This window comes from Chiloscyllium plagiosum, unplaced genomic scaffold, assembly GCF_037043375.1.
Source record: "Chiloscyllium plagiosum isolate Xiang-an unplaced genomic scaffold, Cpla_swu_hap1 HiC_scaffold_42, whole genome shotgun sequence".
Taxonomy (NCBI): Eukaryota; Metazoa; Chordata; class Chondrichthyes; order Orectolobiformes; family Hemiscylliidae; genus Chiloscyllium; species Chiloscyllium plagiosum.
This window is the reverse complement of record NW_028270180.1, coordinates 71440859-71729216: the sequence shown is the minus strand read 5'-3', so window position 1 is coordinate 71729216 and position 288358 is coordinate 71440859.

Sequence of the window (288358 nt, the reverse complement as noted above, 5' to 3'; positions counted from 1 at the left end):
CTCCACGACACCCGCAACTTTGGGTGCAGTACAATTGTGGCGAGTGCAGCTCTGTGGCGCAATGAAAAGCATGTTAGATTTCTACAAGTTTTGTAACTTTGCTATTCAATGTTTGTGTGTTTGAACCGCACCAGAATTGGAGTTGAATCATTGAGTGTTGTGTTGATTCATCGCCAATTCCTGTCGTCTGGAGTTCTCGTCCCTGCTACTGACCAGAGGAAAATCCTAATCTTCTTGGTTGTGAGTTTTTACGGAATCATGATCAGACCAGAATCAGATGCTCACTCGCAAAACCTGCAAATTTCGTGCAGAAACCCACTGTCTCTAAAAACATTTCCCTCCCAAAGTTGCACATAAATTTTCGATTGCTTAAATGTCTTTATCCCGTTGTGGGACAGGTTATTGTGGATGAGCTGGGCAAAGACATTGACGTGTTTGGTCAGCCATGATGATATCAAACGGCGGGTAGGACAGGTGTTTGGAATAGCCTCCTCCTGTTCCTCTTTTTCTGTGCTGTTTCTTACAGAGGGTTTTCAAAATTAACATGATAAGGGCAAGGTGAATCTACACTAGGGAATATCAAAGCCCTCCCCTTTACACCACCGCTCTCACAGCCAGAATAGGCAGCTCCTATTGCGGCTTTAGATCAGACAGTGAAGGATTCTATCAGGCGCTCTGTCAGACTGCATGCTCCTTCACACAGGTTTCCAACTGGGTACATGAAGCAAGCAAACGTGTGGATATTGGGATTCAGGGACAGATTTCCACTCTGCTGGTTTACAGTTCTGGTCACGTGAATTTCTGACATGCTGAGACATTCTATGCATTCGACCTACTTTACGATTTAAACTGTAATTGAATTTTTATAATTGCATAACATTCTTACATCTTCAATATTCATGCAAACTGTGCAACGTGTTCTTGGATGTAGGAATGGTGAAGATTATTAATGAATGCAATATGTTTCATGTTACCCATATGAACTTTCAGAAGGAAGTTGCTGAAGTTTCACTGATTCGAATTCTGTGCCGATTGAAGCTGATTGAAGGAAAAACCCTGCGACAGCGGCAAGGTAACATTGTCTGTAAACAACGCAGGAACCATCGGAAACCCATTTTTCAATGTTGTCTATGTTTTCACATTTTTGTGTCCCTTTTGTATCCTTTTCGTCAACCTGATGCTTCAATAATCACATGCTCATGTCAGTTTCACCTTGTCTACATTAGCTTTAATTTCAGAACCAGACAGTTCAGGGAAATGAAGCGGGGTGAGTGACTGAGGTACCAGTGGGGCAGCACATCACCACCAAAGATCCCACAGTGTTGTGGTTCAGTGGTTAGTACTGCTGCCTCAACAGGGTCAAAGTTCGATTCCAGCCTCTGTGGACTGTCTGTGTAGAGTTTGCACATTCTCCCCGTGTCTGCGTGGGTTTTCTCCAGGTGTTCCAGTTTCCTCCCACAGTCCAAAGATTGTGCAGGTCAGGTGAGTTGGTCATTCTAAATTGCCCATAGTGCATTTGTCAGAGGGGAAATGGTTCTGGTTGGGTTACTCTTCGGAGCGTTGGTATGGAATTTTGGGTTTGAAGGGTCTGTTTCCATATTGTAGGGAATCTAATAATCACAGCCAAAGTAGAGCAGTTGAGTTAAAGTTCCCAAGGTACGTGTAGGTCACGTGACAGGTTCGCTGTCTGCGGCTCCAGAGTGCAATTGGTCAGCGCCGAATACTTAAAGGTGCATTACATGCCAAGGTTATAAGTTCAATGCTTATCTAAAGATGTTGTTACTGACATTGACCAGGGATTATTGAAGCATCAGACTGAAGCGCAGTTGTAAACAATGTTGAGTAAAGTAGCACTTATTTGAAAACACCAGTTTCTGACGTGGGGAAATGTTTTGCCTTTGTTAAAGATGCCAATTATTAACAGAAAATCTGCAAATATTCCCCACGTGAATATCCATCTGTGGATAGAGAAACAGAGGTGAAGTTTTAGCTTGATGACCTTCCTCAAATCGCTGACCCAGCGCTGGATTACATCCTGGGAAAGTCTGTATAAATCGTTTCATATCATTCAATTTCCTGAGAGCTGCACAGCTCATTCAACCAATCGAAAGTATTAGATTTATCTCTTTGTGGAGTTTGACTGTTGTCATTAAACCTGGTAAAGGATCTGGGCAAGTAGTTTTGCTGTTGGAAGGAACAAAGGGTCGAACTGGAATAAGGTTGAGTCTTGACGCAGGATTTTTGAAGCGGAGATAAAAGAGTATTAAATGGACTCACTCCCCTTTCAGTTGATTATGACCAAATGTTCAAGACAACAGATGGCAATGACAATGATGTTTTATACCGACAGGCCAAATCTTGCTCACTGGAGGCACCACAGTGAGATGATGATCCTTGTGGAAACCTGAGACAGTGGGAAAATTAATCCCACGCTGTTGATCTCACTTTTCTCATAAACCAGTTAGTCAGCGGACGAAGCTAACCGAACATCCATTTAAAGTAGAGCTAAACCAAACAGCTCAGTGCATTTACGGTATATAATATTTCAAGTTGAATGAGTGCTGCACCTTCCAACTCCACCAGCTCTTCTTATCCTTAACATTTTCAGTTGCAGGTGTTATGCAATTTCTTTCCTATGAATGTTAACCAATTCGATAATGTTTCTATTTTTCATCCCCATCCAGGCAGCCCAGAATTACTGTCATTGTTTAATTCTCCCCATGTCTGCGTGGGTTTCCTCCGGGTGCTCCGGTTTCCTCCAGCAGTCCAAAAATGCGCCAATTAGGTGAATTCGCTGTGTTAAATTGCCCGTAGTGTGAGGAGCAAGGGTACATGTAGCGGAATGAGTCTGGGTGGATTGCGCTTCGGTGGGTCAGTGTGGACTTGTTGGGCCAAAGGGCCTGTTTCCAAACTGTAAGTAATCTAATATAATCTAATCTAATTCACTCCTTGTCTGCCTGCACGCGCTTTTCAAATATTCTTGAATCAGCTCCTAAAATGATTCTATTTCTGAAAATTCATCTCCGAATTCAATAACTCTCAGAATAAAATATGCCTACACTAAATTTCTTGATTGTGCCCCGATGGGTTTGAAGTTCTAGCCTCTAGTTTCCACTCACCTAAACGAGGAAATTTCCCTCGTGTTTACTCTTAACAACTTCACATCAGCTGGATAACCTCTTTTCACACACAACTAAGTCTTTCCTGTTTTCTCGCGAATTATTCATTATCTATGCCACCATCACTTTAAACCCCCTCTTTTCGTTTCTAGTGGCTTTATCTCCAAGTAAACCTCATTTCCATCGTTTCTAACGACATGGTACCATGGCCGTTTCATTCCTAACGTCTTTATAGTCCAGAAAACACTGCCCGTGTCTTTCATCATGTCTTTATATCGCTGTATATTTCAACGTGAGAAGGGATGCTGGGTCCAATTCAATGCATGAAAACTCACCACTAAGTTATGCAATCTTATTACCGACACAGGAAAGGTGGAAGCAATTTCAATTACTGCTGAATAGATTGGTTGCAACAGATTCGGGTCAAATCCCAGTCATATACATGACTGTCCTTATAGATATTTGTTCTCTACGTGTGCTGAAGTAACATAGTGAGAGATCAATTACAATTGCCAGACATACATAAGGGGGCGTATGAAATGCTGAAGTTATGAGATCAGAATAGTTTTCATTGACATAGACCATTCACTGTTCGATTCACAGTCTTAGGAATTAGACAGAGAGCGATTTTGAGCAAAATTTGAGCAGGGACGTTTCCCTCATGACGTTACACCAATTTGTGTGGTTACTTTGTTGTTTACCTCATTTGTGTGTTTTGCCTCATTGAAGATTTTGAAGTTATCCCCTCTATACAAAAGTTCCGTGCTTTTGCAACATTATACAAAAAATGCAGTACAATACCACCCAACGCTGTTTCAGTCTACTTGTACAGATACTGACTCCTGGAAACAGCACTGTGCACTCTCCCCGAGACTGGAAAATAATTTGCTACATTCCCACTTTTATGGCTCTTTTCATTACATTGGCTTCTGTTCTTCACAGAATCCGATTCAGCAGATCTTGTCACTGAGTCATTACCTTCTTTGTGTTCAGATCATGTGAGTGGAATATCACAGTCCATAACACAGAAGTCAGACCATACTCAGGGAACCGTACTCTGCTCATGAACACCATGAACAAATATCTATGATCTTCAAACTTTGCTAACCTGTTTTTCAGAAGAAAGTTAAACAGTTCCAGGATTCTGCTTTTGTTTTCACACGGACCAAGATTGTAAATGCTGGAACCAGTTGAGACTATCCGCTCTCCCACATCCATTTTCTCCCCAGGAAGTGTTGAGATGATGGTCTGAATCCGATTCTTCTAAAAAGAAGAATCTTTTCATCCATTGATTTCTGGTTTATGGGCCCACTCGGCTCCCGCTGGGCCTCTGTGTTAGCGGTGATCACAGCAGTTTCCCGCAGTCTTCAGCTTTTTTGTAGCAAGTACCTTTGAGGATGACATCAAAAGATATTCGCTGTTACTGTATGATACTCTACCAATGGAGACAGCTCTATCAATGGAGGCAGCTCAGTCCGCTGGGATGGGATAATTTCTGCAGTGTGTCCTGCGGATCAGATACAGTGCACTTTATCATTCAGATCATACAGAGTGAGAGCGCTCGAAAAGGTCAAGCGAGTTTTCCCCACAAGAGTTTATTGTATGTGGAACAATACCAGCGGCACCACCCTAACCTGTCTCAGAAGTCCATTTGGTAAGTTTAATTTTCAGACTCTGGTCACCATGCTCCACGAGCCCTGCAGCCTGTGGGCAATAAGCACAATGAAGTTGGTGGTGGATCCCAAAATGAGAGCCTAAGTCCTCATTAAGATCTCCAATAAAATGGGGGTGGGGGGCATTGTCAGAAGGTAGACAAAATCAAATACCAAAGCAGGTAATAATCTGCTTGAGTAAAATATTTACAACAGTTTTGGCAGTAACGTTGGAAGTGCGGTAAACTTCAACCCATCAAGGAAAAGAAAATCAACAATGACCAAAACATAATTATAATGCTGACACCTTTGCAACTCAATGAAGTCTTTAAAAATCTTTTGCAGTTGGCATTAGGTGGTCAGAGGTCGACTCACCCTTGTCAGAGAACATAGAACATAGAAAGTAAAGCACAGAACAGGCCCTTTCACCCACGATGTTTAATCCTAATGTAAAATATAGTAACAACCTACACACCCCTCAATTCACTGCTATCCATGTGCAAGTCTAGAAGTCGCTTAAATGTCCCCAATAACTCTGCTTCCACCACTACCACTGGTAACGCATTCCATGCATTCACAGCTCTCTGTGTAACAAAAAAACTACTTCTGACATCTGCTTTATACCTTCCTCCTAATATCTTCAAACTATGAGTTCTCATATCAGTCAATCTTGCCCTGTGGAAAATTCTCTAGATATCGACTCTATCTATTCCTCCCATTATTTTGTAGACATCTATCAGGTCTCCTCTCTTCCTCCTTCTCTCCAGAGAGATGTCCGAGCCTATTCAACCTTTTTTTCATAAGGCAAGCCCTCCAGTCCAAGCAGCATCCTTCCTTGCACCCTCTCCCAAGCCTCTGTATCTTTCTTATAGTAGGGCGACCAGAACTGGACACAATATTTCAAGTATTACCTCACCAGGGACTTGTAGAGCTGCAGCAAAACCTCACGGCTCTTAAACTCTATCCCCCTGTTAATGAAAGCCAAAACACCATATGCATTCTTAACAACCTTATCCACTTGATCAACTTTGAGGGATCTATGTACTTGCAAATCCAAATCCCTCTGTTCCTCCACACTGCCAAGAATCCTGTCTTTAATCCTATATTCAGCATTCGAGTTCCACCTTCCAACATGCATCACTTCGCATTTATCCAGGTTGACATCAATTGGCCATTTCTCAGCCCAGCTGTGCATTCTGTCTATGTCGCGCTGCAGCCTGCAGTAGCCCTTTATACTATTGCCGACACCTCCAAACTTTGTGTCACCTGCAAATGTACTAACCCTCCCCTCAACCTTCTTCTCCAAGTCATTTATAAAAACTACAATGAGCAGAGGCCCAAGTACAGAGCCCTGGGAGACCCCACTCAACACTGTCGTTTAGTCAGAATACTTTTCATCTACAGCCACTCTCTGCCTTCTGTCATCCAGCCAATTCTCTGTATATCTGTTTAATGCCTGGAAACAGAGTGTTGATGGAGGATTGTCTGTTTATGTCTGATTAATGGTCGGTGATAGGGGGTGGTGCAGGGTTGTATGTGTTTTTCTGTATTTATCTGCTTAATGACAGGAGACAGACTGGTGGTGGTCAATGGTTGTGTGTGTATATTTCTGTGTATATCTGCTCAATGGAAGGATAAAAGGGCTGTGGTGGAGGGTTGTGTGTGTGTGCTTCTGTGTATATCTGTTTAATGGCAGGAGATAGGGTTGTCTTGGAGGGGTGTGCGTGTGATTCTACGTATGCCTATTTAAGGGCTGGAGACAGGGTAGTGGTGTGTGTATTTATGTGTCTATCTGTTCAGTGACAGGAGACAAGGTGGTCATGGAGGATTGTGTGTGTGTTCCTGCATATATGTGCTCAATAGCAGGAGGCATGTTGTTCATGGAATGTTGTCCTTGTGTGTGTGTTTCTGCGTATATCTATTTAATTGCAGGAGATAGGGTGGTGGTGGAGGATTGTGTATGCATGTGCGTTTTTGTGTATATCTGTTTAAGGGCAGTAGGCAGGGTGTTCGTGGAAGTTTGTGCGTGTATATTTCCGTGTATAACTGTTTGATGACAGGAGACAGGGTGGTCAAGGAGGTTTGAGTGAGTGTGCGTGTGTGTTTCTGTGCATACGTGCTTAATGGCACGAGACAGTTTGGTGTGTGCATGTTATTGTGTATATCTGTCCAATGGCTGGAGGCAAGTGTTCATGGAGTGTTGTGCAAGTGGCTGTTTCTGCGTATATCCTTTTAATGGCAGGAGACAGGGTGGTGGTGGAGGATATATGTCTGTGTTTCTGTGTCTCAGTGCTTATTGGTCGGAGACACGTTGGTGGTGGAGGTTTGTGTGTGGGTGTTTCTGTGCATATCTGTTAAATGGCAGGAGACAGGGTGGTGGTGGTGGAGGGGTGTGTGTGTGTTTATGTGTATATCTGTTTAATGCCAGGCGACAGAGTGTTGGTGGAGGGTTGTCTGAGTGTGTGTTTTTTTTTCTGCGTCTGTCTGTTTAATGCTGGTGTTAGGGTGGTGGTGCAGGGATGTGTATGTTTTTCTGTAAGTATCTGCCTAATGATAGGAGACAGACTGGTGGTGGTGGAGGGTTGTGTGTGTCTGTTTCTGTGTATATCTGATTAATTGCAGGAAACAGTGTGGCGGTGGAGCGTTCTGTATATATGTGTGTTTCTCTGTATATCTGTTAAAGGACAGGAGACAGGGTGATGGTACAAAGATGTGTGCGTGTTTCTGTGTATATCTGTTTTAAGGGCTGGAGAGAGTGTGTTGGTGGAGCGTTGTGCGTGTGTGTTTCTGTGTATATCTGATAAACGGCAGGAAACGAGGTGGTGGTGGAGGGATGTGTATGTCTGTGCGTTTGTGTGTTTGTGTATATACCTGCTTAAAGGCAGGAGACAGGTGGTGGTGGAGAGTATAGTGTCATTATTCCTGTATCTATGTGCTTACTGGCAGGAGACAGGGTGATATGGAGGGTTGTGTATGCATGTGCGTTTTTCCGTATATCCGTTTAAGGTCAGTAGGCAGGGTGTTCATAGAACATAGAACGTAGATCAATACAGCGCAGTATAGGCCCTTCGGCCCTCAATGTTGTGTCGACCTGTCATTCCAATCTGAAGCCTATCTAACCTACACTATTCCATGTACGTCCATATGCTTGTCCAATGACGACTTAAATTTACTTAAAGTTGGAGAATCTACTACCATTGCAGGCAAAGCATTCCATACCCTTACTACTCTCTGATTAAAGAAACGACCTCTGACGTCTGTCCTATATCTGTCACATCTTAATTTAAAGCTATGCCCCCTCGTGCTCGCCATCACCATACTTGGAAAAAGGCTCTCCCTGTCCACCCTATCTAACCCTCTGATTATCTTATATGTCTCCATTGAGTCACATCTCAAACTTCTTCTCTCCAACGAAAACAGCCTCAAGTCCCTCAGACTTTCCTCGGAAGACCTTCTCTCCATACCAGGCAAGATCCTAGTAAATTTCTTCTGCACCCTTTCCAAAGCTTTCACATACTTCTTATAATGTGGTGACCAGAACTGTACACAATACTCAAAATGCGGCCGCACCAGAGTTTTGTACAGATGTAGCATAACCTCATGGTTCCAGAACTCGATCCCTCTATTAATGCCTTCTTAACAACACAGTCAACCTGGGTGGCAACTTTCAAGGATCTCTGTACCTGGACACCGAGATCTCTCTGCTCATCTACACTATTAAGAATCTTATCATAAGCCCAGTACTTTGAATTCCTGTTCCTCCAACCAAAGTGCATCACCTCACACTTGTCCACATTAAACTACATTTGCCACCTGTCAGCCCAGCTCTGCAGCTGATCTATGTTTCTCTGTAACCTATAAAACATCTTTCGTCACTATGCACAACTCCACCGACCTTGGTGTTGTCTGCAAACTTACTAACCCAACCTTCTACTCCCTCATCCAGGTCGTTTATAAAAATGATGAACAGCAGTGGACCTAACACCGACCCTTGCGGCACGTCACTAGTAACTGCACTCCAGGATGAACATTTCCCATCAACCACCACCCTCTGTCTTCTTTCAGCAAGCCAAATACTGATCCAAACTGCTATATCTCCCACAATCCCATTCCTCCGCATTTTGAACAATAGCCTACTGTGGGGAACCTTATAAAATGCATTGCTGATATCCATATACACCACATCAACAGGTTTGCTCTCATCTACCTGTTTGGTCACCTTCTCAAAGAACTCAATACGGTTTGTGAGGCACGACATAACATTCACAAAACCGTGCTGACTATGCATTATCAAATTATTATTTTCTAGATGATTGTAAATCCTATCTGTTATAACCTTTTCCAACACTTTACCAACAACTGAAGTAAGGCTCATTGGTCCATAATTACTAGGGTTGTCTCTACTCCCCTGCTTGAATAGGGGAACCACATTTGCTATCCTCCAATCTTCTGGCACTATTCTTGTAGACAATGACGATTTAAAGATCAATGCTAAAGGCTCGGCAACCTCCTCCCTGGCTTTCCAGAGAATCCCAGGCTAAATCCCATCCGGCCCAGTGGACTTATTTAATTTCACACTCTGCAGGATTTCTAATACCTCTTCCTTGTGAACCTCAATCCCACCTAGTCTAGCAGCCTGTATCTCAGTATTCTCCTCGACAACATTGTCGTTTTCTAGAGTGAATACTGTCGAAAAATATTCATTTAGTGCTTCCTCTATCTCCCCCGAGTCCTCACACAACTTCCCATTAATATCCTTGATTGGCCCTAATCTTACTCTTGTCGTTCTTTTATTCATTAAAAACCTATAGAAAGCCTTATGGGTTACCCTGATCCTATCGGCCAACAACTTCTCATGTCTCCTCTTGGCTCTTCTGAGCTCTCTCTTTAGGTCTTTCCTGGCTACCTTGTAACCCTCAAGTGTCCTAACTGAGCCTTCACATCTCATCCTAACATAAGCCTCCCTCTTCTTCTTGACCAGAGATTCCACTTGCTTTGTAAACCACGGCTCCCGCGCTCTACAGCTTTCTCCCTGCCTGACAGGTGCATATAAATCTAGGATACTCAGGAGCTTTTCCATGAATAAGCTCCACATTTTTAATGTGCCCATTCCCTGTAGGTTCCTTCCCCATCCTATACTTCCTAGATTTTGCCTGGTCGCATCGTAACTGCCGTTCCCTCAGATGTAAATTTCGTGGAAGTTTGTGTGTGTGTGTATTTCCGTGTATAACTGTTTGATGACAGGAGACAGGGTGGTCAAGGAGATTTGAGTGAGTGTGTGTGTGTGTGTGTGTGTGTGTGTGTGTTCGTGTGTGTGTGTGTGTGTGTGTGTGTGTGTGTGTGTGTGTGTGTGTGTGTGTGTGTGTGTGTCCGTCCGTCCGTATATATGTGCTTACTGGCACGAGACAGTTTGGTGTGTATATGTTTTTGTGTATATCTGTCCAATGGCAGGAAGCAGGGTGTTCATGGAATGTGTGCTTGTGTGTGTGTGTGTGTGTGTGTGTGTGTGTGTATGTGAGTTTCTGCATATATCTTTATCATGGCAGGAGACAGGGTGGTGGTAGAGAGTAGGTTGTCTGTGTTTCTGTGTCTATTTGCTAAGGAGATAGGGTAGGAGATAGGGTGGTGGTGGATGGGTATGTGTGAGTGTGTTTCTGTGTATATCTGTTTAATGTCAGGAGACAGAGTGTTGGTGGGGGGGATGTTTATGTGTGTTTTATTTTCTGTGTATAAATGTTTAATGGTATGTGGTAGGTGGTGGTACAGGGTTGTGTGTGTTTTCTGTCTTTATCTCCTTAATTACAGGAGACAGACTGGTTTTGGTGGAGGGTTGTGCGTGTGTTTCCGTGTATATCTATTTAATGGCAGGAGGCAGGGTGGTCGTGGAGGTTTGTGTGTGTGCATGTTTCTGTGTATATCTGATTAACGGCAGGAAACAGGGTAGTGGTTGAGGGATGTGTGTGTGTTTGTGTGTAAATATGCTTAAAGGCAGGAGACAGGGTGGTGGTGGAGGGTTGTGCGTTGGTTTCGGTGTCTACCTGTTTAATGTCAGGAGGCAGGGTAGTCACATTGTGTTGTGTGCGTGTGTGTTAATGTGTATATAGAACATAGAACATAGAACAATACAGCACAGAACAGGCCCTTCGGCCCACGATGTTGTGCCGAACTTCTAACCTAGATTAAGTACCCATCCATGTACCTATCCAAATGCCGCTTAAAGGTCGCCAATGATTCCGACTCCACCACTCCCACGGGCAGCGCATTCCATGCCCCCACCACTCTCTGGGTAAAGAACCCACCCCTGACATCTCCCCTATACCTTCCACCCTTCACCTTAAATTTATGTCCCCTTGTAACACTCTGTTGTACCTGGGGAAAAAGTTTCTGACTGTCTACTCTATCTATTCCTCTGATCATCTTATAAACCTCTATCAAGTCACCCCTCATCCTTCGCCGTTCCAACGAGAAAAGACCGAGAACTCTCAACCTATCCTCGTACGACTTCCTCTCCATTCCAGGCAACATCCTGGTAAATCTTCTCTGCACCCTCTCCAAAGCTTCCACATCTTTCCTATAGTGAGGCGACCAGAACTGCACACAGTACTCCAGCTGTGGCCTAACCAAAGTCCTGTACAGCTGCAACATCACTTCACGACTCTTGAATTCAATCCCTCTGCTAATGAACGATAATACTCCATAGGCCTTCTTACAAACTCTATCCACCTGAGTGGCAACCTTCAAAGATCTATGTACATAGACCCCAAGATCCCTCTGTTCCTCCACCTGACTAAGAACCCTACCATTAACCCTGTATTCTGCATTCTTATTTGTTCTTCCAAAATGGACAACCTCACACTTGGCAGGGTTGAACTCCATCTGCCACTCCTCAGCCCAGCTCTGCATCATATCTAAGTCCCTCTGCAGCCGACAACAGCCCTCCTCACTGTCCACAACTCCACCTATCTTCGTATCATCTGCAAATTTACTGACCCACCCTTCGACTCCCTCATCTAAGTCATTAATAAAAATTACAAACAACAGAGGACCCAGAACTGATCCCTGCGGAACTCCACTTGTAACTGGGCTCCAGGCTGAGTATTTACCATCTACCACCACTCTCTGCCTTCGACCGGTTAGCCAGTTTTCTATCCAATATCTATTTAAGGGTTAGAGACAGGGTGGTGGTGGAGGGTGCTCTGTGCGTGTTTCTGTGTATAACTGTTTAATGGCAGGTGGCTTGTTGGTGGTGGAGGGTTGTGTGTGTTTCTGCGTATATGTGCTTAATGGCAGGAGTCATGATGGTGTGTGTGTGTTTATCTGTATACCTGTTCAATGGCAGGAGGAAGGATGGTCATTGAGGGTTGTGTGTGTTTCTGTGTATCTCTATTCTATGGCAGGAGACATGGTGGTGTTGGAGGATAGAGTGTCTGTGTTTCTGTGTCTGTGTGCTTCGTGGCAGGTGACAAGGTGGTGGTGGAGGGTTGTGTATGTTTCTGTTTATATCTTTTTAAGTTCAGTAGACAGAGTGTTCGTAGAAGGTTGTATGTGTGTTTTTGTGTATATCTGTTTAATGGCAGGTGACAGGGTGGTGGTCGAGGTTGGTGTGTGTGTGTTTCTGTGTATATACGTTTAATTGCAGGAGACAGGCTGATGGTGAAGGGTGGTATGTGTTAGTTTCTGAGTATATCTGTTTTATGGCAGGAGACGTGGTGGTGCTTGAGGGTTGTGAGCGTGTTTCTGTGTATATCTGCTTAATGGCAGGCAACAAGATGTTGATCGGGGGTTTTGTGTGTGTTTGTGTGTGTGTGCGTTTCTGTGTATATCTGGTTAATGGCAGAAAACAATGTGGTGGTTAACGGTTGTGTGTTTGTGCATTTCTACGTATATCTGTTTAATCGCAGGGGATAGGGTTGTGGTGGAGGGTTGTGTGTGTGTGTTTCTGTGCATGTCTGTTTAATGGCAGGAGACAGGGTGATGGTGTCGAGATGAGTTTGCGTTTCTGTTTATATCTGTATAATCGCCAGAGAGAGTGTGATGGTGGAGGGTTGTGTGTGTGTGTGTTTATGTGTATATCTGATTAATGGCAGCAAACAGGGTGGTGGTGGGGGTTCTGTACATGTGTGTGTTTCTGTATATATCTGTTTCAGGGCAGGAGACGTGATGGTGGTCGAGGGTTGTGTGTGTGTACTTCTGTGTATATCAGCTAAATGGCAAAATAACAGGGTGGTGGTGGACGGACGCGTGTGTGTTTGTGTGTATATATGTATATTTGTGTCTATATCAGCAGACAGGGTGGTGGTAGAGGATTGTGTGTGCGTTTTTCTGAGTATATCTGTTTAGTGGCAGGAGAAATGGTGGTGGTGAAGTGTAGAGTGCGTGTTTGTGTGTATACCTATCTCATGGCAGGGAATAAGGTAGTGGTGAAGGATTGTGTGTGTGTATTTCTGCATATATCTGTTTAATGGCTGCTGACAGGGAGGTAGTGGGGGTGTGTGTGAGTGTTTCTGTATATATCTGTTGAATTGCAGGAGACAGGGTAGTAGTGGAGGGTTGTATATGTGCGTTTCTGTACATATCTATTGAATTGGAGGAGACAGGTTGGTCGTGGAGGGTTGAGTGTTTCTGTATATATCTATTGAATTGCAGGAGACAGGGTGGTAGTGGAGGGTTGTGTGTGCTTCTGTGTACATCTGATCATTGGCAGAAAACAACTTGCTTGCGTAGTGGTGTGTGTGTAGTTCTGTATATCCTTGTTTAATGGCAGGAGACAGGATGGTAGTGGAGGTTTGTGTGTGTGTGTGTTTCTGTGTATAATTGATTTATGGCAGCAAACAGGGTGGTGGGGAGGGTTCTCTGTGTGTGTGTTTCTGTGTATACCTGTTTAATTGCAGGAGACAGGATGGTGGTGGAGGTTTATGTGTGTGTGTTTCTGTGTATACCTGTTCAATTGCAGGAGACAGGTTAGTGGTGGAGGATGGTATATGTTTGTTTCTGATTATATCTGTTTCATGGCAGGAGACATGGCGGCGGTTGATGGTTGTGCGTGTGTATCTGTGTATATGTGCTTCATGGCAGAAAACAATGTGGTGGTGCACGATTGTGTATTTCTACGTATATCTGTTTAATGGCAGGAGACAGGGTTATGGTGGACGGTGGTGTGTGTGTGTGTTTCTGTGTATATCTGTTTAATGATAGGTGAGGCGTGGTCGTGGTGGTCGTGGTGGTGTGTGTATGTTTGTGTATATCTGTTTCATGACAGGAGACAGGGTGGTGGTGGTGGCTTGTCTGGATGTTTCTGTAAATATCTGTTTAATTGCAGGAGACAGGGTGGTTTTGGAGGTTGGTGAGTGTATGTTTGTGCATATAACTGTTTAATGAATGTAGACAGGGTGGTCGTGGAGGTTTGTGTGTATGTTTCTGTGTATATCTGATTAATGACAGGAAATAAATTGGTTCTCAATGCTTGTGTGTGCGTGTGCGTGTGTGTTTCTGTGTACATCTGTTTAATGGCAGAAAACAATGTGATAGTGGAGGGTGTTTCTCTCTATGTCTGTTTAATGGCAGGAGACAGGGTGGTGCTGAAGATATGTCTTTATGTTTCTGTATTTATCTGTTTAATTGCCGGAGACAGAGTGGTGGAGGAGGGTGGTGTGTGTGTGTGTGTGTTTGTGTGTCAATATGTTTAATTGCAGGAGACAGTGTGGTGTTGGAGGAATGAATGTGCGTGTTTCTGTGCATATATTTATAATGATGGGAGACTGGGTGGTGGTGTTGGAGGGTTGTTTGTATGTTTCTGTAAATATCTGTTTAATTGCTTAATGACAGGAAACAAATTTCTGTTCAAAGGTTGTGTGTGCGTGTGTGTTTCTGTGTGTTTCTGTGTATGTCTGTTCAATGGCAGGAGACAGGGTGTTGGTGTCGAGATGTGTGTCTTTCTGTTTATATATGTTTAATCACCGGAGAGTGTGTGATTGGGGAGGATTGTGTGTGTGTATGTGTATGTTTATGTGCATATCTGATTAATGGCAGCAAACAGGGTGGTGGTGGAGGGTTCAGTATGTGTGTGTGCTACTGTGTAGATCTGTTTTAGGGCAGGAGACAGGGTGATGGTCGAGGGTTGTGTGTGTGTATTTCTATGTATATCTGCTCAGTGGCACGAGAACAGTGTGGTGGTGGAGGGTTGTGTGTGTGTGTGTGTGTGTGTGTGTGTGTTTCTGTGTATATCTGTTTAATGCCAGGAGACAGAGTGTTGGTGTCGGGTTGTCTATGCGTTTTGTTTTTCTGTGCCAGTCTGTTTAATGGTAGTTGATAAGGTGGTGTGTGCGTTTTTCTGTGTATATCTGCTTAATGACAGGAGACAGACTGGTGTTCGTGGAGGGTTGTGTGTTTGTGTGTTTCTGTGTATATCTGTTTAATGGCAGGAGACAGGGTGGTGCTGAAGATATGCGTGTATGTTTCTGTGTATATCTGTTTAATGGCAGGAGGCAGGGTGGTGCTGAAGATATGCGTGTATGTTTCTGTGTATATCTGTTTAATGGCAGGAGATAGGGTGGTGCTGAAGATATGCGTGTATATTTCTGTGTATATCTGTTTATTTGCAGGAGACAGGGTATTGGAGGAGGACTGTATGTATGTGTTTCTGTGTATATATGTTTAATTTCAGGATACAGGGTGGTGGTGGAGGATTGTGTGTGTGTGTGTTTCTGTGTATGTTTATTTAAGGGCAGGAGACAGGGTGATGATGGAGGATTGTGTGCATGTTTCTGTGTATATCTGTATAATGGCAGGAGACAGGGTTATCGTGGAGGGTTGTGTGTGTGTTTCTGTGCATATCTGATTAATGGCAGGAAACAGGGTGGTGGTCGAGAGATGTGTGTGCGTTTCAGTGCATTTCTGTTTAATGGCAAGAGACAGGGTGGTGATGAAGGATTGTGTGTATTTCTGTGTGCACCTGTTTAATAGCAGGACACAGGGTGTTCGTGGAGTGTTGTGTGCGTGTGTTTCTGTATACATCTATTTAAGGGCTGGAGACAGGGTGGTGGTGGAGGGTAGTGTGCGTGCGTGTTTCCATGTATAACTGTTTAATAACAGGAGACAGTGGTGGAGGAGGGATGTGTGTGTGTTTCTTTGTTTAACTGCTTAATGACAGGAGACAGGGTGGTGCTGGAAATATGTGTGTATGTTTCTGTATGCATCAGTTTAATTGCAGGACACGGTGGTGGAGGAGGCTGGTGTGTTTCTGCGTAAATCTATTTAATGGCAGGACACAGTGTGGTAGTGGAGGGTAGAATATCTGTGTCTATGTGCTTACTTGCAGGAGACAGGATGGTGGTGGAGGGTTGTGTAAGTATGAGTCTTTCTTTGTATATCTGTTTAATGACAGGAGAGAGGGTGGTGGCCGAGAGTTGTGAGTGTTTGTTTCTGTGTATATCTGTTTAATGGCAGGAGACATGGTGGTCGTGGAGGGTTGTGTGTGTGTGCATTTCTGTGTATATCTATTTAATTGCTGAGGACAGGGTGGTGGTGGAGAGATGTGTGTGTGTGTCAGTGCATATATGTTTGATGACAGGGGACAGGGTGGTGGAAGGTGGTGTGTGCGTGTTTCGTGTATATCTGTATAATCGTAGGAGACAGGGTGGTGATGGAGGGTTGTGTGTGTTTGTGTTCCTGTGTATACCTGTTTAATGAAAGGAGACAGGGTGGTCGTGGAGGGTTGCTGTATGTTTCTGTAAATTTCTGTTTAATAGCAGCAGACAGCGTGGTGGTGGAGCTTGGTGAGTGTGTGTTTCTGTGTATAACTGTTTAATAGCCGGAGACAGGGTGGTGCTGGAGTTTTGTGTGTGTAATTCTGTATATATCTCTTTAATTACAGGAGACAGGTGGAGGGTTGCGTGTGTGTTTCTGTGGAAATCTGCTTAATGACAGGAGACAAATTGGATGTCAAGGATTGTGTGTGCGTGTTCCTGTGTATATCTGTTAATGGCAGAAAACAATGTGGTGGTGGAGGGATGTGTGTGTGTTTCTGTGTATTTCTCTTTATTGACAGGATACAGGGTGTTAGTGGAGGGTTGTGTGTGTGTGTTTCTGTGTATATCTTCTTAATCGCGGGAGACAGCGTGGTGGTGGAGAGTTGTGTTGTATGTTTCAATGTATATCTGATGAATGGCAGGAAACAGGGTTTGGTGGAGGCTTGTGTGTGTGTGTTTCTGTGTATATCTGTTTAATGGAAGGAGACAGCGGGATGGTGGAGGGTAGTGTATGTGTGTTTCTGCATAGATTTGTTTATGGGAGGAGACAGGGTGGTGGTGGAAGGTTGTATGCTTGTGTTTCTGTCTGTACCTGTTTAATAACAGGAGACAGGTATTGATGCAGGTTGGTGTGTATGTGTTTCTGCATATCCCTGCTTAATGGCGGGAGACAGGGTGGTGGTGGAGGGTTGTGTGTGTGTTTCTGTGTATATCTGCTTAATGACAGGAAACAAATTGGGTGTCAAGGGTTGTGTGTGCGTGTGTGTTTGTGTGCGTGTGTGAGTGTGTGTTTGTGTGTTTCTGTGTATATCTGTTTAATGGCAGAAAACCATGTGATGATGAAGGATTGTGTGAAGGATTGTGTGTGTTTCTGTGTATGTCTATTTAATGGCAGGAGACAGGGGGATGGTGTCGAGATATGTGTGTGTTTTTGTTTATAGCTGTTTAATTGCCGGAGAGTGTGTGATGGTGCACCATTGTGTGTGTGAGTGTGTGCGCGTGTGTTTCTGTGTAGATCTGTGTAATGGCAGGAGATAGTGTGCTTGCGGATGATTGTGTGTGTTTCTGTGTATATTTGTTTAATGGCAGAAAACAATGTGGTGGTGAAGGGTTGTTTGTGTGTGTGTGTTTCTGTTATATTTGTTTAATGGCAGGAGACAGGGAGGTGCTTTAGAGATTTGTGTGTGTTTCTGCGTATATCTGTTTATTGACTGGAGGCAAGGTGTTGGAGCAAGGTTGTGTGTGTGTGTGTGTGTGCTTCTGCGTATATCTGCTTAATAGCGTGAGACAACATGGTGGTGGAGGCTTGTGTTGTGTCTTTTAGTGCATATCGGATTACTGGCAAGAAACAGGATTTTGGTGAAGAGTTGTGTGTGTGTGTTTTTGTGTATATCTATTAAATGGAAGGAGACAGCGTGATGATAGAGGATTGTGTGTGTTTCTGCATATATCTGCTTAATGGCAGGAGACAGGGTAGTGGTGGAAGGTTGTGTGCTTGTGTTGCTGTCTGTACCTGTTTAATAACTGAAGACAGGTATTGGTGCAGGTTGGTGTGTATGTGTTTCTGCATTTTACGTTAACTGTGCAATTTTCTGCAGAGATGTTCACACCTAGACATGAGCCACATGGATACCAACTGAGTTGGAATTGTGTGTTGGAACTGACTTGGAAACGTGTCTTTTTTTTTACGGTTTCAAGATGCCAATTACGCTGGACAACAACGAGCTAATGGAAACAGAAAGATGAAACGTAGAATGGCTTCAACTTTCAAGGCTGGATGCCGCTGAGACATAGTACGGGCGGCTGAGGCTTGTTTCTGTCGTTTAGTGGTCATCACGTTCACGTAACACGCGAAAGATCCCCAGTTTGAAACTGGGTCGAAACTGCTTGGTTCTTCAACTGCCCCCTTTTACATGGACAAGAACGGAGCTTTCTTGCTTGCTTTCTCATCTGCAAACCAGCCTTCGAATTTGCTTAAACAAATTTGCTCTCGTAGTGAAATGTAATGCAACTCCATTTAATGACTGCGCAAAGCATTGTAAAGTTTTTCTCCAACCTAATTCAGATCATATGCCATTCTGTTTGAGAGTGTAGTTACCGCCTTCTGGTCCTTCCATGAAAAGCAGTACCGCATTTGCATTCCTTGCGCAGGCGGCCCGGTTCAAAGACAGGGAAGAAGCTGATGCGCTTGTGGCACAGCGCACCACGGATTCCTTAACTTGTCTATCTGTCAAATGTACCCCAAAGTCGTCTCTGAAAGACCTCATTTGGAATCTGTCTGTCATTATTCAACGTGCGAGAGTTGGCACTAGAGGTCCTGAATCATGTTTTGGAGCAGTTCGCACGTTAGTGGCTCATTCAACCAGCAACAGCAATGAAATGAAATTACACTCTCAGAGGAACCTCTGCACCTGTGCTTTCATAGCGTCGCTAGTATTAAGTTGCGCCCCGAGATCAAGGCCACTTTGAAACTGAAATGGAGGAATCGATAGAGAGGGTCCAGAATGACATCGCATCCATTGGTTTTCGTTAAATGACTGACGAGCAGGAAAATGGAAACGGGGAGGGCGAGTGGGGAAGTGAGGCAGTTGCAGCTCTGGTGAAACTCCTTCTTTGTGATTCACCCAGCAACCAGAGACGTAAAGGTCACTCAAGCGTGAGAGCTCTTCACATCGAGAACAAAAAGCACTCAAGGGCAGTTAGCACCTCTTCTGGAGTGGGGGTGGGGTGAGGTAATTACCTTTTGACTTCTGTCACTTTGTTCAGAAACTGCCTTTTAGATTGAGGTGAACAGAAACTGCATTTCTAATAAGCACCATGGAAATTAGCAACATTTATTGAGTCGCTTCTCGACGATTCCCACACAGCTTTCCAACTCAGTGGGTATCCATGTGGCTCATGTCCAGGTGTGAACATCTCTGCAGCAAATTGCACGGTTAAGGTAAAAGGCACAGAAAGTGTCATCTTGAACTGGCTCCGAGGTCAGAGCATCCTCACAATGTGATCTGTCGTTCTCGGATTGTAATGCTACCTCCGGTTTCAAGGTGGAGAACATTCTTTGGGACTCTTATTCTGCAAAACAGACACAGTAACTGAAACACGGCCTGCTCAGCTTTGTGCATTTTCCCTGTCGTCCAGTGTGTTTCGTGTTCCGTGTAAACGTGAAAGTTGTCCTGTTTCGAGCAATGGGTGAAATCATTTCGCAAAGCAAGAATCGAAATTGCAGTAATATCAAGTAGCTCATGGTTATTTGACCAAATCATAACCGATCATATATTCTCACGCACGCACAGATACATTTGTAGCTGAAAAGAGTCTGAGAAGATAGACTCAGCTTACCATTGATTTTTGTCTGGATTGATGGGCTATCATTATCTGCTGCGAAATTGATATCGTAGACGGGCACATCCCAGCAGCTGTGCGAGTCGGAGAGGGACCATGGAACCCTTTTCACGTGACTTTGCATCTGTTGTTATGCAGAAGCACAATTGGAAATGCAATAAAATGGGCGGTGCGGCCAGCTGGTCGTGTGGCCGAGCGGTCTAAGGCGCTGGTTTAAGACTCCAGTCTCGACAGGGGCGTGGGTTCGAATCCCACCGCTGCCATTTCTGTTGATCAACTCCAACGACGCAGCTTGTTAAAATGCTGTTTCGATCCCCGCTGTATTGATGTTCAAAACAGAAGAAAAATGCGTTTGCTTCGCAGGGAATGAACTGTGGTGTGGGAAAGTGCGGAATTTTCCAAAGTGTCTGTGCTGTCATGATCGCGTTCGCCTCCCACGCGGAAAAGCGCAAGCAGCTCTACTGTTGCTATATGTTCCAGGCAAGTTGAGTTTTTACAGGAACCAAATGGAGACTGTTATTTCATCGCAGTTGTGAAACAAAGTCCGACGGTGACTCGACTCGTCGTTATTTGGTTTTCTGGCCAATGAGAAAAACGTTCCAATGAATTTCGATGTCATATGTTATTGAATTTTTCCCATTTCCTTCATTTCCGTCCTGGAGACATCGGAAGGGAAAGGTAATCTAATCGAGACAGCGATTGGTGAAATTCACTTTTTATGGCCCATTCTTACTATGTTCTTTCTTTCTCTCTTTTCAGCATTGTCTGGGAAGTGGTGGTGCACTCAGGGTCCAGCATGTTTGAAAGAGTAGTTTGGAATTGCCCTGTTGCTAGTTGTGTGATTACTTTATAGCTCATGCCCTCGGACTGTCTCACATTTAGCATTCATGCTCGCTGTGTCTGAAAATGCATTTGGTTTGCCAGTTTTGTTTGTGTTCCGTGTTTAATGCTTTCTGTTTTGCGATTCTCTCAATACATTACGAATAACAGGGTTTCTGAGGTAACTTCTAGAAGCAAAAATCCTCAACTGAGAATCTGGGAGAATTTCACATTGTATGGTCAGTCGGAGCAAAAGTAAGGAAGTTGTTAGTTTCTGCAGTGTTTTACAATACTAATTTCCCGTTAGCAGTCGAACAGACTAAGTGATTGTGCCACAGACTGCGACGGTAAGCTCCGCTAAAAAGAAATCCTTTACAGCCGGTGTAAGTAACACAACGTTATTGGGGCACACCGCGTGGAAACAGATACTTCGGTGTATCTCGTCCATGCTCACCACATAGCCAAAATTAAACAAGTCCCATTAAACAACGAGCTATTGGAAACACAAAGGTGAAAGGTAGAATGGCTTCAACTTTCAGTGCTGGATGCCACTGAGCCGCAGCAGGGACGGCTGAGGCTTGTTTCTGTAGTGTAGTGATCATCCCGCTCACCTTACACGCGAAAGGTCCCCAGTTCGAAGCTTGGTCGAAACTGCTTTTTCCTTCAACTGCCCCCTTTTACATGGACAAGAAAGGAGCGTTCTTGCTTGCTTTCACATCTGCAAAGCTGCCTTCGAATTTGTTTTGAACAAATCTGCTCTCGTAGTGAAATGTAATTCAATTTCATTTAATGACTGTGCAAAGCATTGTAAAGTTTTTCTCCAACCTGGTTCTGATCATATGCCATTCTGTTTGAGAGTGTAGTTACCGCCTTCTGATCCTTCCATGAAAAGCAGTACCGCATTTGCATTCCTTGAGCAGGCGGCCCGGTTCAAAGACAGGGAAGAAGCTGATGCGCTGGTGTCACAGCGCACCACGGATTCCTGAAGTAGTCTGTCTGTCAAATGTACCCCCAAAGTCGTCTCTGAAAGACCTCATTTGGAAGCTGTCTGTCGTTATTCAACGTGCGAGAGTTGGCACCAGAGGTCCTGAATCATGTTTTGGAGCAGTTCGCACGTTAGTGGCTCATTCAATCAGCAACAGCAATGAAAAAAATTACACTCTCAGAAGAAGCTCTGAACTTGTGCTTTCATAGCGTCGGTAGTATTAAGATGCGCCCCGAAATCTAAGCCACGTTGGAACTGAGGAATCGACAGAGAGGCTACAGAATGACATCGCATCCATTTGGTTTTCTTCAAATCACTGACGAGCAGGAAAATGTAAACAGGGAGGGCGAGTGGGGAAGCGAGGCAGTTGCAGCTCTGGTGAAACTCTTTTTTGTGATTCACTCAGCAGCAAGAGACGTGAAGGTGACTCAAGCGTGAGAGCTCTTCATATCGAGAACAGAAAACACTCAAATGCAGTTAGCACCTCTTTGACATCTTCTGGAGTGGGGGTGGGGTAAGGTAATTACCTTTTGACTTCTGTCACTATGTTGAAAAACTGCCTTTTAGATTGATGTGAACAGAAACTGCATGTCTAATAAGCACCATGGAAGTTAGCAAAATTTATTGAGTCGCTTCTCATCGATTCCCACACAGATTGGTATCCATGTGGCTCATGTCCAGGTGTGAACATCTCTGCAGCAAATTGCACGGTTAAGGTAAAAGAGAAGGAAAGTGGCATCTCGAAGTGGCCCCGAGGTCAGTGCATCCTCACCATGTGATCTGTCGTTCTCGGATTGTAATGCTACCTCCGGTTTTAGATGGAGAACATTTTTTGGGACTATTATTCTGCAAAACAGACACAGTGACTGAAACTATGCTGCATGGTATGATGTGGAACACGGCCTGCTCAGCTTTGTGCATTTTCCCTGTAGTCCGGTGTGTTTCGTATTCCGTTTAAACGTGAAAGTCGTCCTGTTTCGAGCAATGGGTGAAATCATTTAGCAAAGCAAGAATCGAAATTGCAGGAATGTCAAGCAGTTCATGGTTATTCCACCAAATCATCACCGAACATATATTCTCACGCACTCACAGATACATTTGTACCTGAAAAGCGTCTGAGAAGTTAGACTCAGCTTACCATTGATTTTTGTCTCGATTGATGGATTATCATTATCTGCTGCAAAATTGATATTGTAGCAGGGCACATCACAGCAGCTGTGCGAGTCGGAGAGGGATCATGGAACCGTTTTCATGTGATTTTGCATCTGTTGCTATACAGAAGCACAGTTGGAAATGCAATAAAATGGGAGGTGCGGCCGGCTGGTAGTGTGGCCGCGCGGTCAATGGCGCTGGATCCAGGGTCCAGTGTCATCCACTGTTGAGGTTGAGTTCTTGGTTTTTTTCAATAGGTGCCAGTTGGTTAATCAGAAAAATGATGAAAATTTGGCGAAATCAATGAGCTGAATAAAGTTGAAGATTATCAAATTAACCATGAGTTCGTTGAATGGTGGGGCAGACTCCACGGGAAGAATGGCCTATGTCAGTAAAAGCTGCTACATGGGGGGCTGATTTCACAACCGCGGTATCAAAATGGATCGACTTGTTTGGAGGTTCCCGATGGAAGGATTGGGGCACGTTCACCCAACAACAGCAGCACAGACAGAAGAGTATCAATGTAAAATGGAGTGATAAATTGTGCATTGCCTCAGAGAAATGGGAGAAGGGAAGGAAGGGAGGTTTAATGAGCGTGGGAAGGAGAGGAATCTCCGACAACGGGTGTGTTTGAATTCTGATATATGAAACGCAGAGATGTGAGAGAGCGGAATTTGAAGGCAAAACAATTCATTTCCACCATGTGCCACAAAAGGGACAACGGAGAGAAAACTTAGTGCTGTGATTTGGATTCGAACTGAGGTTTCTGTGGTCACAATGCAAAATACAGACAACCGCGATCACAGCAACTACATAACAGATTGTCTGCAAGCAGCAGTAAATATACTAGCAGAGGAAATGCTTGGAAGAATAGCAAACGTACAATATCAGTATTCAATTAATAGTGACAGACGTGGGAACTAAGAATGAGCTAAATCTTTAAGTTTGATGTCCTCAGGGGCTGTGGAGATCACTTGAATGAGAATGTTGAAAACTAAGATTGAAAGATTTCGTCAAAACATCAAAGATTCCGGGGACAGTACAGAACAGTGTTGAAATGTATGCTTCAATAGCATTGGAGCTGAACATCAGCGACTTCACCAGTTTACTCAAGGCAGTAACCAGTGTTGTAGATAATCACACATAATCTCAGTTCCCAGCCTCGGATCCAGAGAAACTGTGGCACAGCCGCCGAGATCCAACTGGAGATGGGGATGGGAATGAGTGCGCGGAGTTAATCTCTGACTCCAGTGATGCAATAGGTGAGTGTCCGGTCCTTCTATGATGGTATAGAGGCGCAACAAATTCCATTGGTTGAGAATGCTCCTGATCAAGGGAGTAGTTGTCCCCGTTTGTACTATCATAGCAATCTATAGTGCATCTTGCAGAGCCACCTGAGTGGCACAACTGGAGCGTGTTGAGCACTTAACTTTGCAGTGGTGGGTTTAAAAGATGATTTTGGTGTTTGGATCTGTGTTTCTGACACTGGCGGGGGCAGCAAATTTTGCTTGCATATGCTCAGAATCAGTTTCTTCCTCACAGTAAAGACTTCAACTTGGAGAAGGTGGTGTTGGGGTGATATTTTAAATTGTTGTCCTTGGGGACTGGGACACGTAAACGGTGATGTGCAATTTCGATGAATAAAACCTAGAATACAAGACTGACCTCAGAAACAGAGATCATGACTTTAATTTCCTGCAATCCCATTCATTCATGTCCCTTATGCAGGGGATTCTACCATCTTTACCCAGTCATGCCTACGAGAGACTCCAGGACCAGAGAAACATTAGCTGACCCTTAATTCAAGAATCCCCACCGTCTGGGGAAGCAGGGTAGTCGGCCCATCCAATCCACTTGCTCCCTCCGAAGCGCATCCCACCAGACCCAACGCTATTCCCTATCCCATAAGTCGCCATTTCCCATTGCTGATCACTGTAACTGGCACATCTTTGGTCAGAGAGAGGAAAAAACAAAACGCAAATACACAGAGAATGTGCAGACTGCTCACATACAAACACCCGAGTCTGGGATCTCACCCGGGGTTGTGATGCAGCCAGGCAGCAATGAACAAGAAATGAAGAATAAACGGTGTCCTGACCAGTGATACTCAGATCCTGTGGGTGAATGACTTTAATTTCTTGAAATCCCATTCATTCATGAAAACACATTCACAACATGGAAAACAGGATTTGTATCTGTGTGGACACAATTTAAAAAGATCGTTTACCCTGGGCAGAAAAATAGGCACTGAAATCACAGAGAAAGCAGGGCAATGTGGGAACTGCTGGAAGGGATTTAATTAACCACAGAAATGGAAACTCATTTAATCAGTAACACTGGGGAGAGGCAGTTCACTAATCCCGTGAGTGGGAAGGCATCACTGAGCAAAACAACCTCCGGAGACTCCAGCAGGATTACATATCCCATCAGAAGTTCGATTATGCTGTCAATGCTGCTGTTAATCCCAACCAGCTATCTGTTCCATAGCGTAAGTCATAGAGTCATACAGCATGAAAACAGGCACGTCAGTCCAACCAATCCATGCTGAACATACTGCCAAACTAATCTAGTCACATCTGCTTGATCCTCCTGTACACGCTGAGGGGTGATAATTCCCTTGTAACTTTATTACTGTATTGTTAATCCAAAAACCCAGGTAATATTTTGGGGACAAAGGGTTCAGCTCCTGCCATGACAGATGGTGGAGTTTGAATTCAATAAATACCTGGAATTGAAAATTCTCGTGATGACCAGAATCAGTTGTGTGGAAACTCCCATCAGATTAACTCATGCCAGTTCGGGAAGCAAACTTCCATAGTCATCTGCTCTACCCCACATGAGACTCCATAATATCGTGGTTGCATCTTAACTGTCCTCTGGGAAATAACTGATGTACTAGGCATGAATGAATAGATTTTATTTTAAAAATCCCACTTTCTCATTCATGTATGGATCCAATTGTCCTTTAAAAGTTGGAAATGTACCCTCATCCATCACTTCTTCAGCAAGTTAATTGCACACGTAAATCACCCTCTGAAGAAAAATGCCTCACCTATCTTTTTTAAAAATCTCTCTCTCTTCCTCTTAAACATATGCCCTCTCGCCTGGAAATTCTCCTCTTGGAAAAGGTAGCCATTGTTAACTCTAACTTACCTCTCAATAAGTCATAAACTTCTATCAGGTCGCCGCTCAAACCCCTTTCTATAGTGAAAACAGTCTCCACTAGGAGAAAGTAAGCACTGCAGAGTCAAGGGTGATGTGCTGGGAAAGCACAGCAGGTCAGGCAGCATCTGAGGAGCACGAGAATTGACGATTCGGGCAAGAACCTGATGAACGACACTTGCGCAAAAAGTTGAATCTCCTGCTCCTCGCAAGCTGTCTTTCCTGTTGTGGTTTTCCAGCACCCCAATCTCGAATCTGAAAAAAGTCTCAGCCTATCCAGCACTTCATTATAACTCAAACCTTCCACCGTGGCAACGTGTGTGTATACCTTTTCTGAACCTGCTCCAGCTGAATATTATCATTCCTGCAATTGTGCGACCAGAACTGAACATAATATTCCAGAAGAGGCCTCATCAATGTTCTGCAAAATTTCAACTTAACGTCCTAACTACTATATACAAAGGACTGAGCAATGAAGCGAAGTGTGTCAAATGCCTTTGAACCATCTTGTCTGTATGTGATGCAAATTACAAGGAATTATGTACCTGCACCCCTAGCTTTCGTGATCTCCAACACTACGCATAGCCCTATCACTAACTGTATAATCCCTCCTCTTTTCGTTTTACCAAAATGCAATGCCTTCCATTTATCCAGATTGAACTCCATGTTACATTTTTCAGTCCAACGGCTTATTAGATTAAGATCCTTTTGAATCTTAGATAATCTTCCTCACTGTCTACAATTCTGATGTAGCCTGCAAACCTATGAAACATGCCTGCTGTGAGTTTCACTGTTTTTTCATATAGATCAATGATTCCTATTTACTTGTAGTGGCCGTGATTTAGCAGTGTGCAGATCGTACAACAGTTAATCATGCAATTAACCATGAGGAAGAAAACCGCAGACTGCAGGGAGCTATCAAACAATTGGAAATAAAATTGGAGAATGCAATTCATTCCAGGCAGGTGGGGGATAGAGAAGCAAAATCAAACTTCAAACCAGCCGTTCACCCTCCAGTTGTGGCATTCAGTTGTCTCAGCAAGATGCACTGTATATTGCTATGTTATTATAAACTGGAACAAATTTTCCATTCTGCCCCACCTTTGACCAGAAGCACTCCTAACCTCGGATTTGTTTGCTTCTCTAAACCATCATAAAGTACCGTGCATTCACCGGTTGTGTCACTGGAGCCATCGAGGAGCTCTGCCACTTCATTCCCATCCCGATATCCATTTGGACCTTCACGGCTGCGCCACTCAGTTCCTCTGATTCTGGGGCTGGGAACTGGGACTATGTGGCAGCAGTGGTTACTGCCTTGTGTGGGAAAACTGGTGAAGTAACTGATGTTAAACATCATTGCTATAATTCAACATTTCAACATTTCAAACATACATTTCAACAAAACCTACACTGTCCCAGAAGTCTTTGATGTTTTGGAGAAATCTATTTATCTCAGCCTTCAACATATTAATGATGGAATCACCACAGCCACTGGGGACACCGACGTTAAAGAGTCAGCCCATTTTGAGTTCCCATATGTCTGTCATTGTTCACTAAACACTGGTATTGTGCATTTGGTTCTCTGCCTAACATTTCTCTGCTACTGTACTTATTGCTCGCTGTTTGTCTGTGGGGTGCCATGATCGTGTAGTGGTTTGTACTCTGGGTTTTAGCCGCAGCAATCTCGGTTCAAATCTGAGTTACGGCAATTGTTGCTCTCTCTGCCTCCGTTTTCGTGAAACACTGTAAGAAATCAATTGTTTTATCATTGTAATCTTCTCAAAGGCAATGATCTTTTTCATTCACATTCTGATCCCTCACATCTCTGTTTCATATGTCAGAACTCAAATCCGCCTATTCTCAAAGGTTTCTCTCCCTTCGAAGATCACGAACTGAACTTTCCATCCCCCCCCCCCCCTCCATTTCATAAATTTGGAGATGCCGGTGCTGGACTACGGTATAAAAAGTTTAAAATCACACAACACAAGGTTGTAGTCTTAAAGGTTTAATTGAAACACTAGCTTTCGGAGCGCTGTTCTTTCGTCATGTGGTTGTGGAGTCATTTCCTATTTCATTTAGGCACTGCAGAATCTAACACTGGCTCTCACATTGATATCGGTCAGTCTATGCTGCTGCAGCCACTGTTGCTGGGTAAACGTGCCGCAACCCCACGATGGGGACCTACAGGCCAGTTGATCCATTTGTTTACCACTGTTGAGAGATCAATACTCATGTAGCAGCATTTACTGACATGGACCAGAGATTACTGGGGGTGGGGTGGGGTGGGGGGGGGGGTGGTCAAGCTCAGGAAAATGACACAGGACAGCATCGGGGAAAAACTACTTCATTGGAAAAGATCAGTTTCACTGGTTTTCTGCAATGACTGTTAATTCAGACTGGACTGTTAATTCAGACACCAGGGACTCGGGTTTGACTCGAACCATGCTAGATGGTAGAATTGGAGTTCAATAAATATCTGGAAATACGAACCTAATAACTGCCATAAATCCATGGTCAATTGTTGAAAAGAAACAAAACCATCGGGTTCACTAACGTCCGTTAAGGAAGGAAACTGCCATTCTTACCTGGTCGGGCCTCCATGTGACTCCAGACACGCTGCAATATAGTTGAGACTCAGCTGCTGGATGTATAATTAGAGATAGCAATAAATGCTGCCGAGCCAGCGAAGCCCTCATACTGTAATAGAATAAAATAAAAGTTTATTTGGCTCTAGCTAGAGTACAGAGTGCAGTTCTACAATTCACATTATAGCATGGACGTGATCGCACTGGGAACAGTGCAGCAGAGATTCACTGGGGTATTTTCTGGGCTAAAGGGTTTCAGTAATGAGTAAAGATTGGATAGACTGGTGTTGTTTGTCGCTGAGCAGCGGAGATTGAAGAAGACGTGACTGAGATGTACAAAACAATGAGGGATATGGATAGGATCGACTGAAAGGAGCATTTCCTGTTGATGGATGGATTGAAAAATGGGGCCAAGAGATTTAGGGAAAAGGCAGAAATGTTTGAGTAGATGTGCGTAAAGGGTCAGAGAGGCGGAAACACTTTTAACCTGAAAAAAAAATCAGATGTGAATTTGTGATGCCAAGACATATAAGGCTATGGGCTAAATGATGGAAAACTTGATTCAGGGAATTAAGCAGTTGTGTTGGACAAGTGCAACAACAACTGGCTGAAGGGCCTACTTCGACGTTGTTGCTCTCGGCAGTATTGTGGTTACTGTCCCCGCCTGTCACCGGGCTCAATTCTCTGCTGGGGGCATCGCAAATGCTTTAAAACTGTCGCTCTGTTCCCTAATGAAGGTTATTAATGATAGGCCTTCCATTCTCGATTGAATATGTCACAGGAAGGACAATGCTGTCTGAATCAGCGTGGAGAAGGACTGTAACTCCTGGGGAGAGAGAGTGTCAGTGAAAGTACAAACACATGACTTCTGCAAACTGTGCATTGTATCTCTGTTTGAACGAAAACCATTTTATCGATTTGTTCCTGACTGACTTTTTTGCTTAAATCAGTAAGCTGAGAAAGAAAACAGGGTCAACCCATTCAGACCTGAGTGCAGAAACATTTCCTGTAGCACCAATGAGGTTGTACAGCGTAGAACCGCATTTGGAAGCAGTGAATTCGGGTTGATGGGCGCAGCTTACTTTCACTCGGCTGAGTTACCAGTGTATAAAGCCATTAAACATGATACGGGTGGTGCTCAATGTGATGGTAGATTTGCTCAGTGGTTCGCACTGTTTTTAGGTCTGCAGGTTAGGTGGATTGGCCATGTTCAATTGCCCTGTCGTGTCCAGGGAGTGAAATCACTAAGTTAAGTGAATTAACCATGGGTAATAAGGGGATAAGGTCTGCAGTCACACGATGCCAGGTTTTATTCCAGTAGGTTTCTTTGAAATCACAAGCCAAGAGGGCTGTCCCTTCTTCACGTGAAATATATGAGATAGAGAGGGGGGCTGGTTGTGATGCTGTTCAGAGTGACCATACAGACTGGATTGGCAGATTTGTACTTTCTGCATTTTAGGAAATCTGTGATTCTATCAGAGAGGATACTGCCAGCGTTGACTGGGCTGATAAGACATGAGAGACGATGCGACGGCGTTTAGTGGGGATGGGATTTTATTTATTTGTATAATAGAAAATTTGCAACTGAAGCAAGGAAAACCGAATGTAAGTTTTCCAGAGTATGTGAGGTTTGGAGAGAGTAAATAGGTGGTAAATTCTCTCTTTCAAGTTAGTAAAACTCTGAATGTCAGGTTTTCAAGACCATTGATGTAGGAAAAAGACATGATGGGAGCAGAATTTCTGTCACTCAGAGAATTGGTTTCCAAAATATTTGGAAAGGCACACTTCGAGACACACAAGCAGTGAGTTTCACCAGGAGAGAGGCAGCCTGTGGCCAGGAAAAAGTGTAAAAGTCGGGTGTGGGGGATGGAAGGTGCGAGGAAACAACGTCTAATTTGGATGACTTTAAAAGTAAAGAAATATCAGAAACGTATGCAGCCGAATAAAATTCAGCAAAAAAAACCTCAGAGATTTGAAAGATTAAATACGCAATATCTAATTGTGAGTTGCTGTCCTCTTGGTGCTCTCTTCATACCAGAGGGCAAAACCACCTGCCCGTAGCTTCCCTGTCAAGATCCCATGGATATTGAACGTTTACAAATGTTATTTTGTGATTATAGAGCTCCCCTCCACCTCCTTTGTTTCAAGGAGAATAATCCCAGCCTAGCAGATCATTCCATGAAGCTCCATTTTCTACAGTGTTGGCAACATGTTCGTAAATCTCTGCTGTCCCCTGCAGCGTCCTTTCATATTATTAAGGCAGGTAGAGAAATTTATGCGAGGAAACGGTTGAAATTCAAGCATAGACAGGAATTGGAACTTGAAATCAGATAGTGATTTGAATCAGATTGGTCCACACAAGGACGAAACAGAGTAATGATAACTCTGACAAATGAGAATCTAATCATATCCCATTGACATTCAATGGCTTTACTGTTAGCAAATTACCCCGTGTAATCGTCCACAGAGCTAGTATTTCGGATAAAAACGGATAGAAACTGGCTATATAAACAGTTTGACATCAAAAACATGTCCTTTGGAAGACATTTTTTGATTATAAACTCAACGTGTGTCTCCATGAATCATACATCACTTGCAAGGCACAAATGAGACGTGGAACACAACTCTATCCATTTGCTTAGATGGGCGTAACTTCAATAACACTAAAGGAACTGGATACCATTTACGACAATGCAGTCACTTGATTGTACCTATTGATTACCTGCAATATTCATTCCCCTCACCGCTGAGGCGCAATTGCAGCAGAATGCACCAACTACAAGATGCACTGGAGTAAGTCATCCGGACATTTTTGACAGAACCTTCAAAGCTCAACAGCTGTACTGACTATAAGGGCAAGGTTGGAAGATGCAACGAAAGGCCACATTTGCAAGTTACTCTCCAAGGCCCATGTCACCCATATAACCCTGAATTGGAAGGGAATCAGAGATAAACTCATTGAGTGGTGAAGCGGGCTTGATGGGCAAAGTTGCAAACTTCAGCCTTCCATCTTTTAAGTTACAATTTTTAAAAAATGTTGATTTATGCGGTGACCAGACTTGTGCTCTGCCCTTTAGCTGTTCCCTAAACTGGTGGTTGCAAAAGTTCTAATATCATCTGTGGTCAACAATAGAAAATATCTGAAAACCCACTCAATCAACTGATTCCCCTCAAGATTAAAGTGATGTTGGAGAAGCAGAGCAGGTCCGGCAGGATCTGAGGAGCAGGAAAAATTAACGGAAAAGCCCTTCATCAGGAATGAGACTAGGAGCATATGGGATGGAGAGATAAATGGAAGGGGGTGGGGTTGGGGAGACGATAGCTGAGAGTGCAGTAAGTGGATGGAGGTTGGGGGGGGGTGGGGTGAACATGATATGTCAGAGAAGAAGATTGAGTGGATAGGTGGGAATGAAGCTACACAGGTGGGACAGGTCAGGAGGACGGTGTTGAGCTGGAAGGTGGGAGCTGGGGTAAGGTAGTGGAGGGGAAACCAGGAAACTGGTGAAGTCCAAATTGATCTAATGGGGTTGAAGGGTCCCAATGTAGAAGATGCGGATTTCTTCTTCCAGGCACCGAGGAGTGAGGCAGTGGTGTGGAGGCGGCACAGGACCTGCATGTCCTCGGGAGAATGGGAGGGGGAGATGAAATGTTTGGCCATGAGGCACTGGGATTGATTCTGGCAAGTGTCCTGGAGATATTCTCTGAAGTGCTCTGTGAGAAGATATTCGATCTCCCCAATTTAGAGGAGACTGCACCGGGAGCAACAGAAACAATAAATGACATGTGTGGAAGTGCAGGTGAACCTTTGATGGATGTGTAAGCCTCCATTGTAGCCTTGAACGGAGGTGGGGGTGTAGATGCGGGCGCAGGTTTTGCAATTCCTGCAGTGACAGGGGAAGGTGCCAGGAGGGAAGGGTGTGTCATTGGAGGGCGTGGACTTGACTAGGTAGTCATTGAGCGAATGGTCTTGGCGTAAAGTGGATAAGGGTGGGGAGGGGAACACATCCCTGGTGGTGGGGTCCGTTTAGAGGTGGCGAAACTGTCAGCGGATGATGTGATTTATGTGGAGGTTGGTGGGATAGATGATGAGGACCAGTGGGTTTCCACCTTGTTGTTGTTGGAGGTGTGGTGTTTGTGGGCGGAGGTACTGGACATGGATGAGATGCGTTAGAGGGCATCTTCAACCACATAGGAGGGGAAGTTCCAGTCTTTAAAGAAGGAGGCCATCCAGTGTGTTCTGTGGTGGAACTGCTCGTTTGGGAGCAGATGCGAAGGAGGTGGAGGAATTGGGAATACAGGATAACATTTGCACAAGAGGTGGGTTTGTAAAAAGTGTCAGTAACACTGACCTCGAGGGATATGTTTCCCTTCCCAACCCTAATAACTTTTCACATAGACTGTTTCCTCCACGATTACCTAGTCAAGTCCACGCCCTCCAATGACCCGTACTCCCCTCCCAGCATCTTCCCCTGCTACCAGAGGAATTACAAATCCTGCAGCCACATCTTTCCTCTGACATCCTTCCAAAGCTCCAATGGAGGCTTCCACATCCATCAAATGTGCATCTGCGCATCCAATATGTCATTTATTGCATCCGTTGCTCTTGATGCGGTTTCCTCTACATTGGGGCCACTGGGCACCTTCTCGCAGAGCGCTTCAGACAACATTTCCAGGACACTCACAATATTCAACTCCATCGCCCCGTGACCAAACACATCAAACCCCCCTCCCCCCACCACCATCACCACCCACTGTCCCGAGGACATGCAGGTCCTGGGCCTCCTCAACCGCCATTCCCACACCACCCGACGCCTCATCTTCCACCTTGAGACCCTTCAACCCCAGGGCATCCATGTGGTGTTCACCAGTTTCCTCATCTCCCCAAGCCCACCTTATCAGAGTTCCAGCCTTCTAGCTTGGCACCATCCTTCTGACCTGTCCCACCTGTCAATCTTCCTTCGCGCCTATGCGCTCCACCCTCTTCTCCGACCTATCACCTTCAACCCCAATCCACCTATTGCACTTTCAGCTAAATTCTACCCAGACCCGGTCTCCCGTTTATCTCTCCACCGTCGAGACTCACAGCTTTATTCATGATGAAGGGCTTTTGCCTGAAACGTCTTTTTGTTTTTGCAACTCGGATACTGCCTGACCTGCGGCGCTTCTTCAGCACCACTCTAATCTTGATTCTGATTTCCAGCATCGACAGTAGGCACCTCCGTCCAACTGATTCCCCTGTCCATTGATCTTCAGCGATCGTGAATGTAGACCCCAAGATCTCTTTTTTTTCCGTCTACACCACACAGAATACTCACTGTTATTGTTTCTTCTCCCCAATTTTTTTAACTCTCATTGGTTTGGATTCAATTCCATTCGCCATTTTACCTTTCTACTTGACTGATATATCCCTGCAGGTAAAAACAATGACTGCAGATGATGGAAACCGGATTCTGGATTAGTGGTGCTCGAAGCGCACAGCAGTTCAGGCAGCATCCGAAGAGCAGTAAAATCGATGTTTCGGACAAAAGCCCTTCATCAAGAATGCAGGCAGAGAGCCTGAAGGGTGGAGAGATAAGTGAGAGGAGGGTGGGGGTGGGGAGAAAGTAGAATAGAGTGAAATAGGCGAGTGGGGGAGGGGATGAAGGTGATCGGTCAGGGGGGAGGGGCAAGTGGATAGTTGGAAAAGAAGATCGGCAGGTAGGATAATTCATGCGGACAGTGCTGAGCTGGAAGTTTAGAACTGGGGTGAGGTGGGGGAAGGGGAAATGAGGAAACTGCTGAAGTCCACATTGATGCCCTATGGTTGAAGTGTTCCGAGCGGAAGATGAGGCATTCTTCCTCCAGACGTCTGGTGGTGAGGGAGCGGCGGTGAAGGAGGCCCAGGAACTCCATGTCCTCGGCAGAGTGGGGGGGAGAGTTGAAATGTTGGGCCACAGGGCGGTGTGGGTGATTGGTGTGGGTGTCCCGGAGATGATCCCTAAAGCGCTCTGCTAGGAGGCGTCCAGTCTCCCCAGTGTAGAGGAGACCGCACCTGGAGTAACGGATAATAATAAATGATATTGGTGGATGTTCAGGTAAAACTTTGATGGATGTGGAAGGCTCTTTCTGGGCCTTGGAAGGAGGTGAGGGAAGTGGTGTGGGCGCAGGTTTTGCAATTTCTGCGGTGGATGGGGAAGGTGCGTGGATGGGAGGATGGGTTGTCGGGGGGCGTGGACCTGACCAGATAGTCACGGAGGGAACGGTCTTTGCGGAAGGTGGAATGGGGTGGGGAGGGAAATATGTCGCTGGTGGTGGGGTCTGTTTGGAGGTGGCGGAAATATCGGCGGATGATTTGGTTTATGCGAAGGTTGGTAGGGTGGAAGGTGAGCACAAGGGGCGCTCTGTCCTTGTTACGGTCGGAGGGGTGGGATTTGAGGGCGGAGGTGCGGGATGTGGACGAGATGCTTTGGAGGGCATCTTTAACCACGTGGGAAGGGAAATTGCGGTCTCTAAAGAAGGAGGCCATCTGGTGTGTTCTGTGGTGGAACTGTTCCTGCTGGGCGCAAATACGAAGGAGGAGGAGGAATGGGGAATATGGGATATATCCCTGCAGTCTCTGATATTCTTCGTCATAGTCAACGACACGAACAATTGTTGTATCATCAGAAAACTTCTAAATCACGGCTCCGACAACTAAGTCTAAAGCATTAGTCTACATTAGAAAACAGTGGAACATCACTGGAAACACACATCCAAACATGGTTCATTGCTGGTTGGAATTAACGGCTGCAATAACAGCAGAATCGAATTCCTGCTGTAATTTGTAAACTTGGTGGCGACTCTATCAGTTGGTCTCCTGAGTGATCACTTCTCACATATGGGAGAGGTGAATGACCTGTGCGCACTCAGCCTTTTTTACACCTCAGCGAATAATTGAATCCCTTCCTGCAGTCACCCCATGGCCCTGATTTCTTGGCACTGCGTGTATCCTTTTGTCTATTTAGTTTGGAAAATCAGTTGAATTCGAGTCGACATAGTCACGATTCCCATTTTCCCCGTTGTCCATGTATTTTTATTCTTCCATATACTCCCACGGAATGTGGTTATCATTGGTTTGACGAGCATTTGTTTTTCATTCTTAATTCACCTTGAACTGAGTCAGAGGGCATTCATGGGTGTACCACATTTTTGTGGGTCTGGAGTGACAAGTTGACAGGACTCATTACGGTCCAGCAGATTTCCCTTTCGAAGGGACATGAATGAATTAGTTTTCAGCAATATAAAGTTATTGCCTCTGTTCCTGAGATTCGATTTATTTTCTAGATTTCATTCATCGAATTTAAATAACAGCAGCTGCCACGTTCCAGTTACCAAAGATTACTAGCCCAATAGATCACCACCGCACTAACAACTCCCTGCTGCATTTCTTCATTCAAAGAATGACATTGTCAGTTAAGATTATCGCAGATGGAGAGAGAATAGGACAGTTTCTGTGTTGGAATGGAAACAATGTACGCTGGATTGGAGTGTTTACTGGAGCAAGAGACTGATGTGGAGACGATGTGAGCAAAAGCAGTTCTTACTGTCAGAAAACAAAATACTGCTTTGTTAATGAAAATCTCTTAGAATGCTTTCAATATATCGACCTCTCACTTAAGGCTCCAGCACGCTTCCTCTGAACCAATCCTCAGTGCTGCTTAATGCTGCCGATGAATCTTAATAATATAATAACTTGAGGCGAATATGCCCTTCCACCTCGCCTTTGACCAGAAGCACTCCCAGCCTCAGCATTTCACGGGCTTGAATAAATAGACAAAGTCTTTTCCCTGGGGTCGGGGAGTTCAGAACTAGAGGGCATAGATTTAGCTTGAGAAGGGGAAGATATAAAAGAGACATAAGGGGTAACTTTTTCAAACATGAGGGTGGTACGTGTATGGAATGAGCTGCCAGAGGAAGTGGTGGAGGCTGGTACAATTACAACATTTCAAAGGCATTTGAATGGGTATATGAATAGGAAGGGTTTGGAGGGATATGGGTTGGATGCTGGCAGGTGGGACTAGATTGGGTCATGATATCTGGTCGGCATGGACGGGTTGGAATGAAGAGTCTGTTTCCATGCTGTACATCTCAATAACTCTATGACTCTATGACCGGGCCTTTACCAATCAGTTCACTGGTACCACAGAATAGCTTCAGGTGCTCATTTCCACCCCCACTTCGGTTTGGTATTTGCGGCTGCGCCACAAAGTTTGTCTGATTCCGGTTCTAGGAACTGGGGTTATATGACTGACTGCAGCAATGGGTACTTCCTTGTATGGGGAATTTGGTGAAGAAACTGTTATTAACACATTGTTATTGAAACATACACTGCACCAATATCCCACACTATCCCCTAAACGTTTTTTTCTCGAAATCGAACAAACTCAGTCTTCAACATGCAGTACCCGATGGAACCACCACACCGTCTGGGTAGATCGAATTTAAATATTCAGCTAATTCTGAATTCGCACATGTCCGCTATTGCTCGCCTAATATTCGTGTTGTGTAGCTACGACTCTTCCTAACATATCCTCTGCCATTGTAATTATTGCTGTTTTTAGGCACGTTTCTCTGCATGACTCAGTGGTGGTTTGAAATTTAAAATATTCTGCATTGTGGTCGCAGTAAGCTCGTTTGAATCCGAGTCACTGTATTTTACTCCTTGTGACTCATGCTGAAGAAACACAGAAAGGCATTAGTTGATTTTACATGAAAGCATTCTCTGAGATTATGATTTTTCCTCCATCAAACCCCTCTCTCACACACATCTCTGCGAGTTATGTGTCAGGATTGAGACTCACGAATTCTCGGAGAATTCCCTCCCTCCCGCATTCACTTACCTCCTTTAAATATCCCCTGCCATTTCCCTTACAATCACTTTCACATTGACCTCGTTCAATCTGTGCTGTTGTGCTCACTGATGCTGGGTGATCGTGCCCAAGTCTCACCATCGGGACCTTCAAACCAGTTGATCCATTTCGGTACCGCAGTTGTGAGATCAATCCTCATGTCACAGCTTTTCCTGACATGGACCAACGATTGTTGAAACATCAGGCTCAGGAAAAAAGCACAGGGCAGTATTGAGGAAAATAAACTTTATTCAAAAAACACCAGTTTCTTTGGACTTCCGCATCATTTATTTCACTTGTTCATTCGGCTCTAGCAAGATTATTGTTTGTAGTTATGCTATTCACCTCTTGGCAGGGATGTGATAGCACTGGAAACGATACAGGGGAGATTTGCCAGGATATTGTCTGGGTTGAAGAAGAGAGATTGGCCAAACTGGAGTTGTTTTTCTTAGAGCAGAGGAGATTGAAGGGAGCATGATTTGGATGTACAAAGTACTGAGGGATATGGATAGCATAGACTGAAATAGATGATTCACTCTGATGGAGATGTCGATCACGGGAGTCCATCGATTTAAGATCAGAGGTGGAAAGATTAGAGTGAATGCGTGGAAAAACTTTTTCAAACAGTGTGTGGTTGAAATCTGGAATACAGTGCATGCAAGGATTTGAGTGGCAGAAATCCACATAACTTTCCGAAGTATTCAGATGTGAATTTGTGATGCCAAGACATACAAGGATATCGGTCAAGTGATTTGAAAAGGAGTTAGAATAGTTAAGCGATTGTTATTGAGCAATACAGATACTCCATTCCAAGTACGGGTTATTAATACCTGTCCTCCCATTCTCGAAGGGACATGTCACAGGAAGAACTGTGCTGTCTGAATCAACGTGGGGGAGTACTGCCGCTCCCGGGGCGACAGAGTGACAGTGACATTGCAAACACGTGACTTCTGCAAGCTGTACCTAGTGTCAGTGTTGGAATGAAAATCATTAAATACGTTTGCTCTGTCGTGGGCGGTTTATTTATAGCTGGTATCTCAGGAAGATATACATTCTGCCCTGTCCCCACTAGCCCGTACCACTGAATAACGGCACTATGAAGGACAATTTCTCTCTGTATGCCATCATCCAATCATGCTTGACCTCGTGCACTTTCCCATATGACACCATTCCACGAAATCCAGAAGGTGTAATGCTGCTCGTTTACGATGTCTCTCCTCAATGTGTAAGGTTTCAGTGATTTATCTGCCCATCACTCAATTGAGCAAACTGCATTTCCTGCTCACAATGTGATCTCGTCCAGACTGTGGATAGAAAAACAGAGCGGGTGACCAACGTGTGTACACCTACGTTCTGTCGGCAAACAAAAAAGAAAGACCCTGAGCTTCCACGTCCGTGTCACTGCAACATCCCTCTGTGTTCTCAAGCCTCCATTACAGTTTTGTCTACTGCAGAGCTCCCGCAGAGCACAGCACGAGTTGGAAGTGCGGCACGTAATTTCCTACTGACAGACCGTGCAATCTTCAGTACCCAACATCGAGTTCAATCATTTTCGACCCTGTCCACCTTCTTTCACGTTCCTGCCCCACCTACACATACCATTAGTTCCAAAGGCGGATCATTTGGCTCGAAAATCTCTCGCCAGATGCAGTGGACCTGCTGATTTTGTTCAGATATTTCTGTTTTGTTTGGATAATTTTGTTCTGTTCTGATCGCCAGACTTCAGGAAACGTGTGTTTGCACGGGAGGGTGGTCAGAGGTGATTTACCAAGGTGGTGTCTGAGCTGGACCATTCCCCCTGCGAAGATAAGCGAAAGTGAGGGCTGCAGGTGCTGGAGCTCAGAGTCGACAGTGTAATGCAGGAAAAGCACAGCACGTAAGACAGCATCTGAGGAGAAGGAGAATCGCTGTTTATGGCACAAGCCACCGACATTCCATTACCGGAAAATGCCTGGAGGAAGAATGTCTCATATTCCACCTTAGGACCCTGCAACCACAAGGGATAAATATGTATTTCAACAGCTTCCTCATTTCACCTCCCCCCACATTTTCCCAGCCCAAATCGTCCAACTAGGCACTGCTCTCTGGACCTGGCCATCAATTCCCCCCTCTGAACTGCCACCTTCTCCCTCAGCTTCGTCCAATTATCACTTTCCCAGCTACCTCACCAACAATCCCATTCCACTCCCTCAACCCCGAGTCAAAAGTCTCATTCCTGATGAACGTTTTATGCCAGATACATCGATTCTCCTGCTCCTTGGATGCTGCCTGACCTGCTGTGTTTTCAAAGCACTACACTCACGCCACTGAAAAGATAGATGAGCTCGACTGGGGCTCTTTATTCGACTGCGCAGAAAGCTTAGATAATAATTGATTAACGTGCACAGAAAGGCGATAGATATGTGTGATAGGAATAAACTTCTTATGGGAAGGGTAAATAACCAGGGATATAGATGAAACGCCAGAGAGAAGAGGTTCAAAGAAGATTTAGGAAGAATGTTTACATCCTGAGAGTGTTGCTTGTCTGGAACACAATGTTTGAACGTGTGATAAACCTAAAAGTCAATCAAAACACTTCAGGAGCATTTAACCGAACACTTGAGGAGCTAGAGCATGCACAGATTAGGACCAGGAACTGGAAAGTGGGGCGAGGATAAACAGATAGAGTCATAGAATCATAGAGATGCACAACATGGAAACAGACCCTTCGGTCCAACTCATCCATGCCGACCAGATATCCTAACCCAATATCTTCCCACCTGCTAGTAATCGGCCTATATCCCTCCAAACCTTTCCTATTAATGTTGCAATGCCTCTTAAATGTTGCAATTGTACCAGCCTCCACCACTTCCTCTGGCCACGAGTTCCATAGATGTACCACCCTCTGCGTGAAAAAGTTGGCCCTGAGGTCTCTTTTATATCTTTCCCCTCTCACCCTAATGCTACGTCCTCTAGTTCTGGACTCCCGGTTCCCAGGGAAAAGACTTTGCCTTTTTATCCTATCCATGCCCCTCATAATGTTGTAAACCTCTATAAGGTTACCCCTCAGCCTCTGACGCTCCATGGAAAACAGCCCCAGCGTCTCCCTATAACACAAATCCTCCAACCCTGGCAACATCCTTATTAAACTTTTCTGAACCCTTTCAAATCTGTGGCACAATGAAAGACGTGTTGGACAGTTGCTGCATTGTTAAGATTGCGATTCAAAGTTTGTGGGTTGAGTCCCACCAGAATCGGAGTTCAGTTCAGATTTCAGCTGAATCAATGATTGTTCTGCTGATTCATCATCAGTTCCCAACATCTGGCGTTCTCGTCCCTGCTAATGTCCAGAGAAGATTCCTCACCTTCTCGATGGTGAGTTTTGAAGGAATTGTATCATTTGAAACATGATCAGCCCAGAATCAGCTGCTCATTCATAAAATCCACTGCAGAAGCCCACTGTCTCTAAACACATTTCCCTCCCACTGTTGCACAGAGATTTTCGGTTTATTCAGTGTCATTTTCCCTTTGGGCGACAGGTTGATGTGAATGGGCCCGGAAAAGATATTGACGTGTTCGGTCAGCCACGATGATATCAAATAGCGGGGTAGCGCTGGCGGGTGAAATGCCCCACCCCCCCCCCCCGCCCCCCTATTCCTCTCTGTCTGTGCTGTTTCTGACAGACGGTTTTAAACAATAGCATGATGAGGACCCTGTGAATCTACACCACGGAATACCAAGGACGTCCCCCTTTTCTCACCACTTTCACAGCTGGAATACACAGCTCCTGTTGCAGCTTGAGATCAGAGAGTGGAGGATTCTCCCAGTCGCACTCTCAGACTGCCTGTTCCTTCACATAGGTTTCCAACTGTACAAATGGAGCAAATTGCCGTGTGGAAACTGGGGATTCAGGGACAGATTTTCCCTTTGCCTGGCTAGAGTTCTGGCCATGGTAATAAACATGAATTTCGGACATTCTGTATCTTACTCTGGATCTTATCACTTTACAATTTAAAATGAAAATCAATTTACTCTTACATAACATTCTTATATCTTCAGTATTGTGTGCAATATGTCCTTGGATGTAGCCATGGTGAAGACTGATGATGAGTGCAGTATGTTTCATTTTGTCTGTAGGAACTTGCAGAAGGAAGTTAGTGAAGTGTCTTTCAATCGAATTTTGTGCCAAATTGAAGCCATCGAATAAGAAGCCCTGTGACAGCGATAATATAACATTGGAAACAACGCAGAGACCCACGGAAACCCAGTTTTCAATTAAGTCTATTTTGCACAACATTTTTCTGTGTTCCATTTCCTCAACATGATGCTCGAATAGTCACATGTACATATCGGTTCGTCCTCCTCTGCCTTAGCTTTAATTTCAGAACCACAGCAAAAATAGAGCAGGTGGGTCGAAAGTCCCAGAGGTACGAGTAGGGCACCTTGTAGTCTTGCTGCCGGCGGCTCCAGTGGAGCAACTGATCAGCGCTTGGTACTTAACAACGTGTAAAAATGGCGCAGTAGTAATTTCAATCCTTATCTAAAGTTGCTTTTACTGACGTTGATCAGGAATTATAGGAGCACCAGACTGAAGCGTAGTTGAAGAATAATATCAAATAAAGCAGCATCTATTCTAAAACTCCAGTTTCTGATTTGTGGGATTGTTCTGTCTTTGGGAAGGGTGTCAATTATTAAACGTAAAACTGCACATATTCCCCAGGTAATTATCCATTTGTAGATCGAGAAACAGGTGATATTTTAACTTGATGACCTTTTTCAAATCTCTGACACTGTACTGGATCACATTCTTGAAAAGGCTGTCAAACTCGTTTCATATTATCCTATTTGCCGCAAATTCACACAACTCATTCAACCGTTTGAAAGGAATTAGATTTATTTCTTTGGGTAGATTGAATGTTGTCAGCGAATCTGGTAAATTCATGACAAATAGTTTTGCTGCTGTGTGGAACAGAGCGTTCAAACAGAAATAAGGACGAGTCTTATCGTTTGATTTTTTAGACAGAGATCAATGAGTATTAAATAGACTCAGTCCCGTTCCTGGTCATTGTGACCAAATATTCAAGGCAACAGATGGCAATGACAATGATGCTTGACATCGACAGGTCCATTCCTACTCACTGGAGTCACATTGTATTACAGATCACGTGAGCGGAGGAGATGATGCTCCTTATGGCAACCTGAGACAGTGCAACAATTAATCCCACGTTGTTAGTCTCACTCTATAGCATAAACCAGTTAGCCAGCGGTCTGAGCTAACCGGCTTTCAGTTAATGCAAAGCTAAAACAAGCAGCTCAGTACATTAACAATCTGTAGCAGTTCACGTGGAACCAGCTGCTACACCTTTCAACACCACCAGGTCGACTTACACTTAACATGTTCAGTTGCAGGTGCGATGCAACCTCTTTCCGATGAACGCTGAACAATTCGTGAGTGCGTCACTATTGCCTCCCCATCCAAGCAGACCAGAATCCCTGTCCCTGTTAAATTCGTGCCTTGTGTGTCTGCAACTGGCTTTTCATCTATTCTGGAATCATCTTCTAAAATGATTTTTGTTTCTGAAAAATAAATTCCGAATCATGGATACAAAAAACAAATTCGAATTCGGCCAATCAGTTTAACTTATGCCCCAATCAAGTTTGAATTTGGTATTTTTACAATGTTAAAACCAATGAAACGATCCGACATTGTGTGGGACAAATATCGGACATTTTGAACAGTTACCCAGAGCGGCAAAGAACAGCAAAGAGAGCAGCTAAAAGACCAACAGATGCAGGATGTTAGTAAAATCTCCAAGAGGTGCCTATCTGGAGAAATAGATTGCATAGAAAAAAAGCATCAACACCGACCTGGAGAAGAGATCTACAGAGGAAGATACAAAGAGAAGATTCGACGACTAGCTGTTTTTTAAAATTGAATTTATTTGCAAATGTTAATGGGGTCGGGGTTGGGAAAGATATTGTAGAGCAGAAGGTTAAAGACCGGTTTAGAGAAAGGAGTTCTAAGGAGTTGCAAGTTGAATATTGTCTGTCAAATGTTAAAAGAAGTTGTTATTTTTAACTTTAAATAGTGATTTGTGGGATAGTTCTTTGCCTCTTGAATCTTAACAGAATACAGCATCGGATGAATCCTTTCTGTTTTGCTGGTTTGCAATACGAAAAGGGTTTACCCCGTCACGTAACAGCAGTTTCTGGGCTGGTTTTGTTGTTTCGCTCATTTGTGCATCTTGCCTCATTAACGATTTTGAAGTTGTCCCTCTACAACAAAGGTCCGTGCTTTTGCACCATTATCCAAAGGTGCAGTGTGTCTAAGCGACAGGGCTCCCTACAGTAACATCCGACGCTGATTCAGTCTATGTATCCTGATATTGACCCTTGGAAACATCACTGCGCACTCTCCTCGAGTCTGGAAAACAATCCCTTCACAGATAATGTTACATCCTGCTCTCAAGGGACTTTTCATTCCATCACTTTCAATTCCACACAGAGTCATTTCTTTGTTTGTATTCAAATCCTCTGAGCAGAGGGTCACAGTTGGAGCGTGCTGAGCCCATAACGCAGATGTCAGACCATACTCTGTTAACAGTCGTCTGCTGTTCATCATTACACTAACAGCAGGTAAACGTATCTATGCTCTGCAAATTTTCACGCCTGTTTTAAGAAGCAAGATAAACAGGTCCTGGTCCTGCTTTTGTTGTCACACAGACCAAGATTGTAAACATTGGAAACTTGCACTGGTCGAGACTGTTTGCCCTCCCACATTCGTTTTCTCCCCAGGTGGTGTTCAGATGATAGTCTGAAGCGCTTTCTTCTGTTCCCTGTCACTCTGGGATGATGTGAGCTGTGAAATCTACTCTCTGAGGTGGGGGTCACATGACCAATCTTCGACACATCAGGTGCAATGTGCCTGAGAGACAGGACTCGCTGCAGTAACATCCCATACTGATTCAGACAGCAGAGCCCTCGCTGTCACTTCGAGAAGGACACAGACACAGATGACTGGGAGAGGTTCTCTCTTTCTTTGCAGTCCTGCACATTTCTATCTGTCTCAGATGGCGTTATTTGCACAAGGTTCCCAAAAGAATATCAGGTCCTGTGCATGCGCGATCTCCCTTTTGCACAGCTATCCAGAATTTTCATAACTCCCACTCCCTCAAACCCTCTCCCACACTCCACAACCCCGTGTTAGACAGTGAGCTGAAGAGCGCATTCATGTTTCTCTCCCACAACACTGACTGCCAATAGAACATGAGTTCGTCCAGGTGTCAATGTTGGGAGACCACTCGTGGGGGAAGTGGCGAGCACAGCCTCCGGGAAACCGGAAGTCAGAATGGCAAGGAGCTGTTATTAAAATGCAGTGCTGCCTTCACTCCTAATCAACAGAAAAATCTTGTTTTTTTTAAAAAAAAACAAGGAAACTCACCTGACTTTTGGATCAGGCTTCTGCTGCTGTCTGACTTGTCTTGGATGTGATATCGCCTCGGGTGGGCGATATAAATGCAGAAGTAACACTTGAACCCTGGAGTTTTGCATCCAGTTCCAGTTTGGACTCAGAAGGTATTATTTTGATGAGATCGAGTTCAGATCAAGGTACCGAAGCTTCAAGATACACACCAGGATCTTCTTGTAGGCCGCTACTAGACGGAGAAATGCATTCCCTAACTTCAAATGATGTTGATCCTGTTAATATGGATTTTGCCGAGTGCACGTCCTATTGCGGAGTAACCTGAAAGCCTTAATCTGTTCAAAATTTTGTTTTTCTCATTTTGTAATCTGCATGCCCTTGATTACTATGATCTGCCTTTACCAATCGCGAACAAAAGTTTTTACTGTACTCAGGTTCATGTGACAACCAATCAATTAAATAAAATCAATCAATCGAAACACACAAACATTTCTTTCTTGCTTGATGCCAGCACAGTGAAGGTTGGCCTCACTTTGCACTGTGACATATTTTGTGATTCTGAGTGAAATCACAATTAAACCAACAGAATGTGGGAAGTTACTCACAGGTTATATTGACACAGCCAAAATACATCTGCGCCACAGAGTATCACACAATAATAGTGAAGATCATTTGAAATCATCCTCTGAGGTACATGCCACACGCCAGATGAAAAGCTGAAGACTGTGTAAAACTGCTATGATCAGCGCTAACAGACCAGCACAGCGGGAGCGTAATGGGCTCATAACCATGAAATTAATGGATTGAAAACATCCTCTGCTCGTTGACAATTCCACGTTTCAGTGTGTGTATACTGCCCCCGCCAGTGTTTCTTTATACCAGAACTCTATTCTACGCATTGCATGTTGTTTCATTTTCCGCTTCCTTTCACTCAATGTATCTGAAATGAATATTTAGTACTGATACATGTGGGAAATTTACAGTGAGGAAACACACTGGTGAAGTACTGGATGCTTCTTCGCTGTTCTCTGTCGGTCTGCTCTGTTATGATTCGCAAAGTCACTTGCCACAGCTGGGAATATACTGGTGAACGTGAGTCATATCAGTTGCAGAGTGCTGTATGCGCATGATGACCTGCAGGTATTCCTCACGCAAACCACACAGCAGTGTTCTCCCTGTGAAATGAAAAGCTGTGAATTACAATTTGATTAACTTGTTGGATACAGCATTACGATATAAACACAGCTCCGCATTATTAGGACATACATCACCAACTATGAATAACCACAGAGATATACAAGCGACAGGGAGTCGCCATGGACTCGATAGGCTGAACAGCTTCTGTCGGCGCGTGAGTGACGCCACACGTTGATGCTGCGCCTCTTCCCGTCTCTGGGACAGAGTGGCTGATAATGAAACAATGTCTCATTGTCAACTCTATCTTCTGTGATAGACTGCTTGCAGCCCCATAGCTAAGGGACATGGGGATAGCTCTCAGTGAGTGAAGATTTCACTCGGATTGTCTTCATCTGGGACGGTTGGGGCTCAGATGATAACTACTACCCGATTGCAGCAAAGAAGCCGATGTTACTGTTACAAACGCCTTTCTGCAGGATGGTTGTGTGAAAACGGATTCTGAACAGCAAATAGGCTGCACAAAAATGCACTCGCATGAATTTACCTGAGGGTAGAGAGTCTGGAGTACATTTCTATCTTTTCAACAAGCTCAACATCTTTATCGCTGTCTCAGATAAATGATATTTGCTGGAGATCCCAATCAAACTTGCTGATTTCCAGCACTTGATGGAACTGGCTGTGCTGATGAGAGCGAGATTTAGAGCATATCCGCGCTTGCCTCTCTTCACACTGCTTGCAAGTGGAGGGAAATAGATGAATACTTTGCCGATGAAGACAACTTAGTATAAACGGAAGGGTCAAACAGCACTGTCCCGTGAACAAGGAGACGGAATGACAAGGCGATATTCTTGAATCACTTTGGTGCTTAGAAACCCGAGAGCAAAGTGGGATGTAGTTGGACCTGAGCGACTCCCTGCTGGTTTGGTGTTGGAAATGTAAGAGTGTCTAGGGCATGATCTTCGCTTAGTAGCTTGTGTTAATACTGGCATGTGAGAATGTCTTACTTCAAGTGGCCATCGAGCCTTGGTTGTTTGATTTCACTTTTGCCCGGTCGTCCAATCAACTATTTGATAAAAATATGTAAATCATTAAGTTGCATCCCTTGAAATACCTTTGAGTTTTGGGGTCAGAAGTGTCATTGTAGTGGGCATGGCACAGTACTACATGTGCTGAAAGTGAAACAAGTGTTAGAGGATATCACCCACAGAATCCCACTCTCAATAAATCCACCATCTGGATATTTGCACACTTCTGGGTGTGAAACTTTAAGAAGTGGGGACGTAAAATGATTGGAAACAGCGCGGAACAGGTTGATGGGAATGGTGTGGTGTACGAGGAATGTCAACAATAAATGTCATTTGAAAAGTTGGGACAGTTCTCCTTGGAGAGCAGAAGGCCGAAAGCTTTCCAAGATATGACTGGGATAGACAGAGGAAATAAGGAAGAGAGAGTGTTCCCCACGCCTGAAAGGATCGAGAACGATTCGGCAGAGTTTAAAGTCATTAGTAAAAGAAGAAAAATATACATGAGGAGAAACGTTTAAACATAGGGAGTGGTTAGGGTCTATAAACCACTGCCTGACATTGACAAAGATGTAGTTTCAATCGAGTTGTTTAAAAACTAATTCGATGTTTATATTGAAAGTAAAAGTGTGCTAAGTTACAGGGAGAAGGCAAGAGAATGATACCAAAAGAGAAGCACATTTATCTCTGTGGACAGCCAGCACAGCTTAGGTAGTTTGTGACACATTTGTGATTCAGAGTGGAATCACAGTTCGAACAACAGAATGCAGGGAGTTAGACCACGGTGATATTGGCAACAGAATATTATACAGCACGTACTTGTCACAGGGAGCATGGTGCAGTCTGAAAATCCTGCAGGGTGTCCTGCGGATCTTACTTAGCACATTTCACTATTCAGACAAGACCAGAGCTCTGTAGCATGGCCAAGCAGCCTAAACCGCTGGATTCAGGTTCATGATTGGCAGACGGTGTAGCTTTGTATCCCACTGCTGCAATTTCTGCGCATCAGCTGCCTTGGTCAAAGCCAAGCAGAACTGTGGGCCTGCTTCTTGGACAGTTAACTGCAGTATGGGAAAATGCAGACTCTCTCAAAGGGGTCAGTATCCGTGCTGTCATGACGTGTTCGCCTCCCACACTGTCAATCGCAGGCTCAAGCAGCTCCACTGCTGCTGTTTCGTTCCAGGCAAATTGAGTTTTCACTGGAACTGAAAAGAGACTTTGCTGTTGTGAAACAACGTCCTACGGTGGCTCAACTCGTCGTTATTTGGCGAATAGAAAAATTATTCCAATGAATATTATTCCGATGTCATATATTCTTAAATTTCCTTCATTTCTGTCCTGGAGATATCGGAAGAGAAAGATAATCTAATCAAGACTGTAATTGATAAAATTCACTTCTTATGGCCCAATCTTATTGTGTTCTTTCTGTCTCTCTTTTCAACACTTTCTGTGAAGTGCTGGTGCACTAAGGCTCCAGGATGTGTGAAAGTGTAGATTAGAATTGCCCTGCTGTTAGTTGTGAGATTAGTTTATGGCTCATGCCCTCGGACTGTCTCAGATTCAGCATTCATGCTTCGCTGTGTTCCGTGTTGAATGCTTTCTGTTTTGCGAATCGCTCAATACGTTAAGAGATAACACGGTTGGTGAGGTAACTTGCAGCAGCAAAAATCCTCAACTCAGGATCTGGTAATATTTCACGGAGTATGGTCAGATGGGGCAAAAGCAAGGAAATCTTTCGGTTCTGCAGCGTTTCACATTACTACCTTTCCGGTGAACAGTCGAACAGACTAAACTATTGCACCACAGTGAGTGATGGCAAGCCCCGCTAAAAGTAATCCTTTATAGCAGGCGGAAGCAACCCAACGTTATTTGGGTCCACAGCGTGGAAACAGAGTCGTTGGTGGATCTCATCCATGCTGACCACATAGCCAAAGTTAAACAAGTCCCATTTCCCACTATTTGGCCCCTATCCCTCTGAACTCTTTCATCCAGAAACTCATCTTCTGAGCGTACTAGCTTCCTCCACTTCCTCTGGTATCCTATCCCATACATGCACACCTTTCTGTGTGGGAAGTTTGGCTCAGGTCCCTTTTAACTTTTTGCCCTCTCACCTTTAATCTATGCTCTCCAGTTTTCAACTAGCCCCACCCTGGGGTAAAATACTTAAATACTCAGTTTACAAGCTTTCCATAAAGATCACGCTCCAGCCACTGCGCTCAGGTAAAATTGATCCAGACTATTCAGCCTCACCCGCCAGTCCAAACATTGACAACATCCTTATCGATATTCTGCAAGTAATTTCACATGATTTCCTTCCTTTTCCGATTATGTCAATTTCGCTGAACAACAGCGAGCTATTGGAAACGGAAAGGTGAAGCACAGAACTGCTGCAAATATCAATTCTGGACACGGCTGAATAGCAGCAGATTTCGGTGAGACTCACTTCTGTAGTGTAGTCGTCTTCACATTCGCCTCATATGAGAAAGGTCCCCATTTTGAATCTGGGCAGAAACAGCGCTGTTCCCAAAACAGCTTTTTCGAATGACGAGATCGGCGTTTTCTTGCCTGCTTTCCATTGAGAAAACCTGGCGTTGAGTTTGCTCGCGCATATCTGCTCTCGGGGTGAAAGGTCATGCAATTCCATTTAATTACTGGGTGAAACATTGTTCAGTGAATCTCCAATCTGTTTCTGAGCATACGCCATCCTGTTTAAGAGTGTAGTATGAAAAGCAGTAACGCATTTGCATTCCTTGCACAGGCGGCCCGGTTCAAAGCCAATGAGGAAGCTGAAGTGCTGGTGTAGCCTCTCTGTCAAATGTATCCGAACGTAGTCTCTGAAAGGGCTCATTTGGAAGCTGTCTGCCGTTATTCAACGTGCGAGAATTAGCACCAGAAGTCGTGAATCATGTTTTCGCACAATAGCGACTCATTCCATCTGTAACAGCAATAAATGAATTTACAATCTCAGATCAACCTCTGGACTTGTGCTGTCATAGCGTCACTAATTGTTTCCAGCATCTGCAGTCATTGTTTTTACCTAGCATCACTAATATTAAGGTGTGCACCGAGATCTAAGCCATTCTGGAAATGGGACTGCGGAAATAATAGACAGGCTACCGAATGGATTTGCATCCAGTTGGTTTTCTTTAAATCACAGGTGATCAGGAAAATGTAAACGGGGAGAAGGAGGGAAGGGGAGGGGGAAGCGGGATAACAAAGTGAGGCAGTTGCCGCTCTGGTGAAGCTCCTTCTTTGTGACTCACTCAACAACGAGAGATGTGAAGGTGCCTCAGGCGGGAGAGCTTTTCACATCGAGAACAAAGAGCACTCACGTACAGTTAGCACCACTTTAACATCTTGTGGGATGGGGTGTGGGGTAATCACCTTTTCACTTCTGTCAGTATGTTCAGAAACTGTCTTTTATATTGACGTGAACAGAAACTGCATCTCTAATAACCACCATGGAATTTAGTAAACTTTACTGAGTCGCTTCTCATCGATTCCCACAGAGGGTTCCAACTCAGCTGGCAGCCATGTCGTTCATGTCCGGGTGGAGACATCTCTGCAGCAAGTTGCACGGTTAAGGTAAAAGACAGGGAAAGTGCCAACTCATACTGGCACCGAGGTTTGAGCATACTCACAATGTGATCTGTCCTTCTCGGAATGTCCTGCTACCTCCGCTTTTTATATGGAGAACATTCTTTGGGACGCTTATTCTGCAAAACAGTCCCAGTGGCTGAAACTATGCTGCACGTTATGATGTGGAAAATGGCCTGCTCAGCTCTGTGCACTTTCCCTGTCTTCTGGTATATTTCATGTTCCGAGGAAACGTGAAAGTTGTTCTGTTTCAAGCGATGGGCGAATTCATTTACTAAAGTAAGAATCGAAATTCCAGGAATGTCATGCAGCTCATGGCTATTTTATGAAATCATGACGGAACATGGATTCTCACACTCACATATACATTTGTAGGTGAGAAGTGTCTCAGAAGATAGATTCAGCTTTCCATTGGTTTTTGTGTTGATTAATAGGCTACCATTATCTACTGCGAAATTGATATTGTAGTCGGGCATAACGCTGCTGCTATACGAGCAGGACAGGGATCGCAGAATGCTTTCCCAGTGATTTTTCTTCTGTTGTTTTGCAGAAGCACAATTGAAAATGTACGAAAATAAACCGCGCACACGCGCGGGTGTTACCGGGGCCGAGCGGTCGAAGGCACTGGATCCAGGTTTCAATCTCTAAAGAGTCGTCGCATCCAATCCCACCACAGCCATTACTGCGGGAGAATAGTAGAACTGCAGCGTGATTAAGTGCCATGTTCAAAGCAAAAAAGAACAGAACTGGTGGGTTTGCTTCTTCGAGAATTAACTAAGGTGTGGGAGAGTGCAGACTCTCGCAAGGGGGTCAGTGTCTGTGCTGTCATGGTCGTGTTCGCCTCACAGACGGGAAATGGCGGGCTCAAGCAGCTCGACAGCGGCTGTCTTCTTTCAGGCAAGTTGAGTTTTCACAGGAACCGAAGAGAGGCTGTTATTTCATCGCTGTTGTGAAACAAATTCCTATGGTGACTCCACTTGTCGTTATTTGGTGTTCTGGCGAATGGGAAAATAATTCCAATGCATTGCGATGTCATATATTCTTAGATTTCTCCCATTTCAGACATTTCTGTATTGGAGACGGCGGAAGGGAAAGGTAATCTAATCGAGAATCTAATTGGTGAAATTCACTTTTTATGGCCCATTCTTATTGTGTTCTTTCTTTCTCTCTTTTCAGCACTTTCTGGGAAGGGGCGGTGCACTAAGGCTCCAGGATGTTTGCAAGAGCAGTCTGGAATTGCCCTGCTGTTAGTTCTTAGATTCGTATATGATTCATGCGCCTGGTTGTGCACGCCAGTACCTACCCTCGCCCTTTCTGACCCTCTCCGTTCCCGGATATTAACTACCCCTTCATCCTCCACCCATTCTCTGGTGGGTGCTGTTGACAGGCCGTTTTGTCTGTCAATTTCACTGTCCAGCTTCCGCCCCCGGGAACCAGCCTCCACTCATGGACTCACATCTCGAGCTCACCTCCCCACTAACCATAACTGGCAGATACTTTGCCAGACCACAAAGTGTTGCAGCGGAAGTGCAACTCTGCGCAGAGCAGGCTGCACTGGCCTGCAAAGTCCCAACGGCAGTCCCGCATAATTCCTTTATAATTATTAACACGTGTCTCCCTAAATATCTCACAACCATGATAGGGCGTGTTGTACATCCAACAATATATTTCACACTCGTTGGACAAGACACAGATCCCATAGTAGAGATTTCCCTGCTCCCGCATTACTACAAGCTACTTTTACAAAACAAGGCCCAGGCGCTGCCTCCTCCTACGAGAGCCCACTCTGATTAGCTGATTTTCCATAATCACTGTTGGGCACAGCAATAGAACCATGCAGGGCAGCTATTGTCGGCCAAATCATATGCAGTTGCACTCAGACAGGGAGCAATCCTGCCATCAATACGAGTATCACCCGCAGCAGTATTGGGAGTCAAACCAGTTATTGAATCACCTCTGCAACAGGGAATCCTTGTGCCCACAACCAGCCCATGCAACACTCTCTTCTTACCTATCCCGAAGCTTGGAAGACCATGAAAATGGGGCTTTGTGCAAGACCTAAGGGCTGTCAATGCCATTGTTGTTCCCTGCTTCCCGGTAGTCCCAGACACAAATACTATTCTGACCAGTATCCCCGCCTCCTCCACCTGATATTCTTGTAATCGACCTTTGCTCAGCCTCATTCTCCATTAACTTGGTCCCAGAAACTTTATGTTTTTACATATGGCGGCTGCCGAAATACAAGAACCAGCTTTCGCTGAGGGTATTTGGAGAGCCCCACAGTTTATGCTGCTGCAGTATTCCTCACCCTCTCCACCCTTCTCCTACCATGCCACAGCACTTTCCTCCAGTATTCGGACGGCCTGCTGTTGGCTTCCACCTCCGCTACTGCATGCAAGCATTTTACGGTGGCCTTGCTCTGTAGTCTGGCACGGGATGGGCACAGTGTGTCTATCAAGAAAATGCAGCTCGGTCAGCAAAATGTCTAATATCTGGGGTGCGACCTTTCCTATGGCCTCAGAGCACTGTCCACGGAGCAATTAGCTGTCATCACCCAGCTTCCCCTGGCTGCACAACAGGCAGCTACAAGTGTATCTGGGACTGGTAAACTACTGCAGGCCCTGGATTCCTGTCCATTGTGCTATTGCTGCACTTCTGTGGGAGGCAGCTTCCCGTAAACAGCCAACCAGTGTGAAGTGAACATCTGAAATGCAACGCGCATTCACTGAACTGAAGCAACAATTAATCCCCACTCCTGCTCTGGGAGTCCCAGATTACTCACAGCCCTTCTACCTTTATGTAACCAAGTCAGAAGGGTTCGCGTCTGTAATCTCAACACAGCTTCATGGCGATCTCCGTCGCCCTGTTGCATTTTATAATGTTTAGTTACCACCTGTTATATGTGGAATGCCAGCATGTTTGTGGGCGGTGGCAGCAGCCACAGTAACAGTGGATATGGCCACCCCCAATGTACTTGAGCACCTATGTACTGTTTTGGTCCCACTGTCGGACGCCCTGCTGCTTAATCCAGCTGCAATCCGACATTTTATTGCAACTCAGAGAACTGGTCATGAGGTCTTTTTGTGATCTCAGCAAACGTTTCCCTACACTGTGCCCTAGCTTTGAACCCCGCCACCCAAATTCCGCTCACCTAACATGATTCTGCAGACAACGACAACTGCCTTAACCTGGTTCAGCATTCCTGACAAAGGGCTCGTGGCAGAAACGTTCATTTTCCTGCTTTTCGGAAGCTGTGCTTTTCCTGCACCACTCTCATCTTGACTCTAATCTCCAGCATTGCAGTCCTCACTTTCACCTGGTTCAGCTGGTGTCCTGACTGGTCTGAGAAAACCCTGACCAGATTCTTTTCACCAGCGGCTCTTCCTTCCTGCAATCAGACCAATACACATTAGCAGGACATGCCATCTGTACGCCCTTCATCACTCTCGAATCAGCTGCATTACCAGACAGGGTGTCCACACAGGCTGAAAAGCTCTTTGCTCTCTCCCGTGCCTGCAAACTGGCACAGGGTAGCACAGCCAATATCTATACAGACTACAAATGTGCCTTTGGAGTTGTTCATAACTTTGGTGCAATATGGAAACAAAGGGGGATCATCCTCTCAGCAGGGAGACCACTCCGACATGCTGCAATCATTGACAACATCCTAGAAGTAGTCCTGCTACCGGCCGCTGTCGTAATTATAAAATGCGACGCCCACAACACTGCCAGCAATCCCATCACCCAAGCAAGTGCCTCAGCTGATGCAGCCACCCGGGAATCTGCACTACCCCTGGCCACTTATGCCCTGCAGACCCCCAGGGTGGTGAAATCTCCTGAGTCCACTGGCCCTCTCGATGCAGTCGGAGCAGTTCAGCAAGCCGCCTACTTGCGGAACGTTTCAGAGAACACCTCTGGAACACCGGCACCAACAGACCCAACCGCCCCGTTCCTGAAAACTTTAACTCCCCCTCCCACTCCATCAAGGACATGCAGGTCCTTAGCCTCCTCCATCGCCAGACCATGGCAACACGACGCCTGGAGGAAGAGCGCCTCATCTTCCGCCTAGGAACCCTCCAACCACAAGGGATGAATGCAGATTTCTCCAGCTTTCTCATTTCCCCTCCCCGCACTTTTTCTCAGTCCCAACCCTCAGACGCAGCACCACCTATTTGACCTGCAATCTTCTTCCCGCCCTCTCCGTCCCCTACCCTTCTCCGACCTATCAATCTCACCTTAACCTCCTTCCACCTATCGTATTCCCAACGCCCCTCCCCCAAGTCCCTCCTCCCTATCTTTTGTCTTAGCTTGCTTGGCACACCGTCCTCATTCCTGAAGAAGGGCTTATGCCCGAAACGTCGATTCTCCTGCTCCTTTGATGCTGCCTGACCTGCTGCGCTTTTCCAGCAACACATTTTTAAGCTCTGATCTCCAGCATCTGCAGTCCTCACTTTCTCCTCAGAAAGAAGAATACAAATATGTCCTAGTTATTGTCGACATGTTTTCATAATGGGTAGAGTCACTCCCCTTCAAAAAAAAATGACACAAGAACAGTGGTAAAGTGTATCCTGCTGGACGTTATTACAAGTGTTTTATATCCCAGAGCGCATAGAAACAAACAGGGAATGGGGCCCATTTCACCACGAAGCTCATTACTGCTGACTGTGACGCCCTCGGGATACCCTGGAGATATCACACTCTGAACCAGCCTCCAGTCATCAGGAATAATGGAGGTAATGAACAGCACCCTCAAAACCACCCTCCCCAATATCACTCAGGACACAGGACTGACTTGGCCAGACAGCCGGACACTGGTGCTTTACACAGTAAAAGGACAGGGAAACTGAACGACGGAAATTGCACCCTTTGAAGTGCTAATGGAACGACCCATGTGCACAGCCGCCGGACCCCCAAAACTAGCCAATGACACAGCACTGCTCTTAACACAGGAAACATTCTTGATTTACGTCCAAGCCCTTAGTAGAAGGATCACTTTAAACCATGATTTGCTAAAAGCTGCGGTGTACTGGCCACTTGGGTTTTTCTTTTCTTCCTGCTGATGGAAACTGTATCGAGATTCGTGCACCTTGTGTCTTTCACTGTGTCTCAAACCTGCATACACACAACATGAGTGCTGGGGAAAAAATAAGCACTACAGAAGTTAAGTGATAGTGAGGGGGTAAAACAAAAAAAAACAAAAGAAAGCTGTGGTATCCACACCATGGCAGGAACCACTTCACCGGTTTAAACTCGGCACTATTTAATGGGACAGTTCCTGCCGAAAGGCTCTCTCTCCCCTAGATGGAAAGGACCACTCTTTGTCAGTCTCACGACCACGACAGCTGCCACGCTCCAAGTGAGACCAGAATGCGACCCTGCGAAAGAGGGTTTCGCCTCCACAGAAGGACAACCAAGCAGAACTGGATACAGCTCCAGGCACCACGGAGGGATCCAACTGCTCACTGCAACCATCGGGACCATCACTCTAGGTCTGACCTGCACATCACCACTGATCGGTAACAGGGCACACAAAGCAGGGCAATTTATCCACCGTGAGTGGTGGGTGAACGTTTTTCTTTACGTGACCCACAGGTATGCCCAGAGGGTAAACCAGACCAGCTGCTGAGTCTGTGCCCGGGTCCCTGAACATTCCCACGGGGGAATTCCCCACAGCGCAGTCCCTTTTAACACCGCATAGATGGCAGAATTATGGCTGAAGCTGGACAGGTCTCCGGGTCACAACGCTCAGTCTGCTAACCAGACCGGCCATTCATGTGGCTCATAGCTCAGACTACTGGAAAACCGCAGGATACCACCTCGACAAATTAATAGGATGGTTCTACGCAGCCCAGAACCTCTCACACGAACACCCAACCTTGACCATCACTGACACCATCGCACGGGGGGTCACGCAGAAAAAAACATCCGCCTAACAAGAAACCAGCCATCCGCATGGGTGGCTGGCTGGAACTGGTGCAGTAACTCACTGCTCTTGTCCCCGACAGCACTCTGGTCTGTAACAAAGTGCAACCTCCTAGATTTACTTGGCCCCAACATGTCCGCCCACAATTCCATTTTCAACAATATTTGGACAGGAACCCAAATCCACCACCTTAGAACATACAATGTCACTTATTTTGTCTGCGGCCACAAGATATACCCCGGCTGCCGTTGCCATGGGCTGGAGTAGAGTGGTGCTGGAAAAGCACAACAGTTTAGGTAGCATCTTAGGAGCATGAAAATTCGAGATTTCGGGCAAAAACCATAATCAGGAATGCATGAAGAGTACCTGAAGAGTGAAGAGATAAATGAAAAGAGTAATTATTGTTTTTACCTAGTTGTCATGGGCTGGCACGTGGGTATGGGGTACCACTCCAGCCATCTCCCTTCCAGAAGCTTAGTCCCCACAGAAAACGCGCCCTCACTGCTCTAGACGAGATACCCCCACCCCCCACCCCCGTTTTTATGTCCACTTACGAAAACCTGTGCCTCGACATACAGGCATATCAGCTGGACACCACGCTAGAGGAGATAACATGCCATGGCTGAAGTGCTTGCCCAGCTGAATGCATACGCTGTCGCCATTCGCACTGTCGCCCTACAAAGCAGAATGGCCCTGGAGTACTGGCTGGCCAGAAAAGGTGCATTAGCGCCTTCAGTGGCACAGACTGCTGTCTCCACATCCCTGACCCCAGCGAAAATATAACGGACCTGACACACTACTTTCCACAGGCTGCTGCTGTCCCAAATGAACCGGAGTCCCACTGGGAGCTGTGGACCTGGGCAACCTCCTGGATTGGCTCACGGGGCACTATACTGCGAGAGGAACTGATAGCCCGTATTGTGGTTGTGGGTAGCATTATCCTGGTATGTGCTGCTGGCGCTTTTTTTACAGCACTTATACCCCTGCCCTCCGCACAACACAGCTTGTACAAGTTCGCTGGAGTGAGATCCCCTCCCCTGACACAAACAACACTAGGACAGATTCAGACACTGGCTACTACCTGTCTGACACCGAACCCCCATCACCTGACAGTCTCCCCGGTCCGGGCTACATTGCACTTTTTCAACATTCCCTTAACAAAATAAGGGCGAACTGTGGGAGAAAATCTGCTACACTGCCCACCCACAGCAAAACCACATAAGCAACACAGAAATATGTCTACGAAACACAGAAATCATGCCTGCCAACGCACACAGAGCAGACCCACAACGTCTCAGTCTTGGCCAAACAGGCGAATATAGAATCCAGACATTCTAAGCTACTCCCAAACCAGATAATACACTTCTCAAACAGCCTTCACAGTTAGCTCCTAGCCTCAATCATCACTTCAGTCCTAATACCCTAAGCGCCGTCTCGTTTCCCAGATGGTGCATAAACAAAGAGGCAGACTGAGAGACCCCGGAAGACTTTGCTCCCAGAAGGAACACAATGGCAGGAGAAGGAAGATTTACACATACTCATGCAGACAGGAAATACCGTTAAGGCTCCTCGGAAAGACATTCTCACCTATTCAAGTTGATGTGTGAAATCTCCAGTATCACGTACAAATGAATTGTTACTGCCAAACGCTTGTTTAAATTCCATTCAGTTTATTCTTGTTTTAATCGCTTTACGATTTTCACCACTGTACTGTTACTGCTTTACAATTATCACCTTTGTGTTGTGACCCTATGAAACCTGCCTGTACCCTCTGCGTGGGGGAGAATATTCTGGCCAAGTGTACGGAGAATCTGTGTCAGCCGGGTCAATGTATTTTCGGCGATGTCAATTTTGTTGAATCGTATCTGGTCTCTGATCCATTGAGCTGAGACCACGTGACCGTGAATTGCTTATGTTTTTACCCTGTTATCAGTCTCCCGGGTGGGATCTCATTGAAACTCACATACACTCCATCATTTTCCCTCCCCTCTGATCACTTACACAAAACATTTAATCAGATCTGTTAGGCATCACCTCCTTTGACAAAACCATGCTGACTCCTTGATCAAACCTTGCTTGGACAAGTCGCAATTAATTCTCTCCTTCAGAGATTTCTCCAAACGTTTCACGACCACTCCTGTGAGACTCACTTGACTGCATTTCCCTGGTTTGTTTCTATCTGTCTTGCTAAAACGTGGAACCCCATTAGTTGTTCTGCAGTCGTCGACCAACTCCCCTGTGGAAAAAGAGGAATGTGAAACATTGATTAGAACCCCTAAAATTGCTCCTTTGTCTCACAGAGCAACGGGAGATACAACTTCACTCTGAACTGGGGATTTGTCCACGTTTAAGACTCTCAAAACCTCCAGTATTGTCTCAGCCCCTATATGAAACAGATCAAGAACCTCTCAGTGCATCTTCCTGCATTCTATACAGATGTCTTCCCTCAAAAAGACTGTTCGCCAGCTGAATGTGTAAAGTGATTCGACCAGTTATCCTATTTACAACTATACACATCTTTACTGTCACGCTGGAGGGAAAACATCCACGTATTTAACTGGAAATCGCTGTTTTCGGCCTTTGCACCTATAAAGCCTATAGCTTTGATACCCAATGGCACATTGTTACAGCGAGAAAGCGTTTGCGTGTTCACTATTTTAAAAAAAAGTCACTGATTGCACCTCCTGCGTGGACTCCAATCCGTTCACATCTGACTTGAGGGAAGTTTTTCCCACTGCTGTTCATCACATCCAGCACAGAACTGCGGCAGAAATGATTGCTGTCTTCATTGACCTAAGAAGTTGATGCCGATGGCTCACCTTGTAATGGGAACTATCCACAAGAGAACTTTCCAATAGGAACGCAGTTCTTTCTTCTACGCAGGGATGATTGCACAAGCATAATATCAGGCTTCTACTAGGGCATACGCAGTCATTCTTTCTGAAACATTCACAGTATCCGACTCTAACCAGAGCTAAACTAGATGGTGCTGGAAAAACTCAGTAGGTATAGCAGCATCTGAAAAAAGAAATCAGCATTAACATTTCGGGTCCAGTGACCATTCCTCAGAACTGACGATAGCTTGGAAAATGTTGGTCTATCTGCAGAAAATATAGTTGGGCTTGGGGGAGGGTAAGGAGTAAACAAAATATCGGGATAGAGTAAATATAAAGAAGAACAGTCGGACAAAAGAGTGTACGATGTTCTGGCGGGCAGGTGTGTGTTATGGCAGGCTATGTGACAACAAGGCTTGGCGTGTTTGATAGGGGAATATGACATGGGAGAGTTCAGGCCCTGAAAAAATTGAAATTGGTATGAGGTCTGGAGGGCTGGAGACTCCCCAAATAAAAACTGAGGTGGTGTTCTTCCAGCATGCTCTGAGGTACGTTGGAAATCTTCTTGAAGACAGAGCTTGGATTCTCTGCAGTGTGGTCACCGAGTCCAAACTTCGTTTCCCAAGAAAGTGGAAATCACTTTGCGAGCAGTGATTGCAGTAGAGTGGATTGCATGAAGTGCAGTTCATGTGTTGCTTGAACTGGAAGGTCCGTTTGGGTCATTGGGAAGACGTCAATGGACAGGTGAGGGGAGACAAGAAGTAAAATGAGATATTATTAGAGAAATCATGAGGACAAGAAACCAACAAAAAAGCACTTCACCTCAATGCTCGTCGCATTTAGAACATGTTTGAAGTGTTAATGGCACTAACCAACACGAATGAAAATGATCTAATTGCCATTAGAGACACGGTTGACGGATGGTCACGACTGTGAGTTAAATATCGAGGAGTACGAGACTATTTGGAAGATCAGACAGCAGTGTAAAGAAAACAGACATCAGGGCAGTGTGGAGAGACAATATATGTTTGTTGGAGAATGAGTTTGAATTAATTTGCTTGGAAAGTAGAAATTCTATGAAGAAAAGTCACTGATAGTTGCAGTCAGTCTATAGGCCAGCAAATATTAACATCACACTGGTGAATGCAATAAACAAAGTAATAAGCAATGCCTGTAGAAATGGGTTGGCTATTATCATTTGGGATTTTAATTTACATATAGCTTGGTCGAACCAGCTCTGTCGCAATACCTTTGAGGAGTTAGTTGAGTGTACCCGTGATAGTTTCCTTGAACAATATGCAATGGAACCGACGAGAGAGAAAGCAATCCTCCATCTGGTCCTGTGTAATGGAACAGTAATAATTAATGATCTCATAGTTAGGGATCCTCTTGTAACGAGTAATCGCAATATGGAAGAACTTAGAATTCAGATGGGGAGTGTGAAGATGAAATCCAATACCAGGGTCCTGTACATATACAGGGGGCACAACAATAGAAGGAGAGAGCATCCGGCTAAAGTAGACTGGAAGTAAAGGTTATATGGTGGGACAGATATCGAGCAGTGGAGGACTTCCAAAAACGATTTTTTTTGTAGAAGTGCTCAGCAAAAGTATATTCCAGTGAAAAGGAAGGACTGTAAGAAAAGGGGTAATCTGCCCTGCGTGTGATAGGAAATAAGGAAGACTATCAAAGTGAAAGAGAAGGCATACCATGTGACCACGAACAGCATGAAACTGGAAGATTGGGAAAACTTTAACGATAAACATGAGGAAAAAAAAACTAGCACAGAATACAAAGACGGATAGCAAAAGTTTCTATAAAAATATAATACGAAAAAAGAGTGGCGAAAGTAAAGGTTGGTCCTTTCGAGGATGCGAAGGGACATTTAAATATGCAATGTGATGAAATGACCGAGGCATTGAACAGATATTTTGTGTCAGTCTTCAGAGTGGAGGATGCTAATAACATGCCAGTAAGTGACAAAGAGACAAATGTAGGTGAGGACCTGGAAACAAACATTATTACAGAAGAGGTAGTGTTAGGCAAGCTAATGGAGCTGAGGTTGGACAAGTCTCCTGGCCGTGAGGGAATGCATCTCAGGGTATTAAAGAAGATGGCGGGAGAAACAGCAAGTGCACTCGTGGCAATTTTGAAATTCACTAGACTGCGTGGCAGTCCCAGCAGACTGGAAAACAATTAGTGTGACACCACTGTTTAAAAAGGGAGGTCGATAAAAGATTGGGAATTATTGATCAGTTAGTTTAATTTCTGCAGTGGGAAAGATGCTTGAGTCTATTCTCAAGGAAGAGATAGCAGGGCTTCTCGATAGAAATTGGACAGATGCAATGTAGGTTCATGAAGGTTCAAGCAGAGATGTTATATTGCAGCTGTACAAGGTGCAGATGAGGCTATCCTTGGTGTACTGTGTGCACTTTCGGTTCCCTTACTTGAGAACGGAAGGACTGGCACTTGGGGGTGGGGGTGCAGTGGAAGTTCACTGGGTTGATTCCGGAGTTGAGGGGGTTGGCCTATAAAGAGATACTGCGTAGATAAGGATTATTTTCTTTGGAATTTAGAAGAATGAGGGGGGAATCTTACTGAAACACAAAACGTTGACTGGAATAGGTTAGATATATTTGGAAAGGATGTTTCCACTTGCGGGCGGAACTCGGACAAGAGGGCATAGCCTCAGCATTAGAGGGAGCAGATTTAGGACTGAGTTCAGAAGGACCTTCTTCACTCAGACGGATGATAATATATGGAATACCATGGCCAGCGAAGAAGTTGACACTAGTTCAAAAAGGTTTTTAAAGCTAAGAGCGATACTTCTTTTCAACATTAAAGGAAATAAGGGATAAAGTGAGAGGATGAGTAAGCGGATTTGAGTCTTTAGAAAGGTCAGCAATGATGTCATTGAACGTCGGAGCAGGCTTAAAGGACCGGACAGCTTACTCATGTCCGTGTTTTTAGGTTCTATGCATTTGTGTCACAAAAGCAGAGATGCAGTGGGAAGACTCCATGGTGCGAGTTGGGGGAGGTGTTGGGAGTGAAGGCAGAGTGCAACAGGGTTTCCTGTCGGGAATGATCCCTGTAGATAGTGCACAGAGGCGGGAGAGGGATATATGTCTGATGATGGCATCTCGCTAGAGGTGGTGGAATTTTTTTAAAAATCGTTGATGACTTGAAGCACCACTGCGAATACATTTGCCAACTTTTATAGGTGCGCATTCTGTCTGGATGTATCACTACCGAGTATGGCATCTGTCCATTCAAGATTGTAGACGGTTACAGCGAGTGGTGAACTCGGCCCGGATAATCAAAAACGTCAACCTATTATATGTTCACATATTATTTATACTTCTATGCGACTTAACTCTGCGATCTGCTTGTTTTGTTTTGGTCGCAAGACAAAGCTTTTCACTGTGCCTCAGTACAGGTGACAATAAATTCAATTCAATTCAATTGTGGAATGTCGACGAGATGGATTTATGGAGCAGCTTGTGGTGGAACCAAGTAGGGAACAGGCAATACTGGATTTAGAGTTGTGCAATGAGGCAGACGTCAGAAGGGAGCTGAAGATGAAGGAACGCTTAGGAGGTGGTGATGGTAATATGATTGAATTTACCCTGCATTTTGAGAGGGAGAATATACAATCTGAGATAACGGTATTAAAGTTGAATAAAGGCAATTGCAGAGGCATGAGGGAGGAGGTTGATGAAATTGGTAAGGAGAGGAGCCGAGCAAGAAAGCAGGAAAGTGAAATGTAATGGGCAGGACTGTCTGAGCATAATTCAGCAGACACATCAGAGACACATCCTGTGGAAAATAAGGCACGGTGCCGGGAAGATGAGGCAACCATGGCTGACTGAGGACCTCATCGATAGCATAAAAGCAAAAGAGAAAATATATAATGTGGCAAAGGGCATTTGATAATAAGAGGCTTGGGAGCTCACAAAGACCCACAAACGGCAACAACAATACAAATGAGGAGGCAGAAGATTAAATATAAGATAACTACTAATAGAAAGGAAGATTGCAGTTGTTTCTTTATTCAGATAAATGCAATAAAGAGGTAGAAGTGGGCAATGGGCCACTGGAAAATGAAACTTGACAGACAGTAGTGGGGAACAAGCAAATAGTTGAGGAACTGAAAATTTATTTTGTGCCGGTCTTCACTGTGCAAGACATGAGTTATCCCTAAACATACAAGAGAATGGGGGAACAGATGTGAATCTAGTGGCCATCACTGAGAATGTGCAAGAAGCACTGAATGGCCTGAAGTTGGATAAATGATCTGGATCAGATGGAGTACACTGCAGAGTTCTAAGGTAGACAATGAAGAAATAGTGGATATGTTAGTGGAGAACTTTCAGGAATCACTAGAATCACGAATGGTGCTAAAGGAAAAAAAATCACAATCGTAACACCCCATTTTAAAAAGAAACAACACAAAAGCTGGCAAATTACAGACTAATCAACCGAAACTTGGTTGTAGATAAGGAGAGGAATCCATTCCGTTTTAAGAAATTTCTGAATACTTGGAAGTGTATGTTAAAATAAGGCAAAGTCATCACGGTTTCATCAAGGGGATGCCATGCTTGACAAATCTGCAAGAATTCCTCTTTGAGGAAGTAACGAGGGAGGTCGATCGAGGAGAGTAAATGGATGTTATGTGTCTGGACTTCATGAAGGCCTTTGATATTTGACACACCGGAGGCTACTGAATAAGGAAAGGGCCCATGGTATCAGAGGCAAGGTACGCTCGCAGGACAGAAAGCAGTGATTGGGAACAAAAGGATCCTTCTCAGGACGGCAGCTGGTGACAAGTGGCGTTCCTCAAGGCTGTGTTGGGACACAACTTTTCATTTTCTCCATTAGCGATCTAGATAAAGTACCTGAGGGCAATGCGTGTCAATTTTCAGACAATGCGAAGGTAGAAGGAGAGGTAGCATTGAGGAGGCGGGGATGCTGCAGAAAAATGTCAACATGCAGTGAGCATCGGAAAATAAATGCCAGATGGAGCATAAGGTGGGAAAGTGTGAGGTGATGCACTTTGGTAGGAAGAATAAACGTACGGACTATTGTCTAAATGGGACAAACATCACATGTCCGGAGTGCAAAGAAACTTGAGAGTTTTAGCCAAGGATTCTCTCAAGATAAACATTCAGGTTGAATCTGTAGTTCGGAAGACAATTGCAATGATGACATTTTTTTTTGGAAAACTTGAATATAAAAGCAGTGATGCACTTCCGAGGCTCTACAAGAGTCTAGTCAGACCACATCTGGATTACTGTGTGCACGTTTGGTCCTCAACTTCCATGAAGGATGCACTGGTCCTGGTGTGTGTTCAGAGGTGATTTACGATTATGATCCCAGGAATTAAAAGCTTGACACATGAGGAACGTTTGAGGACTCTGGGTCTATATTCAACGAAGTTTAGAATGATAAGAGGAAATCTAATTGGTACTTATAGAGTCGTGAATTGCCGGGAAAAGTGGATGCTGGGAAGTTGTTTCCATTTTTAGTAGGGACCAAAGGCACAGTCTTGGAGGAAAGGGAAGACACTTGAGAGCAGTAATAAGAGACACCTACTCAGCTCGAGAGTGGTGAATGTATGGAATTGATTGCCAGGTAAGGCAATGGAAGCCATGTCTTTTAGCATATGTAAGACTTAGACATGTAGCAGCGTGGTTGTCAAGAGGAACAAGGTTTACGGGGCGAAAGCAGGAAAATTGGGTTTATAAAGATATCTGCCATGATTTAATGGCAGAGCAGACTCACTGCGCTGAATGGTTTAATTTCTGCTCCATTGTCTAATGGACTTATGCATCGAATGATCTCCATCTGTATGTTCCCCTCCAAGGAACGTGCCAGCCTTACTTGGAGTACTGTCAGCGAAGATCTGATTGAGTACTGATCCAGAATGGATGAGCCACATAATCTATTTCGGCTCTCCATTTTCTATTTTATCATTCTTCCGAAAAGAAAATGATTAATGCAATGGCCAGACTTGTGGCCGGTCCTCTGACTCTTCTCTGAACAGGCAGTTGCTAATGTTCCAGCATCATTTCCCTGATCTTGTTTTCCCACCTGCGGTAAAGAACAGAAATTATCTCCAACCACTCGAAACACTTGTTCCCTTGTCCAATCACCTTCAAAAATTCGTGAATGCCGACTCCAATTTCTCTTTTATTACTGTAAACTACTTAGTATTCACACTTTTATCATTGTCCCTCCCCAAATTCATTATCACCCACTTCACTGGATTGAATTCCATTCAGCACTTTTTCTTGCCAATTGTTTCCAATCCCCCTGCAGTCTATGGCTTTCTTCCTCCTGGTTAATTACATGACTAATTGTTACCTGATTTGCAAACTGCGAAATCATGTCCACGAGAAATAAGTATTAATCATTGACCTATATGAGAAAAGAATGGAACTCATCGAAGCTATGATTCAAAAGCTTGTAGAGGACACCAAAATTGGAGACTGTAAAGAAGATGATGTAAGACTCCAGAAGGATCTTTAACCAATACGTCATTGGGCTGAAAAATTTAACATGGAGTTCACTCTGGATAAATGGAAGATATTGCATTTTAATACATCAAATAAGGGTAGGGCTTATACAATTAGTGATAGGGCTTTGCATAGTGTTGTGGAAAACGGAGACCAGGGATGCAGTCACATAATTCTTTTTAGTTAGCTTCACATATAGAAAGAAGGGTTAAAAACTTGTTATCTTGCCTTCGTTGGTCAGTCCTTTGAGCGTAGCAGTTGGTACATTATGTTGAAGTAGAATGGGACATTGGGTGAGGACTCTTCTCGAATACTGCATCCAGTTCTTGTCGCCCAGTAATAGCAAGGGAATTATTCAGCTGGAGTAGGTTTAGAACAGGTATACCAGCGTATGGCTAGTGGGGAAGCTTTGTGTTATAACGCAAGGCTGGATAGGCTGAGAATATTTTCACTCAAACACTGGAGTTTGAAAGGCGACTTGATAGAAATTTATAAATTATTTAGAGGTCGGATAGAGTTAACTGTAACTGTCGTTTTTCCAAGGAGGGGGACTTCAAGACGAGAGGGCAAATGTTTAAGGAGAAAAGAGAGAGATTTAAAATAAGACATGAGAGGCTTTTTTTCTAACAGAGGATGGTTTATGTGTGCAATTCACTTCCTGAGGCAGTGATGAATGAAAGTACATTTACAATATTTGCAGGATATTCCGATCGATAAATGAATTGGAAAGTTTCAGTGGGATTCAAAAAAAAGCTATTCATTCATGTCTAGTCCATTATTTATTGTCAGCTGAGCAGTTCAGAATCAACCACGATATAATGGATTCGGGGGGACACATGCCAGCCAGAATAGATAAGCATGGTAGTTTCCGTCCCTATCAGGCAGTAGTGAATCAGATCTACAAGAACTGATGCAACATTATCATTAGACTCTTCAACCCTCGGTATTTATTGAAATAAAATTCCAGCATCTGCCATGCCGGGATTTGAACCCGTGTCCACAGAATTATATCTGGACATTCATATTAACAATGCAGTAATAATATCACAAGGGCATTATTAATCCTCAGCAGTTACAGGAGCCGTCAGATGCGACTCGTTTAGTTTGGCATTATGTTAAGTTGAGATGGGAGGAGTGAAAGGCTTATTTTCATGCTGCATGAGTCTCTGACTTTGACGCTATGAAACTGGCAGCTGGTTGGGAGTAACCTAAGCGTTGACAGTTTAATTGATTTCCTTCTGGGATATATAATCTTGTTGGTTACTCTGGAGGTTCTTTTGCTCATTGAGCCCTTCCCACACACGGGACTGTTGAACAGTCTGTCCTCAGTTTGACTGAGTAAATGAGTTTCCACTTCAGCAGGTAATTGAATCCCGCATTGCCCTGGTTTCTCTGTGATATCGGTGTCCTTGTATCTACCCATGGTGAACGATTGGTTCAAATCCTGTCCACGCAGACGCAAGTCCCGTTGTCCAAGTTGTGAATGTGTTTTTATTCTTCCTTATATACCCACAGGGTGTGGATGTCGCTGGTCAGGACAGCATGTGTTGTCCATTCTGATTCGTGGCTGTCTCGATGCACGAGAGACATGGATTCGATCCCAGTATCGTGTGACTGTGTGCAGTTTGCACATTCTCTCTTTGCTTGTGTGAGTTTCCTCCCACAGTCTGAAGGTGTGCAGGTTACTGGGATCAGCCATGTGAAATGAAGGGGAATGGAGTAGGTATGGATTGTGGGTCTGATAGGATGTGCTTCGGAGGGATGGTGTTGACTGAAAGGGCCGAATGGCCTGCTTCCCGACACTGTCGGCATTCTCAGATTAAGTGTCAGCTATGTTGTTCTGGCCCTGGAGTCATAATAGGCAGGATTAGGTAAAGATGGTAGCACCCGCTGCATAAGGGACATGCATGAATGGGATTGCAGGAAAGTAAAGTCATGTTCTCTGTTCCTGAGGTCAGGTTTTCATTCCAGGTTTTATTCGTCGAACTTTAACATTACCAGTTCCATGTCTGAGTCCCCAAGGATGACTAGTTTATTAAATAACCAAAACACCTCCTTCTCCATGTTGCAGTATTTACTGGGAAGAAGAAGCTGAATCTCAGCTGATGCGAGCAAAAGCCGCCGCTACTGCCAATTTCAAAAACGTGGATCCAAACAGGAAAATGAAATTTCGAACCTTGCCACTCCAAAGTTAAACTCTCTCACGCTTTAGATGCGCCAATCGGCTGTCTCAGCAACATGTACTGCTTATGGCGATGATATTATAAATTTGGGCAAGTATTCCCTTCCGCCCGATTTTGACCAGGAACAGTCCGAACCTCGCGCCTCTCTCCCGTCATTTCATTCCAATTTCCAATTGGATCTTCGTGGCTGCTTCACACAGTTTCTCTGATTCCGGGTCTGGAACTGGGATTATGTGTGATTGCCTGCAGCAGTTGGTACTGCCTTGTGTGGGCAAAGTGATGAAATAGCCGATGTTAAGCTTTAGTGCCATTGAATCATACGTTTCAACAATATTCTGCACTCTCCCAAGAGTTTAGAGTGTTTCATTAATCACATTCTCCAGTACTCTCATTCATGGAATCTCCACAGTCTCTGGGGATGATAAAGTTAAAGATTCGGTTCATTCTGCATTCCCACATGCCTGTCGCTAAGTCCTGATATTGTATATTCTTCCTTACATTTCCTCTGCTACCATACTGGTTGCAGTTTGTAAGTGTGCTCTGTGGAGTGCTGTAATCTTTTAATAGTTCTTATTCTGCGTTGTGACTGCAGCGACCTCGGCTCGAATCCACATCATGGCGGTGAGTTCTCTCAAAGTTTTACTTCTGGTGAAACACGGTCAGAAATTAATCGTTTTTACAAGATAATATTCTCCGAGGTGATGATTTGTTTTCCATCGAATTTTGTTCTCTGATATTTCTGCGTTTCTTATATCAGCATTTAAACCTCAAAGTTCTCGAAGATGTTTTCCCTCCCACTCTCCCTCACTCTCTTTTCCGTCCATCGTCCCACTTGACTGAGGCACAGCACAATCTAACATGCACTTTCACGTTGACACCGTCCAGTCTGTGCCATTGCACTCACTTTTGCTGGGCGACCATGCCCCAATCTCTTCATTAGCATCTTCAAATCATTCGATACGTTTGGATAGCGTGGCTGTGAGATCAATCCTCTTTTATCAGCTTTTACTGACATGGACAAGAGATTATTGGAGCTTGAGGCTCAATAAAAGGGCATAGGGAATAACTGGAGAAAAAAGCCTCTATTGGAAAACGTTAGTTACGACGGCTTTCTGCGATAGCCTAGCGGTATTATCGTTGGATTGTTAACACACAAAGCCAAGTTCTGAGAAGAGGGGTTCGATTCCCATCACACCACCACGATGGTAGAATGTGAATGCAATAAATACCGAAAATTAAGCATATGCTAAATCCGTTGTCTGATAAACCCATCTGTTTCACTGATCTCCTTGAGGGAGGGAAACTGCCTCCATGTGACTCCAGACCACAAAGCAATAACTGCTGCAGAGCCACGCCCGCCCCACCCCCATGTTGTTAGAGAATATAAAGATATATATTCTCGGCTCTACCTAGACTGCAATTCACATGACTCCAGGGATATGATTCGCAGTGGGAAAGGTTCAGGAGAGATTCACTCGGATAGTGTCTGGACTGAAGGGTTTCAGTCATGAAAAGAGACAGAACAGACTGGGGTTGTTTGTCACCGTGCAGAGGAGTTTGTGAAAAGGCATGGTGCAGATGTACAAAATAATGGGTAAGGTAGACTGAAAGAAGCGTTTTCCATCGAGGGAGAGATCGCTCACATGGGTCCAGAAATTTAATGAGAAAGTCAGAATGGTTTAAGTAGATGTGTCGAAAAGCGTTGTAGGCCAGCGGGTGTTGGGATTTGGAACGCACTGTCTGTAAGGGTCAGAGAGGCAGCAAGCCTTATAACCTGAAGGAATATTCAGATGTGAATATGTTCTGCTAGTACATATAATGTTCTGGGCTAAACGATTTCGGTCATTAAGCAATTGGTTTTTACAATTGGAGCCACAACAGGCTGAAGGGTCTCCTTTGAAACTGTTGTCCTCTGTAGTATAGTGGTTAGTGCCGCCGTATGTTATGCAGGAGATAGGAGCTCCATTCCTCGCTGGGGTAGTGTAAATGTTTTAAAACTGTCGCTCTGTTCCCAAGTGCAGGTTATTAATTCCTGTCCTTTCATTCTCCATGGGACATGTCACAGGAAGGACAGTGCTGTCTGAATCAGCGCGGGGAAGGACTGCAGCTTCCGGTGAGACAGTGTCAGTGCAAGTACAAACACAACACTTCTGCAAACTGCACCTTGTGACTGTATTGGAATCTAAACCATTTAAAGAAAGAAGGAAACTGAAGAAGAAACAGAGTAAGCCAATTCAGATGTGAGCACAGAAACATTTTCCGCAGCATCATGAGGAAAACTGACAAACGGCTCTGAGATAGTGTTTGTCTTTCAGAACTCTTAGTTCACAGATGAGTTTTTGTTCCACTTAAGCCCTTATGAAATTGAATAACAATTTAACTGAAGACTTGAAATGTTAGAACACACTAGGCTATGAGTCATGTGCTGGAAACTGTGTTTACAAGCCAGATGTTTGATGATTGATGCTGATGCAATAGGCTGAAGGGCCTCTCGCCATGCTTTTAAAAACTCAATGACTGTCATCCTTCAACTGAACCAAAAACGCAAAAAATAAAGTCACCATGTAAATTTGCAAGCATTGCATATGTCTTCCTTGTTGAAAATGTTGAAATTTAGCTCTCTCACTGCTATTTCCCAATGTTGTTTTCCGGTCAGGGGAAAAAAAAAAAGATTTGTTGTTCCTTATGAAAATCTTAAATTGAACAGGAATTCCTGACATTACAAAACAACAAAGATGGCAGTTCTGTCAGACTCAGTGAGAATTTCATATCGGAGGTGAAATCAAATGGGAAGAAACGCTGAAAGCCTTTGCCTTTGCCTGCTCAGACTCAGTAACACAAAAATGATTCTTTTTGAAACATACAGGATTTTTCATGGATTTAATAATTTGTGTGCAGAAAGTTTGGTTCTGTGACCAGAGCGCCTCGTATCGAATGACTTGGAGATGCCAATTTTGGACGGTGGTGTGCAAATTTGAAAATCAGACAATACCAGGTTATAGTCCAAATGTTTAATTGGAAGTGCTACCTTTTGGACCGTGCTCATTCATCATGTAGTTGTGGAGTACACTGTTGTAACACACAGAATGTATAGCACAAGTTTACAGTGTAACTGAAATTATACATTGAAAATACCTTGATTGTTTGCTGAGTCTCCCATCTGTTAGAATGACCTTGTTGGCAGCACTTCTTTCATATGTAAAGCTCAAAACGTTTAATTTTAATGTTACATTCTCAAATGAACTTTAACAAACGTGTGCTGCTGTCTGTTCCATAGTGTTTAGACTGATTCTAATTTTAAAAATTGAGTTAACAGAGACTTACATGGATACGTGCAGTTTTTGAGCAAAATCCACTGTAACTCTGCAAGTACAAATTCACCCCACCAATGTATATAGGTGTGTGTGTGTGTGTGTTTGTGTATGTGTGTGAGTGTGTGTGTAGGAGAGTCTCTGTGTGTAGATAGGGCAATGGGAACCCCTGTACTGTGGCACGAACCCAAGGTCCCTTTTGAGGCCATCCCAATGGGTACTGAACTTAGCTATCAGCCTCTGCTCGGGCACTTTTAGCTGCGGCCTGTTCCGAAGTCCACCTTGGAGGATTGTCACCGGAAGGTCCGTGGTCGAATGTCCTGGAGTGCTCTCCAACTGGGAAGAAGCACACTTGTCTGTTGATTGGTGTGCAGTGCCCATTCATTCGTTGCAGGAGCATCTGCTCGGTTTCACCAATGTACCATGCTTCAAAGCATCCTTGCCTACAGCTTGTTTTTTTTTAGATTAGCGTCAATCTAAACATTATGACACGGACAGAGCACACAGGGACTAACACCTTCAACATATTACCTGGGCTGATACTAATCGTGAAAGTTCACCTGAGAATGTAACTGTTAAAAGAATGTATTGCGATTTGCATAAGAAAGAAATGAAACTAACATAGTCATTCTAACGGATGGAAGACTTAAAAAACAATCAAGGTATTTTTCAATGTATAATTTCAGTTACATCACACTGTAAACCTTTGCTTTCAATTCTATATCTTACAACTGCGTACTCCACAACCACCTGATGAAGGAGCAGCTCTCCAACAGCAGATGCTTCCAATTAAGCCTGTTGGACTATGACCAGGTGTTGTTTGATATTTAACTTCGTATTATAATGCGGATCTCACCATTAAAACAGAGATGAGGAAGCATTTATTCTCTCAGACAGTTCTGGATCAGTGGACTTTCTTGTACGAGAAGGCTGTTGAGGAAGGGTCATTAGGTGTAATCAGGCTGAGATCGGCAGATCTTCAAAAAAAAAGACATAAAGCGTTTTGGAGAAAGGCAAGAATGTGCAGTTCAAGGTTTTCAGATCAGACATGAAACCATTCAATAGCGGAGCAGACGTGATGGTCTGAATGGTGTCTTTCTGTTCCTAAACTTGTTGGCCTTAATATGAAGCTGCAAAACCGACCTAAGTAAAATGTGCCAAATTAAAAATGCGTGGACCCCCGGAACACTGAAACGAGGTGAAATGTACAAAGAACATCACAGAAAGGGCAGACAATGTGGGTAATTGATTCGGAGGGGTCAGTATACCAAGGTAAACAGGAAAACCAATATTCAGTAAGTACATTAAACCTGGCTCCACCAGGCATGTAGTTAACTCTTACAAACCACCATTACCCTTCCATTGTAGTGACGCCCTTTCTGTTCTTGATTTAAACTGATTCAACGTCAGGCAATTGCAGCTGACATTGCTGATGTGGAACCGTATCATGTAGGGAAGAGATTCTGACTGCTGCACAACATCATTCTGCTTCGACTGATCAGGCAGTATTTCATTTTGATTATTGTAAACGTTAACCTTTAACAAGCCATGACAGTGAAAGTATTGAATCCTCATCACTATACTACTAGGGAAGATTTCTGTTGACACAACCCTGGACACCATGAGATTCGTCATTCTATTCTCCCATCCTTCTATGCATGTTCCCCACGTCTCTATTCCGGTCTTGTTGGTTGGTTTACAATACTGAGGCTATCCAATCAGCTGTTGCATTTCGGTTTCTAATTTTTGAGACTTTCTCTCTGAGCTGGCAATGTGCTGGCTCAGTGGTGATAACACTGGTCTTGTAAACTAGAAAAGTGCTGAAATAGCTCATTTCTGTTTTTGTTTCCAATAACTTGAGGAAAACCGTTCGGCAGGATAGGAAATAGCGGGCGTGATCAATGATCCAGTTTGGCAGCAAGAAACAGGTGAGGCAGTATAAACGACAGAGTGATGGGGAAAGAATGGGCACAGAACACTGGGACGGGAGGGGCTGAATGCCTCCTTTCTTTGCTGTAACCAGGCACTGGTGTTGAAGTCTGAAATGGGACAGTGTCAGCCAAGTCCGTGTAAACTTATTTTATGCTTGTTTTCTCCCGAGGCCTGTGTCACTCTTGGGGAAATGTGTCTGCGTGCTTCAGTCTGTGGGTAAAATGGGGTTCAGTTTCCCGACTGAATGTGAACACATTTTCCCCATCTCAAACCTCAATCCCATGTATTGTGTTTTACGAGATTAAACCGTTCCAGAGAAAATAGCATTGAGATGAACACCTGAAACGTCAGGGTTTACAAGGTTACAGACCAAGTGCTGAAAATGTGTTGCTGGAAAAGCGCAGCAGGTCAGGCAGCATCCAAGGAACAGAAGAATCGACGTTTCTGGCATAAGCCCTTCTTCAGGAAGGTTTACAGACCAAGTGCTGGGAAGTGAGATGATGTGACACATTTCTGTGCTGTAAACACTCGATAATTCAATCACTTTTGAGGGGAAACATATTTGCAATGACATAATTCTAAAAACGGTGTTATGAAGAAACGGTGCAACTTCTTCTGCCTTCATCCCTGGTGGTCTAGTAGTTAGTATCCGGCACTTTAATTGAGTGGCCTGGATTTCATTACTGTTCAGGAAATCAGGACTTCTTGTTCCTGAGGCAGAGAGAACATCTCTACCAGGAATCTGTTTAATGCCTTAGATCAATCAATACCCCAGCCCTTGAAAGAAGGGAAAAGTGCCTTCCCTCTCTCTGCACAGTCGGACATTTCATCCTTCATTCTCATCTGATTCCACTTCCAAAGAGTTTCAAAAAGCTGTCAAAACTGAGTCTCAGCTATGGAGTGGGTTGGTTTCTGAAAACGAAACGTACCTATGAGCAATATGTGGGGCTTTTCCAGGATTGCCATCTCTGACAGCGCTGGGACATGACTGATGTTCTCTATGATATGGAAGTGCCAGTGTTTGAGTTGGGTAGCCAAAGTAAAAAAATTACCCAACATCAGGCATAATCCAGCAGGTTTATTTGGAAGCACTAGCTTTCAGAGAGCCGCTCCTTCATCAGGTGGGTGTCTTTCTGTAGAAACTTGATGTGTGTGTCAACATGAGCGACCTTTTGGAAGATCATCTGGACTTTAACCGACCGTTCGTGTTGTGTCGATGTTACGCATGACTTGGAAGGTGTTGGTGTTGGACTTGGATGGATAAATTTAACAGGCACACAAAGCCAGATAGAGTCCCACAGTTGACAACTACCTGATGAAGAAGCAGCGCATGGAACACTGGTGCTTCCAAATATGCCTGTTCGGTACAAACTGGTGCGGTGTAATTTTTAACTCGGATTGTTCTTGGTAATGTTTAACTGATCGAAGACATTGAAAGAATTTTCGTTCCTGGAGATGAAAATTTCAAATATAATCCACCTCTGTGTAAAGAAAGATTAGTTTCGATATGTGATGAATCTCCACAATGCGACTGCGCCAAGTAAATTCGAACCTACAACCACCTGATCAGTAGCCAGCTATATGACTGGTTGTCCCACTGGCAAGATTCCCAGCTGAGATTTTACACGCTGCAGAGCTGTGGTGCAAACAAGGGCATGAGCAATAACAGGAACAGGCACAAGGTGAACAAAGAACAGAGATAATCATTGATTCACTTCAAATTGTCCTTTAAAAAAACTACCATTCACAATCTGATCAGCCAATGAGTGAGGTCACTGCTGATCGAGGAAATTACAACTTACTTTGATGCGTTTCCACCATAATTAGAGGTAAACTCCAGCCTCATCACAACATTGCATATTCCATTAATTTTCAGCTTTAGATTACGTTAATAACCTGTCCGTATTTGCAGGAAACTGAATCACATGAAATAAGTGAAAACGTCCTTCCGGTGATGTAATCCAGTGCAGACTCGACCAGAAAAGAAAAGTCAAAGACTTGAAACATCACTCCCATTTCTCTCTGTAGCAATGCATTTTCCTGAATTGAATAATTGCAGGACTTGTCTTTAATATCTATAGAATTAATTATTTTCCCGGGACAGATTCTTCATAAATCAATTAACACCTGAGGTGTTGAAACCTATTTTACTTCAGATTAAAATCGTTGAATATCCTTTCCCCCAGCCTAATGTCCCAATACTCCCTCCTCTTCCATGTAAATGCAAGCTGTTCCAGGTGGGGTTGCAGCTCCCAACCTGACGTTCCATTGCTCCTTGCTGCTCTATGTCAATAGAAGCTGCTCTTGTTGAAGTTGTAGCTCCCAGCCTGATGTCCCAATGCTCCCTGTTCCATGTCAATAGAAGCGGTCCAATTGAGGTTGGATCTACCAGTCTGATGTCCCAATGCTCCCTGCTGCTTCATGTCAATAAAAGCTGCTCCAGATGGGGCTGCATGTCCCAGCCTGTTGCCCCAATGCTCCCTGCTGCTTCATGTCAATAAAAGCTGCTCCAGATGAGGCTGCATGTCCCAGTCTGTTGCCCCAATGCTCCTTGCTGCTCCATGTCAATAAAAGCTCCTACAGGTGTGCTTGGAACTCCCAGACTGATGTCACAATGCTCCCTGGTCAATTTCAGCAGACGCCGCTCCAGATGAGGTGGGAGCTCCAATCCCTGGCAGCTCACACACCTCTATACCATCATAGAAATACTGCCCACTGACCATTTCCGCCACTGGAAACATTGGTGGAATATCTGCATCATGAGAGCCTAATCTTGTTTTTAATCACCACCGAATTGTTATTTCCAATCGACTTTCTTTCTTAAACGTTATTTAGCATGTGCATACTGCAGTCAATCCAAAGTAAGATAATGGTGCTACTTGACGAATGTTCAATAAAAATTACATCTTATTTTTCATGTTCAGCAACTGCTCCTTAGCAAGGACAATGTTGTAATGAAATCACACTTGTATTCCAAGTGAGGGAATGTGGTTTGTATTATTTAAATTCAACTTGTTCACTGTGTAATATTTTTAAATACATGTCAATTTCAAGAAAAAAATTGGTAATGTCGTCATCCACCTTGATATGTGATGTCTTCTTTTTTCAGCCACACGGGGATTAGAACGAAACATTTGTTAATGACATGAGCATTAAGACACTTGGAATCATTTTTGATGTTTATGATGCATTAATCTGCGGTTATTGATCCACAGTTTAGGTTCCGTCCCTACAGTTAACATGCTGACTTCTCCAGTTGTTCATAGTTCAATGTGATGCATCAAGTGTGCGCATAACGAGAGGCAGCTTGCTTCCCACTTCTTGCGTTTATCTGTGTCTTATGTCCAGTCTTCACCAATGGCGAGAGCAAAGGGGAAAGGGCGAGACCAATGTGTAAGTCTGTCCTTGCCCATGCACGGCACCCACATCGGCAATTCTCCACTGTGCATTTACAGCCAGTTCTCAGTGCCCCTACAAACATCCCCTGCCCTTTTTGAAATATCTCCATTATTTTGTTCTGTCTCTCTGTGCTCTTCTCACCAAGATATATCACTTCGACCCAACCTGCTCCAGATTTCATCTGACAAAACACTCATTAAGAATACCATTGCATAAACATGCACTTCGCATCTCTCGTTATTTCATTTTCCTGGATCTCTTTCATATTATAAAAATTCACAGCAAATTGACTTGGAAAAGAGAAACGCGTTCCTTTTCGTTATCCCAATTCAATCCGCAATTCAATGCAGTTTAGGCAACAGGCTCAAATTATTCTTTGAGATTTTATAGTAGCGTAATGCATAGAAACTGACCATTGGAGTTCAAATTTCAATAAGTGAGCTGTGGTCATCCAACAATAGCCACAATGAAAATCGTCGATAAAAGCAACGAGAGAGGGATTCGAACCACGCGTACAGAGCGTACAGTACTCCATCGCCTTAACCTCTCAGCCACCTCGTCATACATGCCTAGATATATCTGACCTTGTCAATAAGTGAATTGCATAAATTATGCGGAGCAGCAGATATTTCTCCCTGGTGTTGGTGAAATGATAATTAGCGCAGTACAGTTCCAAGAGTATGGTGTGACCTCTGGATTGTGGGGCAAGCGCACTCCCACTGTGACACTCTGCTCACAGTGATCTGAACAAAAATGAAGAAATGACTATGTAACAAGGTCTGTTGAATTCTGTGACGATTTGAAATCAACTGAATGAAGAGCCCGTGACAGCAGGAGGTGTAACGTTGTCTGTGAGGAATTGTTTTCCAGACTGGAGGACAGTACATAGTGCTCAATGTCATTATTTGGAACACCTTTCTTCCACTCAGATATTTTTGACACGCACTTGTGTACAGGACAGACAATGTCTAAATACTAAATAAGGCTAAACTGACAATTGAATTCAACAATGCAAAAACCTTGAACTGTACCATTTTCATGGGCCATGCGACACCAAGTCACTGTATCATCACAGCAACCCAGTGAGCAAGTGTCAGAAGGAAAATGAGTACAGTTCCAGAGCGCAAGCTGGGAGCAGCAGTTGACACACGGGAAAGTGCATTTCCCACAACAGGAACACTTCCCAAACAGCGAACTGAGGTGGAAGAATTCAGAGGGGGTTTACACTTTGGAATTTGATGCCAGAGACACAATAGAGATCTGTCATTGAGTCTGTTCAAGATGAAGATTTTAAGATTTCTGCAGATGAATAACAAAATAAAAGGCTCATGGGTTTGTGAAGGCAAAAGTTGATGTTGTATATTTTAATAATCTATCCATCTTTGCAATGAATAGCTCACCACTTGTCTCAGACGGGGTCAGAAGCACAGGTGAAAATGATCGTATTATCGCAGTTACCAAATCTTTAAATTAGGTGTTGCGTCTCGAAGTGACAATTCAATTGCTACTCATTAGGATGCAACTTCTGTCTGCAGTTGTTTTAGGACATCACCCCCATTTAAAATGCTTCACCTTGAATCATAGCTACACGTGTCAAATCCATGAACTTTTTATACTCAATCTAATTCAGCTGTACGTGTTCTTGAAATGCCTTTGTGTCTGAAAACAACCAAATTCGAAATTAATCTACACCCACACTTTTCCTTTCTTTCAGTGGTAAATTCCCTCCTTGTATGTTTGTTCGTGCTTCTTTTGAAACACTACGAAATCAGAAATCTGCGGTTTATTTCCAGAAATTTATTCAGGATTTCAGTAACTTCATTGAGTGGAAGAAACTCTCATCTAATCTATTCTTAATCATTCACTAATGGTTTTGTATCTCTAAATAAAGTTGTTGATTCACACGAAAGAGTGAATTTCCCCGATTTCGTCACTTCAAAACTCACATTATGTGAAAATTTCTTTTGTTTACTTTTATACTTGAGTGTTTCTGGTCCAGCATTTCGACATCTCGTGAATAAACTGCTTCATTCTGTCTATCATGCCGATGAAACCATTTCCATGCTTTCTGATGCTTCTATGTCTCAGTAAAACCCGTCCCTGGGCTTCCTAATATCTTGATGTTCAGTAAGCAGTGTCTGTGCCTTTTCTAACCTCTTCACATGTCTTTGGTGGAGAATGAGGACAAGGATTATACACAGTGCTTCCATTGAGGGTGATCTAAATATTTCACAGTTATGCAATGAACTCTTTGATTTTTAAAGTTTGTATCGTCCAGACATGGATACAGTTCCCATTCAGGGAATGAAGGTTTAATTCTCTTCATGTGAACTGTCTGAATGACAACGCATTCCTCGTTCCACACAGAAGACAAATGGGATCCCTCCAGAATAACCCCAGTGATTGCTTGAACCATGTAGAAGGACAATGACCGCGGAGGGATACGATAGTGGCCCCTTCAAATCTGCCTCCAATCATCTCACCTTCCTGAGTTGGAAATATGTTGGTGTTCCTTCAGTGTCTCTGGGTGTAAATCCAGGAAATCCCACGCTTGCAGCATAATGGCTGTACCTCAGTGTGAAGGAGTTCCATGGTTCACAAAAGCAACTCACCTCCTCCATCTCTGGGGGATTTAGGGATGGACAGCAAGTCCTATTCCATTGAGTGATATCTTTATCCTAGGAATGCATTCCTAACAGTGGTAGGTTCCAATCGGACACCTGCATGAGATCGGTAGTAAGTTGAGAAGTGGAGCAGGGAAGTGAAATTGTCGTCAATGACAATGGTGATTGGGAGGCATGAGGCCGGAAGTGAGTCTAGATCTGGTGGTGCAAGGCTCAGTGTCGCTGCTAATGGGTCAGCCTTCACTGCAAACTGTTTTCATTGGCTCTCACACCATTCCTGGTCAATTCATGGCAATGACACTGTTCCTCTTTGTGTGAGATTACCTCTGTGTGTATTAAAGCCGTCAATACGCCCCAAGAGGATGAAAAATGTCGCCTTGATCCTGTCAGCTTAAACAGATACAAATATCTCTTTGAAGCCAATGCAAGAGAAGATTGACATTTTATGTGCCTTTGCATTGAAGAATGTTCAATCGTGAAATGTCTGGTTTTGCAAAAGCAGTGTTTGATTGCAAATCACACTGACTAATGTTGATACAGAAATGTATTTCCGAGTTACTGTGGTCATGTGGTTAAGGAACTGCTCATATGGACGTCGCTTAGTTATTTAAAACACCTCCTTGGTGAGCAGCTGACCATAGGGTCCACTCGCAGTTGAGCCCGCTTGTTGTATTGAAGGCTCGTAGTTTCACCTTTTATTAAGTGTCGTGTTACTGATGGAGCGACTCAGCATCCTATTTGAGTTCGAGCCTGTTATGGTTTGGCAAACCCGCTCTTTTTCCTGGTTTTGTTCCAGCAGTGCATGTTGTCCTTCCTAACAAATACGCCAACCTGGAGTTTCTGACCGATGTTCCAAAAGCACTCCTTCTTCTCCTGCACTTTTATTCACCCTCCTTCATTCCAAGTTTGGTGAGAATAACGAGGTGAGGCAGGAGACACTGCAGAAAGGACGTGGGATGTTGTGGTCATGGCACAGAAACAACGGGTGTATCAATCTCATTCTTTGCTGTCGCCATTTAATCAGTTTACAGCATCATTAATGCTTCCATATTCTCCTTTGTTGTAGGTTATTTTCAATTGGAAAAGGAATGCAACTTTAACTTCGAAAGGGTGACAATATTTTGAGGAAGAAATGGCTCCATATATCACATCCAAGTGGCAGACGTATTATCCGTAGAATGAGAGCAAAGATTTACAGACTCCTGCCAGGTTCAAGAAATCCTCTCAGCAGCCCCATTCTCAAACTATCTCTGAACGTCAGGCTTATCAGAGATTAGGAATGGGAAATGAGCTTCTTTATTTTCGAGAATACAGGGGGAAGCACAGACGCTGGTCCACCTCCGTTATTTTCGATAATACAGAAGGAACAAATGAATCTGCTTCAGCTCCTTTATTTTCTATAATACAGGAGGAAGCACTGACACTGTTCCAGCTCCTTAATTTTCTATAATACAGGAGGTAGCAGAAACCCTGCTCCAGCTCCTTTATATTCTATAATACAGGAGGAAGCAGTGACGCTGCTCCAGCTCCTATATTTTCTATAATACAGGTGGAAGCAGAGACACTGCGACAACACCAACAATTTCTATAATACAGGAGGAAGCAGTGACGCTGCTCCAGCTCCTTTATTTTCTATAATACAGGAGGAAGCAGAGAGGCTGCTGCAGCTCCAATAATTTCTAGAATACAGGAGAAAGCAGACACGCCGCTCCAGCTCCTTTATTTTCTATAATACAGGAGGAAGCAGTGACGTTGCTCCAGCTCCTTTATTTTCTATAATACAGGAGGAAGCAGAGACACTGCTTCAGCTCCTTCATTTTCTATAATACAGGTGGAAGCAGAGACAATGCTCCAGCTCCATTATTTTCGATAATACAGAAGGAGGCAGAGACACTGATCGAGCTCCTTTTAGTTCTGTATTACAGGAGGAAGCACTGACGCTGCTACAGCTCCTTTATTTTCGATAATACAGGAGGAAGCAGAGACGCTGCTCCAGCTCCTTTGTTTTCGAAAATACAGGAGGAAGCAGTGGCGCTGTTCCAGCTCCTTTATTTTCTATAATACAGGAGGATGCAGTATCACTGCTAATGCTCCTTTATTTTCTATAATACAGTAGGAAGCAGTGACGTGCTCCCGCTCCTTTATTTACAATAATACAGGAGGAAGCAGTGACGTTGCCCCAGCTCCTTTATTTTCTATAATACAATAGCAGGCAGAGACGCTGCACCAACTCCTTTATTGAGAATAATACAGTAGGAAGCAGTGACGCTGCTCCAGCTCCTTTATTTTCTATAATGCAGGAGGAAGCAGAGACGCTGCTCCAACTCCTTGATCTACAATAATACAGGAGGAAGCAGTGACGTTGCTCCAGCTCTTTTATTTTCTATAATACAGGTGGAAGCAGAGATGCTGCTACAACACCAATAATTTCTATAATACAGGAGGAAGCAGAGACGCTGCCCCAGCTCCAATAATTTCTAGAATACAGGACGAAGCAGAGACACTTCCCCCGCTCCTTTATTTTCTACAATACAGAATGAAGCAGAGACACTGATCCAGCTCCTCTTTGTTCTGTAATACAGGAGGATCAGTGACGCTGCTCCAGATCCAATAATTTCTAGAATACAGGAGGAAGCAGACACGCTGCTCCAGCTCCTTCATTTTCTATAATGCAGAAGGGAGCAACGACACAGCTCCCGCTCCTTTATTTTCTATAATACAGGAGGAAGCAGAGATACTGCTTTAGCTCCTTTATTTTCTATAATTGAGGTGGAAGCAGAGACGCTGCTACAACACCAATAATTTCTATAATACAGGAAGAAGCAGTGACGCTGCTAATGCTCCTTTATTTTCAATTATACTGAAGGAAGCAGAGACGCTGCTACAGCTCCACTAATTTCTAGAATACAGGAGGAAGCACAGAAGCTTCTCCCGCTCCTTTATTCTGTATCATACAGGAGGAAGCAGAGACACTGCATCAGCTCCTTTATTTTCTATAATACAGGTGGAAGCAGGGACACTGCTCCAGCTCCTTTATTTTCTGTAATACAGGTGGAAGCAGAGACACTGCTCCAGCTCCTTTATTTTCTATAATACAGAAGGAAGCAGAGACACTGATCCAGCTCCTTTATGTTCTGTAATACAGGAGGAAGCAGTGACGCTGCTCAAGCTCAAATAATTTCTAGAATACAGGAGAAAGAAGTCGCTCTGCTCCAGTTCCTTTATTTTCTACAATACAGGAGGAAGCAGTGACGCTGCTCCCGCTCCTTTATTTTGTATAATACAGGAGCAAGCAGAGACACTGCTTCAGCTCCTTTATTTTCAATAATATAGGTGGAAGCAGAGACACTGCCCCAAGCTCCTTTATTTTCTATAATACAGAAGGAAGCAGAGACACTTATCCAGCTCCTTTTTGTTCTGTAATACAGGAGGAAGCAGAGAAGCTGCTCCAGCTCCTTTGTTTTCTTTAATGAAGGAGGAAGCAGTGACGCTGCTCCAGCTCCTTTATTTTCTATAGTACAGGAGGAAGCAGAGACGCTGGACCAGCTCCTTTAATTGTTATGATACAAGAGGAAGCAGTGGCGCTGCTCCAGCTCCTTTATTTTCTATAATACAGGAGGAAGCAGTGACGCTGCTGCAACACCATTATTTACAATACTACAGGGGGAAGCAGTGACGCTGCTCCAGCTCCTTTATTTTCTAGAATACAGGTGGAAGCAGAGACGCTGCTACAACACCAATAATTTCTACAATACAGGAAGAAGCAGTGACGCTTCTCGCTCTCCATTATTTACGAAAATACAGGAGGAAGCAAAGACACTGCTCCAGCTCCTTTAATTTCTACAATACAGAAGGAAGCCGAGACACTGAGCCAGATCCTTTTTGTTATGTAGTACAGCAGGAAGCAGTGACGCTTCTCCAGCTCCTTTATTTTCTATAATACAGGAGGAAGCAGAGACGCTGGACCAGCTCCTTTAATTTCTATGATACAAGAGGAAGCAGTGACGCTGCTCCAGCTCCTTTATTTTCAATAATACAGGTAGAAGCAGAGACACTGCTCCAGCTCCTTTATTTTCTATAATACAGGAGGAAGCAGAGACACTGATCCAGCTACTTTTTGTTCTGTAATACAGGAGGTTTCAGAGACGCTGGACCAGCTCCTTTAATTTCTATGATGCAAGCGGAAGCAGTGACGCTGCTCCAGCTGCTTTATTTTCTATGATACAGGAGGAAGCAGAGACGCGGCTCCAACTCCTTTATATACAAAACAAACAGGAGGAAGCAGTGACGCTGCTCCAGCACCTATATTTTCTATAATTGAGGTGGAAGCAGAGACGCTGCTACAACACCAATAATTTCTCTAATACAGGAAGATGCAGTGACGCTTATCCCGCTCCTTTATTGACTATAATACAGGAGGAAGCAGAGACGCTGCTTCAGCTCCTTTATTTTCTATAATACAGGTGGAAACAGAGACACTGCTCCAGCTCCTTTATTTTCTACAATATAGAAGGAAGCAGAGACACTGATCCAGCTCCTTTTTGTTCTGTAATACAGGAGGAAGCAGTTACGCTGCTCCAGCTCCTTTATCTTCGATAATACAGGAGGAAGCAGAGACGCTGCTCCAGCTCCATTGTTGTCTGTAATACAGGAGGAAGCAGAGACGCTGCTCCAGCTCCTTTATCTTCTATAATACAGGAGGAAGCAGAGACGCTGCTCCAGCTCCATTGTTGTCTGTAATACAGGAGGAAGCAGAGACGCTGCTCCAGCTCCTTCGTTTTCTATAATACAGGAGGAAGCGGTGACGCTGCTCCAGCTCCGTTGTTGTCTATGATACATGTGGAAGCAGAGACACTGATCCATCTCCTTTCTTTTCTATAATAAAGGAGGAAGCAGAGACGCTGCTCCAACTCCTTTATTTACAATAATACAGGAGGAAGCAGAGACGCTGCTCCAACTCCTTTATTTACAATAATACAGGAGGAAGCAGTGACTCTGCTCCAGCTCCTAAATTTTCTATAATGCAGGTGGAAGCAGAGACGCTGCTACAACACCAATAATTTCTATAATACAGGAAGAAGCAGTGACGCTGCTAATGCTCCTTTATTTTCTATTAAACTGAAGGAAGCAGAGAGGCTGCTCCAGCTCCAATAATTTCTAGAATACAGCAGGAAGAAGTGACGTTGCTCCAGTTCTTTTATTTTCTATAATACAGGAGGAAGCAGAGACGCTGCCCCAACTCCTTTATTTACAATAATACAGGAGGAAGCAGAGACACTGCATCAACTCCTTCATTTTCTACAATACAGGTGGAAGCAGAGACGCTGGACCAGATCCTTTAATTTCTATGATACAAGAGGAAGCAGTGACGCTGCTCCAGCTCCTTTATTTTCTATAATAAAGGAGGAAGCCGTGTCACTCCTAATGGTCCTTTATTTTCTATAATACAGCAGGAAGCAGTGACGCTGCTCCAACTCCTTTATTTACAATAATACAGGAGGAAGCAGAGACACTGCTCCAGCTCCTTTATTTTCTATATACAGAAGGAAGCAGAGACAGAGATCCAGCCCCTTTTTGTTCTGTAATAAAGGAGGAAGCAGTGACGCTGCTCAACCTCCTTTATTTTCTATAATACAGGAGGAAGCAGAGACGCTGCTCCAGCTCAAATAATCTCTAGAATACAGGAGAAAGCAGACGCGCTGCTCCAGCTCCTTTATTTTCTAAAATACAGAAGGAAGCAGTGACGCTGCTCCAGCTCCTTTATTTTCTAAAATTCAGGAGGAAGCAGAGACACTCCTTCAGCTCCTTTATTTTCAATAATACAGAAGGAAGCAGAGACACTGATCCAGCTCCTTTTTGTTCTGTAATACAGAAGGAAGCAGTGACGCTGATCCAGCTCCTTTATTTTCTATAATACGGGAGGAAGCAGAGACGCTGCTCCAGCTCCTTTATTTTCTATAATACAGGAAGAAGCAGTGACGCTGGAGCAGCTCCTTCAATTCCTACGATACAAGAGGAAGCAGTGACGCTGCTCCAGATCCTTTATTTTCTATAATACAGGAGGAAGCAGTGACGCTGCTCCAACTCCTATATTTTCTATAATGCAGGTGGAAGCAGAGACGCTGCTACAACACCAATAATATCTATAATACAGGAAGAAGCAGTGACGCTTCTCCCGGTCCTTTATTTACTATAATGCAGGAGGAAGCAGAGACACTGCATCAGCTCCTTTATTTTCTAGAATACAGAAGGAAGCCGAGACACTGATCAAGCTCCTTTTTGTTCTGTAATACAGCAGGAAGCAGTGACGCTGCTCCAAGTCCTTTATTTTCTATAATACAGGAGGAACCAGAGACGCTGCTCCAGCTCCTTTGTTTTCTATAATTCAAGAGGAAGCAGAGACGCTGGACCAGCTCCTTTAATTTCTATGATACAAGCGGAAGCAGTGACGCGGCTCCAGCTCCTTTATTGTCTATAATACAGAAGGAAGCAGAGACACTGCCTCAGCTCCGTTATTTTCTATAATACTGGTGGAAGTAGAGACGCTACACCAGCTCCTTTATTGGCTATAATGCAGGAGGAAGCAGAGACACTGATCCAGCTCCATTAGTTTGTATAATACATGTGGAAGCAGAGACACTGCTCCAGCTCCATTATTTGCTACAATACAGGAGGAAGCAGTGTCGCTGCTCCCGCTCCTTTATTTTCTACAATACAGGAGGAAGCAAAGACACTGATCCAGCTCCTTTATTTTCTATAATACAGTAGGAAGCAGTGACGCTGCTCCAGCTCCTTTCTTTTCTATAATACAGGAGGAAGCAGAGACGCTGCTCCAACTCCTTTATTTGCAATAATACAGGAGGAAGCAGTGACACAGCTCCAGCTCTTTTATTTTCTATAATACAGGAGGAAGCAGTGACGCTGCTCCAGCTCCTTTCTTTTCTATTACACTGGAGGAAGTAGTGACGCTGCTCCAGCTCCTTTATTTTCTATAATACTGGAGGAAGCAGAGACGCTGGACCAGCTCCTTTAATTTCTATGATACAAATGGAAGCAGTAACGCTGCTCCAGCTCCTTTATTTTCTATGATACAGGAAGAAGCAGTGTCACTGCTAATGCACCTTTATATTCTATAATACAGGAGGAAGCATTGACGCTGCTCCAGCTCCTTTATTTTCTATTATACAGGAGGAAGGAGTGACGCTGCTCCAGCTCCTTTATTTTCTATAATACAGGAGGAAGCAGAGACGCTGGACCAGCTCCTTTAATTTCTATGATACAAGTGGAAGCAGTAACGCTGCTCCAGCTCCTTTATTTTCTATAATACAGGAAGAAGCCGTGTCACTGCTAATGCTCCTTTATTTTCTATAATACAGTAGGAGGCAGTGACGCTGCTCCATCTCCTTTCTTTTGTATAATACAGGAGGAAGCAGAGACGCTGCTCCAGCTCAAATAATTTCTAGAATACAGGAGAAAGCAGACGCTCTGCTCCCGCTCCTATATTTTCTATAATACAGGAAGAAGCAGTGTCGCTGCTAATGCCCCTTTATTTTCTATAATACAGTAGGAAGCAGTGACGCTGCTCCAGCTCCTTTATTTTCAATAATACAGAAGGAAGCAGAGACGCTGCTCTAACTCCTTTATTTTCTATAATACAGAAGGAAGCAGAGACGCTGCTCTAACTCCTTTATTTACAATAACACAGGATGAAGCAGTGACGCTGCTCTAACTCCTTTATTTTCTATAATACAGGAGGAAGCAGTGACGCTGCTCCAGCTCCTTTATTTTCAATAATACAGTAGGAAGCAGTGACGCTGCTCTAACTCCTTTATTTTCTATAATACAGGAGGAAGCAGTGACGCTGCTCCAACTCCTTTATTTTCTATAATACAGGAGGAAGCAGTGACGCTGCTCCAACTCCTTTATTTCCAATAATACAGGATGAAGCAGTGACGCTGCTCTAACTCCTTTATTTACAATAATACAGTAGGAAGCAGTGACGCTGCTCCAGCTCCTTTATTTTCAATAATACAGTAGGAAGCAGTGACGCTGCTCCAACTCCTTTATTTACAATAATACAGGATGAAGCAGTGACGCTGCTCTAACTCCTTTATTTTCTATAATACAGGAGGAAGCAGTGACGCTGCTCCCGCTCATTATATTTTCTATAATACAGGAAGAAGCAGTGTCGCTGCTAATGCCCCTTTATTTTCTATAATACAGTAGGAAGCAGTGACGCTGCTCCAGCTCCTTTATTTTCAATAATACAGAAGGAAGCAGAGACGCTGCTCCAACTCCTTTATTTACAATAATACAGGAAGAAGCAGTGTCGCTGCTAATGCCCCTTTATTTTCTATAATACAGTAGGAAGCAGTGACGCTGCTCCAGCTCCTTTATTTTCAATAATACAGAAGGAAGCAGAGACGCTGCTCCAACTCCTTTATTTACAATAATACAGGATGAAGCAGTGACGCTGCTCCAACTCCTTTATTTACAATAATACAGGATGAAGCAGAGACGCTGCTCCAACTCCTTTATTTACAATAATACAGGATGAAGCAGTGACGCTGCTCCAACTCCTTTATTTACAATAACACAGGAGGAAGCAGACACGCTGCGACAACACCAATAATTTCTATCATACAGGAAGAAGCAGTGACGCTTCTCCCGCTCCTTTATTTACTATAATACAGGAGGAAGCAGAGACACTGCATCAGCTCCTTTATTTTCTATTATACAGGTGGAAGCAGAGACACTGATCCAGCTCCTTTATTTTCTACAATATAGAAGGAAGCAGAGACACTGATCCAGCTCCTTTTTGTTCTGTAATCCAGGAGGAAGCAGTTGCACTGCTCCAGCTCCTTTATTTTCTATAATACAGGAGGAAGCAGTGTCACGGCTAATGCTCCTTTATTTTCTATAATACAGTAGGAAGCAGTGACGCTGCTCCAGCTCCTTTCTTTTCTATATTACAGGAGGAAGCAGAGACGCTGCTCCGACTCCTTTAATTACAATAATACAGGAGGAAGCAGTGACGTTGCTCCAACTCCTTTATTTACATTAATACAGGAGGAAGCAGTGTCACTGCTAATGCTCCTTTATTTTCTATAATAAAGTAGGAAGCAGTGACGTTGCTCCTGCTCCTTTATTTACATGAATACAGGAGGAAGCAGTGTCACTGCTAATGCTCCTTTATTTTCTATGATACAGGAGGAAGCAGAGACGCTGCTCCAACTCCTTTATTTACATTAATACAGGAGGAAGCAGTGTCACTGCTAATGCTCCTTTATTTTCTATAATAAAGTAGGAAGCAGTGACGTTGCTCCTGCTCCTTTATTTTCTATGATTCAGGAGGAAGCAGAGACGCTGCTCCAACTCCTATATTTACAATAATACAGGTGGAAGCAGAGACGCTGCGACAACACCAATAATTTCTATAATACAGGAAGAAGCAGTGACGCTTCTCCCGCTCCTTTATTTACGATAAGACAGGAGAAAGTAGAGACACTGCATCAGATCCTTTATTTTCTATAATACAGGTGGAAGCAGAGACACTGATCCAGTTCCTTTATTTTCTACAATATAGAAGGAAGCAGAAACACTGATCCAGCTCCTTTTTTCTTCTGTAATACAGGAGGAAGCAGTTACGCTGCTCCAGCTCCTTTATTTTCTATAAAACAGGAGGAAGCAGAGACGCTGCTCCAGCTCCATTGTTTTCTATAATACAGGAGGAAGGAGTGACGAACCTCCTGCTCCTTTATTTCCTATAATACAGGAGGAAGCAGAGACGCTGCTCCAGCTCCATTGTTTTCTATAATACAGGAGGAAGCAGAGACGCTGCTCCAGCTCCTTCGTTTTCTATAATGCAGGAGGAAGCAGAGACGCTGGACCAGCTCCTTTAATTTCTATGATACAAGAGGAAGCGGTGACGCTGCTCCAGCTGCTTTGTTGTCTATAATACATGTGGAAGCAGAGACACTGATCCAGCTCCTTTATTTTCTATAATACAGGAGGATGCAATGACGCTGTTCCAGCTCCTTTATTGTCTATAATAAAGGAGGAAGCAGAGACACTGATCCAGCTCCTTTATTTTCTATAATACATGTGGAAGCAGGGACACTGCTCCAGCTCCTTTATTTTCTATAATACTGGTGGAAGTAGAGACGCTGCTTCAGCTCCTTTATTTTCGAAAAAACAGAAGGTAGCAGAGACACTGATCCAGCTTCTTTTTCTTCTGTAATACAGGAGGAAGCATTGACGCTGCTCCAGCTCCTTCATTTTCAGTTATGCAGGAGGAAGCAGAGACGCTGCTCCAGCTCCTTTGTTTTCTATAATACAGGATGAAGCGGAGACGCTGCTCCAGCTCCTTTGTTTGCTATAACATAAGAGGAAGCAGTGACGCTGCTCCAGCTCCTTCATCGACTATAATACATGTGGAAGCATAGACACTGATCCAGCTCCTTTATTTTCTACAATACAGGAGGAAGCAGTGATGCTGCTCCAGCTCCTTTATTGTCTATAATACAGGAGTAAGCAGAGACGCTGTTCCAGCTCCAATAACTTCGAGAATACAGGAGAAAGCAGACACGCTGCTCCAGCTCATTTATTTTCTATAATACAGGAGGAAGTAGTGACGCTGCTCCAGCTCCTTTGTTTTGTAAATTACAGAAGGAAGCAGAGACGCTGGGCCAGCTCCTTTACTTTCTATGATACAAGAGGATGCAGAGACGCTGCTCCAGCTCCTTTATTTTCTATAATACAGGAGGAAGTAGTGTCACTGTTAATGCTCCTTTATTTTCTAGAATACTGTAGGAAGCAGTGACGCTGCTCCAGCACCTTTATTTTCTATAATACAGGAGGGAGTAGTGTTACTGCTCCAGCTCCTTTCTTTTCTATAATACAGGAGGAAGCAGAGACGCTGCTCCAGCTCCTTTATTTTCTATAATACAGGAGGAAGCATTGACGCTGCTCCAGATCCTTTATTTTCTATTATACAGGAGGAAGCAGTGACGCTGCTCCAGCTCCTTTATTTTCTATAATACAGGAGGAAGCAGAGACGCTTGGACAGCACCTTTAATTTCTATAATACAAGTGGAAGCAGTGACGCTGCTCCAGCTCCTATATTTTCTATAATACAGGAAGAAACAGTGTCACTGCTAAATCCCCTTTATTTTCTATAATACAGTAGGAAGCAGTGACGCTGCTCCAGCTCCTTTCTTTTCTAAAAGACAGGAGGAAGCAGAGACGCTGCTCCAGCTCCTTTATTTTCTATTATACAGGAGAAAGTAGTGACGCTGCTCCAGCTCCTTTATTTTCTATAATACAGGAGGAAGCAGAGACGCTGGACCAGCTCCTTTGATTTCTATAATACAGGAGGAAGTAGTGACGCTGCTCAAGCTCCTTTGTTTTCAATAATACAGGAAGAAGCAGTGTCACTGCGAATGCTCCTTTATTTTCTATATTACCGTCGGAAGCAGTGACGCTGCTCCATCTCCTTTCTTTTCTATAATACAGGAGGAAGCATTGAAGCTGCTCCAGCTCCTTTATTTTGTATTATACAGGAGGAAGCAGAGACGCTGCTCCAGCTTCTTTGATTTCCATAATACAGGAGGAAGTAGTGACGCTGCTTCTGCTCCTTTATTTTCTATCATACAGGAGGAAGCAGAGAAGCTGGGCCAGCTCCTTTAATTTCTATGATACAAGTGGAAGCAGTAACACTGCTCCAGCTCCTTTATTTTCTATAATACAGGAAGAAGCAGTGTCACTGCGAATGCTCCTTTATTTTCTCTCTTACCGTAGGAAGCAGTGACGCTGCTCCATCTCCTTTCTTTTCTACAATACAGGAGGAAGCAGAGACGCTGCTCCAGCTCAAATAATTTCTAGAATACAGGAGAAAGCAGACGCGCTGCTCCAGCTCCTTTATTTTCTATAATACAGGAGGAAGCAGTGACGCTGCTCCAGCTCCTTTATTTTCAATAATACAGGAGGAAGCAGTGACGTTGCTCCAGCTCCTATATTTTCTACAATACAGGAGGAAGCAGAGACGCTGCTCCAGCTCCTATATTTACAATAATACAGGAGGAAGCAGTGACGCTGCTCCAACTCCTATATTTACAATAATACAGGAGGAAGCAGTGACGCTGCTACAACACCAATAATTTCTATCATACAGGAAGAAGCAGTGACGCTTCTCCCGCTCCTTTATTTACTATAATACAGGAGGAAGCAGAGACACTGCATCAGCTCCTTTATTTTCTATTATACAGGTGGAAGCAGAGACACTGATCCAGCTCCTTTATTTTCTACAATATAGAAGGAAGCAGAGACACTGATCCAGCTCCTTTTTGTTCTGTAATCCAGGAGGAAGCAGTTGCACTGCTCCAGCTCCTTTATTTTCTATAATACAGGAGGAAGCAGTGTCACGGCTAATGCTCCTTTATTTTCTATAATACAGTAGGAAGCAGTGACGCTGCTCCAGCTCCTTTCTTTTCTCTATTACAGGAGGAAGCAGAGACGCTGCTCCGACTCCTTTAATTACAATAATACAGGAGGAAGCAGTGACGCTGCTCCAGCTCCTTTATTTACATTAATACAGGAGGAAGCAGTGTCACTGCTAATGCTCCTTTATTTTCTATGATACAGGAGGAAGCAGAGACGCTGCTCCAACTCCTTTATTTACATTAATACAGGAGGAAGCAGTGTCACTGCTAATGCTCCTTTATTTTCTATAATAAAGTAGGAAGCAGTGACGTTGCTCCTGCTCCTTTATTTTCTATGATTCAGGAGGAAGCAGAGACGCTGCTCCAACTCCTATATTTACAATAATACAGGTGGAAGCAGAGACGCAGCGACAACACCAATAATTTCTATCATACAGGAAGAAGCAGTGACGCTTCTCCCGCTCCTTTATTTACTATAATACAGGAGAAAGCAGAGACACTGCATCAGATCCTTTATTTTCTATAATACAGGTGGAAGCAGAGACACTGATCCAGTTCCTTTATTTTCTACAATATAGAAGGAAGCAGAAACACTGATCCAGCTCCTTTTTTCTTCTGTAATACAGGAGGAAGCAGTTACGCTGCTCCAGCTCCTTTATTTTCAATAATACAGGAGGAAGCAGTGACGCTGCGACAACACCAATAATTTCTATCATACAGGAAGAAGCAGTGTCGCTTCTCCCGCTCCTTTATTTACTATAATACAGGAGGAAGCAGAGACACTGCATCAGCTCCTTTATTTTCTATTATACAGGTGGAAGCAGAGACACTGCTCCAGCTCCTTTATTTTCTATTATACTGGTGGAAGTCGAGACGCTGCTTCAGCTCCTTTATTTTCTATAATACAAAAGGAAGCAGAGACACTGATCCAGCTCCTTTTTGTTCTGTAATACAGGAGGAAGCCGTGACGCTGCTCCAGCTCCTTTATTTTGTATTCTAAAGGAGGAAGCAGAGACGCTGCTCCAGCTCCTTTGATTTCAAAAATACAGGGGAAGTCGTGACGCTGCTCCAGCTCCTTTATTTTCTATAATACAGGAGGAAGCAGAGACGCTAGGCCAGCTCCTTTAATGTCTATGATACAAGAGGAAGCAATGACGCTGCTCCAACTCCTTTATTTTCTATAATACAGGAATAAGCAGTGTCACTGCTAATGCTCCTTTATTTTCTATAATACAGTGGGAAGCAGTGACGCTGCTCCAGCTCCTTTCTTTTCTATAATACAGGAGGATGCAGTGACGCTGCTCCAGCTCCTTTCTTTTCTATAATACAGGAGGAAACAGAGACGCATCTACAACTCCTTTATTTTCTATAACACAGGAGGAAGCAGTGACGCTGGTCCAGCACCTTTATTTTCTATAATACAGGAGGGAGTAGTGTTACTGCTCCAGCTCCTTTCTTTTCTATAATACAGGAGGAAGCAGAGACGCTGCTCCAGCTCCTTTATTTTCTATAATACAGGAGGAAGCAGAGACGCTGCTCCAGCTCCAATAATTTCTATAATACTGGAGGAAGCAGTGACGTTGCTCCAGCTCCTTTATTTTCTATGATACAGGAGGAAGCAGAGACGCTGCTGCAACTCATTTATTTACAATAATACAGGTGGAAGCAGTGTCACTGCTAATGCTCCTTTATTTTCTATAATACAGGAGGAAGCAGTGACGTTGCTCCTGCTCCTTTATTTTCTATGATTCAGGAGGAAGCAGACACGCTGCTCCAACTCCTTTATTTACAATAATACAGGTGGAAGCAGAGACGCTGCGACAACACCAATAATTTTTATAATACAGGAAGAAGCAGCGACGCTTCTCCCGCTCCTTTATTTACTATAATACAGCAGGAAGTAGAGACACTGCATCAGCTCCTTTATTTTCTATAATACAGGTGGAAGCAGAGACACTGATCCAGTTTCTTTATTTTCTACAATATAGAATGAAGCAGAAACACTGATCCAGCTCCTTTTTGTTCTGTAATACAGGAGGAAGCAGTTACGCTGCTCCAGCTCCTTTATTTTCTATAATACAGCAGGAAGCAGAGACGCTGCTCCAGCTCCGTTGTTTTCCATAATACAGGAGGAAGTAGTGACGCAGCTCCAGCTCCTTCGTTTTCTACAATTCAGGAGGAAGCAGAGACGCTGGACCAGCTCCTTTAATTTCTATGATACAAGAGGAAGCGGTGACCCTGCTCCAGCTCCTTTGTTGTCTATAATACATGTGGAAGCAGAGACACTGATCCAGCTCCTTTACTTTCTATAATACAGGAGGAAGCAATGACGCTGCTCCAGCTCCTTCATTGTCTATAATACAGGAGGAAGCAGAGACACTGACCCAGCTCCTTTATTTTCTATAATACATGTGGAAGCAGGGACACTGCTCCAGCTCCTTTATTTTCTGTAATGCTGGTGGAAGTAGAGTCGATGCTTCAGCTCCTTTATTTTCTATAATACAGAAGGTAGCAGAGACACTGATCCAGCTTCCATTTGTTCTGTAATACAGGAGGAAGCATTGACGCTGCTCCAGATCCTTTATTTTCTATTATACAGGAGGAAGCAGTGACGCTGCTCCAGCTCCTTTATTTTCTATAATACAGGAGGAAGCAGAGACGCTTGGACAGCACCTTTAATTTCTATAATACAAGTGGAAGCAGTGACGCTGCTGCAGCTCCTATATTTTCTATAATACAGGAAGAAACAGTGTCACTGCTAAATCCCCTTTATTTTCTATAATACAGTAGGAAGCAGTGACGCTGCTCCAGCTCCTTTCTTTTCTAAAAGACAGGAGGAAGCAGAGACGCTGCTCCAGCTCCTTTATTTTCTATTATACAGGAGAAAGTAGTGACGCTGCTCCAGCTCCTTTATTTTCTATAATACAGGAGGAAGCAGAGACGCTGGACCAGCTCCTTTGATTTCTATAATACAGGAGGAAGTAGTGACGCTGCTCAAGCTCCTTTGTTTTCAATAATACAGGAAGAAGCAGTGTCACTGCGAATGCTCCTTTATTTTCTATATTACCGTCGGAAGCAGTGACGCTGCTCCATCTCCTTTCTTTTCTATAATACAGGAGGAAGCATTGAAGCTGCTCCAGCTCCTTTATTTTGTATTATACAGGAGGAAGCAGAGACGCTGCTCCAGCTTCTTTGATTTCCATAATACAGGAGGAAGTAGTGACGCTGCTTCTGCTCCTTTATTTTCTATCATACAGGAGGAAGCAGAGAAGCTGGGCCAGCTCCTTTAATTTCTATGATACAAGTGGAAGCAGTAACACTGCTCCAGCTCCTTTATTTTCTATAATACAGGAAGAAGCAGTGTCACTGCGAATGCTCCTTTATTTTCTCTCTTACCGTAGGAAGCAGTGACGCTGCTCCATCTCCTTTCTTTTCTATAATACAGGAGGAAGCAGAGACGCTGCTCCAGCTCAAATAATTTCTAGAATACAGGAGAAAGCAGACGCGCTGCTCCAGCTCCTTTATTTTCTATAATACAGGAGGAAGCAGTGACGCTGCTCCTGCTCCTTTATTTTCTATAATACAGGAGGAAGCAGAGACACTGCTTCAGCTCCTTAATTTTCAATAATACAGGTGGAAGCAGAGACACTGCCCCAAGCTCCTTTATTTTCTATAATTCAGAAGGAAGCAGAGACACTGAACCAGCTCCTTTTTGTTCTGTAATACAGGAGGAAGCAGTGACGCTGCTCCAGCACCTTTATTTTCTATAATACAGTAGGAAGCAGAGACGCTGCTCCAGCTCCTTTGATTTCTGTAATGCAAGAGGAAGTAGAGACGCTGCTCCAGCTCCTTTATTTTCTATAATACAGGAGGAAGCAGAGACGCTGGACCGGCTCCTTTGATTTCTATAATACAGGAGGAAGCAGTGACGCTGCTCTAGCTCCTTTGTTTTCATTATTACAGGAGCAAGTAGTGACGCTGCTCTAGCTCCTTTATTTTCTATATTACAGTTGGAAGCAGTGACGCTGCTCCATCTCCTTTCTTTTCTATAATACAGGAGGAAGCAGAGACGCTGCTCCAGCTCAAATAATTTCCAGAATACAGGAGAAAGCAGACGCGCTGCTCCAGCTCCTTTATTTTCTATAATACAGGAGGAAGCAGTGACGCTGCTCCCGCTCCTTTATTTTCTATAATACAGGAGGAAGCAGAGACGCTGCTCCAGCTCAAATAATTTCCAGAATACAGGAGAAAGCAGACGCGCTGCTCCAGCTCCTTTATTTTCTATAATACAGAAGGAAGCAGTGACGCTGCTCCAGCTCCTTTATTTACAATAATACAGGAGGAAGCAGTGACGCTGCTCCAGCTCCATTATTTACAATAATACAGGAGGAAGCAGTGACGTTTCTCCAGCTCTTTTATTTTCTGTAATACAGGAGGAAGCATTGACGCTGCTCCAGCTCCTTTATTTTCTATAATACAGAAGGAAGCAGAGACGCTGGGCCAGCTCCTTTAATTTCTATGATACAAGTGGAAGCAGTAACGCTGCTCCAGCTCCTTTATTTTCTATAATACCGGAAGAAGCAGTGTCACTGGTAATGCTCCTTTATTTTCTATATTACAGTAGGAAGCAGTGACGCTGCTCCATCTCCTTTCTTTTCTATAATACAGGAGGAAGCAGAGACGCTGCTCCAGCTCAAATAATTTCTAGAATACAGGAGAAAGCAGACGCGCTGCTCCAGCTCCTTTATTTTCTATAATACAGTAGGAAGCAGCGACGCTGCTCCCGCCCCTTTATTTTCTATAATACAGGAGGAAGCAGAGATACTGCTTCAGCTCCTTAATTTTCAATAATACAGGTGGAAGCAGAGACACTGCCCCAAGCTCCTTTATTTTCTATAATAAAGAAGGAAGCATCGACGCTGCTCCAACTCCATTATTTACATTAATACAGGAGGAAGCAGTGACGTTTCTCCAGCTCCTATATTTTCTACAATACAGGATGAAGCAGTGACGCTGCTCCAACTCCTTTATTTTCAATAGTACAGGATGAAGCAGTGACGCTGCTCCAACTCCTTTATTTACAATAATACAGGAGGAAGCAGTGACGCTGCTCCAGCTCCATTATTTACAATAATACAGGAGGAAGCAGAGACGCTGCTCCAGCTCCATTATTTACAATAATACAGGAGGAGGCAGTGACGCTGCTCCAGCTCCTTTATTTACAATAATACAGGAGGAGGCAGTGACGCTGCTACAACACCAATAATTTCTATCATACAGGAAGAAGCAGTGACGCTTCTCCCGCTCCTTTATTTACTATAATACAGGAGGAAGCAGAAACACTGCATCAGCTCCTTTATTTTCTATTATACAGGTGGAAGCAGAGACACTGATCCAGCTCCTTTATTTTCTACAATATAGAAGGAAGCAGAGACACTGATCCAGCTCCTTATTGTTCTGTAATCCAGGAGGAAGCAGTTGCACTGCTCCAGCTCCTTTATTTTCTATAATACAGTAGGAAGCAGTGACGCTGCTCCAGCTCCTTTATTTTCTATAATACAGTAGGAAGTAGTGACGCTGCTCCAGCTCCTTTCTTTTCTATATTACAGGAGGAAGCAGAGACGCTGCTCCGACTCCTTTAATTACAATAATACAGGAGGAAGCAGTGACGTTGCTCCAGCTCCTTTATTTTCTATGATACAGGAGGAAGCAGAGACGCTGCTCCAACTCTTTTATTTACATTAATACAGGAGGAAGCAGTGTCACTGCTAATGCTCCTTTATTTTCTATAATAAAGTAGGAAGCAGTGACGTTGCTCCTGCTCCTTTATTTTCTATGATTCAGGAGGAAGCAGAGACGCTGCTCCAACTCAAATATTTACAATAATATAGGTGGAAGCAGAGACGCAGCGACAACACCAATAATTTCTATAATACAGGAAGAAGCAGTGACGCTTCTCCCGCTCCTTTATTTACTATAATACAGGAGAAAGGAGAGACACTGCATCAGATCCTTTATTTTCTGTTATACAGGTGGAAGCAGAGACACTGATCCAGTTCCTTTATTTTCTACAATATAGAAGGAAGCAGAAACACTGATCCAGCTCCTTTTTCTTCTGTAATACAGGAGGAAGCAGTTACGCTGCTCCAGCTCCTTTATTTTCTATAAAACAGGAGGAAGCAGAGACGCTGCTCCAGCTCCATTGTTTTCTATAATACAGGAGGAAGGAGAGACGAACCTCCAGCTCCTTTATTTCCTATGATACAGGAGGAAGCAGAGATGCTGCTCCAGCTCCATTGTTTTCTATAATACAGGAGGAAGCAGAGACGCTGCTCCAGCTCCTTCGTTTTCTATAATACAGGAGGAAGCAGAGACGCTGGACCAGCTCCTTTAATTTCTATGATACAAGAGGAAGCGGTGACGCTGCTCCAGCTGCTTTGTTGTCTATAATACATGTGGAAGCAGAGACACTGATCCAGCTCCTTTATTTTCTATAATACAGGAGGAAGCAATGACGCTGTTCCAGCTCCTTTATTGTCTATAATAAAGGAGGAAGCAGAGACACTGATCCAGCTCCTTTATTTTCGATAATACATGTGGAAGCAGGGACACTGCTCCAGCTCCTTTATTTTCTATAATACTGGTGGAAGTAGAGACGCTGCTTCAGCTCCTTTATTTTCTATAATACAGAAGGTAGCAGAGACACTGATCCAGCTTCTTTTTGTTCTGTAATACAGGAGGAAGCATTGACGCTGCTCCAGCTCCTTCATTTTCTGTTATACAGGAGGAAGCAGAGACGCTGCTCCAGCTCCTTTGTTTTCCACAATACAGGATGAAGCGGAGACGCTGCTCCAGCTCCTTTGTTTGCTATAACATAAGAGGAAGCAGTGACGCTGCTCCAGCTCCTTCATCGTCGATAATACCTGTGGAAGCAGAGACACTGATCCAGCTCCTTTATTTTCTACAATACAGGAGGACTCAGTGATGCTGCTCCAGCTCCTTTATTGTCTATAATACAGGAGGAAGCAGAGACGCTGCTCCAGCTCCAATAACTTCGAGAATACAGGAGAAAGCAGACACGCTGCTCCAGCTCCTTTATTTTCTATAATACAGGAGGAATCAGAGACCCTGTTTCACCTCCTTTATTTTCAATAATACAGGTGGAAGCAGAGACACTGCTCCACCTCCTTTATTTTCTATAATACAGGAGGAAGCAGAGACACTGATCCAGCTCCTTTTTGTTCTGTAATACAGCTGGAAGCAGTGACGCTGCTCCAGCTCATTTATTTTCTATAATACAGGAGGAAGTAGTGACGCTGCTCCAGCTCCTTTGTTTTGTATAATACAGGAGGAAGCAGAGACGCTGGGCCAGCTCCTTTAATTTCTATGATACAAGAGGAAGCAGAGACGCTGCTCCAGCTCCTTTATTTTCTATAATACAGGAGGAAGTAGTGTCCCTGTTAATGCTCCTTTATTTTCTAGAATACTGTAGGAAGCAGTGACGCTGCTCCAGCTCTTTTATTATCTATAATACAGGAGGAAGCAGAGATGGTGCTCCAACTCCTTTATTTACAATAATACCGGAGGAAGCAGTGATGTTGCTCCAGCTACTTTATTTTCTATAATACAGGAGAAAGCAGAGACGCTGTTCCAACTCTTTTATTTACAATAATACAGGAGGAAGCAGACACGCTGCTCCAACTCCTATATTTACAATAATACAGGAGGAAGCAGACACGCTGCTCCAACTCTTTTATTTACAATAATACAGGAGGAAGCAGACACGCTGCTCCAACTCCTTTATTTACAATAATACAGGAGGAAGCAGTGACGTTTCTCCAGCTCCTATATTTTCTACAATACAGGAGGAAGCAGAGACGCTGTTCCAACTCCTTTATTTACAATAATACAGGAGGAAGCAGACACGCTGCTCCAACTCCTATATTTACAATAATACAGGAGGAGGCAGTGACGCTGCTACAACACCAATAATTTCTATCATACAGGAAGAAGCAGTGACGCTTCTCCCGCTCCTTTATTTACTATAATACAGGAGGAAGCAGAGACACTGCATCAGCTCCTTTATTTTCTATAATGCAGGTGGAAGCAAAGACACTGCTCCAGCTCCTTTATTTTCTCGAATACAGAAGGAAGCCGAGACACTGATCCAGCTCCTTTTTGTTCTGTAATACAGCAGGAAGCAGTGACGCTGCTCCAGCTCCTTTATTTTCAATAATACAGGAGGAAACAGAGACGCTGGAACAGCTCCTTTAATTTCTATAATACAAGAGGAAGCAGTGACGCTGCTCCAGGTCCTTTATTTTCTATAATACAGGAGGAAGCAGTGTCACTGCTAATGCTCCTTCATTTTCTATAATACAGGAGGAATCAGTGACGCTGCTCCAGCTCCTTTCTTTTCTATAATACAGGAGGAAGCAGAGACGCTGCTCCAACTCCTTTATTTACAATAATACAGGAGGAAGCGGTGACTTTGCTACAGCACTTTTAATTTCTATAATACAGAAGGAAGCCGAGACACTGATCAAGCTCCTTTTCGTTCTGTAATACCGGACGAAGCAGTGACGCTGCTCCAAGTCCTTTATTTTCTATAATACAGGAGGAAGCAGAGACGCTGCTCCAGCTCCTTTGTTTTCTATAATTCAAGAGGAAGCAGAGACGCTGGACCAGCTCCTTTAATTTCTATGATACAAGCGGAAGCAGTGACGCGGCTCCAGCTCCTTTATTGTCTATAATACAGAAGGAAGCAGAGACACTGCCTCAGCTCCGTTATTTTCGATAATACTGGTGGAAGTAGAGACGCTACACCAGCTCCTTTATTGGCTATACTGCAGGAGGAAGCAGAGACACTGATCCAGCTCCATTAGTTTGTATAATACATGTGGAAGCAGAGACACTGCTCCAGCTCCATTATTTTCTACAATACAGGAGGAAGCAGTGTCGCTGCGCCCGCTCCTTTATTTTCTACAATACAGGAGGAAGCAGAGACACTGATCCAGCTCCTTTATTTTCTATAATACAGTAGGAAGCAGTGACGCTGCTCCAGCTCCTTTCTTTACTATAATACAGGAGGAAGCAGAGACGCTGCTCCAGCTCCTTTCTTTTCTATAATACAGGAGGAAGCAGAGACGCTGCTCCAGCTCCTTTCTTTTCTATAATACAGGAGGAAGCAGAGACGCTGCTCCAGCTCCTTTCTTTTCTATTACACTGGAGGAAGCAGAGACGCTGCTCCAGCTCCTTTCTTTTCTATAATACTGGAGGAAGCAGAGACGCTGGACCAGCTCCTTTAATTTCTATGATACAAGTGGAAGCAGTAACGCTGCTCCAGCTCCTTTATTTTCTATGATACACGAAGAAGCAGTGTCACTGCTAATGCACCTTTATATTCTATAATACAGGAGGAAGCATTGACGCTGCTCCAGCTCCTTTATTTTCTATTATACAGGAGGAAGGAGTGACGCTGCTGCAGCTCCTTTATTTTCTATAATACAGGAGGAAGCAGAGATGCTGGACCAGCTCCTTTAATTTCTATGATACAAGTGGAAGCAGTAACGCTGCTCCAGCTCCTTTATTTTCTATAATACAGGAAGAAGCCGTGTCACTGCTAATGCTCCTTTATTTTCTATAATACAGTAGGAGGCAGTGACGCTGCTCCATCTCCTTTCTTTTGTATAATACAGGAGGAAGCAGAGACGCTGCTCCAGCTCAAATAATTTCTAGAATACAGGAGAAAGCAGACGGGCTGCTCCAGGTCCTTTATTTTCTATAATACAGGAGGAAGCAGTGACGCTGCTCCCGCTCCTATATTTTCTATAATACAGGAAGAAGCAGTGTCGCTGCTAATGCCCCTTTATTTTCTATAATACAGTAGGAAGCAGTGACGCTGCTCCAGCTCCTTTATTTTCTATAATACAGGAGGAAGCAGAGACGCTGCTCCAACTCCTTCATTTACATTAATACAGGAGGAAGCAGTGTCACTGCTAATGCTCCTTTATTTTCTATAATAAAGTAGGAAGCAGTGACGTTGCTCCTGCTCCTTTATTTTCTATGATTCAGGAGGAAGCAGAGACGCTGCTCCAACTCCTATATTTACAATAATATAGGTGGAAGCAGAGACGCTGCGACAACACCAATAATTTCTATAATACAGGAAGAAGCAGTGACGCTTCTCCCGCTCCTTTATTTACTATAATACAGGAGAAAGGAGAGACACTGCATCAGATCCTTTATTTTCTATAATACAGGTGGAAGCAGAGACACTGATCCAGTTCCTTTATTTTCTACAATATAGAAGGAAGCAGAAACACTGATCCAGCTCCTTTTTCTTCTGTAATACAGGAGGAAGCAGTTACGCTGCTCCAGCTCCTTTATTTTCTATAAAACAGGAGGAAGCAGTGACGCTGCTCCAGCTCCTTTATTTTCTATAATACAGGAGGAAGCAGAGACGCTGCTCCAACTCCTTTATTTACATTAATACAGGAGGAAGCAGTGTCACTGCTAATGCTCCTTTATTTTCTATAATAAAGTAGGAAGCAGTGACGTTGCTCCTGCTCCTTTATTTTCTATGATTCAGGAGGAAGCAGAGACGCTGCTCCAACTCCTATATTTACAATAATATAGGTGGAAGCAGAGACGCTGCGACAACACCAATAATTTCTATAATACAGGAAGAAGCAGTGACGCTTCTCCCGCTCCTTTATTTACTATAATACAGGAGAAAGGAGAGACACTGCATCAGATCCTTTATTTTCTATAATACAGGTGGAAGCAGAGACACTGATCCAGTTCCTTTATTTTCTACAATATAGAAGGAAGCAGAAACACTGATCCAGCTCCTTTTTCTTCTGTAATACAGGAGGAAGCAGTTACGCTGCTCCAGCTCCTTTATTTTCTATAAAACAGGAGGAAGCAGAGACGCTGCTCCAGCTCCATTGTTTTCTATAATACAGGAGGAAGGAGTGACGAACCTCCAGCTCCTTTATTTCCTATAATACAGGAGGAAGCAGAGACGCTGCTCCAGCTCCATTGTTTTCTATAATACAGGAGGAAGCAGAGACGCTGCTCCAGCTCCTTCGTTTTCTATAATGCAGGAGGAAGCAGAGACGCTGGACCAGCTCCTCTAATTTCTATGATACAAGAGGAAGCGGTGACGCTGCTCCAGCTGCTTTGTTGTCTATAATACATGTGGAAGCAGAGACACTGATCCAGCTCCTTTATTTTCTATAATACTGGTGGAAGTAGAGACGCTGCTTCAGCTCCTTTATTTTCTATAATACAGAAGGTAGCAGAGACACTGATCCAGCTTCTTTTTGTTCGGTAATACAGGAGGAAGCATTGACGCTGCTCCAGCTCCTTCATTTTCTGATATACAGGAGGAAGCAGAGACGCTGCTCCAGCTCCTTTGTTTTCTATAATACAGGATGAAGCGGTGACGCTGCTCCAGCTCCTTTGTTTGCTATAACATAAGAGGAAGCAGTGATGCTGCTCCAGCTCCTTCATCGTCTATCATACCTGTGGAAGCAGAGACACTGATCCAGCTCCTTTATTTTCTACAATACAGGAGGAAGCAGTGATGCTGCTCCAGCTCCTTTATTGTCTATAATACAGGAGGAAGCAGAGACGCTGCTCCAGCTCCAATAACTTCGAGAATACAGGAGAAAGCAGACACGCTGCTCCAGCTCCTTTATTTTCTATAATACAGGAGGAATCAGAGACCCTGTTTCACCTCCTTTATTTTCAATAATACAGGTGGAAGCAGAGACACTGCTCCACCTCCTTTATTTTCTCTAATACAGGAGGAAGCAGAGACACTGATCCAGCTCCTTTTTGTTCTGTAATACAGCTGGAAGCAGTGACGCTGCTCCAGCTCATTTATTTTCTATAATACAGGAGGAAGTAGCGACGCTGCTCCAGCTCCTTTGTTTTGTATAATACAGGAGGAAGCAGAGACGCTGGGCCAGCTCCTTTAATTTCTATGATACAAGAGGAAGCAGAGACGCTGCTCCAGCTCCTTTATTTTCTATAATACAGGAGGAAGTAGTGTCACTGTTAATGCTCCTTTATTTTCTAGAATACTGTAGGAAGCAGTGACGCTGCTCCAGCTCCTTTATTTTCTATAATACAGGAGGAAGCAGAGATGGTGCTCCAACTCCTATATTTTCTATAATACAGAAGGAAGCAGAGATGCTGATCCAGCTACTTTTTGTTCTGTAATACAGGAGTTAGCAGTGATGCTTCTCCCGCTCCTTTATTTTCTATAATACAGGAGGCAGCAGAGACACTGCCTCAGCTCCGTTATTTTAAATAATACACGAGGAAGCAGAGACACTGCTCCAGCTCCTTTATTTTCTATTATACTGGTGGAAGTAGAGACGCTGCTTCAGCTCCTTTATTTTCTATAATACAGGAGGAAGCAGAGACACTGATCCAGCTCCTTTTTGTTCTGTAATACAGGAGGAAGCCGTGACGCTGCTCCAGCTCCTTTATTTTGTATTATAAAGGAGGAAGCAGAGACGCTGCTCCAGCACCTTTGATTTCAAAAATACAGAGGAAGTCGTGACGCTGCTCCAGCTCCTTTATTTTCTATAATACAGGAGGAAGCAGAGACGCTAGGCCAGCTCCTTTAATGTCTATGATACAAGAGGAAGCAATGACGCTGCTCCAACTCCTTTATTTTCTATAATACAGGAATAAGCAGTGTCACTGCTCATGCTCCTTTATTTTCTATAATACAGTGGGAAGCAGTGACGCTGCTCCAGCTCCTTTCTTTTCTATAATACAGGAGGAAGCAGTGACGCTGCTCCAGCTCCTTTCTTTTCTATAATACAGGAGGAAACAGAGACGCATCTCCAACTCCTTTATTTTCTATAACACAGGAGGAAGCAGTGACACTGCTCCAGCTCCTTTATTTTCTATAATACAGGAGGAAGCAGTGACGCTGGTCCAGCACCTTTATTTTCTATAATACAGGAGGGAGTAGTGTTACTGCTCCAGCTCCTTTCTTTTCTATAATACAGGAGGAAGCAGAGACGCTGCTCCAGCTCCTTTATTTTCTATAATACAGGAGGAAGCAGAGACGCTGCTCCAGCTCCAATAATTTCTATAATACTGGAGGAAGCAGTGACGTTGCTCCAGCTCCTTTATTTTCTATGATACAGGAGGAAGCAGAGACGCTGCTGCAACTCCTTTATTTACAATAATACAGGAGGAAGCAGTGTCACTGCTAATGCTCCTTTATTTTCTATAATACAGGAGGAAGCAGTGACGTTGCTCCTGCTCCTTTATTTTCTATGATTCAGGAGGAAGCAGACACGCTGCTCCAACTCCTTTATTTACAATAATACAGGTGGATAGAGAGACGCTGCGACAACACCAATAATTTTTATAATACAGGAAGAAGCAGCGACGCTTCTCCCGCTCCTTTATTTACTATAATACAGGAGGAAGTAGAGACACTGCATCAGTTCCTTTATTTTCTATAATACAGGTGGAAGCAGAGACACTGATCCAGTTTCTTTATTTTCTACAATATAGAATGAAGCAGAAACACTGATCCAGCTCCTTTTTGTTATGTAATACAGGAGGAAGCAGTTACGCTGCTCCAGCTCCTTTATTTTCTATAATACAGCAGGAAGCAGAGACGCTACTCCAGCTCCGTTGTTTTCCATAATACAGGAGGAAGTAGTGACGCTGCTCCAGCTCCTTTATTTTCTATAATACAGGAGGAAGCAGAGACGCTGCTCCAGCTCCATTGTTTTCTGTAATACAGAAGGAAGCAGAGACCCTGCTCCAGCTCCTTCGTTTTCTATAATTCAGGAGGAAGCAGAGACGCTGGACCAGCTCCTTTAATTTCTATGATACAAGAGCAAGCGGTGACGCTGCTCCAGCTCCTTTGTTGTCTATAATACATGTGGAAGCAGAGACACTGATCCAGCTCCTTTACTTTCTATAATACAGGAGGAAGCAATGACGCTGCTCCAGCTCCTTCATTGTCTATAATACAGGAGGAAGCAGAGACACTGACCCAGCTCCTTTATTTTCTATAATGCATGTGGAAGCAGGGACACTGCTCCAGCTCCTTTATTTTCTGTAATGCTGGTGGAAGTAGAGTCGATGCTTCAGCTCCTTTATTTTCTATAATACAGAAGGTAGCGGAGACACTGATCCAGATTCCTTTTGTTCTGTAATACAGGAGGAAGCATTGACGCTGCTCCAGATCCTTTATTTTCTATTAGACAGGAGGAAGCAGTGACGCTGTTCCAGCTCCTTTGTTTTCTATAATACAGGAGGAAGCAGAGACGCTGCTCCAGCTCCTTTATTTACTATAATACAGGAGGAAGCAGAGAAGCTGCTCCAGCTCCTTTGTTTTCTATAATACAGGAGGAAGCGGAGACGCTGCTCCATCTCCTTTATTGTCTATAATACATGTGGAAGCAGAGACTCTGATCAAGCTCCTTTCTTTTCTATAATACAGGAGGAAGCAGTGACGCTGCTCCAGCTCCTTTCTTTTCTATAATACAGGAGGAAACAGAGACGCATCTCCAACTCCTTTATTTTCTATAACACAGGAGGAAGCAGTGACCCTGCTCCAGCTCCTTTATTTTCTATAATACAGGAGGAAGCAGTGACGCTGGTCCAGCACCTTTATTTTCTATAATACAGGAGGGAGTAGTGTTACTGCTCCAGCTCCTTTCTTTTCTATAATACAGGAGGAAGCAGAGACGCTGCTCCAGCTCCTTTATTTTCTATAATACAGGAGGAAGCAGAGACGCTGCTCCAGCTCCAATAATTTCTATAATACTGGAGGAAGCAGTGACGTTGCTCCAGCTCCTTTATTTTCTATGATACAGGAGGAAGCAGAGACGCTGCTGCAACTCCTTTATTTACAATAATACAGGAGGAAGCAGTGTCACTGCTAATGCTCCTTTATTTTCTATAATACAGGAGGAAGCAGTGACGTTGCTCCTGCTCCTTTATTTTCTATGATTCAGGAGGAAGCAGACACGCTGCTCCAACTCCTTTATTTACAATAATACAGGTGGATAGAGAGACGCTGCGACAACACCAATAATTTTTATAATACAGGAAGAAGCAGCGACGCTTCTCCCGCTCCTTTATTTACTATAATACAGGAGGAAGTAGAGACACTGCATCAGTTCCTTTATTTTCTATAATACAGGTGGAAGCAGAGACACTGATCCAGTTTCTTTATTTTCTACAATATAGAATGAAGCAGAAACACTGATCCAGCTCCTTTTTGTTATGTAATACAGGAGGAAGCAGTTACGCTGCTCCAGCTCCTTTATTTTCTATAATACAGCAGGAAGCAGAGACGCTACTCCAGCTCCGTTGTTTTCCATAATACAGGAGGAAGTAGTGACGCTGCTCCAGCTCCTTTATTTTCTATAATACAGGAGGAAGCAGAGACGCTGCTCCAGCTCCATTGTTTTCTGTAATACAGAAGGAAGCAGAGACCCTGCTCCAGCTCCTTCGTTTTCTATAATTCAGGAGGAAGCAGAGACGCTGGACCAGCTCCTTTAATTTCTATGATACAAGAGCAAGCGGTGACGCTGCTCCAGCTCCTTTGTTGTCTATAATACATGTGGAAGCAGAGACACTGATCCAGCTCCTTTACTTTCTATAATACAGGAGGAAGCAATGACGCTGCTCCAGCTCCTTCATTGTCTATAATACAGGAGGAAGCAGAGACACTGACCCAGCTCCTTTATTTTCTATAATGCATGTGGAAGCAGGGACACTGCTCCAGCTCCTTTATTTTCTGTAATGCTGGTGGAAGTAGAGTCGATGCTTCAGCTCCTTTATTTTCTATAATACAGAAGGTAGCGGAGACACTGATCCAGCTTCCTTTTGTTCTGTAATACAGGAGGAAGCATTGACGCTGCTCCAGATCCTTTATTTTCTATTAGACAGGAGGAAGCAGTGACGCTGTTCCAGCTCCTTTGTTTTCTATAATACAGGAGGAAGCAGAGACGCTGCTCCAGCTCCTTTATTTACTATAATACAGGAGGAAGCAGAGAAGCTGCTCCAGCTCCTTTGTTTTCTATAATACAGGAGGAAGCGGAGACGCTGCTCCATCTCCTTTATTTTCTATAATACAAGAGGAAGCGTTGACGCTGCTCCAGCTCCTTTATTGTCTATAATACATGTGGAAGCAGAGACTCTGATCAAGCTCCTTTATTTTCTACAATACAGGAGGAAGCAGAGACACTGATCCAGCTCCTTTATTTTCGATAATACATGTGGAAGCAGAGACACTGCTCCTGCTCCTTTATTTTATATAATACAGAAGGAAGCAGAGACGTCGATCCAGCAACTTTTAGTTCTGTAATACAAGAGTTAGCAGCGATGCTGCTCCCGCTCCTTTATTTTCAATAATACATGAGGAAGCAGAGGCAATGCCTCAGCTCCGTTATTTTCAATAATACAGGAGGAAGCAGAGACACTGCTCCAGCTCCGTTATTTTCTTTAATACTGGTGGAAGTCGAGACGCTGCTTCAGCTCCTTTATTTTCTGTAATACAGAAGGAAGCAGAGACACTGATCCAGCTCCTTTTTGTTCTGTAATACAGGAGGAAGCAGAGACGCTGCTCCAGCTCCTTTATTTTCTATAATACAGGAAGAAGCAGTGTCACTGCTAATGCTCCTTTATTTTCTATAATACGGTAGGAAGCAGTGACGCTGGTCCAGGTCCTTTCTTTTCTATAATACAGGAAGAAGCAGTGACGCTTCTCCCGCTCCTTTATTGACTATAATACAGGAAGAAGCAGTGCCACTGCTCATGCTCCTTTATTTTCTATAATACGGTAGGAAGCAGAGACACTGATCCAGCTCCTTTTTGTTCTGTAATACATGAGGAAGCAGTGACGCTGTTCAAGCTCCTTTACTTTCCATAATACAGGAGGAAGCAGAGACACTGCATCAGCTCCTTTATTTTTCTATAATACAAGTGGAAGAAAGACACTGCTCCAGATCCTTTATTTTCTAGAAGACAGAAGGAATCCGAGACACTGATCCAGCTCCTTTTTGTTCTAAAATACAGGAGGAAGCAGAGACGCTGCTCCAGCTCCTTTCTTTTCTATAATACAGGAGGAAGTCGTGACGCTGCTCCAGCACCTTTCTTTTCTGGAATACAGGAGGAAGCAGAGACACTGCTCCAGCTCCTTTGTTTTCTATATTGCAGGAGGAAGCAGAGACGCTGGACCAGCTCGTTTAATTTCTATGATTCAAGAGGAAGCAGTGACGCTGCTCCAGCTCCATTATTTTCTATAATACAGGAGGAAGCAGAGACACTGATCCAGCTCCTTTATTTTCTATAATACAGAAGGAAGCAGAGACGCTGCTACAACACCAATAATTTCTATAATACAGGAAGAATCAGTGCCGCTGCATAGCTGCTTTATTTTCTATAATACAGCAGGAAGCAGAGACAGTGCCTCAGCACCGTTGTTTTCAATAATACAGGAGGAAGCAGAGACACTGCTCCAGCTCCGTTATTTTCGATAATACTGGTGAAAGTAGATACGCTGCTCCAGCTACTTTATTTTCTATAATACAGAAGGAAGCAGAGACACTGATCCAGCTCCTTTTTGTTCTTTAATACATGAGTAAGCAGTGACGCTGTTCCAGCTCCTTTACTTTCCATAATACAGGAGGAAGCATCGACGCTGGACCAGGTCCTTTCATTTCTATGATACAAGAGGAAGCAGTGACGCTGCTCTATCTCCTTTATTTTCTATAATACAGGAGGAAGCAGTGTCACTGCTAATGCTCCTTTATTTTCTCTAGTACAGTAGGAAGCAGTGACGCTGCTCCAGCTCCTTTCTTTTCTATAACACAGGAGGAAGCAGTGTCACTGCAAATGCTCCTTTGTTTTCTATAATACAGGAGGAAGCAGAGACGCTGGACCTGCGCCTTTAATTTCTATGATACAAGAGTAAGCACAGACGCTGCTCCAGCTCCTTTATTTTGTACAATACATGTGGAAGCGGAGACGCTGACCAGCTCCTTTATTTTCTCTTATACAAGTGAAAGCAGAGACGCTGCTACAACTCCTTTATTTTCTATATTACAGTAGGAAGTAGTGACTGCTCCAACCACTTTATTTTCTATAATACAGGAGGAATCAGAGACGTAGCTCCATCTCCTATATTTTCTACAATACAGGAGGAAGCAGAGACACTGCTCCAGCTCCATTATTTACAATAATGCAGGAGCAAGCAGTGACGCTGATCCAGGCTCCTTTATCTTCTATAATACAGGAGGATGCAGTGGCGCTGCTCTAGCTCCTATATTTTCTATAATATAGGAGGAAGCAGACACGCTGCTCCAGGCTCCTTTATTTTCTATAATACAGGAGAAAGCAGTGATGCTGCTCCTGCTCCTTTATTTTCTAAACAACAGCAGGGAGCAGTGTCGCTGCTCCAGCTCCTTTATTTTCCATGATGCAGCAGGAAGCAGAGACGCTGCTCTAGCTCCAATAATTTATATAATACAGGAGGAGGCAGTGACGTTGCTCCAGCTCATTTTTTTCTAGAATACAGGAGAAAGCTGTGACGCTGCTCCAGCTACCTTCTTTTCTATAATACGCGGAAGAAGCAGCGACGCTGCTCCAGCTCCTTTATTTTCTATAATACAGAAGGAAACAGAGACACTGATCCAGCTCCAATAATTTCGCTAATACAGGAGGAAGCAGTGACGCTGCTCCAGCTCCTTTATTTTCTATAATATAGGAGGAAGCAGTGACGCTGCTGCAGCTCCTTTATTTTCTAAAACACAGGAGGAAGCAGACACGCTGCTCCAGCTCCTTTATTTTCTAGAATACAGGAGGAAGCAGAGACGCATCTCCAGCTCCTTAATTTTCTATAATACATGAGGAAGCAGTGACGCTGCTCCAGCTCCTTTATTTTCGAGAATAAAGGAGGAAGCATTGACTGTTCCAACTCGTTTATTTTCTATAATACAGGAGGAAGCAGTGACGTAGCTCCAGCTCCTTTATTTTCTATAATACAGGAGGAGGCAGTGACGCTGCTCCAGCTCCTTTATTTTCTATAATACAGGAGGAAGCAGACACGCTGCTCCAGCTCCTATGTTTTCTATCATACAGGTTGAAGCAGAGACGCTGGACCAGCTCCTTTAATTTATATAATACAGGAGGAAGCAGTGACGCTGCTCCAGCTCCTTTATTTTCTATAATACCGGAGGAAGCAGAGACGCTGCTCCAGCTCCTATGTTTTCTATAATACAGGTTGAAGCAGAGACGCTGGAACATCTCCTTTAATTTCTAAAATACAGGAGGAAGCAATGTCCCTGATCCTGCTCCTTTATTTTCTATAATACAGGAGGAAGCAGTGACGCTGCTGCATCTCATTTATTTTCAATAATACAGAGGGAAGCAGTGACGCTGCTCCAGCTCCTTTATTTTCTATAATATAGGAGGAAGCAGTGACGCTGCTGCATCTCCTTTATTTTCAATAATACAGGGGGAAGCAGTGACGCTGCTCCAGCTCCTTTATTTTCTATCATACAAGTGGAAGCTGCTCCAGCTCCTGTATTTTCGATTAAACAGGAGGAAGCAGTGTCGCTGCTCCAGCTCCTTTATTTTCTATAAGACAGGAGGAAGCAGTGATTGCTCCAACTCCTTTATTTTCTATAATATGGGAGGAAGCAGTGACGCTGCTCCAGCTCCTTTATTTTCTATAATACAGGAAGTTGCAGAGACGCTGCTCCAGCTCATTTATCTGCAATAATGCTGGGCGAAGCAGTGATGCTGCTCCAGCTACTTTATTTTCTATAATATAAGTGAAAGCAGAGACGCTGCTACAACTCCTTTATTTTCTATATTACAGTAGGAAGTAGTGACTGCTCCAACCCCTTTATTTTCTATAATACAGGAGGAATCAGTGACACTGCTCCAGCTCCATTATTTACAATAATGCAGGAGGACGCAGTGACGCTGCTCTAGCTCCTATATTTTCTATAATATAGGAGGAAGCAGTGACGATGCTCCAGGCTCCTTTATCTTCTATAATACAGGAGGAAGCAGTGGCGCTGCTCTAGCTCCTATATTTTCTATAATGTCGGAGGAAGCAGACACGCTGCTCCAGGCTCCTTTCTTTTCTATAATACAGGAGGAAACAATGTTGCTGCTCCAGCTCCTTTATTTTCTATAATACAGGAGAAAGCAGTGATGCTGCTCCTGCTCCTTTATTTTCTAAAAAACACCAGGGAGCAGTGTCGCTGCTCCAGCTCCTTTATTTTCCATGATGCAGCAGGAAGCAGAGACGCTGCTCCGGCTCCAATAATTTATATAATACAGGAGGAGGCAGTGACGTTGCTCCAGCTCATTTTTTTCTAGAATACAGGAGAAAGCTGTGACGCTGCTCCAGCTACTTTCTTTTCTATAATACAGAAGGAAGCAGAGACGCTGCTCCGGCTCCAATAATTTATATAATACAGGAGGAGGCAGTGACGTTGCTCCAGCTCATTTTTTTCTAGAATACAGGAGAAAGCAGTGACGCTGCTCCAGCTTCTTTATTTTCTATAATACAGAAGGAAGCAGAGACACTGCTCCAGCTCCAATAATTTCTCTAATACAGGAGGAAGCAGTGACGCTGCTCCAGCTCCTTTATTTTCTATAATATAGGAGGAAGCAGTGACGCTGCTGCAGCTCCTTTATTTTCTAAAATACAGGAGGAAGCAGACACGCTGCTCCAGCTCCTTTATTTTCTAGAATACAGGAGGAAGCGGAGACGCTGCTCCAGCTCCTTTATTTTCTGTGATACAATTGGAAGCTGCTGCAGCTCCTTTATTTTCTATAATATGGGAGGAAGCAGTGACGCTGCTCCAACTCCTTTATTTTCTATAATACAGGAGAAAGCAATGATGATGCTCCAGCTCCTTTATTTTCGATAATACAGGAGGTTGCAGAGACGCTGCTCCTGCTCCTTTATTTAGAATAATGCCGGAGGAAGCAGTGACGCTACCCCAGCTCCTATATTTTCAATAATATAAGTGAAAGCAGAGACGCTGCTACAACTCCTTTATTTTCTATAATACAGTAGGAAGTAGTGACTGCTCCAACCCCTTTATTTTCTATAATACAGGAGGAATCAGTGACGTAGCTCCATCTCCTATGTTTTCTATAATACAGGAGGAAGCAGAGACACTGCTCCAGCTTCATTATTTACAATAATGCAGGAGGAAGCAGTGTCGCTTCTCCAGCTCCTATATTTTCTATAATATAGGAGGATGCAGTGACGCTGCTCCAGGCTCCTTTATTTTCTATAATATACGAGGAAGCAGTGACGCTGCTCCAGCTCCTACATTTTCTATAATATAGGAGGAAGCAGTGACGCTGCTCCAGCTCCTTTATTTTCTATAATACAGGAGGTAGCAGAGACGCTGCTCCAGCTCCTTTATTGACAATAATGCAGTAGGAAGCAGTGACGCTGCTCCAGCTCCTACATTTTCTATAATATCGGAGGAAGCAGTGACGCTGCTCCAGCTCCTTTATTTTCTACAATATTGGAGGAAGCAGTGACGCTGCTCCAACTCCTTTCTTTTCTATAATACAGGAGGAAGATGAGACGCTGCTCCCTCCTTCATTTTTTATAATACAGGAGGAAGCAGTGACTGCTCCAACTCCTTTATTTTCTATAATACAGGAGGAAGCAGTGGCGTTGCTCCAGCTCCTTTATTTTCTATAATACAGGAGGAAGCAGTTACGCTGCTGCAGCTCCTATATTTTCTATAATACAGGTGAAAGCAGAGACGCTGCAACAACTCCAGTAATTTCTATAAGACCGGAGGAAGCAGTGACGCTGCTGCAACTCCTTTATTTTCGATAATACTGGAGGAAGCAGTGACTTCTCCAAATCCTTTACTTTCTTTAATACAGGAGGAAGCAGTGACGCTGCTCCAGCTCCTTTCTTTCCTATAATACAGGAGGAAACAATGATGTTGCTCCAGCTTCTTTATTTTGTACAATACAGGAGGAAGCAGTGACGCTGTTCCAGGATCTTTATTTTCTATAATACTGGTGGAGGTAGAGACGCTGTTCCAGCTCCTTTACTTTCTATAACACAGGAGGAAGCAGAGGATCTGCTCCAGCTCCTTTATTGTCTATAATACAGGAGGAAGCAGAGACGCTTCTCCAGCTCCTTTGTTTTCTATAATACAGGCGGAAGCACAGACGCTTGATCAGCTCCTTTAATTTCTGAAATACAGGAGGAAGCAGTGACGCTGATCCTGCTCCTTTATTTTCTATAGTACAGGAGGAAGCAGTGACGTTGCTCCAGCTCCTTTATTTTCTATAATACTGGAGGAAGCAGAGACGCTGCTCCAGCTCCTTTATTTTGTATAATACAAGAGGAAGCTGCTCCAGCTCCCTTATTTTCTATAATACAGGAATAAAGCAGTGTCGCTGCTCCAGCTCCTTTACTTTCTATAAGACAGGAGGGATCAGTGACTACTCCAACTCCTTTATTTTCTATATTACTGGATGAAGCAGTGACGCTGCTCCAGCTCCTTTATATTCTATAATGCAGGATGAACCAGAGAAGCTGCTCCAGCTCCTTTATTTTCTAAAATACAGGAGAAAGCAGTGACGTAGATCCAGCTCCTTTATTTTGTATAATACAAGAGGAAGCTGCTCCAGCTCCCTTATTTTCTATAATACAGGAATAAAGCAGTGTTGCTGCTCCAGCTCCTTTACTTTCTATAAGACAGGAGGGATCAGTGATTGCTTCAACTCCTTTATTTTCTATATTACTGGATGAAGCAGTGACGCTGCTCCAGCTCCTTTATATTCTATAATGCAGGAGGAACCAGAGGAGCTACTCCAGCTCCTTTATTTTCTAAAATACAGGAGAAAGCAGTGACGTAGCTCCAACTCCTTTATTTTCTATAATACAGGAGGTAGCCGAGACGCTGCTCCAGCTCCTTTATTGACAATAATGCAGTAGGAAGCAGTGACGCTGCTCCAGCTCCTACATTTTCTAGAATAGAGGAGGAAGCAGAGGCTCTGCTCTAGCTCCTTTATTGTCTCTAATACAGGAGGAAGCAGAGACGCTGCTCCAGCTCCTTTGTTTTCTGTAATGCAGGCGGTAGCACAGACGCTTGACCAGCTCCTTTAATTTCTAAAATACAGGAGGAAGCAGTGACGCTGATCCTGCTCCTTTATTTTCTATAGTACAGGAGGAAGCAGTGACGCTGCTCCAGCTCCTTTATTTCCTATAATACAGGAGGAAGCAGAGCCGCTGCTCCAGCTCCTTTATTTTGTATGATACAAGAGGAAGCTGCTCCAGCTCCCTCATTTTCACTCATACAGGAATAAAGCAGTGTCGCTGCTCCAACTCCATTATTTTCTATATTACTGGAGGAAGCAGTGACGCTTCTCCAGCTCAATAATATTCTATAATACAGGAGGAACCAGAGAAGCTGCTCCAGCTCCTTTATTTTCTAAAATACAGAAGAAAGCAGTGAAGTAGCTCCAGCTCCTTTTTTTTCGAAAATACAGGAGGGAGCCGTGACGCTGCTCCAGATCCTTTATTGACAATAATGCAGTAGGAAGCAGTGACGCTGCTCCAGCTCCTACATTTTCTATTATATAGGAGGAAGCAGTGACGCTGCTCCAGCTCCTTTATTTTCTACAATATTGGAGGAAGCAGTGATGCTGCTCCAGCTCCTTTATTTTCTATAATACAGGATGAAGCAGTGACGCTGCTCCATCTCCTTTCTTTTCTATAATACAGGAGGAAGATGAGACGCTGCTCCCTCCTTCATTTTTTATAATACAGGAGGAAGCAGTGACGCTGCTGCAACTCCTTTATTTTCGATAATACAGGAGGAAGCAGTGACTGCTCCTAATCCTTTACTTTCTTTAATACAGGAGGAAGCAGTGACGCTGCTCCAGCTCCTTTCTTTCCTATAATACAGGAGGAAACAATGATGTTGCTCCAGCTTCTTTATTTTCTACAATACAGGAGGAAGCAGTGACGCTGTTCCAGGATCTTTATTTTCTATAATACTGGTGGAGGGAGAGACGCTGCTCCAGCTCCATTGCTTTCTATAATACAGGAGGAAGCAGAGACGCAGCTCCAGCTCCTTTACTTTCTATAATACAGGAGGAAGCAGAGGCTCTGCTCCAGCTACTTTATTGTCTATAATACAGGAGGAAGCAGAGACGCTTCTCCAGCTCCTTTGTTTTCTATAATACAGGCGGAAGCACAGACGCTTCATCAGCTCCTTTAATTTCTGAAATACAGGAGGAAGCAGTGACGCTGATCCTGCTCCTTTATTTTCTATAGTACAGGAGGAAGCAGTGACGTTGCTCCAGCTCCTTTATTTTGTATAATACAAGAGGAAGCTGCTCCAGCTCCCTTATTTTCTATAATACAGGAATAAAGCAGTGTCGCTGCTCCAGCTCCTTTACTTTCGATAAGACAGGAGGGATCAGTGATTGCTTCAACTCCTTTATTTTCTATATTACTGGATGAAGCAGTGACGCTGCTCCAGCTCCTTTATATTCTATAATGCAGGAGGAACCAGAGAAGATGCTCCAGCTCCTTTATTTTCTAAAATACAGGAGAAAGCAGTGACGTAGCTCCAGCTCCTTTATTTTGTATAATACAAGAGGAAACTGCTCCAGCTCCCTTATTTTCTATAATACAGGAATAAAGCAGTGTCGCTGCACCAGCTCCTTTACTTTCTATAAGACAGGAGGAATCAGTGACTGCTCCAACTCCTTTATTTTCTATATTACTGGATGAAGCAGTGACGCTGCTCCAGCTCCTTTATTTTCTTTCATGCAGAAGGAAGCTGAGACGCTGGACCAGCTCCTTTAATTTCTAAAATACAGAAGGAAGCAGTGACGCACCTCCAGCTCCTTTATCTTCTATAATACTGGAGGAAGCAGAGACGCTGCTCCAGCTACTTTATTTACAATAATACAGGAGGAAGCAGTTACGCTGCTCCAGCTCCAATATTTTCTATAATACAGGTGAAAGCAGAGACGCTGCTAGAACTCCAATAATTTCTATAATACCGGAGGAAGCAGTGACGCTACTCCAGCTCCTTTATTTTCTATAATACAGGAGGAAGCAGTGTCTGCTCCAACTCCTTTGCTTTCTAGAATACAAGAGGGAGCAATGACGTAATCCAGCTCCTTTATTTTCTTTCATGCAGAAGGAAGCTGAGACGCTGGACCAGCTCCTTTAATTTCTAAAATACAGGAGGAAGCAGTGACGCACCTCCAGCTCCTTTATCTTCTATAATACTGGAGGAAGCAGTGACGCTACTCCAGCTCCTTTATTTTCTATAATACAGGAGGAAGCAGTGTCTGCTCCAACTCCTTTGCTTTCTAGAATACAGGAGGGAGCAGTGACGTTATCCAGCTCCTTTATTTTCTTTCATGCAGAAGGAAGCTGAGACGCTGGACCAGCTCCTTTAATTTCTAAAATACAGGAGGAAGCAGTGACGCACCTCCAGCTCCTTTATCTTCTATAATACTGGAGGAAGCAGTGACGCTGCTGTTGCTCCTTCATTTTCTATAATACAGGAGGAAGCAGAGACGCTGCACCAGCTCCTTTATTTTCTATAATACAGGAGGAAGCAGTGACGCTGCTGCAGCTCCTTTATTTTCTATAATACAGGAGGAAGTAGAGACGCTGCTCCAGCTCCTTTATTTTCTATAATACAGGAGGAAGTAGAGACGCTGCTCCAGCTCCTTTATTTTCTATAATACAGGACGAAGCAGTGTCGCTGCTCCAGCTCCTTTATTTTCTATAATACCGGAGGAAGCAGAGACGCTGCTCCAGCTCCTATGTTTTCTATAATACAGGTTGAGGCAGAGACGCTGGACCATCTCCTTTAATTTCTAAAATACAGGAGGAAGCAATGTCCCTGATCCAGCTCCTTTATTTTCTATAATATAGGAGGAAGCAGTGACGCTGCTGCATCTCCTTTATTTTCAATAATGCAGGGGGAAGCAGTGACGCTGCTCCAGCTCCTTTATTTTCTATAATACAAGAGGAAGCAGAGACGCTGCTCCAGCTCCTGTATTTTCGATTAAACAGGAGGAAGCAGTGTCGCTGCTCCAGTTCCTTTATTTTCTATAAGACAGGAGGAAGCAGTGACTGCTCCAACTCCTTTATTTTCTATAATATGGGAGGAAGCAATGACGCTGCTCCACATCCTTTATTTTCTATAATACAGGAGGAAGCAATGACGTTACTCCAGCTCCTTTATTTTCTATAATACAGGAAGTTGCAGAGACGCTGCTCCAGCTCATTTATTTGCAATAATGCTGGAGGAAGCAGTGATGCTGCTCCAGCTACTTTATTTTCTATAATATAAGTGAAAGCAGAGACGCTGCTACAACTCCTTTATTTTCTATATTACAGTAGGAAGTAGTGACACTACTCCAGCTCCATTATTTACAATAATGCAGGAGGAAGCAGTGACGCTGATCTAGCTCCTATATTTTCTATAATATAGGAGGAAGCAGTGACGATGCTCCAGGCTCCTTTATCTTCGATAATTCAGGAGGAAGCAGTGGCGCTGCTCTAGCTCCTATATTTTCTATAATGTCGGAGGAAGCAGACACGCTGCTCCAGGCTCCTTTATTTTCTATAATACAGGAGGAAGCAGTGACGCTGCTCCAGCTCCTTTCTTTTCTATAATACAGGAGGAAACAATGTTGCTGCTCCAGCTCCTTTATTTTCTATAATACAGGAGAAAGCAGTGATGCTGCTCCTGCTCCTTTATTTTCTAAAAAACAGCAGGGAGCAGTGTCGCTGCTCCAGCTCCTTTATTTTCCATGATGCAGCAGGAAGCAGAGACGCTGCTCCGGCTCCAATAATTTATATAATACAGGAGGAGGCAGTGACGTTGCTCCACCTCATTTTTTTCTAGAATACAGGAGAAAGCTGTGACGCTGCTCCAGCTACTTTCTTTTCTATAATACCGGAAGAAGCAGTGACGCTGCTCCAGCTTCTTTATTTTCTATAATACAGAAGGAAGCAGAGACACTGCTCCAGCTCCAATAATTTCTCTAATACAGGAGGAAGTAGTGACGCTGCTCCAGCTCCTTTGTTTTCTATAATATAGGAGGAAGTAATGACGCTGCTGCAGCTCCTTTATTTTCTAAAATTCAGGAGGAAGCAGACACGCTGCTCCAGCTCCTTTATTTTCTGGAATACAGGAGGAAGCGGAGACGCTGCTCCAGCTCCTTTAGTTTTCTATAATACAGGAGGAAGCAGAGACGCAGCTCCAGCTCCTTAATTTTCTATAATACATGAGGAAGCAGTGACGCTGCTCCAGCTCCTTTATTTTCTCTCAGAAAGGAGGTAGCATTGACTGTTCCAACTCGTTTATTTTCTTTAATACAGGAGGAAGCAGTGACGTAGCTCCAGCTCCTTTATTTTCTATAATACAGGATGAAACATTGACTGCTCCAACTCCTTTATTTTCTATAATACAGGAGGAAGCAGTGACGTAGCTCCAGCTCCTTTATTTTCTATAATCCAGGAGGAGGCAGTGACGCTGCTCAAGTTCCTTTATTTTCTATAATACAGGAGGAAGCAGTGACACTGCGGCAGCTCCTTTATTTTCTCTAACACAGGAGTCAGCAGTGACGCTGCTCCAGCTCCTTTATTTTGTATAATGCAGGAGGAAGCAGTGACGCTGCTCAAGCTCCTTTATTTTCTATAATACAGGAGGAAGCAGTGACGCTGTTCCAGCTCCATTATTTTCTATAATACAGGAGGAAGCAGTGACGCTGTTCCAGCTCCATTATTTTCTATAATACAGGATGAAACATTGACTGCTCCAACTTCGTTATTTTCTATAATACAGGAGGAAGCAGAGACGCTGCTGAAGCTCCTTTATTTTCTATAATACAGGAGGACGCAGAGACGCTGCTCCAGCTCCTTTATTTTCAATAAGACAGGAGGAAGCATTGACTGCTCCAGATCCTTTATTTTCTATAATACAGGAGGAAACAGTGACGTTGCTCCAACTCCTTTATTTTCTAAAATACAGGAGGAAGCGGAGACGCTGCTCCAGCTCCTTTATTTTCTAAAATACAGGAGGAAGCAGTGACGCTGCTCCAGCTCCTTTATTTTCTAAAATACAGGAGGAAGCAGTGACGCTGCTCCAGCTCCTTTAATTTCTACAATACAGGAGGAAGCAGCGACGCTGCTCCAGCTCCTTTATTTTCTATAAGACAGGAGGAAGCATTGACTGCTCCAGATCCTTTATTTTCTATAATACAGGAGGAAGCAGAGACGCTGCCCCAGCTCCTTTGTTTTCTATAACACAGGCGGAAGCACAGACGCTTGACCAGCTCCTTTAATTTCTAAAATACAGGAGGAAGCAGTGACGCTGATCCTGCTCCTTTAGTTTCTATAGTACAGGAGGAAGCAGTGACGCTGCTCCAGCTCATTTATTTTCTGTTATATAGGAGGAAACAGAGACGCTGCTCCAGCTCCTTTATTTTCATTAATACAGGAAGAAGCAATGACGCTGCTCCAGCTCCGTTATTTTCTATAATACAGGAGAAAGCAGTGATTGCTCCAACTCCATTATTTTCTATATTACAGGAGGAAGCAGAGACGCTGCTCCAGCTCCTTTATTTTCTATAATACAGGTGGAATCAGAGACGCTGCTACAGCTCCAATAATTTCTATAATACAGGAGGAAGCAGAGACGCTGGACCAGCTCCTTTAATTTCTATGATACAAGAGGAAGCTGCACCAGCTCCTTCATTTTCTATGATGCAGGAGGAAGCAGCGACTCTGCTCCAGATCCTTTATTTTCTATAATAACAGGAGGAAGCAGAGACGCTGCTGCAGCTCCTTTCTTTGCTATAATACAGGAGGAAGCAGACACGATGAACCAGCTCCTTTAATTTCTATGGTACAAGAGGAAGCTGCTCCTGCTCCTTTATTTTCGATAATTCAGGAGGAGCAGAGACGCTGCTCCAGCTCCTTTATTTTCTAGAAGACAGGAGGAAGCATTGACTGCTCCAGATCCTTTATTTTATATAATACAGGAGGAAGCAGCGACGCTGCCCCAGCTCCTTTATTTTCTATAAGACAGGAGGAAGCATTGACTGCTCCAGATCCTTTATTTTCTAAAATACAGGAGGAAGCAGTGACGCTGCTCCAGCTCCTTTATTTTCTATAAAGAGGAGGAACCAGAGACGCTGCTCCAGCTCCTTTATTTTCTATAATACAGGAGGAAGCAGTGACGCTGCTCCAACTCCTTTATTTTCTATAATACAGGAGGAAGCCGTGACACTGCTCCAGCTCCTTTGTTTTCTATAATACAGGAGGAAAAAGTGACGCTGCTCCATCTCTTATATTTTCTATAATACAATAGGAAGCAGTGACGCTGCTCCAGCTCCTTCATTTACAATAATACAGGAGGAAAAAATAACGCTGCTCCATCTACTATATTTTCTATAATACAGGAGGAAGCAGTGACGTTGCTCCAGCTCCGTTATTTTCTATAATACAAGTGGAAGCAGAGGCACTGCTTCAGCCCCTTTATTTTTCATAATACAAGTGGAAGCAGAATCACTGCTCCAGGTCCTTTATTTTGTATAATACAGAAGGAAGCAGAAACACGGATCCAGCTACTTTATTTTCTATAATACAGGCGGAAGTAGAGACACTGCTCCAGCTGCTTTATTTTCTATAATACAGAAGGAAGCAGAGACGCTGCTGCAGCTCCTTTATTTTCTATAATACAGGAGGGCGCAGAGACTGCTCCAGATCCTTTATTTTCTATAATACAGGAGGAAGCAGCGACGCTGCTCCAGCTCCTTTATTTTCTATAAGACAGGAGGAAGCATTGACTGCTCCAGATCCTTTATTTTCTATAATACAGGAGGAAACAGTGACGTTGCTCCAACTCCTTTATTTTATAAAATACAGGAGGAAGCGGAGATGCTGCTCCAGCTCCTTTATTTTCTAAAATACAGGAGGAAGCAGTGACGCTGCTCCAGCTCCTTTATTTTCTAAAATACAGGAGGAAGCAGTGACGCTGCTCCAGCTCCTTTAATTTCGAGAATAAAGGAGGAAGCAGCGACGCTGCTCCAGCTCCTTTATTTTCTATAAGACAGGAGGAAGCATTGACTGCTCCAGATCCTTTATTTTCTATAATACAGGAGGAAGCAGTGACGCTGCTCCAGCTCCTTTAATTTCTATAATACAGGAGGAAGCAGAGACGCTGCCCCAGCTCCTTTGTTTTCGAGAATACAGGCGGAAGCACAGACGCTTGATCAGCTCCTTTAATTTCTAAAATACAGGAGGAAGAAGTGACGCTGATCCTGCTCCTTTAGTTTCTATATTACAGGAGGAAGCAGTGACGCTGCTCCAGCTCATTTATTTTCTGTTATATAGGAGGAAACAGAGACGCTGCTCCAGCTCCTTTATTTTCATTAATACAGGAAGAAGCAATGACGCTGCTCCAGCTCCGTTATTTTCTATAATACAGGAGAAAGCAGTGATTGCTCCAGCTCCTTTATTTTCTATAATACAGGAGGAAGCAGAGACGCTGCTCCAGCTCCTTTATTTTCTATAATACAGGTGGAATCAGAGACGCTGCTACAGCTCCAATAATTTCTATAATACCGGAGGAAGCAGAGACGCTGGACCAGCTCCTTTAATTTCTATGATACAAGAGGAAGCTGCACCAGCTCCTTCATTTTCTATGATGCAGGAGGAAGCAGCGACTCTGCTCCAGATCCTTTATTTTCTATAATAACAGGAGGAAGCAGAGACGCTGCTGCAGCTCCTTTCTTTGCTATAATACAGGAGGAAGCAGACACGCTGAACCAGCTCCTTTAATTTCTATGGTACAAGAGGAAGCTGCTCCTGCTCCTTTATTTTCGACAATTCAGGAGGAGCAGAGACGCTGCTCCAGCTCCTTTATTTTCTATAAGACAGGAGGAAGCATTGACTGCTCCAGATCCTTTATTTTCTATAATACTAGAGGAAGCAGTGACGTTGCTCCAACTCCTTTATTTTCTAAAATACAGGAGGAAGCGGAGACGCTGCTCCAGCTCCTTTATTTTCTAAAATACAGGTGGAAGCAGTGACGCTGCTCCAGCTCCTTTATTTTCTATAATACAGGAGGAAGCAGTGACGTTGCTCCAACTCCTTTATTTTCTAAAATACAGGATGAAGCGGAGACACTGATCCAGCTCCTTTATTTTCTATAATACAGGAGGAAGCCGTGACACTGCTCCAGCTCCTTTGTTTTCTATAATACAGGAGGAAAACGTGACGCTGCTCCATCTCCTATATTTTCTACAATACAATAGGAAGCAGTGACGCTGCTCCAGCTCCTTCATTTACAATAATACAGGAGGAAAAAATAACGCTGCTCCATCTCCTATATTTTCTATAATACAGGAGGAAGCAGTGACGCTGCTCCAGCTCCGTTATTTTCTATAATACAAGTGGAAGCAGAGGCACTGCTTCAGCCCCTTTATTTTTCATAATACAAGTGGAAGCAGAAACACGGATCCAGCTCCTTTATTTTCTATAATACAGGAGGAAGTAGAGATACTGCTCCAGCTGCTTTATTTTCTATAATACAGAAGGAAGCAGAGACGCTGCTCCAGTTCCTTTATTTTCGATAATAAAGGAGGAAGCAGAGACGCTGCTGCAGCTCCTTTATTTTCTATAATACAGGAGGAAGCAGTGACTCTGCTCAAGCTCGTTTATTTTCTATAATATAGGAGAAAGCTGAGACGCTGCTCCAGTTCCTTAATTTACAGTAATACAGGAGGACGCAGTGACGCTGCTCCTGCTCCTATATTCTATATCACTCTTTAGGAAATGGTGATGCTTCTCCAGCTCCTTTATTTTCTATAACACAGGAGGAAGCAGAGACGCTGCTCCAGCTCCTTAATTTTCTATAATACAGGAGGAAGCAGAGACAATGATCCACCTCCTTAATTTTATATAACTCTTGAGGAACTGGAGACGCTTCTCCAGCTCCTTTATTTTCTATAATACAGGAGGACGCAGTGACGCTGCTCCAGCTCCTATATTTTCTATTATACAGGAGGAAGCAGAGACGCTGCTCCAGTTCCTTAATTTTCTATAACTCTTGAGGAAATGGAGACGCTTCTCCAGCTCCTTTATTTCCTATAATACAGGGGAAGCAGTGACACTGATCCAGCTCCTTTATTTTCTAGAATACATGGTGAAACAGAGTCACTGATCCAGCTCCTTTATTTTCTATAATACAGGAGGAAGCAGTGACGCTGCACCAGCTCTTGATGTCCTAAACAAGTTCTTACACCAATCCTCATAGTGACTGATGCCCTCACTCAATTTAGGGGTGCCCTGCTCTCATTCCCGTATCAATTATTCTCCTGCCCCAGTTTTCCCATTTGGTGCTAACTGCATCAATTCTCCAGCTATCAGATGTCCTTTTCCAAATTCTCTTATTTCGATAAGCCCTTGCCCAACTCTTCCTTGGAATGATTCGCCAATTTTGTGGAGTGCTGCCAGAATTCTAAAATGGAGACATAAATAAGTTGGACTGAAGTGTCTGTTTCCATGTTGTACATCTCTATGATTGTATGACTCTACTTTTGGCTCCACTATTCGAAAACATTTCTCCCATTTACCAATCCTGCACAAATCCTGAAACAGCACCAACTCTCCCGTTATTACTATTGTTGTTCTACTCAATTAAAAGGCACCTGCATGAATTCTCCAATTATTGATGTCCTGCATCAATTCCTTCCATTTACTTGTTCACTGAAACACTTCTTCCACGTACGGGTGCCCTGCTGAACTGTTTTCATTTCGTGATGCACTGAACTGAATCTCCAATTTACCAATGCTTGCAATATGTCTTATTTTTATTGATTCCCTGGCAAAAAGAGGAAGAAGAACACCTCTACAATGTATTCGCAAAAAACGGATACCCCCGCAATTTCATCAACGGATGCCAAATGGAAAGATAACGGAATGAGGACATGCCACAACCCAAAGGACTAGCCGCGTTACCATACATCAAAAATATTTATGAACTGACAGCCAGACTACTGCGACCACTAGGACTCATAACAGCACACAAACCAACAGCCACTCTCACAACAACTCACCAGGACAAAGGACCCGATACCCAGCATGAGCAAAACCAACGTAGTGTACAAAATCCCATGCAAGGACTTCACAAAACACTACATAGGGCAAACAGGAAGACAGCTAACGATCAGTATCCATGAACACCAACTATCCATGAAACGACACTACCAGCTATCCTTAGTAGCCACACACACAGATGACAAGCAACGTGAGTTCGACTGGGACAACACGACTATTATAGGACAAGCCAAACAGAGAACAGCCAAGGAATTCCTAGAGGCATGGCACTCATCCACAGATTCTATCAACAAACACATCGACCTGGACCCAATATGCCGGCCACTGCAGCGGACAGCTGGAACTGACAACTGGAAGCGGTAGAGAGGAACCACTATAAATGCCGGAGGAAACATCACAGAAGCGCTTCACAGGAGGCTCCCAAGCACTGAGGATGTCATCTAGACAAGGGACGAAACGTCTGCAACACAAATTCCCAGCTCGGCGAACAGAACCACAATAACGAGCACCCGAGCTACAAATCTTCTCACAATCTTTGAATGATTTGTTTCTGAGCTTATATAACTCTGAGTGGGTTGAGCTTCGGATTGTAGATTTATGAAGCAGAAAATAAAGCATAGCACAGAGTTAGACCGAGAAATCTTGCTGATCGCATCAGCTTTATCCTGATTTCCTGATCCTGTTCCTTCAATCAATGCATTTTCAGATCCGCATTCAGAATTCGTGGAGGTCTGTAATTGGCCTTGAACAATGTGTGGAAAGTCCTATTGCAGTCCACACAAGGTACCTTTCCCACTGCCCTGCTTCCACGGCCTGCAACGCTGCAGACTGAGCAGACAACTCGAAGCACAATGGTTCTGGATTAGTGGTGCAGGAAGAGAACAGCAGTTCAGGCAGCATCCAAGGAGCAGCGAAATCGACGTTTTGGACAAAAGCCCTTCATCAGGAATAAAGGCAGTGAGCCTGAAGCGTGGAGAAATAAGCTCGAAGAGGGTGGGGCTGGGGAGAAAGTAGCATAGAGTACAATGGCTGAGTGGGGGAGGAGATGAAGGTGATAGGTCAGGGAGGAGAGGGTGGAGTGGATAGGTGGAAAAGGAGATAGGCAGGTAGGACAAGTCCGGACAAGTCATGGGGACAGTACTGAGCTGGAAGTTTAGAACTAGGTTGAGGTGGTAGAAGGGAAATGAGGAAACTGTTGAAGTCCACATTGATGCCCTGGGGTTGAAGTGTTCCGAGGCGGAAGATGAGGAGTTCTTCCTACAGGCGTCTGGTGCTGAGGGAGCGGCGCTGAAGGAGGCCCAGGACCTCCATGTCCTCGGCAGAGTGGGAGGGGGAGTTGAAATGTTGGGCCATGGGGCAGTGTGGTTGATTGGTGCGGGTGTCCTGGAGATGTTCCCTAAAGCGCTCTGCTAGGAGGCGCCCAGTCTCCGCAATGTAGAGGAGATCGCATCGGGAGCAACGGATACAATAAATGATATTAGTGGATGTGCAGGTAAAACTTTGATGATGCGGAAGGCTGCTTTAGGGCCTTGGATAGAGGTAAGGGAGGAGGTGTGGGCGCAGGTTTTACAGTTCCTCCGGTAGCAGGAGAAAGTGCCAGGATGGGAGGGTGGGTTGTAGGGGGCGTGGACCAAACCAGGTAGTCTCGGAGGGAACAATCTTTGCGGAAGGCGGAAAGGGGCGGGGAGGGAAATATATTCCTGGTGATGGGGTCTGTTTGGAGGTGGCGGAAATGTCGGCGGATCATTTGGTTTAAGCGAAGGTTGGTAGGGTGGAAGGTGAGCACCAGCGGGTTTCTGTCCTTGTTACAGTTGGAGGGGTGGGGTTTGAGGGCGAATGTGCAGGATGTGGACGAGATACGTTGGAGGGCATCTTTAACCACGTGGGAAGGGAAATTGTGATCTCCAAAGAAAGAGGCCATCTGGTGTGTTCTGTGGTGGAACTGGTCCTCCTGGGAGCAGATACGGTGGAGGCGGAGGAATTGGGAATACGGGATGGCATTTTTGCAAGAGATAGGGTGGGAAGAGGTGTAATCCAGGTAGCCGTGGGAGGCGGTGGGTTTGGAAAAGATGTCAGTGTCAAGTCGGTCGTCATTAATGGAGATAGAGAGGTCCAGGAAGGGGAGGCAGGTGTCAGAGATGGTCCAGGCAAATTTAAGGTCAGGGTGGAATGTGTTGGTGAAGTTGATGAATTGCTCAACTTCCTCGCGGGAGCACGAGGTGGCGCCAATGCAGTCATCAATATAGCGGAGGAAGAGGTGGGGAGTGGTGCCGGTGTAATTACGGAAGATCAACTGCTCGAATTCGCCAACAAAGAGACAGGCATAGCTGGAGCCCATACGTGTGCCCATGGCTACCCCTTTGGTCTGGAGGAAGTGCGAGGATTCAAAGGAGAAATTGTTAAGGGTGAGGATCAGTTCGGCCAAACGAATGTGAGTGTCGATGGAAGGTTGCTGTTGGGGACGTCTGGAGAGGAAAAAACGGAGGGCTTGTATGCCCTGGTCATGGTGGATGGAGGTGTAGAGGGTTTGGATATCCATGGTAAAGATGAGGCGTTGGGGGCCAGGGAAACTGAAGTCTTGGAAAGGTGGAGTGCGTGGGAGGTGTCTCAAATGTATGTGGGGAGTTCCTGGACTAGGGGGGATAGGACAGTGTCGAGGTAGGTAGAGATGAGTTCATGGGGCAGGAGCATGCTGAGACAATGGGTTGGCCAGGGTGGTCAGGCTTGTGGATCTTGGGAAGTAGGTAGAACCGGGCAGTGCGGGGTTCCCGGACTATGAGGCTGGAAGCTGTGGTTGGGAGATCTCCTGAGGTGATAAGGTTCTGTATGGTCTGGGAGATGATGATTTGGTGATGAGGGGTGGGGTAATGGTCGAGGGGGCAATAGGAAGAGGTGTCCTCGAGTTGGCGTTTGGCTTTAGCGGTGTAGACGTCAGTGCACCAGACTACCACTGCGCCCCCTTTATCCGCTGGCTTGATGGTGTGGTTGGGTTTGGAGCAGAGGGATTAGAGGGTGAGAGGTTGGAGTGGGAAAGGGGGTTAGACAGGTTGAGGCAGTTAATGTCCCGGTGACAGTTGGAAATGAAGAGGTCGAGGGCAGGTAATAGGCCAGCCCGGGGTGTCCAGGCGGATGCAGTGTGTTGGAGTTGGGCGAAGGGGTCCTCGGAAGGTGGGCGGGAATCCAGATTGTGAAAGTAAGCTCGGAGGCGGAGGCGACGGAAGAATTGTTCGACGTCACGGCGTGTATTAAATTCATTGATGCGTGGACGGAGGGGGATGAAGGTGAGTCCTTTGCTGAGGACTGATCTATCATCCTCAGTGAGGGGGAGGTCTGGGGGGATGGTGAAAACTCGGCAGGGCTGGGAGCTGGGATCTGGTGTGGGTGTGGAGCTGGGAGTGGGGGCGGAACATGTAACTGGAGTGGGTGTCATGGTGGGGGGAATGGGAGTGGAGTCATGAGCAGGGATAGTCTTCCGCTGGGATTCTGGGGGTGGGGATAGTGACAATGGGAGTCAGTGGGGGGCATGTCAGCAGAATGCAGGTGAGTGGCGCTGGTGGGGGCGGAAGTAGTGGTGACCATGGCAGTAGGGGGGCAGAAGTCACTGAGCATGTGGCATCAGCGATGATGTGAAGGGCGGAAGTGATGTCACGTGTGATGCATGAAGAATTGTGAGGGGTGGAAGTGGTTGTGGGAGGATCCATGATGGGGGCGGAAGTGACATCATCAATCAGCGTGGGGGTGGCATCTGCATCAGCCGCATGGCTAATGGTGTCTGAGTAGATTGTGTGGCCAGGGGAGTCTTCTGGAATGTTTGAGGAGCGCTGGTTATAAAGGTGGGTAGATAAAAGTTTGTTGTTCTTACAGCTTTTGATGTTTGAGATGGAATTGAAATACTGTTTGTTGAGAGTATGAATTCTCCTGAGGATGTAGCACAGAGTGGGTCCTTTGAAATTCTGAGAGAGTGTGGCCCTCAGCTGAGGCAGGGATGACCGTCGACAGGTTAGGTGCTGGCGCATTGCTGCGAGCGTGGAGCGGAGGATCTTGAAGGAGAACTGTTGTTGGTGTTTTTGAATCTGTAGTCTGTACTGTTTGTCCTGTTCAGGTCCAAACTCTGCTGGTTTAAAGGAGTCCATGTGGGATGAGTTGGTTCCGCCAACCAAGCTCACCGGCTCTTATTGCGCATGCGCTATCTCCCAAGGCAGCATGGGTAATGTAGTCAGATTAATGTCTAGAATCTGATCTACCTCTTGTTCAGAAATGGAAGGAGCTGCTGGGAAATGCTGGGATTTGTGTTGTAGATCGAGGGGAACAGTTGGTAGGTGTGCCCAGAGCTAAAGAATATGCCTTTTTGTTGAATATTTGAGCCCGTTCCTTGCCATGTTTGTCCCTGATCAGTTGCAGCCAGACATTTCACTGTTTCCCTGTTTATCTCAGGCAGTGCTCCCTCTCAAATTCAACTCATGGCACTCTGCTTCTGCTCCCCAGTTATTGTTTGTCCTTTATGGAGATCACTTTAAAACTTCATCATCCCTCTGAATTCCGACCCAGCCTGATGCTCACAGCTGTCCACACGCTGCCCACAGCCTGACCCTCTCTGCCGTCCACACGCCGTCACCAGACTGACTCTCACTGCAGTCCAACACTGCCCCAGCATGACCCTCACCACGGTCCACACAACAGCACCAGCCTGTCCCTCACCGCAGTTCAACACCTTCCCAGCCTGACCCTCACCGCCGCCCACAACCCCACCAGCCTTATCATCACCACCATCCACAAACCCCCTCCAGCCTGCCCCTCACCACCAACCACACACCGCCCCTAGCCTTATCATCACCACCATCCACACACCACCCCATGCTGGACTCTCCCCTCCGCCCACACACCGCACCCAGCCTGATGCTCTCGGATGTCCAACACTGACCCAAGCCTGACCCTCATCGCCATCCACACCTAACCCCCAGCTTGACCCTCACCGTCGTCCACAATGACCCCAGCCTGACCCTCACCACCATCCACACGCCACCTCCAGCCTGACCCTCACCGCCGTCCACACACTGCCCCCAGATTGACCCTCACTGCCATCCACGCACCGCCCCCAGCTTGACACTCACTGCCATCCACACACCTCCCTTAGCCTGACCATCACTGCCATCACACACCTCCCCCACCCTGACCCTCACCACGGTCCACCAATGACCCCAGCCTGACACTCACCACCGTCCATTCACCAACCCCAGCCTGACCGTCACCACTGTTCACACATCGCCCCAGCCAGTCCCTCACTGCCATGCACACACCACCCCAAGCCTGGCCGTCACCACCATCCACACGCCGCAACCAGGCTGTCCCACACCGCCGCCAGCTTGACCTTTCCTGCCGTCCCCAGCCTGTTCCTCACTGCCATCCACACCCCGACCCCAGTCTGACCCTCACTGCCGTCCACACACCGCTACCAGGCTGTCCCACACCGCCGCCAGCTTGACCTTTCCTGCCGTCCACACACCGACCCCAAATTACCCCTCACCACCATCCAACACCGCCCCCAGCCTGCCCCTCACAGCCCTCTACACACCACCCCCAGCCTGACACTCACCACCGTCCACACAAAGCCCCCAGCCTGACCCTCACTGTCATTCATACACGTACCCCAGCCTGATCGTCACCACCATCCATACACCACCATCAGCCTGACCCCCACTGTCGTTCACACACAGGCCCCAGCCTGACCGTACCCTCTGCCCACACACCACCCCCAGCCTGAGCCGCACCGTCGCCACACACCGCCCCAGCCTGACCCTCACTGCCGTCCACACGCCACCCACAGCCTGTCCCTCACTGCCATCCGCACACTGCCCCCAGCCTGACCCTTACTGCCGTCCACAAGCCGTCCCCAGACTGACTCTCACCGCCGTCCAGCACCACCCCAGCCTGACGCTCACCGCCATCAACGCAGTGCCACCAGGCTGACCCTCACCGCCGTCCACCAACTGCCCCTAGCCTGACGCCCACTGCCGTCCAACACTGCCATAAACCTGATCGTCACCACCATCCACACACTGCCCCCAGCCTGCCCCCCACTGTCGTTCACAGACAGGCCCCAGCCTGACCCCCACCGCTGCCCAACACCACCTCCAGCCTGAACCTCACCGCCACCCACACATCGCCACCAGCCTCACACCTATTGCCGTCAAGACACTGCCCCCAGACAGACCCTCATTGACGTCGAACACAGCGCCTCCAGCCTGACCCTCACTGCAGTCCACCGACCGCAGCCAGCCTGACCTTCACCACCGTCCACACGCCGCCACTAACCTGACCCTCACTGCTGAACACCAACCGCCCCTACACTGACCCTCACCGCCATCCAACACCACCCCAGTCGGACCCTCAACGCCGCCCACACACCGTCTTTAGCCTGACCCTCACCGCTATCCCCACACCACCCCAGCCTGACCCACATCAATGCTAACACACCGTCCACAGCCTGACCCTCACCATTATCCACACACCGTCCCCACACTGTCCATCAATGCCGTCCACACAATGGTCCCAGCTTGATGCTCACCACCGTCCACACACCAATCCCAGCCTGACCCTCAACGCCATCCAACACTGACCCAGCCTGACTCTCACCGCCGTTCCCACACCGCACCCACCCTGACCCTCACTGCCGTCCACACACTGCACCCTGCCTGACCCTCACCGCTGTCTACACACCACCCCTAGCTTGACCCTCACCGCTGTCCACATGCTGCACCCAGCCTGAACCTCATCGACGCCAAACACACCATCCACAGCGTGACCCTCACCGCCATCCACCACCGCCCACAGCCTGACAACCACCTCCCTCCACACACCACCCCCAGCTTGACCCTCACCACTGTCCACACACCATCCCCAGCTTGATACTCACTGATGTCCATGCACAAGTCCCAGCGTGACCCTCATCGACGTCGAACACAACGCTCACAGCATGACTCACACCGTTGTCCACCAACTGCCCCCAGGCTGACCCCCACAACCGTCCACCCATCGCCCCCAGCCTCAACCCCACTGCCGTCCACACACCGCCCCTAGCCTGACCCTCAACGCCATCCAACACTGACCCAAGCCTGATCCTCGCTGCCGTCCAAACACTGCCCCCAGCCTGACCCTCAATGCCACCAACACAGCCCACACCCTGACCCTCACTGCCGTCCAAACTCCGCCCCCAGCCTGACCCTCACAGCTGTCCAAACGTCGCCCCTAACCTGACCCTCACTGCCATCCACACACTGCCCCAAGCCTGACTCTCACTGCCATCCACACATCGCCCCCAGCCAGACCCATACTGTTGTTCACACACCGCCCCCAGACTTACCGTACCCTCAGATCACACACCTCCTCCAGCCTGACCCCCACCACTGCCCAACACCACCCCCAGCTTGAACCTCACCGTCACCCACACACCGCCACCAGCCTGACACCTATTGCCGTCAACACACCGCCCCCAGACAGACCCTCATTGACGTCGATCTCAGCGCCTCCAGCCTGACCCTCACTGCAGTCCACCAACCGCCCCCACCCTGACCCTCACTGCCATCCAATACCGCCCCAGTCGGATCCTCAACGCCGCTCACACACCGTCCTTAGCCTGAGCCTCAACGCCATCCAACACTGACCCAGCCTGACCCTCACCGCCGTCCGCACACCGCACCCATCCTGACCCACACTGCTGTCCACTCGCTGCCCCCAGCCTGACCCTCATCGACGTGAAAAACACCGTCCACAGTGTGACCCTCACTGCCATCCACCACTGCCCCCAGCCTGACACCCACCTCCCTCCACACACCACCCCCAGCCTGACCCTCAACGCCGTCCACACACCACTGCCAGCCTGACCCCCACCATCGTCCACACATCGCCCCCAGCCTGACCCTCAATGCCATCCAACAGTGACCCAAGCCTGAAGCTCACCACCATCCAACACTGACCCAAGCCTGACCCTCACTGCCGTCCACACACCACACCCTGCCTGACCCTCACCGCTGTCTACACACCGCTCGTAGCCTGACCCTCACCGCCGACCACACGCTGCCCCAGCCTGACCCTCACCACAATCCACACACCATCTCCAGCCTGACCCTCATCGACATCGAACACACCGCCCATAGCCTTACTCCCACCGCCGTCCACAAACCAACCCCATACTGACCCCCACCGCCGTCCAACATTGCCACAAGTCTGACCCTCACCGCCGCCCACACACCACCCCCAGCTTGACCCTCAATGCCGACCACACACCACCCATAGCCTGAACCTCATCGCTGCCCACACACTGCGACCAGCCTGACCCTCACCATCATCCACACACTGCTCCCAGCCTGACGCGCACCACCGTCCACACACCACCCACAGCCTGAACTTCACCGCCGTCCACACACCGCCCCCAGCCTGACCCTCAATACCATCCAACACTGACCCAGCCTGACCCTCACCGCCGGCCGCACACTGCACCCACCCTGACCCTCACTGCCGTCCACACACTGCACCCTGCCTGACCCTCACTGCTGTCTACACACCGCCCCTAGCCTGACTCTCACCACTGTCCACACGCTGCCCCCAGCCTCACCCTCATCGACGTCAAACACACTGTCCACAGCGTGACCCTCACCGCCGTCCACCACCGCTCCCAGCCTGACAAGCAAATCCGTCCACCAATAGCCTACAGCCTGACCCTCACCACCGTCCACACACCGCCCCCAGCCTGACACTCACTGACGTGACACGCATCACCCCCAGCGTGACCCTCATCGACGTCGAACTAACTGCTCACAGCCTGACCCTCACCGCCGTCCACCAACTTCTCCCAGGTGACCCCCACCACCGTCCAACCATCGCCCCCAGCCTGACCCCCACCACCGTCAATCACTACCACAAACCTGACCCTCACCACCGTCCATACACCGCCCCCAGTCTGACCCCTACCGCCGTCCAACTCCGCCCCCAGCCTGTCCCTTACTGCCATCCACACACTACACCAAACCTGACCCCTACTGCCGTCCACACGCCGCCTCCAGCCTGTCCATCACTGCTATCCTCACACACCCCCAGCCTGACCCTCACAGCCGTCCACACCCCGTCCCCAGCCTACCTCTCACAGCTGTCCAGCACCGCCCCAGTCTGACTCTCACCGCCATCTACACACCGCCCCCAGCCTGACCCTCACCGCCGTCCATACACCGTCCCTAGCCTAACTCTCATGGCCGTCCAACACTGCCCCAGTCTGACTCTCACCACCATGTACACACCGTCCCCTGCCTGACCTTCACCACCATCTACACACCACCCCCAGCCTGACCCTCACCGCTGTCAACACACCTCCCCCAGCCTGACCCTCACCACTGCCCACACACCACCCACAGCGTGACCCTCACCACCGCCCACATACATCCCCAGACTGACCCTCACCACCGCCCACTCACTGTCCCCAGACTGACCCTCACAGTCATCCACACACAACCCCAGCCTGACCCTCACTGCCAAACACACACCACCCATAACTTGACCCTCACCGCCGTCCACACACCATCCCCAGCCTGACCCTCACTGGCGTCCATACCCCCCCGCCTGATCCTCACCGTCATCCACACACCATCCCCAGACTGACCAGCAATGCCGTCCACACACTGCTCCCAGCCTGATGCTCACCACTGTCAACACACCACTCCCCTCCTGAACTCCACCGCTGTCCACACACCACCCCCAGCCTGACCCTCAACGCCATCCAACACTGACCCAAGCCTGACGCTCACCACCGTCCAACACTGACCCAGCCTGACCCTCGCCATCGTCCGCACACGGCACCCACCCTGACCCTCACTGCCGTCCAAACACCGCACCCTGCCTGACCCTCCCCGCTGTCTACACACCGCTCCTAGCCTAACCCTCACCGCTGTCCACACACTGCCCCCAGCCTGAAACACTCCGCCATCCACATACCGCCAGCAACTGCCCCAGCCTGACTCTCATCACCGCCCACACACCACCCCAGCCTGACCCTCATCGACGTCAAACACACCGTCCACAGCGTGATCCTCATTGCCGTTCACCACCGCCCCCAGCCTGACAACCACCTCCGCCCACCAACTGCCCACAGCCTGACAACCACCTCCCTCCAAACACCACCCCCAGCCTGACCCTCATCGCCGACCACACACCGCCCCAACCTGACCCATATCACCATCCACACCCCACCCGCAGCCTGACACTCATTGACGTCCACGCACCATCCCCAGCGTGACCCTCATCGACGTCGAACAGACCGATCACAGCGTGACCCTCACCACCGCCCACCACTGCCCCCAGGCTGATCCCCTCCACTGTCCACCCATCGCCGCCTGCCTGACTCACACCGCCGTCAAACGCTACCACAAACCTGACCCCTACCGCCATCCAACACCAGCCCCAGCCTGTTCCTCACTGCAGTCCACACACCGCACCAAGCCTGACCCCTACCGCCGTCCACACGCCGCCCCCAGCCTGTCCCTCACTGCTATCTTCACACGCCCCCAGCCTGACACTCACAGATGTCCACACCCCGTCCCCAGCCTGACTCTCACAGCCGTCCAGCACCGCCACAGTCTGACTCTCACTGCCATCTCCACACCGACCCCAGCTTGACTCTCACTGCCATCTACACACCACCCCCAGCCTGACCCTCACTGCCGTCCAACCACCGCCCACAGCCTGACCCTCACCAGCGTCCAACACCGTCCCCAGCCTGACACTCACCACCGTCCACACACCGCCCCAGCCTGAGCCTCATTACCGCCCACACACCGCCCCCAGGCTGACCCTCACCACCGTCTCCACACCACCCAGAGCCTGACCCCCACCGTCATTCACACACAGACACCAGCCTGACCGGCCCTTCCGAACACACACCGCCCCCAGCCTGACCCCTACCGCTGCCCAACACCGCCTCCAACCTGAACGTCACCGCCATCCACGTACCGAACCCAGCCTGACCCTCACCACCGTCCACACACCACCCCCAGCCTGACCCGCACCACCGCCCACACACCGCCCACAGCGTGACCCTCACCGCCGTCCACACACCGTCCCCAGACTGACCCTCACCACCGCACACACACCACCCCCAGCCTGACCCTCATTGACGTTGAACCCAGCGCCGCACCCAGCCTTTCCCTCACTGCTATCTTCACACGCCCCCAGTCTGACACTCAGAGCTGTCCACATCCCGTCCCCAGCCTGACTCTCACAGCCGTCCAGCACCGCCCCAGTCTGACCCTCACTGCCATCTACACACCGACCACAGCCTGACTCTCACTGCCATCTACACACCTCCCCCATCCTGACCCTCACTGCCGTCCACCCACCGCCCCCAGCCTGACCTTCACCACCGTCCACACACGGCCCCCAGTCTGACCCTCACCACCGTCCAACACCGTCCCCAGCCTGACCCTCACCACCGTCCACACACCGCCCCAGCCTGAGCCTCATTACCGCCCACACACCGCCCCCAGGCTGACCCTCACCACCGTCTCCACACCACCCAGAGCCTGACCCCCACCGTCATTCACACACAGACACCAGCCTGACCGGCCCTTCCGAACACAAACCGCCCCCAGCCTGACCCCTACCGCTGCCCAACACCGCCTCCAACCTGAACGTCACCGCCATCCACGTACCGAACCCAGCCTGACCCTCACCACCGTCCACACACCACCCCCAGCCTGACCCGCACCACCGTCCACACACCGCCCACAGCGTGACCCTCACCGCCGTCCACACACCGTCCCCAGACTGACCCTCACCACCGCACACACACCACCCCCAGCCTGACCCTCATTGACGTTGAACCCAGCGCCTCCAGCCTGACCCTCACTGCAGTCCACACACCGCACCAAGCCTGACCGCTCCCGCCGTCCACAAGCCGCACCCAGCCTTTCCCTCACTGCTATCTTCACACGCCCCCAGTCTGACACTCACAGCTGTCCACATCCCGTCCCCAGCCTGACTCTCACAGCCGTCCAGCACCGCCCCAGTCTGACCCTCACTGCCATCTCCACACCGACCACAGCCTGACTCTCACTGCCATCTACACACCTCCCCCATCCTGACCCTCACTGCCGTCCACCCACCGCCCCCAGCCTGACCCTCACCACCGTCCACACACGGCCCCCAGTCTGACCCTCACCACCGTCCAACACCGTCCCCAGCCTGACCCTCACCACCGTCCACACACCGCCCCAGCCTGACCCTCATTACTGCCCACACACCGCCCCCAGCCTGACCCTCACCACCGTCTCCACACCACCCAGAGCCTGACCCCCACCGTTGTTCACACACAGACACCAGCCTGACCGGCCCTTCCGAACACACAGCGCCCCCAGCCTGACCCCCACCGCTGCCCAACACCGCCTCCAACCTGAATGTCACCGCCATCCACGTACCGCACCCAGCCTGACCCTCACCACCGTCCACACAACACCCATCAGCCTGACCCGCACCACCGTCCACACACCACCCACAGCGTGACCCTCACCACCATCCACACACCGTCGCCAGCCTGACCCTCACCACCGTCCATACACTACCTCCAGCCTGACCCTCATCGACGTCGAACACACCACCCTCAGCCTGACTCTCACCGCGGTGCACCAACTGCACCCAGTCTGACCCCCACCGCCGTCCACCAACCGCCTCCAGCCTGACCCCCATCGCCGTCCAACACTGCCACAAGCTAACCCTCACAGCCGTCCAATACCGTCCCAGACTGGCCCTCACTGCCGCCCACACACCGCCCCTAGACTGACCCTCACCACCGACCATGCACCACCCCTAGCCTGTCCCTCACCGCTGACCACACACCACCCCCAGCCTGACCCTCACCACTGCCCAGACACCGCGACCAGCCTGACCCTCACCACTGCCCACCCACTGCCCACAGCCTGAGCCTCACCACCGTCCACACAACGCTCCCAGCCTGCCCCCCACTGCCGTCCACACACCGCCCCCAGCCTGACCCTCAACGCCATCCAACACTGACCCAAACCTTACGCTCACCACCATCCAAAACTGACTCAAGCCTGACCCTCACTGCCGTCCATCCACCACTCCCAGCCTGACCCTCACCGCTGTCCACGCACCGCACCCATCCTGACCGTCAACAGCATTCAATACCGCTCCCAGCCTGACCCTCACCGCCATCCACACATCGCCCCCAGCCTGACCCTCACTGCCGTCCACACACCTCCCCCAGCCTAACCCTCACCACCGTCCACAACCTGTCCCAGCCTGACCCTCACTGCCGTCCACACACCGCCCCCACCCTGACCTTCAACGCCGTCCAACACCACCCACAGCATGAACCTCACTGCCCCTCCACACACTGCCCCAAGTCTGACCCCCACCACCGTCCAAACCTGCACCCAGCTTGACCCTCACCAACATTCAACACCGCCACCTGTCTGACCCTCACCAGCATTCAAAACCGCTCCCAGCCTGACCCACACCGCCATCCACACACTGCCCCTGCCTGACCTCACTGCCGTCCACACACCGCCCCCAGCCTAACCCTCACCACCGTCCACACAGCACCCCCAGCTTGATCCTCACCGCCGTCCACACTTTACCCCCAGCCTGGTCCTCACTGCCGTCCACACACAAACCCCAGCCTGAACCTCACTGCCGTCCACATACCGCCCCCAACCTGACCATCACCGCCGTCCACACACGGCGCCCAGCCTGACCCTCACTGCCGTCCACACACACCACAGCCTGACCCTCACCGCCGTCCAACCCCGCCTCACCTTCCTCCCACACTCAGCAACACACCCCACACCCAAACCCATGCCCGCTGCTCCCATCCAACACTGCTACCCCGCCACGAATCCACTCCCCAACCCCTTCCAATATCTCCCCCTCCACCAACCCCTTCCCTTTCCCAACCTCGTCCAACAACGCCCCCTCCCCAACCCCGTCCAACACCGCCCACTCCCACAGCCCCGTCCAACACCGGCCCCTTCCCCCAACCCCGTCCAACACCGCCCCCTCCCCAAACCCGTCCAACACCGCCCCCTTCCCCAACCCAATCCAACACCGCCCCCTCCCACAACCCCGTCCAACACCGCCCCCTCCCACAACCCCGTCCAACACCACCCCCTCACACAACCCCGTCCCACACCACACCCTCCCCAAACCCAATCCAACACCGCCCCCTTCCCCAAACCCGTCCAACACCACGCCCTCCCCAACCCCGTCCAACACCACCTCCTCCCCAACCCCATCCAACACCGCCCCCTGCCTCAACCCCCTCTCTCAGAATCCCTCTCCCCTCTCTCCACCTCCTCTCTCCCCACTCGCTCTCCCCTCTCTCTCTTCCCCTCTCTCTCTACCCCTCACTCTCTCGCCCCCTCTCTCTCTCTCACCCACCTCTCTCACCCCTCTCTCTTGCCCACTCTCTCTCACCCCCTCGCTCCCCTCTCTCTCCCAACCCCCCTATCTCTCTCCACCCCCTCTCTCCCTCTCTCTCAACTCCCTCTCTCTCTCACCCTCACTCTCTCTCTCACTCGCACCCCACTTTCGCCCCCCTTTTGCCCCCCTCTTTCGTCCCCCTCTTTTGCCCCTCCTTTTGTCCCCCTCTCTTTCGCCATACCCTCTTTCGCCCCTCCTTTCGCCCACTCTCTCTTTCACTCCCCCTCTCTTTCGCCCCCCTCATACGCGCCCCTCTCTTTTCCCATCCCCTCTTTTGCCCCCTCTCTTTCTCCCCCGTCTCTTTCGCCATTCCTTGCCCCCGCTCTCTCTCGCCCCCCTCTCTCTCTCGCCCCCTCTCTCTCGCCCACTCTCTCTCTCGTCCCCTCTATCTCGCCCCCTCTCTCTCTGACCCCTCTCTATCGCTTGCGCCCCTCTCTCTCCCCCTCACCCTAACTCTCCCTGCTCATTCACTGTCCCTGCACATTCTCTCTCTCTCGCCCACTTTCGCTCTGTCGCTCTCTACCTACCATCTCGTCCCTCTGTCTGTCTCTCTCTCTTTCTCTCTCTCTGTCACTCACTCTCTCTTTGTCTTTCACTTTCTCTCTCTAGACCCATCTCCCCCCTTGCTCACTCTCTCTCTCAAGTCACTATCGCCTAATCTCTATCTCTCTCTCTCCCCTTCTCTCTCTCGTTATCGCCCCCTGTCTCGCTTTCTCTTGCCACCATCCCCTCCCTTTCTTGCCCCCTCTCTCTCTGTATTGCTCAGCTCCACTCTTTCTCTCACTCAGCCTCTCTCTCTCAATCTCTCTCTCTCATCCTCTCTATCACGCTCTCTCTAATGCTCGCCCTCTGTCTGTCCTTCTCGCTCTCTCTCCTCGTATGTCTCTCTCTCGCTATCTCCCTCTCTCACCTCCTCTCTCTCGCCCCACTCTTTCGCTCCCTCGCTCTCATCCTCTCTCTTCTGCTGTCCCCCTTGTCCCTTCTCTCTCACTCTTGACTGCCCTCTCGCAGCCTTCTCTCCTTCTCCCCCATCCTCACTCTTTCCTCTCTCTCACCATCGCTCCATCGCTCGCTCACTCGCCCTGTCTGTTTATCTCTCCCCTGTCTCTCTCTCTACCTTTCTCTCGCTGACTCTCTTCGGTCCCCTTATTCTCTCTCTCCCGTTTCTTTTCTCCCTCTCTCTTACTCTGTCTGTCTCTTTCTCTCTCTCTCTTTCTGTCTCGCCCTGTCTTGCCCCTGCACTCTCGCTGTCAACCTTTCTCTCTCCCACCCCCTCTTTGTCAAACCCCCTCTCACGGGATCCTCTCTCCTTATGACCTTCCTCTCTCTCTCTCTCTCTCTCTCTCTCTCTCGCCCTCACTCTCTTTCTTGCCCTCTCTCTCTTTCTTACCCTCGCGCTCTCTCTCTCGACCCCTTTCTCTCTCCCTCGCCCCCTCTCTCTCACCCCCTCTATCTCTCTTTTGCCTTCATATTTCTCGAACCCCGTTTCTCTCTCTCTTGCTCCCTCTCCCTCTCTCGCCCCTCAATCTCTCTTACCCATCTCTCTTTCTTGCTCTCTTAACGCCTCCCTCTCTCGCTTCTTTCTCTCACCCCCCTCTCTCCTTGCCCCTCCTTCTCTCTGTGTTGCCCTCCCCTCTCTCACTCCCTCCCTCTCACATCTATGTCTCACTCGCCCCATTTTTCTCTCTCTCACTCACCTCATCACTCTCTCACCCACTCTAACTCTCTCTTGCCCAGTCTCTCTCGCCCTCACAAACTCTCTCTCACTCGCCCTCTCACTCAGTCTCCCGCCTGCTTCCTTGCCCCTCTCTCTCGATCCCCCCTCTCTCTCTCTCGACCCTCTTTCTCTAGCCACCTCTACCTCTCTCGACCTCCCGCTTTTTTGCCCCTCTCTTGATCTCTCACCCCTGCCTCTCTTTTTCTCAGCCCTCATTCACTCTATCTCCCCTCTCTCCTCTTCTCTCTCTCTCGCCTCCCCATCTCTCTCTTCCACTTTCTCTCTCCATTTCCTTCTCTCGAAGACTAGCCCCCTTTCTCTCTTGCTCCCTCCCTCGCACATCTCTGTCTCTGTCTCTCTCTCTCTCTCTTTCTCGACTCTGTCTCTCATTATCTTCTCCCCTGTCTCTCTCTCTCCCTACTTTCCCTATCTCTCTCTTATCCCCTGCTCTCTCTCTCTCTGCTCCTTCACTCTCTCTCCCCGTTCTCTCACTCTCGATCCCCCTCACTCGGTGTCTCTCTCTCCCCACCTCCCTCCGTTTCTCTGTGACTGAATCTCTCTCCCTCCTGTCCCGCCCTTCCTCTCTCTCTGACACACTCTGTCTCCCTGGTCCTTCCCTCTCCCTCTAACCCAGAGACTGAGGATTGGTAGTGAGTCTGCGTGTGGGGGTGGGGGGGGTTGGGGGGGGTGAGATGATAGAGAGATGTGGGAAGTGGGAGGAGGGGAAAATGGGGTAGAGACGGAATTGCGGGAGGGAGACAGAGACGGCAGGAGAGAGAGAGTAAGGGGGAGAGGGAGAGGGAAGAGTGGAGGCAGGTGGAGAATCTCGTGTTGAGGGTGTGAGAGGGAGATGGGGAGGGTGAGGGAGAATCAATAGTGGAGGCAGGTGGAGAAATCGGGGTTGAGGGGTGCCTGAGAGGGGACGAGCGAGTGAAAGGGAGAGGAGATGAGAAAGAGACAGTGTGCAGAAAGAGAGGGAGAGGGGGAGAGGTGATGAGAAAGAGTAGGGGACAGGAAGTTGGGAGGCCAGGTTGGAGTGGGAGGGGTGCAGAGGGAGTTAAACGTAGCTCCTGAGCTCAGGGCCCGGTGCCCTCCCCTTCCCTGAGGACCAGGACTTGGGGCTGAGTCTGTCTCTCTCCAGCTCAGCTTCTCCAACACAAAGACACACAACAACATCGGTCACTCTGCTGCTCGGCACGCTTTAATGAACATTTTTATTGTTTACAAATGGAAGTGATGGATACAGTCAGTGGGATGGTGCCTTTTCTCACTGTCCCCTGAGTTGTGAGAAACATTGAAATGTTTCCCTGTAACCCCCCTGTGGGATAAGGAGGGACAATCCAGCGCTACCCTCAGTCTGTTACCATAGCGACAGGCTGCTCCATCGCTGAAACACTGAACTGAAATGAGTAAATCCCAGATGGATTGATTAATGAGGGAATTTGATGGATGGATGGATTTGGGTGAAGGGATATTTCAGCACGTTCTTCAGCTGCTGCCTGAACTTAGTCTGGGTCACGACAAATATCGCGGTGTTTGTGCAGCAACTGAGGAGCTGCAGCATGAAGCCCAATTCCCGCACAAACCAATGGAGATACACAGGACTATACAAAATCCAATGCATCCGCCTCCATAAAGAATACATCATTAACGTTGACCATAACAGGATGAAATTGGCCGAGATCACAAACAGTAAAATGATGGGTTTTTTTAGGTTTCTCATTTCTGTGTCAGACTGAGCGTCCCCATTGGTGTGAGCGCGGAGTCTCCTGCGGGCTCTGCTGGTCACTAATATGTGTCTGACGGTGAGAACATTGAGCAGCAGAATCAGGAGAAATGGGACACACGGGGTTAGAATGTGGTGGAGGAACTCGATTGTGGCCCAGACACTGGAGGATACAACTGCGTCTGTTACATCACAAAACCAGGGGCGGTTCCGCAGCCCATACCGAGCCGAGAGCATAAAATACCAGAAAACGTTCTTTAAACAGCTCAGCACAGTCACTGCTCCCAGAACCACAGCCGCCGTTTTCTCACTGCAATATTTACTTTTCAGCTTCTGGCAACAAATGGCCACAAACCGATCAAAGGTGAAAGTGACAGTGAACCAGACAGAGCAGTCAGTGGCTGCATAAAGCAGGATGGCGTGGATATTACACACGGGGACGGAATCCCTCAGGAAATAAAACTGTTCCCGATAAACAATGGGAATGTGTCTCAGGATCAGGTCGAGGATAATGACCAGGAGATCCGCCGCTGCCATGGCCCCCAGGTAACGTCTGACACATGGAGACAATCCACAATCTTTATAAAGCAGGATGTAGATGGTCACTACGTTAACTGTGAGGAAGGAAAACAAACCCATTATCCATCAGCCTGGAGGCAAAGGGACCCGTTTGATTGGGGATCCAGTGAGATTTTCAAATATGTCCCTTTATTCATGGATTTATTAAAATATTTGGAGCTGGAATAACAAATAGGAAAGTCGGAATTATTGACGAAAATGTGACATAAACCGCAAGAAACCCTCCCTCCCCAAACACACAGAGACACATCCATAAGAACAGATGGTTTCCAGAAAATTCCCACACACTCGATCACTCGAGAGCAGACACAGGTCACTCCTTCCCAGGTCCTAATATGGAGGGTGGGAACGTTGCTGTCCTGAAGGATTCTCTCCCAGTTTCCTGAAGACAAACTGAGTTTGGGAATTTCTGTATTTTGGTCTAAATTGTGGTCGATCCTGTGTCGTGGAGAAATGTAAACGCAGGGAAAACGTATTCACCCCTTTAACTGCCTGAGGGGCCTTCGGAACAGTGTATCCTTCTCCCTGGAACGGGATCTCTTCCCTCGGGATCTTATCGTTTGTTCAATTCACTGACGTCCGACCGTTCACAAACAATGTCGGGGACAGAATGTAACGGGGAATGTCAGTTATAGAATGTCGGGGACAGAACGTTTCTGGGAAATGTCAGTTATAGAATGTCGGGGACAGAACGTTCCGGGGAATGTCAGTTATAGAATGTTGGGAACAGAACGTTCCGGGGAACGTCAGTTCTCGAATGTCAGAGACAGAACGTTCCAGAGAATGTCAGTTATAGAATGTCGGGGACAGAACGTTCCGGGAAATGTCGGTTATAGAATGTTGGGGACAGAACGTTCCAGGGAATTCCTTGACTTGTCCATCACCTTTCCCCCCTATCCACCCCACCAACATGATGTACTGTGCCTGGGCACACTGTAACATTAATGGGGTGAGAGACGGAGGGTCCAATCACAGGAATGGGAACTAAAGGCATTGTCAGATCAGCTGAAAGGGTTCGATATACCATATTCTCAATCCACCTCACAGAACCAGCCCAGACAACATCAACCCAGAGAGAGATATCTGTTCACCGTGGAACACTGAGCAGACCAGGCCAGTGTAATGCTCAGTACAACCCAGCAATCTCTCCAGATTCATCCATTGCACTGGTCAATACAATCCAGCAATCTGGCCAGAGTGGAACACTGCACAGATCAGATCAGGGCATTGATCTTTCAACCCAGACCATATATCTTTCCAGCACTGGGAGAAGTGCAGACCACAGCAGTGCATTGATCTACAAACCCAAACTAGATATCTGTCCAGGAGGAGAAAGTGAGGTCTGCAGATGCTGGAGATCAGAGCTGAAAATGTGTTGCAAGAGGCACGGAGGCGAAGGCGGCGGAAGAATTGTTCGATGTCACGCCGCGTGTTGAACTCATTAATCCGAGAGTGTAGGGGAATGAAGGCGAGGCCTCTTCTGAGGACTGATGAAGGGCTTATGCCCGAAACGTCGATTCTCCTGTTTCTTGGATGCTGCCTGACCTGCTGTGCTTTACCAGCAACACATTTTTAGCTAGATATCTGTCCAGCACTGGGAGCTGTGCAGACCACAGCAGGGCACTAATGTGTGAACCTGAAACAAATATCCATCCAGCATAAGGAGCTACACAAACCACATCATTGCATTATCTATAAACCTCAACCAGATACTCTGACCTGCACAGCAAACTGTGTAGTGATCTCCCGTGAATTAATCTGTAAACCCAGATTAACTTCCCAACATGTAGAGCTGTGTACACCACCCCAGTGCATTGATCTGTAAACCAGGTGCAGTTACCCTCCCAGCATATAGAGCTGTGTACACCACCCCAGTGCATTGATCTGTAACCCAGGAACAGTTACCCTCCCAGCATGTAGGACTGTGTACCCCACCCCAGTGCATTGATCTGTAAACCAGGAGCAGTTACCCTTCCAGCATGTAGGACTGTGTACCCCATCCCAGTGCATTCCTCAGTAACACTGTGTTAGATCCCTGCCCAGTGTGGGGAAACTTGCAACCCATGCTGGAAGTGACAGGATGTACAGTTCCCATCCATTTACAGTTCCATATCTCCATTGTGCCATTGTGTTACATCTCCATTGTGGGTGTGAACCCCACTGCAAGAGAGAGATGGCGGAGGAATCAGTTTAAATATCACCGCATGGGAGGGGTTTGGGAAATAGACAGAGAGGGGGGAGACTGAGAGATATTGTCATGGAAGGATGTGTTCCCAGGTTGCAGAATGCTGAAATGTAGACACTTGGATAGCATCCTGTAACATGAGCCTGTCTTCCCAGGAAAGATGGGAAAAAGGGATATTGGTGTGAAGTCAGATGAGCATTTGTTCTGCATCCTTTTAACTGGAATTGGTTTCAACACAATCTATGACTCATTGGGCAGTTTCTAACAATAATTTGTCTCAGTGACATTTTCATTGAGTGTGACAGAGCGATTATCTGCACGAGGCTGAGCTAGTTTTCTCGTGCTATCTTATCGAGCTCATTAACTACCCACCACACCCCATGGTGTCCCTTTCATTCTATACCAGCCCGAATCTCCCACCCATCATGCTGGAGGTACACACCATCGCCTGGTTATACCTGGATATTCCGTGATCCCTGACACAGGTGCCATCTTTAAAAGGCAAATGGGCACACAGTTGAGCTTTCTTAGTTCGGAATTGCTCTGCACAGTTTACCCCGAGCATGGGGATAAGGGACAATTACACCACGGTTTGTCGACAGGGGCACGGAGGTCCTGGTACAGAGGAGGACCATTCTCTTCCCAGAGGGGGGCATACACCAGACCCACCGAGCATGGTCTGAGCTCCCCACCGAGCTCAGTGCAGTATCTGCAGTCTGTAGAAATGCCCAGCAATACAGGACAAGCATCAATAACCTTCCCCGCTCTGTCAGGATAAAGGTCACTGTATTCTCTCTGCTCCCTCACACTCACGGTATATCTGTTATTGCACCAACCCCCGAACAAGGTTCATGCTCCACCACTCTCACTACTGCATGCAGCACCTTCTCCCTGCCTCTGTCTCTGTCTCTCTCTGTCTCTCTTTCTCCCCCCCCCTCTCTCCCTCTCTCCCTCCACTTTACCTCCCACACCAATAACACTGCCTGGATACAACACTGTGGACTGACTCCCTCCGGACACCTCACCAAATCTCCCCCCACCCCCACCCTACACTGACACTAACAGCAGGACCACCCACTCCCACCCTCACTCCCTCCATCCCTTTCTCCGATTCGAGGAGAAACAGGAATAGGACAGAAAGGGCCAAGCCGGGTGGTGGAGTGCCCGATATCCGTTCTCTCCCCTCCCCCCCTTCCCCCCCGCCTTCCACCCCTCCCCCCCCCCGCCCCGTGGGGAGGACCCTGGTTGGAGCCGGAGAGGACCGGGACACCTCGTGTGGAGATTCTGAAACATCTGAGTCCCACTGATCGAGTAAGGAGCAATGTTCAGTGAAGAGCAATTCTCACTTTAAACCCACTGGCAGCTCCGTTTCCCCCCGGCACAACTTAGAAGCTGTGGTCCTGATGCCATCTCCCTTTTGTGTCGAGCTGGTACAAATGGAATCACCACGGTCTCGGTGGGCAGGAGGGTGGGCTCACAACACATCGTCACCACGACCTCCCAGGAAGGGAACATGGAGACTCCCTCCTACACCTCCCCCTGTAAACAGCTCAGATACTGAAACTAATCTGTGATATTTACTGCTCTCCTCATTTGTCCTGACATCTTCAACAACCTGTGCTCATATACACGCAACGTTCTCTGCTCCTGCAGCCCCTTTATAACGGTGCAGCCTGTTTTGTTTTGTCTTTCATTGTCCTTCCTCCCAAAGTTCACCACCTCACACTGCTCTGCCTTCATCCCCATCTGCGTGAAAACTACACCAATGAGTGATTTTCCTGTTAGAGTTCCACACTGTCCTCCATAGCCTTCAGAGTTCTTCCAGTTTCGGTGCCATTTACAAACATTGAAATTGTCATAGCATCACAGACCACAAGAAACAACTGAAATCCTGGCACACTCACGAGTGCGAGCAAGTGAAATATTGATATATTCCCACGGAGGGAATCAAATAATGGCATACTGTCAACAGACCAACAAAAGTCCTGACACCCACCAGGCACAGTGAATGAAACAATGACAAACCATGGGGCAAGAGAAAACCGGATGTGCTCTGCTTATCTTCATTGACATCATGGTATTAATGTTATGAAGTTGAAAGTGTGTACTGTACCTTTAAGAGAGAGTGAATACGGTTCTGAACTGAGAGCTTCCAAGCTCCTATGTATATGAGAGGATGGCAGACACAGAGTGTCAAGGACAACTGAAAATATGTCACATTTGGCTGTGAAATTGATCCCTGAGTTGTTTGCTCTTTGGAGAACAATTGGAATTTTACCAATCCGTTTAAATTATGACCCAGGATACTCAAACCAAATCAAGTTTGAATATTTTGGTTTTCGATAAATGATCTGATCCTGTGGATATTAAGAATGCAGGCATTTTGAAAATTGCAAACAGAGCAAATGCCATTAACACAGATCCAAGAAATTGGAAAACAATCTTTATCAAAGGTACCTTTTCATATGAAACACATTCACAGTAAAAAGAAAGAAGATAACCCAGGGAGATCCACAGCCGAAAGAAAACACCGGAAACAACTGCTGCTGTGTGGTTTTGAAATTAAGTTGATGTAATTTTAATAAGTGTCTTATTGAAACAGTATATTGCTATAGAGTTGGAGTGGGGTAATAGGCGGTTAAGAAATTGGGGGTCCCAGAGTTGGGAATAGTTGATGTAAAATGTTCACTTTCAGAGTTAAAAAATAAATTGATGCTTGTATTTAAACAGTGGAATTTGGGAGTTCTCTGTCACTCAGATTTTAACAGTTTATGATGCAAATTGAGCTTTTCTTGGTGTTTAGCTTAAATTACCAGATGAGCTTCACGCCGTGTCCTAACAGTTGCTGTGTGTGTGTTTGTCTGTCTCCGTGAGGGGCAGGTCCAGCAGTCACTGTGGTGTTTAAAGTGATGCAATACTACCCTCTGTTGGCCTCCCCATGCCACTGCACGGGCAATGGCAGAGTGCGAAAACCAACAGGGATTCATTCAGAGAGGGAGAAGGAGAGGTCAGCTGCTCCCAGCACCATCCAAACGGATGTCTTATCCTTGTACTGATCTAAATGTCCCTTTAACGTTGTAACTGTCACTGCTTTCATCACTTCCTCTGGAAGTTCATTCTGCACCCAATCCAGCTTCTGTATAAAATAATTACCTCTCATCACTTTTGTAAATCATTTTTCCTCGCATCTTAAAATGTCACTCAGTTTTGAATTCCCAACTCGAGGGAAAAGACATCAGCCCTTCAGCTCATGATTTTATAAACCTCTGTAATGTTACCCGTTAATCTCATACTCTCCAATGAAAAAAAGTCCCAGCCTATCCAGCCTCTCCTTATAGCTCACTCCCTCTATTCCCAGCAACATCCAGGTTAATCTCTTCTGAACCCTCTCCTGCTTAATAATATGAAGGTCAATAATATCAAAGTGAATAGTCAAGGTGTTTTCGAAGGGTACGGGAAGTCCAAAACTAGAGGACATAGGTTTAAGGTAAGAGGTGAAAATTTTAACAGTGACATAAGGGGCATCGTTTTCACCCAGAGGATGGTGCGTCTGTGGAATGAGCGAGCAGGATGACCAGATTGGACACAGTATTCCAGAAGTATTCACCAATGTCCTATACGACCACAACATGACGTCCCAATTCCGATACTCAAAAGTCTGACCAATGAAGACAAGAGTGCTATACACCTTCTGAACCACACTATTTATATGAGATGCAAATTTTAAAGAATTATACCTGACGGTAAAGGTCTCTTTTCTACGACACCGCCAAAGGCCCTACTTTTAATTGTTTCGGTCCTGCACTTGGTTGATTTACCAAATCCAACACCTCGCATTAATTCAAACTAAACTCCATCTGCTACCCCTCAGCCCAATGAGTGATATTACCACCTACTCACCTTTCCCGTTTAATTTTACAATTCTCTCCCCCTCTCCAGGAAGCCTACACACTTCGGCCTTGAGTTTCACAAATTCCCTGAGCTTGGTTTGCCTTGTGTGGTTAGGGGGAGGAGGGACAGATTGCAGACACAGTCAGTGGGGAGGAGAGCCTGGACAGTAATCAGCGACCTGGTGTCATTTCATAGTTTTAGGAAGAGGATCGTCACACATTAGAGGTGGGTAATAGTGATCGGTTTTTGGGAACAGAAATTATAGCCTTTCTTGGTCTCTGGTGTTCAGTAATAAATATCTATTCGGGACCCATCATTGTGCAGAGTGTGTCTGCATGATGTATGTCCTTAATATTGCAGACTACAGATAATAGCGATTTAATATAGAAATCAAAGCCAAGGAATTAAAGGTGCTGTGGGCGGGACGGTGGCACAGTGGTTAGCACTGCTGCTTTACAGCACCAGAGACCCGGGTTCAATTCCAGCCTCAGGAGACTAACTGTGTGGAGTTAGCACTTTCGCCCCATGTCTGCGTGGGTTTCCTCCAGGTGCTCTGGTTTCCTTCCACAGTCCAAAGATATGCAGGTCAGGTGAATTGGCCATGCTAAATTGCCCGTAATGTTAGATTATGGGTGGGTTGCGGGTAGGTGTGGACTTGTTGGACCAAAGGGCCTGTTTCCACATTGTAATTAAATCTAATGTTCATGGTTTATCTTGATGGTACAGCACATGCACTCAGCATGTTACAGTTGTGACAAATATCTTGCATTTGTTTAACAATGGAAAGTTTTTTGTGTACTACAGCAATATTAAACAAATTTTAATAAATCCACACCGACTGAAAGCTGGTAGTTAAAATGTGACCCAAATTCTGGGCATGGATTAGATTTTGCATCGTGGGTAATGCCCCTACCTCTGAGCCAGAATTCTGGATTTGATTCCAATTGCTGAACATGTGTGATCTTCTCCCTAACTCTAGACCAGACGGTCTGGATTCAAGTCCTACCTGTTGTGGAAGTGTGTCACAGCATGTCAGAACAGGCTGATGAACAAACACAGAGGAGAATAATGTTACAGCTTTGGGCCTATTGCTCTATCTCTGGGCACAAGGTTCTCATTTCAAATCCCACAAAGGTGTTTCATGGTGTGTTTAATGGAGAAGAAAGAGGTATCAGTATTGAATTTCAGAATTTCGGCACAGGGTGACTGAAAGTACAGCCATTCGAGTTGGTTGGAGTCACATTTCGCAGCAGTGGAGATTTTTAAAATCTTAACGGTAATGGATAGGGTGAGCAGTCAGGGTTTTTTTCCCCCAACGTAGGGGCGTCTAAAACTAGAAGTCTTTGGTAAAAAGTGAGAGGGCAAAGATTTTGAAGAGGCCTCAGGGGCACCTTTTCATTCAGAGTGTAGAGCATTATGGAATGAGCTATCAGAGGAAGTGACGGAGATTGGTATAATTACAAAATTTAAAAGACATCTGGATGCTGTCAGATCTGCTGAACGTTTCCAGCAATTTCTGTTTGTGTTAATAATAAGATGCATTCGTTTTAACTCAGGTATTCTGAATATATTAAACATTTTATTTTAAAATCAGGCAGTGACATATGAACACATCTTCAAATCAACTTGGCCCATTTTCTGCTAAGGGTATGGCTCTGTGTATGACAGTAGAAATGCTGCACCTACATGGAACAGAGAATGTGATGGAGACATAGTTCAGACAATGTGCAAGGAGACCTCACATGGTCCAGTTTGGGAGAGGATGACATTACTGTGTGATTCAACTCAGAGAGGGAGAAAATGTAATCCGCCGAAGGAGGAAAGGCCTGTTGAACTCTCTCGCACTCATTGATGCTCATCAGAGCAATGTTAGAAAAAAGAAAATCTCTGTCGTCTTTGCCACTCTTTTTTTTAATAAAATCCTCACAGTGTGAAAACAAGGCCTTTGGCCTCTCCAGACCCATTCTCCCACCCTATATATACCCCTGACAAATGCAGCTAAACTCGAAATCCCTGAACACTATGGATAACTTAACATGACCAATCCACATAACTGACATATCTTTGGACTGCCAGAGGAACCTGGAGCCCCCTTTACAATCCCACGCAGCCATGGGGAGAATGTGCAAAGTGCAATTCACAAGTCCCTGGTATTGTGAGGCAGCAGTACTAACCACTGAGCCACCTTCATGCAGGACTCCTGACCAGAAATTGTTGGAATCTCCTGACTGCCTAAAAAAGGGGATTCAGTCAAATCGAACTCTTCCAGAAAAAAATCCCATCACAAGTACTTTGTGTGAGCAGAATCACCTGAGAAGAAGAATAACGTTTTGGACATTTTCTCAACTTTTCGTTTTGTCAAGAATTATACTAATATCTGGACAAAGTTCTTTATGTTGTGTGTGTGTGTGTGTGTGTGTGTGTGTGTGTGTGTGTGTGTGTGTGTGTGTGTGTGTGTGTGTGTGTGTGTGTGTGTGTGTGTGTGTGTGTGTGTGTGTGTGTGTGTGTGTGTGTGTGTGTGTGTGTGTGTGTGTGTGTGTGTGTGTGTGTTTTAGAAAGAGAAACATCGATTATAGATTTGCAATATCCAAATTGTTTGCCATTCATCATTTCATCAGATTTTGACTAACATTGCTCTGGATCATAAACTTCTTGTTTTTAACAGATTAAAAAGAACCAGCCTGACTTGTTCCTAAAACTTACCCTGACCCAATCTGAGACCTATACCGTTGGCCATATCATCAACCTGGTTACATTTAACATTTATAGTGAGCTGTCGAGGAGTAGAATTTGAAAAGGAAACAGTGACCCAAAAAGTTGGAGAACTCATAACAGGTGAGCCTGACTTCTGTCATGCTTCACAGGATTTAAGTACATTTGGGAAAGCAAGGGCTGATCAGAGGTAGGCAACATGGCTTTTTGCATGGGCAATCATGGGTCATTAATTTGATTGAGTTTTATGAAGTGGTGACAAAGAAGATTGTTGAAGACGTTGTCTGTATGGATTTCAGCAAGGTGTTCATAACATTCCGATTTGTAGACAGATTAGTAAGGTTCGGTCACATGGGATACAGCGGAAGCTGGTCGGTTGGATTCAAAGTTGGCTTGAAGGGCGAGGGTTGTTTTTCCGACTGGAAGCTTGTGACCAGCAGTGTGCTGCGAGACTCAGTACTACCTTCACTGAATTGCGACATTTATATAAAGTATTTGGATATGAATATCGGAGGCATTGTTAATAAGTTTACAGATGAGGGTGGTGTAGTGAATTATGTCAGAGTACAACAAGACCACAATTACACGGGCCAAAGGGGCAAGGAGTGACAGATTAAGTTTAATTTAGATAAATATGAGGTTTTGCATTTTGGGAAGACAAATGGGGGCAGGAATTATATGCTTAATAGTAAGGTCTGGGGAGTGTTCCGGAACAAACGGACCTAGGGCTGTGGGGGCATAGTTCCTTGAAAGTGGAGTCGCAGGTAGAGAGTGTGGTGCAGAACCCATTTGGCACATTTGCCTTCAGCAGTCAGAGCATTGAGTATAGGAGTTGGGGTGGCATGTTGCATCTGTACAGGATGTTGGCGACGCCACTTTAAGGATACTGCATACAATTGAGTTGGCAGCAGAAAAGATTGACAGGGATGTTCCAGGACTGGAAGGTTTCAGGTTTATGGAGAGGCTGAATAAATTGAGATGTCTCTCCCTGGAGTGTCACTGGCTGCCGGGTGACATTGTAGAGGTTTACAAAATCATCAGGGGCACGGATATTCTGAATATCCACGGTCTGTTTTGCAGGATAGGGGAGTCGAAATCAAAATGACATAGGTTGAAGGCAAGAGGAATGATTTAGAGGAGACCTGAGGGGAAAATGTTTCACACAGAGAGTGGTGTGTGTACAGAAAGTGCTGTTAGAGGAAGTGGTGAAGGCGGTTACAATCGCACATTTTAAATGTATCTGAAAGAGGAGGGATATTGACCAATGCTGGCAAATGGGACTAGATCAGATTTGGTTCTCTGGTCCGAGTGGATAGATTGGACGAACTGGTCTGTTTTCATGCATGACTCTCCGATTCTATACGAGGGATGAGGAGGAATTCTGAAAGGACATTTGGAGAGGGAATTCTCTTCACTGGAAGTTTATCATGCCTCGATGTTTGCATTGATTGAAAGCTGAGTTTGTTAAATGTTGACAGAGAAGTGAGTCACGGATAATGGGATACAGACAGGAAAGTGGGGATGAGACCCCAACCTGATCAGCCACAATCTTAGTGCCTGGTGGAGAAGGGTCAAAATGTCTAATGACCCACTGCTGTTCCTCGGTCCCATATTTCTGTGTTCCATTCAGCCCCTCATACCTGCTAGACAGGAACAGTTGGAGGCTACTTACTGCTATAACCTGGTGCACAGAAACAGAGGAGACCATTCAGCCCCTCAATTCTGTCACATAGGTTTGGGGTAGTTTGGGAAACGTAATTGGAAAAACACAGACTGAGTATGAAAGATGCCCCTGCTTTCTCTTTACTGAGCTCCACCTCTCTGCAACTTTTGTTCCATTTGTTGGTCATGGTATAGACCCAGATTCACTGTGAATACAGCCCCCATACCTCTCCCAGAGACGGCTCACAAAATTCTCTGGTCTCCCTGGCTGCAACATTCAATAACAGATTTTCGAGGAAAATAACACCCTTTAACTTTGCAATAACAGAATGGGAAAATATCAGAAACAGGAGCAGGTCGTTCACCCGCCCAAGCCTGCCTTGCCCTTCACTAAGATCATGACTGATCTGCTCTTGGTCTCTAATCCTCATTCATATCCAATTTTTCACAGTCCTCAACTCTCTGATAGGTCAAAAGCCATTTTCTTCATCTTTAAGTATTTAGCTCCCTTACCACTGTGGAAAAGAGAATTGATAACATTCAGAACTCTCTGTTCTACCTGTTGCTACGAATAAAAGAGGTGAACACAAGATCTCAGAAAAGAATGACGGGCCCTGATATCAAAGCAGTGTTTGACTGAGGAAGCCATCAAGGAGCGAAACATCTTGATTTATTTGGGAATCAGTATAACTCCCTACTGGTTGGAGTCAATCATAGGAAAACGAAGATATTTGTGGTGTGTGGATGTTCATCATCTCAATCCCGGAACGTCTCTACAGGAAATCCTCAGGGTAGCTTCCTCAGCACAAACTTTAGCAGCTTCAGTAATGTCTTTCCTCAAAACAAAATCAGAAGTTGGGATATTTGTTGAAGATTACACAATATTCAGAACAACGTGTCACCCCTCAGCTCCTGAACCAGAGTGTGTCCATGTGCCGCAAGACCTGGACGATATTCAACCTTGTGCTGTTAAAGTGTTTGTAGCATTCATGTAACATTACTGCGAGATGTTGCTTAATTTCACAGGGGAAGGAGGACCTCATTCAGCACCTCAAGTTCACTTCACAGGACAAGAAGGAAGCCATTCAACCCATTGAAACTACCGAACAAGAAGAGGAATGGCCCATTCAGACTCTGCTGGCAATTACACAGGAAGACAAGGAATCCAGTTTTACGGACCAGGCCAGAGCCCCTTCAATATATTTTAAGGTACTCGCTTAAATCCAACAGTTTGTTACTCTAAAGGCAAATGTAGCATAACTGTTTCAGATGCAATGTGATTGGTGAAACTACTCAATGTTAAGCACAACACAGTTTATTTGAATACTGTCATTAAAATACAACCAATGAAAGAGGAAATTAGAATAACTTAAGAGGATTGAAAAACTTAACAGAATAATAGAACATTTTACTAACTAACTGTACTGATATAGTAAGATCCCGTTAAAACAACCACTTGGCAAAAAGGCAATTTCAGAAGCAAATTTAAACATACATTCTCCAGGAGAATTTTTTTTAAAATTCCAGAAAAATTCAGAGAGAGCAGCAGCCACAAGACATTCACTGGATCTTCCAACTCGGTTGAGACCCCAATAGCCTTTGATATTACTGAGAAAACAAAAATTAGAAATTCTAATCTGTGAGAGCTGGTCACACTCATTCAGGCTGCATTAAAATAAACCCAACATTTACAAAGTTGTTTACTTTCGTGTCGTAACTAGCCAGCTTGGTTTCTATTGTTCAAATTGTCTCTTAAAAGAAATCAGGAGAAAATAACAAGTTACAGCATCATCACACACGTCAACACATCGAGCTGTTCGACAGGAACCAGGGTTAACCCAATCAGGCTCTTCAACTTGTGCAATCAGACGAGGAAGAAGCCATTCACTAATTTGGGTCACTTACACAGAAATAGAAGGAGTCAATTTAGCCTCTCGAGTCACTTACACAGAGACAGAAGGAGGTCGTTGATATTCCAACTTGACAAGCAAATGGAGCAGACTGTAAGACAGATTGCACCATGGTGTTCCTTGTGCCTCCATTGCTCTTGGTACACACGTGGAACTTTAACGTGGTGTTCTAGCATTGAGGAGAAGGCAAATGTTATGTGTGAAATCTCAAGGAGGCACCTTCCATCTCCGAGAAGGCAGCCTGGAATTCTCTATAGAGGGCAGAAGCTGGTGAGAATGGCTGACTGTGTCAGAAGGAAGGTGTTGTGGCTGCTGTCAGGGATTGTGAACAACATAGTGTTCAATACACGGTCACACCGTCTTCACCTTAATCTGGGGAGAGCTTCTTGAGGCATATGAATTATTCGGAATGCCCAAATAGAATGATGAATGGACTGTCCAACATCAACTAATGCTGGTCTTGCTTATTTGGTCTTGTCTCGTGCACGTCTTGCGCAGAGTAATCTGGATGCATTGCTCTATCTGTTTATTTTCACCTTTGATCTGTACGCCTTTGCTTACTATAATCTGCCTGTATCATAAACAAACCTTTTCACTGCACTGAGGTATACGTGACAATTAATCATATCAATCAATCCTGCGTGAAATATGGAATGTATCACCCCATTAATGTCTCTCTTGGAAATAAGTGATCATCGCTAACCTTCAAGTTTCAACGCAAACATCCCTTCGTCTCTCACTGCTCTACTGACTAAACACTCAGTTTCTTCACTCTCTCCTCATGGTAACATCATCTGTGACTATGGTAAGGGCGCCATTCCTTACAAAGGAGATCAAACCTGTGCACAATGCAACAAATATTCTGTCATCAAGGCTCTACAATTACAGATAACTGGCTTTACTTCGGTACTTCAATATTCTTACAACATCATTTTATGCCCTCGTAACTTAGTTAGAGTTTGATTAAAACAAGAGAGTGTGTTGCTGGGAAAGCACAGCAGGTCAGACAGCATCCGAGGAGCAGGAGAATCGATGTTTCGGGCAGAAGCCCTTCATCAGGGTTGATTAGGAGTACTCAGAATGGCGTTGTGAGTGGGAGATCATGCCCTGCAAATTTGTTAACATTCCTTCAAAACGTGACCAGGAAAGTTGACGAGGACAGGGTGGTAGACGTAATTGATCCAGATTTTAGTGAGACCTGTGATAAGGTTCAACATGGTCAGCTGCTTTGGAAGTTACATCGCATGGAATCCAGGACGAGCTGGCAAATTGTATACACAATCGGTTTGATGGTAGCAAGCAGAGTGTAATGGTGGAAAGATGCTTGTTGGACTGGAGGCCTGTGACGAGTAGAGTGCCTCAGGGCTCAGTGCTGGTCGTATTGCTGTTTGTTATCTATATCAATGATTTGGATGAGAATGTATAAGGCACGATTAGTAAGTTTGCAAATGACACTAAAATAGGTGGTATCGTGGACAGTGAGAAAGGTTATTAGAAATTGCAGTAGGACCTTGATCAGCCCTTGATGGGCTGAGTAATGGCAAATGGAGTTTAATATAGGTATGTGTGAGATCTTGAATTTTAGAACATCAAATCATGGCCTCAAGGACTGACGTGGAACAGAAGATGCATGGTTATCTGAAAGTGGAGTCACAGGTAGACAGTAGACGGAAGGCTTTTGGCACACTGGCCTTCATCAGTCAGGGCTTTGCATATAGAAATTGGGAAGTTATGTTCTGGTTGTACAAGTCTTTGGCGAGGCCGTACTTGCAGAATTTTGTTCAGTTTTGGTCACCTTGTTATCGGAAGGATGCTGTTAAACTGGAAAGAGTGCAGAAGGGATTTGCAAGGATGTTGCCAGGACTCAATGGTCTTTGATATATGGAGAGTTTGGACAAGCTAGGACATTTTCGTGTGAGCAGAGGAGACTGAGCGGGGTCTTAGAGAAGTGTATCAGATCATAACAGGCATGGATAGGGTGAATGCACTCATTCTTTTTCCATGGCTTGGAGAATCGAGGACTAGAGGGGAAGGAATAAAAGACAACCTGAGGGGCAAGTTGTTTTTTTTACACAGAGGGTGATACGCATATAGAATGAGCTAACAGCGGAAGTCGTTGAGGTGAGTACATTATCAACATTTAAAGGGAATTCAGATGAATATTTGGACAGGGAAGGAGGAGAAGGGCATGCACCAAGTTCAGGGAAACAGGGTTAGTGTGGATGGACATTTACGATGAGGAGTCGAACCCCTCTGTAAATAAAACCAAACACCCAGAAAGTCTCGCCTCACCTCGGAATCTGTCAAAATATGAGTGACAGAGATTCCTAAATTCCATTATTTAAAGAAAATTAAGAATTTATTTTCTTAAATCTAACGTTGAATACGAAACAACAACTGTTCATAAAATTCAAGCCCCTTTTTAAACAACTTACTATCTGATTACACTTCTATAAAAATATTCTGTTCCACTTATTGAACATTACATTAACATAATCTCAAGACCACACAGTCTCTGTCTTCTCCGCTGTCTTCAATCATCCATCTGCTGATTTCTCTGTGTTGTTTTTCCTTTTGTATTAACTTTTCTTATTATGATATGATTTAATTGAGTAACGTAACTGCAAAGACATGAGTGAGGAGCTGGCCAGAGTTAATAGGAACGGGAGCCGAGCAGGGAAGGCATGGTACATCAATGGCAACAGTTTCTGGGGATAATTCGGAGGCACATCAGAAATTCATCCCAAAGAAGAAGAAACGTACACGGGAATGGACAAGGCAGCCATGAGTGATAGAAGTCAGAGACAGCATCAAACCAAAAGAGAAAGCATACAATGTAGTGAAGATTATTGAGAATCCGAAGGATAGACAGACCTTTAATCACCAGCAGAGGATAACTACTAAAAGCAATAAGGAGGCGAAGATGAAATAGGATGGTAAACTTGTAACTTATATAACAGAAGAGTGCAAGAGGTTTTTAGATACGTAACAGTGAAGGGAGGGAGGGAAGAGCAAACATTAGACTGCTAGAAAATGAGGCTGTGATAGTTTGTGGGAAAGAAAGAAATAACAGAGGAGTTGAATAGATACTTTTCATCAGTCGTCAAAGTGGAAGACACCAGCAGCCTATCAGAACTTCAAGAGAGTCAGGGGGCTGAGGTAATCGTAGTGACCACCACTAAGGAGTAGGTGCTGGGGAAGCTGAAAGCTCTGAAGATGGATAAATCACCCAGGCAAGATGGACCGCACCTCATTCTTCTAAGGAGATAGCGGAGGTCGTTTCAGAGGCCCTGTTGGTGATATTTCAGGAGTTTTTCAGTAATCACTGGAGTCAGGGAGGGTCCAAGAGGACTGGCATATATAACCCCTGTTTAAGGAGAGAGGGATGCGGAAGACAGGAAATTACAGGTGGCCAGGCAAGTTGAAATTATTGTTAAGAAGGCTTAGTGGATCCTTGGGTTTGTGATTAGTTGTATAGAGTATAAAAAAAACATGGAAAGCACAGAGTTCTGTGTTTAATCTATGGCATTACAAGGGTTGGATTTACAAACACTATTGCAAAGAGCAGACTTGCAAGTACGTTTGAAATAAAGCAAATTAGTTCGAAACAGACAGGAGCATATGTGACAAACAGACTTTTATCTAGACCCTGTTGTTAAGATGTGAGGAACAGCTTGTGACTTAACAGACAGAAAAAAACAGTCAAAAAAGCACGACTAAAGCTGTTGCTGCTGGGGTCCCAATGATGTAGTCTATTTCGCCAGATATTTGGAAAGATGGCTGATACATTCCTCATTCCTGAGCAACCCAACATATACCTTCCAGATGAAGCAGCATTTCTCTTGGACTCTTTAAATCCAGTCTCCTGTCATTGCTGCTCACAATGGTGTCTCCCTTACATTGGGAAGACCAAACAGAGATTGCACTGAGGAACACTCTCACTCTGCCTGTAGGAATAACCCTGACCTTCTCATTGCTTCCCATTCCAATAACCTACTTTGCTGGCATCTTAACTTTTCGTTCTGGGCTACTGCAATGTTCGAAGGAAGGACAACCTAAGATTGAGTAACACCTCACTTTACATTTTGGTGCGTTATAGCCTGTAGGTGTTAATATTTAATTCCATAACTTCACAACCCAACCCTATTATGACTGTTAAAAAATTTGCATGCATTCTTCCTTCAAGTCTACCTGTGACCGTGTCTTGTTTTTATTGCACTCAATAGAGAGAACCCATTTCTACCATTCGCACATGAATTTACAACTTTTTAAAATCTATTTCTCTTACACCGTCATTAAAGGCATACTTACCTTTTGCACTGCATCTCCACATCCTTTGATTTCCGTCACCTCAACATTCACCTCTGCAGGGGATGGAAAAGCTCATTTCAAATCTTTATAGTTGTGAAGAAATGGCACCCTTGACTGGTAAGGTTAACTCTGTTTCTCTGTCTTCGCAGATGCTGCCAGACTTGCTGAGTTTCTCCAGAAACGAGTAGGCACTTCAAATTTTCAATAAAAGAAGAACTATGGATAATTGAAATCTGACACAAAAACAAAAGTTGATGAAGAAACTAGAAACTTTGACGGGTCACTGAACGTAAAAATAAATCTGCATTGACTCCAGAGTTGCTGCCAGACCTTCTTAGTTTCTTCAGAATTTCTGTTTGTGAATAAGTTCCACAGGCGTGTATCAAAGCTGCTCAAACGCCATGTCCAACACAGAGCGCCACACAGCGGGAAATTAATGATAACGCAAGCTTCACAAATGCATTGGCTCTGAAACTACATTTGGCTGGAATCACTGACACTACAGAGCTCTTAGATATGTTCAGGGAGAGAAACAGAGGGAAACACATTCACTTCAAGCACAGAGGATGGCACAACTGGAAAGAAAAAAATATTCAGATGAATTGGTTTAAGGGCTTTTGAGGGGTGTGACGAATTGCAGCTGTGATACCATGGAGAGACCCTCAGCAGAATGAGAACATTAAAATGGAAGTGTTACCGCATCAGAAACCAGAGTAGGTCAATGGGTACAGGGCTGATGGGTGAATAGGTCTCGGTGTGAATTCGGAGCCGGCAACAGAATTGCATTGCAGATTTTGAAGTTAAAACAGGACATTCGTGTGACGCTGCAGACCATAGCAGCAGAAGAAGCTGAATTGCATGCAACCACAATCTGTAGTTAATGCCCGAGATAATCCCTCAGTCTGCCATTTCCATGAAGCCGATATATGTTTCTGTAACAGTGTGGGTAAATATGACAGGGTCGGAACCATGTGTACCTGAACCTTATGATAACCCGTTAAAGCAACCACACTTGACTGGTTACATTCTAAAGAGTAGAACTAACATCTGACCAAGAGGGCCAAATGACCTTCACACCGAGAGATCACATCAAAGCTCTGTAACCCTGCCACATCCAGTTATAAATAGTAATGGATAATTAAGCAATTCACTGGAAGAAGGGTTCGCCAAATATTGGCTTCTTAAATAACAGAACAGCCTTGTACATCATTTTAAAAGACACATGTGGCGTATCTCCACCATCCTCAGTCAGAAGCGCTGAGTCTATGACCTACCACACCCTTCTCATGATCCCCACAGAATCACCGATGTCAGACTTCAACCAATTCGATTGGCTGCACGTGACATGAAGGAACAGCTGAACACAGTAAATACGACAAAGGCAATAGGCCCCAACACCATTCCTGTAATAGGGCTGAAGACTTGTGCTGCACAACAAGCCGTGTCCTGGGGAAACTGTTTCATTCCAGTTTCAAATCTGACATCTTCCTGGCAATGTGGAAAATTACTCAGTCCAGTCCACTAAGGCGTGAATAATTATAATCTCACCAATTACCACCCCCTCAGCCCCATGACGACAGTCAAATTGGTGGGAGCTCTTTTTGACAGAGGTGTCAAGCAGCAAACAAATAACCTGCTCAGTGTGGTTTCCGATAGATCCCCATGTGGAGATGGTGCTGTTGTGGAAAAGTCACTGGATTACTAATCCAGACCAGGCTACTGCACTGGCAGCTGGTGGAAGTTAAACACAATTTTAAAAATATCGAGATGTAAAATCTGCTGTTTGTAATAGTGACCTTGAAGTCAATGGCGATTGTAAACATCTGTTGCCTTCCTCAATGGACTTTCAGGAAGTAAATTTCCCGTGCTTTCCTGGTCTGGCCTAAAAGTAACTCCAGACGCACAGACATGTGATAAGCTCTTCAATGGTCTCTGAAACAGCCAAGCAAGGCATTTAATTCTGTCAAACTACACTGAGGTCTTAAAGGATAAAACCGATCAGAACACCCAGCCACAGCCTCGGTATCGGAAAAGGGAACGGAAAACACAGCTCTGTTGACCCTGCAGAGACCTCCTTCCTAACATCTGAGATCTTGTGACAATATTTGCAGAGTTTCCTCCAGACTGCACTGAAACATCGGGAAAGGAGTAGTCATACAACACATTGAGCCCTCCCACATTCTCGTTCATGGAGAAAATCTCCTCAATGCACTTTTCCGACACAATGTACACATCCCTTAATGCGATGAACCACAGGAAAAATATAAAATAGGAACTGCTGTAGTTTCCTCGGTCCATACAGCTTTCTAACCCATCCATTATAATGATGAATGATCCTGTGTCTCCACAGCATCTCCTGCCCTTTTCATTCTTTTAGTAGCTAGAAATCCTCATTTTGTTTTCAGTGCCTTTGCTTCCACAGCCTTATGTGGGAGAGAATTCCCCAGGTACCCCAGTTTCTGAGTGCAGACATTTATTCTCATCTCAATGCAATGTGACCCGCCTGTACCTAATACTGGGGCGACTTGTTTTAGAAGTCCCAGCCAGGGGAATTATCATTCTGCTTCCCATCTGTCTCACCCTGTCAGAATTTTAGATATTTCACTGAGATCTCCACATATTTTCCAAAACCCCATGGAATACAGGCCCAGTCTCCAAACTCTGCTCCCACAACAAGCCTGTCATTCCAGTGATCAGTCTGGTTATCCTTCGCTACTCTCCCTCAATGTCAGGGTTGTCCTTTATTAGGTAAGGAGACCAAAACTGCACACAATATTGCACCATGTTCGAGATGGGGTCTCACCAAGGCCCTGTACAGCTGCAGTAAGGCACCCTTACTCCTGGACTCAAATCCCCTTGAAATGAAAGTCAACACACCATTTATCTTTTGACCTGCTTTATTTTCCTGCAATATTACTTTCAGTGACTGGTGTACAGAGAGACCAGATGCTTTTCAATGTTACAGCTACTCGGGTGGTGGGTCTGTGTATACTGGTCAGCGTGCCAATGTCAATCCCAGTATTGACTTCTGGATTCAGAACTCACTGCCCTGCATGGGCCTCGGAGGGCTGCGCAGAAGGAAACAACAAAAGGGAGCACAATTCCCTTTTTTAGATCATTATGTTTCAACTAATCCCTTTTCAATTGGAAGGCTGCCAAACTATTGCTCCCACCAAAGGGCATAGCTTCACCTCTACTCAGTTTGGTCTCCATCTGCCACATATGTGCCCACTCACCCCATTGTGTCAGTCAACTTGGAGACTTTTTACAATCTCCTCACCCATTTACAATCCCACATGCTTTAGCGCTGTCAGCAGGTTGGGATATATTGTATTTAACTTCCTCAACCGAATGTTTAATTTGATCAGCTGGGGCCCAAGCGCCGCTCCCTGCGATACCTCAGCAATCATCCTCTGTTAAAAAAGTGTTTTTTTCAATTTATATATTTTTTGGATCTGGGTGTCACCAGCATTTATTGCCTGTCCCTAGTTGCCATTGAGAAGGTGGTGCTGAGCTGCCTTGTTGAACCGCTGCAGTCGTGAGTTGGGAAGATGGTGTCTGAGAAGCTTTGGTGTATCTTTTCAGCGCAGCTTGTCGATAGTGCACTCTGCTGATGCTGAGCGTTGATTGTGCAACATTGTGGATGAAGTGACAGTCAAACTGGCTGCTTTGTCCTGGATGGTGTCACGCTTCTTGAGTGTTGTTGGGGATGCACTCATCTAGGCAAATGGGGAGTATTCAATCACACTTCTGACTTATGCATTGCAGATAATGAACAGACATTTCGAAGTGAGGAGGTGAGTTACTCGCCGCAGTGTTCCTAGCTTCTGACCTGCTTTTGTGTTTATGTGGCAAGTCCAGTGAGTTTCTGAGCAATGATTACCACCCAGGAATTTGATATTGGGGGATTGATAATGGTACTACCACCATTGAATGTCAAGGAACAGTGGTTAGATTGTATTTTAGTGGTAATGTTCACGGTCTGGCATTTGTGTTGCCTGAATATTACTTGCCACTTGTCAGCCTGGATACTGTCCAGATCTTGTCGCATTTGGACTCTTCAGTATCTGAGGAGCCAGAAACGTTGCTGAACATTGTGCAATCATTGACGAACATTCCCACTTCTGACCTTTTAATAGAGGGAAAGTCATTGATGGAGCAGCCCTAAAGATGTTTGGGCCTCGGCCACTGCCCGAGGGACACCTACAGACTTGTCCTGGAGCTGAGTTGACTGATCTTTATCAACCATGACCATCTTCCTACGTGTCAGGTATGATTCTAATCAGCGGGGAGTTTGCCCTGGATACACATTGATTCCCGTTTTGCTAACACTCCTTGATGCCACACTTGGTCGAAGGCAGCCCTGTTTTAAAGTGCTGCCACTCTTACCCCACCTCTGCAATTCAGCTCTTTTGTCCATGTTTGAACCAAGGTAATGAGGTCAGGAGCTGAGTGACCCTGGGGCAGCCCAGCCTGGGCGTCACTGAGCAGGTTGTTGCTGAGCAGGTGCTTCTTGAAAGCACTGACACCTTCCCTCACTTTACGGATGATCGAGAGGAGACTGATGGGTTGGTAATTGGCTGGATTGCATGTGTTCTGCTTTTTATGTATCGGAGACACTTGGGAATTTTTCATGTAATCTGGGAATTGTCGTTGTTGTAACGGTATTCGAACAGCTTGGCTCGGGCAGTGACAAGTTCTGGAGCACATGTTTTCAGTACTATTGCCAGACTGATGTCAGCATGTGTCCCGTTTGGAGTATGCAGTATCTCCAACCGTTTCTGGATATCACGTGGACTGAATCGAATTGGTTGATGGCTGGTAAGTGAATTGCTGAGGACCACTGGAGGGGGCTGTGATGGATCATCCACTCAGCATTTCTGACTAAAGATTGTTGCGAATGCATCATCCTTATCTTACGCACTGAAGTGCTGGGCTTTTCCATCGTTAAGGATGGGGATATTTGAAGAATCTCTTCCTCCAGTGAATTGTTTAATTTTCCCCACCGTTTCTCGACTAGATGTGGAAGGACTGCAAAGCTTAGATCTGATCTGTTGCTTGTGGGATCACTGTCTATCACTTACTGCTTATGCTGTTTGGTGCACAAGTAGTCCTGTTTCGTGGCTTCGCCAGGCTGACACCTCACTTTCAGGTATTCCCAGTGCTGCTCCTCTCATCCTGCACACTCCATTGAACCAAGGTTGATTCACGGGTTTGATGGCAACTGGTGTGAGGGGGATATGCCAGGCCATGAAGTTGTGCGGGAGTACAATTCTGCTACTATTGATGACCCAATACACCTTATGTACACCCATACTTGAGCTGCTAGATCTGTTTGACGTCTGTCCTATTTAGCACCTTGATTGTACCACCCAACATGGTGGAGGTTATTCTCATTGTGCAGGTGTGACTTTGTCTCCACATTGACTATGCGGTGGTCACTCTTCCCGATACTGTCATGGACAGATACTTCTGCAACTGGCAGATTAGTAAGAATGAGGTCAGGTATGTTTGTTTTCTCTCTAGCTGTTATATCCTTTAGTACCCGAGCAACTCGATCAATAATGCTGCGGCTGAGCTACTCTTGGTGGTGGACATTGAAATCCCTCACCCAGAGTACATCTTCGTCCTTGCCACTCTCGGTGCTTCCTCCAAGTGTTGTTCAGCATGGAGGAGTACTGGTTCATCAGTTCAGAGAGGCTGGTACATGGTAATCAGCAGGAGGTTTCCTTTCCCATGTGTAAACTAACACCACGAGACTTCATGGGATTCTGAGTCACTGTTGAGGACTGCCAGAGCAATGTCCTTCCAAACATATCCCATTGTGCCGCCACTTCTGCTGTGTCTGTCCTGTTGGTGAGATAGGAGATATCCGGGGAAGGTGGTGGGGTGTCTGGAACATAGTCATACTGACAGAATCATAACTTACAGACAATGTCAGGCTGTTGCTTGTCGAGTCTGTTTATTTCAATTCACTGTTTCCTGCCAGCTGTCCCATTCTAGAAACATGTCCATACATTAGCCCCAATCCACTCAGATATAAGTTTCCAAACTGGTCTTGGTGCTTTATTAAAATGTTTCTAAAAATCCAAATGTTTTACATCCATTGCTTCTCTTTCATTTATCTCTCAGTCTGTTTCTCAAACATAATTCCCATTTCATAAATCTGTTTTAATGTTGTCTATGACCATTACTTACTTTCCCAATAATTTCCTGTAAACGATTTACTTACTATGTTCTATGTCCCATGTACTCTATCATTTTTACACACCAGACTTGATTTTCCTAGTATTTCCGTGAAGACAGAACTGAAGTAGTGGCTTCATAGTTCTGCCATTTCTCTGTTCCCCCTTCTCTATTCTCTGGTCTCAAACTGTAAGGAAGCTGCACGTGTTTTCTCATATTTCTCACATTGACATAAATTGACAAGCTAATACAGTTCACTCTTATAACCCTTGTGAACATACTCTTCTGAAACCCATCATTACTGCCTTAAGCTGCTCAATGATTGACCTTCGACACCATACACTCACAGGAGCATAGAATCTGTGCCAACAGAAATAAAACACGATCTATATTAGTCCCACTTTCCTACACCAGGCCCATAGCCTGGAATGTTATGACACTTCCAATTGCTCGTTCAAGTGCTTTTTAACCATTGTGAGGTTACCCGTGATAATTCCCCTCTCAGGCAGTACATCCCAGACCCCAACATCGTCTGCGTGAAAAAAAAACTCGTTAAATCCTCTCTAAACCTCAAACCCTTCACTTTAAAAATGTGCTCCATTTTTCTTGGCTCTCTGGCTAAAAGGAACAGCTGTTATCCATCTCACGTCTCCATGCTCCTCATAATCTTATCCTTCTGAATCACATCCCCCTCAGTGTCCTCTGCTCCAAAGGAAACAACCCGAGCTTATCCAGCCTCTCTCCATAGCTGATATGCGCCATCCCAGGGAACATCCTGGTGAATCTCCTCTGCACCCTCTCCAGTACAATCACGTCCTTCCTGTAATGTGGCTCCCAGAATTACACACGGTACTCCATATTGGCCTAACTAAAGCCCTGTACAGCTCTTATAATCTACGCCCCGATTAATAAATGCGACACCCAAGGTCCACTTCTTAGTTAAACTATTACCCTGTCCAGTCACATTCAGGGATGAATGGAGAAGCAATCTCTGAGCTTCCTAGTGTGCTGTCATTCATTGAGTACTCCCCTGTCTGCTTCCTTCTTCCAAAGTGCATCACCTCATACTTATCAGGGTTACATTCCAACTGGTATTGATCTGCTCATCTGACCAATCCATCTGTATCTTTCTGTAACATAAGTCCTTCCTCCTCAACGCTAACCAACCAGGCAAACACAAACTTACTTATCACAACCTCGACCCCCTCCGCCCACCCACCTCCATTCACATCTGTACCACTCATGAATACTTCAAATAATAAGCGACGCAGAACTGCTGTCTGTCGTACACCAGGGAACACTGGTCTCCAGTCACACATACAGCCTTCTCCCACCACCCTCTGTCTCCTGCCACAAGACAATTTTCGTTGTAACTTGTTAAGTTATCCTTAATTCCATGAGATTTTACTTTATTCTTCACTTTCCCATGTGGAGATTTGTCAATGTCTTTGCTGCAAAACTAAATATGCGACCTCCTCAAACTAATTCAAATTCGTTAGTTTTGATGTCCCTCTGTTAAAGTCATTATGATTATCCCTTATCAAACCTTGCCACTCTGATTGGAGTTCAATTTTCTCCTTCCCTATTTTCTCCAGTTGTTTCCCTAACAGTATTCTAATACTCGCTTGTATATAGTGTGAAGTGGAATCACATTAGCTGTCCTCCAGTACGCTGGCACCTCGCCTATGGTCATATTCTAATTAAAATTTTCAGTCAGAATCTTTCATCCCTTGCTTCCAACAGCAGCCTGTGATACAACTCATTTATACCTGGCAATCAGTCCAATGTTCTACCAGCCAAAGCCTCAAATTCCTGCTAGCATTTTACATCAATCTGCTCAAGAGCTTCCCCATCCATCTTCTCGAATTCTCTCCCTGCATCCTCCTTCTGCCTAGTAAAGCAGTTGTGAAGCTCTCATGTCACAATCTTTCAACGTTCTCGAGCTTCATACACAGATTTCCCCCTTGGTTTCTGATAGGCACTAACTGTTCACTGATTATTCTGTTCTACTTGTTGACCGTGAAGAATATCATGGGATTCTCCCTAATTGCGCCTGCGTGCACTTCTCCATGTCCCTCTGTTATTCAGTCCCCTCCATGTTTCTCAGTTTCTAAGATTAACTCCGATCACCTCTCATTATTTGAAATTCGAAATCACAGGCTGAGTTTCCCAATCAGACAATCTTGCCATCCTAGGGATTAATCTGGAGTATGCCTTTTGTAGTTTCTCTGTACTCAGTATATTATTTCTTAGATGGGGACTCCAAAACAGTACACAATACTTTCAGTTTTGTCTCAACACCACGCTATGCAAAGGGTGCATGACATCTTCTATATTCCAATTACATTCACATGAATATAAACCTAATTTTTACTTTCCCATTTGCATATGTTCTTCCCAATGCCTTTTGCTTTAACTTTTCTTATGATATTAGCGTAGGAGTTCTTAAAGAAAATCCACCTGAATATCCAATTATACGTTATCCATTGATTCCTCATTGCTGATGTCTACAAGAACCATCTTCAACCCATTCCGAAAAAAAAATGTTTGCCACTTATGGTTTTCCTTTCATCGATGCATTATCATACTCCCCAGTTTTGCCATTAGCTTTTATATATCTAGCAGCATGTTCTTTGTAATAGAGTCCAACAAACACCCGACTGCAGATGACAAGTTACCCAGTCTGTAGTTCACCATTCTCCATCTTCATCCATACTTATACTGGCGGATTTGACCTTGTTTTTATTGTTGTTACATACATTTATAGAACATAGAAAAATACAGCGCGGTACAGGCCCTCTGGCCCTCGATGTTGCGCCGATCCAAGCCCATCTAACCTACACTAGCCCACTATCCTCCATATGCCTATCCAATGTCCGTTTAAATGCCCATAAAGATGGAGAGTCCACCACTGCTACTGGCAGGGCATTCCATGAACTCACGACTCGCTGAGTAAAGAATCTACCCCGAACATCTGTCCTTTAATTTTAAGCTATGCCCCCTCGTAATAGCTGACTCCATACGTGGAAAAAGGTTCTCATGGTCAACCCTATCTAAACCCCTAATCATCTTGTACACCTCTATCAAGTCACCCCTAAACTTTCATTTCTCCAATGAAAACAGCCCCAAGTGCCTCAGCCTTTCCTCATACGATCTTCCTACCATACCAGGCAACATCCTGGTAAATCTCCTCTGCACCCGTTCCAGTGCCTACACATCCTTCCTATAGTATGGCGACCAAAACTGCACACAATACTCCAAATGCGGCCGCACCAGAGTCTTATACAACTGCAACATGACCTCAGGGCTCCAGAACTCAATTCCTCTACCAATAAAAGCCAGTACGCCAAATGCCTTCATTACCGCGCTATTTACCTGGGTGGAAACTTTCAGAGATCTGTGTACATGGACACCAAGATCCCTCTGCTCATCCGCACTACCAAGTATCCGACCATTAGCCCAGTACCCCATCTTTTTGTTACTCTTACCAAAGTGAATCACCTCACACTTACCTACATTGAACTCCATTTGCCACCTTTCTGCCCAGCTCTGCAACTTATCTATATCCCGCTGTAACCTGCCACATCCTTCCTCACTGTCTACAACTCCACCGATTTTCGTATCATCCGCAAACTTGCTCACCCAACCTTCTAGCCCCTCCTCCAGGTCATTTATAAAAATGACAAACAGCAATGGTCCCAAAACAGATCCTTGAGGGACACCGCTAGTAACTGCACTCCAAGATGAACCTTTGCCATCAACTACTACCCTCTGTCTTCTTCCAGCCAGCCAATTCCTAATCCAAACCTCCAACTCACCCTCAATGCCATACCTCCGTATTTTGTGCAGTAGCCTACCATGGGGAACCTTATCAAACGCCTTACTAAAACCCATATACACCACATCTACCGCTTTACTCTCGTCTACCTCCTTAGTCACCTTCTCAAAGAATTCAATAAGGTTTGTGAGGCACGACCTGCCCTTCAGAAAACCATGCTGACTATCCTTGATCACATTATTCCTATCCAGATGTTCATAAATCCTATCCCTTACAATTCTCTCTAAGACTTTGCCCACAACAGAAGTGAGACTCACCGGTCTATAGTTACTAGGGTTACCCCTACTCCCCTTCTTGAACAAGGGAACCACATTTGCTATCCTCCAGTCTTCTGGCACTATTCCTGTAGACAACGAGGACATAAAAATCAAGGCCAATGGCTCTGCAATCTCCTCCCTTGCTTCCCAGAGAATCCTAGGATAAATGCTATCAGGCCCAGGGGACTTATCTATTTTCACTCTTACCAGAATTTCCAACACCTCTTCCCTACATACCTCAAAGCCATCTATTCTAATTAATTGTGACTCAATATTCACATCGGCAACAATGTCCTGTTCCTGACTGAATACTGACGAAAAGTATTCATTCAGTGTCTCCCCAATCTCTTCAGCCTCCACACGCAACTTCCCACTAGTATCCTTGACTGGACCTATTTCTACCCTAGTCATTCTTTTATTCCTGACATACCTATAGAAAGCCTTAGGTTTTTCCCTAATCCTACCAACTAAGGACTTTTCATGTCCCCTCCTTGCTGCTCTTAGTTCTCTCTTCAGATCCTTCCTGGCTACCTTATAACTATCAATCGCCCCAATAGAACCTTCACGCCTCATCTTTACAGAGGCCGCCCTCTTCCATTTAACAAGGGATTCCAATTCCTTATTAAACCACGGCTCCCTCACACGACCCTTTCCTCCCTGCCTGACAGGTACATACTTATCAATGACACTCAATAGTTGCTCCTTGAACAAGCTCCACATATCAATTACTCCCTTGCCTTGAAGCCTACTTTTCCAAGCCACGCAACCTAAGTCGTGCCTCACCGCATCATAACTTCCCTGCCCCCAGCTATAACTCTTAACCTGCAGTGCACACTTATCCCTCTCCATCACTTTTGTAAAAGTCACCGATTTGTGGTCACTGTACCCAAAGTGCTCACCTACCTCCAATTCAAACACCTGGCCTGGTTCGTTACCCAGAACCAAATCCAGTATGGCCTCACCTCTTGTTGGCCTGTCTACATATTGTGTCAGGAAACCCTCCTGTACACATTGGACAAACACCGACCCATCTAACGAACTCGAGCTATAGCTTTTCCAGTCAATATCTGGAAAGTTAAAATCTCCCATAACAACCATCCTATTACTTTCATTCTTCTCCTGAATCATCCTCGCAATCCTTTCTTCTACGTCATTAGGACTATTAGGAGGCCTGCAGAAAACTCCTAACAGGGTGACCTCACCTTTCCTATTCCTAACCTCAGCCCAAACTACCTCACATGTCGAGTCTTCATCCATCGTCCTTTCCACCGCAGTAATACTATCTTTGACAAGCAATGCCACACCTCCCCCTCTTTTATCCCCACCTCTGACCACACTAAAATATTTAAACCCCGGAACCTGCAACAGCCAATCCTGTCCCTGTTCTGTCCATGTCTCCGTAATAGCCACAACATCGAAATCCCAGGTACCAACCCACGCTGCAAGTTCACCTACCTTATTTCGTATACTTCTTGCATTGAAGTATACACACTTCAAGACACTATCCTGTTTACAGGCACCCTCCTTTGAGATTGATGCCATGTTCCTAACCTCCCTACACTCCAGGTCCTGCACCCTAAAGCTACAGTCTAGGTTCCCATGCCCCTGCAGAGTTAGTTTAAATCCCCCCCCCCCCCACCCCGCCAAGAGCATTAGCAAACCTCCCCCCAAGGATACTGGTGCCCCTCAGGTTCAGGTGTAGACCATCCTGTTTATAGAGGTCCCACCTTCCCTAGAAAGAGCCCCAGTTATCCAGATACCGGAATCCCTCCCTCCTGCACCATCCCTGTCGCCATGCATTTAACTGTCCTCTCTCCCTATTCCTCCACTCTCTATCACATGGCACGGGTAACAAACCAGAGACAACAACTCTGTTTGTTCTAACTCTGAGCTTCCAGCCTAGCTTCCTGAAAGCCTGCCTAACATCCTAAGCCCTCCTCCTACCTATGTCGTTGATGCCAATGTGGACCACGACTGCGGGCTGCTCCCCCTCCCCCTTAAGGACCCGGAAAACACAATCAGAGACATCACGTACCCTTGCACCTGGGAGGCAACATACCAAACGTGAGTCTCTCTCGCCCCCACAGAATCGCCTATCTGTGCCCCGAACTATCCTGCACGCTTTTATAGGAAAACATACCTACCCAGGTAAGCTTGCACTACAGCAGCGTCCGACTGCCCCTCTGGTCGTCGTCACTTGCCCCTGCGGCTCTTGCTCTTTCTGTGAAGAAAAAAAAACACCGCTGCCCGCTACCGGTACGTAATTTTAAAACAAACTGTCTCACCTTAGCTATAGCCTTCCGGGTTCGTTTAAACTCAGCTGCTGCTCGCAGTCAAAATTTATAGAAGCTTTTTAGCAGTATTTACGTTGTTTTTTTGTTGGCATGCTTTTTCTCTTTTTGATTTTTTTCTCAGTTTCTTTGTCCTACTTTGCTGGGTCCTACATTACTCTGAATCCATTGGCTTACTACAGTACTTGACATTTTTCTAAGCTGCTTCCATTGATCTAATAGGTAAATGTGGGGTGAGGGGGGAGGGGATTGTGAAGGTGATAGGTCGGAGAGGAGGGTCGAGTGGATATTTGGAAAGGAAGATGGTCTTGCAGGAACATTCAAGAGGGCGGTGCCGAGTTAGAAGATTGGACTGGGATATGGTGGAATGGGGAAAATGGCGAAATCCAAATTGATCCCCTATGGTTGGAGGGTCCCATGGCGGACGATGAGGCGGACTTCCTCCATGCATCAGGTGGTTAGGGTTTGGTGATGGAGGAGGCCCAGGACCTGCATGTCCTTGGTGGTTCGGTAGGGGGAGTTAACGTGTTCAGCCACAAGGTGGTGAAGTTGGTCAGTGTGACTGTACCAGAGTGTGTCTCTGAAACGATCCACAAGTTGATGTCCTGTCTCGTCGATGTTGAGGAGACCACATGGGGTTGAATGGATGCAGTAAATGAAGCGTTCTGTCTCCCTTCATCACCTATCACTTTCCAACCCTCCTTCAGCTACCTGCCACATTCCTGGCTATGTCCCCCATCACACCCTCCTCCCATTTATCTCTCAGCTCCCTTGGACCACAAGCCTCATTCCTGATGAAGGTCTTCTGCCCAAAATGTCGATTCTCATGCTACTAATTTGCTGGCTGACCGGCTGTGCTTCTCCAAACAGGGACCCCTGTCTGATTCCAGCCTCGCGCGACTATCTGTGTGGAGTTTGCACATTCTCCCGTGTCTACGTGGGATTCCTCCGAGTGCTCCAGTTTCCTCCCACAGTCCAATGATGTGCAGGCCAGGTGAATTGGCCATATTAAACTGTCCATAGCGGTAGGTGCATTGATCAGAGGGAAACCGATCAGGGTGGATTACTCTTTGGAGGGTTGATGCGGACTTGCTGGTCCGAATGTCCTGTTTCCATACTGTGGGGAATCGAATCTCAAATAAAAAGTTGCAGTCACTGTTCCCAAAAGGTCGTTTACAGCAAAGTTTTCAATTAGCTCTTCTGATCATCCAACACCAATTCCTAAATAACCTGATCTCGAGGTCGGTGCTCGAAATAATGTTACACGTGCTCATGAAATCCATTTTCCCCAGCATTAGCATTTCATTGGGTTAGCACAGCTTAGATATAATTTAAACAGTACATTATTAATGCAGCACACAGAAACGTATATATCCCATTTCCTGTTTTATAACATGCCCAACATATGTATTGCAGCTTTCACTTTGATATATAACTCCCATCAATGTTTGCTCTTCCTTGCTGTTTCTGAGCTCCACCTTATATGATTCAGTGAAATCTCAGTGAAGTGGTTTCTGGGAGATTAATGGTAGAAACCATCTCGCCACATCACCTATGCTCTTCTCAAGTTTTATTGTAAGATTTTCTCCCGATCTTCCATTATGCTGATGGAGTAGAGAAGGACAATAATCTTTGAACAATGCTGTGTATTCCCTGTGTTTTGATCAGAGTGGTGCTTGAAAAGCACAGCAGGTCAGGCAGCATCCGGAGAGCAGGAAAATCGATGTTTCGGGTAAAAGCCATTCATCATCAATTCGTGATGAAGGGCTTTTGCCCGAAACATCGATTTTCCTGCTTCTCTGATGCTGCCTGACCTGCTCTGCGTTTCCAACACCAATCTGATCTAAACTCTGGTTTCCAGCATCTGCAGTCCTCACTTTTGGCCTGCATATCCCTGCGACATCTGAGCCTGCTGTAACCTCGGTGGGAACCTTACAGCAGGCTGATGAAGCGTTGCTGCTGCTGCACAGGATCATAGTTAGATCACATCTGGAGTAGTGTATACAGATTTAATCTCCTCACTGAAGTAAGGATATTGTTACACTGGAAGCAGCTCAGAGACGGTTCGCTTAACTGATTTGTGTAATGAAGATGCTCGCTTCTAAGGAAAGGACGGTCAGGTTGATCCAATACATATTGGACTTTACCAGAATGAATAATGATCTTATTTCAACATAGATGACCAGAAGGAGTCAGCCACAGAAACCAATTACACACACAATGGAGAAATCCATTTCATTCTCCAGCCTATTACACAGGAACAACAGAAGGATATTCAGGCCTTCAACACTGTTACACCACAACAGGACGAGGCTGTTCAGCCCCTGAGTCCTGATATACAGTTATCAGCCCCTCGAGCCTATAACCCTGGACCCAGAGTAGGCCATAACGGAGCAGTATCCTATTACACAGCAACAGGATCAGTCCATTCAGCCCTGTAAAGTCTGTTACTCAGGAACTGGAAGAGACCACACAGGGACTGGATATCGTTATGCTGGGATAACAGGAGGCCATTCAGTCCCACTGAGCCTATTGCAAGTGAATTGGTTAAGGGTAAAAACTATCTGAGCGTTTTTTTCATGAAAAAGGAGGCGGTAATTCAGACACGTGTCTGTTGTAAGGGAACATAAGAAGGCCAATCACTCCCTCGTTCTCATCTCAGGGATGCATGAGGAGACCGTTCAGTGTCTCCAGTCTATGATGGTGGATTACGAGAAGGCCCATCAGCCACTCGAGCTGTTACACAGCAACAGGAAGATTCCATAAACCCCAACCCTCTAACACATCAATAGGAGGAGGTCATTCTGGCCTTGGAGACGACAACATGGGAACACCAGAAAGATGCAGCCCATCGATTTTGTACACCAGCAGGATGATGAGTCCATTCAGCCACACATTCCTCTTACGCAGCAATTGGAGCACGTGTGCCCATTAAACAGGAATTCAAAGAAAACGAAAAGGTATTCGAACGGGAAGAAATTATAATAATGGTATACATTAGGGACTAAAGTGTAACATTAAACTATTGTAATTTAAGGCTAATTGTTAGGGTCCATTGTTCAGGACATTTGCAAAGTCAAACCACAATCCGTCATAGTCAACATGGTTTTACGAAGGCTAAATTGTGTTTGAATTGTTTGCTTGAGCCATTTAAAGATGTTACGAACAAGGTGGATTGTGGGTATCCTGGAGATGGAATATATCTGGTCTTCCAGAAGGCATTGGATATGTTGCTTCTCAAAAGAGTAAGTGTTAAGATCAGACAACATGCGTTTAGGATTAATTTATTAGCTTGGATGGAGGATTGGTGAACCAACTAAATGCAATCAGATGGAATAGATGTGTCATTTTGTTCTGGCAAATTTACCTTGTGGGGTACCACAGATTTCAATACACATGCCTTAACTTGTTTTCATCAATATTATTACTCAGTTGACAGGATAGAAAATACTCTAACCAATTTTTCAGATGACCCTAACATTGGTGGGAAATTACTTCGGTATTAAGATGTAAGAGGTTTAAAAGTGAATCTGGATAGGTTGGGTGAATGGGCTAACATTTGGCAATGAAAATTAAACGGGATAACTATGAGATTATTCAATTTGGCCAGCGAAACAGAAAGGCAAATTATTATCCAATGGAGAGAAACTTCAAAGTGCTCAGGTGCAGAGGGGTCTCTGTGTTCACGTGCACATCACAGAAAAGCTGCATGCAGGTACAGCTAGTAATGGGAAAGGCAAGCGTAGTTTCAGTTTTTATTTGCAAAAGGAGAGAGTAGAAAGGTAGGGAGTGTTGCTGTAGCTATTCAAGACATTAGTGAGGCTGCAACTATAGTACAGTTTGGGTGCCCTGACTTGTGGAAGGATGCTTTTGCATTGGAGTTAATTCAGAAGAGGTTCATTAGATTGATTCCAGAGATGAGGGGTTTGTCTTATGAAGAGAGATTGAGTAGTTCAGGTCTATAGTCTCAAGTTTATAATAATGAAAGGAGATCTCATTGAGGTCTGTAAATTGCTAAAATAAATTGACAATGTAGATGTGGAGTGGATATTTTTTCATGTGCAGCAATCTACAACAACAGACAAGAGTTTCAGGATGGAGATCAAAGGAAAGTGGAACAGAGGCCACGATGAAATCAGCCATGATTATATTCAGTAGTGGAGCAGGCTGGAGCGGCTGAATTACTGACCAATGTTCCTTGTTCTTATTTAGCTCTTTGAATATGTTACACAGGAATGAGGGAGGACTGGTTATCAAACAGGAAGGAGGCACTCCAGATAAATCAGTCTAAATCAGTTTGACAGAACTTCACCGGTGGAGTGACACAGTGACCGGTGCTAGGTCCTCAACTGTTTACAATCTGTATCAATAATCAGGAGGATGGAACAGATGTACTGTAACTACGTTTGGTGATGACTCTGTGATAAGCAAGACATTAAATTATCAAGAGAGACAGGTGGAATATAACATGATGTAACCTGTCATTTTATTTACAGGAAGAATGGAAGGGAATATGTTACTGAAATGGAGAGAGATTACAGGGCTTAGTAATACTGTGTACTGGGGAGTTCACTCAGACCAGTTCAGACATGAGAGGTTTTGCTCCATCTCCCTGATGGTCTGCTCCGTGACATTCCCAGGGGCCCAGTTGCTCTCAGTACATGCCGGATATTTTGATGTTGGTTGGCAGTGGGGACAGTGTTTTGAAACGTGTCGCAAGGGGATGGCCTTTAAGATACATTCATTTCTTTCGACATGGAGACCGATGATGAAGGAATGGTCTCACTGCGTCTGAATGAAGAGGCTGTGGCTGCTGCGAAGACAGTGGGTATTCACCAACATGATGTACTGTGCATGGGCGCACTGTAACATTTGAGGAGTGAGATGTCATTCAGTTCCCCACCATCTCCTCAATGACATGGGACCCGCAGAGCCATGTACATCATTGGGAAAATTACTGGGAAAACAAGGATACACTCGGCAGCTCCCTGCTGAGGGAGAAAACATTGTGTTCACCTCATCCAACATATATATCCTCCGTCTCTGAATGGTGACATTGATGTCGATATATTGGGAAGTGATGGATATGTCCCGGATCGAGAGGTCACAATTCCCCCTTTGAAAAAAAAATGAACAATCAATATGTAAAGGTGACATCATTTTAAACTCCTTATTCTTACTGTTTCCATAGACTATAATACATATATTGACACTAAGTATGCAAATATTCACAATTTCATTTTCTTACAGCCAGTTTACTCCGGCCACAGAACGCCTCTGTCTTTCTTCATCCAAGTCTCGACAACTTGTCAGCAAGTACGGTTTCTCATCCTGTCACCTGTTATAACTTCTAATTGAATGGCAACAATAATAACCACTACCTGAATAGCCCGAAAGTTTTCTCCCTAAATTTCCCCCAAAACGTTTAGGAGTTATGATCATATGTAAATTTATCCCGGGCACGTTATAACGCCAACACCATGTTCAAGGCCTCCTTCCCAAATTGTGAAATATTCCTGTTGATGGTTTCACTGGACACTCCAACCACACATTACATAATGGAGCAAATCCCATCTCTCCAATAGTCCTTCGCAATGACATGTCTCCTCATGTCTCAGCTTCCAAGATTTACATGCTTCTGTACCGCTTAATGCTGAAACCCCTTTACCTGCTACTCCTGGCCTATGCCAGTAAGCCTTACTCTCACAGGTATATATTTTAAGATCTCGCACATTCTTCTCCATCCCTCACAGAAGCCAAACTTTGATTTATGGATCGCCTGCTAATCATTAGCCATTTCAGCTTCTAAGCTTGCCACTCTCTGCTCTTCCACACGAGTTCTCACGACTGCAGAAAGTGAATTTTTGAACTCCTCCCAGGTAAGAATCTCTTTAAGTGTGTCATAGGTTGCTTTGTTTTTAATAACTTTATCCACCATTCAAAATTACTTTGTTTGATTCTTTCAAACCCAATGTACATTTAACCAGGGATGCTATTTTAGATTCCTAAAATGCTGTCTGTAGGCTTCTGGCACAACTCACGTGCACTTCAGATGGCTTTCTTCACCTCCCCATACTTGCCAGATACCTCTTCCGACAGGGATGCAAATACCTCACTCCTTATACCTACCATCTTTGTTTGGATCAACTAAATCCAGTGCATCCGTTTAGCCACTTTCTCAAATGAAATTAAAAAGGCTTCCCCATCCTTCTCATTAAATTTAGATAATGCCTGGATGTATTTAAACAGATCCCCATAAGGCCTTTGGCTACCATAATGTTTCTCATCCTCGCTATCGTCCTCATTCAGCTTACTGTCCACCTTCATCTCCACCCTGCAAAGTCGACTTTCCTCTCAAATTATTTACTTTTTAAGTTTAAACTCTCTCCCTTCCTGTTCTTCTTCTTTCTTTTTCTGTCTTTCTTCTTCCTCTCCTTTTCTATTAATTCTACTTGAAATCATATTTCAAATTGTTTTAATTCCTTTTTGTATTCAAGCTGCCTCATCTGCCATTGAATTTCAGCCATTTGCAAAGATTCTGATGGTGATTTTAAATGTCAAGCTATAACTCTAATCATCTCCTTTTCTCACAGACAAACACAAACCCAGATCCAGCTTGTCTGCCAATTCTAAAAACTTTGCCTTGCTCACCTGTTGCAAAATCTCCAACTTCACTTCTTCCACATCCAGAGAACTCTTAGAAATAGAATGAACCAACACTTCACAAAGCACTGTTCAAAAAAACCGAATTCTACACTCGGAATAAAAGACATTAACAATTACCAAACACTGTGTTTGAGCCCAACAATTTCCCTGTGCACATTCTCCCGGTACCTGTATGGGTTTCCTCTGGGTGCCCAGTTTTCCTCCCACAGCCCAAAGATGTGTAGTTTAGGTGAATTGGCCATGTTAAATTGTCCAGACTGTTCAGGGATGTGCAGGTTAGCTGCATTAGTCAAGGGTAAGTGTGGAATAATCGGGTAGGAGAACGGGTCTTGGTGGATTGGTGTGGACCTGTTGGTCCAAATGGCCTGTTTCCACACTGTAGGGATTCTGAACCTGAACCCAATTTGGAAATATCGGTTTCGAAACGGACAAGAGTCCCCTCTTTGCAATGGACCAGACCCGACTGCCTTAAAATGCTTTAAGATGCAGTCTGGACGCCAACTTTGTCTTATAGTAAAGGTAGATGTGAAATGGGTGTTCCAGATGTGATGCAGTTGTTCAAACCACTCAACTTAAAGCAAAACACAGTTTATTTAAACACTCTAATAAAAAATACATGCATAAAGAAGAGTAATGTAGACCAACTTAACTACTGAAAATGTGTTGCTGGAAAAGCGCAGCAGGTCAGGCAGCATCCAAGAAACAGGAGAATCGACGTTTCGGGCATAAGCCCTTCTTCAGGAAAGGGCTTATGCCGGAAGAAGGGCTTATGCCCGAAACGTCGATTCTCCTGTTTCTTGGATGCTGCCTGACCTGCTGCGCTTTTCCAGCAACACATTTTCAGCTCTGATCTCCAGCATCTGCAGTCCTCACTTTCTCCTCTAACTTAACTACTGGAAATCTTAACAGAATAATAGACATAGTACCTTCCACGAATGAACTGTTCCAATGTACGATCATCCCGTAATCTCATCCCTTGGCAAAAAGACACATCCAAGGCCAGTCAGTCATGTATGCAGTTCTCCAATCCAGGGGGAAACAGCATCAGGACAGATCTCAGAGAGATTAGCAGCTTGGGATCATTTGCGGAAGCATGAAACCCTGCTCCGACTCCAGGCACATGCTGATTGTTACAGCTCTGAAAAACTGGAAAGCCTAGTCTGTGCGTTCTGACCATTGTTATCACTATTTATAAAAAAAAAGAACCTAAACGCCTCCTATGTTATTTACTTCAGCCGTTTGCAGTAGGTAGTTCGGCCATTAAGATCTCTCTTTAAAGAAAAGGAGGAAATAACCTTTTTTAAAGTGACACCATTGTCAGAGATGTTATTTACCTGGTCCTTTACAATAATACTCAAGGGGCTTCCTCGTGTTCCTGACCACACGATCAGCTCAAAGAGCCAAACACAGAAGTCAGACGTTCAGTGGACAGGCACAGATGATGTTTAAAAGATGTGAGTCAAAGCTGCTGAAACCCCTATCCAACATGGAACAGCACATGACACACACCGGGAAGTGAACAGCAGCCCGACACACAATCCCCTGAACATGGAACACCACATGGAACACACCGGGAAGTGGACAGCAGCCCGACACACACCATTTCACTGTTTCTGAGCTTAACAATGCCTGCACGTGATACATTAGCGAGTCGAAAACCAAGACCAGGGAAAGATACAGAGGGACAGAGAGATTCACATTAAAAACAGTAACAGACAGTTCATTAACTGAGATCGTGTTGTGGAAATATGTAGAAAAAGACTGAGTAGTGGGACTAACTGTAGGATTGAACCCTTAGATAGCAAAATTACAAGAATGAGAACATTAAATAAAGTTATTTTCTGATCAGCTGAAATAGTTTGTTTTATCACATTCTGACTCGGCTTCACAGAACACTTCAAGCAGCATAAGCTGGGACAAGATGACAGACCAATATGGAGAGTTGCGCAGGCCATGCTAGTGCATTGCTCAGTAAATTGGATTATCTACCCAGCAAGACGAGTATTGCTAACCTTTACTATCATATGGGAACGATACACACATCAAATACACACAGCAGGGGAAGGTGTGTGTGTGTGGGGTGGGGGGGGGGGGGGCGTGTATTTGGGGTGGTTGAATGCAAAAATCATTTTTTGAGATAAAATAGACTTGAAGGAAAATAGGTCAAATATGAACAACTGGCAGAGATTTGGATAATCGACACAGAGAGACTGAGGGAAGTTTCATGGACAGATGAGATAAAGTGCTTAAGAATATTAAAATACAGGCATTGCTAGATACAACAGCGATATATATCAGCGTGCACAGGAATGTCAGACGGATGGGATTTTGATATGATTTCGAATCAGATTTATTCCTGCAGGTTTCAGCCCGAGAGTGTCAGCAGCAGATTGTTGTCATGATTAAGTCTGTATTTCACAGCTCAAGGTTCAAACAATAGATGGGTTAAGACAGTGAAGTATATTATGGAGCAGTGAATATTTAAAGTTAATCATGGTCAGGGCAAAGGGATCATCAAAGTTGTGATTCGTCTGTTTCAAACAACACCTGCATGTTTCATCTCCCACCACCCTCCCCACCCCCCACCCCCACCCAAGCCACTCACCACCCTGACTTGGAAATATACTGCTGTTCCTTCACATACTTGGGTCGTTGGGTCAAACTCCTGGTATTCCCTCCTTATTGAATTGTGGGTCAACCTACAGCAGGTAGACTGCAGCGTTTCAAGAAGGCAGCTCACTCTCACCTTCTCAAGGGCAAATAGAGATGGGCTATCAATGCTGGCCAGCCAGCAACACCCAAGTCCCACAAATGAAAGAAAATAAAATATATTGGCCAGGGATAGAATGGAATCCCAGGAAGGAAGTCGAGTTTGTAAACATAATAGACGACAGTGACCTCCAACGTCCCGATATTTAAATAACAAGGGCAGTGAGACAATGGTTCACATCTGCAACTGAGTAGGTCAACATAGAAACCCATGAATAATACTGTCAGAAGCAAGGAGGGAGACAGGAAATGAATTGGAGTCAAAGTATCACCAGGAACACTATTGGTCAAGAAGTATAGACTATATGAAAGAACAGAAATGCAGTCATAACTGGTTTACAGAAAAAATATCTGGACAGGAGAGGATAATAAATATATTGAATAATGCGAAGAGCATAATAGATCCACCATGATAACGAGAACCGATCATAATATGTAGAAAGATACCAAATAGAATTGGATAAACCCCTGTCCATTGTTGGAACATTCCAGTCTAATGTTCTCAGATTCTGATCCATTGTTGGAACATTCCAGTCTAAAGTTCTCAGATTCTGATCTCTTTTCCCCGTCTCTCTGGAGCCACTGATCCCTGTTAGTGTTGTCTGTGATTGCCCCCGCTCATACTGTGGAATAACATGTTGACGGAGCCCACTTATCAGTAAAAGATGGAAACTCTCCACTGGAATAATTACAATACATGGAGACTGACATTAATCACAGTCACTGAACAAAAAGGTTCAGTTAACCACTTCCTTACATCACATTTCATATCATAATAAAAGGGAATATTTACTCAGTCTGGATGGAATGGATGTGGGTTACTGACGGACCGACTAGAAAACTTTCAATCGTTCTTTTTACCATTTCCTTGTATCTGGGAGAATTTCCAGAGCTGTGCAAGGCTGTATAAGTTCCACTCTGTTTACAAAAGGAGACTGGGATAAAATAACTGACCAGCTGCATAAAACGTCTGGTGGGGAAATTTCTGAATACACTAACTCAAGGGAGAAAGTGAGGATGGCAGATGCTGGAGGTCAGAGTCGAGAATGTGGTGCTGCCCTTCAGGCAGCATCCGAAGAGCGGAAGAATCCACTTTTCAGGTATCAGCCCTTCATCAGGAATGAGGCCTGTAGCTCTAATGTGCTGAGAGATAAATGGGAAGGGGATGGGAATGGGGGAAGGTCGCTGAGAATGTCATAGGCAGATGAAGTTGTGGATGGAGGTGATATGTCGGAGAGGATGGTGGAGCAGAAAGGTGGGAAGGAAGATGGGCAGGTAGGACAGGTCACGGAGGCTATGCTGACTTGGAAGGTTAATATGTGGGAAAGGACAATGAGGAAACTAGTGAAATCCACATTGATCCCGTGTGGTTGCAGGGTCCCAAGATGGAAGATGAGGCTTTCTCCCTCCAGGCATCCGGTGGTTAAGGGGTGGTGGTGGAGGAGGCCCAGGACCTTGGCGGAGTGTGCTGAAATGTTTGGACATGGGGCAGTGGGCTTGGTTTGTGTGGGTGTCCTGGAGATGTTCTCTGAAGTGCGCCGAATGTTAGCGCCCTGTCTCCCCAATGGGGAGGAGACAACATCGGGAGCAACGGAGACAGTAGGTGGTGTGTCTGGAAGCACAATTAAAACTCCGATGGATATGGAAGGATCCATTGGGGCCTTGGGCGGAGGTGAGGGGGGAGGGGTGAGGACGCAGGTTTTGCAATTCCTGCGGTGGCAGGGGAAGGAGTTGCGATGGGAGAGTGTTTTGGTGGGGGAAGTTGACCTGATGAGGTAGTCACGGAGGGAACAGTCTTTATTGAATGCAGATAGGGGTGTGGAGGGAAATATATATCTGGTGGTGGGGTCTGTTTGTAGGTGGCGCAAATGGGGGAGGAAAATATATTGTATATGGAGGTTTGGTAGGGTGGAAGGTGAGGAACAGGGATGTTATTTTCCTGTTGCATTAGCAGGTGTGGGATTCGAACGCAGAGGTGTGGGAATTGGATAGGATACGCTGCAGGGCATCGTCGGTCATGCGGGAGGGGAAATTGCGTTTTTTGAAGAAGAGGGCCATCTGAGATATACACTGGGTTCAGAACATGGTACTGTAAAAGCCGGCTAGATCAGACAGCATCCGAGGAGCAGGAAAATCGATGTTTTGAGCAAAAGCCCATCAGCAGGATCGGACATGTGCCCGAAACATTGCCTTTCCTGCTCATCGGATGCTGCCTAACCCGCTGTGCTTTTCCAGACCAGATTCTCGACTCTAATATGCAGTACTCGCTTTCGCCTACTCTCTAGGTTCAGCCACTTCTGTAATACTGTCTTGAATTTTGTTCTCCCTGCTATAGGAAAGATGTTGTTAAACATAAAAGGGTGCAGTAAAAATTTAAAACTATGTTGCTGATGTTGAGCTATACGGAGACTGTGAATGGGCTGGGGCTATGTTCCCTTGAGCGTTGAGTCTGAGGAGTGACCTCACTGAGGTTTATCGCGGTGAATCCCGATGCTCCAGGGTGAGCAACGTCAAAGATCAAGGCAATAGACAGGACAGTTATTCACATTATAACTGGACAATTACTCATGGGGCAAGTTGCCGAAATATGCAAGTAGACTGAAGAATGGGACTGGCCGGAATTTGGATGGTCCAGTCACAAGAATGAGAACAAAAATAAAGTCATTGCCATATCGACTGGAATGATTAGTTATATCACATTCTCAATCTACCTCAAAGAACCAGCCGTGACACCATAATTCCGGAGGAGATATCTGTTCAGCATGAAGCACTGTGCAGACCAGGCTCGTGTACTGCCGAACACAACCCTGCAATCGTTCCAGCGTGGAAATCTGGGCAGACCATAGCAGTGCATTGATCTATCAACCCTGTTCAGAAATGTTTTCAGCAGGGAGCACTGTGCAGACCGGGCTGGAGTACTGTACAATGAAAGCCACACTCTACTCAGAGTGGAAAGGTATGCAGACCACAGCTGGGCATTGATCTATAAACCCAGGTAAGACATGTGACAAGAGTGTGGAACTGTGTCCACCACCCCAGTACATTGCTCAGTAACACTGTTTTCGATCACTGTCCAGCGTTGGGAAACTTGCAGCCCATGCTGGGAGTGACAGAATGTGCAGATCCCATCCATTTACAGATCCATATCTACACTGTGTCTTTATAAGGGGTACTGTGGGTGTGAACATGACTGCCAGAGAGCGATCGCCTGGGAATCAGTTTAAATACCAACAAATGGGAGGAGTTTGGGGTATAGACAGTGAGGGCGAAATGGAGAGACAATGCCTTGGATGGATGTGTTCCCAGGTTCCAAAATGTTGAAATGTAAACGTTTCAACAGTATTCTGCAACATAAGCCAGTGTTTCCAGGAATGATGGGTGAACGGGATATTGCTCTGAGGTCAGATGATGGAGAATATTGGATGAGCAATTGTTCTGCAGCTTTGTAACTTGGAGGAGGGTCAGCACAGACTTCGACTCATTGGGCTGAATCTATTAATATCTTGTCTCAGTGGCATTTCATTGAGTGTGACAGATGGATAGTCTGCACGGGGTTCCCTGGTACTATCTTATTGAACTCACCACATTAACTACCCAGCCCACCCCATGGTGTCCCTCTCATTCAATGCCAGCCTGTTCCTCCCACCCATCATGGCAGCAGGTACTCACCATCGCCCGGATATCCCTGGATAATACATGATCCCTGGCACTGGTGCCATCTTTAAAAGGCCAAAGGGCACACGGTTTAGCTTTCTCGGTTCAGAACTGTCCTGCACAGTTTACCCCGACCATGGCAGATAAGGGGCAAATATACGATGGTTTGTCGACAGGAACAAGGAAATCCTGGTTGATGGGCTAGTACAGAGGAGGACCATTCTCTTCCCAGAGGAGGCCACACCAGCAGACCCACCGAGCATGGTCTGAGCTCACCACCCAGCTCAGCGCAGTATCTACGGTCTGAGGAAATGTCCAGCAATACAGGAAAAGCATCAATAACCTTCCCCGTTCTGACATGATAAGGGTCACCGTATTCTCTCTGTTCCCTCAGTCACTGTATATCTGTTATAGCACCAACTTCCGAGCAAAGCTCATGCTTCGCCACTCTCACTTCATCGCCTTCTCTGTTCCCCCCCCCCCCCCCCCCCACCCTCTCTCTCTCTTCTCTCTTTCTTTCTCCCTCCACTACCCCACCTACACTAACAACATTGCATGAACACATCACTGTGGACTGACTCCCTCTGGACACTTCACCATGTCCATCCTCCCCACCTGCACCAACATTAAGAGCAAGGCCACCTGTCTATGTGTATATTTCTGATGAATATCCAAGAATTCCTGTGTTGACTGTATAGCGTGTCATAGAGAAGGAAGAAACTGTGGTCTCATTCGATGTAACGGCACTGTTCACCTCTATCGACAAAACCCTTGCCAGAGAAATAATAGCCAACCTGCTGTACATACAGAAGAGACAACAAGACGGGGAACCTATCAACAAAGGCGGCATACTCAAACTACTGGACCTGTGCCTCACAACAACGTTCATATTCAACAACCAAATATATGAACAAATCAACGGCACACCCATGGGCTCACTAATCTCTGGACTCATAGCAGAAGCGGTAATGCAAAGGTTAGAACAATCAGTCTGACCGCAAATTCAACCCAAACTCTGGATCAGATATGCAGATGATACCTTTGTAATCATTAAAAACACAGAAATAGAGAACACACACCGGATCATCAACGCCACATTCACAGGAATCCGATTCACTAGAGAGGAAGAAAAGGACAATAACTCCCCTTCCTAGACGTGATGGTACAGAGAACACCGAACGGACAATTCACCACAAAAGTATACAGGAAAGCCACACACACAGACCGAGTCCTAAACTACAAAAGCAACCCCCCCAACACACACAAAAGAAGTTGCATCAAGACACTGTTCAAAAGGGCCACAACACACTGCATCACCCAGAACTGCAAAAAGAGGAAGAGGAACAATGTACTCGCCAAAAACGGATACCCCCGCAATTTCATCAACAGATGCCTAAGGGAAAGACAACGGAATGTGGACATGCTGCAACCCAAAGGACTAGCCACACTACCATACATCAAAAACATTTCTGAACTGACAGCCAGACTACTGCGACCACTCGGACTTATAACAGCACACAAACCAACAGCCACTCTCAGACAACAACTCACCAGGACGAACGACCCGATATCCGGCATGAGCAAAACCAATGTAGTGTACAAAATCCCATGGAAGGACTGCACTAAACACTACATAGGACAGCCAGGAAGACAGCAAACGATCCGCATCCATGAACACCAACTAGCAACGAAACGACACGATCATCTATCCTTCGGAGCCACACACTCAGATGACAAGCAACATGAGTTCGACTGGGACAACACTACTATTACAGGACAAGACAAACAGAGAACATCCAGGGAATTCCTAGAGGCATGGCACTCATCCACAGATTCAATCAATAAGCACATCGACCTGGACCCAATATACCGGCCACTGCAGCGGAGAGCTGGAACTGACAACCGGAAGCGGCAGATAGAAATCAATATAAATGCCGGAGGAAACATCACAGAAGTGCTTCACAGGAGGTTCCCAAGCACTGAGGATGTCACCTAGACAGGGGACGAAACGTCTGCAACACAAATTCCCAGCTCGGCGAACAGAACCACAACTATATTTGAGGTGAGTACCTTTCATCTGTTAAACAATGTAATTCTTTTAACTGTATAATTCAGTAAAAGTGAACCAAATATTAATGAATCCACAACGAGCTGAAAGCTGACATTTCAAATGTGACCCAAAATCTGGGCATGGTTCAATTCTTGTGAAGTGGGTAACGCACATGCCTCTGAGCCAGAGCTCTGGGTTAGATTCCAATACCCGAACATGCGTGGTAGTGCCTCTCACTCTGGACCAGAAGGTCTAGTTTCAAGTCCTACTTGTCAAGGAGGTATGTCACAGTATTTCAAACCAGTCTGATGAACAAACACACAAGAGACTAATGTTGCAGATTTGGGGATTGTTGCCAAGTGGTTGTGGTGTACCTACCTCTGAGCCCAGAAGTCTACATTCAAATCCCACAGAAGTGTTTCAAAATGTGGCTGAACAAGTTGATTAAAATGGTTTTAGAACTGTGATTTGATGAAGAAAAAAGAGGCGTCAGTATTGAATTTCAAAATTTAGGCCTGAGTGATTTAAAACACAGCCATTCGTGTTGATTGGAGTCACATTTGCACATTCTAGTGGTATATAATATCATGAAGACCATGGATAGTGTGAATAGCCAAGGTCTGTATCCCAGGGTAGCGAAATCCACAACTAGAGGAAGTAGATTTCAGGTAAGATGGATAGAGGGTGGTGCATGTATGCAATGAGCTGCCAGAGGAACTGGTGGAGGCTGTACAATTGCAACATTTAAAAGGTATCTGGATAGGGACATGAATTAGAAGGATTTAGAAGGATATGGAACGACTGCTGAACAATGAAACAAAGTTAATTTACGACATCTGTTTGGCACGAATGAGTTGGACCAAACGGTGTGCTGTACAACTCTATGATTCATTGATGCAATTAATTATGATCTCTTTATAATCTTATGGGACCTTCTTCACCTTCCACGATATAACTAATCTTGATGTCATCCATAAACGTGCTCACGATACCTTATATTATTTACATCTAAATTATTGATATAAATGACAACCAAAAGTGGATCCAGCACCAATTCCTGTGGACTGCCGCTGGTCACAAGCCTCCAGTCCAAATGACAACCCTCCTCCATTACCCCCTGTCTCCCGCCAATGAGCAGAAACACACACACACATACAGACATACAGAGACACAGACACAGTTCTGTCTTTAAGGCAGAGATAGATATGATTTGATAGATAAGTGGATCAAACATTACAGAGGGAATGGCGGGAGAATTTTGTTGCGAAACATGCCAGCCATGATCGAACAGCTGATCAGACTCGATTAACCAAACACTCTAGTTATGCAACAATTTCATACGCTTTGTGGTTTACGCTATCGGAAATGTCTACCTCAGAGAGCAGTGCGGCTGAGTTTGATAAATACTTTACTGAACAGAGTCAATGGGAATGTGAGATAGGTTTGAGGGGCTGAATGGTAAATTTCTTTCCTATTCGTTGTGCCCTCATGTCTCAAAAAAGAGAACCTGACTTGCTGTGAAGTTCATACAGTTTTAAATTTAGAGGTTCCCCCATTTAAGATTGAGATAAGGAGGTTTCTATCTCCTTAGGGTTGTGCTCTCTGTGTTCTCATCCCCAGGGAACAGTGAAGACTGGACCATTGACGATTTTCAAGACTGATCTTGACTGACCTTTGTTGAACAGGAGAGTCAGTGTTTATTGGTAATAGACAGGAAAAGGAGTTTTCAGCCACAAACAGACCAGCCATAATCTTTATAAACTGATAGGCCGGCTGGAGCTCCTATCTCATATGTTGTTCTCTCACTGCAACCTTTGAGCCTGTTACAGAGGGAGAGGAAGACCTCATTCAGCCAGTCAGTATCGCTGCAATGAGGTAGGAGGAGCCCATTCTGCCCATCTAAGGAGATACACAGGAATAGAATGAAGGATTCAGTCGTAGTGTAATAGAGATATACATCAGGAATGGTCCAACTCATCTGTGCCAACCAGATATCCTACAGTAATTAATCTCATTTGCCAGCATTTCGCCCACATCCCTCTGAATCATTCCTTTCCATATATCCATCTGGATGACGTTAAATATTGTAATTATACAAGTCTCCATCACTTCCTCTGGCAGCTCATTCCATCCACATACCATACACTGTGTGAACAAGTTGCCCCTTAGGTCCCTTTGATATCTTTCCCCTCTCACTATAAACCTATGCCCCCTAGTTCTGGACTTCCTTACCCAAGGGACAAGACCTTGCCTATTTACCCTATCCATGCCCCTCGTGATTTTATAAACATCTATAAGGTCACCTCTCAAAGACAATAATTTATTTTAATGTGTAGTGACTGCGACAATTTTTCAACACACAGCACTAACGGTCAAAAATGAAATTATTTATTAAGATTATTGGTTGTGTTGTTAAGGGGATGCATGTTAATCAGGCTAATAGGAAATATCCCCTCTTCCTCAGTGTCTGTCTGGTGAAAATTGAGCACATGACTGATATTGCAGAATAATTCCATTGCTGCATCTGAAAGGCCACATTTCTGACAGGATAGCGATCCCCCCAAATCTTAGTCTATATCCTGTGCTCATCTTTATACTCTCAGGGATCAGGATCATTGACTGTACGAACTATACCTGATCATCTGGCAACAAATGGCCGGAAGGAGGATCACTGAGATCAGAAACAATTCGACACTCAGCTACACAGCACAGCAGGAGGCCATGCAACCTTTCTGTGCAGGTACACAGGAACAGGGAAGCCCTGGTCAGATACCAGGAAATACAGAATAGAGACTTAGTTTCAGGTGGAAATCTGAAACTAGTGGAATTCCTCCGGGATCGTTGTGGGGTCATCAACAGATTGAAATCTAGATTATTGAGTTGGATGAAGGGGCTGAATGTACTGGAGCTCAATTTGCTCAGACACCAGAATAGTCATTCATAAGATGTCAAGTGGTGACACTGTGTCTGCAATGGGATACAGACAGGGGAGGGTCGTGAGCAAACCTTCAGCAAAAAGAATGGCACAAAGTCGGTGACGGGCTGTTTGTGTTTTGGAGGAAGCATAAACCCACCACACTCTCAAACAAAAACTAACAAATTTAAAAGACCCATTACATCCCATGGACAATACCAACGTCGTCTACAAAATTCCCTGCAAGGACTGCCACAAAAACTACGTAGGACAAACAGGAAGAAAGTTAGCCACCAGGATACACGAACACCACCTAGCTACAAAAAGACACGACACTCTCTCTCTCGTACCCTACACATGCAGTAAAAAAAAAACGCCATTTCGACTGGGACAACACATCTATCCTGGGAGAGGGTAAGCAAAGACATGCCAGAGAACTCCTAGAGGCCTGGCAACCCAACCACATCGCCTTAAACAAGCAAATAGATCTAGATACTATCTATCAACACCTCAGAAATCGAACAGGAAATGACATCACCAAAAACCCCAGGAACCCCATCCAGGACAAACATAAAAATAGAAAGCAGGAGACAACAGCTTCGCTTCACTTGGAGCTTGCCACTGATGCTGTTGCTTAGCCAGGTAATGAAACGTCTGGATATCAAATCTACAGATCAGCGAGCAAACCTACACCCCATATAACACCATAAACTATGTAACTGGAGGCAGAATGCAGAACTAGGTGGTACAAAGGGATTCCTGTGTCCTGGTACGTAAAACGCATCATGTTAGTCTGTAGATGCAGCACGTGATTTGGAAAATAAATGCAATGATACTCTTGCAAAGAGTATTGGGTCTGATCTTAAGGAAGTTTTACTGCATCTGTACAGGCCGTTGCTGAGACGACATCTGATGGACTGGATGTGGTTGTAATTCCACTGAAGTGAAAAACAAAGTATTTTTGAAACTTTTCAAAGATGTTTCTCTTTACTCATTCTTGAGATGAAGGCATTATGTTATGTACGATTAGATGTTTAGGCCTGAGAATGAGAAATGTTCTTATTGACCATATAAGGTGTTAAGCAGGTGAAAACCTGATGAATATTTCATCTTGTATGCGAGAATAGACTGGAGAAGTAATTTAAGACGAAGACGTATTTATTTAAAAACAGATTTTATGAAGATATTAAAAATTGTATTTTAAAAGTATACCGGAACATGTAAACACATCTTCAAATCTAATGATGCTATTTGTTACGAAAGTATTGGCTCTGCATACAGCAGAGCCAATGATGTACCTACATGGAGAAGGGAATGCAATGGAGTCGTACAGTTCAAACACTGTCCAAAAGAGATCTCATTTGGTTCAGTTTGGGGCTGGATAATGTTATTGTGAGATTCAACTCAGAGAGGCAGGAAATGTATTCTTCCTGAGAAGGAACAGCTTCTTGCTCCCTTCCTCTCTGTGTTCCTTTTCCCAGCAATGTGTGTGAGCTGAAAACTCCTCAGTCATCTTTGCCTCTCATGGAGGATTCCTGTTGAGGTTTCACTGGAATCGCTCCACTGCCTGAAGTAAAGGGAATTCAGCAAAATCATCTATTCCAGGAAGTGATCCCATTACCAGTAGCTTGTAAGAACAGAATAGCTCCATAATCTGAATGATATTTGGAACAATCACTTCTGTTCTCTTTCATCATGAGTTCAATTAATATTTCGGCACAGTTCTTCCAAATTAACGTTCTGCCGAGATTTTGTTGTTCTGTTGGTCATCAAACGTGTGCATGTGTCAGTACTTTTAGAAAGAGAAACATTGGTGCTCAGATTTGTAATATCCAAACTGTCATGTAGCTTTCCAACGTAATTTGAGTAACTTTGGTTGGGTGATAAATTTGTTAATTTTAGCTGATTAAAGAATCCTGCGAAATTTGTTCCTAACCCTGACCGAGTCTGCGACCTATATTGTTGGTCAAATCACCAACCCGTTTGCATTAGCATTTGCAGTGAGCAGTGGAATGATGGAACGAGGGAAGTGAATAGTGACCTGGAGGATAGATCGGTGAGCCTGATGTAAATAGTGCGCACGTTGTTGGAGAGGATTGTGAGGGAAAGCATTTCCATGCAGTTGCAGATGCAACTACTGATTAGTTATAGTCAACATGATTTTGTGCTTGGGAAATCATTTCTAACAAAATTGATTGCGTTTTTTGGAGAGGTGACAAACAAGTTTAATGAAGGTAGTGTGGTAGACGCTGTCCATACAGCGTTCAGCAATGCATTTGACAGGATGCCGCATGACAGACAAATTTCTAAGTTTAGGTCATAAATGGATCCAAGGTAAGCTAGCCAATACACTGCAAAATTAAAGTGAAGGTAGGAGGCCGAGGTTGATAGAAGACTGTTTTTCAGACTGGAACCCTGTGACCAGTGGTGTAACAGAAGGTGCTGAGTCCACTGCCTTTGTCATTTATATAAATGAATTGCATGTGAATATTTCCCTGTTTATTAGGTTTACAGATGACATCAAAATTGGAGGTGCAGTGGCCAGCAAGATTTACCTTGGAGTACAATGGGGCCTTGATCAGATGGGGCAATGGGCCAAGGAGTGACAGATGGAGTTAAATTTAGATAAATGTGAGGTGTTGCATTTTGGAAAGGAAAAATACGGCAGGATATATACAATTAATGGTAGGGTCCTTGTGAGTGTTGTTGAACAAAAGAGTGCAGGATCATTGTTCCTTAAAAGTGGAGTTGCAGGTAGACACGGTGGTGAGGAAAGAGTTTGGTATGTTTGTCTTTATTGGTCAGTGCGTTGAGTATGCAAGCTGAGAGATCATATAGCAACTGGGCAGGATGTTAGTGAGGTGACATTTAGAATATTGTGTCTAATTTGGTTCTCAGGATGTTGTTAAACTTGAGAGAGTGCAGAAATGATTTACAAGGATATTGCCGGGCATGGAGGAATTGAGCTACAGGAAGAGGTTGAACAGATTGGGGATTGTTTACTCTGGAGCATCGGAGGCTGAGGCGTAACATTATTGAGGTTTATAAAATCATGAGGAACATGGATAAGCTGAATATCCAAGATCTTTTTCCCAGGATCGGTGAGTCTAAAACTATCGGACAAAGGCTTAAGGTGAGAGGAGAAAGACATTAAAGGGACAAAATGTTCTTGCAGACTGTAGTGTGTGTGCATGGAATGAGCTGTCAGATCAAGTGATGCAAGCTGCTAAAGTTCATTAAATTATTGACAGAGATTGAGTCATGAATAATGGGAGACAGACAGGAAAATGGGGCTGAGACCACAACCTGATCATCCACAAACATAGTGCCTGGTGGAGAGGTTTTATAGTGACGAACCACTAATCTTGCTCCTAAGTGTGATGTTCCAATGTTCCATTCCGCCCCTCCAACCTGCTAGACAGGAGCAGTCGGAGGCCACTTACTGCTATAACCTGGTGGACAGAAACAGGGAAGATCATTCAGAGATCTTTCAGTGATCTAGCTCCCCTGACTCTCTGGAATATTGAATTCCTGATATTCACTACTCTCTGTTTGAAGAAATCATTGTCTGTCAGACAAGGGCTGAGCTAAGAGCGACTGACCCTGATATCAAGGCAGTTTTTAACTAAGGATGACATCAAGGAGCCTGAGAAAAATCGCACTTCACGAGAATCTATTGCAAACTCTCCAGTGTTTGGAGTCATTCACAGCACAAGGGAAGATGTTTATCATCATAGTTCATCAATCATCTCAGCTGTGGGATATCACTGCAGGAGATCCCCAGGGTAGCTCCCTCAGTCCAGGCATCTCTAGTTTGTCAGAGGGAATCTCTGCAGTGTGGAAGCAGGCCACTCAGCCCATTCAATTCTCACCAAACAGAAGTGGGGATATTCACTCTAAGTTACACAATGTTCAGAACACTTCGCCATCCCTCAGTTCCTAAAGTAGTCTGTGTCCATGCGCAACAAGACTTGGACAGCATTCAAGTTAATGTGTCGGCAACATTCATGCAACAGCGCTGCCAGACACTGCACATTTCCACAGTAAACGAAGGTGTTCATTCTGCACCTCAATCTGGTTTCACATGAATGTGGGAAAGTCATTCAGCCCATCAAAACTATTGTGCAAAGGAGGGACAGCCCATTCAGTCTCTCCTGCCTGTCACACAGGAAGACAAGCAGTCTGTCCAACACCACACGTCACTTACACAGGATCAGAAAGAGACCATTTCACACCTGGAGTCATTAAGAATAAACAGAAAGAGGTCATTCAGCTTCTCAAGTCACTAACTAGGCACAGGAAGATGTCAGAGATGCTCCAACATCACAAACAAATGGAGCAGGGCCTGAACAGATAAGACTGCTCCACCTTGTTCCTCGTGGCGTCATGATTCATAGTACATGCGTGTTAATGTAACATGATATCCTGGGAGGAGGAATGAAGCCAATTTTAACCAGTTTCAAAGTCATCTTCCATTGCTGAGAGAGCAGACCCATGTTCTCTCTGGAAGTAAACAGCTAGTGGTTAACGGCTTACTGTTTCAGAATGAAGGTATTATGGCTTCTGACAGGATTGTGTACAATCTAACATTGAGTGCAGGGCCACATAGTAAGTGTGCATGAAACTGTTCAGAGTTCATTCAGAGCCTGTACCTGACAGTCAAATGAAATGAGGTCTCTGCACAGGCATACAAACTATCAGGAATCGAGCATCCTGTGGAAAGTATGGAATTTCTCACCTTATCAATGACTGCTTGAGACATAATGAATGTCCATCCATAACCATCAAGTTTCAACTTCTTATTCTCTCACAGCGCTGCAGGTTAAACACATAGTTACTGCACTCTCTCCTTTAGGAAACATCATGCGAGGGTTCAGTCCAGTGAAACTCCTTTGCACTGTCTCAGTAACATGGAGATCATTATTTATAAAGCAGACTCTTTGTACACAATACTGGCTAAATACTGGCTCATCAAAACGCTACCATTGAGTAAGATATATTTGCTCTGGTACTTTAATAATTTTCCATGATGGACCACATATCCTTAACAGTAAGAATTACTTCACTGCCCCATACGAATTCTGTTCCTGACTTATAACCAAGGATATCTAGGTCTTTTTTCAACAACAGCCCTTCCCAACCTCTCACCATTTAATAAACGTAAATATTACTGATGGTATTTGTTGTTCACATCTGAATCATTTTTATACCTTGTGCACAGCTATTGCAGAAGAGCTGATCCTTCTGATACCCCACAAGGTTTCCGCCCAGAGAAAAAATCACTACTCTGCTCATTTTGTCCATTATCCAATTTTTAATACATATGGTGTATATTCCACCTTTACCTACCCATGGACTCTAACATTCTCCACCCACCTGTATTCAACAATGTCAAACTTCGTCTGAAAATTCAATTACTCCACTGCGGCTGGTTCTCAATTGTCAACGACACAACTGACAGAGTCCACAAACTCCAGTAGGTTTAGCAAAGATAATTTCCCTTTACTGAATCTAGGCCATATCTATCAAATCATTATTTTCCAAGTGTCTAGTTGCCACACTCTTATAAAAGGTCCCAACGATTTTTTCACAGCTGACATGAAGCTATTTAGTTTTTTGTTTGTCCTCTCCGTCCTGTTTTAAATGTTTAGTTTTACAATTGCTGCTTTCCAATCTGCAGGATCCTTTCTCGTATGTAACCAGCTTTAAAGAATAATCAGTAATTCTTTTGTTAGCTCTATTGCCACCTCCTCGATATTCTGGGATGTAGCTCAGCAGAAACAGCATCTTACTAACCTTCAATTCGATTAGATTTTCAAAACCATACTCTTCATTAATTCTAGTTTCGTGCAGTTCCTCATTTTCGCCAGTCCCGCTGTTCGCTAGTATATCTGGGAGTTTGCTTCTGTACCATCCTCAGGGACATAAACTCCAATGTATTCCTCTCAGCTGGCAGATGCCTTCTGACAGCCAGTGAATAGTTCGTAGGACTGCATTCGGAGATGATGAATATGTTAACAACTCCTGCCTGGAAAGTTCCAGAACTGATCCAGTTCACTTCATGATGAGTGTCAGCACATTTCTGTCCCTCGTGTGAGGCTAGAGGTTATACTGATGGAGGGAACACAGCTCAGTGACCACCTCATTTTTGAAAGGTTCACATTTTATGTTTGGAATTGGTTCAGCTTAGAAAAATATTCCTGGAAATCCCAGGGAGGATAATACAATGCCCAGCCCCTCGCCATGTACAGGGATTTCCTTCTGTGTAGTCTCGGCTACATTTGTTTCCCATGGACCCAAACACTCTATAAATGCAGTGTCCAGATCTCTCTGAATACATGCAGCAGTGGATAATACACACCCGAGAAAAGCATCCTCAGAACCTGCCTTTACTGTCTAATAACAGGCGCAAGTCTAATTACCACACACACGGTGCATCCATTTCATGTTGAAAATGTTTCTCATCCTGGCTGAAAAAGCCGTTGCATCTCTGCACAGTCCCACAGGAACATGGGGAAAGGGGTTATGTTAGAAGAACATTTTATTTTCCCTTTTTATTTTCATTCTACAGTTGACAATATAAAATTACGTTTCTCTGTATCTCAGCAACTATAAGTTCAGCACCAGTATTGCTGCTGGAGTTGATCACCACACTCAGAGAAGAATGATACAGGGAATATACTTCACTTTAAACAGGGACATATCTAGATTGAAGTGATGTTCAGGAATATGGGGAAATGGGTTATGTTAGAAGAAGGTCCCTTTTTATTTTCATTCTACTTCATCATCAGCTGTTCCTTTGTTTGCTTTTCATTTCTTTCTCTGTCTCTCTGTCTCTCTTTCTTTTCTCTCTCTTGTTGGACATTTCACCATCCATTCAACTAACCTCCCCCTCACTCATCCAGCTATCCCTGATATAAATAATATTATTTCTCGGTTGCTTTCACTGTTGATGTAGGGTCACTAGACTTCAAACTTTATCTCTTTTCCTTCTGACGGAGGCTGCCAAACTTGCTGAGATTGGAGGAGGTGTCAGAAGAGAACTGGAACGGTAAAATCTGAAGTTACCAAAGGGGCAGATGACAGCTAAATCAACAACTGCACTGAGGCAGAGGTGGAGACTGGGGATATTACAGAGCTGCGTGGAGGCAGGTTTGATGGCAGAGAGAATATAGAGAAACAGTTGAGCGTAAATGGAAGATTCAATGGTCAGAACAATGTTGTTCCTTCTTCGAGGTTTATGAGTGAGGAGTCTGAAATTGTTGGAAATGAAGTGGAGTTTGTGACTGAAACTGAAGATAACAAATTATACATTTGTTAAATATAAAAACCGGATAAGCAATAACCTTAAACATCGTTTATAGAATCGACAGAGATAGCCTTATCAGGAAAACCAATAATAGCGAGGATGTGATAGTAACCAGCTTGAATAATTATCAGTACGGCTTCTATCCGCAATTCGAACCATGCCCAATCCCGTGAAAGATAGTAAAGACCATCGGATAAACTCCTGTCCGTTATTGGAACATTCCAGTCTAATGCATTCAGACTCTCATCCATCGTTGGAACATTCCAGTCTAATGTCCTCAAATTCTGATCCTTTGTTGAAACATTTCAGTCTATTGTTCTAAGATTCTCTTCCTCTCCCTCTCTCTGTCGCTGCTGATTCCAATCGTCTTGAGGATGATGCTGCCTCTGACACTATGGGATAACAGGTTGAAGGAAGCCCCTTTCTAATAGAAGAGGAAACCCTCCAGTGACGCAGTTAGGATCCATGGAGACTGACATCAATCACAGTCACTGTACAAACAGCTCCGGTTAACCCCTTTCACAACAACCCTGACCTATCACAATACTACTTGATCTCGGTGGGATGTTGACATCGCTGACTATTGGGTGAATTGTACATCTCCAATTGTAAAGTTAGAGGAGAGGGAGAGAGACGATGATTTCTTTTCACTCGCTCAATAATTCTCCTGTGTTTTGGCGGGGTAGGAATTGCTGGGCTACCGAGGCCATCTGTGTCTGATCACTAGGCCTGCTGCATACTTTGGCTTTATTTATTTATGTTTAACTTTGACATTTATCTTACCAGCATTACACGGCTTAGGTGGAGTTAGGCATTTTGACAGTCTCCTACAGTGCCATAGACGGTGTAGATACAGTCCATTCCTTGTGGTCCTTGCAGCCACGGTCTGGTCCTGTGGAGTGACGGACAAGATCTCCCAGAACCAGGATTCTTAGTTTTACCCTTCGCCAGTTATTGCTGGGGTCACAGCAGGGTTGGAAGGCAGGAAATCTCACCGAGCTGCTGCACTCTCTCTTTGAGATTTCTCTCTGAATTGTCTTTTGAAGTTCTTTCTTCCAGGTTTGAAGAACTGCATGTGAGACAATCTGTTTCCTGAATTTGTTTATTGCCAAGTGTGTGTTTCTCGGATGTTACCATATTAGAGTAGTTACTGGTTAGTAATTAAATGACCAATTAATCTGTTAGGTTTTCCAATAAATTAAATTATTAATATTCCCCCTGATTTGTCAAAGGCAGCTTTGACAAAGGGTCACTTAGACATGAAACGTCACCTCTTTTCCCTCCTTACAGATGCTGCCAGACCTACTGAGATTTTCCAGCATTTTCTCTTTTGGTTTCAGATTCCAGCATCCGCAGTAATTCGCTTTTTTCCCCTGTTTTTGCTGTATTTTGTCTGCAGTGTTTGAATAAATTGTGTTTTGCTTAATGTTGAATATTTCGACCAAGCGAATTACTTCTGAACCACGGCACCTCACAATTACCTTTAAAATAAGAATATGTTCAGGTCAAGGCTACCTTCGTCATGTATTGTGAGGGGAGTCTGCTCGGGTCCATAGCAAAAAGGACAGAAATGATGTTATAATTGGATAAGTATGTAATGGACAACATGTTGCAGAAATATGGGGTTTGAAAGTGGAATGCACCGAGCTGGAGGAGTAACAGCTCATTCAGGAATTATATCGGATACACAATCACCTCATAGATCCAGCCGAGAAACGTATAAGACCAGATGAGATATCTGTTCAGCACGGAGCACCGTGCAGACCAGGCTCAGCACAACTCAGTTAACTGTCCAGGATGGAGCACTGTGCAGACCAGGCTCCATACAACCCAGCAATCTGTCCAGGATGGAATATTGTGCAGCTGTCACTAATACACTAGCTATCAGTCCAACACGGGGAGTTGTACATACCACACCAGTGCACTGATTCAGAAACCTGGACGAAATGTTCTGTCCAGGATGGGGTGAAATGCAGCGCACCCCAGTGTGTTGCTCTATAATCGTTGACAAGGTAACTGTTTAGTATGGGGAGCTGCGGAGTTCATAGCGGTGAAGTGATCTGTAAACCTGGAGCAGTTACCCTCCCAGCATGTAGAACTGTGTACACCCCCAATGCATTCAACTGTAAACCAGGAGCACTTACACTCACAGCATGTAGGACTGTGTACACAACCCCAGTGCATTGATCTGTAAACCAGGAGCAGTTACCCTCCCAGCATGTAGAGCTGCGGGAGATCACTGCAGGACTTCCTCAGAGTAGCTCCCTTAGCCCAATGTATCATCATAGAATCCCTACAGTGTGGAAGCAGATCATTCAGGTCCATTGAGTCCAAACCGAGCAGAAATAGGGATATTCACTGAAGTTTACATAATGTTCAGAACAAGTTGTCTCCTTCAGCTCTTGAAGCAGTCTGTGTCCATGTGCAACAAGACCTAGACAACTTTCAATATCGTGCTGTTAAAGTCTGGATAACATTCATATAACAGCACTGTACATTTCCTCAGTAAAAGGAGGAGCTCATTCAGCACCTCAGTTTGAGTTCACAAAAATATGTGGAAGTCATTCAGCCCATCAAACCATTGGACAAGACGTACGATAGCCCATTCAGCCCCTCCTGCCAATTACACAGGAAGTGGAGGAGTCTGCTCACTCCCACACGTCACTTACATGGGATCAGAAAGAGATCATTTCACACCCGGAGTCATTAAAAAGGAACAGGAAGAGGTCATTCTGCTTCTCAAGTGTAGTCTCAGCTCCATTTGTTTACCACGGGCCCAGACACTCGGTAAATGCAATGTCCAGAGTGGGGCCACCAGACCCTCGGGTCTCCCTGAAGGAACCCAGCAGCGGACAACACAGACCTGCGAAAAGCATCCACAGAAACCCCACTGACTTTCAAAGGACAGGAGTAAGACAATTCCCCACACCCATGGTGCACCCATTCAATGTTGAAAATATCTTCACCTCCTCAGATTCTCTTCCTGGCTGAAAAAGCCGTTGTATCTCCACACAGTCCCACAGTAACAGTTCCTCTCTCCAAAGAAGCAGTTGACAACGGAACATTGCGTTTCTCTATATTTCTGCAACTATAGCGGCAGCACCAGTATTGCTGATAGAGTTGATGATCACACTCAGAGAAGAGATTCAGTAGGAACATAATTCACTTTAAACTGGGATATGTCTAAATCCATGTGATATAAGGAATATACGAAAAGGGAAATGTAAGAGTCACTTGCCATTTTATTTTCCTATAGGTTCATCATCAGCAATGACTTTCCTCGCTTTTCATTTTTTCGCTGTTTTTCTGGCCATTTTTCCATCCATTCATTTCAAACCTTGCCCCCAACCTTCCCTCCAAATCAGAGTGGGGGGACACTGTTGTTTGTAATATCTATAAATGATCTGGAAGAGGGCACTGTTTGTATGACCAGCAAATTTGGAGATGACACGAAGATTGGTGGATTAGCAGAAAGCATAAGGGGCTGTCAAAGAATACAGAAGGATATAGATAGACTGGAGAGTTGGGCGGAAAAGAGACAGATGGAGCTCAGTCCAGACAAATGTGAGGTGATGCAGTTAAGCAAGAGTAATTCTAGAGCGAACCATAGAATGAACGGAAGAGCCTTGGGAAAACTTGATGGGCAGAGAGATCTGGGAGTGCAGGTCCATTGTACCCTGACGGTTGTTGCACAGGTGGATAGAGTGGTCAATAGCGAATATAGTATGCTTGCCTTCATTCGATGAGGTATTGGGTATAAGAGCTGGCAAGTCATGTTAAAATTCTACAAGACATTGGTTCGGCCGCATTTAGAATATTGTGTACAGTTCTGGTCGCCACATTACCAAAAGGATGTGGAGGCTTTGGAGAGGTTGCAGAGAAGGTTTACGAGGATGTTGCCTGGTATGGAAGGTGTTAGCTGTGAAGAGAGGTTGAGTAAGTTAGGATTATTTTCATTGGAAAAAAGGAGATTGAGGATCACAAAATCATGAAGGATATAGGCAGGATGGATAGAGACAGGCTTTTTCCCAGGATGAAGGACTCAATAACGAGAAATCACGCTTTCAAGGCGAGAGGTGGAAAGTTTAAGGGGGATACACGCGGTAAGTATTTCCCACCGAGGGTGGTGGGTGTTTGGAACGTGTTGCCAGCAGAGGTGGTAGAGGCAAGCACGGTAGATTCAATTAAGATGCATCTGGACAGATGCATGAGTAGGTGGGGAGCAAAGGGTTGCAGATGCTTAGGAATTGACCGACAGGTTTAGACAGTACATTTGAATCGGCTCAGACTTGGAGGGCCGAAGGGCCCGTTCCTTTGCAGTTCATTTTCTTTGTTCTTTGCTCTTTGTTATAAAGAATATTATTTTCCAGCTGCTTTCCGTTGTGAAGCAGGGTCACTGGACTGGAAACGTTATCTATGTTTCTCCTCACAGAGGCTGCCATACCTGTTGAGAGTCTCCAACAGTTTCAGGCGCTGGAGAATTTTATTTCAGATCTCCAGCATCCACAGTTTCTTTGTTTATTTCACCTTTAATGCTGTTGTTTCACGGGATGTCAGCATCAATGGCAAGGGCAGCATTTGTTGCCGATCACTAATTGCCCTTGTCTGTGAGGTAATTTGTCAAGACAATATGGAGCCAAACACATTGTTGTGAGTCTGTAGACACACTTAGTCCAGACTGGGCAATAATGTTCAGTTTCTTTACCAAAGGCTGTCAGTGAAAAATAAAAACAAATCCTGATAGTTTCTGTTTTCTATGCCTGAAATTAGGTTTCATTCCAAACTGTGTCATTCGAATTTAAGCTCTGTTATCGGCTGTGTTAGGATTTTAAACGGTGCCTTTGGAGTCATAGCCTGTGCCTCTGAATTACCCGTCCAGTTACATTATCACTCTGATATAGAGTCCTTATTCCATAGTCCATATTCCCTATTCCATTATCCCTGCCAGAGAGAGATGGCGGGGGAATCAGTTTCAGTACAAACAAACAAAAAGATTTTGGGACAAAAGAGAAAGGGAGATGGAGAAAAAAAATCATGTAAGATCACAGGTTTCAGAATGCGGAAATGAAGATATATCGACAGCATCCCGCAACATGAGCCAGTATTCCCAGGAATGACGGATAAAGGGGGTGTTGGTGTCTTTTAAAATGCTGGAAAATATTATCTGAGCATTTTTTTAGCAGCTTTGTAACTGCGAGTGAGGTCAGCAGAGGCTTCCACTCACTGCTGAAACTAACAATAATTTGTCTCAGTGCCATTTTCATTGACTGTGACAGAGGGATTGTCTGTACAAAGCCGAACTGGTTTCATGGTGATATCTTATTGGACTCACCTCATTAACTACCTACTCCACCCCATGGTTTCCCTCATTCAATACCAGTGCGATTCTCCCACCCATCGTGGCTGGATGTCCTTACCAAGGCCCTGATAGTCCTGGATATTCCGTGATCTCTGGCACTTGTGCCATCTTGAAAAGGCCAATGGGCACACGGTTGAGCTTTCTCAGTGTGGAGCTGCCCAGCACATTTTACCCTGAACATGGCAGATAAGGGGCAATTACACCACCGTTTGCCGACCGGGGCACGGAGGTCCTGGTGGATGAGCTAGTACAGAGGAAGACCATTCTCTTCCCAGAATGGGCCACACCGCCAGACCCACCGAGCACGGTCTAAGCTCACCACACAGCTCAGTGCAGTATCTGTGATCTGACGAAATGTCCAGCAATACAGGATAAGCATCAATAACCTTCCCCACTCTGTTAGGATTAGGGTCACTGTATTCTCTCTGCTCCCTCACCCTCACTGTATATCTGTTATAGCGCCTGCCCCCGAACAAGGCTCATGCTCCACCACTCTAACTGCGGCATACCAAACCTTCCCCATCTCTCTCTCTCTCTCTCTCGCCTTTTCAACACCCATACAATGCGTTAGAATGTTGTGGAGAATGCCGATTATAAAATGTTCCAGAAAATGTTCCAAATAATTCCCATTTTCAGGAAAATGTCAATGCCCCAGTAAGTTACAAATAATGGGAAGGAGAGGAGATGTACGTTAATTGAATCACATTCAATTAAAATCCACCATGAGGTCATTCAGCCCTTCAAACATGCTCCAGCATTTAATAAGATCGTGATCCAGATGACACTCGGGCACTTTTATCCCGGTTTTCTTCAAGCGCCTGTTCGAGGGCATTTCCCATGGGAACAGAATCTGTGAGCAATATATTCCATCAGCTTTATACTTCTATGTAATGGTAATAACGTTTTACACAGACCAATAAAAATATACACTTATTTATGGTTGTTGATAGCAAATTACAATTAGTAATTCTGGTTATTTCACTTGTCTCACCTAATTGTATTCAACCAAAGCCAGCTTCTACACACTTGTGTCATTATAAAATACAGTTTATAGCAGAGAAGGTTTTTATACTCAGCCATTATATTGACCGTTATCTGAATTTTACAGTTTTCCTTGTTGTGAAAGTTTGTTTCCTTTGAGTGTGCCTGTTTATGTCTGTAATAGTTACACCATCTCTCACTCAGTTGGCTGTACGGCTGGATTGTAATGCAGAGGGAGGACAACAACGCATGTTCGGTTCCCCACACTGTCAGAGGTTACTATGAAGGGGACGCTCTCTCAACCTCACCCCATCACCCGAGGGTGGTGACTGTCAGGATAAACCACCACGAGTGGTCTCTCTCTAATGACAGAGCAGCTCCATGGTCCTTTGGAACTTTATTCTATCACTGTTAGCTTTGTAAAGTGTTCTGGAGCAGTGTCATTTTGTAACACTGTCAGCCTTTCCCCATGCTGCACATTCCCCCACACTGCACCATTTCCCAAGAGGTGCGAGGGAGGAGCGAAGGAATTCTGCGAAGGTGAATCTAACCGTTTGAAAGACTTAACCCAGGTGTCAGGACCTCCATTTGCCGAGAGGTGCGAGGGAGGAGAGAAGGAATTCTGGGAAGGTGAGTCTAACCGTTTGAAAGACTTACCTCAGGCGTCGGGATCTCCATTTGCCGAGAGGTGCGAGGGAGGAGCGAAGGAATTCTGGGATGTTTTTAATTGGGTGAGGAAAGGGATTGATGATTTGAAAAGTGACTACAGAGAGTAAGGTTGGAAACTGAAGAACAGGACGAATTGAGTAGTGGTCTCAGGTTTGTTAATGGTGCCACGAGATAGTGAGATGAGGAACAGTCAGCGAATGCAGCTTAACATGTGGCTGTGAGGCTGGTGCAGGAGGGAGGGCTTCAGGTAGCTTGACCATTGAGATACCTTCTGAGGATGGTGAAACCTGTACATGAAGGATGGGCTGCACCTGAACTGGAGGGGCACAAATGGCCTGGGTGGGATATTTGCTCGTGTGATTCGGGAGGATTTAATCTAGTTTGGCAGGGAGGGGGGTGGGAATCAGAGCCATATGTCTGAGAGGGGGTCAGTTTCAGACTGGACAGGATATATTGAATCTATCAGGAAGGTTTCTTACGCGATGAAACAAAGGGATCAGTTAAAGTGCGTCTGCTTTAATGCAAGGAATGTCCGAAATAAGAGTGATGAACTTAGAGCATGGATCAGTACTTGGGGTTGCCATGTTGTGGCACTTACCGGGAAGAGGGTTTCACTGGAGCAAGGATGGTTGCTCGATGGTCCAGGGTTTAGAACATTTAGAAAGAACAAGGAGATTGGAAAAAGAGGAGGCGTATAGCATTGCTAATCAGAGAGTGCATCACAGCGACAGAAACGAAGGTTGTTGAGGAAGGTTTGTCTACAGAGTCAGTACGGGTGGATTTTAGGAATAGCAAGGGAACAGCCACCCCATTGGGCGTTTTCTACAGACCACCTAATAGCAGCAGAGAGGCAGAGAGATTGAAGATCTCATAGGTGAGCAGATTCTGGAAAAATGCAAAAGTAGCAGTGTTCTTGTTTTGGGTGATTTCAACTTTCCCAAAATCGACTGGGAACTCCTAAGTGTAGATGCTTTAGATGGATCCGTTTTTGTCAGTTTCCTTACTCAGTATGTAGACCGACCGACGAGGGGAGGGGTCATTTTGGATTTGGTGGTCTGCAACGAGCCAGGACAGGTGTCAGATCTCGCGGTGGGAGAACACTTTGGTGAGAGTGATCATAGCCGCCTCACATTTAGCATAGCCTTGGAGAGTGAAAGGAGCAGTTACTGAGGGAAGATATTTAATTGAGAAAAAGGGAATTATGACGCTGTCAGACAGGAGTTGGGAAGTACAGACTGGGAGTAATTGTTCCAGAGAAAGAGCACAGCAGATATTTGGAGACTATTTAAGGTGCAGTTAATACGAGTGATGTACACATTTGTTCCTCTGAGACAGGTAAGAAGAGGTAAGATTAAGGGACCTTGGATGAAGAGAACAGAGGAACGTCTCACGAAAAGGAAGAAGGCAGCAAGGGTCCAGCACAACTTTAGAAGTTTACAGGCTTGCTATAAAGGAGCTCAGAATTGGACAGAGGAGAGCCAGGAGGGGGCACGAAAAAGGCTTGGCAAGAAGAATTAGGGAGAACCCAAAGGCAGTTTACTCGTACGTGAGGAATAAGAGAATGATAAGGGAGAAGTAGGGCCTATCAGGGATAGTGTAGGGAACTTGTGCCCGGAGTCTGAGGCAGATAGGGGAAGCCTGAAATGAGTTTCTTGCTTTGGTTTTCACCAAGGAAAGGGAATATGTTATAAATGAAAACTTCGATGAGCTGGGATACAGTCTTGACCAGGTCAGGATTGCTGAAGTTGATATGCTATAAATTTTGGAAAACATTAAGATTGATAAGTCTTCAGGTCCAGAGCAGATTTATCCTAGCCTTCTCCGGGAAGCGAGGAATGAGGTTGTTAAGTCGCTGGCGAGGATAGTTGCCTCCTCACTCTACACAGGAGTCGTAACGGAGGATTGGAAGGAGGCAAATGTTGTTCCTCTTTTCAAGAAGGGTAATAGGGAAATCCCTGGCAATTACAGATCAGTCAGTCTTATGACTGTGGTGAGCAAAGTTTTGGAAATAATTCTGAGGGATAGGATTTATGACTAGTTGGCAAAGCATAGTGTGATTAAAGGCAGGCAGCATGGCTTTGTGAGGGGCAGGTCATGCCTCATAAATCTTATTGGGTTCTTGAAGAGGTGTCAAGACAGGTCGAGCAGTAGGTGTGGTGTATATGGACTTCAGCAACGCATTTGATAGGGTTCCCCATGGTAGGCTCATTCATAAAGCCAGAAAGTATGGGATACAGGGAGATGTGGCTATCTGGATTCAGAATTGGCTGGCTGACAGAAGGCAGAGAGTGGTTGTGGATGAAAAGAATTCTGCCTGGAGGTCAGTGGTGAGTGGGGTCATGCAGGGCTCTGTTCTTGGACCTCTCCTCTTTGTAGTTTTTAAAAATGATTTGGATGAGGAGGTTGAGGGGTGGATTAGTAATTTGCAGATGACACAAAGGTTTGAGGTGTCTTCGATAGTATAGAAGACTACGGCAGGCTGCAGCACGACATAGACAGGATGCAGAGTTTGGCTGAGAAATGGCAGATGGAGTTCAATCTAGATAAATGCGAAGTGATGCATTTTGGAAGGTCCAACTGGAATGCTGAATATAGGATTAAATATTGGATTTTTGGCATTGTGGAGGAACAGAGGGATTTGGGTGTGAAAGTACACCGAGGCCTCAAAGTTGCTACCCAAGTGGCTAGGGTTGTTAAGAAAGCATATGGTGTTTTGTCTTTTATGAACAGGGGGATCGAGTTTAAGAGCCGCAAGGTTTTGCTGCAGATCTCGCAAGTCCCTGGTGAGACCACACTTGGAATGTTGTGTCCATTTCTGGTCGCGCAAGTAAAGGACAGATACAGAGTCTTTGGAGAGAGTGCAAAGAAGGTTCACCAGGATGCTGCCTGGACTGCGGGGCTTGCCTTATGAAGAAAGTTTGAATAAGCTCGGACTTTTCTCTCTGGAGAGAAGGAGGAAGAAAGGAGACCTGATCGAGGTGTACAAAATAATGAGCGGAACAGCTAGCCAGATAATTTTCCCCGGGGCAGGATTGACTGGTATGAGAAGTCATAGTTTGAATATATTAGGAGGAAGGTATAAAGGAAACAAAGTTTGTGAGAAGATTTGTAGCTCGGGTGCTCGGTTATCAACAAACTCATCGACCTGGACCCAATATACCGGCCACTGCAGCAGACATCTGGAACTGACAACCGGAAGTGGCAGAGACAAACCACTATAAATGCCGGAGGAAACATCACAGAAGCGCTTCACAGGAGGCTCCCAAACACTGAGGATGTCACCTAGGCAGAGGACGAAACGTCTGCAACACAACTTCCCAGCTCGGTGAACAGAACCAGTATAAAGGAAACGTCAGAAGTAGATTCTTTACGCAGAGAGTTATGAATGCATGGAACGCGTTGCCAGTTGAGGTGGTGGAAGCAGAGTCATTGGGGACATTTAAGCGACTGCTGGACATGCACATGGATAGCAGTGAGTTGAGGGGTGCGTAGGTTAAGTTACTATATTTTACATTAGGATTAAATCTCGGCACAACATCGTGGGCCAAAAGGCCTGTTCTGCACTGTACGTTTCTATGTTCTATGTTCTATTCTTGCCCATTCCCCGACAATCCTTCACTATATTGTTCCTTATGAACCTTGCTGTCTGTCCCACAAAAATATTCCATATCTCTGTCTCTCATGCTCTGCGGGGAAGACAGTTCCAAAGACTCACAGCAGTCTGAGAAAACAAAAATTAAAATCACCTGGGGTGTGAGGTTACTTTTTGTCTACTTACATGAGAATGGATATAATTACATCGGAAGCAGTTCAGAGATGTTTCGCTTCAAATATTCCAGGGATGAAGGCCTTATATTATGGATACTTTAACAGGTTACTCATAGAAAGACTGATGATCTTATTGAAACATACAACACCTTCAGCAGAGTGGATCAGGTAGATACCCACTGGGTGTTTTTGTGGTCCAAAATTGTTGCCATTGTTATAGAACCTCGGCAGTGTGGAAGCAGGAATTTCTGCCCAACGAATCCACACCGACCATCGAGTAGCATCCCACCCAGTCTGTCATGGCCAATCCACTCCAAGCTGCACATCTTTGGATATTGGAGGAAACTGGAGCACTGGGATGAAACCCACACAGACACGGGAAGAATGTTCAAACTCCACATAGAGGGACGCCCGAGTTTGGAATTGAACTCAGCTATTTAGTGATGTGAGGTAACAGTGCTAACCACAGATCCACCATGCTCCTCCATTAGTTCTATTAGTTATTTGTGGCTGACTAAAGGAATCTACCTGACTTGTTCTATCCCTGAACCTGACCTAGTCTGAGACCTTTATTATCGGCCATATCACCAACCTAGTTAGATCAAAAATTTGTTGTGAGCAGTGGAGGATTGGGACTAGAAAAGGAAAAGTGACACCCTCCAATCTCAGTCAGAACCGGAGTGAAGAGAAACTCACAAAGTGGGATTTCATTCAAGTGTAAATTCTGTTTCCCAGATGTTTGGCATGGCCAGCTCTTTATATTATATCGAGGCTGGCTTTGTCTGATTTTCCATAGACAGGTGAATCAGGGATAATGGCGCATGGAGAGAAAAGTGTACCTGGGACCCAATGAGATGATCCACGACCTTACTTACTGGTGGAGGAGTGCAAAAGGGCCGAATGGCCCCCTCTTGTTCCTCAGCACTGTCTTCTGAAGTTCCATTCAGCCCTTCAGACCTGCTACACAGGAGCAGATCGAGACCACTCCGATGGTTAGGTGTAGATTCGGAAATGTACTTGGAAAATCCAGTCTGGACAGGAAGTGAGCCCCCAACCCCCCAAACCCTCCAGGCGTCCCTTCACTGTAACGTCTGCTCCAGATATGTATCATGTTACGGACCCAGATTCGCTGCAAATACTACCCCCTTACCTCACCCAGAGTTCACTAAAACAATTCCTCTGCTCTCCTTGAATGCAACATTGTACAACACGACTTCCAGGAAAATAACCAGTTATTTTCCAAGGCATAACATAAGAACGTAAGAAATGGGAACAGGCGTAGGCCATTCTGCCCCTTGAGCGGACCTGTCATTCAATCAGAGCATGGCTGATCTACTCCACGGCTCAACTCCACTTTCCTGCTAATCCCTTGTATCCCTCAACTCGCTGATATGTCAAAAACCAATCCACCCCGTCTGTAAATACATTCAGTGTGCCAGTCTCCACAACTCTCTGCATTAGCGAATTCTGGATATTCACTACCTTCTGAGAGAAGACAGTTAATTACATCCAAGTTTGAAATCAACATCGCTTATTCTGTATCTATGTCCCCGAGTTCGAGACTCTGCCCAGGTGTGGAACCATATTCTCAACATCTACCTTGTTAAGCCCCCTCTGTATCTTGTACGTTTCAGTAATATCACCCTCATTCATTTCAACCACAATGAATAAACGCCTCACCATTTTTGATGTACTCAATAATTGAACCCTTTCATCCCAGGAACCTGCCTAATGAACTAAACTAGTTACTTTCTGCGTCAGCATGCTGCCTTTATGGTTCATACACAGGAACATCCCAATCCCTTTGTACTGCTCTTTAATTTGGGAGTTCTCTTCATTAAATAACAGCCTGCCTTTTGGTTCTCAGTGTCATCCCCAGACTCGGATGTATATTGCACTCAGCTCTCTCCACCAGGCTATCAGGATAGATTGTCAATACCTGAAGCTGTTGGACTGATAATTGTGGTACTCCAGTAGACACATCTTTGACATAAAGATCGATTAATCCTGACTCTCCGACTTCGATGTGCTAACCAAACTTCATCCTATGATAATACAGTATCCACTATACTATGAGATTCTGTATTGTGTCCGAACCTTCATTTTGTGATACCTCGTGGAAAATCTCTGGAAAGCCTCATGTCTACCTTCATCTGACCGGTTGTTATATTCTCAGGGATCTCCAGAAAATAAATTGCATGGTTTTACAGACAAAATATAGATCCCCTTTCACAAAACCATGCTGACTCTGTGTGAAGCTTTTCTAAATGCCCTGCAATTCCTTCTGTACAAACAGACTCGCAGATTCCCAGCAATAATGGTCAGGCTAAATGGTTCCAGCTTTCTTGAAGACAGGCGCCACATTGGAGGGTCTCCAGTTTCACTGGAACACCCCTGTAATCCACAGAGTTATGGAATATTTCGCACGGTGCCACCAGTCACTCTGTAAGTGCAGCCTTTAAAATCAGCTATGAATTACTGCTGACCTGGCTACCCTTAGCCTTATCTGTTTGTTAAAAACCTTCTTCCTTTTATGAGAGACAGTTCAAGAACTTCCCTCCTATTATAATTTTGTTTATATCATTGCACTATTTACAGCACCTACCCTTGTGAGGAATGATGTAAAATACTGGTGTAAATTATCTGCCTGTTCCCAGTAGCCAGTTCCCAATCCACACCCTCCAAATGTCCTTAATATACATTCCTCACTTTCTTTCTCCTAAAGGTCGCACATTCATCTTGAACATTTTGTTTCATATACACGGAAAAGCTCAGGATGCTTGCTTTTATGTTTCTTGCCAATTTACTACATCATGTATTTTCTCCCCTTTTCCTATAATGTGAGAGAATGTGCTCTCTAATTGGAGAGGGGGAACCTGGAATCAGGAAGGAGTGATGAGAAGGGAAGAAGATAGAACAGCAATGGCAGGCGTTTCTGGGGGTAATTCTGGAAGCACAGCTGAAATTCATGCCTAGCATCTGTTTATGGTCCCTGAAATAAACTTCTGAAATCAGGCTCTACACTAATGCTAATCAATTTGTGATTGAATAGTATCCTTCACAGCTTTTAGTTCATCTTCTTATCGAGTCCTTCTTTTTGAACACCCACTGACCTTCCTCTGGTTCAATTTCCAAACCCCGCTTCAGATCAGAAAAGAGACAGAAATCTTCAATTTAAATATCTGGTTCGTTACAATTATTCAGAAGGAACTTCTGCATGTGGATGAGCACATGATCAGCGGAGGCTGACTCCATTCTCCCAGTTTCTCCATCTCTGTTGTTTCTGGTTGATGATACCTCATTCCAATGATCTGCCGCTGACGTGACCGCCTTTTCCCTCAAATCAGAAATCCCCTAACTCCAGTGGACAGGGCCTTCAGCTGTCACTGTCCCATCTCCCGTGCTTCTCCCAGCCCTTTCTTCCCAGAGCAATGATAGACCTCCCTGTGTCCTCACTTCCCACTGCACTAGAATCCACATTCACGTAATCAACTTCCTCCAGTTTCACCACCTCCAACAGGACAACACCATCAAACGCACCTTCCCCTCCCCTCCACCGTCAGCATTTCACACGGGAACCCTCCATCACCCCGAATATTTCCACACTCCCCCATGGCACCTTCCCATTCAAATTCACAAGCTGAAAAACTTGCCAATTCACCTCTTCTCTCCTCACTGTCCAAGGCCCCAATCACACCTCCCAGGTAAAGCAGCATTTCACTTGTACTCTTTCAATCCGGTCTCCTGTCATTGCTGCTCACAATGCAGTCTCCTTTACACTGAGAGGAACCAAACAGAGACTGCACTGAGGAACACCTCCACTCTGCCTGTAAGAATAACTCTAATTCTCTCGTTGTTTCCCATTTCAAGAACCTTCCTTGATCTCATACTAACATTTCAGTCCTGGGCTGCTGCAATGTTCAAATAAAGCACAACCCAAGCTTGAATAAACCCCACTTTACACTTTTGTACGTTACAGCCTGTAGGAGTTAATATACAATTTCATAACTTCACAACCTGACCCCATTATGGCTGTTCTCCATTTTTCAGGCATTCTCCCTCCTGGTCTTCCCATGACCTTGCTGGTTGTGTCTTCCTTATCTTGCACCTAACAGAGAAAACAGCTTTCATCCATCACAACTTAATTTAAAGCCGTTTCGCATCATCCTCTCGTTCACCACTTTTAAAAGCCCATTTATCTTCTACCACATCCTCTTTTCACCCGTCACACAAACCCCAACTCTGTCAAGGTATTAAAAAGCCTATTTTAAAATTATTTTCAGTTCTAAAGAGGTGTCACACTGGACTTGAAACGCTAACTCTGTTTCGCTGGCTCTATAGATGCGGCCACACCTGTTGTCTTTCTCTAGAACTGCACAGGCATAGCACAAATTTTCAATTAAACAAATAACTATGGACACTGGAAATAAAGATACAAATATTGCCAGAGAAACTGCGGGAACTTTGTAGAAGGGTCACTGTTCATGAAAAATCAACTCTACTTTCACTCCAGAAAATGCTGCCACACCTGCTAAGTTTCTTCAGCAATTTCTGCTCTTGATCAAGTTCCACAGACGTGTGTCAAAGATTGTTAAAAGCCCTGTCCAACATGGAGCACCATACACGCGGAATAAAACGATCACACCACGTGCCCAAATCCATTGGCTCTGAAACTAAAAAAAGGCTGGCATCACTGACACGACAGCACTCTTCCTCATGGTCAGGGACAAAACCAGAGGGAAACACATTCACATCAAACACAGATGATGGTATTATGGGAATGGAAAAGATTCAGATGAATATGTTAAAGTGTTTGAGTAATGTCAGAAATTGGAGGTGTGACACTAGGCAGAGACCCTAACAGAATGATAATATGAAAATGTAAGCCTTACCAAATCGGAAAACAGGTTAGGTCACTGAGTACAAGGCTGATGAGTGAATGGGTCTTGGTGTGAACTGGAGCACAGTCAGTAGAATTGAATTACAGATATTGCAGCTCAAACAGGGCATTCATGTGGTGCTCTAGATCTCAGCAGCAGCAGCAGCAGAATTGTATTAAAACATAATCTGTAACTTTTTCACTGGGATAATCCCTCAGTCTGCCATAACCATCAAGCCGATCCATGGGTCAGTGACGAGTGTGGGTGAACATGTCAGAGTCAGAACCATGTGTAACTAAACCTGATGACAACCCATTGAACCTACCGCACTTGACTGATTACATTCTAAGCAGCAGAACTAACATCTAATGTAGAGGGTGCAATGATCCCGATACAAGCAGATTGGATCTAAGCTCTGCCATCCTGCATCAGCCAGACATAAGTGTTGATGGACTATTAAACAACTCACTGGAGGAGACAACTCCACAAATATCCCCATACTACAGAACAGAACTGCCCTGTACATCAGTGTAAAAGACAAGGATGCAGTATCTGCACTATCCTCAGCCAGACGTGTTGAGTGGGTGATCCACCTCACCCTCGCCATGACGCCCACAGAATCACAGATGCCAGTCTTCAACCAATGCTATTCGCTGCACGTGACATAAAGAAACAGCTGAACACAGTAGATAAGACAAAGGCAATCAGCCCTGACACCATTCCTGCAATAGGACTGAAGACTTGTGCTGCACACCAAGTGTGTCCCTGGGAAAGCTGTTTCATTCCAGCTCCAACTATGACATCTCCCTGGCAATGTGGAAAATTACTCAGCTATGTCCAGTCCCCTAAGAGGAGAATAATTACAATCTGGCTGATTACCACCCCCTCAGTACCATCACGATAATCAAGTTGGTGGGAATTTTTTTTGACAGAGATGTCAAGTAGCACCGAAATAATCAGGTCAGTGTGGTATCTGATAGATCCCCATGTGGAGATGGTGCTGCTGTGGAAATGTCACTGGATTATTAACCCAGACCAGGCTAAAGCTCTGTCAACTGGTGGAAGTTAAAAACACTTAATAAAATATCGAGATCTAAACTCTGATGTGAGTAACAGTGACCTTGAAGCCAGTATCGATTGTAAACACCAAATTCCTTCCCCAATGTACTTTCAGGAAGTGAGTCATGCGTGCTTTCCTGGTATGGCCTAAAAGTGACTCCAGACACACAGACATGTGATAAACTCTTCATTGGTCTCTGAAACGGCCAAGCAAGACATTCAATTGTATCAAACCGCTCTGAGATATTAAAGGATAACCCGGACAGAACAGCTGGCACAAGCCTGGGTATTGAAGAAGGGAATGGAAACACAGTCCTGTTGATCCTGCAGAGGCCTCCTTCCTAACATCTGAGAGCTTGTGACAACATTTACAGAGCTTTCCCACAGACTGGACAGAAACAGCAGGAAAGGAGGAGGTCACACAACACATCGAACATTCCCCATTCTAGCTCATGGAGAAAATCTTCCCAATGCAGTTTTCCCCACAGTGTGTCCATATTCCTTAATATGTTCAAACATCCGGACATATAAAATAGGAACTGCAGTAATCACTTTGGTCCATCAATTTTGCTCCTCCATTCAATATAGAAGTAGTTCTCCAATAATGCGTGCTCATTAAACATGATTTCGCTGCAACACAATTCATGAATGGCGTCCCTTTCTTTATATAGCGAGCTCCTGTTCACTGTGATGTGATTCCTGGTTGGGCACCCGCTGAACAGAAAATCCCAGCCTCAGGATCCTCTGTCTGCAAAATGCACCCTCAGTGTGTTCAGCTAAAACAGGAATGTAATCCATTCTGCAAGCCTTGAAAATGAGCCTCAAACTGGGAATTGTAGTCTACACTTAGAAGGAACTTTATTTCAAACCAGGGTAGAATCTTGGGGAGAACTGGAATTCCGTGTCGGCATCACGTGGTCAGTCGTGTCGCGAGCTTTGTTGTGAAGCGCTTGGTGAAAGTAAGAGTTCTGTAGTCAGTGACTGTTGTGTTAAAATGCTACATTTACATCACTATATCATTAAAATATAAGAGTTAAAGATTTAAGTGGACTGTGCTATCATTTGTGATAGGCTATTTTTCTTATTGACTTTTACTGATATCATTGGGGTTCGCCCTTACCCCCTATTTCCCACAGGCCCCATTATTTATATTGCACCATTTTCTATAAGACGGTGTTCCACAGGAACATAGCCTCCCTGTTAACAGAGAACTACTTGGAATATTCGCTGATCCTGCAATTCCACACCATATTCCTGCGCTGTTCCCATTCCTTTAGTGTCTGGAAATCCTTATTTATATTCAGTGCCTTGTCTTCCACAGTCTTGTGTTGACAAGAATTCTTGAGGTTCGCCAGTCTTTGAGTACAGAGATTTATTCTCATCTTAATGCTCAGTGGCCTGTCCGTACCTAATACTGCGTTCCCTTGATTTAGACATCCCTGCTTCCATACTGTCTCGCCCTATCGGAGTTTTATATATTTCACTAAGATCTCCACTCATTTTCCGAAACCTCATGAAATACAGGCCCATTCGCCCCAAACTCTGGTTTCACAGCAAGCCGGTCATTCCAGAGATCATCTGGTCGTCCTTCGTTGCTCTCGCTCAAAGTCAGGTTTGTCCTTTATTAGATAAGGAGACCAAAACTACACACAATACTGCACGATGTTCGAGATGGGGTCTCACCAACGCCCTATACAGCTGCAGTAAGACATGCTTTCTCTTTTACTCAAATCCCCCTGAAATGAAGGTCAACACACTATTTATCTTCCTAACTGCTTTCTGTGATCACAACCAAACAATCACAGAAGCATAGACTCCGTACTGTCAGAAGAGGAGCACCAACTACATTCGTCCTATTTTTTTACATGAAATCCGTAGCGTAACTGTTATGATACTTCAAGAGCTGGCTCAATTATATTTTAATGGTTGTGAGGTTACCCATCAGAATTCCCCTCTCAGGAAGTTTACCCCTGACCCCAACACCCTCTGGGTGAAAAACAATCTTTGAATCCTCCCTGAACCTCAAACACTTCACTTTAAAAGTGTGCTCCCATGTTATTTACCCTCTGACTAAAAGGAATAGCTGATGTCGATCCACCCTGTCCATTCCCCACGTAATCTTATCCTACTGAATCATATTTCCCTCAGCCTTATCTGCAGAAAACTAAACAAGCCGAGTTTATTCAGCCTCTCTCCACAGCTGATATTCTCCATCCCAGGGAAGATCCTGGTGAATCTCCTCTGCACCGCCCACAGTGCAATCACATCCTTCCTGTAATGTGGCTCCCAGAACTGCACACAGTATTCCATATTAGCCTAACCAAAGTCCTGTATAGCTTTTACAATCTGTGTCTTGATGAATAATGGCTATGCCGACAGTCGCCTGTGATTTCTTAAATAACCTATTCTCCTGTCCAGTCCCATTCAGGGATGTGTGGAGAAGCACCCTGTGAGCTTCCTAGTGTGCTGCCATTCATTGAGTCCTTCCCTGTCTGGTTCCTTCTTCTAAAGTGCATCGCCTCATATTTATTAGGATTACATTCCATCTGCCATTGATCTGCCCATCTGACCATTCCACCCACACCTTCCTCTAACCTTACAGCAGGTTGGTAAAGTATTGCTGCTGCTGTGCACGACTTTAATGGGATCACATCTTGTGTAGTGGGCACAGATTTAATCTCCAAACTGAGGAAAGGATATTGGAATTAACTCAGAGATTATTCGCTCAACTGATTTCTGCAATGAAGTTGTTAATCATAGAATCGCTACAGTGTGGAAACAGGTCATTTGACTCATCTACTCCACACTGATCATTCGAAGATCATGCCATTCAACCACACAACCCCCTCCCACCCCCTCCCACCCCCCCACCCCCACACCACACCACCACCACCCACCCATCCCTGTAACCTTTATGACTGATGAACGTAGACTGTACATCCCAGGACGTGATGGATAATTTAGCATGGCCACTCCAGCTAACCTGCACATCTTGGGACTGTGGGAGGAAACTGGAGTATCCGGAAAAAACCCACGCTGACATGCGGAGAATGTGCAAACTGAGGCTGGAATGGAACCTGGATCGTTGGTGCTGTGAGGTTGCACTGCTAACAATTCAATTACCCAGTGCGGGCAACACAACTTGCCTGCACAATTCAGCCCTTGAAATGCGATGTAACAGCATGGTGATTCCATAAGTCCCCAAACCTTCACTGAACAACAGGAAGAGGACATTGTGATCTTGAGCGGCTTGTTCAGGAACAGGAGTTGGACATGCAAGCCATAGAAACCATAATGTTGGAGCACGAGGCGGGTAATTAGCCAATCGAGACTATAATATAGGAACACCAGGAGGTCATTCAGCTCATCGAGACTTTAATGTAGGAAAACCAGGAGGACATTCAGTCCCTCGTGTGTGTAACGCAGGAACAGAATGTGTCCAAACAGCCACTCATGCCTCTTACACCGCAATTGGAGCAGATCTTTTACAGTCATGTTCCTGTTACACAGGAATTGAAAGGGAATGTAGAGGTTATAGAAAAGAAAGAAATTAGAATAACCAACCACACTTGGGAATGGAAAGACTTGATCAAACTGGTGATATTGAAGACAACCTTTTAGAATCTGTTATGAAGGAATTAGTAACAGGAGGTTTTCAAAGTCAAGCCACAATCCATCACATGGTTTAATGAGGTGTAAATCATGTCTGAATGGTTTGACTACATCCTTTTTTTTACAAAAGTGACAAACCAGGTGGATAAAGGGGATCCTATAGATGTATTATAACTGGACTTCCAGACAGCATTGCGTAATGTATCACAAAAAGGTTAATATGCGAGACAAGATCACGTGGGGTTAGGAAAGAAAATTATGAGGAGAGAGCATTGGCTAACAAATAAAAGCCATGAAATGGAGATGCTGGTTCTGGACTGGGTTGGACAAGGTCAAAAATCACATGACACCCTGTTACAGACCAAAAGGTTTATTGGAAAACACAAGCCTTCGTATCGCTGCACCTTCATCAGGTGTTAGTGTGAGAGGATATCTTAGACAGGATTTAGACGGAAACGATCAAAAAGTTGTACAGCTCATGCACATGAATTGAACACATGCAAGATGGCTCCTAAATCTTTAATAAGTTAGAATGGAGGTATAGTTTTTGATTGATTAATATGCAAATCGCAGAATTTCTTTCAAGTCACTGCTTCGAGAGACCTTCAGGTATCATCAATGTAAAGGAGGTGAGCCCTGTGGCCAGAAATGTATTTTAGGGGTGAGGCATTGTTTGGAGTCTGTCTGTGTCTTCACCTGGAGTCAGCCTGGGCTTATTTCCAACATAGTAAGTTATAAAATACACATTGACTGACTATCTCAAATTGCATGTTTGTTGAACAAAACAGAATGTATGTGCAAACACAAATGTGCATGTACAAATTCAGTCCACAGATTTATATATGTGTGTGTATGTGTGTGCATGTGAAAGAGGGCGGGTGTCTGTGTCAAGGGGAGAGAGAAATAGACAGTGTGTATGTGAGGGAGAGTGTGTGCGTGAGTGTGGGAGGGAGAGAGAATGTGTGTGTATGCGTGCATGTGACATACAGAGTGCGCATGTGAGAGAGGGGGAGTTTGAGTGTGTGTGTGTGGAGCGCATAGGGAGAGTGTGCATCAGTGTGTGTAAAGGGGAGAGTGAGACAGTGTGCTTGTGCAGGCTAAGACACAGATATGACAGATCCCTTTCCCCAGACACACCAATCCGTGGTTTCTGAGCTTCCCCTCCCTCGACCCTCTGCTCCATTCGTTGTTCATGTTACAAACCCAGATGCTGCAACTGCAGTCCCCATGCTCCATCCAGAGTTGGGCCACTAAATCCTCAGGTCTCCCTGAATGTCTGGGGCAGCTCCCAGAACAACCTCCAGCAAACCATCCCCAGCCCCTCCACTAACTTTTCAATAAGAGGAGACAGTCAGAAGCCCCTGAGCTACAAGTTAGAGACCTGGCCCTTCACAATGATATTCGAGGGGCTTCCTCGTATTAATGACCGCACCTTTAGCTGAGGGGGACAAACACAGGCGTTCAGTGGACAGGCGCAGACCAAGTTTCAAAGACGTGTCTCAAAGTTGCTGAAACGCTCTGGTCCAACATGAAGCACCACATGCGACACACCAGGAAGTAAATAGCAGCCTGACACACAGCATTTAATCGTTTCTGCGTTTCACAATGCCAGCACTCGATACACTAGCCAGGCAAAAACCAAGGCCAAGGAAAGATACAGAGGGAGATTCACATGAAAGGTAGAAACAGGCAATTCATTAACTGTGAACATGATGTGGAAACATGGACGGGAAAGACAAGACAGAGGAGTGTGTCTAACTGGCGGAGTTAGTCCTTGGTGCGTTCCATCACAAGAATGAGAACATGAATAAATCATTGCTGGATGAGTCGAAAATGTCTGTGACATCTAATGCTGAATCGCCCCCATAGAATCAGCCCAGACACGATAAACTGGGGCAAGGTAACAGCCCAGCATGGAGAACTGTACAGACTATGCCAATGTATTGCTGAGTAGGCTGGACTACCTGCCGAGCACGGGAAGTATTGCAAACCTTTGTCAGTATATTGCTGCTCCACTTGCACTGGATGTCTGCCGAGCATGGGAAGATTTGCAGCCCATACTGCAAGTGACAATAAGTGGGACTCCCACAAATTAATGTCCCTGCATCTCCATGCTGCAGCTCAAGGCAGGGGGCATGTACGCATGCGTGTTGGGGTCTGGGATGGTGGTAGATGTGAGAATCATTGTCCGAGAGAGAGAATACGCATGGAAAAACTCAGTTTCAATATGAACAACTGGTAGAAATTGGGTAGAGAGAGATGGAGGAATGTTCATGGACAGATATGTGGAAATGCTTGAGAAAATTAAAGTAACTGCATTGAGGACCCGATAACAATATAGATCAGAGTGCACAGGAATGACAGGTTGTATGGGATTTTGGTGTGAGTTCATATACCAGCCATGGAGTATTGACTCCGATTTGCTTCTGCAGGTTGAAATTTGGGAGAGTCAGCAGCAGATCATTGGCTTCATTAAGACCTGTATTTCATTGCTCAACCTTCTAAGAGCAGATGGGATGAACCAATAAAGTATATTCGGAAGGTTTTAGTAGTTGAAAATAGGAAGGGTCAGGGTCTGGTGTCAGGGATCAGATCATGATCAAAAGAAACATTACAGTTGAGACTCTTCTGCTTCAGACATCGATATTGGCCAGGGATGAAATGGAGCCGGAGGAAGGAAATTGAGTTTATAACTATAACAGAAGATGGCGACCGCCCTGCTCTGAAAACTTATGTAAAAACGGAAATGGTATCATGAATCAAGGTTCACAGCTGAAATTAAGTAAGTCAACACACAAGTCTATGAGGGACACTGCGAGAAGCAAAGAGGGAGTGGGTGAAGAAACAAGCTCCCTGATGCAGTTAGAATATCTGCATTGAGAGTCTCAGCAGGAATAATAACAACAACAATCAGAGTAGAGTCATGAAAAGAACAGTGTTACATTCAAACCCGATTTATAGATTTAATGATTGAACATGACACTTACCAGGGGCACCAATGATAGCCAGGATTGGATAATAAAAATATTGAATAATGTAAAGTACCCATAAGATCTGACGTGGTAATGGCAATCGATCGTAATATTTAGAAAGATACCAAACATGCGAGGATAAACTCCTGTCCATTATTTGAACTTGCCAGTCCATTGTTCTCAGATTCTGATCCATTGTTGTAACATTTTGTCTAATGCTCCCAGATCCTGATCTTTCTTCCCCCACTCTGGAGCTGCTGATCCCTGTTAGTGCTGTCGATGATGCTTCCACTCATACTATGGGATAACACATTGAACGGAGCCCATTTATCATTACAAGCTGGAAACCCTCCACTGGGATAATTACAATCCATGGAGACTGACATTAATCACAGTCACTGAACAAACAGGCTCTGTTAACCCATTCCTTACATCGCTTTTCCTATCCCAATAAAAGGGAATATTTACTCAGTCTGGCGGAACAGATGAGGGTTGCTGAGGGAGGGACCATCAATCTTCCAATCTTTTTAATCTTTCCTCCTTGTATGTGGAAGTATTGCCAGAGCACTGCAGGGTTATATACGTTCCACCTCGTTTATAAAAGGAGATAAGAATAAAATAACGGACCAGCTGCATAAGATGATGGGTGGGCAGGTTCCCAGAGACCTTAATCTAGGCTACAATATTTATTGCCCATTGACTTTGTGTAGTCCTGCAACTGGTTTAACGTACACTGTCGTTAATTCTTTTTCCATGAACTTGAGACAGCATTCAGAGCATCGCGGCTGCTGCTCAGGAAAGGGAGGAAGCAATTGTTTCCCAATTGTGCCTGTTACAGAGATAGGAAGAGACAATTCAGCATTTCGGGCCTGTTAGAGTGAGATAGGCAGAGGCCATTTCTTCCAATCGTGCCATTCAGCATTTTGAACCTGTTACAGAGGGACAGGAGGACGCCATTCAACCTCTTAGGCTTGTTACAGAGGGACAGGAAGCCAAGCTTGTTTCGGCAACCACTTTGAAAAGCTGCTTGGGAGATGCTTATGGCAGGAAAGTGGGAGGCATTCACAAATGAAATCAGAGAGTCTCGCGACAGTATGTTCCTGTTCATGAGCAGGGTAAGACTGGTCGGTGTAGAGAATGCTGGATGGCTAGCGAAATTGAGGCGCTGGTTAAGGAAGAGAAGGAAGCATACGATCGGTGTAGATAGCAGTGTAAAAACAATGACTGCAGATGCTGGAAACCAGATTCTGGATTAGTGGTGCTGGACGAGCACAGCAATTCAGGCAGCATCCGAGGCACAATAAAGTAAATCCTTTGAGGAGTACAAGGGCAGAAAGATTACACTCAAGACAAACACCAAAATACTGATAAAGACAAATCATTCCCTCATTGTAGAGGGGGCGCAGACATTTCTCCACATGAGAATATTCGACTCTGAGAGGTGCAGTGGTCAGTGAAGAGAGTGAAGTCAGAGTACAACGGGATCCTGATCAGATGGGTGAAAGGGCTGAGGAGTGTCATTTGGAGTTTATTTTAGACACACAGAAGGTGTAGCATTCGGTAAGTCAAATCAAGACAGCACTTATAGGTAGGATCTTGGGAAGGGTTGACAAACACATATGTTAATAGAAATTATTGAAGTCCTGCAGTGTGGAAACAGGCTCTTCAGTCCATCATGTCCACACTGACCCTCCAAATAGTATACACCAGACACACCCATACATTACCCCCGTAACTCTACATTTCCCACAGCTAATTCACCTAATCTACACATCCCTGGATACTGCAGAGCAATTTAGCAAGGCCACTGCACAGAAACTGCACATTATTGGACTGTGGGAGGAAAGCCAAGCTCCAGGACGAAACCCACGCTGACACAGGGACAATCTACAAATCGCACACCGTCACCAGAGGATGGGACTGAACCCGAGTCTTTGATGCTGTGAGCCAGCAGTGCTGACCACTGAGCCACCATGCCCTCTCAGCGATCTGCTCAGAGCTACTGCATTCTCTCACTTTCTCTGGAACCTTCACATTTGTTCAGATGTTGCTGAATTCCAGTGGCGACCTCCAATATGCCCCCCACCTTTACCCTCAGCCGAGGATTCACCCCCTCCCAAACTCTGATGGTCAGGGCGTTCCACTATAACTGACCGATCTCCTGCACTTCAGCCCTCACCTCTTCCCCTCCTTCCCAGATCAATTCATCCATTAATACTGCAGTATGCACAATACTTGCTGAGCTAAAATAAAACAAAGAGCTGCGGATGCTGGAGACCTGAAACAAAAGCTGTTCTGATGAAGAGTCCCCAGATTTTACGTGCTAACTCTGCTTTCTTCTTACGGATGCTACGAGACTCGCTGAGTTCTGCCAGAAATTTCTTGCATAACTAATTCCCTGTTTATATCGTGTGCAAAATTTGCCCTGCAGTTTTGCCTATGATTTGTTTCACCTTGCTGTTTCTAATCTCCACCCAAACTGTTCCTGAGCAATCTGAGCACCGTGAGCTGTGGTGTGATAAATGGTACATTCAGTGAGATGTTCCCTGAGGCCTTTCTTGAAATTAATACAATCTCGCTGCCTCTTGTTTGTCATTCTCAATGGGAATGATGAGATTCTCCCTGGTTCTCCCCTTGCGCTGACGGAGTGGAGAAAGACATTGATCTCCCGTCAATGCGGTCCATTCGGCCCGATGGCTAAGTCTGCTCTAACCTGGAGGGGGGCAACCTTAGAGCAGGCAGGCATGATCTGGTGTCATGGCCACCACTCCTGGTCCTGAGGGAAGTGGAAGTCCTGCCTGTGACCCTCCCCATCCAGGAGGAGCTCCATGCCCCTGCCCACAATATGGGTTTGAGGAGGGCAGTAATGTCCCCCTGCCAGCTACGTATAGGCTCAATATCAGGAGGTGTGCAGGATAGCTCCATACGGACTGTGCTTGTTCCAGTGCACTGTGGGCTTTCAAAGACGGCACTTGTTCCCGGGATGCTATTTACTTCCTAGATCTCTGGCGAGCTGGGAGGTGGTGTGGGAATGGTGTGCTGTAAATGTGTGTGTGTGTCGGGAGGGAGGGGGGAGGAAACCAACTTATCCCTAACTGTGTGGGCTCGAACACCAATTAATGTGGGGAGTGTGGTAAAATACACTCAGCCACACACTGGGAATTGCTCCCCAAACTCAACTCAACTTGCACTTTAAATAAAAACAAGATGAATTATTAAAATTAATCCATAAGAACACAAGGACTAGGAGCAGGAGTACGCCATCTGACCCCACCATTTAATAAGATCAGTGTAGATCTTTTCAAAGACTCAGCGCCACTTACTCGCCCTCTCAACATTACCCATAATTCATTTACTGTTCCAAAATCTACTTTTGCCTTAAAAACATTCAGCGAAGTAAACTCAATGACTTCACTCAGCAGGGAATTCCAAGATTCAGGTGACGATGTTCCTTCTCAACTCAGTCCTAAATCTGCTCCCCCTCATTTTGAGGCTATTCCCCTTAGTTCTAGTTTCATCCAAAAATGGAAACAACCTCCCTGCTTCTATCTTATCTATTCCCTTCATAATTTTATATTTTCATAAGCCCCCCACTCAATCTTCTAAATTCCAATGAGTATAGTCTCAGTCCACTTAATCTCTCCTCATTATTAAATGCTCTCAAATCTAGAATCAACATAGTGAAACTCTGCTACACCCAAGACGGTGCCAGCATGTTATTTCTCAAGTAATTAGGCCCAAATCTGTAGAACGGACACCAGGTGTGGCCTCACCAGCACAATATCAAGCTACAACATAACCTCGTGTTTATGAAGTGCATCCCTGAAGCAATAAAGGATAATATTCAATTTGCCTTCTTAATTATCTGCAAAACAACGTTTTGTGATCCCTGCACAATGATACCGAGCTCCATCTGCACAACAGAATGATGCAACGTTTTCACCATTTAAAGATAGCCCTTTTTACACTTAATCCTCCAAAGATGGATAACACAAGTGTACTCCCATTGCCAGACCTTTGCCTACGCACTGAGTCTGTGTATATCACGGAGCATGATCTGGCCGGATTTGCCTTTCCAAAATCCAACAGTTCACAGTAATCTACAGCAGCCATTCCTCGCTCCATTGGCCCATCTGATTAAGATCCTGTTGTATTCTGAACTGACGTTCTTCACTGTCCACTACACCTCCAATGTTGGTGTCTTCTGTAAACCTACTGACCATACGTCATATATACACATCTAAGTCATTTACATAAGGACTCAATATCCATCCTTGCAGCACACTGCTGCTCACAGACCTCCTGACCACAAAGCAAACGTCCATCATCCCGCTCTGTCTCATACCTGCAAGCCAACGTTTTGCCAAATGGCTATTTCTGCCGAGATTCCATGTTATCTAACCTTGCTAATCAGTCTGCTTTGTGGAACCTTGTTCAATATCTATATAGACAACATCCACAGTTTGCCTTCATCAATCTTCTTTGTCACTTCAAAAAAACTCAAACAAGTTAGTGAGACACGATGGTGCACGCACAAAACCACATTGACTCTCCCTAATCATTCCTTGTCTTTCCAAATACATGTATACCCCGTCCCTCAAAATCCCTTCCAACAACTTGCCTGCCACTGACTTCAGGCTCACTTTACTCTTGTTCCATGGCCTCTCCTTACCACCTTTTTAAAAATAATTGCACCTCATTTGTCGCTATCAATGATACAAATATCTTAGAGAGGAGCCCAACAATCACTTCCATAGCTTTCCAGAAATTTCTTGGATACACCTGATCAGGTACCAGGGCTTTATTCACTTTGATGGGACTTAAGACATCTAGTACCACATCCTCTGTAACATAGACACTTTTAAAGTTATCATTGTTTATTTCTCCAAACTCTCACGCTTCCATATCCATCTCCGTTTAAAAAATGTTGTGAAATACTCATATCTTTCCCACCCCCGTGGTGATATAGACAGGAGTCCTATTCGCTGGTCTAGTTAATATTTTATCTGTGATATATTTGTTTGATCTCTTTGGATTCTACGTAAATAATTTCCTGAAGCTCTTTCACGTCCCTTTTTGCTCTCCCTTTTTCCCTCGAGTATATCACTTTAAAAACGTGATCCTTTACTCCCTTCTGCCATATCGGCTCCCAGGAGGAACAATTCAACTCCAGGCCATCCCAGAAAGGCCTCCTACTACATGGATCGCAATTTCCCTCCTATCTTATCAACAATGCCCTGCATCGCACTCCCTCCACTTCCCACACCTCCGCCTTTATCCCCTCCCTTGAACCACAATAAGAATATAACCCCACAGTCTTCATCCTCCACCCCACTAACCTCCAGAGACAGTGCAGTAACGTCTGTTATTTCTGCTACCTAATGTCAGACCCCACTACCAGAGACATATTTCCCTCCCCAGCCCTATCTGCATTCCGCAGAAACCATTCCCTCTGCGACTCCCTTGTTAGGTCCACACCCTCCCACCAACATACCCTCCACACCATTGACCCTCCCTTGCTGCCACGGGAGATGTAAAACGTGCGGTTACACCTCCCTCTGACCTCACTTTGAGACCCCAAAATGATCTTTTTCACATCAGGCAGAAATTTTCCTGCACATCCCAACACCTCATCTACTGCATGTCGATAATATGGTAAATTTAACATAGTTAATCCAACTAACCTATACATCTTTGGACTGTGGGAGCTAACAAGGACACCCGGGGAATCCCTCACAGACACGGAGAGAATGTGCAAACTCCACACAGACAGTCACCTGAGGTTGAGATAACACCCAGGTCGCTGGTGCTGAGGCAGCAGTGCTAACCACTGAATCACAATACGGTGGGATCTTTGGTGCTTACATGCTGCCCCACTGACACCGAAGTCACTCACCCTGCCTCATTTCCCAACAGAAGAGGTGGAGAATGCCTAGTGATATTATTTGTAGACAGTTAATCCAGAGACCCAGATAACATTCTGGGGACCTGGGTTTGAATCCCACCACGGCAGACGGGGGAACTTGAATTCAACAATAAATCTGGACTTAAGAATGAAGTGACCACAATGAATCCATTGTCAATTTTTGGAAAAACCCATTCGGTTCACTCATGTCCTTTAGGGAAATAATCTGCCATCCTTACCTGGTCTGGCCTACATGTGACTCCAGACCTATAGCAAGGTGGTTGATCTTAATTGTCCTCTGGGTAAACGCAGCAATAAATGCTGGCCTAGCCAGTGATACTCTAATTCTGTGAATAAATAAAGACAATAGGCCAACGTTTGTTCCTTCTCTAGAAGGAATATCCGACAAACTCAATCAAACGTTTTCTCACACACACTGAAAAAATACCTTTCCATTCAACCCGTAAACACGACAGCACTCGAAGGCTATGTTGGTAAAGTTAAAACTCTTTATCATTGCATCTATATTATTCTTACAGATAACTGAGAAAGTTGCATCTCAATTCCCTACTGACTAGTGGTCTATAATACAATCCCAGTAGGGTGATCACTCCTTTCTTATTTCTCGTTCAACCCAAGTAACTTGCCTGGATGTACTCCCAGGAATATCCTCCGGAAGCCCATCCGTCAGGTTATCCCTAATTAAAAACGCCACTTCCCCAGCTCTGTTGCTCCCTTTCTATCCTAGCCATAGCATCTATACCCTGGAACATGAAACTGCTAGTCCTATCCAACCCCGAGTGATGATGAGGGAAGTGGCTGGGGTGGGGAGTGGGAAGTTGAGAGAGAAGGTTATGAGGTGGGGGAGGGCGTAGTTGATAAGGAAGATGCTGGGGTGGGGAAGAGTGATGTGGGGGGGGGGAAGGTGCTGGGGTGGGGACGAGGACTTTAATGGTAAGGTGCTGGGGTGGGGAGGAATTTGTTGAGGGAAAAGGCGGTGGGCTGGGGAGCGGATGTTGAGAGGAAGGTGCTGGGGTGGGAAGGGGAATGTTGAGAGGGAAGGTGCTGGGGTGTGGAGAGTGTTTAAGAGAGGGAAGGTACTGGGGTGGAGAGCGAGTTGTTGAGAGGAAAGGTGGTGGGGTGGGGAGGGGGGATTTGAGAGGGAAGGCGCGGTGCAGGAAAGGGGGATGTTGAGAGGGAAGGTGCTGGGGTGGGGGTTGGGGATATTGAGGGGTGCTGAGGTGGGGAGGGGCATGTTAGATCGAAGGTGCTGAGGTGGGGGAGGGGGATGTTGGGAGAGACGGTGCTGGTGTGGGAGACGGGGATTTTGGGAGAGAAGGTTCTGGAGTGGGGAGGGGAATGTTGAGACGGAAGGTGCAGGGTTTGGTAGGGGGACGTTAAGGGTAAGATGTTGGGGTGGGGACGGCGCTGTAGAGAGGGAAGATGCTGGGTGGAGGAGGGGGATTTTGGGAGAGAAGGTGCTAGGGTGGGAGAGGGGGATGTTGAGAGGGAAGGTGATGGGGTGCGGAGGGGGATGTTGAGAGGGAAGATGCTGGGGTGGGAAGGGGGTTGTTGATGGGGGAAGGTGCCTGGGTGGGGCAGGGAAATGTAAAAAGAGAAGGTGCTGGTGTGTGGCGGGGGATGTTGACAGATAAGGTGTTGGGGTGAGGAGGGAGGTGTTGAGGAGAAAGGTGCAGGGGTGGGGAGAGGGATTTTGAGAAAGAAGGTGCTGGGTTGAGGAGGAGAATGTTGAGAGGGAAGGTGCTGGGGGTGGGGTTCTTGAGAGGGAAGATGCTGGTATGGGGAGCAAGCTGTTGAGAGGAAGGTGCTGGTGTGGGTAGGGGATGTTGAGAGGGAAGGTGCTGGGTGGGGAGGGGGATGTTGATAGGGAAGGTGCTGATGTGGGGATGGGGATGTTGAGCGGGAAGATGCTGGGGTGAGGGAGGGAGACGTTGAGAGGGAAGGTGGTGGAGTGAGGGAGGGAGACGTTGAGAATGAATGTGCTGGGGTGAGGGAGGGAGACGTTGAGAGGGAAGGTGGTGGGGTGGGGTGGGGGGATGTTGAGTGGGAAGGTGCTGGTGTGGGGAGGGGTGATGTTGAGAGGGAATGCGCTGGTGTGGGAGGGGAATGTTGAGAGAGGTGGTGCTGGGGTGGTGACGGGAATGTTGAGAGGGAAGGTGCACGTGTGGGGTAGGGAGATGTTGATTGGGAAGGTGCTGGGTGGGGAGGGGTTGTTGAGAGTGAAGTTGCTGGGGTGGGAAGAGGTGTGTTCAGAGAGAAAGTGCTGAGGTGGGGAGGGGGATGTTGAGAGGGAAGGTGCTGGGGTGGGGAGGGGAATGTTGAGAGAGAAGGTGCTGGGGTGCATAGGGGATGTTGAGAGGGAAGGTTCAGGGATGGGGAGGGGGCTTTTGATAGGGAAGGTGCTGGGGTGGGAAGGTGGATGTTAAGTGGGAAGGTTCTGAGGTGGGGAGTGGAATGTTGAAAGAGGAGGTGCTGGTGTGGGGACGGGAATGTTGAGAGATAAGGTGCAGGGGTGGGGGAGCGAAATGTTGAGTGTGAAGGGGCTGGGGTGGGGAGGGGGATGTTGAGAGGGAAGATGCTGGGGTGGGGAGGGGTATTTTGAGAGGGAAGATGCTGGGGTGGGGAAGGGGATGTTGAGAGGAATGGTGCTGGGGTGGGGAGGGGAATTTTGAGAAGGAAGGTGCAGGGGTCGGGCAGGAAGATGTTGATTGGGAAGGTACTGGGATGGGGAGTGGGTTGTTGAGAGGGAAGGCGCTGGGGTGGGGAAGGATATGTTGAGAGAGGTGTTCGGGTGGGGCGGGTGATGTCGAGAGGGAAGATGCTGTGGTGGGGGAGGGGATTGTTGAGAGTGAAGGTGCTGGGGAGGTGGAGGGGTATGTTGATAAGGGGAAGGTGTTGGGGTGGGGAGGGGTATTTTGAGAGGGAAGATGCTGGGGTGGGGAAGGGGTTGTTGAGAGGAATTTTGCTGGAGTGGGGAGGGGGATTTTGAGAGGGAAGGTTCGAGTGGGGAAGGGAGATGTTGTCTGGGAAGTTGCTGGGGTGGGGGAGGGAGATGTTGAGAGGGTAGATGCTGGGGTGGGGAGGGGAAATTTTCGAGGGAAGGTGCTGGGTTGGGGAAGGGGGATGTTGAGAGGGAAGATGCTTGTGTGGGGAGGGAGATTTTGAGGGAATGGTACTGGAGTGGGGAGGGGAATGTTAAGAGATGAGGTGCTGGGGTGGGGACGGGAATGTTGAGAGGGAAGGTGCATGGGTGGGGAGTGGTTGTTGATAGAGAGGGTGCTAGGGTGGGGAGTGGATTGTTGAGAAGGAAGGCACGGTGGTGGGGAGGGGGATGTTGAGAGAGAAGGTGTTGGGGTGTGGAGGGGGATGTTGAGAGAGAAGGTGTTGGGAAGGGGAGGGGGTGTTGAGGGAAGGTGCTGGGTGGGATGGTGGATGTTGTGGGAAAGATTCTGGGGTGGGGAGGGTGATGTTGAGAAGAATGGTGCTAGATTGGCCCGGGGGTGGGCAGGGGAATCTTGAGAGAGAAGGTGTTGGGATGGGGCGGGTAATGCTGAGAGGGAATGTGCTATGGTTGGGGGGTGATGCTGAGAGGGAAGGTGCAGAGGTGGGGGCGTTGGATTTCGAGAGAAGGTGCTGGGTTGGGGATGGGGATTTTGAGAGGGAAGTCGCGGGGGTAGAGAGGGTGATGTTGAGAGGGAAGGTGTGGAGAGGGGGATGTTGAGAGGGAAAATGCTGCGGTGGGGAGGGAATTTTGAGAGAGAAGGAGCAGGGAGGGGGAGGGGATGTTGAGAGGAACTGTACTGCAATGGGGAGGGGGATGTTGAGAGGGAGGTTGCTGGGGAGGGGGTGGGGTATATTGAGGGGGAAGGTGCTGGGTTGTGTGAGGGGTTTGTTGAGAGGGAAGATACTTGGTGGGAGAGGGGAATGTTGAGAGGGAAGGTGCTTGTGAAGGGAGGGGGATGTTGAGAGGGAATGTGCTGTGGTGGGGAGGGTGATGTTGAGAGGAAGGGTGCAGTGTAAGGGAGGGGGATGTTGAGAGGGAATGTGCTGGATTGGGGAGGCGATGTTGAGAAACAAGATGCTGGTGTGTGGTAGTGGGATTTGACAGAGGAGGTGCTGGGGTGTGGAGGGGAAAGGTGCTGGGGTGGGGGAGGGGGTTATTGAGAGGGTAGGAGGAGTGGGCCAGGGCGACCGAGAAGGTACAGTCCCTGCAGAAGGTGGACAAGCGAGGGGAGTAAAATATGTCTGATGGTGGCATCTCGGAGTTGGCAGAAATCACGGCTGATAATCTATATTCTGCATGTAAACAGAGATCCCGAGCTTCCAGTTACCTGCCACTTTAACACCCCACCCTGTTTGCTGGCCAACATCTGCCTCACGCTTTCTGCAGTGTTCCAGCAAAGATCAGCATCAGTTGGTAGAACTACATTTCGTTTTCCATTTGGAAACGGTGCAGCACTCCGGACTCAATACCAAGTTCAATAATTTTGGAGCCCGAAATCCCTCATGTTCTACCGCTCTATCCCACACACCAGGCCTTGTTATCACATAGCCTGCCATTACACATTACCTATGGTTAGCCATCAAGTCTCCATTAACAGCGATTCACCCTCCCAACAACATTGTTCTCCACGCCTTTATCCAACTCTTCTTCTCACTATATCCCTACCTATCCTTTACTCCTTACATCCTCAGGAAACAGGAGAATCGACGTTTCGGGCATAAGCCCTTCTTCAGGAAACGTCGATTCTCCTGTTCCCTGGATGCTGCCTGACCTGCTGCGCTTTGCCAGCAACACATTTCCAGCTCTGATCTCCAGCATCTGCAGACCTCACTTTCTCCTTACATCCTCACCCCACCATTCCTTCAGCATATAAACCAGCATTTTACGACTATCAGCACTGAGAAAGGGTCACCGGGTTCGAAATGTTAACTCTTAAAACTCTTCACAGATGCTGCAAGGCCTACTGAACTTGTCCAGCATCCTCTGGTTGTTGTTTCAGATTTACACCATCCGCAGTTCTATTGATTTTACTTCACTGGGAGTTTCTAATTCAGGTCTGGCAGCCTACATTCCAGCCCACACAAAATTCATTTCTCTCCCAATCTCTGCTGTCTTTCTCACTCCCTTCACACTCACTGACCACACATCCCCCACCTCACAGTGACACTGCGTCACAGCTCATGGTCAGGTGTCACCTTGCTGGCCACGCCCCTTTTAGGTCTCATTGGCTGCAGAACCACACGAAGTCTCCTCCTATTGGTGCGAACCTGGATTCAACAGCTCATGGTCACGTGTCATCCTGCTGGCTCCACCCCTCATTCTCTCCCATTGGTTGCAGTACCACACTCCCATTGTGAGGTGAGTGGTGGGATCCTCCATCTCTCTGCCCTGGGACGAGCTTCATCATTCACAGTGAATGGGGCAGTAAAACAGAGCACAGGAGCTGGGTCTATTCAGCCGAATGTCGGCTGTACTCTCTCCCTCTGGAGATGCTGCAAATCTTTCCTAACCCCCTCTCATTTGTCCACAGCTCTCAAAATCTTCCTTTAAAAAGTTGTTCCAAATCTGTTTGAGAATAACTGCTGAATCAGCATCCACCTGCCATTCCGACTGTTCCAGATGCTCAGAACTTACTGAGTAAAACAATCTTCACATTTTCACGTTGCATTATTTGCCAATGAAAGTAGTTACTAAAAATTGTGACAAAGTTTATAATTTCTCTCCGTCTCTCTGTAAATGAAATATCCCTTAAAACTAGCTGCTCCTGGTCGAAATTACTGCTTAACCTTCTCAGCTCCAAGGAGAATTATCTGAAATTGTGCTACATCTCCATAAAAGAGAAACCTATCGGAGGTTTAATTTATTAGTGGCATAGAGATGTACAACACAGAAACAAATTCTATGGTCGGACTCATGCATGCCAACCAGGAATCCTGGATTCCCATTTGCCAGGAGCTGGCCTATATCCCTCAAAGTCCTTCTTCATGCCTTTTAAACGTTGTAATTGTACTAGTCTCCACCCCTTCCTCAGGTTGTTCATTCCACACAAGCACCACCCTCGAAGTGAAGAAGTTGCCCCTAAGGTCCCTTTTAATCTTTTCCCTCTCACCTTAAACTGTGCCCTTTAGTTTTGTACCCACCAAACATGGGAAAATGAGCCTGACTGGTCACTTTATTCATGCCCATCACGATTTTATAAATCTTGACAAGATCACCTCTCTGTCTGTAACACTTCGGGGAAAATAGTCCCAGCCTATTTAGGGTTTTCCAATAGCTGAGACCATTCAACCCTGGCAAAGCCCTTGCAAAACTTATCTGAACGTTTCAAGTTTCACAATATCATTCCTCGAAGAGGGAGACTGGAACAGAAAACAGAATTCCAGAAGAGCTTTAATCAATGTCCTATATAGCCACAATAGGACATCACAACTTCTGTATTCATGCATTGTTCAATCGTGGAAAGTGTACCTTCACTACCCTGCCTACCTGTGACTCTACTTCCAGGGAACTATGAACCTGCACTCCAAGGTTTCTTTGTTCAGCCACGCTCTCCAGGACCTTCCCATTAAGTTATAAGTCCTGCCCTAATTTGCCTTTCCAAAATGCAGCACTTCACATTTATGTAAATTATACTGTCTGCCATTCCTTAGTCCATCAGCCCATCTGATCAAGATCCCGTTCAACTGAAGTAAACTTCTTCACTGTCCACTATACCTCCAATTTTGGTGTCTTCTGTAAACCTACTCACCATACCTCATATTCACATCCAAATCATTTATATAAAAAGACCAGCATCGATTCTTGCGGCACACTGCTGTTCACAGGCTTCCAGTTCACAAAGCAAACCCCGATCACCGCAGTCTGTGTCCTGCCTTCAAACCAATTTTGTATCCAAATAGCTAGTTCTGCCTGCATTCCATGTTAACGTCCACAGACTCCCTTCAACCTTCTTTGTGACTTCTTCAAAAGATTCAATCAAGTTAGTGAGACACAATTTCCCACGCACAAAGCCAGGTTGACTATTCCTAATCATGCCGTATCTTTCCAAACACATGTAAATCCTATAACTCTAGGAAACGGTTCTCTAGGAATGTCTATGAAAAGGCTCACTGTTCTCTTGTTCCCCGGTCTTTCCTTACCACCTTTTTAAAATAATTGCAGCCGTCCTCCAGGACTTCACCTGTGACTATCGATGATACAAACATCTCAGAAGGGGTCCAGCAATCACCTCACTAGCTTTCCACAAAGTTCTGAAATACATCTGATCAGGTCCCACTGATCATTCTCCAGTAAAAAAAAAGACATGAATAGGTGCATAATATCTCTTCCAGCTTATGTGGTTCCATAGACCGCCTTGTTGATTTTAAAAGGTCCTATTCTCTGCCTGGTTATTCTTTTATCTGTGATGTATTTGCATAATCTTTGGATTCTCCTTAAACAATTTCATGGAGTTATTTCATGTCCCTCTTATCACCCTTGATTACTCTCGAGTATAGTCCTGTACTCAATTCCTCCACTTCTTCCATATCTGCATTTAGAAGGAGCAATTCCACTCCAGAACATCCCAAAAAGGCTTCCGCTTTCTCTGATCACATGTTCCTTCCCACGTGATCAACAATGCCCTCCAATGCATGTCCTCCACATCCTGCACATCCTCCCTTGAACCCCACCCCTTCAACCGCAATAAGCATATAAATCCCCAGTACTGACCGTCCACTTCATTAATCTCCAGATACAGTGCATTAACCACTGCCATTTCGCTACCTACAGTCAGACCCAAGCACCAGGGATAGATTTCCCTCCCCATCCCTATCTGCATTCCACATCGACTATTCCCTCTTCGGCTCCCTTGTTAGGTCCACACCATCCCTTAAACCCACCCTCCACACCCAGCGCCCTTCCTTGCTACCACAGGAGATGTAAAACCTGTGCCCACACCTCATCTATCACCTCTGTTCAATGCCCCAAAGGATCTCTTCAAATCAGGCAGAGATTTTCCTGCACATCTAAACACCTCATGTACTGCGTCTGGACCCTATGCACAATTTACCATGGTTAAAGCACCAATTCTTCACATCTTTGGACTGTGGGAAGAAACCGGAGCACCTGGAGGAAATTCCTGGGGAGAATGTGCAAACTCTATACAGACAGTCACCTGAGGCTGGGATCAAACCCAGGTGACTGCTGTTGAGGCAGCAGTGCCAACCACTGAGCCACAATACCGTGGGATCTTTGGTGCTGTTCTGTTGTCCCACTGATACCTCAGTCATTCACCTTGCCTCATTTCCTAAGAGAATAGGTGGTAATGGTTTAGTGATATTATCACTAGACAGTTAATCTAGAGACCCAGATAACCATCGCAGGATCTGGGTTTTATTCCCATCACAGCAGATAGGGAAATTTGAATTTAACAAAAATGTGGAATTAAGAATTTAATGACGACAATGAATCCATTGTCAATTGTTGGTTAGAAAACACCATCTGGTTCAATAATGACCTTTAGAGAAGGAATCTGCCATCCTTACCTGGTCTGGGCTACATGTGACTCCAGACCCACAGCAATGTGGTTAACTGTTCACTGCCCTCTGGGCCCAGCCAGTGACACCCTCATCCTATGGGAATGAATAAAGGAAAAAAAAGGTCAAGTTTTGTTCCTTCTCTAGTCGGTACATCCGAGAAACTAATTCACAAAATGTTCTGGTACACACTGAACAAATACCTTTCCATCCAAGCCCTTAACACTACAGCACTCAGAGGCTATGTTGGTAAAGTTAAAACCTCTTATCATTGCAACCATTTTATTCTAACAGATAACAGTAAATTTACTTCTCAATTCTCCGCTGACTATTGGGCGGGGGTGACCATCCCTTTCTTATTTCTCAGTACCACCCAAATAACGTGCCTGGATATAGGACCAGGAACGTCCTCCTGAAACCCAGCTGTAATGTTATCCCTCATCAAAAACGTCACACCCTCTGATGTTGCCCCCTTTCTATCCTTGCTATAGCATCTAAACCCAGGAACATTAAGTTGCTGGTCCTATAATCCCTCACTAATGACTCTGTAATTTTTATAATATCCAAGTCCCATGTTCAAAACCATACACTGAGCTCATCTGCCTTCCCTGCTCAGTCCGACCTCATTCTGAGACTTGCTCTTACCCACCTTGACAGGCTGACCTCTGAATAGTATCAAGCTCAGACTTACCTGTTTTCTCACTATTTATTTGGGTTTACTCCTATTCCCTCACAGTTTCAGTTCCTACTAAGTAGCACTCGCAAATCTTCCCTTCCAATGCAGGTACAATCCATCCTTCTTAGGCAGGTCGATTCTATCCCACAAGAGATTCCAATGATTCAAAAACGTGAATTCTTCTCCCCTCCACCAGGTCCATAGCCACTCATTCATCTCCTCCATCCTGCTATTCCTACTGTCACTAGCATCTGGAACCAGGACTAATCCTCTTATTACTATCCTTGAGGACCTACTTATTAAACCTCCAGGCTAATTTGCCATATTCTCATCAGGACCTCATCCTTTATTTTCCTATGTCATTGATACTAATGTACAACGACATCCCACTGGTTATTCTCCTCTTTGAGAAGATTCTGCTCCCTCTCGGAGACATCCTTGACACTGGCACCAGGGAGGCACCACCCCATTCTGATGTCTCACTGTCAGCTGCAGTCTGTGCCCTATACCAGAGAATCCCCTATCATCATTGATCATCTGGAACCTGATATACCTCTCATTACATTGGAGCCAGTCTCAGTACCAGGAACTTGGCTGTCAGTGCATCACTTGAGAGTCTATTACCCCGTAAATTTTCCAAACCAGTATACTTGTTTGAGATGGAGACAGCCACGGGAGCCTGCTGCATTACCTGCCTACCACTCCTACTTTTCGTGGAGGTAACCCATCCATCTGACTGCATCTACTATATCATACCATCCTGAGACTGCCACCTATTATGCTCACTGACCCCCAGTCAATTCCTAACTGCCTTTAACTGCCCCACTCCAAACGATCCATGCGATCCAATGGGATTTGCAACCCCACTTCCTGCCGACATAATCATCAGGATCATTGAAACTCTCCCTAATCGCACACATCTGACAGGAAGGGCACAACACTCTACGAATGGCCATCTCTGCACCAGAACATTTTACAGACCCAGGAAAAGGCACAGTGTTACTGCTCTACAAAACACTACTCCAGGATAACTTAATATCTACGTTTTATATTTTAAAATTTAATCAAGAGACCGCAAGGCATATTAAAAAGAAACCCACAACTTATTCACTATTGTAGATTTACTAAAATAAAACGAAGTATGTTTTATGTATTAAGTGCTAATCCCCAGCTGTAGTAGTTCTGAGAGTGAGGTTTCTCCGAGGGCAGCTGTGAAATGTCACTGTTTGTTTCTCTTTTCTTCCAGCTCCGTTTCCAGAGGGATTTATACCCACACACCTCAATCTCTCCCACATTTACCAATTGATGAGAATCCACAACGTGGGTGAAACAGTCTATGCTTCATCTGAGCTTGTCCACTCCATAATGGCTTGTTCAACTGACTTACTGACTGCTTTCCATTTCAGGACTACCTGTGGTGCTGTCTTCCTGAGCAAGTACGATTCCCAATATCTTGAGGATCATGGAATGGAAAATATAGGAAGACACCAACCATGTTCTGTGAGAAACTCCACATGATGAGAGGCAGGTTTGAACTACCAGAAGGAGAGTGATTATTGTTCACAAAGGGTCAGCACAAGCCGATACCCTGCACACTCCAGCAGCATCGTTGGGAGCACATGCACTTGCGGAGAGACTTAGTAAACGCTGCCCATTACTGAGGGCTGTCCCCCTGCACACTGAGTGGGAAATTAATCACCAGAAACTCATGGTATGTGGAGGTGATCGCTCAGTTCAGGAAAATGGCATTTGATGCATCAATTTAAAAACAAGAAATGATGAAGTACAGATGAGGTACAGACTGTTCTTGGTGTTATATTCCAGGTTGGATGTCCTTTGCCTTGGTGCTAGGATTATAACATGTCAGACAGATGTGGTCAGGGAATAGAATGACACGTGAAGTTGTGACATGTTCTGCCATTAGAGATGTGGTTGAAGGAAGTCAGGATTGGCAACTCTATATTCTGTAGCATAGGAACTATAGGCAGGAGATCTTGTTGTTTTATTAATTAAGGAATCAATTACTGCTGTAAATAGGGACAATATCTTGGACGGGCCTTCAACTGAGGCTTCGAGGATAGCGATTAGAATAAAAAGATGACAGATAATTGCTAGGGTCATATTACAGATCGCCAGTTAGAAGAAAATACATGAGTCAATGTGTAACCAATCGCTGTAATGTATAAAAACAATAAGAGGGTAATTCTACTTATGCTTTTCAATATGCAACATTTATTGGGGCAGTCACGTGCTTTTAAGAGGGGACAAATATGTTGAAATTTACTGCTGATAGCTTCTTGTATCAGCATGTGAAAGATACAACAAGGGATGGTTTATTTCTGGACCCAACGTAATCTAGTCCCATTAGCAAGCACCTGTTCCATATCCCTCCAAACCCTTCCTCATCATATATGCATCCACATGCCTTTTAAATGGTGGAATTCTAATTCTGCCTAAAGCTGTAGTCGAACAGCGTGGAGTGGGAGCGGTGTTCATGCTCAAAACGGATTTGATGAGAGTATCGGCCCAATATTTTACACTCTAAGATCCAATGAAGGAAAATGAGACAACAGGCCTTTGAACATCTGCAAATATTCAGAGCAGAATAATAAAGTGAAGAGAAGTTTAAAACAGCTATAAAGTGAGCAGAACAATGGAATTCCTACAAGAAAGAAGAAAGTGCAACACTGAACTTAAGGAAATAGTAGAAAAGCAAAAATGGGGTGTGATAAAACATCAGCGGTGTTCTATTGCCGTACCAGGGGAAGAGGATAACTTGGGAAAGAATGGTGATATTAGGGATCAAGGAGGCAGCCTGTGCATGGATCCAGAGAATATGTTAAATATCTCCTTCATATCAGTCTTCAGTTTAGAGAGTGACTTATTGGAAACGGGGAGAGTCGCAGAATAAAAAGAGTGGACATGTCCCCAGATCTGGATGAGCTGTATCTTAACTGATATGGGAACAGAAGGAAAAAATACAGGTTCTGATCCTCTTTTCTTACTGTGCTTTTACCACAGAGGTTTTGCGATGGAGCAAGATGCAATCAAATGTAGGTTCAACAAGGTGTGCTAGAAACAAACGAGAGAATTAAAACCACCAAGTCTCATATCAGTGAAAGGGAAACAATTGTAGCAGGTTCTGAAAGCTATTGAGCCTGGATCATTAAGTATCTTCAAGGGTGAGAGACATATTTTTAATCAATCAATGAATCAAAGGTTACGAGGAAAATGGAGTTGATGATTATCAGAACAAACATCATTGAACAGAAAGGCAGAGCATATTCGGTGAGCTGCTGGACCTACTGTTGTTGCGATGCCTTATGGTATTCGGTCTGTTACTATCCCTGTGTTCGGAGGAACAACAACCTCTCTCTGAGACACAGTTCAGAATGCAACTGACTAATTCTAGGAATTTATAAATGCTACACCGATAGCCAGAAATATGTTTGAAGCAGGAATCCAATTAGCATTTTATAAGTTTCAATGAAGTGTAGTCTCATTCTTTGAAACACTAGGGAACACAGATCTAGTTTGTCATGGCCCTCTTTGATAGAATGTTCCTTGGAAGAAGTCAATTGAACCTTGCTTGCCATCTCTCTGTGGCAGTAAGATATTTCCTGAGATAAGGAATCAACATTGCAAATAGTCCTTCACGTACAATCTGGCCAAGGTCCTACTCAGCTGAAGCAAGACATCACTCCTCCTGTGCTGAAATCCTCGGACAATAAAGGTTCCCATTCCACTGACATTCCAAGTAGTTTGCTGCACCTGTATGTTCGACGTCGGCAGCTTATAGACAAGGACACTTACATTTTATTTAAAACTGTACTTTCCAACGTTTTAAGATTTAAGAATTATACTGCACATCAATTTATCAAAAAAATTAGATAACTTTCTGTTTCCACATGATGATATTTGCACGGATCCTGCCCATGTGGACGCCGGTTCAATCTTCATAAATCTTTACATCTTCTTCACTGCACACATTCCCACAAAAGAATTACGTCTAAGTCCTACACTCTGTTTACTGTCTTTTCAATAATAATTAATCCATCGAGTGGATTCGTAATGCTAGAATTGTTAGAGTGCAGGAGGCCCAGTGTGCATTCACAGGCTCTTCAAATACACGTCATTACCTACACCCAATATCCTGCCTTTCCTCTGTATCCTCCCTGACTCATCCTGAACACAATCTACTTATTTTATTCCATTCTGTGAAAAACAATCTAACTGTCTTTGTTGGAGAACAATCTCCTCTGAGTAAATATTCTCAACCGAAGAAAAGGCAATGAATGAAGCACATCCCCTCGGCATTCAAATTGACCCTCAGCAGCCTTCTATAGTCAAGATTGAGTTGACACGTTTCAGGTAATCTACCCGGCATCCGTCTTGTTCCCTGTTTTGATTGGTATTGTTTAATTCTTTGTTTACACCTTAATACCTGAGAAACAAACCTTTTTGCAAAGGAAAGGTTGTGACAGATTTGGGCCAAAGGCAGGTAAACGGAGTTATGTAACAAATGTCCTTAAATTGTGGAACAAGCGCAAAGGGTTCAACAACCTCATCCTATTCCTATGGTCGTGTGTTCCATGTTGCAATGGCATGGTGAGTATGCGGCCAATTACAAATTCATTTCAACAGATAAATGTTTAATTAAATTATATGAAGTCGCTGAATGTAACATAATGAATTTGTATTGCTAAAGAAATCTAGGAACATACCTGGATATGTTATGCTGTCCTTGTATAAGGAAGGGTGCATTTGCTGTCCACCTTGTTTGCCACCAAATCCACAACATTTACTGCCTCCACCATCAACTTTCAATGGAAGCAGTGTATCCAACAAGATACATCGTAGATATTTACCGCAGTTCATTTGACAGCACCTCCAATCCATGACCATTTGCAATATCAAGGGCAACAAATCCATGGAAACACCACCCGCTGCAAGTTACACATAAAGTCAATGACGGCCCTGACACGGAAATACATCTCCATTCCATGAGTTTCACTTAATGAAAACCCTGGCTTTATTTCCCTCACATTATTGTGGGTGCCCGTGCACCAAACTGACTGCAAATGCTCAAGTAGGCAGCGCACTGCCCCCTTGTCCAGAACAACAGTCTATGTGTAATACATGATGGCACAGCCAGCAATGGCTGATACCTGTCACTGAATAATACACTAATGTTTCACAGCTTGCAATGTGGGTTTCACTTTCGGAATAAATTTCGTCTATATTCTTGAGTTTCAGGAAATGGATTCCTGATTTGATTGAAATATAAAAGATTTTGAATTGCAAGGGCTTGATTGGGCAGATGTTGAAAAATTATTTCTGTGGGTCAGGGAGTCCAAAACACGATAAAAGAGTGTCGGGATAACAGGCAATTTATTTGGGTCTGAGAGGATGTGAAATCATTTCAATCAAAGGGTATTAGGGGTTTTTGTATTCACCATCTTAAGAGTTGTAAAGGGTGCAGGAGAATGTTACAGATATAGGGAAGCTGTAACAGGACACAAATATTGCCTGGATAGTGATGGGTTTATGGGCTGGATGTTAGAGAAGGCTGTAGGTACTGGAAGAGTTTACAACAATAAGGAGGACTGGAGGAGCTTGAGGTGTTTATACTGATAGGGAGGGATGTAATTTCGAGAGTGGGTTCCAGTCCTGTGGAGCAAAGTACATGCTGCAGGAATCCTCAGTTACAGGAAGAGGTGAAGGTTCTGGAGATCAGTTGGGGTGGAGGGTTAGAAATGTTAGAGAGAAAGGGAGGTGTGTAGTGACTGGAGGAGATAACAGAGATAGGGAACGTTGTTGTGACTGGACGAGATTCCAGAGATAGGGAGAGTTGTAGGGGGCTGGAGGATGATACAGAAATTGGGAAATGTATAGGGTCTTGACTAGGATACAGAAATTTGGAGGTGCTTAGGATCTGTAGGAGCGTACAGAGATAGGCAGATGTGCTTTGGATGGAGTGAAATGTTTGCCATCAGTGATATGGTTGAAGCAGATCAGAATTGACAACTTAATATTCTGTAGTACAGGAACTATACTGGACATGATTTGGTTTTATTTATTAAGGAGTCAATTACTGCAGTAAAGAGGGATGATGTTGTGGAAGGGCCTTCAAATTGAGGCTTCGTGGATAGAGACTGGAATACAAAGATGACAGATACATTGGTAGGGTCATATTAAGACGCCCAGTTAGAAGAAAGTACAGGAGCTATTGTGTAACCAATCACTGTTGTGTATAAAACAATAAGAGGATAATTCTATTTATGCTTTTCAATATCCAACATTATTGGGGTAGTCATGTGCTTTTAAGAGGGGACAAATATGTTGAAATTTATTGCTGAGAGCTTCTCATATCAACATGTAGAAGACACGACAAGGGATAGTGCACTGCTGGACCTTAATGTGGAGAATGAAGCCAGTCATATGTTCGAGGCAGGATTGGCAGAGAAGCTCAGGACAAATGACCATAATATCATATATTTTAAGTTCCTTAAGGAAAAGGCAAATAAAGTTTTCTAAATATAACGTTTTTGGATTGGAGAGACAGAGTTTATTAGAAAATAGTATCTGGCCAAAGTAGTCTGGGGACATTTACTTCTGGGTAAAGCTGTCGTCGAATAGCGTGGATTAGGGAGGAGTGTCCATGCTAAAAATGGAATTGGTGAGAGTATGGGCCCAATATTTTACAATCTACGATCAACTTTACGAAAACAAGCCCAGACACACTCCGACGTATAAAAATATTCAGGGCTGAATAACAAAGTAAAGAGTAGCTTAAAGCAGCTATAAAGTGAGAAGATCAATGGAATCCCTCGAAGAATGTAGAAAGTGCAGCGCTGAAGATAAGGAAATCAGTAGAAGAGAATAATGGAGGTTTGATAAAACATTAGCGGGTATGATTAGTAAGAAACCCAAGATATTCCATCCACATATCGGGGGAAGAGGATAACAAGGGAAAGAACGGGGAATAGGAGTGATCAAGGAGGCAGCCTGTACACACAGACAGAAAATACGTGAAACAGGTATTTCATATCCATCTTCACTGAGCAAAGGAGTTCCTGGATTCAGGGAGAGTGACTGTGTGACCCTTTAACAGATTGATAGCGACCGGAAGGAAGAACTGGAAGTTTTGGCAGAGTAAAAGCTGGACAAATCCCCAGATCTGTGAGCTGTATCTTAAATTAATATGAAAGGAAAGGGAGAAAATAACAGGCTCTGAGCTTTATTTATTTATTGTGCTTTTGAACAGAGTGGAGATGCGATGGAGAGGTCGGCATCTAATTTCGTTTCAACAAACTGCGATAGAAATAAACAATGGAACTAAAGACGACCAAGTCTCACATCAGTGAGGGAAACAATTACAGAATATTTTGAAAATATCTTCAAGGCTGAGAGATATATTTTTATTTAGTCAATGAATCATAGGTGACGGGGAAAGTGCAGGAAAGTGGAGTTGAGTACTATCAGAACAAACATGATTGAACTAAAAGGCAGAACATACTCGGAGAGCTGCTGGAAATATTATTGTCCCTATGCCTTATGCTATCCAGTCTGCTACTATTCCTGTGTTTGGGAGAACAACAACTTGTCTCCCATTAGAGTGAGACACAGTTCGGAATGCAACTGAATTTATAAATGGTACACAAATAGCCAGAAATTATTTAGAAGCAGGAATGTAATCATTATTCTGTAACTTCCAAGGAAAATAATGTTCATTCCTTGAAACACTGGGGAACACAGGTCAAGTTACTCATGGACACCTTTGATAGCATTGTCCTTGGTAGAAGCCTATTGAACCTTCCTTTTCCTCTCTCTATGGCAATAAAATAATTACGGAGAGAAATAACCAAAACTGCACAGAGTCCTCCGGGTGCAGTCTGACCAAGTTCCAATTCAACTGAAGCAAGACGTCTCTCCCCTTATGCTTACATCCTCTGAAAATAAAGGTTCTCATTCCACTGTCTGTCCAAATAGCCTGCTGCACCTATAAGTTAGACATTAGCAGCCTATAGGCAAGGACACTTTGGATTTTATTTATATCTGTACTTTTCAACATTTTACAATTTATGAAATATAATGTCTATTAATTTCTCCAATAAAGTGGATAACTTCACGTTTCTGCATCATATGTCATTTGCAATGACCTTGCCCACGTGGAGGCCGTTCCATTTTCATAAATATTTACATCTTCCTCACAGCACACATTCCCACACAAAAATTAACTGTAAGTTCTTCACTCTGTTTCCTGTCTTTTCATGAATACTTAATCCATCTGAGTACATTCATAATTATAGTTTTGTTCGAGTGAAAGAGTCCCATACTGTTCTTACTGCCCCTTCAAATGAGCACTATTACCTCCACCGAATTTCCCACTTTTACTATGCAACCTCCTTGACGTATGCCAAACACAATCTCGTTCTTACTTTGAAAAGCTGAAGAACTGTCTCTGTTGAAGAAACTATTCGCAACAGAAGTAAAGGCAATGAGTGAAGGACATTATCCATCATTCAAATTGTGCCTCTACAGCCTTCTGTAGTAAACACTGAGTTGACACTTTTCAGATTATCCATTCAGCATCTATCTTGTTCCCTGTTTTGGTTGGTATTATTTCGTTCTTTGTTTGCACCTGAACATCTGAGATAGAAACTCTCTTGCGAATGAAGGGTCATGACCGATTTGGGCCAAAAGCAGATAAAAGGAGTTATGTAACAAATCAGTTATAATCTCCATAAATTATGGAACAGGCGCAAAGCGCTCAACAACCACATCCTGTCCTGATCGTATTGTGTTCCATGTGGCAATGGCACGGCGACCATGCAGCCAATTACAAACTCATGTCAGCAGATAGTTGTTCAATTAAATTACATGGAGTCACTGATCATAACAAATTGAAGTTTTATTGCCAAAAAGTAGCTAAGACCATATCTAGAACAGCTATTCTGCCCCTGTATAAGAAAGGGTACATGTGTAGTCCAGCTCGATTGCCACAACATCCACAACATTCACTATTTCCGCTATCAACCCTCAATGGGGGCAATTTGTTCCAGATACAAGGTACATTGCAGACGTTTATCAAAGTCCATTCGACAGCACCTTTCAAGCCTTGATCATCTGAAGTAGTAAGGGCAACAGATCGACGGAAACACTAACCCTGCAAGTTGCACATAAAGTCAATGACCATCTTTACTGGGAAATATGTCTCAGTCTCGCGGGTATCACTTGATGAATATCCTGCCTTTCATTCCCTAACATTATTGTGGGTGGCCCTGCTGCATGGGCAGCACACAACCACCTTGTCCAGAACAAAAGTGTATGGGCAATAAATGATGGCCCACCCAGCAATGTCTGATACCTATCAATGAATAATGCACAAATGTTTCACTGTTTTGCATCTGAGTTTCTCTTGCTGCGTTTGGAATAGATTTAATCGATATTTTTGAGTCTCAGCAAATGGAGAAGTGATTTGTTTGAGGAGCAAAAGCTTCTGAGTGGAAAGAGCTTTATAGGGCCGATGCTGAGAAATTATTTCTGTCGGTCTGGGAATCCAAAACATGATGACAGGATCTCAGGATAAGGGGCAACTTATCTGGGACTAAGATGATTTGAAATTATATCCCTCCATGGGTCTCAGAATATGTATGATTCGCCATCTCAAAGATTGTAGATTCATGTTAATGAATATTGTGAAAAGTTCACAGAGATATGGAGGAGCTTCGGGTTAGATAATGTTACAGTGATATGGAGGTATAGGTTCAGGAGGGTGTTACAGATGTGCGGAAGCTGCAATAGAACAGAGCGATTACCGAGATACGGAGAGGTGTATGTACTGGAAGACTTTACAAAATTAGAGAAGGCTGTAGGGGCTGTAAGCATTTCCAAAGGCAGGGAGGAATGGAGGAGCTTGTGAAGTTTCTCGCGAGAGGGTAGTATGTAATTGTTAGAGTGGGTCGAGAGATATGGAAGGATACACGTGATGAAGGAAGCCACAGTGATAGGAAGGACTGAAGATACTGCAGGAGATTACAGAGATCAGTAGGGTTGGAGGGCTGGAAGATGTATGTTTTGGTATAGGTTATGCAGATAAGAATAGGTTTAGATGTTGGAGGATGTCAGCGATATAGAGAGGTGTGGAGAGACTGGAGGAGGAGACAGAGGTTAGGAAGACCATCGATGATGAATGAAGTTCACAGAGGAGAGGAGGGGTAGAGCGGCTGGAGGAATTTACGTAGATAGAGAAGAATGAAGTGGGTGAAGGAGGTGCAGAGATAAAGAGGGCTGTCGTGACTGCGTGTCGTTACTGAAGTGGGGAAGATGTAAGGTTTATAGAAATAAAACAATACAGCGCAGAACATGCCCTTTTGCCCTCGATGTTGCACTGACCTGTGAACTAATCTAAGCCAATCCGCCGACACTGTTCCATCATCATCCATGTGCTTATCCAAGGATTGTATAAATCCCCCTAACGTGGCTGAGGTAAGAACATTGACAGGCAAGGAGTTCCACACTCTTACCACTCTCTGAGTAAAGAACCTGTCTCTGACATCAGTTTTAAACCTGTCACCCCTCAATTTGTTGCTATGCCCCTTCGTACAAGCTGATGTCATCATCGGAGGAAAAAGGCTTTAACTGCCTACCCTATCTAATCTTCTGATCACATTGTATGCCTCTATCAAATCCCCTCTTAGCCTTCTTCTCTCCAATGGGAACAGACTCAAGTTTCTCAGCCTTTCCTTATAAGACTCTCGCTCCAGGCCAGGCAACATCCTGGTAAATCTCCACTGCACCTTTTCCAATGCTTCCATAAAATTCCTGTAATGGGGCGACCAGAACTGCACACAATATTCCAAGTGTGGCCGCACTAGCATTTTGCATAGTTGCAGCATGACATTACGGCTCTAGAACTCAATACCTCTACCAATACAACCTAACACACCGTATGACTTCTTAACAGTACTATCAACCTAGGTAGCAACTTTCAGGGATCTATGTACATGGAAAGCAAGACCCATCTGCACATCCACATTACCAAGAATCTTTCCATTGACCAAGTATTCTGCCTTCCAGGTATTCTTCCCAAAATGAATCACCTCATAGTTAGCTGCATTGAAACTCCATTTGCCACCTGTCAGCCCAATTCTGCAGTTTGTCCAAGTGCCCCTTCAACCTTCAAAATATTTCCACACTGTCCACTACTCCTCCGATTTTAGTGTCATCTGTAGTATTACTAACCCTAGCACCTATGCCTGCATCTAAGTCATTTATAAAAATGACAAACAGTAGTTGTCCCAAAATAGATCCTTGTGGCTCACCATAGTTAACGGACTCCATGCTGACCACCATTCGCTGCCTTTTACAGAAAGCCAGTTTCTAATCCAAACTGCTAAATCACCCTCAATCCCACGCCTCTGAATTTTGTCCAACAATCTACCATGTGGAACTTTATCAAATGTTTTACTGAGGTCTATGTACACCACGTCAACTGCCTTTCTCTCTTACACATGCTTGGTCATCTTCTCAAAAACCTCAATGTGGTTTGAGAGACATGACCATGTTGACTATTTGCAATCAAATTGTTATTTGCTAGATGATTATAAATCCTATCTCTTATAATCCTGTCCAAAATATTTCCTACACACACATTAGGTTGACTGGTCTGTAATTGCCTGGGTCATCTGAAGTGACCTTCTTGAATATGGGCAATCATTTTCAATCCTCCAGTCCTCTGGTACTAAACGTGTAGACAATGAAGACTCAAATATCAAAGCCAAAGGCTCCAACAACTCCTTCCAGTACTCCAGAGGAAGCGCGAATAAATCCCATCCGACACAGGGGACATTTTCACTTCCACTCCTTCTCGAATTGATCACACATCTTCCTTACCAACCTCGATCCTCTCTCGTCAAATATCTCGCATTTCATTCTTCTCTATAATATTCTACTTTCCCTGAATGAAACCCACTGAGAGATGTTCGTTTAACAACTGTCCGATCTCCACAGAATCCACACTCAACTTCCCACTTCTGTCTTTGACTGGCTCCAATCCTACCCTAGTTATCCTTGTCTTCCTAACGTACCTATACAAAGCGTTAGGATTCTCCTTTATTCGACCTGCTAAAAATAACTCATATCCTCTCTTTAAACTTCTTAACTCTCTCTTTAAATCCTTCCTAGCTAATCTGTAACTCTTCATCGTCTCATCGTCACATAAGCCTCCTTCTTCTTCTTAACAATAGATGTAATTTCTGCAGGAAACCACGGTTCCCTTACATTATCACTTCCTCCCTGCCTGATAGGGGCATACTATTTAAGGACACGCGATGTCTGTTCTTTAAACCAGCTTCACATTTCGATTATCCCCATCCCCTACATTTTGCTACCCTGTTCTATGCATCATAAGTTCTGCTTAATCGCGTTACAATTGCCCTTCCCCCATTGATAACTCTTGCCCTGTGGCATGTACCTATCCCTTTCCCTCACTAAACGAAACGTGTTTTTGGAGGTTATATGCATCGGAAAAGGTAGAGTTACTAGAGAATGCCAGAATTATGGGGCGGTATGGAAATGCCGGAGGAGTTTACGAAGATCATGACAGTCTAGTGGTTGGATGAGGTTTACAAAGGTCGGGAGCGGGGAGTGGCTGGACAAGGTTACAGCGACAGGGTATATGGGAGAGCAGCTTAGACAAATATGTAGCGTTTGTAGGGGCTGAAGTAAGTCATGGATAAAGGGTGATATATAGATGATGGAAGAGGTTAGAGAGATAGGAAGTCATGTCGGGTTTGGAGGTGCTTAATGAGATAGTGAGGGGTGTAGGGTTTGGAAGACGCTACAGAGAGAGGGAAGGGTATAGAGTTTTGAGGAGTTTAAAGAGATAGGGAGGAGGAAGGTTCTGCAGACATTTACAGTGATAGATTGGTTGATGAATGGGCAGACAAGGGACAGAGAGCATTTGAAGCAGTGAGACCTTGGAATGTCCAATCACGAGAGCCAAGGAGTCAGTGTCATACACACAGGAGAGGCCCTTCTGCTGACTGTAATAAAAATAAAAGGCACTGTAGACCGTGCAAACTCCTCCTTCCTAATGCATTGGAGCTTATGCCAGAATTGAGAGAGATATCCTCCAGAGTGCTCAAGCAACAATGTGACATGATAAAACCTCATGGGTATATATCAAAGCCTGACACGGAAACCTCTTGCTGATTCACCTCCCTCACCCTCACAGTGAGAGATCAAACACTGACACAGAAAGCTCCTGCTGACTCCCCTCCCTCAGCCCCACGGTGTCAGATCAAACACTGACACAGAAAGCTCCGAATGACTCCCCTCACTCAGCCTCATGGGGTCAGATCAAACGCTGACACGGAAACCTCCTGCTGACTCCCCTCCCTCAGCCGCACGGGGTCTGATCAAATACTGACATGGAAACCTCCTGCTGACTCCCCTCCCTCAGCCTCACGGAGTCAGATAAAACACTGACGTGGAAACTTCCTTCTGACTCCCCTCCCTCAGCTGATGGATCAGTGTCCCTCCACATTGAACAACACGCGGAGGACGGACTGAGAGGGTGACAGAGCTGGAGAATGTATACTGGGTGGGCCATTTCAAACTCCACCAAGAGGGGATTCAGCAGCAGCACTTCTGATCGAGATGGTCGTGTCCAAAAGGACATAGCTGTGAGACTGAGTCTGGCAGGGGGGGAATGACTGAGAGGGAGAAACAAACTCGACCTCATCTTCACCAACCTACTGCTGCAGACACATTGATGATGACCATTTTGGGAACGGTCACACATACATGCACGCACATGTGAGAGATACTAACACCATGCTAAACGGGACAGATTTCGAATAGGTCTAGAACGCAGCACTGGCCTTTGTGAGGTGATTCGAATCATTACCAACAGCAGCAGAATTGTATTCCAGAACAAAATCCAATGTCACTACCTGGCATATGGTCCACCTTACCCTGCCCATCAAGCCAGAGGATAAACCCTTGTTCAATGGAGAATACAGGAGGGCCTGCCAAGAGCAGAACCAGCTACACCTCACAATGAGGTGACGTTACAAATCAAGACCACTGACTCACCAAATAGCATAAACAGCCAGTGACAGACAGATCTAACCAACAAATCAGATCTAATCACTGCAATCCTGCCACATACAATCAGGTTGAATTGTGTGGTCAATCAAACAACTCACTGGAAGAGGAGGATCCACAAATATCACCTTCCTCAGTGATGGAAGAGGCCAGCACAACAATAGAAAAGATAAGGCTGAAACATTCACAACAATGTTCAGACAGAAGTGTCGATGGGATGATCTATTTTAGTCTCCTCCAGTTGGCAGTTATCAGCTAATTCAATTCATTTTTGTTTGGTATCTCCAAGTGGCAGGAGAGATGGGATAATGCAAAAGCTGTGGGCCCTGAGAACATTCCATTCAAGCTGTTCCTGCAGGGACTTTGCACTGGGACGTACTTGACAATGTGGGAAACTATCAGGGCGGGTCCTGTACAACACAGACAAAACATCAGAAAATCAATGACTGTACCATTGCTCTAATCCATATCACTAATAATGTGTTGCAAAGTCATTGGGATCTACAGTGGGATCACGTAGCACTTCTTCAGCACCAACCTGCTCAATGAAACTCAGTTTAGTCTCTGCCAGGGGCACTCATCCCTTGGGCACATTGGAGCCTTGGTTTAATGGTGTACAACAAGAAAACACATAGCTGAATTCTACAGGTGAGGTGACAGTGTCTGCATTTTTAACATTATCATAAATGCATTTGACCAAGTGCTGTATCCAGGATTAACGGCAAAACTACAGCAAATAAATCTCGTCTGCACTGGCTGAAGTTATACCTGACACAAATGACGGTGGTTGGGGTTGGTGGAGAGTAGCCATCTCAGCTCCAGGACAGCTCTGCATCAGTTCCCCAGATGCGGGGTTTCTGGGTAAGCCTGTAAATTAGAAATGGAAAGGTAAGGCACCATACTCCGACACGATAATAGGGCTGCTCTCTCGTTAGACAGAGACGACTGGTGGTAGTTAAACTGGACAGTCATCATGCCTCAAGAAAGGGGGAGTTTGAGTAGGACAGTCCTTTAGTCACCCCAGTCAGTGCAGGAATTGAACCCACATTGTTGGCATTAATATCTAGCCGTCCAACTGATTGAGCTAACCGAGTCCTCACTTAGCTCCTTGTGGTAGATATTGTAATATTATTCCATTCAGATATGTTGTTAAACACCTCTGGAGCAGGTGGAACTAGAAGCAAACTTCCTAAATCAGAGAGAGGGACAGTATCAGTGAGCTATAAGAGTGATCTCTGCCATAGGCCCAATCATAAATGACCATCCCGACAGTGTAAATTCACAAGTGTGGATGTTTGCCATTGATGTTTGCCAATGTTCAATGCCATTCATGATTTACTCAGATACTGAAGCAGTCCTTGTCTAAATGCAACAAGGACCTGGAAATACGCAGGTGTGTGCTTAAAAGTGACAAGTACCATTTCCATTACACATATGCCAAACAACGATTTCCTCTAACAATAGAAAATTGAACCGTATGCTCTAACGTTCAATGCCACCACCATCACTGAACACCCACCTAGCAATATCCTGGGGATTACAGTTAACCTGAACTGGACTGACCATATGATTCCATTACCCATTCCTGTGAAGGGTTTATGCTAAAACATCGACTCTCCTGTACCTCAGATGTGGCCTGACCTGTTTATGCTTTACCAGTGCCACACTTTGACTTATGAAAATTAATTGGCCACAAGAATATGCCAGGGGCTAGGAATCCTGCAGAAATAACTCACTTCATGATCTCCGAAAGCCTGTACCCCATCGATAGACACATATTGAATATGGGTGTGATGAAATACCACCCCCACCATTTCCGTGGGTGAGTGCAGCTTCACCATTCATTCACTGATACTCAGTAGTAGCAACACCTGCCATCTACACGGTGCTCTGCAGAAATCTATCAAGGCTCCTTACAACGTACATCTAAAGCCCGATCATCAAGAAGGACAAGGGTCGCCGATACATGGGACCCCCACCATCTGAGGAGCAGGAGAGTTGACTATTCACAACATTAATACAAAGGAAAAAATACATATTTTCAAAGTTATTGCACTTAATAATAATAATGTGGCCTTGGGTGTGGGAATGATATTCATCTTTTCAATGTTCCTTACTGTGAGTTGGGCACTGTTGTCATCATATTGTTGTTATAAAAGTGAACAGAATAAATGGGTGGATTTTATGCATATTGGACAATCTAAAAGTTGGTATTATGAAAGGATGTCAGAACTTCAGTAAAAAGACTTTGCTGTTCATGGTTAGAACAATGCTGTAAACATTTACACAGAGATTTCCAGCTCAAGTCACACACAACGACGTTGGGCTGGGATGACGCTGGCCATCAATGGAGTTGCACAATTCTGTTTGGATACTGACATTGTGGAGCTAACATACACTGGATATGGTTTATGATGGATTCACTGTAAGCTGCCATGTGCTGCGGGAGACCATCACCTTTATAACACCATCATTCAGGATCAGGTCAAAGGTGCAGAATTACAGAGTTTAGGGACACACCAGAATAAATATACTTGCAAGACATGGCTGTTTACAGGTCATTGTTATAAATGTTGAACTGCGTCTGGACCAGCGCCATGTGCGAGTCCATTGACCAGTCTGCCCCACACACATCTCCCTGTTGTTCAGGTATGTCGCTAACCAGTCTATTGTGATGGATTGTGTGAGTAACTGCCCAGCTCCAGTTTGGAAGCTCTATGGACAGATTTTGGAGATGGCCAGTGTTTTGGAGGTCATGGTGAGGGCCAGTAACACTGTGCCTGAATTCAGGCTTTTCCTCAAAATCATTTCCAAAGGCTTTGCTGTCTGCAAGATGGTGTGTTCACTCATCTGAACATGAATCGGCTGTTTACTACAGTCACTGAATTGTGTAATAGTTAGGTGTGCGCTCTGGTATTTCAATTATTGTTCACTTCAATTCTTTTCAACTGAAAATATTGATGTTTGATTTATTTTAAAATATGTAAGAAATAAAGTGATATTAACTCTTCACTATACAAAATGTAAAATTGACCTGCTGCATATTTCTCTCAGACTAATCAAGCAACAATCACTATTGCCTGGTTAGCAAGATTATGTGAACAGGACTATGTCCCAGGCAACATCACCATCCTCTCTGGTAGGTTCTGTCTCACTGAAAGGACGCAGCCAGGCAGACGAGGGCAGCTCTTTGGCATATGGGGCAGCATGGTGGCTCAATGGTTAGCACTGCTGCCTGACAGCACCAGGGATCCAGGTTCGATTCCAGCCTTGGGCAACTGCCTGTCTGGAGTTTACACTTTCTCCCCATGTCTGCGTAGGTTTCCTCCCACAGTCCAAATATGTGCAGCTCAGGTGAATTGGCCAGGTGGGTTGCTCTCTGGAGGGTTAGTGCGGACTGGTTGGGCCGACGGGTCTGTCCCCCACTGTAGGGAATCTAATCTAATCATAGTGCTCAGCATTGATGCCCGACACACCTCCCACGGTATAGTAACCATCACGGCCCAACAGACCTCCCACTGTACAGTAACCATCACGGCCCAACAGACCTCCCACTGTACAGTAACCATCACAGCCCGACATACCTCCCACTGTACAGTAACCACCATAGCCCGACATACCTCCCAATGTACAGTAACCATCACACCCCGACATACCTCCCACTGTAGAGTAACCATCATGGCCTGACATACCTCCCACTGTACAGTAACCATCACGGCCCTAGAGACCTCCCACTGTACAGTAACCATCACAGCCCGACATACCTCCCACTGTACAGTAACCATTACGGCCCAACAGACCTCCCACTGTACACTAACCATCACAGCCCGACATACCTCCCACTGTACAGTAACCATCACCGCCCGACATACCTCCCACTGTACAGTAACCATCGCACCCCGCCATACCTCCCACTGTACAGTAACCATCACGGCCCGACATACCTCCCACTGTACAGTAACCATCACAGCCCGACATACCTCCCACTGTACAGTAACCATCACGGCCCAACAGACCTACCAATGTACAGTAACCATCACAGCCCGACATACCTCCCACTGTACAGTAACCATTACGGCCCAACAGACCTACCACTGTACAGTAACCATCACAGCCCGACATACCTCCCACTGTACAGTAACCATCACACCCCGACATACCTCCCACTGTACAGTAACAATCACAGCTTGAAATACATCCCACTGTACAGTAAGCATCACGGCCCAACATACCTCCCACTGTACTGTAACCATCACGGCCCAACAGACCTCCCATTGTACACTAACCATCACAGCCCGACATACCTCCCACTGTACAGTAACCATCACGGCCCGACATACCTCCCACTGTACAATAACCATCACGGCCCAACAAACCTCCCACTGTACAGTAACCATCACGGTCCGACATACCTCTCACTGTACAGTAACCGTCACGGCCCGACATACCTCCCACTGTACAGTAACCATCACGGCCCAACAGACCTCCCACTGTACAATAACCATCACGGTCCGACATACCTCCCACTGTACAGTAACCGTCACGGCCCGACATACCTCCCACTGTACAGTAACCATCACGGCCCAACAGACCTCCCACTGTACAATAACCATCACGGCCCAACAAACCTCCCACTGTACAATAACCATCACGGTCCGACATATCTCCCACTGTACATTAACCATCACACCCCGACATACCCCCCACTGTACAGTAACCATCACGGTCAGACATACCTCCCACTGTCCAGTAAACATCACGGCCCGACATATAGGTATAGGACAGATGTTAGGGAGATTCTTCACACAGCGAGTCGTGAGTTCATGGAATGCCCTGCTCGTACCAATGGTGGACTCTCCCTCTTTATGGGCATTTAAGTGGGCATTGGATAGGCATAAGGAGGATAGTGGGCTAGTGTAGGTTAGGTGGGCTTGGATTGGCGCAACATCAAAGGCCAAAGAGCCTGTACTGCGATATATTCTTCTATGTTCTATACTTCCCATTGTACAGTAACCATCACGGTCCAAATACCTCCCACTTTACAGTAACCGTCAACAGCAGCACTGTGGCTCAGTGGTTAGCACTGCTGCCTCACAGCGGCGGCCTCAAGTGACAGTCTGTGTGGAGTTTGCACATTCCCCCCGTGTCTGTATGCGTTTCCTCTGGATGCTCCGATTTCCCCCCACAGTCCAACAGTGGATTGGCCATACGAAATTGCCCATAGAGTTAGGTGATTTAGTCAGAGGAAAATATGTCTGGGTAGGTTACTCTTCGGAAGGTTGGTGTGGACTGGTTGGGTCAAACGGCATGTTTCCACACTGTAGGGAATATAATCTAACCTCCAAATACCTGCAATCTCAGGACACATTTTCTCCTCTAGTATCCGCTGGCCATTTGAGGGTCGAGAACACCATCCCAGCAGACAGACCATTCCCTTTTTGTTTCTAACTTTTAAATATATGGCCTCATTTGATGACTGCTTAACAGTATTGTCTCTAAGCACTGTTGTTATGTCCTTCTTAATCAAAGGGGCAACTCCCCCCCCCTCACTTACTTGTCCTTCTGTCACGCCTGTAGCTTCTGTTTCCTGGAACACTGAGCTGCCAGTCCTGCCCTTCTCTCAGGAGAAAGTGAGGTCTGCAGATGCTGGAGATCAAAGTTGAAACTTTATTGCTGGAACAGCACAGCAGGTCAGGCAGCATCCAGGGAACAGGAGATTCGACGTTTCGGGCACAGGCCCTTCTTCAGGAATCCTGAAGAAGGGCCTGTGCCCGAAACGTCGAATCTCCTGTTCCCTGGATGCTGCCTGACCTGCTGTGCTGTTCCAGCAATAAAGTTTCAACACTGCCCTTCTCTCAGCCATGTTTCTGTTACAGCTATAATATCTCAGTTCCCAGAGCTAATCCATGCTCTGAGCTCGTCTGCCTTACCAGTCATGTCTCGTATATTGAAATAAATGCCCTTTAAACCAGAAGTCTTTTCCCTCCCTCGACTATGCCCCTGGCTATCCTTGCTCTTGATGGCTGATGTACTTTCCTCTGACTTTTCGATGGTCCCTCTCTTACTCAGAGTCACAACTCCCTGGGTAACTCGAGAAAATTTCCTCCCTGAGATACTAGTGCCCCTCTGCTTCAAGTGCAAGCCATCCCCTTTGTATAGGTCCCCTCTACCCCAGAAGAGATCTCAATGGCCCAAGAACTGAAAACCCTGACCAATACACCAGCTCCTCAGCCACACATCCATCTGGCATATCTTTCTATTTCTATCCTCACTGGCACGTGGCACTGGGAGTAATCTGGCGATCATTAACGTCAATATCCTCCTTTTTTAACTTCTCACCTAACTCCTTGTAATCATTTCACAGGACCCCATCCCTTTGTCTACCTCTGTCATATGGACCGATGTGCACAATGACCTCTGGCTGTTCACCCTCCCCTTCAGAATGTTCAGTAACCGCTCAGAGACATCCTTGACCCTGGTACTCGGGAGGCAGCACATCATCCTGGGGTCTCTTCTGCAGCCACACAGTCTCCTGTCTGTCCCCCTCACAACTGAGTTTCCTATAAGTATTGCGATCATTACAGAGGATTTGGCAAACAGAAACAGGGAGGAACTCTCTGCAGTTGGGTCCATGTTAGGAACGTGGAGTATTTTAAAGTGATGCAGTGAGAACGCAGGGCCAGTGTGCTCCTTGAAGAGTGAATAGTAAAGGCAGCAAGTCCAGGGAATACTGATCAAGTGATATCGTGAGTTTGATAAAGAAAATACAGTGGAATAAAATCAGGTGACGCCCTTCACAAGTATAGAGAGTGCAAGGGAATTGTGGAAAATGAGGGACAAACAATGGTCATGAAATATATTTGGCTGATACGAGTGCGGAAAAGCCACAGGTATTTTATCAGCATCGTGAGAGTAAGAGGCTTCCCAGTGAAACAGCGAGGCCTGTGAGACACCAAAGGACAATCTGTGCATGGAGCCAGAGGAAGCAGGTGAGGTCTTCAATGAATACTTATCATCTGTATTCACACAGGACAGTAGCCAGGAATTTCAGTCGGGATGGTGAGGTTCCAGAATATGTTAAGATCAATAAGGAGGAGGTATTAAATACTTTCACAGGCATAAAGGTGGAGAAATCCCCAGTACACAATTAAAATGTATCCTAGGCTGCTATGGGAGGTAATGGAGGAGATTGCTAGGGCCCTGGTGGATATATTTAATACTTTGCTGGCCACGGGTGAAGTGCTGAATGACTGGAGATTCGCTAATGTGGTTCCTTTATTCAAGAAGGGTGGCAGAGATAGGCCAGGAAATTACAGAGTAGGTAGTCTGACAGCAGTGAGAGGGTAATTGGGAACAATTCTAAGGGACAGGTTGAATCAATAACTGGAAAGACAGGGATCGATTAGTGATAGTCAGCATGGATTTGGAAGAGGAAGATAATGTCTGATGAAATCAGCTGAGATTTCTATGAAATTACGATTGACGGTATTGATGAGGAGAAAGTGAGGTCTGCAGATGCTGGAGATCAGAGCTGAAAATATGTTGCTGGAAAAGCGCAGCAAGTCAGGCAGCATCCAGGGAACAGGAGAATCGACGTTTCGGGCATAAGCCCTTCTTCAGGCTTATGCCCGAAACGTCGATTCTCCTGTTCCTTGGATGCTGCCTGACCTGCTGCGCTTTTCCAGCAACACATTTTCGGTATTGATGAGGGCATTGCAGATAATGTGGGTTCCATGGAATTCATTAAGGCCTTTGACAAGGTCCCACCTGGAAGGCTGGTCCAAAAACGAAGAGCCACTGGGATCCAAGGCAAGTTGGCAAATTGGATCCAAAATTGTTGTGTGGGTTGGTTTTGTGATTGAAAGCCTTTGCCCAGCGGGTGTATCACAGGGATCTGTGCAGGAACCATTGCTGTTCATTATGGGCATCAACTCTGAAGTGAAAGCAGAAGGTATCATTAGCAGGTTTGCAGATGACATGAAAGGTGAGGGTGTTGTCCACAGTGAGGGGGGAGTCTCAGGCTACAGTCTGAAGGTTGAGGCTGGGACAGAATTTCAAGAGAATCATTTCAATCAACAAGCCCGGCAAGAGCACAGCAGGCAATGAGGGAACACTGATCAATTAAGCTGCATTTACTTTAATGTAAAAGGCCTAACAGATTATACAGATGAACGCACGGCATGGAAGGGAACATGGGACAGGGATATCACAGGAATTACAGAAACACAGCTGAGGTAGGGGCAGGACAGGCAGCTCAATGTTCCCTGGACAGATGCTACAGGAAGGATAGAAGGGGAGACAAGAGAGGAGGGGGATTGGTGTTTTTGATCAGTGAACACATCACTGCAGCACTGAGAGAGGATATTCCTGTGGATCCCCCAGTGAAGCTGTATTAGCAGAACTTAGAAATATAGCTGAATGATCAGTTTGATATGACGATACTGCAGGCCCGCAGTAGTCAGCGGGAAATTGAGCAGCAAATACGTCGGAGATCTCAGATATCTGTAAGAATGATAGGGTTGTAATGGTTGTGGATTTTAACTTCCTAAACCTAGACTGAGACTGCCATAATGTTCACAGCTTGGATGGGAGGAATTTGTTCAGTGTGTTCAAGAAAACTGTCTCAGTCAGTACGTAACTGGTCCGATTGGAGAACGGGATGAAACAACTCTCCCTTCGGAAACAAGGTCGAGAAAGGGGCTGAAGTGTCTGTGGGGCAGCACTTTAGCAAAGTCACCACAATTCTATTAGTTTGAAAATAGCGATGGAAAAGGACAGGCCTGGTCCACAAGTTAAAGATCAAAACTGGCCTTGCCCCAGTCCAGAAGGTATTAGGCAAGACTGTCCAAAAGTTGATTCATGGAGGCTATTTGAAATTAAAGGGATGTCAGGCAAGTGGGATCCTTTCAAAAGAGAGATAAATTAAGATTTCTGGCCAGCATATTCCTGTTAGTGTGAAGGACAATGCTGACACAAGTGGGAAATGCTGGAGAACTGGGGATATTGAGGCTCTGGTCAAGTCAAAAGGTGGCACATGTCCTATATAGCCAGCTGGATTAAGTCAATCCCTTGAAGAACATTGTGGGTGTAGTAATATCCTTAAGAGGGACACCATGAGGGCCTAAAGGGGAACTGACAGAGCTTTGGCAGAGAAGGTTCAGGAAAATCCAGAGAGATTCTACAAGTATATTAACAACAGACGATTAACTCGGGACAGAATGTGACCCCTTAAAGATCAATGAAGCCATCCGAGTGTGAACCCACAGGAAATGGGTGAGATCTGAAACAAGAAATTCACGTCACAACTTACTGTGGAAAAAAATTGCTGGGGAAGCAGGGAAATAAACAATGATATTTTCAAACGAGTCCACACTGGAGAACAGGAGGTGCTGAAGGTTTTCAAACACATTAAAATTAGACAACTCCCTGGGAACTAATCAAGTATATCCTAGGACATTTGGGTTAATTAGGGAAGAAACTTACAATGATATTTCTATCACTGACAGCCACGGGTGGTGAGGTGGAAGTCTGGACGGTGGCTAATGTTGTGCCAGTATTTAGGATAGGCTGTGAGGGAAAGCCAGGGGTCTAAACACCAATTAGCTTGATGTCAGTGGTACGAATGTTGTTGGAGGCGGACACAAACGGACACAAAATGGGCTTGACAGTAAGAAACAGAGGGTAGTGGTAGAGGGTTGTTGTGCAGACTGGGGCTTCTGACCAGCAGTGTGCCATGAGGATCGGTGCAGGATCCACACACGTGCATTATTGACATAAACGAGAATAAATGAATTATTGTTTGTAAATTTGTGGATAGTAAAATACATGTTATAATTGCCAGCGAATATAGTTATCAAAGGTGATCTTAATCAACTGAGCCAGTGGGTCCAAAAATGAAAGATGGGAGTTGAATTCAGGTGTTGGGCGTTGTTAAGATAAACCAGGGAGGCTAACACAGTTAATGGTTGGGCTCTGGACAGTGTTGTCTAGCAGAGAAAGACCAAGGGGTGCACTTACATTGTTCCTTGGAAGTGGCATCACAGGTGGACAGGGCGGGGAAAGCAGATTCGGCACACTAGCCCTCATGGGTCAGAGCATTGAGTAAATGGATTGATACAGCTGTACAAGACATTGCTGGGTCTCCAGTTGGTGTACTGTGTAGAATTCTGATCATCCTACTTCAGGAAACTGCAAATGGAACAAAGATTGACGAATATGTTACTGATACTGGAGGGATTTACAAAAACAGAAAGCAACATGGGGGAATGAGATGGATTTGGCAGATAAGGTTAAGGAGAATCCAAAGAGATTCTATAGCACACAAGTACAAAAAGACTACTAGAGAGACAATAGGGCACCTCAAAGATCAATAAGGCCATCCATGTCTGGAACCACAGGAAAGGGCGCGACCCGAAATCAATATTTCATGTCAGAACGTACTGTGGACAAAGACTAGAAAACAAAAGGAAATTAATAGTGATGTCTTGAATAAGAGTCCCCATTACAGAAGAGGTGGTGCTGGAGGTCTTAGAATACAAAGGTATAGAAAGTCCTAGGTCCTGAACAAGCGTACCCCAGAACATTGTGGCAAAGTCGCAGTGGGGACCGTGGCAGAGATATTTTTATCATTATCTTTCATATTTCCATTGGTGGCTGAGGGGTGATCTTATAAAGATTTATAAAGGCATGAGGGGTATACGCAAGGTGAATAGTGATGGTCTCTACCCCAGGGTAGGGGAATCCACAACGAGAGGGCATAAATATGAGGTGAGAGCGGAAATACTTAAAAGCGACCAGAGGAGAACATTTCCACACAGAGAATGGTGCACATATTGCATGAGCTGCCACTGAAGTGGTAGAGAAAAGTACAATTACATCATGGAAATGACATTTGGGCAGGTACATGGAGAGGAGAAGGTTTGACGGGATAGGGACCAAACGTGGGCAAATGCGACTCATTCAGGAGCTTTGGTCAGCATGGCTCTTTCTCCAGTTATTGGAGGAGGAGACTACTGAGATAAGGTATGTTGTCGGCACTGAAGCAAGTTACAGCGACAGGAATGGTAGTCTGGAATGCAGTATGTTTCATTTATGTGGAGGGACTATCGGGAAGGGAGGAGGTTACAGGGACAGGAACTGTTATATGAGTTGCAAATTATTGAAGACACTGGCCCATGAGACATGGAGTATGTACAGTGTTGGAGGGGGAACACAGAACAGAAAGATCCCAGGCAGCATTCCCACACGCACATGGGAAGCCTGCTTTCCCTCTGTTATACTGATGTTCTCTAAGACATCACCAGCCTGGATTGATAACTGTGACACTCCCGATGCTGTCTCAGTACAACAAAACTTACAGTAGGGGTGGGGATTGCCAAGGGTGTGTCTGTACTGTGCTCCCCCTCCAGCACTGTATCCATGTCATGTCTTGTTAGCCGATGTTTGGAGCCCTCTCATTGCTCTCTGCTCTGTGCACTGTGAGTGATCTTACCTCACTGCAGGATTTATTGAAGGCTCAAGATCTCCCTGCCCTTTGTCTCTCTGGCTGACAAACCATCTTCAATGTGGTGATGGACGAGGCACCCAACAGTTGGGAAGTCTATTGAGTCAGGACATTCCTGATTACCTACAGAAGACATAGAAATAGGCAGAATGGGAAACTAGACTGATGCAGTGAAGGTTTTATATGCAGAAAGTCCTCACTATCACAGAGATCTGGGAAATCCCAGTGTCCATCCCTGGCCTGTGCGGCCTCATCTGTCTAGCGTAGAGAATTCTGCTGTCTCAGGATCTGGATTAGCTGCAAGAGTGAGAAACGTTAACAGAGGCAGCAATTAGACCCGCACAGTAAGGGATACAACATGGAGAGATACTGAGTGATATCACCAGAGTGCTGGAAGGTAACAGGATCAAATAATCGTGAAGGAAAAACAGGTTTAGTTTCATGATACACTGGTATCAATGCTCAGTGATGAGCACCTTGTGAGCAGGCGAAGTGATGGCCTAGTGGTATAATTGCTAGAGCATGTATCCAAAACCTCAGCTAATGTTAATGGGAGGCAGGTTTGAACCCCACCAGCTGAAGTGGTGGAACTTGAAATAAATTATTTTAAAAGTAGTAATTGACAATCCATAAATACCATTACTGATGTACAATAGATCCAAATACTTCTCCTTTCAAGAAGGCCATCTGCCTATCCTCACGTGGCCTGCACGACGTACCCACAGCAAAGTGTTTGCCTCTCAATTACCCTCTGAAATGGCTGAGCAAGTTACTCAGCTCAAGGGCAGCTAGGTCTAGGCAACAAAGTCTGGTCAGCCAAAAGCACCCACATTCCATACCTGATTCAAAAATAATCCATTCAGGTGGTCCCACTGGAACACTGCTGGGAGCAGTGTCCTGGCCAATCATGTCGGTAGGTTTATGGGTAGGGCTTTAAACTGACAGAGAGGATGCAGGGACAGGGTTCAGGTGAAAAGATGGGACAAAGCTTAACTAAATCTGTACATCAGTGAATCAATTTGTGAGAGGAGATTTTGGGAAAGAATAAACGATGTTTTTTATTGGAATGGACAAACTGTCTGCAATAAGGTAGACTGATTTGTGACACAGTGATTTAGACAGCAGTGAGACATGGTTCCAGGGCGAACAAAAGGAGGATCATAAATATTCAATGGTTCCCAAGCTTGCGGAAACTCAGTCAAAATGGGTAACCCTAACAATAATGGTGACAAAGGTATTACAGAGAAAGCATTTGGTCTCAGATCATGAAATAGAGTCAGTCTGAATGTAATTCTGGCTGATACTTGCCAAGGTCACAAGCAGCAGAACAGTGTTACACTCCAAAGAGCATTCCATTTCTCATCACTGCATTAAACAGGAACTCATTGGAATTTTTAATAAAGGCATTGTGATAATTTCGTGCAACTTCAATATTCATATAATCTTGACAATCAGACTGACAAGAGTAATATTCGAAGAGGAGATTGTAGAATTTTTTTCAGTGTATCTTTGAATAACACATTGTGCAACTGGCTAGGGACGTAACTATCTCAGAGCGACCGTTGTGTCATGAAACTTAGTGAATGAATAATGTTACCTGGGGAGATCCTCTGAGAATTTGTGATAAAGTGCAGTTTAAAGAAATATAAAGTTTTAAATTGAATCACAAATAGGACAAGATACAACTAGAAACAAAAACAGACAAGTATATGAGTTCGAGAGGAGAATTGACCAAGGTAAACAGGCTAAACAGACTGAAATATTTGCCTGTACATGAACAGGTGGAAAACATTTGAAGGAACAATGTAAAACACTCAACAAAAGGACATCCTATTGAAACAGAAAATCCTCATCAAGAAATTCCCACCAGTCCCTCACTTAGATTATGAGGCTTAGAAGATCACCACAAAGAACTTAAAATCCTGAAATCAGACAGAGTTTAACCAGTAAGTGTTAAAGGGATTGCAAATGGTCTGCTAGCAGGAGGAGAGCAGTGGGATGGGGAATCATTGTCAGGAGCTATTGACACGATAGGAATAGGGAGAAAGGAAGGTGCTGAAGGTGGTGAGAGTGTTACAGAGAGTGGTCAGAGCCTGAATGGTGTTACAAAGCCAGTACGGATTGCTGCAGCTGGAGGTGTTTGCAGAGGTAGTGAGGGGCATATGCATTTTTATTTATATATTCATGGGATGAGGGTGTCACTGATTAGACCAGCATTCTTTGCCCCACAGCTAATTGTCCAGAGGGCAGTTAAGAGGCAGTCATATTGCTATGTCAGCCAGTTCAGGTTAGAATGTCAGATGTCCATCCCTCAAGGAGGTAAGTGAACGAGATGAGTTCTTCAGACTGATCTACACAGTTTTTATAGTGGCATCACCGATGTCTTGTACAGCCACAACATGACATCCCAACTCCTACTCTCAATGCTCTGCCCAGTCAAGGTATCTATCCCAAATGCCTGCTTCACCAGCCTGTCTACCTGTGACACCACTTTCAAAGAACTGTGTACCTGCATCCCTGGGTCACTGACTGAGAACACTACCTAGGGCCCGAACATTAACTGTACAAGTCCCACCCTGGTTTGTTTCACCAAAATGGAACACCTCACAGATATCTAATTAAACTCCATCTGCTATTCTTCAGCCCACTACCCGAGCAGGACTGTTCATCCTGTTGTATTACAGATAACCTTCTTCACTGTCCACTTTACCACCAATTTCAATACCACCGAAGAAACTTACCAGGAAACCAATACTTCCATCCAAACCATTTATCGAAAATGACAAAAATTCTGGAGCCAGTGCACCGCTGGTCACATGCCTCCAGTCAGAAAAAACAATATGTCTACCACCACCTTCTGCCTCCTACCATCAAAACAATTTTGTATCCAGTTGACTAACTCCTCCTGAATGCCATATCCTTTTACATTGACCTGAACTTATTGCTCAGTTTACCATAATGCGATGTAGAACACAGAACAGTACAGCACAAGATCCCTAAGCCATGAGGCCATGCCAATTTTATCCTACGGTAAGATCAAATTAACCTACATACCCTTCATTTTACTGTCATCTATGTGTTTATCCAAGAGTGTATAAAATATCCTGAATGTATCTGACTCTCCTTCCACTGCTGCATTCCACCCACCTAACAGCCTTTGTGTAAAGAATCTATCTCTCCTTAACCATCCACCAATCACCTTAAAATTATGCCTGCTCATAATAGCCATTTATGCTATGGTACAAAGAAGTGTCTCACTATTCACACTCTCTGTGTCTCACATCATGTTCATCTCTACCAAGTCGCCCCTCACCCTTCTTCACTCCAATGAGAAAAGCCTTACCTCCCTCAGACTTTCTTCATAAGACATGCCCTCCAGCGCAGACAGCATCCTGGTAAATCTCCAATTTAACCTCCCTAAAGCTTCCACTGCCTTCCTGTAACGAGGGGACCAGAACTGAACAAAATATTCCAAGTGGGGTCTAACCAGGGCTCTATCGATCTGTAGCATAACCTCACAGCTTTAAACTCAATCCCCCAGCTAACGAAAGCCAACACAACCTATTCCTTCTTAACAACCCTATAAACTTGGATGGCAACTTTGAGGGATCGATAGACGTGGAACCCTAGGTCCCTCTGTTCCACAACACTACCAAATATTCTGCATTTAACCCATTCAAGTTTGACCTTCCTCAATGAATAATTTCACACTTTTCCAGATTGAACTCCATCTGCTACTTCTCAGCCCAGCTCCGCATCCTGACAATATCCTGCTGCAACCTACGACAGACCTCCACACTATCCACCACTCCACCAACCTCCATGCCATTGGCAAAATTACTAACCCACTCTTCCACACCAACATCCAAGTCATTTAAAAAAAAATCACAAAGAGCAGAGGTCCTTGAACCGATCCCGACAGAACACCACTGGTTACCGAGCACCAGGCTAAATGCTTCCCATCCATCATCCCCCTCTGTCTTCTATGAGCCAGGAATTCTGTTCCCAGACAGACAGGTTGTCTGTATCCCATGCCTCTGAATGTGTTTTATCACATTCTCAAAGGATTCAATAAGATTTATGAGGCATGATCTGACCCTATCAAAGCCATGCTCACTATCTCTTATCAAACTATGGTTTTCCAGGGAGTCATAAATCCTGTCTCTCATAGTCCTCTCCAATAATCTGCACACCACAGACATAAGAACATGAGGTCAATAATTACCAGGATTATCCCCATTCCCTTTCTTGAACAAGGGAGTAACATTTGCCACCCTCCAATCATCTGGTACGACACCGGTGGACAGTGAGGGTGCAAAGGTCATCGCCAAAGGCGCAGCAATCCCTTCCCTCAAATTGTGCAGTAACTTTGGGTACATCCCATCTGGTCTAACAGAATTACCTATCCTAATGTTTACAAAATACTCAGCACATCCTTCTTCTTAACATCAACCTGTTCACATATATCAGTCCTTTTCACGCTGTCCTCACAAATGACAAGGCCTCCTCTCAGTAGTGAATACTGAAGCATAGTATTCATGAAGCACCTCCCCTACCTCCTGTAACTCAAGACACAAGTTCCCTCCACTATCCCTGACCGGCCCTACCCTCACTATGACCAACCTCTTGTTCCTCACATAAGTGGAAAATGCCTTTCAGTTTTCCTAAATCCTTCCCAACAAAGCTTATTCATGCCCCCTTCAGACAGTCATAAGTCCATTCTTCAGTTCCTTCCTGGCTATCTTCAGAGTCCCCAGAGTGTGGAAACAGGCCATTTGGCCCAACAACTCCAGACCGACCCACTGATGAGCATCCCATCCAAAACCATTCCCTCACCCTATTACTCTCCATTTACCCTAGCTAATGTGTCAATCCTACACTTCCCTGAACACTATGGGTAATTTAGTATGGCTGATTTGGGCCGTTGGTGGAAACTGGAGCACCTGGAGGAACCCCACGCAGACACGGGGAGAATGTGTAAACTCAACACAGACAGTCGCCCGAGACTGAAATTGAAATCGGGTCCCTGGTGCTATCAGGAAGCCGTGCTAACTACTGAGTGATCTTACCGCCCCCATATAACCCGACAGAAGTCTAACAATCCTTGCGTCCTCAATCTTATGTAAGCTTCCATCTTCCTCTTGTCCAGATGTTCTACGTTGGAACTTTGTCAAATGCTTTGCTGAAGTCCATGTGGACAAGGTTGACTGCTCTGCCTTCATCTATCTCTTGGCCACCTCATCAAAGAGTCAATCCGGCTTGTGAAACACGGTTTCCCACTCACAAAGTCAAGCTGACTATCTCTAATCAGCCTTTGCCTTTCCAAACATGCATAGCTCCTTTCCCTCAGAATCTCCTCCAACAACTTACCCATGACTGGGCTCACTGCGCAGTAATTTCCTGGCTTTTCCCTGCAGCCTTTAAGTTATGGAACACCATTAGCCACCCTTCAGTCTTCCGGTACCTCACTGTTTCTGTTGATAATATAAATCTCTCTGTTAGGGATAATGCAACCTCTTCCCTAGCTTCCTACAATATTCTAGAATAACCCTAATGAGCTACTGAGGATTGATCTACCTTTATTTGTTTTAAGATTCGAGCACTTTCTCTTCTCGGTTGAAAGTTTTTTCCAAGACATCACTATTTATTTCCCCAAGCTCCCGATCTTCCATGTCTTTCTACACAGTAAATTCAGACAAGAATATTTTGGTTTCAAATCTCACTCATCTCCTTTGGTTCCACACATAGGCGACCTTATTGATATTGAAGGGGCCTTATTCTCTTCCAAGTTATTCTTTATCCCTTACTGAAACTTACATAAAGTCTTCTGAAAATTCAAATAGTACATTTCTGGGTTGGAGACAATTACACAGATGGGGAGGGTTGCACAAATTGGAAGAGGTTCCTGTGGTCAGGCGGGTTGGTGGGGAACAGTGTGAAGTTTAAATAGATTAAGATTGAAGGTTTGGAGAATGATAACGAAGTTACGATTTTTTTCACAGAAAAAGAAGGGTTGTAGGAGCTGGAGACGTTTAGCAAGATAGGGACAGATGGAGAGGGAGGTGAAAGGCAAATACATTGACATAGAGAGTGGTTTTGTTAGGAGTGGTTTACAGGGACAGACAGGACTGTGGGGTTTACAGGGATGAAGGAATTTAGTATCTACTGGAGACGTTTAAGGATTAGGGTGTCAGCGATTGGAGAAACTGACAGAGACAGGGAGCATGGTGTGGAGTAGAGAAGCCTCCAAACAGAGGAAGGATTATCGGGACTGGAGGATATTACAGAGATTGCTAATACAGCATGGGCCCGGATTGATGCCCGGGACCTCCTGTGCTGTCTCAGCGAGGACCAGTACAGCAAAGGTGAAAGCAGGATCCTCACAAGACGGTGGGAATGAAGCCTAGAATGTTGCTGTTCTTTGCCCAGCTCTGTATTTATGTCCTGTCTTCCGGGTCTGAATACAGAAGGCCACTAACTCTTCCCTGTGCTGTTTACTGAGAGTGATCTTACCGGCTGCAGGATTTACGGAAGGCTCCAGACCTCCATCTCTATCTCTCTCTGGCTGACCAAGCATCTTCAATGAGGTGATAGATGTGACAGGAGTTAGCAACATCCTGATTGCCTGCATGAGAGAGAAATAGACAGAATGGAAAATTAGACTGATGCAGTGAGGATAACCCATGTAAAGTAGCACTGAGTCCAGCAGAGATCACGAAAATCCCAGGCTCTGTCCCTGGTCTGTGCTATTGCTGATCAGAGAATTATTTTGGCTCAGGATCTCAGACCAGCTGCAAGAGTGAGAGGAGCTGACAGAGGCAGCAATGAGAACCACACAGAGAGGGATACCATATGGAGAGATAATGAGTGCTATCACCAGAGTGCAGGAAGGTGTCAGGATCAAACAATGGTCATGGTGAAACGTTTTCGATTCATGGTGCGCGGGGATCAGTACTCAGTGATGGGTGAACTATGAGTGGGACAGATGATGACCTCAGGTTATTCTCACTCGACTGCTCATCCATAATTTAATGCCGATGTCAGCTACACTCATCTAACTGCTTATATCGTTTAAGGAAGGAACTCGGTTATCGTCAGCAGGTCTGGCCTACATGTGACTCCAGACGCAGAGCAAGGAGGTTGACTCTCAAATGCCCCCTGAAATGACCTGGCAAGCAACTCAGCTCAAGGGCAGCTCGGGGGTGGGCATGAAATGCTGGCTAGAAAGAGACAGCAACATCCCAAGTTTGAATTAAAAACAACGCTGCTGGGAGCAGTGTCTTGGCCAATCATGTCGGTAGGTTTATGGACAGGGCTATAAACTGACAGAGAGGATGCAGGTACAGGGTTCAGATGAAAGGAGCTTTCCAATCCAAACAGAAAAGGTGAAGCATTGGAACAGCATGGGGATGTGACTGAAGACAGGCAGAAAGGTACAGGATGGGACAGAGTTTACAGGACATTCTGGGAAAAGGTAAATTACAATGTTCTTTCTTTGGAATGGACAAAGTACCTGCAATAAGGTAATCGACTTGTGACACAGATAAATAATATTCGGTCACCAGAAAATGCGGTTACAGGAGAAACAAAAGGTTGAATATAAATATTCAATTGTACCCATCCTTGATAGGTCTCAGGGAGTGCAGGATGGGTAACCCTGACAGTAATGGGGAACAAAGGTATTACAGAGATAGCATTTGGCCTCAGATGATGCAGCTGAATCAGCCTGAATGCAGAATCTAGGTAACACGTGTCAAAAACACAAGCAGGAGAACAGTTTTCTAGGCTGCCTAACAATATTTCATTGCTCAGCCCTGTTACACTTTCCAAATATTCCTGTGAAATGCAAAAGCACTGTGATAATTTTGGGAGACTTCAATCTTTGTCAAAAATGATATTCTCCGAACTCCTCTCCGAATGTTTTTGTCAGTGTTTCTTTGAATAACACATTGTGCAAATGGCCAGGGATGTAACTGTCTCAAATCGACCGTTGGGTGATGACGCTGAGTGAAGGAGTAATGTCACACTGAGATATCCTCTGGGAAATTGTAGTGTAGTGGAATTCAAAGAGATGATGGATTTTTAAAGTGACCATAAAGCACACCCTACAATCACAACCAAAGCCATTTGCATGTGTTTGATGGGAGAACTGACCAAGGTAAACAGGGGAAACAGTGAAGTGTATGGCTGGAAATGGACAGTGGAAAACATTTACAGTCATAGAGATATACAGCACAGAAACAGGGCCTTCGGTGTCTAACTCGTTCACGCCACCCACATATCCTAACATAATCACGTCTTATTTGCCAGCACTTGGCCCAAATCCCTCTCAACCCTTCCTGTTCGTATACCCATCCAGATGCTTTTAAAATGCAATTATTGTACCAGTCTCCACCACTTCATCTGGCAGTTAATTCCATACACGCATCACCCTCTGTCTGAAAACGTTGTCGCTTAGGTTCCTTGTATATCTTTCCCCTCTCACCCTGAAGCTAGGCTGTCTGGTTCTGCACTCCAGTACCTCAAAGATCTTGTCTGTTAAACCTATCCATGCCTCATGATTTTATAAATCTCTGTATGGTTACCCATCAGCCTCAAATACCCCAGCCCATTTAACCTCTCCCTGTAGCTCAAATCTTCCAATCCTGGCAACATCCTTGTAAATCTTTTCTGTAACCTTTAAATTTACACAACATCCTTCCCATAGGAAGGAGACAAGTATTGCACACAATATTCCAAAAGTGACTTACACAATGTCCTGTACAGGCAGAACATGACCTCCCAACTCCTCTACTCAATGCTCTGATCAGCAAACGCAAGCATACCAAAAACTTCTTCACTATCCTATCTACCTGCGACCCCACTTTCAAAGAGCTATGAACCTGCATTCCAACGTTACTTTGTTCAGCAACACTGCCTAGGAGCATACCATTAAGTGTGTAAGTCCTGCTGAGATTTGCTTTCCCAAAATGCAGCACCTCACATTTATCTAAATTAAACTCTATCTGCCACTCCTCAGGCCATTGTCACATCTGATCTAGATCCCGCTGTAATCTGAGGTAACACTCTTCGCTATCACAACACCTTCAATTTTGGTGTCATCTGCAAACTTACTAAATATATTCACATCCTAAATATGTTTCTATGTTCACATCTACATCTTTATATAAATAACAACAATAGTGGATCCAGCACCGATCCGTATGGCACTCCACTGGTCACAGGTCTCCAGTCTGAAAAACAAACCTCCACCACCACCCTCTGTCCTCTACCTTCGAGCCAGTTCTGTATCCAATTGGCTGGTTTTCCCTGTATTCCATGAGATTTAACCTTGCTAACCATGGTGGAAACTTGTCAAACACCTTATTTAGTTCCATATCGCTCACACTGACCGCTCTGCCCTCATCAATCCTTTTGGTTAATTCTTCAAAAACCACAATCAATTTCTTGAGACATGATTTCCCACGCACAAAGCAATGCTGATTATCCTTAATTAGACACTGACTTTCTAAACACATGCAAATCGTGTCCCTCATGATTCCTTCCTTCAACGTGCCCACCAGTGACGTCAGGCGAAACAGTCTGTAGTTTCCTGGCTTTTCCTTAGCATTTTGTTTAAATAGTGGCATGACGTTAGCCAACCTCCAGTCTTCTGGTACCTCACCTGTGTCTATCGATGATACAAATATTTCAGCAAGGGGCCCAGCAATCACTTCCCTAGCTTCGCACAGAGTTCTAGGGTACACCTGCTCAGGGATTGGTAAGGTCCAAGGGAGTGTTTCTGAACAAAAAGACCTTGGAGTGCAGGTTCATAGCTTCTTGAAAGTGGAGTCGCAGGTAGATAGGATAGTGAAGGAGGTGTTTGGTATACTTTCCTTTATTGGTCAGAGTATTGAGTATCAGAGTTGGGAGGTCACGTTGCGGCGAAACAAGACATTGGTTAGGCCACTTTTGGAATATTGCGTGCAATTCTGGTCTCCTTCCTATTGGAAGATTGTTGTAAAATTTGAAAGGGTTCAGAAAAAATTTACAAGGATGTTACCAGGGTTGGAGGATTTGAGCTACAGGGAGAGGCTGAACAGGCTGGGGCTGTTTTACCTGGAGCGTCAGAGGCTGAGGGGTGACCTTATAGAGGTTGACAAAATTATGATGGGCGTGGATAGGATAAATATACAAAGTCTTTTTCCCTGGTGTCGGGGAGTTCAGAACTAGAGGGCATAGATTTAGGGTGAGAGGGGAAACATATAAAAGAGACCTTTATCATGCAGAGGTTGGAACGTGTATGGAATGAGTTGCCAGAGGAAGTTGGTGGAGGCTGGTACAATTGCAACATTTAAAAGGCATTTGTATGGGTATATGAACAGGAAGGGATTGGAGGGATATGAGCCCGGTGCTGGCAAGTGGGACGAGGTTGGATTGGAACATCTAGTCAGCATGGTCGGGTTGATCCAAAGGGTTTATTTTTCATATTGTACATCTCTATGACTCTATGACCTGATAAGGTCCTGGAGATTTATCCACCTTTATGCATTTCAAAATGTCCAGGATCTCCTCCTCTGTAATATGGACATTTTGCAAGTTGACACCATCTATTTCCCTACATTCTGTATCTTCCATGTCCTCCCCACAGTAAATACTGATTAATATCTCCCCACCTCCTGCAGCTCCAGGTGCAGGCTGCCTTGCTGATCTTCAAGGTGCTCTATTCTCTCCCCAGATCCCATTTTGTCCTTTATATTTTTATAAAAACGCTTTGGATTCTCCTTAACCCTATTTGCCAAAGCTATCTCATGTCCCCCTTTCGCCCTCCTGATCTCCTGCTTTAGTATACTCCTACTGCCTTTATACTCTCGTAAGGATTCACACTCTCTCCTGAGATACTTCTTTTTCAAAACTTAAACCTCAAAATGGAAACTCCCCAATTCCTGCATCTCGCGAAACGTCCGTTTGAAAATAATGACATAACAAAGAACCTTCCAAAGAAAGGGTTCGATGAGGTGAGCTCTGGTCAGTAACATCGATCTGAAGGTTATCAGATGCACAGAGAATACTTTTTACCAGAGCAGCACCAGGTCAGTTTACGAGTGTTGGAGGGTTTGGAGGAAGTTACCAAAATATGGAGGGTTTAAGATTGAAGAATTACGTGGACAACTTTTACAGGGAGAAAGGCGGTATTCTTGACAGTATGGAGGAACAGAAGAATCTTGGGGTCCACGTCAATTGATCCCTCAAAGCTGCTACTCAAGTGGTTAGCCTTATTCAGAAGACGTATGGTGTGTTGGCTTTCATTAGCAGGGGGATTGAGTTTAAGAGCTGTGAGATTATGCTGCAGATCTATCAAGACCTGGTTAGACAACACTTGGTATATTGTGTTCAGTTCTGTTTGCCTCATCATCAGAGAGATGCAGAAGCTATAGAGAGGGGGTAGAGGAGATTTATCAGGATGCTGCCTAGACTGGAGGGGAGATCTTACGGAGAAAGGTTGAGGGAGTTAGGGCTTTTCTTTTTGGAATGAAAAGGGACAAGAGATGACTTATTGGAGGTGAACGAGATGATTTGAGGCTTAGATAGAGAGGATAACCACATACCTTTCCCGTTGCAAAACTGGAAATAACGAGGGGACATACATTGAAGGTGATCAGAGGAAGATTTATAGGAGATGTCAGGGGTGGATTCTTTACACATAGTGTAGCAAGTGCGTACAATGCTCTGCCAACAGTGGTAGTAGAGTCCAATACATTAGGGATATTTAATGAACTCTTAGCCAAGCACATGGCTGATAGTAAAATGTAGGGTCTGTAGGATAAAAGATTGGCACATTGAGGGCCGAAGGGCCTTTCGCTGTGCTGTACTGTTCTCCGATCTAAATAGGGAGGGTTACAATGGCACAAAGAGGTTTCAGAAAGCTGGAGAGGATGGGATCTGAATGAAGAGACACAAATAGGAAGGTGTGCTCGGATTGTCGGAGGTAACACAGACAGCAATGGTCTGATCTGGAGCAGATGACCCAGACTGGGAGAGGTGCGGGGACTGGAGGTGGTTTCACAGGGAGGGAGGACCATAGACGCAAAGGAGGTTACAGAAGCGTGAAGAGCTATAGGACCTGCAGGTGTTCATGGAGATGGGGAGATTGGGAGGGATGCAGCAGTTTACAGGCACAAGGATGTTGGTAGGTTGGGGTGTTTCACACAAACAGCAAAGCTTTTGGAGATTGGAGCAGATAATGGAAATCAAGACTTTTTATAGATTAGAAGAATACACAGCTATGTGGAGAGCAGTCGCGACTGAAGATGTTTATACGTATAGAAAGGCTAAGGTTCTGCAGGTTATTTAGGTATAAAAAGGTGCAGAGTTGGACATTTTTACCAGCAGGTAAGCACAGTAACTTTGGTTGGAGACAATTTCACAGATAAGGGAGCAATAGTAACCTCCTCCAGTTTGGCCAAAGTGGGAAGGGTTGTCAGGGAGGGTAACGTTTACACAGATAGGGGTGTAAGTGCTGGACAAGTTTATGGAGATGAGTAGTTGGATGGAGAGACTGGAGGAGCTTGCATTGACAGGATGAGTGATTGCCACGGGAGGATGCTACACATATAGTGAGTCTTTTCAGAAGTGGATCAGATAGTCACAGATATTGGAGTGAGTTCTACAGATCAGGGGCGCTGCACAGACCCGAGAGGATTGTATGGTCTCCACAGATTGATTGTATCATTCTGACTGGAAAAAGATACGAATAACTTAAAGTCAATGTATGCTGCTTTCTTTTTCCTGAACAGAGCCTCAATATCCCTCAGCAGTCAGGGATCTCTGAACCTGCCATATTTTCCCTTCACTCGAAGACACTGGCCTTGGATTCTTGAGATCACACTTTTAAAAGCCTCCCATTTGTCCGTCATTCCTTTTCCTTCAAACAGACTCACCCAATCGATTGTAAACATAATGTAGAGGAGACGTTGTTGGACTGGGGTGGACAATGTTAAAAAAATCACACAACACCAGGTTCCAGTCCAGCAGGTTTATTCAGAGGCCCTAGGTTTCGGAGCACTGCGTTTACGTCAGGTGGTTGTGGAGCACAATCATAGGGCTCAGAATTTATAGCAACAGTATTGCAGTGTCATGGAATGTAATATCAAACACATTTAGTTTCTGCCTTTCCACTTTTAGGATGATCACCTGCGCTTCGAAAGCTGGTGCTTCGAAATAAACCTGTTGGACTATAACCTGGTGTTGTGCGATTTTTAATTCACCCAATCAACCTCGGCTCGATTCTGCCAAATAGCCTCAAAATTGGCCCTGCGACAGTTTCACACCTTATTCTGTGGACCTATTTGATCTTTTTCCATAACTAAGTTAAAACTAAGATAGTTGTGGTCACTGGATCTAAAGTGCTCTCTGACTGACTATTCAGTCACTTGCCTGACCACGTTGTCTGAGGAGAGGTCCAGTGTTGCACCCGCCTGAGTAGGGTTAGGCCTTGTTCGAGTTACATCTTGATTTACGAAACTTTCTTGGACACATTTGACAAATTGAACTCCGTATGGGCCTTTTATTCTCTGGGTGGCCCAGTCCATCCAGGGGAAGTTAACATCTCCAACCAATACGACATTATTATTTCATTAGGTATCTGCAATCTCTCTACACATCTGCTCCTCCAGAATCCGCTGGCTATTTGGGAATCTTGAACACTGTCACAACAGAGTGCCCATCCCCTTTTTGTTTCTAACGTCTAAACATATGGCCTCATTTGATGACGCTTAAAGAGTATCCTCTCGAAGCGCTGTTGTTCTGCCCTCCCTTATCAAAAGGGCAGCTCCCCCTCCTCACTTACTTGTCCTTCTGACACGCCTGTAGCTTCTGTATCCTGGAACACTGAGCTGCCACTCCTGCCCTTCTCTCAGCCATGTTTCTGTTATGGTTATAATATCCCAGTCCCCAGAGCAAATCCATGCTCTGAGCTAGTCTTCCTTACCAGTCAGGCCTCGTGCATTGAAATAAATGCATGTTAAACCAAAAGTCTTTTCCCTCCCTTGTCTGTGCCCCTGGATATCCAGAATAGCAAACTTGTTCTCGATGGCTGATGCATTTTGCATGACACTCCCTTATTGAGAGTCCCTGCCAAACGTTTTTAAACCCTCCCCGAATAACACTAACAAATCTCCCCGCTGGGATACTGGCGTCCCTCTGGTTCAATCAAACCCGTCATCTTGTAGAGGTCACCTCTACCTCAAAAGAGATCTCAATGATCCAAACCTTACCCCCGCTCCCCTCCCCAGCTCCTCAGCCACACATTTATCTGGCCTATCTTTCTATTTCTATCCTCACTGGGGCAGGTGGCACTGGGAGCAATCTGGAGATCACTTCCCTTGAGGTCCTGCTTTTTAACTTCTTACTTAACTCCTGATACTCATTTCACAGGACCCCATCCCATCGTCTACCTCTGTCATGTGGACCGATGTGCACAATGACCTCTGGCTATTCACCCTCCCCTTCAGAATGTTCAGTAACCGCTCAGAGACATCCTTGACCCTGGTTCCCAGGAGGCAGCACACCATCCTGGGGTCTCTTCTGCAGCCACACAGTCTCCTGTCTGTCCCCCCTCACAATTGAGTCTCCAATCAGTATCCCTATCATTAGAGAGAATCTGACAAACATACACTGGGAAGACTATCTGCAGTTTGTCCATATTTGGAAAGTGGGAGTATGTTAAAGTGATATCGTGAGAATTCAGGGCCAGTGTGTTCCTGACGAGGGAATAGTAAAGGTAGCAAATCCAGTGAATACTGATCAAGCGACATCGTGAGTTTGATAAAGAAAACACAGTGCAATAAAACCAGGTGAAGCCATTCAAAAGTATGGGGACTGGAAGGATATCCTTAGAAATGAGGGACACACAATGACCATAAAATATCCTTGTCAGATACTATTAAGGAAAAGTCACAAGGTATTTTATCAGTATGCTTAGAATAAGAGGATTACTGAGGAAACAGTGAGGCCTGTTAGAAACCAAAGAGACAATCTGTGCATGAAGCCATAGGAAGTAGGTGAGGTCTTCAATGAATAATTCTCATCTGTATTCACACAGGAGCCAGGGATTTTAATTGGGATGGTGAGTTTCGAGAACATGTTAAGATCAATACGGGTGAGGTATTAAATGTTTTCATAGGCATAAAGCTGGAGAAATCCCCAGTGCCCAAAAAAATGTATCCCAGGTTGTTATGGGAGGTAAGGGAGGAGGTTGCTGGGGCCCTGGTGGATATAATTTAATAGTTTTCTGGCCACATGTGAAGTGCCGAATGACTGGAGGATCGCTAATGTAGTTCCTTTGTTTAAGAAGGGCAGCAGGGATAGGCCAGGTAATTACAGAGCAGATAGTCTGATAACAGGCGGAGGGAAATTATTGGAAACAATTCTGAGGATGAATCAACACTTACAAAGGTAAGGATCATCTCGGCTCAATCCTCACGGATTTGGGACAGGAAGATACTGTCTGAGAAATTCAGTGGAGCTTTTTGGAATGGTGTCTAAAAGTATTGATGAGGACAATGCAAATGTTACATGGAATTGAATAAGGCCTTTGACAAGTTCACACACGGAAGACTGATCCAAAAGTAAAGAGCCATTGGGTTCCAAGGCAAGTTCGTAAATTGGATCCACAATTGATGGTCAGACTGCTTCGTGTTTGAAATTCCTTCACCAGTGGGTGTACCACAGGGATCTGTGCAGGAACCATTGCTGGTTATTATGTGCATTAACAACTCGGATGTGAAAGCAGAATAAACCATTAGTAGGCTTGCAAATGACTTGAAAGGTGAGGTTTTGCCCACAGTGAGGCGGATGATCTCAGTCTACAGTCCGATGTCTTTCAGATGATAATTTTAGCAGGGTTTAGTAGTGATCGAAGTGAGATAATACCCTGTGGGAGGAATGAGAAGCGACGGACAGACATAGTGAATGGTAGGTCCTTGTGGAGTACTGAGGAACACAGGGACCTTGGTGGACAAGTCCATAGATCCCTGAAGGGAGACAGGGTGGGGAATGGACCTGACCTGGGGGTGTGATGGGGACCAACATTCTGGTGAGGCAAATTACTGGAGCGGCTTGAGAGTGTATAAACTAGTCTGGCAGGCTGTTGCACCTTAAACGGTCATAAAGACAGATAGAAGATTGAGGCTGGTACACAAGTTAAAGAGAGCAATTTCAACAGACAAGGCAGGCAAGAACATAGCAGGGAATAGGGAAAAACTGATGATTAAACTGCATATATTTCAATGCGAGGGGCCTGACAGCTAAGGAAGATGAACACAGAGGATGGATGGGAATATGGGACTGGGAGATGATAGTTATCATCTGTGCTACTATCTGGGATGGAGTTTGCACATTCTCCCCGTTTGTGCGTGGGTTTCCTCCGGGTACTTTGGTTTCCTCCCACAGTCACAAAGATGTACTGGTTAGGTGAATTTGCCATGCTAAGTTTCCCGTAGTGTTAGGTGAAGATGTAAATGTAGGGGAATTGGTCTGGGTGGGTTATATTCGGAGGGTCAGTGTAGACTTTTTGGACCAAAGGGCCTGTTTCCACGCTGTAAGTAAACTAATCTAATCTAATCTAATCATTACAGAAACATTGCTGAGGGAGGGACAGAACCAACAACTCATTGTTTCCAGGTACAGAGACCACAGGAAGCATAGAAGGGTTGGCAACAGAGGAAGGACGCGTGCTGGTGGGTTTTGATTGCAAGAAACTTCGCAGCAATACTTAGAGAGGACATTCCTGTGGGATTGGCCACTGTATTAATGGAACTGTGAAATAAGAATGGGACATCACTTTGATACGAGTGTACTGACCCTGAATAATCTGTGGCAGACTGAGGAACAAATATGTCGGGGGATCTCCTGTCTGTACCTGTTTTCTAATCATCCAGCATTTCCTACACCTTACCAGCCTTTCCTTTCACCCTAACAGGAATACTGTATACTGTCTCTGGACTGCCGTTATCTCATTTTAGAAGGCTTCCCAATTTCCAATGGTAAAGGTTTCATTCTCTCAAAATGGAAACACCCCAATTACTGCATCTCGCGGAATTACCACTTGAAAATAATGAAAAAAATAAAGAACATTCCAAACAAAGGCTTTGATGTGGCGAGCTCTGGTCAGTCACGTAGATCTGGAAGTCACCATATACACGGAGAGTGCTTTCTACCTGAGCAGCACCAGGTCAGTGTCAGGTACACAGACAGAATGGGCAAATAGATTCACATCTGAGCTCACATCTCCCAGCCTGGGAATCTGAAACAGTGCACAGCCATTACGGTAAATGTCTGCATGAATAGGACAGCGAGATCAGCCCAATATTCCGAAAAAAAGAGTTAGTCATTCAAATTGTAATATCCTTCAGATTCCACAGCCCATTCTCGGTCCCCATCCTGCAGGTTCAATGAATCCCGCTCCCTCTAGCCTCCTGCAGGATCCACGTCCCTTCCTAGATTTGTACCACCCTCCAGGTTCTGCAGGCCTTCCTACCTCCGTAACATAACCCGGACTCTACAACCCTTCCTTCGTCTGCAATGTTGCCGAGAGGGGACTGGAAGGTGATGGGGGTTACAGAGACAGGAAATGATATCAGGATGGGAGAGTGTTGATATTACCACTGCTGTGGTAAAGAAAAACAGGCTTCAGGACTTTAGAGGGTTGATGCTAACAAAGGAGGTTTCAGAGCGAAGGAGGATTGTCGGGACTTGAAGAGGTTTCACTGTTTGCGAGAGTTGTAGGGATCAGAGGAAGTTACCAAGATAGGGAGGGTTTAAGATTGCAGGATTCCACAGACAAGCTTTACAGGGTGAAAGGCAGGATTCTTGACAGTGTGGAGGAACAGAAGAATCTTGATGTCCACGTCCATAGATCCCTCAAAGTTATCACTCAAGGTGATTGTCTTGTTCAGAAGGTGTTTTGTGTGTTGGCTTTCATTAGCAGGGGGATTGAGTTTAAGTTCCACGAAGATATGTTGCAGCTGTATGGAGCCCTGGTTAGAGAACATTTGGTATATTGTGTTCAGTTCTGGTTGCCTCATTATCAGAAAGATGTGGAAGCTTTGGAGAGGGTGCAGAGGAGATTTATCAGGAGTGCAGGTCTAATGAAGAAAGGTTGAGAGAATTAGAGCTTTTCTCATTGGAATGAAAAAGGATGAGCAGTGACTTGATAGAAGTGAACGAGATGATTTGAGACCTCGATAGAGAGGATAATCAGATACTTTTCCCATTGCTCAAATGGCTATAACGAGGGGACATAAATGGAAGGTGATTGGAGAAAGTTTTACGGGAAATGTGAAAGGAATTTCTTTTTACGCATAGAGTGGCAGATGCATGGAATGCACCGCCAACATTTGTAGTGGAGTCCAATATATTAGGGACATTTAAACAACACTTAGATAGGCACATGGATGATAGTAAAATGTAGGGTTTGTAGTTTAGTTTAATCTGAGAGTAGGATAAAAAGCCAGTGCAACGTCGAGGGCCGAAGGGCCTCCACTGTGCTGTACCGCTCTATATTCTAAATAAGGAGGCTTACAATGGCACAAAGAGGTTTCAGAAAGCTGGAGAGATGGGATCTGAATGAAGAGACACAAATAGGAAGGGTTGCTAGGATTGTCAGGAGGTAACAGAGACAGCAATGGTCTGACCTGGAGCAGACGATCCAGACTGGGAGGGGTGTGGAGACTGGAGGTGGTTTCACAGGGACGGAGGACCAGAGAGCCACAGGGTGTTACAGAAATGTGGAGAGCTGTAGGGTCTACAACAGTTCATGGAGATGGGGAGCTGGGGAGGGATGCGGCAGTTACAGGCATAAGAATGTTGGTAGGATGGGGTGGTTTGCACAGACGGGAGTGTTTTAGGTGAATGGGGCAGATTACAGAAATCTAGATGGTTTTATAGATTAGAAGAACAAACAGCTATGTGGAGGGCAGTCGTGAACGAAGATGTTTACTGTTATTGAAAGGCTTAGGTTCTGCAGGTTATTTAGGTATAGAGGGTGTGGTGTCTGATAATTTTACCAGGAGATAAGGACATCCATTTTGGTTGGAGACAGTTTCACAGATAAGGGAACATTTGTAATATCCTGCAGTTTGGTCAAAGTGGGAAAGTTTGTAAGGGAAGGTGACATTTACACAGATAGGGGTGTAAGAGATGGAGAAGGTTATGGAGATGGGTGGATGATGGACAGACTGGAAGACCTGACATTGACAGGATGGATGATATCTTTGAGGAGAAAGTGAGGTCTGCAGATGCTGGAGATCAGAGCTGAAAATGTGTTGCTGGAAAAGCGCAACAGGTCAGGCAGCATTCAGGGAACAGGAGAATCGACGTTTCGGGCATAGGCCCTGCTGCCTGACCTGCTGCGCTTTTCCAGCAACACATTTTCAGGATGGATGATAGGTAACGGAGGATGTTACATAGATAGTGAGTCTTTTCGGAACTGGATCAGATAGTCACAGGCATTGCAGTGAGATCTACAGATTAGGAGTGCAGCAGGGACCTGAGAGGATTGCAGGGTCTCCACAGATTGATCATGTCTTTAGGACTGGAAGAAGATACGAATAGCTTAAACTCTATGTACGCTGTTTTCTTTTTCCTGAACAGAGCCACAATATCCCTCATCAGCCAGGGATCCCTGAACCTGCCAGATTTTCCCTTCACTCTAACAGGGACATACTGGCCCTGGATTCTTGAGATCACACTTTTGAAAGCTTCCCGTTTGCCAGTCATTCATTTTCCTTCAAACAGACTCACCCAATCGATGGTAGTTATAGTGTGGAGGAGCCGGTGTTGGACTGAGGTGTACAAAGTTAAAATCACACAACACCAGCTTACAGTCCAGCAGGTTTATCTGGAGGCACTAGGTTTCGGAGCGCTATTTCATCAGGTAGTTGTGCAGCACAATCATAAGGCTCAGAATTTATAGCAACAGGATTGCAGTGTCATGGAATGTAATATCAAACAAATTTAGTTTCAGCCTTTCATCTTTTGGGATGATCACCTTCGCTTCGAAAGCTAGTGCTTCAAAATAAACCTGTTATACTATAACCTGGTGTTGTGTGATTTTTAATTCACCCAATCTATCTCTGCTCGATCCTGCCTAATGGCCCCAAATCTGGCCCTGCTCCAATTTCACACCTTAATCTGTCAATCTGTTTGATCTTTTTCCATAACAATGTTAAAACGAAGACAGTTGTGGTCACTGGATCCAAAGGATAGGCCAGGTAATTACAGAGCAGACAGTCTAATAGCAGGGGGAGGGAAATTATTGGGAACAATTCTGAGGGACAGTTTGAATCAATAACTGGAAAGGCAGGAAGCAATTAGGGATAGTCAGCACGGATTTGGCAAAGGAAGATCCTGTCTGATGAATTCAGCGGAGTTTTCTTTGAAATTACGATTAAAAATGACGGCAGTGCAGATGATGTGGGTTCCTTGGAGTTCATTAAGGCCTTTGACAAGGTCCCACATGGAAGGCTGGTCCAAAAGGGAAGATCCCATGGGATCTAAGGTACGTTGGTAAATTGGCTCCACAATTGGTGGTGGGTTGGTTTTGGGATTGAAAGCCTTTGTCCAGCGGGTGTACCACAGGGATCTGTGCAGGAACCATCGCTGTTTATTATGTACATTAATGAGTTGGATGTGATAGCAGAAGGTTTACAGATGACATGAAAGGTGAGGGTGTTGTCCACAGTGAGGGGGATGGTGTCAGGCTACAGTCTGAAGGTTGAGGTTGGGACTGAATTTCAAAGAGTCATTTCAATCGATAAGGCAGACAAGAGCACAGCAGGCAATGAGGGAAAACCGATCAATTAAACTGCACTTACTTTGATGTAAAAGGCCTGACAGATAAGACAAATGAGCGCATGGCATGGATGGGAACATGGGACTGAAATATCACAGGTATTACAGAACAACAGCTGAGGGAGGGACAGGACCGGCAGCTCAATTACAGATGCTAGAGGAAGGACAGAACACGAAACAAAAGTGGAGGGAGAGTGGAGTTCTTGATTAGTGAAAAAAATCACTGCAGCACTTAGAGAGCGTATGACTGGGGATCATCCAGTGAAATTCTCTTAGTGGAACTGAGAAATAAGAATGAGTCATCACTTTGATATGACTGTATTACAGGCCCCCAATAGTCAACAGGAAATAGAGCAGCAAATATATCAGGACATCTCAGATATCCAAGAATAATAGGGTTGTAATGGTCGGGGATTTTAATTTTCCATAACTAGACTGGGACTGCCATAATGTACACAGCTTGGATGGGAGGAATTCGTTCAGTATGTTCAAGAAAACTGTCTCAGTCAAAATGGAAATGGCCTGACTGCAGAAAGGGATAAAACCTGACCTCCCCTTGGGAAACAAAAGTAGGGAAAGGGACTGAAGTGTCTGTAGGGGAGCACTTTGGCAAAATTACCACACTTCTATCAGTTTGAACATAAATGTCACGTCAGAACGTACTGTGGAGAAACTCTGGGGAAGTCAGGGAAAGAAGCAGTGATGTCTTCACAAGAGTCCACATTGGCGAACAGGAGGTGCTGAAGGTTTTAAAACGCATAAAATGTAGACAACTCACTCGGAACTAATCAGGTGTATCCCATGACATTGGGGAGGAGGGGGCTTAGGGAAGAAATTGCGGGGTCCCTTAGAGAGATATTTCTATCAAAGACAGCTACTGGTAATGAGCTGGGAGTCTGGAGGGTGACTAATAATGTGCCAGTATTTAAGAAAGGCTGTGAGGGAAAGCCAGGGACCTAAACACTATTTAGCTTGATGTCAGTGGTGCGAATGTTGTTGAAAGAGATTCGGTAGGGCAGGAGTTACATGCATTCGGAAAAGATTGATTAGGGATAGTCAGCACAGCTTTGTGTGTGCAAAGTAGTGTCTCACACACTTGACTGAGTTTGTCGAAGAGGTAATTAAGAAGATAGATGAAGACAGAGCAGTAGACATTGTCCATCCTGACTTCAGCAAGGCCTTTGACAGGGTTTAGCCAGGTGCACTGGTTAGTAAGGTTAGATCACATGGAATCAGGGAGAGCGAGACAAACGGACACAAAATGGGTTTGACAGTAGGAGACAGAGGGTAGTGGGAGAGGGTTGTTGTGTGGACTGGAGGCTCTGACCAGCGGTGTGCCATAAGGGTTGGTGCTGGTGCCACATGTGCATTATTTACATAAACGAGAATATAGGAATCATCGTTAGTAAGCAAAATAAGTGTTACAGTGGGGAGTGAAGACAGTTACCGAAGAGGCTCTTGATCAACTGGACAAGTGGGTCAAGGAATGAAAGATGGATTTTAATTAATGGATTTTGTTAAGACAAAACAGGGACGACTAACACTGTTAATGATAGGGCCCTGTTCAATGCTGTCGAACAGACAGAGAGACCAAGGGGTGCAGTGACATTGTTCCTTGTCAGTGGTGTCACAGGTGGACAGGGTGGGGAAAGCGGATTAGGTACACTTGCCCTCATGGGTCAGAGCATTGAGCTGGTACATCATGGTACGGCTGGACAAGACATTGCTGGGTCCCCAGTTGGAGTACTGTGTAGAATCCTGATTTTCCCGATTTATGAAGCATTTTCTGAAACTGTACACAGAGCAAAGACTGACGAAGATGTTACTGATACTGGAGGGTTTGACTTACAAGGTAGGATGGATAAGCTGGAAAGCACAACAGTGGGAATGAGATAGCTTTGGCAGATAAGGATAAGGAGAATGCAAGGAAATTCTTTAGCATACAAGTACAAAAAAGCAACTAGAGAGACAATAAGGCCCCTCAGGGGTGGAACCAAAGGAGATGCGCGAGACCCTAAATGAATATTTCATGTCAGAACGTACTGTGAACAAAGACTAGAAAACAAAGGGAAAGAAACAGTGATGTCTGGTAAAGAGTCCCCATTACAGAAGAGGTGGTGCTGGATGTCTTAGAACACAAACGTAGAAAAAGCCCTAGGTCCTGAACAACTGTATCCCAGAACATTGTCGCAAAGCAGTGGCAGGGACATGAGCAGAAATATTTATATCATTGTCCTTCGTATTTCCATTGGGCGGAGGTGGCTGAGGGGTGACCTTATAAAGGTTTACAAACCATGAGGGGTACAGGTAAGGTGAACAGTGAAGGTCTCTACCCCAGGGTAGGGGAGTCCATAACTAGAGGGCAGAAATATGAGGTGGGAGAGGGAAGACTTAAAAGGGATCAGAGGAGAACATTTTTCACAGAGAGCATGGTGCACAAATTGAATTAGCTGCCAGGGGAAGTGATGGAGAGAAGCACAATGACTACATGGAAAAGACATTTGGGTGGATACATGGAGAGGAGAAGATTTGAAGGGATACGGGCCAATTATAGGGAAACGTGACTCGTTCAGGAACCGTGTTCAGCATCGACTAGTTGGATCAAAGCAAAGGTTCTGTTTCCGTGCTGCATGACTCTGCCATTGGAGGAGGAGACTACCGAGATAAGGCATGTTGTAGACACTGAAGCAAGTTACAGAGATAGGGATGGTAGGCTGGAAAGCAGTACATTTCAAACATGTGGAGGGACTACAGGGAAGGGAGAAGGTTACAGGGACAGGAACTGTTATAGGAGTTAAAAATTATTGAAGACACCGGTCCATGAGACATGCCATAGATACAATGTTGGAGACGGAAATACGGTACAGAAATCCCAGGCAGCATTCTCACCCTCTCTTGGGAACCCTGCTTCCCCTCTGTTGCACTGATGCTCACTAAGACATCACAGGCCTGGATTGATAACTGTGACACTCCCGATACTGTCTCAGTACAACAAAACTTACAGCAGCGGTGGTGGTTGAGCCTGAGGTTTGTCTGTACTCTGCTCCCCCTCCAGCACTATATCCATGTCATGTCTTGTTATCCGATATATGGAGCCCTCTCATTGCTCTCTGCTCTGTGCACTCTGAGTGATCTTACCTCACTGCAGGATTTATTGAAGGATCCAGATCTCCCTGCCCTTGGTCTCTCTGTCGGACCAACCATCTTCAATGTGGTGATGGACGATACACCCCGCAGCTGTGAAATCAATTGAGTCGGGACCTTCCTGAGTACCTACAGGAGACAGACAAATAGACCGAATGGGAATTTATACTGATTAGTGAGAGTTACACATAGAGAATGGTCCTAAGTAAAACAGAGATCTGGAAAATCCCAGACTCCGTCCCTGGCCTGTGCTGCTGCGTCTCTCTGGAGTGGAGAATTCTGTTGACTCAGGATCTGGAGTAATTATAAGAGTGGGGGGCATTGACAGAGGCAGCAATTCGACCCACACAGTGAGGGATACCACATGGAGAGAGATACTGAGTGATATCACCAGAGTGCTGGAAGGCATCAGGCTCAAACAATCCTGTCAGAAGGCTTCAGAATCAATCAATTGTGTGGGAAGAAGGGGTTCTGCTTCATGATGGTATAACTGATCAGGAATGAGCAACCAGTGAGCAGGCGAAGTGATGGCCTAGTGGTATTATTGCTAGAGCATGTATCCAAAACCTCAGCTAATGTTCGGGGGAGGCAGGATTGAATACCACCATCAGAAATGGGGGAATTTGAAAACAATACTTTTGAAGATAATAATTAATAATCCATAAATAGCTATGAGACAATTGCTGATGTACAAAAAAATACAAACACTTGTCATTTCGAGAAGGACATCTGCCTATCCTCACGTGGTCTGCACAAAATACCCACAGCAAAATGTTTGTCTCTCAATGACCCTCTGAAATGGCCGAGCAAGTTACTCAGTTCAAGGGCAGCTAGGGATGGGAAAGAAAGGCAGGTCAGACAGAGACACCCACATCCCATACCTGATTTAATAATCCATTAGGATAGTCCCACTGGAACCGTTCTAGGACCAATGTCCTGGCCAATCCTGTCGGTAGGTTTATGGACAGGCTGTAAACTGACAGAGATTATGCAGGGACAGGGTTCAGGTGAAAGGAGCTTTCCAAATCCAAATAGAAAAGGGAAGCATCGGAACAGCGTGGGGATGTGCCTGAAGACAAGCAGAAAGGAACAGGATGGGAAAACGTTTAGTTAAAACTGTACATCAGTGAATCGGTTTGTGACAGGAAATTGTGGGAAAGAGTAAGTTATGTTTTGTTTGGAATGGACAAAGTCTCTGCAATAAGATAGATGGACTTGTGACACAGAGATAAAGGAGATTTAGACACCAGAGAGACATGGTTCCAGGGTGAACAAAAGGTGGAACATTAATATTCAATGGTTCACAACCTTGTGGAAATTCCGGAGAAATGAGCAACACTAACAATAATGGATACCAAAGGCATGACAGGGAAAGCATTTGGCATCAGATCATGAAGTTGAATCAGTCTGAATGTAAATTCTGGCTACTACTTGCCAAGGACACAAGCAGCTGAACAGTTTCAGCAACCGAACAGCATTTCATTGCTCATCACTGTGAAGAATAGGAATCAACTGGAATTTTTAATAAAAGCATTGTGATAATTTTGGGAAACTTCAATATTCCCAAAATCTGGGACATTCACCCTGACAACAGCGATATTGGAAGAGGAGTTCAGAGAATTTCTTTTCAGAGTTTCTTTGAATAACACATTGTGCAACTGGCTAGGGATGTAACTATCTCAGAGCGACTGTTGTGTGATGAAATTTCGTGAATGAGTAATGTCACCTGGAGAGATCCTCTGGGAAATTGTGAGAAAGTGCAGTTTAAAGAAATATAAAGGTTTAAAGTGAATCACAGAAAGGACAAGCTACAACTAGAAACAAAAATAGCCAATTACATGTGTTTGAGAGGAGAACTGACCAAAATAAACAGGCGAAACGTGTGTCTATAAATGAACAGTGCAAAACATTTGAAGGAACCGTGTAAATCATTCAAATAAAGGACATTCCATTGAAACAGACATAACTTCAACAAGACATCCCCACAGGTCCCTTACTCAGGACAAAAGGGATCATACTAGATTATGAGGCTGAGAAGATCACCAAAAAGCACTTAAAATCCTGACGTTAGAGAGTGTTTTAGGAGTAAGTTTAAAAGGGATTGCAACGGGTCTGCTACCAGGGGGAGGGCATTGGGAAGGGGTAATATTGGCAGGGCATATTGAAACGATAGGAACAGGGAGAATTGGAGGTGCTGGAGGTTGTGAGAGTGTTCCAGAGAGTGGTCATGGCCTGAACGATGTTACAAAGCCAGTATGGATTGCTGTAGCTGGAGGGGTGTGCAGAGGTAGGGAGGGACATAGGTATTTTTATTTA